The sequence below is a fragment of the Gobio gobio genome (assembly GCF_949357685.1).
Source record: "Gobio gobio genome assembly, chromosome: 20".
Lineage (NCBI taxonomy): Eukaryota > Metazoa > Chordata > Actinopteri > Cypriniformes > Gobionidae > Gobio > Gobio gobio.
The window spans coordinates 37892774-38181131 of record NC_137113.1 but is presented as its reverse complement, the minus strand read 5'-3'; the positions used below and the strand labels follow the sequence as shown (position 1 = coordinate 38181131).

Sequence of the window (288358 nt, the reverse complement as noted above, 5' to 3'; positions counted from 1 at the left end):
ACTGTCGGGGAACATAGGTGAGTCGGCTATGTATACAGCGATCAGGCATAACATTAGGACCACCTTCCTAATACTGTGTTGGTCCCCATTTTGCTGGCAAAACAGCCCTGACCCGTTGAGGCATGGACTCCACTAGACCCCTGAAGGTGTGCTGTGGTATCTGGCACCAAGATCCTTTGAGTCCAGCAGATCCTTTATGTCCTGTAAGTTGCGAGGTGGGGCCTCCATGGATCGGACTTGTTTGTTCAGCACATCCTACAGATGCTCGATTGGATTGAGATCTGGGGAATTTGGAGGCCAAGTCAACACCTCAAATTCGTTGTTGTGCTCTTCAAACCATTCCTGAACCATTTTTGCTTTGTGGCAGGGCGCATTATCCTTCTGAAAGAGGCCACAGCCACCAGGGAAAACCGTTTCCATGAAAGGGTGTACATGGTCTACAACAATGCTTAGGTTGGTGGTAAGTGTCAAAGTAACATCCACATGGATGGCAGGATTTCCTAGAAGAACATTGCGCAAAGCATCACACTGCCTCCGCCGGCTTGCCTTCTTCCCATAGTGCATCCTGGTGCCATGTGTTCCCCAGGTAAGCAACGCACACACATCGGGCCATCCATGTGATGTAAAAGAAAACGTGATTCCTCAGACCAGGCCACCTTCTTCCACTGCTCAGTGGTCCAGTTCTGATGCTCATGTGCCCACTGTTGGCACTCTCGGCAGTGGACAGGGGTCAGCATGGGCACCCTGACTAGTCTGCGGCTATGCAGCCCCATACTCAACAAACTGCGATGCACTGTGTATTCTGACACCTTTCTATCTGAACCAGCATTAACTTCTTGAGAAATTTGAGCTACAGTAGCTCGTCTGTTTGATTGGACCACATGGGCCAGCCTTCACTTCCCACGTGCATCAATGAGCCTTTGCCATCCATGACCCTGTCGCCGGTTCACCACTGTTCCTTCTTTGGACCCCTTTTGATAGATACTGACCACTGCAGACCAGGAACACCCCACAAGAGCTGCAGTTTTGGAGCTACTCTGACCCAGTCGTCTAGCATCACAATTTGGCCCTTGTCAAACTCACTCACATCCTTACACTTGCCCATTTTTCCTGCTTCTAACAACTTCTATCAACTTTGATGACAAAATGTTCACTTGCTGCCTAATATATCCCACCCACTAACAGGTGCTGTGATGAAGAGATAATCAGTGTCATTCACTTTCCCTGTCAGTGGAAATAATGTCTTGCCTGATTGCTGTATATACCCAATAGCCGTCATTTCAGCCGTCTCGGTTAACTATAGGCCTGATATAGTCTGGCTATGAGTAACCCACTTCTAGCCAAAATAACCTTGACTATGTAATTTTTCCCAAAATAATTTGTGAGATGTATGATATTTCATCATGTAAGCAAAGTCAACAGTGATTACAAGGGGTTTGGTTTCATTTCTTTGACATGCTCATGTTCTAGAACCTAGATGACTAGTCTATTCATGGGTTGTGGTTAGACGTTTATTACATTTTCACTGACAGCCCAAATTTGGTAGCCTGGGAAAACCCAGACAACTTCCGGCAAATTTAGATTTGCTCTGCAAGTAGTCTGGCAAAGACCCCATTCAAGCCCATTTCTAAACCCTGGAAATCGCGGCACCAATCAGAAACATTGGGGCGGGCTTTAGACGATGACGACAGCGCAGCGACATTGAAGCAGCCGTGGAGCATCACTCGTTCGAATCAGCTATCGTGTCTGTTTTAAGCGATTTAAACTTGTCCTTTTCGTTAAAACCCGAGCAAAGAACAACACTCGAAGCCTTCATATCTAAAAAAAGATGTTATCGCTGTCTTACCGACTGGATTCGGCAAAAGTCTGATACCAGCTTGGCCCTTTGGTGGCTAAACGAATGGGTCTTAGCGAGAGCCCTCTGGTAGTGTTAATGTTTTACTAAATATAGTTTTAAGTCCTTTTCAGGTGTGAATGTAGTTGTTTAAAGCTCAAATCTGAGGTTTATTTATAAAGAGAGCGCCTTTTTTAAAATTAGATCTGCCGTTTTCGGAGTTGTGAGCTCCAGTGGTTCAGCGGCGCTCAAACGATCATTGAGCCCGCCGAGAGGCGCCTTTCCTCGGCCAGTCCTTCTGCTGTCTGCCGCTGGCTCTGATGTCTCTGTAGTGGTTAAACCATCTCGTCTTTTGTAGATCTAACGGCTGATCTTTGCTCTCATTAATCTATAATTTGTTCCTAGACAGATCGTTTTGTCTGAGGGCAAAGTGAAGTTTCATAACTTTATATTTTTAAGATATTAAACTTTACTGTTGTAGTCTCCTAGCGCTGACTTTGACTGAATTGCTTTATTTATTGTATAGCTTCTTATACCTTTTACTTATACTTTTATAATTGCTATTGATGATCACACATAAACTGACATTTAACAAAAAGAGACTGGGTTGTGTTTTGTGTCATATTTAATTTATTACAGTGATAATCATAGCCTATATTATGCCTATATTATGTGTGTGTTTTTTTAAATGTAAACGAAAAGAGGCTGAGTTTTTTTTTCCGTTTTGTTATAAACATGCATTGAAGATAATATGCATTGCCTGCACTACATAGGCTATATACTGAGTGATGTCAAGAACGCTGCTTGTCCCTTTGCAGAGTACCGGACTAGTGTCCTCCCGTCCTCGGGAGTTCGTTCTCCGGAGTCAAACTTGGTAAGTCACGGACGCAAGTCAGAAGTTCGCGTACGAAATATGTCAAAAAACACCACTGCCTCATTTCATAAAAAAATTTAATAAAAATTAAACATAATAATAGCCACACGAATGTGGTTCAGGCAACGCGTAGCTAGGCCTACATTGATTATCTTATATATTTATAATAAAACGAAGTATAAAACACCCTGCCTCTTTTCGTTTACATTTTAAAAATAATATATTAAACATTAATATGTGGTTTAGGTAAGGTGACCAGATTTCTGAAATGGAAACCGGGGACATTTCCTATTTGAGAACACAAGTACAGACAAGAACGCATATGAGAAACGGCCAGAGTCAGATGTTTCTCCGTCGCTCTGCGTACGCCATCTCCCTCATCGCTCTGATTGGTTTTAGGTCTATCCAATTGCGCCGAGAGGCATTTGAGCGACGCCCGTTGGTGACGCCCCTTTGGAAATGATTTGTCTATGAAGCTTTGCCAGACCATAACTCATTTACTACTGAGAATGGTCTGGTTTTAACCAGGCTACAAATTTGGCCTTGTTTTTGCCTAGACGTCAGAGCTGTGTTTGGGCGGCTATTAGACCAAACGAATTCTTTCAAGTCTTTCAAAATTGCTTGCTGGGTATAGGCCTCCTCTCGTGCTGATTGGATAGATCATTTGAACGTTTTCCTCCTGAACTTTGTTAATAAAACATCATATACATTCTATGATTTACCCAGAAACATTACACCCATGCTGGGCGGATTCTTCACTTGCAACATGTGCAATATGATTAAGAATTATTCATCAACATAAATAATATTAGTATAATAATTAAGCAATATGATCGTGCAATATTGTGAATATGCAGTGATATAATATACATGATGGATGTTGCATTATTAAGTACCTGCTCAAATGTTCAAAAGGATTTCAAGTTCTTGTTTTTAGGTTGGTATTAATGTGTCTCTTTGGCAAAGGCAGGATATGATTCATCACTTCAACCTTTTCTTCCTAAGGTATTGTGCCGCTATTATTATTAATATTTCGTGTATAGTAAATTCTCAGCGGTTTGATTAGAGTCACGAAGCACGGCCTGTTACATTCTCGGCTCCCTGGTAAACATCCATTATTCTTTTCCACACACTCACACGCTCACACACTCACAGGACCGACAGCTTTGTCAGAAGGAGGAAGTCAAATCTCACAAGCTGACATGTCACCGTACATCCTCCATTCCATCCCGAGAGTTTTCCAATGCAGGGAAATGCAAGGAATGCCTCTCAATGTCATGGAGGAATCAGCGGCTCTGAGCGGCTGTCACCTCCAGGAGCTCTGGATGGAAGGCCACTGGCGAGGGCAGCGTGCCCAGCAGACGTGAACCGCCAACTGGATGAGGTACCTCATACGAAGGGCCCGCTTCAATCTTGATCCTCAACAATAACAGGGGGACAGGACAAGGCCATCAGTCTCCATTACGGAGACACTGTTTTCTCTCAAATTACCCTCTCTGTCGTGTTCTCCGCAGCATCTATAGGAGCGGCTGTCTCGTGCATCATTTCGCTCACAAAGCTTGAAAGCCCCCTGGAGGGGAGAGAGAGCTCCTTCCTGCCCCGCTGGCCCCTCCTCGCATGTCCGTCCACCTTGACAGGGACAGTCTCTGCCGACAAGGGGGGAAATTAGCATAGCAATGGAGACCCTCTCAGGGCTGACAGGGGCGGACATTGTAAGTGACTCTGCGGCCGTCCACCCCCCAGCCTCATTCCTAACCCAACTGCAACTGAGACCCGCTTAGCAAGTCCCGGATGAGAGCGGGACCGCCAACTCACCTTAAAGCCCTACCTATAGCCCTCCTTTCACACAAAGAGCAGGTGAAGTATCAGATGACTGCCTGCATGGTGTTTGGTGACTGCATTTCCAGATGTTTCTCCCTCACGTTTCTCAGTGAAAACAAACACAGACCAGAGCAAATCTGCAACGTCACTTTGACGTAACTGATGCGGATGGATCAACATGTATTCGAAAACATCCTATGAACGTATTCACGCAGGTGCATGGATTCGGTCTGTTTATATTTTGTCTAGCGCAGTCTCAATAGCTCCACTCTTCACTCACCCATCAGCAAGAACAGCACTTCAGTGCTTCTTTTATAAGGAGATCATTTTATCATAGTCAGATGACTGAACTCTTACGAATGATGTCATTATTGTCACAAAGAAATACTCTTGAAATTGCTCAATTGCCGGTGTTCAAAAAATGCATTCCTTCCTGATTTTCTACTGACATATTACGGCAATTTCATTCATTATTTATCATTACTTAAAGTTGTGTTAAACAACGACAGCTGAGACTGACAATTATTTGATACAAAGAAATATACTAGACTTAAAACAAACATATTTGTGGAAAAAGTACTGAGAAGAGACATTAGAAAACCAACAAACTTGCAAAAAGAAAAACCTAACAATCATATATATATATATTTTTTTTATATATAAGTTTGGAATCCATAACATTTTTTTATGTGAGTGAAATAAGTCTCATGCCCATGAAGGTCTGTATTTAATCAAACATACAGTAAAAAAAAATATATATATGTTTTTATTTGTTATTCCTGTTGAATTTACAACTAATTTTTTAGCATCATTACTCCAGTCTTCAGGGCCAAATGATCCTTCAGAAATTATTATCATATGCTGATTTGCTGCCCAATAATCATTTCTTATTATTATCAATGTTGAAAACAGTTGTGCTGGATAATATTTAGTTTTGTGGAAACCATGAAAAAACAGCATTTTGTTTTAAATGGAAGTCTTTTTTTAAAATTCGAAATGCTTTGACTTTCACTTCTGATAAATGTGAGGCTTCCTTGCTGGATAAAAGTATTAATTTCCAGATGGCTCTGCTCACCCCGCTTGTGAGGGTGAAATTTCTGTATAATCAAACTGTGTACAGGTAACACTTCTTGCTGTGGTCTCTGCTATCCTCTCGATTAATGCCCTCTGTGTCTCTTTGAGCAAGACTTTCCCAAAGGCTCGTCATTCCTCCTGTAGAAGTTTCAGCTCAATGATCCAGCAAGTCTTCTTTCACATCTTGTCTAGCAGAGAGCTCATCAGCCCTCATCCTTTCTACTTCAGATTGTATTGGAGGACTGTTTTGATTCATAGACCAAGCGTGAAAGACAGCGAATGACTTTAGTGATATATAGTGTTACCTGTTGCTCAAAACCCACAGCTTCTGTGAATAGTGTCATTTTAGACAATGACAGAATTGGTTATAGTTGATGTCTGTTTTTCTTCAAGTGTTGTATGTGTTGTTGTTTTTTTACAATAAAGGAAACAGCTAAGCACGTTTATGTCTGTGGATCCAAACTCGATGGAGACTAGACGAATTTAGTGTTTGGAAGGACCACCAAATATAATCTTCAATTGTTGAGCTTTTTTAGTTTATAAAACTGTTTTTCTCGTTATCAGTCAATGAACCTTGATCATCAGACAGCAGTGAACACAGTTATTGATCCTTGTCATTGAGGGAATTCTTTGCCATTGAGATCAAATAAATTTTTTAAGCAGACAAATATTCCAGATATGAAAATTGCACATGTACTAATAGACAATAAGTATACACATGGCAAATCATTCCAGCGTAATGATTCCATGTTGCAATGGGGATGGCATGAATGTGACACACGTGAAAACATGTTCTGCTTTTAATCTCGTGAATCAGCTGTGTAGCTGGAATTTTATTTAATAAAGCGATGACGAAGAACGCTTACGCATGTGCTGCCTGTATGACAGCCCCTCATTCACAGAATACACACATAATCAAAGCAATGCATTGAAGTGGAGTGATCCTTCTTCACATAAAGAACAACAACATTTTCTTTGCCCTTTGCCTCTTAACCATGCAGATATTTTCCGAACAGCCAAAACATGAATTTTTATGATCTGAGGGGAATAGCTGGCATATCTAAAAACAGTAACCGCTTCAGTTTCCTCAAGAAATCAATGGAGTCTCATTTGTGAAGGCATAAAAGACTCACCACTGACAAAGGCATGCATGTACCACCAATCATAACAGAACAGACGGCAGATTGAGCACAACAATGGGGACGTTCACCACAAGATGTCGGAGCAATTAGAAAGTCTTATTGTCCTCTGCTCTGCTCATTCAGGATTCTTGGCTGGAATTACCAGAGATGCATGAACTCCATTCTATCTGACCTCTATGCAATGTTAGTCATGCACATTTTAAGCATCGGCGAATAATGTTGCCTTTATCTGCCCTGGACTTTAGCCGCTGAGAACGATTGCATCTCGCTTGGAAAAAAACATGCTTATTCTGAGCTAATGTACACATACAAGTCTGCTGAATTATTTATAACAGTAAAAGGGATTGTAAAAGAACTACGTATGTAAGCCTTCTATCATGATGTCAGTTTCTCTGTACAGAGAAAAGTTGACAATTTAACAGCTGAAATTCATATCTGACGGCTTTGTTGATTTATTGTACTTGCTTTGAGATTCAATGTTTTGACCTTTTGACCCAAATCACAAAAGTCCAAACCACATAACCATTAACTAAATATTTATATACTCAAACTACATATTTGTATTGGTAAATAAAATAAGTCAGCTGCAGAAATATGTATAGAAATGTGAGAAATACGCTCAGATTTCATGAAAGGAATGTCCCTGGTTTAAAAGTGAATCTTTAAAATAACGCACATTTTAATAATATTAGTATTAATATTAAATGGTAATATTAGTGAAAACTCATTATTGTTTTGTTAAAAGAGGTCGATGGGGCTATAAGAGGTTGACACTTAAGTGCACTTAAGGAGAGTACACTTTCATGCAAGTAGGCTATACACTTAAAAGTGCCCTTTGTAATAATGTCACATTAGATGATTTACTTTAAAGTACATTTTAAATGACCTGTTTAAACAATCCTTCATCATGCTACATTTATTTTGATGTGTGGATTTACACACTAAAGCAAATATATTTAATTACAAATATATTAAAATAGATGGCATGCAGTACACGTTTCAAGTCAAATCGATTAATCGTGATTAATCACATCCAAAAGAGCAGTTTGTAAAATATATATGTATATATTTAAGAAATATTTGCTGTGTATACTGTATATATATTTATATTATTTATATTTTATATAAATATTTTTATATTTAAAAAAATGCATTTTTATGTATTAGGTAAAAAGTCAAAAATATGATTTTAAAAGGCATAATAGTGAGATAAAAAGTCGAAAATACGACATGCTAAGTCATAAGTATTAGATAAAATGTTGAAAATATGATTTTAAAAGTCATAATAGTGAGATAAAAAGTCAAAAATATGACATGCTAAGTCATTGTGAGATGAACAATTGAAATTAGGACTTTAAAAATTCTGAGATAAAATTAAAAAATTTTGGATTTAAAGTCAAAATTATGACTTGGAAATCTAAATTATGATTTAAAGTCCTAATTATGAGATAAAAAGCTGAAATTAGATTTTTAAAAAGTCTAAATTATGACCAAAACACACACTAAGACATTTAAGAGATGAAATCATGCTTATTTTTTTTTTATGCGCTTTTAATTTTTGGATTCACACATAATAATATTTACATTATTGTTTTCATTTTGTGCAATATATTTTTTTACATGTGTTTTTACATTTTGAAATCAGAATCTAAAAATTCAGTTTTTACAACAGAAATTAATCAATCAAAAACGTCCTATCATTTTTCATCATTTCCTATCATCACTGTAAAGCTGCTTTGAAGTAATCTGTGTTGTGAAAAGCGCTATAGAAATAAAGGTGACTTGACTTGACTTGACTTGACTATTTATATATACATAATAATTATACACAGTACACACACATATAATATGTAAATGCAAACTTTTATTTTGAATGTGATTAATCGTGATTAATCGATTTGACAACACTAGTTTCAATACAAATATACAAATATAAAGTCTATTTTAGTTTATCATAAGTGCTTGTCAGCACATTTGGCATAACTCATTGCCATATTTCAAAGAAAAAATAAGTAATGTTCTTAAGTCCTACTTAAGGTGAACTAATTGCATTTAACCCTCTGGTGCTCTTCAGTTTTGTTTTTTTATTTTATACTTTATACTCCTCGGTATGGTACAAAACTTGGTAAAGGTTCTGGCACTTGCTATGTGAGAAAAAAAATGGACATGAATCAAAAACAAATTTCATCTAGTGGAAATTTTTGAAACTGCGCCCAAACAAAATCTTACTGAAAGTAAATTTTTTGAGATATCAAGTTCAAATTTGGAACACAACTTGTTTAGATTTATTTGCTTTTTTTTTCTTGCAATTTTAGAGTAAACTGTGTTTTGGAAAAATATATATTTCTTATCAAAATAAAACTTTTTTCACTTCAGCGATAATCTGCCAAGTGTTGTCTTTAAGAGACCAAACATAAGTATGTGCTCCAAAGCATTTAAGATTTATGACAGTTTAAGTTGGAATTTTAATTTTCAGGTCTATGCTCAAAAACTGAATAAATTGATTATAACTACTGCATACATAACTTAGTACCATAACATCCCCAAAAAACAAAATATTACATAAAAAACATTATCGAACTAAATATAGTAAATTCATTTCATGTCATTTTTGACCAGCAAGTGAGAAGGGCTAATATCAATTGAAACAACATTTTCACTTAATTGTAAATAACATTTAATTAAGTGTCCAAAGGATTACATACAGCTCACACCTAAGTAATAAGTACTGCAATAAGTACTCTTTTTTTTAAAGTATGCTGAAGCGTACTTCTTTTTCACAAGGGTGCTTTAAAAAAAGACCTGGCCTTCAAGACATTGGTGATCTCCCATATGATCTCCATATCCTGGCCGCTGAGCGAGGATCTAATTAAATTACCCAAACGGAAGTGGTATTTGGATGTGCTTGCTCTGTGAGTAAATGAGCGGGCCTCATTATTTCTCAAGAGGATGGTCTTTGTGGTGATCATGCACAAAGGTACATGTCCTGAGTACGCACTTCACTTATTCAGTGCTGCGCTCCGTCCATGCACACTTCCGGTCCTTTCGCTGTCAACACCAACCTGACAAAAGATAATGAATGACCAGCTTCAATTACAAGTGTAGAGGTCTGAGATAAACTGGATGTACCCTGAGAATAATAATCTATATTATTACTATATATATGTGTGTTTTTTTATGCTTAGTGAGGGGACAGTGATGTTTATAGTTCAATTTAAATTAATGGATCTGATCATCTCAACTGGATGCACCATGTGATTATAAATTACTGTGTTACTATCAGTTGTTTGTGATAATGTAAATGAGAATTTCATTCCAAAGATTTAGCCTCTCTATGCATTATGAATCACATGTAGTGATGATGTTGACTGCCTACACTATTACAGAAACAGTATAAACTTGAAAGTGTGAGTGTGAAATTAATATAATATTTTCACGTTATGTGCAATTTAAAAAATGTGTTTTTAGTTGAACTTACAGTATGAGTGTTTTTGACCCACTTAAGTAGGACTTAAGTATATCTTTATGTGTGTCATTTCATAATTACTTCTATTGTCGTTAAAATAAATGTAGGCCTACTGACAAGCCATGATAGATTAGGTTAGGTTAGGTTAGGTTAGGTTAGGTTACTTTATTAATACCCGGAGGTAAATTTGTTTTGCAGTATGATGACATGATGAGTAAAGGGCATCCATATCACAAAAACAAAAACAAAATAACAATTACACGATACATGTGCTCAAGGCTCCACCACTCAAGACTTATAGTACATAAAACCTGTACATTCATATACAAATACACATCCCTACATATATACTGTACATTTACATATAAACATACATATGATACATACAAAAAACCCTATTTATTATTCAACACTGTTAAAACAGCAGGAATAAAGCTGCTTTTATACCTTGGGACTAAAAACCTCCGTCCAGAGGGAAGAAGCTGAAACTCACTGCGCAAAGGGTGGGAGTCATCATTTAACATAGAGGTAGCCATCCTCTGTAACTGTCTTGTATACAGGGATGCTGGATACACCTGTTACTCAACCGACTAGACCATTTAACAATCTGGTTTAAAGGTGTTTTGGCTTTTTTTATATATATATATACTGTTGTCTGAGGTCAACTTATGATGTTTGCGTGGTTTTTACATTCAGAAACATCATAATGAATAAGTAATAGGCTACTTTCTGCCTAGGTTTTGAGGCTCTCTGAAAAACGCTCGGTTTTGATGGGCGTGTCGCACTGAAGACTTGGAAGTAAACGGCCACAGCTAGGATTGGATAAGATTTGCATATTTAATGAGCTTCAGCTCCCGTCAGTACATGTGGGGATTGTTTTGAAAGCGTCTGGGGAATCGCTCACAGGACTCACAAAATATCTTTCCACCCGCGATTGATTGGAATGTTGTCGCCCGAACAGTGAATATAACTGTGAACCGTACACACATACACACACACACACATGCACGCGTGCAAGAAAGGAATGTTATTTCACTATTTAAGATGGCCCGTCGGCAGGCTGAAAAACACATAGCCCCGGGGACGTTGGGCTTTTAAAAAAGTCAAGTCCGAGCCCTGGCCCATAACGTTACAAGTCTGAGTATGATCACGAATGAAGAAATAACACTTCAAAAAGAAGATTCTCCAGCCTGTGACCGCGTGCTAAGGTATGTAAACAATAGATATCAAATGATCTGTAGCAATGCAATACTAACACATATAAAAAACATGTTTTACTCACATAAGTGAGTGTTGCACCGCTCCTGTCGGATCCAATATAGAAGGCACAGCATTGTATTTTAATCTCGATATGTCTGCAAATCCAGTCTCGACCTCTATCTTGTTTACAATCGATTCCATAGTGAAATGAAGCGAACAAATGCGCAATGTCTTACACACGTGAGCTGGGGCGCGACCCGTTTAGCTCCACGAGTCGGTGGGCGGGCTGGAGGCTGTGCTTCTGCGTCCTATTACGTCAATGGTCGACATATTCTGAGATCTCTCTTTTCTGGGCCTGGTGTCTATAAAAGCTTTTCTTTGACTAACAAGGATGTTTTCAGCTCTGAAACTTACAGGATATTCTTATATCACAATGAACTTTTAGATATCAAAGACTCAAAGGAAAGTTGATTTCTCAATTCATCACCCCTTTAAGGAATTTCTTGCTTTTAAGGATGTATGACCAAACCATGCCACCAAGGAAAAGGACAAAACTGACTCAATAAAAGCATGATAAAACATGGTCATTATCGTTCGGTCAAATTCCAGTTAAGATATATTCACTTTAAATGAAATATGAAATAACACACTACAGTTAAAATTATAACTTTACATATATTTTGTTACTTAAATTGAAATAATAGTACTTCTTTAAAACTAAATATTATTAAAACATGATGATAAAAATGTACTTTAAAGTGTGTTAAGACATATAATCATGAAAGTGTACGCTCTTCTTTCCGTTAATATTATATTATCAGCAAGTACAGTTTTTAAAAATATTTTATTTTAAGTTTTGAAGAACACTAATAGTGCACAATCAATACAATTAAGCAGGAGTTTTTACACTCAATTCACACTTTATTTATTTATTATAACTTTTTTTTTTTAAGAAGAAAAAAAAAAGAATATGGTTATACACTGTTGCTTTTGTTTCACTGAGAATTTACTCCAGAGATCAAGCCTGTGTGGATAATAAATGACATGCAATGATGGTGTTGGTAGGGTGGTGATGTGTTGTGTTGTTCCAGGGTGGCGGTGGGGGAAGGGACAGAGTTGAATGGCCCAACGGGCCTCCCACCCCTCATACTCACTAGAGAGGGTCAACAATGTGGAGGTTGTTGGGTGTTGTAGTTCCATTGCTGAGCAAAATTGTGCAATTATTCAAACTGACGGCATGTTTACAAAATAAAACATATTTACTGCAGTGTCAGAGAATATTGACATAGACAGTCTGAATCTGTTTACATATTTATCTGTTATTCTAAGGATTTATTTTCTATCCATAAGCGCAAAAGAACTACAAGTTCCATTATGCTTCCTTTGTGTCCGCGCATGCGCAGTGGTTGAGGACGTGTGGATCTGATAGCCATGAATGGGGTGGTGGAGACGAGGGTCTGTGGATTTTATCCAGATGCTAAAATTAATGTTTCCACCTCAACGGAGTTATTTTTATCGTAACTTTCGACACAAACACACTCGACTGCTTTAAATGCTTCACGTGAGACAATCTCATTCGGCGTAGCAGCTCTGTTGTTTTCATCGCGTGGCTCGAAGCAAATCAAGGTTTCGATTGTTTTCTATTAAACATGCCTGGAAACAAGTCGTCGCTGATCCAGAAGATAGCGAGCCAGGCTTCTGTGACTTTTACAAACTGTTCTTCCTCTGCCATTGGCGACAATAAGGTGTTTTTAGAGCAGCAGGCAGGGTTAGTCTCCCTGCTCTCCGACATCAGGGCTGCGGATCTGAAGATTTCGCCACCGAAGACAGTCTCCATATCCTCCCCACAGTCCTCAGCTGTCCCTCCGGTCACATACATGCACATCTGTGAGACTGATGTCTTCAGCATGGGAGTGTTTCTGCTGAATTCTGGGGCTTCCATCCCTCTGCATGACCATCCTGGGATGAATGGCGTGCTGAAGGTCCTATATGGCAAGGTCAATATAAGGTGTTATGACAAGTTGGATAAAGCTGTTGGTGCTGAGAGTGAAACTGAGAGGCAGTTTGAGCCACCACTGTTGCCTTTCCAGAGGGATAATGTGAGGAGAGCCTCGCTGAGGTCTTCCGGACAGTATTCTGAGCAGAGCGGCCCTTGCATTTTGACCCCTCTCAAAGACAACCTGCATGAGATTGATGCAGTGGATGGACCAGCTGCGTTTCTTGATATATTGGCACCACCTTATGACCCTGACGACGGGAGAGATTGCCACTACTACAAAGTTTTACAAACTGCTGGCAAAAAGTCAGAGCAGAGCGGGGAAGATGAAATTTGGCTTTTAGAGATCCCCCAACCAGATGATTTCTGGTGCGGGGGGGAACCTTACCCCGGACCTGAAGCTTCGGTGTAGAGAGATGAACACTGGAATGGACTTGTAGCCTCTGTCCTTGCTCTAACTCAGATGTGTAAAAAAAAATTTGTTTTTTTCTTTATCTTGGGACTGCAAACAACACATGATTTTAAATGTCCATTCCAAGCCTACGCGCCTCATAGGCTAAATCAACTCTTTGTGGCCTTGCTTGTGAATAATGAATGTATACATGAAAAGCATTTACTCTTGTATAAGTGCACACTATATATCTACATTAAATATATTTTAATTTATTTTAAAAGACACTATTTCTTATGTACTGTTTATATTTTTACTGTAAAAGTACTATTAAAATGACTGTAAATCACTTAGACTCTGTCTTCAAGAAAACGTAGCATTTTGTGCATCGTGCAAGTTTATTCTTACATTATTAGTATTATTGACAGACTTTTCGGTAACACTTTATGTTACAGTGTTGCTGTTACACATTTTACATGTAGTAATAACAGTCAATTATGCATAATTACATGCAACTAACTGTATGTGACCCTGGACCACAAAACCAGTCAAAAGTCGCACGGGTATATTTGTGGCAATAGCCAACAATACATTGTATGGGTCAAAATTATCCATTTTTCTTTTATGCCAAAAATCATTAGGATATTATGTAAAGATCATGTTCTAATCAAAAATGTATTAGTATCAGTAATATGCGTTGCTAAGGACTTCATTTGGACAACTTTAAAGGGGATTTTCTCAATATTTAGAATTTTTTTTTTTTTTGCACCCTCAGATTCCAGATTTTCAAATAGTTGTATCTCGACCAAATATTGTCCTATCCATCCATCAATCGAAAGATTACTTGTTAAGCTTTCAGATGATGTATGAATCTCAATTTCCAAAAATGTACCCTTACGAATGGTTTTGTGGTCCTGGGTCACATCTATTACTTGGTACTCTATTGAATAATTACACTGTCAAGGACACCTTAAAATAAAATTGTACAGTTTATTTGATGGTGTCATTGTTACAGCGTAATTATATATTTAAGTACTGAGTAATATTAATTAACTACATGTACTTACTATAGGTTTATGGTAGGATTATAGGGTTTGGTTGAGGGTTAGTTGCATGTAATTATGCATAATTTACTGTGGTAAGTACATGTAACATGGACACTGTAAAATAAAGTGTAACCAACATTTCTGTGTGTAAAATAAAGCTGATTAACTTAATTAAATTAAAACATAATAGTTAACTTGACCCTTCATAAACAGTTTTCAACTGCATATGCGAAACATTAATAAGGTGACGAGAGGAAAGGGGGAAGCAAAAAAAAAATTTCTTCTTATCTGAATGCGTGGATAATATGCTGTGCTTAGTTTTGTTATTACTAATGATAACGATTCTGTAAATTTGGAATAGGTTGTGTCCCATACTTGAATGAAATCTGTTTTAAAGTCAGACTTTCAGTGTGAATGTTGACAGACATATTAATGTCTACTGTGGCGTCATCATTTCCCACACATTGTCTGTAACATTAACGTACGAGGCAGGCTCGTGTCTCGGGCCTAAAAGTAATCATTTGTTTTCATAAAATTAATTCAATTCTTAGACACTGTTCATGTTGGACATTGTCCTTTCCTGCATCCCTTAAGGGCTTTTTTTCTTGACCTGGCTCTGTGAACAGAACAGAAAGTAATCAGATGGTCCTTTGTTAAGCTCAGCTTATGTTCAGTGCTGTTTGTTTGTGAAGTTCAGTTGATTAAATCTATACATAAATGAGCATTTAAGTCTCTCAGTCAGTGAAAAGAGAGCTCATGGACAGTTTTTGTAGACTGGCAATACAACATTAGAAAAGTAAAATCAATGATTTGCTTATAAATGCAGCTCTTAGTATTAATCAGCCTCTTATCAAACTATATATAATCTCAAAATATGGATTGCAAATATTGGCAACATGTGTCATGTAGCTGTGATGTAAATATGGGGTTTGTCCCTGCACTTAATGTGGGGGTTGGAATACCTTCAACCACATAAAACCACAGAGGTTCATACAGTGGCAACAATTATTTGTCATTTTTTCAGTGTTGTTTCTCAATTTTCATACCATAGACACTTTAAAGAGTGCTCATGGCATATTGTGTTTTTGTGTCAAATCAGTCAATTCATAGATCACAGTGTGAGTCATTTTGTCCACCTTAAACATTGAAAATGCAGGACTGTGAATATTCACACCCTTTGTGCATTTGTAAACAACAGTGTGTGGGAGCTGACCCTTATGAGACCATGAGTCAGAGCTCAGTGATGCCAAAGCGGGAATGTCCCTACACAAGTCTACTTCACTTTTTCCTTCTACACCACTTTATCTCTAATAAAAATCAGACAGTTAAACAAAAAGTCACAATCCATGTGTTGTTTATTATTTTCATATTGACAAAGTAGGACATTATTGACCTGCGTTAGTCACAAATACATTTATATCAGTCAGAACAACCACAGAACAAACGTCAAATCGCTATGAGTTCAGCTATGTACAATTCTTGTTTAAGCACAAATGCAACACTTTTAACACGAAACAGTTTGTACAAAAATATATCTTCAAAAACTTTCATATTAAAGGATAATGTACAATTTAATTCAAGCCTTCTGGTGTATGTACAAGATGAACGGACAAAAGGCACGACAATGGGAGAAAATAGTGATGTTAGACACCTTTTGACACCTCAAAGTTTAGTTGAAATGAACTTGATTTTTTTTTTTAAATGCAACCACTCAACTTTCCACCTTTTATCTAAGACACAATTCTCCCACGTGCTATCTAAGGTTATTTTTTTATTATTAAATTAATTGGCCTAAATATTCAAACAAAGTGCGTTTGGTCAGTCAGCATGCGACTGAGGCAAAAAGAAAACGAACATCGCACCACCTTCAAAAGTGCGCACAATAAATGTGTCCATGTATCGATTTGGCACTGTGGTTTGATTTCACAACATCAGTCCACCACCCAGTTTTAATATATTACGAATGGTGCATTATTATTGTCATTATATTGCCTACATAGTGTTGGATATTGCACAGTCCAGTTGAAAGTTTACTGGCTTGAACCGGACGAGCAGATGCCCGTGGCGACGCCGCGCTCTGAGCTGGACACACCAGAGGACGAAGAGGAGGATTTTCGCTCCTTCTGTCGCAGGTGGATTTTGGTGTGTCTCTTTCTCTCGTCGCTCCGCGCGAACTTTCTCCCGCAAAAGTCGCAGGCGAACGGTTTCTCTCCGGTGTGCGTGCGGATGTGGGTCGTCAGGTGGTCGCTGCGACTAAAGTTCCTCATGCATATCCGACACTGGAAGGGTTTGTGCCCGGTGTGGATGCGGATGTGTCTAGTGAGCTCGTCGGACCGGGAGAAGCGCCTGTCGCAGCCCTCCGCCGGGCAGGGGTAGGGACGCTCGTGCACAGGGGTCTTGCTGGGTCTGTTGGGGTATTTCCTCGGGCGCAGGATGGGCCTGAGGGGTAAATTCTGCGGGCTGTAGGCTGTGGGTAGCCGGGGTCCGTCAGATACCGGTCCCCCCAGTGTGAAGTTCCTGATAGTGTTCAGGGGGGTCAAAGGAGGCGGCACTCTGAAAGAGTCCAGCGGGCACGAGAACGGTTTGCGGTCGGGCATCGACTGCATGTCCCTCTGGCACGGGGGCTGGAAAAAGCCGGCGTAGTCCGGGATGATGGGGAACAGCCCGGAGTCTGTGTTTGGCTTTGGGGATGAGTAGGATGGCGGAGGATAGGAGATCGGACAGGTGGAGGTGGAGAGGAATGCGGATGGGTCTTGATACACCTCTCCGCATCCAGAGTAGGGCGGCGGGGGAGAGTATATGTGCTCCATATCTGCCTGGTTCTGCGCCATGGTGCAGCTGAGAGTGCTGGAGAAGTGGCCGGGGGACACCGAGGATGCAGGTGACGAGGATGCTGAGGATGGCTGGGTCATGCCCAGGATCCCCGCGCTCACGATGTTGATCACGCCCTCTGGGTTCCAGTTTCCTGGGTACTGGGAGTCGATGGAAAACTTTCCCATGTATGTGAAAGTTTGGTTGCGAGGGCCAGGTGGTTGCGCGAAGCTGCTGGAATAGGTTAAGTCGAGGGAGCGCTTATCCGTGCTCATATCCCCGCCAATCAAGCCATCTGCAAAAAACAAATGCACATAAACACAAAGTTTAGATACACGTGAAAAAGTCTTGTCTTATGGATCATGCGACCGTCAGATGCAAAGCGCGTAGCTTTTACGCACACTTCAGTAAAAAGCTGTCCACTGTAAAATCATGATTCGGCATAGCATCTTTGTTTGCAATCATTTCTGTACCCGTTTTCTTTTTTTGAACTAGTCAAACATAAGCAAGCAAATGCACGTTTCCAATTGTTTTACTACAAAGTAGCCACATGTTTGCATTCCCATTGAATGCACTAAGATGCGAACGATACATCAACACAGAGAGCACGTGAGGATGGAAGCAGTTGAGATGCGCGCATCGTTCTTACCTCCAGAGTTGATCTGCTCGTAATGTCCTCCTAAATCACCGTTTGGAAATATAGTCACAGAGGCTGGCAGTGATGTGGCAAGCTCGTCCACTGAGTAGATGCTTTCGACAAGCGGGTGCACAAAGCCACCCAGAGTTACGGGGGCTTTCTCCAAAGTTTTAGCTGTCATCATGAAGTCGTATGGAAGCACTTGTTCAGATGTTCACAAAATGTTTTGTGCCTGTGCGAACGCTGGCTCAAAACGTTACATGTGGAAAGCTGTCAGTAAACTCTGGTGGGTTAGCGTTCACTGTGATGCCATCTGACGGCTCTGTGTTGTTGAATGACAGATCCTTGTGGAGCTTCTAGTGGTAGTATGTATTTATGGTGAGCCTATCAATGTGTCGTTACGTCACTGACCATTTAAGGACTGGATGGCAAAAGAAAAGTAGCGCTGCGCGATCTGATTGGTTGTAGACTGCGTGACGCGTTGAGGTAATACTTGTCAATGGAGAATCCTCTCTGTACAGCCGCTCGTGCAGAAAAAGCGATATGCTCGGTGGAAAAATTAACAAAGTACGTGGCCTGTTGTTTTAAAATATTTTAGATAGCCAAAACAATAACAGAAGTAAAGCATACGTTTGCTGAAAGATAATCTTAAGTGGAAAAAAATATTCCGTTTTGATACAACGCATCATTCTCAATCAGGAATTCCGGTTCATTTTCACGCCATAAATGGGTTTATCCGGTTAACAGCAACACCCCTTCGTCCATTTATGGAGCATATTCCGGAAATTGAGTATCGGAAACTCGCGAGTGTTGCCGAGCAAAGAGACGCGGCTTAACAACCACAATCAAATGAGAGACACAATCACGGAATTTCTACCTTTGCTTCAATGGCACCGTCGGAAAGTGCGCTATTTGAATAGACCCCATGTTTTTGGAAAGAGGGAAACGTTTTTAGTAATGGTGTTCTATAATTAGAGTGCTGCTGGAAAGTAAATATAGCATCTGATTAGCTATAATAGTGCAACCAAAAGTTATTTTATTGTTGTTTTGCTGTCTTCTGGTGGCGTTAAAGCGTTCATGGTGCATTTGATTAAAACAGCACAGACAGCTTGAAAGTTCCTGGCTCAGACAATTTTGTTCTCTGCTTTGTTTTTCATATTAGCCTATAGGTTAGACCTAAACATTAGCCTAAACATGAATAGCCTAATTTTGCCCAATTCAGCTCTTAAACGCAAAAAACTAAAACTTTCCAAATGTAAATGCCTGTATACGTAAATAGAAATGCTTTCCGCTGTGAGGTTTAAAGATGCGACCAAATAAAAAAGATGATAGAAGTGAATTCCCCCCGTGGGTTTAGAAACTGCTCTTAGTAAGTCATACGGGGGAGGAGGGAGCTGAGGTCGGAATTTCAGCCAATGATTTCAGGCTACTCTATTACAGAATCAATTCATAGCCTATAGGTATCAATATGTAGCTTATACATGTAGCCTACAAAAAATACCCTACATCTAGCCTAACTATTTGAGTGAATTGAGGCTTGTGAAAATATGCATCCAAATGGACAAATTTAACAGCTTTCACCTAAAATCACCTTTAGAATGCTGACTTGGGCTATTTTGGGACAAATGTGCATCACGTAGATGGCCAAATGTCACACAATATCACCCAATTATAACTCATTTTATAATTTCCCAAGATCATATTTGCCGTGATGAAATCCACATATCAAAAGGCAGAGAAAAGGATCAATCACTGGTGAATATTCAATAGAAATTGCTGCCGCGCGCGCTCAGTGGATTGAAGTCCTCGCGCGGAGCTGTCTCAATTATCACGCATGCCGTGGTTAATAGCTAATAGTCAAGTCACTACTCGACTTCTTTCTGAGTTATGACTGTTGGAATGCTCGTTCAAGTGTATGTGTGTTTTCAGGGCATATATGTTCATCTCTGGAAAAACTCTTCCATTGAACTTCCGACACCCCACACAGCACGACGTCCGGTATGACTGTACGTATGGTCGCACGTCTGAACATTTTCACACCATTTACAGTAGGCTATTTCAGTATAAAATACGTATTATCTGAAGAAAAAACAGTTCTAGGGGATAAACGGATTTTAAAAGCAAATATTAATAAATATCCGTAGATTTCCTTCAGCCTTGTTGCGTTTTGTTAACATTTAGGCCTAAACCAGAACAAGAAAAGCCTGATGGGATCACAATATAGGCCTATACGTAAATTAGTGCAGATGGTGTTTTTTTTTATTTGTGCGCGCTTGTGTGTGTGTGTAAACAACTACTTATTTAAAACTATATAAAGTATAGCTATAGCCTATTGATTTAGAATATTGTTAAAATAATATATAATATATTATAGGGTCCTTGTTACTGTAAATATAAATAAATATTTTACGCGACCTGCGTGGGTTATGTCATAGCCTATAAAATGGACAGGGGGCAGTATATGTCCCTTTACCACGGACTGACACTTCACGCTGCTACATGTAAGAGGTAGAAATAGCTCTCCTTTTTATACTGTTACTCTGTTAGATTAATAACTGATAGATGTAGGCTAAATTAATCATTTTCATTTAGTTATCTCTTCCTATCGTAAAAGAACATAATGGGCTCTGTAAAAGTAGCATGCCCATTTTCTGTAATAACAAACAAAGTTATTTTTTAATTAAGCACTATTTATATTTTTTATTATTTCTGAAGTAGAAAAAAGATCCAAATCAACCCAGCCTTCACTCTTCACACTTTATATATTATCGTATTCTTTACATTTACAATTTTCACTCATGCTAACATTGCAGAAGGAATGTTTTTTATCCTGTTCATCTCATTTCATAATCATATAGTTAAATTCATATAAAATATAAATGATTATATAGCCTATACAACGTCTTTTATATATACATTTGTTTACCTCCAATTGCAACTTTCACTGTAAAATCATTGTTGAGATCCTTATTATGAGAAATTTTCAAATGCAAAACTGCTAGAATCCTTTGAGAAAAGTGTTATTGCTTATTGCCACAGAGTGTTTAATACCAGTGATAATTGCATTTTCCGAAAAATAAATAAAAATGAATCAAATAAACAGAGAGGAGTGTTATTTAGGGTCAGAGCTTAATCCTCATTTTTGAAGATCAGCTCATTAGCAATTCAGAAAATGATTTCAGCATTTTATTTGTTCTTGAAGCATGACAGAGGCTTGAATGGGAGTCTAAATCGGCCCGCACACAGGAAACCTCAGTTAACACCCCCAGGATTTGATAGTACAATGAAAATCCCCAAAGCTTCCTGTTGTCCATCAATCACATATATATTTTTAGAGCCACCCATTCAAGCTCTGGTTATTTTTGAGAAGGTGTTGCTGTCATCATAAGCATGGCTTGAGAACAGTTTGTGATCTCAGAATGCCATCAGAGTGTCATGATTACTGAACGAATTAGAAACGGAGCCATCTGTTGCCACCGCATTCACTTATCACTGACACTACGGTACTGAGATGCTATAGTATATAAACCAGAGATTCAGAAGGCTTTCTTTAAATGACTACCGGTGACCACTGAAAAAATACGTAGAAAGTCTTATTAGTCAAACTTTTTTTTATACTGCCCCCACGCCTGTCATGGGCCTAAACGGAGCGGAAACTTTCAGGGCTGTTTATCGGCTTTTGTGGGTAATGATTTAATAAGGGCCCCATGCGGCTGTAACCTGTCTGAGGTCCCCTCTAGTCCACACGGCCCGCTCTGAATCTTTTATCGCCGCTGTCGCTCAAGCAGGCAATTAGTAAAGAGGTTGTGTCGTCATAATGACATCTCAGTAGATATTGACTGGAGTGCGTCCCCGCAAATCACCCTAAACGCTCAATAGCGAGGCAGGGCCAGCCACACGCCACAGTTACATTATCACCCGCAGACGTTTAGTGCCGAGCAGCTTTGCGTGTTTGTCAGGCGCGCCGGTGCTTTTCTTGCCCCGTGAATAAAGACTGCAGCGAGTAATGTGACAGACCGTGGCCAGACTGATTACAGGGACGTGTCAGCCGCTGTTAATGGGGGAAGCCCTTTAAACAATGTCTTGGTTCTGAGCCTGAACATCCATAATGAGGAGGTAATGAACCTGGTCCTGTTTCTGCAGGCTGTATTAATTGCGAAGGGCATCGGCTTCCTTCAACTGCTCTGCAAGGCAATACGAATTTGCTTTGAGATCAAGATCTTGTAGATCAGCGGTGGATATGCATGCGCATAACGCGTGGAAAATAAATCCACCCTATTCTACCTCATCAGCAACTGTTGTGATATAAACTTCACTGTAAGCGGTTAATTGTGGCTGCATGACAGCTCGAGAAAGAAGCCGCGCTCGACACAAAAGCGCTCAAGTCTGCACAGAACAGCGACAATCTTTGCCGCTGATTGCCACATCTGAATGCTTCACATTTTCAGGGATTCTTGTGTCCTCCCCCACAAACGAAAGAAGGAAACTTCTTCAGATGCATGTGTCTTTTGTTGTACGCCTACAGATGCAAAAATGTTTGCACACTGTGCAGAAGTGGCCCGCTTTGGCAGAGCGTGCCGGGCCCGCCGAATGCCCATTGGCAGCTGGGATCTGGCTGTCCCTGCTGGGAATGATGGTCTCAATGTAATGGACACCCACACATGGCAGCCACTGAATTCAAACGCTTTCTTTCTTGCATGTGCTCGGGGTCTCCTGGGGTCAAATGACTCCTGCACATTGAGGAGACATAGATTGACATCCTTCTGCATCAGCCTTTGCATTGTTTTTCATGGTAGTTTCATTGTTCTCTATTACTCATCAAGTTATCCATGAGATCAGCACACACAACAAAAGGCTTTGTGATATAACTGTACTCGCAAATTGAGTAAATAGGGCAGTTTATTACTTCACTAGTATTACCGTTTACTTTCTAGGCATAACAATGATATTTGAAAAATATCTATCTATCTATCTATCTATCTATCTATCTATCTATCTATCTATCTATCTATCTATCTATCTATCTATCTATCTATCTATCTATCTATCTATCTATCTATCTATCTATCTATCTATCTATCTATCTATCTATCTATCTATCTATCTATCTATCTATCATACAATGTCATTTTATTTACAGTAGCTCAAAGGAAAGAAAGTAAGCAAGAAAAGGGAAAACAGGACAATTTACAAATCTGCTCCAGGACAGGAACATCTCTCCAAACTGGTCAGGCATATGACAATACACCATAAAGCAAGCTGTCAAGTTACGCCCACAAAATTCAGATGAGGTTTGTCGAAGAGGGGTGAATGGACACAAACCTGCTCTAGAGCCAGCTGAGATCTAAAGACCAGCCGTGGGAGACTCCGCACAACATGAATTGTTCTTTTTACCGAGTAGGAGGCCGTTTTTCTTAGTGAATTTGTGTAGGTGTTACTTTTCTATAGATGTTCACCTTCAAAGCACTTTTTCGTTTGTGCTATTGGTATTGGCGAGCTTAGTGATCATTGTTCTATCTGCTTTTGGGTAATAATCTGTTTGCATTTCCTATTTATGTACAAGAGCCTGACTGAGGATTAATGAGATGATATTCCACTGCCTTTAGAGAAAGCAATGTGCTTGGAAGATGTGGATGTCTTTAAATATTTTAGATAAAAATATCCCAGAGTTTATAATTCCTAAATATTTGACCTAAAATGTATTTAAACAAAAATCATATTATATTTGATTCTAGCAACAAAACAAAAACATAGTTTTTTTACTTAATAATATTTGAAACAGTTCTTCTAAAAAAAATGCTTTTAACATTTTAGGTTTTTTTTGTGTAATTACATGCATTTTATTCTAATTTGACATTTTTTGAAGGACAACACACCATCAAGTCAATTTGTAACACTCAGCTGACATAATTGCTCACAGAAATGGTCGAGAGCAATAATACCTTTCCGTAAAAAAAGTTTCGCCGTGGTATTTGATAACATCCCATTATCCACATTATCTAAATGAAGGTCTCTGCTCACAGAGACAAGTACTGTACACCCACAGGTTCAACATCATGCAGCATTACAGTGCATTAAAGTGCACACACACATGCTCAAACACATGAAGAAACATTGGTGATGGTGAACGCTATACTCACATTATCAGTGCAGCATGGAGAGTGGCTCTTTGTGACTTCCCATCATATGAGTGGGCTCCTCCAAGAGCTTCACACGGCTCCAATAGCAACACAGCGCTCCACACACACTCCTGGGATAGCTGGTGCTCCTCATGCAAACTGATCTGGTTTCAAACTGATAGCCTATATTCTACCATGTGGCTATATGAGGTGCTGTCTTACTCTCTCGCGCGCTGGTTTATGGGGGTGTAACAATGTGGAAGAAGGAAACTCAAGACAATGGTTGGACTTCATGTGTATCCTACATCTTTGACATTGAAATTGTCATGGTAATGTTAAGTCAGAGGTGCTTTGATGGACAGAGTCGTGGGTTCTGGTGTCATTCAGACATCTTGCTTGGAGGGTGGACTGTGCAGTCATGCGTGCAATGCACGTGTTCATTAACTGTTCTTATGCAGTGAATCAGATAAGCCACAAAAAAGTGATTGTCTCCTTATTTACGTACAAAGCACATTGAATCATTAGCTAAATGACTTTTGTTATTCCGTAAAGATTTGAACACACCCCTAACGCTAAGAATTAAAATTAGAAACTCATTATGGACCATTTGTAGACCTATTAAAAAGAGGGAGTCATATTTAGGTGTCAGATTATATTTGACGAGATTAGTAAGGCATGTTTGAAACAGACTTCTTATAATTTAGCCAACAATTCAGCAAAATAGTTACAAATTCCCATGTGACTGTGATGGAATTTCACATGAAGTTGGATCAACTTGCAACTTAAAAATGTTGCCTTTATGTTACCATTGTTAACTCGATAAGTGTATTGATCATTTTGAATAAAATGAGTTTAAAAATGTAACTAAAATTAGGCTTGTCTTGTTGTACTGCAAAGCAATAATCATAGTCAAAATGTTGACACTGGTTCTGTTCTGATCCGTTTTCAGAGCACCGTCCTACTGGGGCAGCAGGTCACATCCTAACATAAGCGTCATTATTACTAATTACACCCGGTCCATCATTGACTTTTGCCTTCCCTATTAGCAACATCAGCCATTAACACTAATGTTCAGTTTAACACTGAAGATGTGAGAGTTTCTTCTGCTCTCTGGGACTGACTGTAGCATAATGGGTGAACACTCTGAGCCTCTTTACTCTTAAAATCATACATTACAGATATCCCATTAATTTAGAAAGTTTCTGATAAACTTCACAATCTTTATGGTGAAAATGACTGTCAATGGCATGTTTCTAAAATCTAAAAATACTGTAGGTTTCATGTAATTTTAAGAAGTTATTCATTTAAATAAATTAATTCTAGTATGCATATTTAATTAAACAAGACTAAAATCATTCTATGTTCTGCTAATTCAAACGAGCACACCATTTTCCATAGCAACACACAGAACCCAATGGTGTTTGGTGTCAGTGACATCAAGCCTGGCATGACATTTGAACAGGACTACATTGAAGAGGATTATCAGTGAATATAGCAACCTGTGGTTACACTTTATTTTGATGGTCCCTGTTAAATATTTTGTTGACTGTAATTAACGTTGCACCTACATGTCAACTAACTCTCAGAGTATTAGAAGACTGGTAGGGTTAGGGTTTGTAGAATAAGTTGACATGTACTTGCTAAGTCAGTAGAATGTCTGTTGGGGATCATCAAAATAAAATGTCAGCATATATTAAGACGGTGTCTAGCAGACAGTCATACAGATACTGTAATGACTGGTTGACATGTGGGTGCAACCTTACTTATAGAAAAGAAGGAGACCATCAAAATAAAGCATTACCCAACCTGTTAAAATTAATAAGACTTGGACAATAGTACATAAATTCTATGGACTACATCAAAAATAACATCATGGTGCTTTTTTGTCATTTTGGAGCTTGACACCATTACATTATTGTGTTACTCCCTAAAAAAGTAACTGTGTTAGTTACTTTTTATGGAAAGTAATGCGTTACATTACATTGCGTTACTTTTTCTTACCTATAGGCTATGGGCTTGCATGTTTGATTTTAAATAACAAAAAAAGCTATATTTTTTTGCAAACATAAAGGCCCTTTTACACCAAAAGAATGGCTGAAGGAAATACAAATTCACAGCTGTACAGTCTCATCTTCATCTGAACATGTAGGTTCAGATGACGATGAGAAGGATGAAAAAAGGTTCCAAAACAAAGAAAGACACAGTGTAAAAAGACACAGACAATACCAGACACTGAATTGAGCACAAAGAGGAACTTAAATACACAGTGATGATGAGACAATGACAAACAGCTGAGATGATTAATGAGTGTCCATGACAACAGATTAATGGCGGGAAACTAGAACAAAGGAAACATGTGACACAGGTGACCGACGAATGCAAACTAAAAGTCCATGAAAACGAAACTCAGATAATGACACAAGGGTGCAGCTCAAACAAACCTTTCAGCCGTGCTTCCATTCTGGATCGCAGAAGAATAAAGTTCAAGACTCTTACTTAAGCAATAAAAAAATGAATTACAAATGTGATGTTTAACTAAAGTCATTTCTGCTTATTATGGTTGAATTGGACCACCGACGGTCAGCAGCAAAGACATTGGTTAATAAAGTGAGATTAAAGGTGTGGTAAGTGGTATTTCAAAACTGCTTTAGAAAAGTGTCTCGAGCCGAGTACCAAAACAAACGTATAGCCAATCAGCAGTACGGGGCGTGTCTACTAATGACGGAGAGAAGAGCGATGACAGAAAGAGAGAGATGGCAGATAAAAAACAAATGTGGAAGATGTCTGTGGAACAAAAGAAGGCTTACGATCAGGCAAGAAGTAGGACCCGTGTAAATATCGGATCAGCTTTCCAGCGCTGGAGAGAACTCAAGGATTTCTTCTCGATAGGCGAGTAACATTGATTTTGTTTTGTTTCACAGAACTAATATATGCTGGCTTTTGCTTGAATATGCTCATGTGTCATGTTTGCTTGCTTATTCATTTGCGATCGTATTGTCGTTCACTTCAGCGATGATAAAGACCCTTTCATTTCCACACCGTATAAACCTGGAGCGTCTAAACCTCCTCCACTGTCTGTTTGAAGCATCAGCTCCCAAAGTGTGTCCGAAAAGTACGATAATATATTCCTAATATGTTTGATCGATATAACCCTCTAATCTTGTCCTAAATGTAATATGTTTAGTAGTTGGTCTGTCGTGCTCGTGCTATCGAGTTATTCATGAGAACTGTGTTTGTGTTTTTGGGATGTAAGGGATGACTTTTTCACTGAACATTCGACCTGGATTACCATAGTAACACACATTGCTTACACTTATTGACGACATCATACCCTCAGCCGGCTGGACCAGCAGATTCCGCCATAGTCGTTGCCTGGGTTACGTATGTGTGGGGCGGAGCTATCAAAATAGGGGCGTGTTTGTTTTGGTGATTTGCAATCAACATCGGTTACCAGAAAGCACTCACCCCACCTTTAAATAAATAAAGTATATTTGCATAATTTAACATTTAATTATTGAAAATGTGTGTAATATTCCGAGATTGCATTTGACTGTTCATTTTGAGTAATAGTGAATCTGTTTTTGTGCAAGTGAGACAAGCAAATGCCTGCTCTAGATCTACAATAAGAATCATGTTCACTTACTCACGATTTCTCTCAACATGGGGGCAGGAGAGCTGTCAGTCAATAAATGGGGGAAAAAAGTAACTTGAGATACTTATTTTAAAAGTAACTCAGATATTTTTGGTGTAAATTTAAAACCAATGTGTTACTTTACTAGTTACTTGGAAAAGTAATCTGATTATGTAAGTTGCGTTACTTATAATGTCGTATGGACAACATCTATGTGAAGATTCTTCAGAATTTCCCCTGAGGTCTTCTTGGGGTTTCAACGGGATTGAAACAAGGGTGAGTCAATGATGACAGACTTTTCATTTTGTCTTTAAGAACAGGAAACATTGGCAATCGTAATATTAGCCAGCATAAATAGATTTGGTAATATGTTATTTTAGTGTCTTTGTTACTTGTACGTTACTATAGTAATAACAGTAAATTATGCACAATTACATTCAACTAACCCTAATCCTAAACCTATAGTACATGTAGTTAATTAGTACTTAAATGTATAATTGCACTGTAACAAGGACACCCTAAAATGATGTATAACCATAGATTCATATAAGCATTTTATATATTAAAAATCCGTTTTTGTACCTTTTGTTCCTTCACAAGTTCTTCTCAGTCTAATGCATTGGATTAAAAAACAACAACCACATTATTAGCAACGCTGCATAAAATATCGTAAAAGCATCATAACTAAAACAAATCCATGCAATTGAAACTTAAAATGTGAGGCAATACAAAGCTGCACAACATTTTAGGTGTGTGTGGGGAGCAGCGTGAACGGATACAGCACAGAAAATTAAGCAAATGGCATCATTATAAGCGTTCATCTTGGCTTGCGAGGGGTGCGGGAGATGATGGGGTGTCTGTGTCTTCAGCGGTCTCAACAGACAGAGCTGCATGTCAGGCGCTGGTAACAAATGGTTCTGCTAAATCAATCTTTAATTTGATGCCAGCCTTTTGCTAATGGAGAGTCTTGTTAGAGTCTTAGCCTTTTGTCGGCTCAGTCAAAGTTTAGCCATTATGCAGCAGATCCATCATTTCTAGATGTGGTCAGTAATGAATTGTGTGCATCAGCATCATTAGAGGTTTATGAACCAAAAGCTTCCACCTATTAAATGGAGCTATTAAAGACCCTCTTAATGTTCACCCTGTTTAATGGTGAGAAATAGACTAAAGCAGTCACGGGAGAAAAATTAGTTGATTTTGATTCATTAGATGTACACTCATTTATGTGATCCTGAGTGATTGCTTTCTAATATACTGTTTCCCACCAAAACAACAAAAGGACATAATGTCTTCATCAGGAAAATCTTCTTATTTAATATCTGAACTTGTTTGTGAGATTTCACAGGGGACCAACCGTCTTGCACAAATACAAAAAACAATGCTTGACATTGATCAATCCATAATCTCGAACATAAAAGGCATAATTCGTTTGAATGTGATGCACCATCACATACATGCTTGATTTTGTATAATTTTTCCTTTACCCTACCCCTAAATCTAACTCTTACAGAAACCTTTGGCATGTTTTAGATTTAAATAAATGTTTATTCATAATTTATTCATAAATGTTTGTAACAATGTGGAAGGCATGGAGTTCTTATGCTATGTTTTCATTTTAGCACTGCTTCCCTAATTGATTGTTGTTTATATATTATACATTATTAGTAAGTATCTCTATTACAATTGTGCATACTTAGGTTTATTATAGTATCTAAGTTCTAGAGACCAGAATGTCAAATAGAGTTAACAACCTAATAACTTTCAAGGATTCACTCTGAACCTTAGTAACTGCATAGCAACACCCTAGAAACCACTCAGAATATTTCAGCAAATGGCTTCAGTAAATACTGGGAAAGCTGTCAGGCCATCGATGTTAGCGAGAGTTTCGCACGTGCAAGTGGCAGTCACGTTGTCTAAAGAAAATGTAAAAACCCCAAGTTCTTCACCTCCCCTTGCAGAACCTCTTTGGCATCTTTAGATATTATATAAGCCATTACTTAGACACAATATATAAGTGTGCGGTCTTTTCCCTTTCTGATTCTTAAATGACACTAATAATGTCGAAAATAGCAATGATGTGCCAACAAAAATAGGGTAGTTCATGACTTTTATTATTTTCATATTAAGATAACACACTAGCTCTACAATGAACCCTTGTGAAAGATAAGTCCACTTTAGCATACATGCTTATCACGGAAATAATATACTTTAAAAGAATATAACCCATATGTTTTTGGACACGTAATGGCTTTTTATTTGCAATTAAATGAAAATGTATTATAGTTTAAATTTATATGAAGTGTAATTAGTTGAACTTAAGAGTGCCACTTAAGTACATCTTTATATGTAATTTCGTAATTAATTCTATTGTCTTTGTAATATGTTTTACTGCTGAATGTACCGACAAGCATTTACTGCAAATAATGCAAATATGCAAATAATTATTCACATTATCTGCTATTGCGTACTGTTTACAGACAGATTATGGCACATAGCAGTGAACTATGAATGAAACTATGATGTCTTTATAACAGTTTAGTGCTGCTGCATTAATCTTTTACTGTTTATTTATACTGTTTTACTGTGAACATAGTTCACAATTATGAACACACGTGTAATATTGATGCTGTTTTAAAAAACTCTTGCACTACCTCACTTTATAACACTATACTGTGGCTGTACTGTTTATATTTTTTTAGTTTGTATTGTTTATTGTTGGGTAATTATTACTTACGGTTTTAATCGTCTTTTTAGAGCTGCTAACCCCATTTCCTTGTTGTGTACTGCTGTATGCATTCAAACATTGACAATAAGAATTCTTAAACCTCTAAAATATACTTTAAAATCATTTCTACTAATGTAATATCAAATAACACACTACAGCCTTAGTGTGTTGGTCAACACATCGAAATAAGTGCACTTCTTTAAAGCAAAAAAATATATATTAAACAAATAATGATTTAAAATGTACTTTTTTGACATTATATACTTTTTTTGTACACATTGTACTTTCTTTAAGTGGCCTTTTATTTCATTAATATGACATTATCTGCAAGTACAGTCTTTTAAAAAAAATCTCCTTTTAAGGTTTGAAGTACTACAAGTGTAGTTTTCAGAAGGGAACACTTACTGACCCTTCTTGGCGTTTTTAGATTTTAAGCAAGACATTATTTAGTTGCATTGCTAATCCATTTTCATGATGGGGACCTTGTGTGATTTCAGGTTTACTATCACTTACTTTAATATTTGCTGTATTATTTTTGAACATAGACAGCTCTCTCTTTTGAGTCAGTGTTTGGAATGTTGGAGAACATATGGGACATTTCCGCACTTCGCATGAAACTCAATACTATCTACCTATGAACCAACAGCATCCCACTGTCCCCATGTGAGTCTCTCTGGGCGCTCTGGGAGTAAGGTAAAGTCAGAGCAGCAGCGCTGTTGTCCAGGGGAGAAGAAACAAAGGCCCAGTGGCAGGTCCATTCTCCCCCAAAGCCGATACCACCTGCAGGGGCCGGCCCCTCTCCTGAGCGTCCCAGCACCGCTCTCCAAATGATGATTAATCACGGGGGGCCGAGGGGGGGCTCGGACCCTGACACGGCCATAATGCCGGTCACCAGAGTCTGGATTGGCCAGCAGCGATCAGTGGGTGGATGTCTACGGAAGATGGATGACCTCGGCGAGGGCTCGGACTCCTGTCATTAACAAGAGAAAAAAAAAACAGACAACAAAAAGAAAGGCAGCTTGGTGTGAGGGAGACTCGGTTTGTGTGGGAATAAATGAGAGTTCTGACATTAGCAAACGTTTAAGACACTCAACTTTCCCAACGCAAAGTAGTCTGAGCCCTGACACTACATGACAGCCGTGAACTTCTGGAAGTTTGTGATCGTTTGCTCTCATCAGCGGAAAGAAGAGCCGCGGCGAGCCGAGATTTTCTCTGACAGTTACAAATGAAGCCGCGATTCATTATTTTCCAGGGAATTCGGTCTTCTGCAGACGAAGATGGAGATGCAGCCGTGGCGTCACTGCCCATTTGGATGGAGATGAATCAAGGCACTTTAGCCCAGACGCAGCACTGACAATCACATCAGCGAGGCTATCGGACTCCCCTCTACTCCTCGTGGACGGATCCGGTGTGGAGCGGAGCGGGTAATAAAGGCTCCTACTGAAACCCCATTAAGCCCAGTCTCCAAAGACCAGCTCATTAGCATAGCGGAATATTCCCCCCGTTTGTGTAATTCTATAAACTCTTATTGCTTCCACTATCCTATTCTTAAATGACGCTAATAATGTGGAAAGTTTAGCTGTATAAATGAGGGTGTTCTCGCGTTTTTGCAGCTTGTGTTCGTTTTAATCCGGCGTCTGGTTACCTCATTCACAATCCCCCTAATGACCCATCTTTGTTAATTAAGCAGACGAGGATGGGGGGGAGGGGGGAGGGGAGGAGGAGCAGATGCAGGAAAAGCCACGTTTCTCCTTTGTTGTCAAACTGACACGATTGCCTGTTGTCTGTCTGAAATTAAGGACAGATTAGGTCATAACCATGCAATATAGCATTTATTACACGCGTATACGTGTTAACCAGCCATTATCAACAAATTAATGATCTTTTGACCTTTAAATAAAAGAAAAATATGATTGTTCTTGTTGAACAACTCATGAACCATCAAGGGCATTTGAACATTTATTCACATGCAGATAATACACAAAACATGCACCTTTTACATTAAGATCTAATGACATTTAAAAATGTGCACAAAAACACTTTAATACAGCATCATATGAGCAGACCGAATTCAAATATTTAATTTTCAAAAATTTGATTCTTCTGCATAATGTGGAATAAAAAGTCTCTATGCATATGAGTATGCTGAATTTTGTTGCATTGTTTGGTAACACTTTATTTTAAGGTGACATAGTTACATGTTACGTACTTAATATAGAAAACAGTAAATTGTGCATAATTACAAGTAACTAAACCTAAACCAAACCCTAACCGTAACACTGTAGTAAGTACATGTAGTTCATTGATATTATTCAGTACTTATTTGAGTAAGTACAATGTAACTACAACACCTTACAATAAACCCATTGTTTCTACCTTAAATTAATACATGACGTTAGCTAACTGCATGATTTGTATTATCTTAGAACTGTACATTTCTGAAATACATTACTTGGACACAGTCACTCACCTCTGATCACTCAAATTTTCCGTAAAGCTGCTTTGAAATGATAATATAAATTAAATTTTATTCTAAATGTTTGATTTTTGGAGCTGTGACAACGTATTTCTTTGGGCATGGCATGGTCAAAATATGTTAACAGGAGAACATGTGAAAACTGAACAGCTTTTGGTGGAACAGATACAGCCATAAGAGGTGCATTTTACACTTTGCATATAGTAGTAGTTATTAACATTAGTGGGTAGAAGGAACAAAAGAGCAAACTGGTTACCTGTAGGCCTGCAGTCTATTTTAGAAACTCAGCATGAGCTCTTCTAGCATAGGATTTCAGTAGGTGTGGATCAAAGATCTGGAAGTAGATGAGAAAAATCTAGTCTAAATGCATGTATAATTTCTGTATTTATGTTATTCTCATTCATTTTTTGAAAAAACAAACAAACATAGTCCTGGTTATGTTCGAATGGTTAAAATGCTGTTATATGTCATGATTTGTTATGTCAAGGATTATATTTTAACAGAAGACACACTTAATTTTTGCTTAATACAATAACGTTTAATTGATTGATTTATTTATTTTTGTCCTTAATATTTTTTATCATGTCGTAACAATTTTAGGTAACACCATTTTGTCTTTGTTACACGTTACATGTTGTTAGTAATAACGGTTACACTTTATTTTAAGGTGTCACTGTTACAGTGTAATTATATGTTTAAGTACTGAGTAATATTAATTAACTATGTGTACTTACTATAGGGTTAGGGTAGGATTAGGGTTTGGCTGAGGGTATTTGCTCGTAATTATGCATAATTTACTGTTATTAATATGGTAAATTCATGTAACGTAACAAGGACATTGTAAAATAAAGTGTTACCGTAATAACTATAAATTGTGCATGATTACATGCAACTAACCCTACAACAAACCTAATCCTAACCCTACAGTAAGTAGTTAATTAATATTACTCTTAAATGTATAATTACACTGTAACAAGGACACCTTAAAATAAAGTAACCACACTTTATTTGGTTACACTTTATTTTACAGTGTCATTGTTATGCAGTATGTTACATGTAGTTATTATAGTAATAATAACTATAAATTATGCATAATTACATGCAACTAACCCTAAACCAAACCAAACCCTAATCCTAAAGTACATGTAGTTAATTAATATTACTCAGTACTTAAACGTATAATTACACTGTAACAAAGACACCTTAAAATAAAGTGGGTAATACTTTATTTTACAGTGTCATTGTTACAAAAGTTACATGTAGTTACTATGGGAATAACTATAATTTATTCATAATTACATGCAACTAACCCTCAACCAAACCCTAACCCATATAGTATGTGTAGTTACTAAATATTACTCAGTACTTAAATGTATAATTACAGTGTAACAAAGACACCTTCAAATAAAGTGTATGGTGACACAGTTACATAGTACTTACCCACATAAGTCCTGAGTAATATTAATTGACTACATGTACTTACTATAGAGTTACGGTTAGGGTTAGGTTTTGGTTTAGTACTTGTAATTATGCATAATTTGCTGTTACTATTACTATAGTACATGTAGTAACGTGTAACTACGTCACCTTAAAATAAAGTGTTAGGGACGGGATTCGTGTTATGGATAAGGTTCAAGGGTGAGTTTAGGTACATCAACAGTGTAATTATAGATGTAATTACAGAAATTAATTGCAGATGTAAATACATACAGCTATTTTGTAATATACATATATGCTCTAAAAAATGCTGGGTTAAAAACAACCCAAGTTGGGTTGAAAATGGACAAACTCAGTGGTTGGGTTGTTTTATCCTAGTGAATGGGTTGTTTTAACCCAGCGATTGGGTTGTTTAAACCCAGCAATTGGGTTGTTTTAAGCAGACATTTAACCCAACCGCTGGGTTGAAACAACACATTCACTGGGTTAAAGCACCCAACCGCTGGGTTAAAACAACCCAACCACTAGATTAAAACAACCCAACAGTTGAGTTAAAACAACCCATTCACTGGGTTAAAACAACCCAACCACCGGGTTAAAACAACCCAACCACTGAGTTTGTCCATTTTCAACCCAACTTGGGTTGTTTTTAACCCAGCATTTTTGTATAAACAGGTACTGTATGCATACAATAAGTGCATTGTATCAACTAATCAATTCAAATATAAATATAAAGTGGGTCCTAATATTTAATATTTACACAACATGTAATGTAATATTTATATGATATAACAGCATTTTTGTAAATAAAAAAAAAAATTTTTGTTCCCAAACTACACTCTAAAAAAGCTGGGTTAAAAACAACCCAAGTTGGGTTGACTAACCCAGCAATTGAGTCGTTTCAACCCAGCGAATGGGTTGTTTTAACCCAGTGAATGGGTCGTTTTAACCCAGCAGTTGGGTTAAATGTTTGCTTAAAACAACCCAATTGCTGGGTTAGTCCATTTTCAACTCAACTTGGGTTGTTTTTAACCCAGTGTATGATGAAATATATTAATCGTAGAAGAGGTGCATGTGAGTATTTGTCTGTGTATGAATTGCAGCTTTAATATATATTTAAATACCTTAAAAAAATAGCGCCACGTATTTGACTCACATCTAATGGCAACGGTTCCCAGCGTTTTCACTTGGTAATTTCTTTAGGTGTCAGCAGGACAGTGTATGTTCTTGCACTGTAGATTTTTCTTTTATCACACTACATCCTGGCTCTTCCTGTGACGCCCTCACTTTCTCAGTGCATGAATGTCCCCAATACAGTAAAAGTACAGACAGGGCAATTTTCCCTGACATGCACTGCCATCTTGTTTTGCTCAGCGGGACAAAGAGGGGCCGACTGATGGCTTTGTTAGGCCAGACAAGCCCTTGACAAGCGAGCTCCATATTCAAAGCATCTTCTTCCTGTTCCTCCGCATGGCTCAGGATATAGCGGCGCAGCCCTGCTTTAGCCCGTAGGTTAATGTTCAACCAGGTACAGGAACTGACGTTGTGCTTACGTAGTGGAAGTGTGTCCCCCCCGCGCTCAGGATAATCAGTCTCTCCTGACAGCTAGCTCCACTTAGCTTGTTCTCAGCTTGTAACGCGCCATGTCCAATTAGCTCTCGGGGTGCTCCATCTTCATCCCTAAAGACTGGAGAAAGCAGTGGGCTGCTCTCACCGACCATGATGGAGAAGGCCTTGATTGGACAACAAGATGTCCTGCAGCCACAGTCCAGACTGAGTCAGCTAATCATCAACTTTGTGTTCACCGGTAGAAGTGAAAGTCTGTGGCCTGGACAGGAAGTCTCAAACTGGGCCCTCAGTGCCAGGCCAGGGAGGTGAGAGACGCTGCTATTGTCTCTAACGCCTTGTCAGGGAATTTCTGCTGATGAAGACATTGACTGTGTTACAGCAGGAAATGTAGATGTTGAGCTTTCACTAAAAGGTGAGAGGCCTTCATCACGGCACTTTGATTCATTCTTTGATTTTCTTAGAAACCTTTTCAAATGTTTAATGTCTTTTATGAGGGCCTATACATTTTATTGTCCCTGACTTTCAATCATAACATAACAAATTCTGTGGACCCTCTTTATATTAGATGGCCTTAACTACTATGTACTAACATTTGAATTAATAAATTGATACAATGCACTTATTGTGTACATACATGTTTTTACATTGTGCTTACATTTTTTAAATTTGCTGTGTGTAATTACATCTGTAATTCATTTCTGTAGTTACATTTATAATTACACTGTTAACACTTCCCTTACACCTAACCCTACCCTTAAACTTACCCATACCACCACACCTGTCCCTAACTTTACCCGTATCCCACCTCAATATCAGCAAACGTGCATGTTTTGCAATACAATATGAACACAATAAGTACATTGTACTTATTTTTTAATATAATATAATCTGAAAAATTATGATAATCTAAAAAAAACTATTTAAATATATATTTGTGTGGAAATATTATTTAATGGTGTGTAATGTAAATAAATATGACATTTATTATAATGGGTTTATTTGAAGATAGTTTTAAGTTCACTTAAATTGAGCGTTGCTATCTTTTAAAGCCTCATAAATGTTGAAAATGATATAGCTTTCAATTTTACTGTATATGTTGAATGTCTATCAATGATGTTTTAAAAAAATGTATTTTATAGAGAAATCTGTAGCAGTATGTATTAGTAATACTGGCCTTCAGTCATAAAAATATGCCATTACAACAAATATTTAAAATGTACTGTATTTAAGTTGTTTCTACATTAATTTGGAGAGTAACTGTGAAATTCAAACAATATAAAAAATAAAATATTAAAAACTGTGAAAAAATGTCTGAAAAAATGTGCGATTAATTGGTTTTTTAATCAATTGACAGCACTAACATTATATATATATATATATATATATATATATATATATATATATATATATATATATATATATATATATATATATATATATATATATATATATATATATATATATATATATATATATATATATATATATATATATATATATATATATATATATATATATATGTCCACCCCATACAGTCCACCCCATACAATCAGTAAGAATCCAACTACTAACATGGCCAAGACCAAAGAGCTGTCCAAAGACACTAGTACACCTCTAGTACAAGATTGTACACCTCCACAAGGCTGGAAAGGGCTACAGGGAAATTGCCAAGCAGCTTGGTGAAAAAAGGTCCACTGTTGGAGCAATCATTAGAAAATGGAAGAAGCTAAACATGACTGTCAATCTCCCTCGGACTGGGGCTCCATGCAAGATCTCACCTCGTGGGGTCTCAATGATCCTAAGAAAGGTGAGAAATCAGCCCAGAACTACACGGGAGGAGCGGGTCAATGACCTGAAAAGAGCTGGGACCACCGTTTCCAAGGTTACTGTTGGTAATACACTAAGACGTCAGGGTTTGAAATCATGCATGGCACGGAAGGTTCACCTGCTTAAACCAGCACATGTCCAGGCCCTTCTTAAGTTTGCCAATGACCATTTGGATGATACAGAGGAATCATGGGAGAAAGTCATGTGGTCAGATGAGACCAAAATAGAACTTTTTGGTCATAATTCCACTAAACGTGTTTGGAGGAAGAAGAATGATGAGTACCATCCCAAGAACACCATCCCTACTTTGAAGCATAGGGGTGGTAGCATCATGCTTTGAAGGTGTTTTTCTGCACATGGGACAGGGCGACTGCACTGTATTAAGGAGAGGATGATCGGGGCCATGTATTGCGAGATTTTGGGGAACAACCTCCTTCCCTCAGTTAGAGCATTGAAGATGGGTTGAGGCTGGGTCTTCCAACATGACAATGACCCGAAGCACACAGCCAGGATAACCAAGGAGTGGCTCTGTAAGAAGCATATCAAGGTTCTGTTGTGGCCTAGCCAGTCTCCAGACCTAAACCCAATAGAGAATCTTTGGAGGGAGCTCAAACTCTGTGTTTCTCAGCGACATGCCAGAAACCTGACTGATCTAGAGAAGATCTGTGTGCAGGAGTGGGCCAAAATCCCTCCTGCAGTGTGTGCAAACCTGGTGAAAAACTACAGGAAACGTTTGACCTCTGTAATTGCAAACAAAGGCTACTGTACCAAATATTAACATTGATTTTCTCAGGTGTTCAAATACTTATTTGCAGCTGTATCATACAAATAAATAGTTTAAAAAAATCATACATAGTGAATTCTGGATTTTTTTTTTTAAGATTATGTCTCTCACAGTGGACATGCACCTACGATGACAATTTCAGACCCCTCCATGATTTCTAAGTGGGAGAACTTGCAAAATAGCAGGGTGTTCAAATACTTATTTTCCTCACTGTATATATATATATATATATATATATATATATATATATATATATATATATATATATATATATATATATATATATATATATATATATATATATATATATATATATATATATATATATATATTCCACCCAAAATTTTTAATCTGCATCTAAACAAAGTGTGAAATAAACATTAACTATTTAGATTTTTTTGTGTGAAAATCATTTGTATTAAAGCTGCAGTCCGTAACTTTTTGTGCTCTAGCGGTTGATAAACAGAACTGCATGCGTCTTGTGGAAGAACATTGCAGCCAGATCTACTTCTTTCTGTTTATGTCTATGGCAAGTCACGCAGGGACTGTGCTCCTCCGCAGCGGTTCATAGCAGTCTGGTCTGAAATAGTCCCAATATAAACACTTATTATAAGTGTACCATAATGATTCAGGGTAAGACAAAAACACGGTTTGGGAAATGGATTCATGCTGTACATTTTCATTATATCATTTTTGTAAATCTTGAACACAAAAAAAGTTACGGAAAGCAGCTTTAAGTTTTAAACAATTTGCATCTATCATTTCCGAGGTGTCATTTACACCATGAAATCAAAATATTGCTCCAGTAATGTTTCTTTTATTTTGTATTAGAGTACTTGTTTACCAATGAGACAAATGTGTCTGTGAAGATCTTTAGAAGAAATATGAAGAAAGATTATGTGAAAAAAAAAGTTTTCACTTTTCAATTGAATGCTTTTTATTGTGCAACATTTTTATTTATGTGAAAAATGTGAATATATTTTTAATTGTGTGTAATGTATAGATTTTAATTTTATTTTACTGTCCCAAACTTTCAATCTTAACAAAAACGTCTATCCTAAAATTTCAAATGACTCTGAAGTAAACATAAATATGTATTTGAGTAAAAGTTTTTGTATTAAGTTTAACACAAATTAGATCTGTCATTTCTGAAGTATCATTTCCATCGGGATCAACAAAATGACTCCTAAAAGTTAGTTTACATGTTTATGTAGCAAGGAAACAACAGTGTCAGTAAAGAGCTTTAGATGAAATATGAGTTATGTGATGTGTAAGGAAAACAAATATAACTTTTCAATAGAATGTTTTTTATTGTGTGTCACTTTCAATCCTCTGTAATTCATACAAAAATTATGAAAATATTTAATTGTGTGTATTTAGGATGCAAAAAAATGTGCTTTGAAACTAGCATTAGCAAGGATTCAACCTTTTTATGAGCTTATTGTAGTTTATTTAGAGTCCACAAAACTTCCCACATAATCTCAGGCATGAGCATTTTACTGATCCCCTACTGTCAGCAATGTCACCTATGACCTATGAATTTTTTTGTTTTTGTTTTAGCATCGCCTGTTTTCATTTTCATATGAAACTTCCCCACATACATGTTTGCAAGCCTTTCAGTATGACTAACAAATGTCAAAGAACAAAATTTGTCTTGTTTTAAAAAATTTGCCTCACATTTTTTCTCTTTGCATTTGTTATGAAATATCTTCTTAGGCTAAACAATAGCTCTTGAAAGCTTACAGTTGCATTTAAAGGTTATTTTGCTGTAAAAACCTTTGTAGTTTGAGTGTTGCAGCTTTCCGTTTACTCAAAAATATACCCACCCTGAACCAAGCGCAATCTCAACCAGCTTATAAAGGTTAAAAAAAACAAGAGAATGAATCTGATATCAGCCGTGCAGAAATCGAATACATTTACCACAGCTGAGGCATTAGAGAAAAAAAATATTGCAGAATAGATTAACGTTCAAAAGTGATTATTGGATTGAGTCAAAATAGAATTACTGCTTTTGTCAGTATTGCAACATCTATAAAGATGTCAGTGATTTGGAAAGATCATTACAACCTTAAATTGTCTGCCAGGGATATGAGAATAGGCATTGGCTCATATATTACCCACAGTCCTCCTGTGGCGTGATTGAACTGTGCCTGCTTTGCTTGTGAGAAAGCATTAATCCTGCTCTAGACGAGGGTAAATTCTTTACGTTTGCTAAGTGGATGGAAGCATTAAGATCAAGGTCTGTAATGAAAACCGAAGGTGACGTGTATGAAGAAGCCTGAGATGAAACTCTTTCGCAGAGTTCAAGGAATTTCACATTTTGCGAAGACACAAGTTGCTTTGTTTAAGATACGCAATTTGATTTAACCCCAGTTCTTCACTGTTTTCGCCATCTTTCTTATCTCTAGTTAAGGTGAACTTCTGCCTAAGAAGAACATGCCAAAACCCGTGAATTCTCCTTCTCTCAAGTACATCGAGGCAATAAAAGAGGTAATAAAATCAGTAATGCCCTGATGTGGAAACATAGCCTGTAATGATGTTTTTGTCTCTCAATCTTCCGTTTCTCACCAATTAAAACAGTTCAAATGAGCTCACCCAGCTGCATCATATTTCTCCATGCAAATGATGGGAATTTGGTTTGTTCTCCAGTGACAGTAAATCTAATAAATACCACAATTCTCTCTCTTTTTTCCTAAATGATGAAATGCAGGTGCGGAGTAATTGGTGTATTTATCCTTGAGGAAGTGATATGTCTGAAGAGAGAAAGACGGAGTGAAGGAAATAAGGCTGACGAAACCTGGTGATCAAAGACGGCCTGATATGTGAGATGTGTAGATCGACTCGCTGGAAAGAATCCATGTGAAATTTTGGATGTGGAGAAATCGAGTTTATCTCATTTTGTGAAATAATTGATGTGCAATCAGCAGATTGGACAAAAATAAAGAAAGATATCCTTAAAAGCAGTGTTTCTCAGGGCCCGGGGCCCACTAGGGGGCCTCAGCAAACTTCCAAGATGACTTACACAAATACAAGACGAAACAAGCATTTAAATAAGCTAAACAACTAAAAACCAAGATATTTCTCTATATAACGCCTCAATTCCCACTGTATACAAAAAAATCTGGATAAGTAGGCCTTCCAGACCAAGAAAAATAATGTCAACTAATACAATTTTATAAATCAATTGGGCATATTTAAAAAAAACAAAATCTTTGTGCTTAATCCTTATCCTAGAAAAGTCATGAGGCCTTTGAATATTGTTGTGGACAATGGGGGGTCTTGGAGTCAAAAAGGATGAGAACCACTATTTTAAAGGTGTCTTAAATCCATAACTATTTTAAAGGATTAGTTCACTTTTAAATAAACTTTTGCTGATAATTTACTCACCCTCATGTCATCCAAGATGTCCATGTCTTTCTTTCTGCAGTCGAAAAGAAATTAAGGTTTTGGATGAAAACAGTCCAGGGTTTTTCTCCATATAATGGACTTCAGTGAGACCCAAACGGTTCAAGGTCCAAATGACAGTTTCAGTGCAGCTTCAAAGGGCTTTAAACGATACCAGACGATGAATAAGGGTCTTATCTAGCGAAACGATCAGTTTATGCGAGAAACGAGCAGTATTTATGTTATTATTTTACCTCTTAACAGAGGAACGGGATTGTCTCTGAGCTCCGCCATTACTTCTGGAGAGTGAGGTCAAATTTGATCGTGGTCATACAACCCCAAATCAGAAAAAGTTGGGACAGTATGGAAAACGCAAATAAATTAAAAAAAAGAAGTGATTTCTAAATTTACTTTGACTTGTATTTCATTGCAGACAATATGAACACAAAATATTTCATGTTTTGTCTGGTCAACTTCATGTCATTTGTAAATATGCATCCTTTCCTGTCATTCAGACCTGCAACACATTTCAAAAAAAGTTGGGACAGGAGCAATTTAGGGCTAGTAATGAGGTAAAATGGTTAAATAATGATGTGATTCGAAACAGGTGATGTCAACCGGTGATTGTAATTATGATTTGGTACAAAAGCAGCATCCAAGAAAGGTCTAATCCTTTAGGAGCAAAGATGGGCCGAGGATCGCCAGTTTGCCAACAAATACGTGAGAAAATTATTGAAATCTTTAAAAACAATGTTCCTCAAAGAAAGATAGGAAGAGATTTGGATATTTCACATTCAACAGTGCATAACATAATTAAAAGATTCAAGGAATCTGGAGGAATTTCAGTGCGTAAAGGACAAGGGGCGCAAGGCTAAGCTGAACAACCGTGATCACCGATCACTCAGGCGGCACTGCATCAAGAATCGTCATTCATCTATAAGCGATATCACCACATGGGCTCAGGACTACTTTGGCAAACCTTTGTCAAGTACCACAATACGTAGTTACATCCACAAATGCCAGTTAAAACTGTACTGTGCCAAAAGGAAGCCCTATGTTAACAGTGTCCAGAAGCACCGTCGACTTCTCTGGGCTCGGAGGCATCTGGGATGGACCATCACACAGTGGAAACGTGTACTGTGGTCAGATGAATCAGTATTTCAGGTATTTTTTGGGAGGAATGGACGCCGTGTGCTCCGGACCAAAGAAGAAAAGGATCATCCAGACTGTTACCAGCAACAAGTCCAAAAGCCAGGGTCTGTCATGGTATGGGGTTGTGTCAGTGCCCTTGGTAAAGGTAACTTGCACTTCTGTGAAGGCACCATTAATGCTGAAAAGTACATAGAGATTTTGGAGCATAATATGCTGCCTTCAAGAAGACATCTTTTCCAGGGATGTCCATGCATATTTCAACAAGACAATGCAAAACCACATTCTGCACACATTACAAAGTCCTGGCTGCGGAGGAAGAGGTTACGGGTACTTGACTGGCCTGCCTGCAGTCCCGACCTGTCTCCAATAGCGAATGTGTGGCGCATTTTGAAGCGCAAAATGACAACGAAGACCCCGTACTGTTGACCACCTTAAAGGTCCCATGGCATGAAATTTTCATTTTATGAGGTTTTTCAACATTAATATGAGTTCCCCTAGCCTGAATATTGTCCCCAAGTGGATAGAAATGTTGATCGGTGTAAAACCGAGTTCTGGCTGTCTCTCTCTGCCTTTGAGAAAATGACAGGCCAGACGAGCCAATCCTGAAGTCTCCTGGTTTGACGTCCAAGCAGGAACGGTTTCCTCCCTTTCCCCCGCCCAGAGAATCTGCCACACCCATGCAAACACTCGAGATCATTAACGTTACTTGTGAACGAGTGAACACTGGCAGTTTCTCAGTGTTTGGATGTACAAATGAAAACAGAAGTCTTTCTTCAGTTCCTTCTGATCTGTGATCATTGATTTCTTATGTGTAGCTTATTATTTATTATTTGTGGACACGCAGCGGCTTCTCTCTCTCCCGACAGAACGGTGTTTTCGTGTTTTCTATCTTGTGAGTCAGTGTTTTTGTACGTCCTTGTCGCGTTTATCTGTTCTAAAATGTGCATACAGTCTTTTCTGTTTAACATCAGCAGTCACATCTTTAGAGATAAACTTCACGCACGCCGAAGCTCGGCCTCCAACATCCCCGACCCCCAGTACTGCATCTGGCCCACAGCGGAGGCGCCTTACGCGGCGCGAGATTAAGCAGAAGGGGGGTAAGCGTGAGCGTATCCGGCTAGGCTAGCCAGCTTTCCCCAAATAAACTGGATTACATTCGATTACTGCTGTTGTGTCTTTGTTTGCGCTGTGTACTCAATGCGCGTCACTGAGGCTTTTCATATGATAGGAACATGTCTAAAAATAATGCTATTATCAACACTTACTCGTAACTCGTTCATCTCGACAGCTGTAATGGTACTTTGCATGTGTTACAAAGTTGGTAATAATGATGAAGACGGACTTGACGTGACTGGTACTCAGTGACTGACGTGTTTATTCAGAACTCTCAGATACAAACACAATAAACTCGCGCTGACAGACAGCGCTCTCATAACTCATTAGTTACTATAAATAACTTTGTTAGCAATCGCTCTGTCTCCGTGATGTCCGGTTCGGGAACGAATCATTCTATTGAACCGGTTCTTTTTAGTGAACCGAATCAGTTCACCAAATCGGACTGAATCGTTCTAAACTGTTCGCGTCTCCAGTCAGCGCTGATCCATAATTTACTAAAGTTACTAACTTTCTGACATGAGTGACAGTCCCTCCGACTAGAAATAAACTAATAACCTGAAGTATATGCTGTAACTACAACAGCACTGAACTGAGACTGACAGAACTGATGAGAAGTGAACTCAGGTCCATCCGTCTCTCTGGCAGCAGCTCGTGCCTGCTCGTGCCTCGTAGACCTTGTTAAACCACGCCCCCTCCGCTCATTTAAAATGCAAAGATGTCAGCCAATCACAACAGTGGGCGTTTTTACTGAAGTCTCACAGCAGACACACCTCTTGAAGCAGGGCATTCAGCCACAGGGCAAACAGCAGTATAGAAAAAATGCCTTTTATTTCTAAATTATGACATTTTATGATGTAAAAATCATACTAACAATATAAGTACACCTCAGGAAACATTATAAAATAATAGAAAAATGCCATGCCATGGGACCTTTAAGACTTGTTTGCAGGAAGAATGGGACAAAATTACACCTGAAACACTTCATCACTTGGTGTCTTCAGTCCCTAAACGTCTTTTAAGCATTGTGAAAAGGAATGGCAACATTAGAAAGTGGTAAATGCTTTACTGTCCCAACTTTTTTTTAAATGTGTTGCAGGTCTGAATGACAGGAAAGGATACATATTTACAAATGACATGAAGTTGACCAGACAAAACATGAAATATTTTTTGTTCATATTGTCTGCAATGAAATATAAGTCAAAGTAAATTTAGAAATCACTTCTTTTTTTTTTTTTTTTTTTTGCTTTTTCCATACTGTCCCAACTTTTTCTGATTTGGGGTTGTAGATGTATACATAGATGCCTCTATAGCGACTGCACGGATCAGTAGAATGAGGCATCTACTATCGATATTTCTATAACCACGATCTAATTTGACCTCACTCTCCGGAAGTAATGGCGGAGCTCAGAGATGATTGCGTTCCTCTGTTAAGAGGTAAAATAATGGCATAAATACTGCTCGTTTCTCGCAGAAACTGATCATTTCGCTAGATTAGACCCTTATTCATCGTCTGGTATTGTTTAAAGCCCTTTGCTGCACTGAAACTGTCATTTGGACCTTGAACTGTTTGGGTCCCACTGAAGTCCATTATATGGAGAAAAACCCTGGACTGTTTTCATCCAAAACCTTACCTTTCTTTTCGACTGCAGAAAGAAAGACAAGGACATCTTGGATGACATGGGGGTGAGTAAATTATCAGCAAAAGTTTATTTAAAAGTGAACTAGGCCTAATCCTTTAAGGGTGTGAATGAAGCACGAGTACACTGTTTTTGTTAACATGATAACATCCATAACTGGAGTGTGTGGCAAGGCTAAACTTCGTCTGAAATTGAACACCTCCCTAGCATGCAAAAAACAGAAGCCTATATGCCAACAAAATAGTATGTTCGAATAGTATTAGAAAAAAAACGTCGCAAAAAGTACCCGGCTGACCTACTACTTCTGGCTGATTCTGTAGGCCATGGGAGAGGATTTGTGAGTGGAAGTGAAGAAATGCAACTGCACAGTAGGTCACATGACTATATCCATGTTTCCATCACCCTGTTTTTATGCGCATTTTGAAGGATAGCATCAGAAACGTACGGAGCTTTCTTTGGGACAGTTAAATAAGTATGTTCTATATACTGTTTTCTGTAGTATGAATGGAATTCGGACGTATTTCATCCGCCATATTTTCATTAACTTGTTTCCATCCAAACGTGAAGCAAATCTTTTCATTGAAAAAAAAAGAAATCCCAAACAAATGCGAATTAGGTGCGTTTCCATCAAGTTGTTCGCACGGAGGATGGGGGTATTGTTAACCAACAGTAAGTAAAACACCATCAGGGGAAACAGACGATTAGTCAAGTGGGTTTAATGTTCGCTACGTCAGAATTTATTCAGAAAATGCATTTCCATCTCCCATTATTCGCATTAACTCTTTTTTGCACAAGTCAAAGAACACCTCAAGCGAGGGTAAAAAATGTTTTGCGAAATTTGGCTTTTCCATCACTCGCTTCTACAGACCCCCCGCACATGACATGCAGGAAAAAATAATAGGCTAAATAATGCGCACGATTTACTAATTCGTTCCCTCGATTTATAAATAGTGTGCACGATTTAGCAAATCGGGGGAACGAATTAGTGAATCGTGTGCACAATCTACAAATTGAGGGAACGAATTTGTAAATCGTGCACATTATTTAGCCTATTATTTTTTCCTGCATGTCATGTGCGGGGGTCTGTAGAAACGAGTGATGGAAACGCCAAATTTCACTAAAAAGTTTTTACCCTCGCTTGAGGTGTTCTTTGACTTGTGCGAAAAAGAGTTAATGCGAATAATGGGAGATGGAAACGCATTTTCTCAATAAATTCTGATGTAGCGAACATTAAACCCACTTGACTAATCGTCTGTTTCCCCTGATGGTGTTTTACTTACTGTTGGTTAACAATACCACCATCCTCCGCGCGAACAACTTGATGGAAACGCACCTAATTCGCATTTGTCTGGGATTTCTTTTTTTTTCAATGAAAAGATTTGCTTCACGTTTGGATGGAAACAAGTTAATGACAATATGGCAGATGAAATACGTCCGAATTCCATTCATACTACAGAAAACAGTATATAGAACATACTTATTTAACGGTCCCAAAGAAAGTTTTAAACCAAATGTAGTATCTACTAGTATGCGATTTTGGATGCAGTTTTAGTCTTCCCCTGGCTACGGACTTGAGACAAGTGTTGAATTTTCTTTCTTAAACCACTGACTGCTGTTGTTTCTGATTTTAGAGGAAGAGCTGCCCATAATTACTGGTCTAGGGTCAGTTTTCTCCATTAAAGAGATTTGGTATTTTGGAGCTTTTGAGCTCGTCAAAGGTTTCTATTTACAATGTGTTGCGTTGAGCAATGTAGCCAATCAAAATAAATCTGTTGATTTCTTGAATGCAGTGGCCAATCAGACGTGTTTAAGTTATAATCCACTCCCCACTTAAAACTGACTTCTGACCTGTAATGTTTGCCTGAATCATAATCATGCACTGTTTGTTCGTTGGCCAAAGGAGAACTGGCACCCCGACTGAGCCTGGTTTCTCCCAAGGTTTTTTTCTCCATTCTGTCACCTGATGGAGCTTTGGTTCCTTGCCAGTGTCGCCTCTTTTGCCTTTGGCTTTTGGCTAGCTTAGTTGGGGACACTAAATGTTCAACTATATTACTGATCATATGATAATTGAACTGATCTGGACGATGACACCACAGTTTCCTCCAGAGCGGCCGTACAGCCGAATCAAATTCTGCATTATTTTCCTGTTATCACTGTAAAGCTGCTTTGAAACAATCTGTATTGTATAAAGCGCTATATAAATAAAGGTGAAATGACTTGACATTAGGCTATAAGAGATTCATTGTGTAATCAGCTTCATTGATTATAGCAGAACCTTGTGAGATCGCTAGGAATTGAGATGAGTGACTTTTGAGTGATTATAAAAGGAGCACTCTTTGCATGCTTTCAAGGCGATATATAGCCATATTCATTCAGAATTTTAATAAAACTTTTTATTTTGCTGCATTAAGTAAGGCAATGGTTATTTATTATTCGCTGCCATGCCATTTGCAATTTGCTGCAATGACAAATCATAGATACAATATGCTTGCTTTTCCGTTCAAATTATAGTGGTTGGCGAAATGTAGTTGCTCTATTAACAAATAATTTATCGGGAGCTTTTATACTGGGATATGTAGGTTGTTGCTAGGCGACACTAACTTAAAACTATTCCATGACATTCTATTTAAATGTGTTTTTAAGGAGGATGCACATCTAGCCTTACCCTAGAGTTAGTTCTCTGCCTATGGTAACATCTACAGTATATTAACTGTGAAAGATTTTTTTCAGGATTTTGATGAATAGAAAGTTCAAAAGAACAGCTCTAATTTGAATTATAAATGGTTTGCAACATTATAAATGTCTTTACTGTGACATGTTTAGCAGTTTATTTTACAGCCCTATTCCACGTGTCACGGGTTGCTCCAATGAAGACGAAGATGAATACAACAATCAAACAAGGTTTATTTGTAAATGACTCAAAGACAATCCAACGGCATAACAGTGTGTTAACACAAGCAATAGCCTACCAGACAACTGAAGAGTGAACAGACAGCAACTTAAATACATGGTAAATGAGGGAAATAATGGTGAACACCTGTGATGATCAAATTAATTACCATGACAACTAAAAGGTGGCGGGAAAACTGAACAAATGAAGACATGTAACTAATGACAACAAACTGAACATAACTGTAACAACATGTACACTCTGTAAAAAAAATGTTGTTTCAACTTTAAAAAGTAACCGTTTGTGCCTTAAAATTCTAAGTGACAACTTGGATATTTGAGTTGACTAAACTTAAAATTTTAAGGCAGCACGAACACTTACTTTTTTAAGTTGAAGTAGCTATGCATAAGTGAGCTTTTTGTAAAATAAAGTGCAACCGTGACTTTTGATTTAATAAATCCTGCAGAGTCCAGATTAAAAGGATTAATTTCTTTAAAAATATATATATTTCTGACCCTAAACTTTTGAATGGTTGTGTATACACTAAAAAAAAAAAAAAAAAAAGGTGAGAAAACTTAAAAGTTTAAGGCAACCAGCTGCAGAACATTTTTGATTTTTCTCAACTTATTTGTTTGAGTTATCTCAACTTTTTTCATGTTAAATGGTTGAATAAACTTTAAAAGCTGAATTTGTCATACAAAACATAAGTTGGATTTTTTACACACCTTATATGCATGGATAATACCTCTTTTACAATATAAACAGCACCTGAACCTCAGAGATTTGAACCTAAATTTACTATAATGTAGCTATTACAATCGCACATCGCATAACCTCAAAGCATGTGGTTAGTTGGGGAGAGATCTGTGACTGTTCTAAGAAACCATACTTACGGTTTTCATATAAATGATAGAATGGGGGAACAATAAGGTGCGTCTCAATCAACTCCCTGGTTCAGTAGTCAGGGCACTGATCAGGGAGTCAGAAATTTAAGGGATGTCTCACTTGCAAAATCCTTCCAGTTCACTGAAACGTTCGCTACCAAATAAGTCCCACTATGTACTGTGAAAACCAGGGAGCATCGATGCTCACTATGGCTGTGTCCAAAATCGCATACTCTCTTGAGTAGGTATACCCATTTTGAATTAGTAATTATTTCCAACCGCTAAAAAGTATGTTCTATATAGTATGAATGTGTGTAGTATAAATGTAATCTGGATGTACTACAATTGCCATGTTGTCATTATAATGTGACATTCCAGCATCAGTTGCATCACTTCACTGCCATTCACAAATCCCCTCCCGTGGCCTCATGGTATAATAAAGTGTCCATCATATGCACTCTTCAAAACCTTGTGCTTTTTGCCTACTCTTTTATGAGTACTTCTTTTGTCACATATTGTTTTTCGCCTACTAGTAGGGAAGTATGTGATTTCGGACGCAGCCTATGTTTCCGTAATGGAAGTACTGAAGCATGAAACATAAATCATGTGAGCTAACTACACATGACAATGACACGTGATAGATGTTTTTTTTTTTTTTAAACAACCCATTAGTTCTATATATTTCAGCATAAACATACATTGTTAGATGTAATGAACATAACCTAGCTAACATTTATGATTTATTTACAGCTGAAATGTTGCACGTATATGTAACAAGCAAAGTATTTTTTCATAATGTACTTTAAATAACGTAAAAAAAAATGCTGTCAGAAAGATGTCAGTTCTGCTGTTGTTCATAAATGTCAGTAGTGGTGTAGTACAATGAGGACGTTGTCATGTCATCAGTGTCCCTATGTGTAGTAAGCCAGTGCCTGAGTTCATGATATACTGATTCATGACCTAGGAAGCCAGGGAGATGATTGAGACGCACCCTTACACTGAAGGAGAAACCTGAGTCAAATCTAGAGACCAGAATATCATAGATATCATGTGTGCTCTTTAAAATTTGTACAGTAAATAATCACCTAGCAATGCCCTATAGCAACCACCCAGAACACCCCATCCCGCAATACCCTATCAACCACATATAGGGGAGAGCGGGGCACAACCTACTTTTGACTTTCTCAGTTTGTGTAAATCCACTTGGGGTTCAGAGTATTTATTTTTTCCCACATTAATTTCCCACATGTCTAGTACAATTATGTAGTTTTGTTTCATTAATACAGTGTATACTTTTTTCTTGATTTACCCCGAAAGAATGGAAGTGAAATGTGACAACATGCCCCATTGGGTACATTGTAACATGTGAGGGGCACATTGTAATAAGACCAAATAACAGCTTAACACTTAAACTCTGCGGACCCCACCTATACAGGCAACATATACTTACCTGTTTATCTCTTTTAGCAGTGGTTTATGAAACTTCAAAGGGTTTCCTTTAAAATGACACCAAAATTGTATGTGGGTATGGGAAGCTTTTTAATTTGTGTAGGCCAAATCCAGGTGGAAATCCCCAAAATTTTTAAAGTTCAAATGTGATCTGATATAATAAAAAAAATGTCCATGACAAACTAAAATATTTTGTCAATAAAATACAATTATTAACTTTTTTAAATAAAATAATGGCATTTTTTAATCATTAAAAATATACTAATTTTTTAGTTTGACAACAAACCCACCCCAAAACACAGCTATACAGCATAGTTCAAAACATAATAATAATGAATAATTTCTTAACTTTTCTGTCTTTATTCACCTTTTACTCATGGTTTCTCAAAAGAATTCATAAAAGTATAGAATATAATACCGTAGTTCTATTAGGAGCACATTGTAACACAGTGTTCTAACACCCCAGCTGCGCAACTGGGATTTAAACCCGGCTCGTGTCTTCTGCTGGTTAGATCAGCATTAAAGAACGATCTCAACTGTTAGATAACAGATATAAGATTAAAATAATATCAGATTTGTCTTATTTTAAATAAACACAAAAAACAGAGATATAAAATAAACTTAAGTAAGAAATTAACTTTTGCTATGTTAAATAAATGTTCAGTGATATCTTCCAAAGATTTTTACATTTTGGCGCTTTTTCTTTCTCAAAATAATGTTGATATGGCAACTGTTTAAAACCATGTGTGTTACAACCAGGTTGTGCCCCGCTCTCCCCTACAGTAGCAATGCCTTAGCACAACACCCTATAGCATTATGGGGTAAGTTAAAGGGGGGGTGAAATGCTGTTTCATGCATACTGATCTTTTTGCACTGTTAAAGACTTGGATTCCCATGCTAAACATGGACACAGTTTCAAAAGCTAAGGTGGACGTTTGATGGGAGTATTTCTTTGCCAAAATTAGTACTTCCTGTTAGTCATAAGTTTCGGAAAGTTTTTTTCGATCATGGGTCCGCTTGACGTCAACAGGGCGGAATTTCCTTGTATGGGCCGTACGGACAATTCTACCGGAAGAGCGCGCGAGAGAGCGAGAGAGAGAGAGAGAGAGAGAGAGAGAGAGAGAGAGAGCGTGAAAGCAATAGGCTACGCCCATCAAAGAGCTGGCTCGTAGCCAAATAACCCTGCGTTAAAGGGGTGGTAAACCACGATTTCACTATTCTAACTTAAGCTAGCGTGTAATGTTGCTGCTTTAGCATAAACAACATCTGCAAAGTTACAACGTTCAAAGTTTAAAGCAAAGGGAGATATTTGCTTTTAAAGAAATCAGTTTCTAAGAACTACAGCAAACGGCCAGTAGGCGACTACACACATTCCTCCAGGGTTGGTGACATCAACAGGCTCAATATTTACATAAACCCCTCCTCCGAGAATATTAAATAAGGGGGGGTGAGGCCATTTTGTATCGCGGCGCTGTTGTGGTATAGGCTGGAGTGGTGTTGCCGCGATGCCGAGGAAACGCTGTTATATTCATCCGGATTGCAGGTCTGGGGTACTTGCTTTGTTCAGCCTTCATAGGGACAGGGGTGCGTTGCAGAGCGTTTAACATACAACATGTTATATGCACGTGTGTATGAGACAGAAGGGAACAGGCACGTGCGGGGCTCCCTCCCGCAGCAAATCTCACGGAGGGAAACTTTCACAATGTTCGCGAGTTCAACACCGGATTTGCACAACGTCAGCTGCATAAGACAAACTCTGCCAGTGTGTGAATGCACGACGCGCGCGGAGCTCCCTCCCGCAGCACATTTCACAGAGGAAAACTTTCACAATGTTCGCGAGTTCAACACCGGATTTGCACAACGTCAGCTGCATAAGACAAACACGGCCAGTGTGTGAATGCACGACGCGCGCGGGGCTCCCTCCCGCAGCACATTTCACGGAGGAAAACTTTCACAATGTTCGCGAGTTCAATACAGGATATGCACAACGGCTTGTCCTGAAAGCTGGATTTACAAACAGAAGCTGTTTACGGGCCACAACCTGTAAGTCTGATTTATTTTTCATCGATGTGTTTTCCTGTAATAGGTTGTAGCAAGGAAGTAAACAGATGACAACACTGTTCTGCAAACCAGTCTGTTAAATGCTCATTCATACTTAACGTTATCCGACGAACACCTATCGTTACAAACACTAACGTTAAAATCTCAACAGTGAACTTGGCATTAGTGTAAATGATTCTTTGATTAGAGCTTTTATGTATTATTTATCTACAGGCATGCTAAACATGGTTCTGTGTGTGATTTGGCTACTATAGTAAAGCCAGTGTTTAGTGTTTTGGGTTAATAGTTCTTGCGACAGATATTTGGCTATAATCGTTCTAAAAATACAAAAGTAACAGTGCCATTCAGTAGCGATCACTATAGATCCGCAGTCTTTACTCTTGAGGACTGAACAGGTTCTGCTCGATCATCTTCACTAAAATGTTCTGGGTCTGATTCGGGCTCAGATTGGTGTGGTTTTTTTGACGCCATCGTTTCTAATACTGACAAAAGCACAGTCTACCGGTAAAGGTAAGGGGCGTGACGTTTCTGATAAACGTACACTAGGCGGTTAGCGAATCACAACACACTGGGCCAGCTAACCAATCAGAGCCCATCGCGTATTTTTGAGGGACAGGCTTCATACAACCCGGAAAGCATCAGACCGTTTTACAAGGAGGGACAGAGCAGTGTAGAATAAATGTCAAATATATGAAAAATAATGATTTTTTTTTAAAAACGAAGCATTAACACATGTTACAGTGCACCCCACAAACACAATCAAGACTTCAAAACAATGTGTTTTACCACCCCTTTAAGGCAAAAGTGGATGGAATTTGCTTTTCCGGATCAGCAACTGAGTTGCGCAAATATTTATGTCTGTTCCCTGCATTTCGGTGCCGATTGTTTTATAAACAAGGCCCAGTTCGACGCCGGATTTTCAAATCGCCTAATACTGAAGGATGGAGCGGTCCCAACGATAAAGGTCCCAACGTTGGAACCGCAGGCAGTGAGTAAGACTGCTTCAAATGTCTGTTTTTGCCTATGCCCATCAAGTAGCCCAAACATGATCACGTATTGATCAATGGAGCATGCGATGTATAGTGTGTACATTTGTTTAGCTGGCCACTATATGTGTATGTTTGTGTATTGTAAAAGCACTCCAAACAACAATACACAAAGAGTGGGGAAATATGTTGAACTAAATAAGCGCGCTTCTTCATTCAAATGCGCTACTATTCCATGTCTTTCTATGTAAACACTAGCCTGACGCGCAAAACCAGTCCGCTTACTACAAATCATGTCTACACAAACCACGCGTAAACACACACACACACACACACGATATAATTAAAGTATAAATGTGTAAATAACACAAGCCGCTAAGCATATTATATAGTTAGTGTAACTTATACCACATAGAGATGTCCTGCTCTAGTCGTTTTTGCTGCTGCTCCTGTTCAACTTCAGCCTCTGGGTCTGATTCCGGATCATAGATGTATGGCTGTATCTGATTAAAAGCCATTTTTTATGTTGAATAAAGTTTTTTCCCGCTTTTAGGGATGACGCAGCTTTCAGACGCACTCAACACAGTAACAGCGGCGCGCGCTCGACATTCTTTAGCTCCGCCCACACGATACGCCCCCAGCCGCACGGCTTTTTTCGGAAAGACTCGGAACAGCGCATCTTCCTTTTATAATTATAATAAAAATAAAGACTTTTCGGAGATATGCAGGATGCAATGCTACTCTATAGGTACTCAAGATTGACATGAGACTGACTGAAACTGAGTGCCCCCCCCCCCCCCCCCCCCCCTTTAATAAACACCACCATTCACATTGTTCTTTTTTAGGTTTGATGTCATTTTTGTAGCCTGTCTGATCATGGAAAACAATCTATGAAAAAACGAACTGCCTTATTTCCCTGACAGTGTGCAATGATTTGTTTTGAATCTCAAAGTCAGCGACAGTTAGCATTTCTCAGTAAACTTCTGCGCCATGCACACCTCTGCTGAGCAGGGCTTGTTTTTAACCAAAACAACTGATCGGCATTCAATTTAACTGATATTAGCAGCCAGGGACCAGAGTTGACTAATTTACTCCTACTCTGATGTACAAACATTAGCAACTCTTCTCTTTTTTTAGATTGGACCTGGTAATGTCTTCGCCTCCCACTCCTGTACAGCTAAATGAAAGGCTTCTGTGGCTAAATTTCCCCCTAGTTCCTCCCACTCAAGTCTAACATCATTAGATGTACTTTAGGGCAGATATTGTTTCCTATCAATTCTATTCAAACGAAACGCGAGCTCACAAGCATCGTTATGAGGCAGCTAATAAAATCATACAAGGTGTTTATGTATGCAGGATTCTCAGGAAAGGGTAATCGTGCAGCTTATTAAAAGTGAACTTGCCTAGAGCCTTTCTGAGCAGGACCGACACTGTAGCTTCTGTCACCGGTGAATCAGATGACAGTCGCTGCGCAGGCGGGTCAAAGGTCACATTTTTGCCTGCATGTTTATGGAAATGGAGCTCTAATGCATTCGCAAAGCAAACATGCCAATGAACACAAAACAAAGCTCTTTTACATCATAGCTATGGTGTGTTTTAAATGTAACATGCTCAGATGACCTAAAATGCTGGGATTTTTTTGAAAGAAATCCAGAGTTTTATTGTTTGTGTTTGTTAAGGCCAGCATTACTATTATTAATGCTCATACTGATCCCTTTAGTATTAAACTTTGGCATATAACATATCTCACACATTTGAGCTGCAGATATGAATCAACTTCTGACTGTTGAAGAGAGGTGTGTTGTTATTTTTTAAGTGATCAGACTTGAAGGGAAATTTTACCTGGCAACATTTTAAAAAAAAAACTCCCATAGACTTACAGAAGAAGGGACCCCAGTCATATCTAGAACACAAAATATTATAGAGACTTGATTTGAGACAGTAAACAACAAACTAGCAATGACCCTGAACACCACAGTAACCGCCAAGCAACAACCTAGAAACGGCGCAAGTAGTATGTTTGTGAAAAAAAAAACAAATTTACCACTTTTTTTACCATTTTATCATGCACATTATTTACAATATATTAATCTCCGACACACTTTCACGCAACAACGACCGCTCTCGTGTCAACAGGCATGTGTCATGGTATCAGTCTAAAAAAATTGTGCTATATAGCACTAAAAGTGATTCTTGGCTCGTAATCATAGGGGAACCACTTTTGGTGCTATATAGCACCATATCTTAACAGGTTCTGTATATGGTAGCGGTGCTATATAGCACCTCAGTCATCCCAAAGAACCGCAGCAGAACCACTGAAGAACCACTGAAAAACCAAGATTTGGTGCTATACAGCACTTAAAGTGGTCCCTATGATTACGAGCCAAAGAACCACTTTTAGTGCTATATAGCACCATTTTTTATAGTGTACTCTCTTGAATGCACGATTAATATTTTGTAAATAAAATGGTAACTAAAAAAAATAAAAATATTTCACTCACATTGCTTCATAAAATTGAAGTTAAACCACTGGAGTCACATGGATTACTTTAATGATGTCTTTGCTACACTGAAAAATCAAATTAGGAGACTTACTTAAAAAAAAGCATGCAAACCGATTGCCTTAAAAAAACGAAGTAAAGTGAAATAGGAATAGTATGTACTGACAAATGCTTCTATGGCAGCCCATAGAACCGCTTGCGGGAAAGTTATGAAAAATGTCACCATAGCAAATTTGGAGTCTCTAACCCAATCCCTCCAGCGCCACCAACTGTCCAAATTTGCGTTTGTGATAATAACTTTTGAACAGTAAGTGCTCTTTTTTCCTCTGATTCTGTCTCAAAACATTTAACTGAACCCTATGACGTCATTTTCAGTAGTGCCAATTTTCCCGCCAAAAAAACGACTTTTTCAAACTCCTATGCTGTTGCTCCGATTTTCACGAAATTTTACCAGATCATCTTCAGACTATGTGTAATGAAAAAGTACTCAAACAGAATATCAAGACTTTGCAACACAAGCGAGCGCAACCTGAGCTATATATAGCTAAACTGAAAAGCCTAACGCAGTTCAGGTGCGCAGTAACCCGGAAGTCAGTATTCAGGTGACAGTTCCCTCCTGTGGTGGGGAGGTGGTACTTCAGATACAGATGCAGTTCTGACACCATGCCGACAAAAAGTTATGGAATTCAAGATGATTTGTCAAACCGTTCTCGAATAATGCGTGAACAAATTTTACGTAACGCTTGTGAAAATACACGGAAGGATGTATCTCCGCAACGCTTTATCGTAGTCAGACCAAACTTGGTACATGTCATCACAAGCAAGACTTGAGGCTACCTGCAGCGTTTCATCGCAGTGCTTATAACTTCTGAACGCTTTTTCCAAAAATCACTAAACTTTCGCCACCTATTGGTCGAAAGTGATAAACCATTAAATCTATTATTAGTGACTGTATATGATTTTTCAGCCATTTTGCCTAAAATCATCTTTAAATATTTTTAATCGCTCATTGTTGCAGTTGGTCTGACACTCCCAGCCATGTTGGCAAGTCTTATCGTCTTCTTTGTGCTTGGCCCCGATAATTGCTTGCAGCTATATTTTACTTTAGATTTACTCTTGACTTAGTATAACTACCATTGGTGTTACCATTGTTGTGTGTTTGCATGCTGAATGTTGAAATGTGTTTGTGACTCAAGCATGGTCAATTGCAAGATATTGTTACAAATTTAGAGGTATTATATCAATAACTCCAAATTATGGGTTTATGACATAAGTGTTGGCAATACAATTTTAAAAGATCATTATTCCACATAAAAAACATGATTTAGTTAGAATTTAGGTCACCTTTTAAAAGAAATGTATTACTTCCCTTCCTTTGAAACCAAATAACTGTGATTTCTTGTTACATCACTGCATCAATAGGAAGAGAATTACAATAGTATAAATGAAGTTCCAAGTGCCCAACCAAAGAACACACTGATCACCATAATGGTGAGTAGAAATATTTTAGGAAAATTAACATCAATTTATGAAGTCAGCTTATGTGATGTTCTCTCAAATGTCTCAGTTGTATTGACATTTCATCAAGATGACTTTGGGAAATGAGTCAATGCAACTAGAGAAATAAGTGGATAAGCCCCCCCAAGTTTGCCCCCCAAGCTTTTTTTTTTTTTTGCTTGACAAAACGGCACTCAAACCAATCAATTAAGTCATGTCAAGTCACTTTTATTTATATAGCGCTTTTTACAATACACTGTAAAAAAAAAAAAAAAAATCAGGTCTCCAATTGAAAATTTTCTAGTGACTGATCACATCTACATTTTTTAGTTGGCCAAATTGAATTTCTGTGAATTAAATTGCATCAATTCACAGAAATTCAATTTGGCCAACTGAAAAATTTAGATGTGATCAGTCACTAGAAAATTTTCAATTGGAGACCTGATTTTTTTTTTTTTTACAGTGTACAGTTTGTGTAAAGCAGCTTTACAGTGATAACAGGAAAATGATGCAACAAAGTTTGTTTCGGCAGTACAGCAGATCTAGAAGAAAACAGTAATGTCATCGTCCAGCTCAGTTCAGTTCTCATACAATGGTGTCAATGCGGGCGGATCAGTAATATAGTTGAATATTTAGTGTCCCCAACTAAGCAAGCCAAAAGCCAAAGGCGACAAAGGGGACAGTGGCAAGGAACCAAAGCTGCATCAGGTGACAGAATGGAGAAAAAAAACTTGGGAGAAACCAGGCTCAGTCGGAGGGCCAGTTCTCCTCTGGCCAACGAACAAACAGTGCATGATTATGGTTCAGGCAGCATTACAGGTCAAAAGGCAGATTGGATCAGAACATTCAGAATATTTGTCCAATTCCATCTGGTTGAAGATCGGATTCATCACACCGGAGACAGGTTTTTTTGAGGATCAGTGCCACTGGCTGTTGTGTCGATGAGGCATTCACAGGGCTAGTTGACACGATCTCTGCTGACACTTCAGGGATGTGTTGTGGTCGTGTCTAGGCGCAAGTCCACCATCTGATTTGGATACGGCCCGGATCCGGCTGACAACTGTAAACCTTAGGATAGAGACTAATATTAATATTCAGTCAATCTAATATACTCTTCACTTGGTTGAGTCAATGCATAGTATGTGGATAGAACAGATTATTAGATTTTTACAGTTAAGTTAAACCGTTAAGTAAAGTTAAAAAAAGTGTTAGAACAACTGTTGGATTTTACAGTGTACCTTTCTGGGGCTTGAAAGTGGTTGTTGGAAGCTCTCAGATTTCAACATGAGGGGGTGAGTAATAAATGACAGAATTTTCATTTTTGGGTGAACTAACCCTTTATGGATTCTTTAATGGACATAAAGTTCAAAAGTTTAGCATTTATTTGAAATAGAAATCTTTTGTAACATTACACAAACAATTTAATGCATCCTTGCTGAATAAATGCATTAACTTTCTAATTTATTAATTCATTTATTTGTATTTATTTATTCATTTTACTTACCCCAATCTTTGGAAAGCTTCATGGACGGTTTCCACAAAAATATTAAGCAGCCAAAAAAAAAATGACAACATTGATAACAATAAATGTTTCTTGAATCAGCATATTAATGATTTCTAAAGGATCACAGGAGTCACAGGAGTAAATGACATTTTAAAATATATTCAAATAGAAAACAGTCATTTTACATTGTAATAATATTTCACAATGTTATATTTAAAATAAATGCAGGTTTGGTGAGCATAAGAAACTTGTCAAAAACATTTAGCAAAAAAATCTTAATTATTCCAAAAAATTTGACAGGTTTTTTTTTTATGACTGAAAAACGAAAGCTATGTTGTGCAGTGCAGCTTTTATTCAGTAATCTATTGCAGCATCAGGAAAATCCCATCAGTTGTGTTTGCTGATGGTCCTCTGGCAGACTTCTCAGCAGTGACCGTGGGAGGCTGGCTAGTGTGGGGATTTCCTCCCGTCTCCCACTCGACCAGCACCTCTGTCTGTCTGTCTCTCTCTCTCTTTCTCTCTACTTATCGGGCCTGCTTCTCCTCATCCTGCTCGGTGTGAACCACAACAAAGCTTTTTCCACCTGTTATTTCATCTGATTGCGACTATATTGCTATCACGGGTGTAGAATGGACACGTTTCTTGAAATTAGGTCAACTGTATCAGGAAACTGATTTTAGACGCTTGCCTCTATTATTAGAGATGTTTCACAATGCTTGAATAATTCAAATAGGTAATGTTGACACCATTCAAGGGGCACAACACAAAGGAAGAAAATGCAATGATTATCTTTACTCTTTTAAATTGCAGATTTGATACACAAGGAGAGAGAAAAAAAACAGAAATTGTTAAAATATCGACTTAGAGTAAATCAAGCTTTTGTTTGACACACTTCATTTGGCTTGTATTGTAAATGTCCACATGATCATAATGCTACAGTGTGGACAAACACAGTACATGTGCTGCTCTATAAAGCACTGAATATCCTAAATCCAGTGAAAGCCATGAAATACTTCTCTCTTCCTAATGCTAAGACACCGCTTAAACGAAACACATCCATCTATTCAGTCAATCAGATTTATTTTGGATCCTGAGGAAAATTTTCATATTCATATTTCTAATATTTCATTATCACGCTACAGTCAGTAGAGTTATGACTGCAATAATGCCAATAGCTCTGTGAATGAATCTTTTTCAAGTGCAATATGAAAAAGCTGTTTATGGAGTCATTAACCTTATAAGTGATATTAAGTACAGGAAGATTTTTCCCTCGACAAAAAAGAAAAACGATAACTTAGACTGACAGACTAAATATAATGATATTATTAATTCGCTGGGTTGAGATTTGTGAAAATCGCAATTTGTCAGATTTCAGACTCTGTGACCCAGAGGAGAACTAAATGATTCATCTTGGTTGATTATCTCATATTGCCAAATAACTCACAAGTCAGTTCGGTTAGCCAATCAGAGCGGCTGTGACGAACACTAGATGTTTCCATTGTTTGGATTTCATCATTTTTCATGACCTTGTTTGGAAAGAAATAATAGTTTTGTGGAAAGAATACTTTATTTCATTTTTAAAAGTCAGTAATGAGGGTGCAGAGTTCAGAACATTGTAAACATTTGTAAACATTGACAACTAAAATGTGATTTAATTATATTTTTTTTTTGTATGAATTTCCTTAATATAATACTGTTGTAATGAAAATGTGGGTCCTTAATATTTTTCTTTATGTTATAAAATCAATTACACCCTTTAGCAAGGATCATGCCTAAAAAACACAACATAGCACGTGATTTTGGACACCGCCAACTGCTCACTCCTCCCTTTCGAAGTGCGTAGAGAAGCTACGGTGAGCGACACAGGACAAAAATTGATGCATGGAGAGTAGTTAGTGCTCTGTAGAGAAGTTTGTCCGTTTAGGGCTACTGTAGAAACATGGCGGCACAAAATGGCGACTTAACTGTAAGGGGACCCGCAGTGTATGTAGATAGAAATGTCAAGTCAAGTCAACTTAATTTATATAGCGCTCTTTACCTTGCAGATTGTTTCAAAGCAGCTTCACAGTGTTAAACAGGAAAATAATGCAACAGAATTTGATTCGGCTGTACAGCCGCTCTGGGGAAAACGGTGATGTCATCAGCTCATTTCAGTTTGGGCAGAACAGTAATTTAGTTTGTTTAGTTAATTTAGTTTACTAATTAGATTTATTTGGATATTTAGTTGAACATTTTGTTTCCCCAACTGAGCAAGCCAAGCCAAAGGCGACAGAGGCCAGGAAACAAAACTCCATCAGGTGGCATAATGGAGAAAAATAAACCTTGGGAGAAACCAGGCTCAGTCAGGGTGCCAGTTCTCCTCTGGCCAACGAACAAACAGTGTATGATTATTATTCTGGCAACTTAGGTAAGGGGGTCATATTAGATCGAAATATTCGAAAGATCAGAGTCATCATGCCGGAGACGGGTTTATTGAGGATGCCGTGTCAATTAAACAATGATCGGAGTCATCATGCCGGAGACGGGTTTATTGAGGATGCCGTGTCAATTAAACAATGATCGGAGTCATCATGCCGGAGACGGGTTTATTGAGGATGCCGTGTCAATTAAACAATGATTAAAGGGTTAGTTCACCCAAAAATGAAAATTCTGTCATTAATTACTCACCCTCATGTCGTTCGACACCCGTAAGACCTCCGTTCATCTTCGGAACACAAATGAAGATATTTTTGTTGAAAGCTGATGGCTGAGAAAGGCTTCAGTTAGGCCTCCATTGGCATTCAGTACATTTACACTCCCATGACCCATAAAAGGCACTTAAAACGTTGTTACAAAGTCCATCTCACCACAGTGGCTCTACAATAATTTTACGATGCGACAACAATAGTTTTTGTGCGCAAAAAAAATCTAAATAACGACTTTATTCAACCTCTTCTTGTCTTCCGTGTGTGCCTCCACGACGCATGCGCGAGAATATGACGTAGCGCCGGGGTTCGGGAAATGCATGAAATGCACACTCTAACCCCATTTTGAGAACTACGCCGAGACCTAAAGCACGATCAATGTAGAATTCAACAGCTTAGATACGCGCGTCTTCCTCTGCTTGTAAACAAATCGCTTCTGGGTCATGTGTCCGAACGCCGGATCTGCGTAATATTCTCGCGCATGCGTCGTGGAGGCACACACGGAAGACAAGAACAAGTTGGATAAAGGTGTTATTTTGATTTTTTTTTGCGCACAAAAACTATTGTCGTCGCATCGTAAAATTATTGTAGAGCCACTGTGGTGAGATGGACTTTGTAACGACGTTTTAAGTGCCTTGTGAGTGTGAATGTACTGAATGCCAATGGAGGCCTATCTGAAGCCTTTCAGAGCCATCAGCTTTCAACAAAAATATCTTCATTTGTGTTCCGAACATGAACGGAGGTCTTACGGGTGTCGAACGACATGATGGTGAGTAATTAATGACATAATTTTCATTTTTGGGTGAACTGACCCTTTAAATAGGAATATTCGAACGGTCGGAGTCATCATGCCGGAGACGGGTTTACTGAGGATGCCGTGTTGATGAGGTAATTTCATGGGGAGTCTAATTGACACAGTCTCTGCAGACACTTCAGGGATGTGTTGGTCATGTCTGGGCACAGGTCCACCATCTGATCTGGATACGGCCCGGATCTGGCTGACTGCATGGCTCATTCTAAGGTAATAAAAACATAATGGAACACCACTGAAAACATAGTTATGTATATTATATTGCATTTCTGTTAATAGATCCTCAAAAATATTACACACTGACCCTTTAACTATTTCCCCGCCCAGTCTTTCTGTTTTTTCACGTGTATACTGTGTTATACGGTACGGGGCGCTATGCCACATCTTCTGAAAGTGTACTGAATCTCCTGATCAAAACACATTTGAAGAAGAGGCAGAAACAAGTGATATCATGTGTAATCATATGCAAATGTAAAATAATGTGATCATCAACATTAAACAGCATATAAATCAAAACTGCCTAATGTTACCAAATGAAATGACCCAGGATGAGCTATAGGACTGTGAAGCTTTGAGGGTGTTGATGGACCTGATCTACTCCATCTATGTTTTGATAATCTTTCTGAAACCCATCCAGAAGTAGTCTTTGACAAAAACATGATTTTTCTCAGCTTTTTGCTCAAAATGTAGAATAAAATGTTTTGGGTTTTTTTTTAAAGCAGAGGGTTTGTTCTTTCTTTTATAATATTGAATGCTCAGATAGTCATACAACACAATATTCTGGGGGCCAATGATCTAAAAATGCTGGCGCTGGTGGGGAAAGAGTTAATAAAACAAATAAAATAAAATGGTTCAATATAGTTGTCAGGTCATTGTCTGCCATCACCCCAGTAACCTCTGACATCATCACCTTCACACAGCAGTCGCATGTCGTATTATCATAAAAAATAATTCATTCAGAGGTCATTTGTCTTTGTCTCCGTCTTCGGCACCTAAAATTATGAACAATAAATGTATGAAAAACATTTCCCTGAAGCCAAAAATCGATGTCTAAAACGAGGGGTATTTCAATTCTTATCCACATTTGAGAAACTTGTGAGAAAGCACCTGACAGCGGTGAGAGCTGTCTGCTAGTTTAACATGTGTAAGAATATTTGTCAGGCACATTAGCTCACTGTGGGGTTCCCATTGTGTGTAAGGGGGCGGCCTTCAAAACCCCCCATCACATTCCCTTTCTGTCTTTTAGGGCGCTCTGTGTAGGAGGCTATGTGGGATTCCCCATACAACAGCTCCAAAAGCACATAGGAACCTGCCTCTGCTCGTCGACAGAAGACCCGCTCTAAGCAGAATCCTTCGTGACGGGACAGAGGAGAGTGTGGAGGACAAAGAGAGCGGCTGAGGAGCGGCAGTCAGAGTGTGGGCAGCAACATTCTGCTCCTGAGGAGCCGGGGGTCTTCTATAGCTTGGCTGGCTCATCATTACTTTTCAGGCCAGACTTCAGCCAGGTGAAAGAGGTGACGGGCCGTCCTCCTACACGCGGATTCCAGTGGACACTGGGCACGCTCTCTCTCACAGCTGTCAGCGGATGTGACATGCTGACAGGAGAAGAGCGACAGGAAGTGCAGGGACAAGCCACACACATACTAGCTTACTAAACTACACTTACTGCACTATATATCAACTACCATTTTTTTTAAGTAACAGGCATTATTCAACAATAAATGTTATAAACAGCTTTAAAGTGTTGTCGCATGGTGAGTATCTTGCCAGGAAAATAGCTATTTTGTTTGGGGTTTTTTATCCAATTTTGTGTAAAAATGTCTGAACGTTTGGCAGTGATCAGACAATATGTTAAGAAAAGGATGTTTTAGCAGCACATACCATTCAATAGGTCTGTTCGTTTTTTTATGTTTTTGAAAGAAGTCTCATACATTTATTTAATCAAAAATACAGTAAAAACAGTAATATTGTGAAATATTTTAAATGTAATATAATTTCTGAAATTTTTTAATATAATATATATAAAATATATAATCATACATTTGAATACATTTTAAAATGTAGTTTATGTTTGTGAATTTTCAGCATCTTTACTACAGTCTTCAGTATCACATGATCCTTCAGAAATCATTCTAATAGGCTGATTTGCTGCTCAATAAACATTTCGTATTATCATGTTTTCTTGTGGAAACAGTGACAGGTTTTTTTCAGGATTCTTTGATGAAAGTTTAAAAGAGCAGCATTTATTTTATAGTTTTTTTGGTCAAATTATAAATGTCTTTACAGTCAATGTTTTGAGCAATTAAAAGCAGTAATAAATTTTTTTCAAAACCTTTGAACAGCATAGTGTAATATCAGGTTCATACTGTACTTCTCACAGGAAATGGAAAGTCAAGTAAATGCATGCTGCACGTTTTTACAAATGGAGTAGGTCATCTTGCAATGTTCATTCAGAAAAAAAATGCTTACAACGCAGAATATCCATACTATATGCTGCAGCAGGGCCGTGCACAGACATTTTGAGGGGCAGTGGCCCAAACCAAAAAAAGGGGGCACTGGGGTGGGGTGGCATTGGGGGCGAGGATTGGGTGCTTGTCCATAAAAATTATCCATCTTACTTTTACTATTCAGTCAAAACAGTTTTGATCTAATTTTGTGTCTATCGAAAATAGTGATAGGCCTATATGACATTGTATTATGTTGAATATCAAAGTTTTTGTGTCTGTTGAATATCAAAGTTTTTGTGTCTATTTGTTAATGAGGGATTTGTGGAGTAAATGTTAGGCCTGTATCTTTTATTTTGAAGTAAACATATAAAATTAGACTCTTGGGGTAAGATGACCCAGCCATATTTGGCACAGAAGGCCCCAAGGGGCATGTTGTTACTGGTGTTATTGTTTTTAAATGTAATACCTATTGTAATTAACGGGGCTATTATTTAATATTTTCATGAATTAGATGTACATTTCAGGCGTCTTCACTTTCATTAAAACAGTTAATTGAGTGAAAATCTATTATGACAAAATACATTGGGTTTTTTTTATTTTTTATTATGACATATCTTCAATTAAAATATGGGCAATTGAATAAGTAAATATTGATTTGCTTGTACATAAGTCCATAAGTACACACATTATTTACCTTTCAGATGATTATCTTTTAATGGGATTCAGTTTTTTCTGTTATCAGTTATTCAATTATTCTACTAAATTGTCAAAATAAAATTAAGTAGATTATTTTTAGTATTTTACATTAATGACACTTTAATGTAAAATGAAATTATATGAAATTAGGCCTATATATGTATTATTATAAGTGAGCTATCAACAGCAAAGTTGATGTTATTTATATTAGATCAGTAGCTACAAAAATTTGATTAGACAAGAATTATAATTCTCTTCCAAGAACGTGTATTTTGTAAACGTTGTTAGCACTATTAGAAGATCAGAAGCAAAATAATACCACCAGAAATACACAAAAAAAACTACCAAATTACTAATTCCGCGGATAATGCATAACGTTAATGCAACGACATTCTGAAACTGTCGTCTCTGCTTTCCAGATTTCCGCACACATACTCTGAGTGATGCTGGGGAGCTAGCGGGAAAACACGGGAGCAGATTCGCGGAATTTAGCAGAGGGAAAACAGAACACTTTTAGTGGGGATGGGTAGCGACCATAGACTGCGAGAGGGGCACCTCAGCTGATGAGGGCAGAGGGGCAGTGGCTCTAGCCACCGGGCCACCCCCCTGTGCACGGCCCTGTGCTGCAGCATTGATAAGAGTGGTATTGAGTTTCCAAACAGGAAACAACTGTGGTGCTTCAGAACATCACATAGCTATTATCCAGCTCAGAAGACATTATTCGTGTGCTAAATAAAGGACCAGTCTCACAAATGTAGCTGCATGTGAAACAGGTTCACAATGAAGCCCACTCTCCTACACGGCAGTTAGGATCGCTTTGAAAGAGAAAAGCAGGCTAGCTTTGCACCTCAGAGGCAGAAACAAAGGAAACCCTGTTCCAGTGGCCTGCCATACATGAACGGGCAGACGTTTTTTCAATGAGTTATGACTCGATTCACATTTGTCCGTTGTCTCGATGGACACCCACAGCGTTCCAGAGACGGCCTTCTGATACAGTACACAAAACACAAAGAGAGCTTTGCAGTGTCCCTGCTAAATATGGGTTATTTACACTGATGAGCAACATGACTGAGTTATGTGGCCAAAATTGATGCATGGAGGGTATATTTGTTTTGAATGACCCTGAAAGTTTGATTAAACCATCAAATATGAGGAATGTATACACCGAACAGGCATAACATTATGACTTAATATTGTGTTGGTCCGCATTTTGCTGCTAAAACAGCCCTGACCCGTCGAGGCATGGACTCCACTACACCCCTGAAGGTGTGCTGTGGTATCTGGCAGCAAGATGTTAGCAGTAAATCCTTTAAGTCCTGTAAGTTGCGAGGTGGGGACTCCATGGATCTTGTTTGTTCAGCACATCCTACAGATGCTCGATTGGATTGAGAACTGGGGAATTTGGAGGCCAAGTCAACACTTCAAACTCGTTATGCTCCTCAAACCATTCCTGAACCATTTTTGCTTTGTGGCAGGGAGCATTATCCTGCTGAAAGAGGCCACAGCCACCAGGGAATACCGTTTCCATGAAAGGGTGTACATGGTCTGCAATAATGCTTAGGTAGGTGGTACGTGTCAAAGTAACATCCACATGGATGGCAGGACCCAAGGTTTCCCAGCAGAACATTGCCCAAAGCATCACTGCCTCCGCTGGCCTGCCTTCTTCCCATAGGGCGTCCTGGTGCCATGTGTTCCCCAGGGAAGCGACGCACACGCACCCGGCCATCCACATGATGTAAAAGAAAACGTGATTCATCAGACCAGACCACCTTCTTCCATTGCTCCGTGGTCCAGTTCTGATGCTCACGTGCCCACTGTTGGTGCTTTCGGTGTTGGACAGGGGTCAGCATGGGCACCCTGACTGGTCTGCGGCTATGCAGCCTCATATGCAACAAACTGCGATGCACTATTCTGACACTGTTCTTTCAGAACCAGCCAATTTGAGCTACAGTAGCCCGTCTGTTTGATCGGACCACACGGGCCAGCCTTCGCTCCCCACATGCATCAATGAGCCTTGGCCGCCTATGACCCATGTCACCGGTTCACCACTGTTCCTTCCTTGGACCACCATTGATAGATACTGACCTGTAAAAAAAAGGTAAAAGAATATATACTGTATATATTTGATATATATACACACTAAACAAAAAAAGGTTCTATATGGCAACTATATGGTTCTTCGTCGTAATCATAGAGGAACCACTTTTGGTGCTATATAGCACCATATCTTAACATGTTCTGTATATATGGTAGCGGTGCTATATAGCACCTTAGTCAAAGAACCGTGAAGAACCTCTGAAGAACCGCTGAAGAACCACTGAAGCACCAAAATTGGTGCTATATAGCACTTAAAAAGGTTCCCCTAGGCCTAGATGATTACGAGCAAAGAACCATTTTTGGTGCCATATAGAACTTTTTTTTTTAGAGTGTATATGTAATTTTAAATATGAGGGAAGAACAAAACACTTGGTAATTTTTTTTCTGAAAAAATAATATGGCAAAAAAAGGACTAACTACAGCTTTTTTAATTTTATTTTACTATGCAAAAATAAATGCATAAAAAAAACCAAAAAACTTTTATTTGAATTTGATAAAGATTTGACTACACTCTAAAAAAAAAAAAAGGTTCTATATGGCACCAAAAATAGTTCTTGGCTCGAAAACATAGGGGAACCTTTTTTAGTGCTATATAGCACCATTTTTGGTGCTTCAGCGGTTCTTCAGTGGTTCTTCACCGGTTCTTTGACTAAGGTGCTATTTAGCACCTCTGAAGAACCACTGAAGCACCAAAATTGGTGCTATATAGCACTAAAAAAGGTTCCCTTATGATTACGAGACTTTTTTTTTAGAGTGAATCAGTTATTAATATTTCATTCATTTTCTCTAGTTTTTGCATGTGTTTGCATTTCTTTGTATGACACCCTGGCCAAAGATTTGGCATGGTTCATCACGTTATCACATTTAAAAGGATTGACTCCATATACAACTATGTAATCTGCTTAAAAAATTTTTTAACAGATTTTAAATATCATTTGAATAAAGGGTGAAGATGTCCATTTTCCTAGACTGGACATCACTTTTGGCCCGTACTGTATCTGCAATCAACAAGATTTCAAAATGAATATTTTTCATCAAATTCTTGCCAGACCAAATGGCCTGAGCTATGCTGTCAGCATTAATCGACTCGTTTGTGTCTTCTTTCTATTTCCCCTGAGGAATTTTTTTTTTTTTTTTTGAGTACCAAATGAGAAAACAAATAAACATTTAACTAAATTGAGCTGAATGATGACACTTGTCTTCGGTAGAGCTGCTCTACAGTTCAAATTTAAGTTGTTTCCTAATTGAGGAATTTTGCAACATTAAAATTATCTGTATTGTATCAAGTGCTATAGAAATAAATATGACTTGACTCGACTTTAGCTGATACTTTAACTAAACTTCTAAGAAGTACATTTTTGAAGAACCAAACGTGTGGAAAAAAAATACTATGGAAGTCAATGGCTACTGTCAACTGTCTGGTCTCATGAAAGAGTCACTTCTGAGTCATATGTCTGAAATATATTGTAATATCATTTGCATGTCAAAACAGTATGAACTCAATCAAACAAATGCAGCATAGAGCTGATCAAAGGTTCTTATATGAAATGTGCATTGGCCCTGAGAACTGTGAGTGTGGCATGGCAGTGTTTATGCTGTGATTCATGAAGCTGTATCAGATCCGGTTCTGCTCTCTATTAGTAGTAATTGAAGAGCATTTGGATTAAGCAAGTGGCACTTGACAACAAAAACAAAGTACTTGAGCTGATGATGTCACTGACCAATAAGTGCACTCTTTGAATGAACAAAATATGCTGTGCAAGGAATCTCCATTCGATGGACAGAGAAAACAGAGCATGTGTCTTTGATGTATATATCATATACATTCAGTGCTTTTACATCGTTACATTGGCCAATGTCTGAGTGACGCATTACACATATCCAGGGATAACAGATGCTTGACCCTAACCTTACCCGTATCTCGCCTCAACAGCAGCAAAAGTATTTTCCAATACAACATGAACACATTAACCACATTTTATCTAAAACATTTTTTCAATATACTGTACTTAGTAGTTAAAGACACCTAATATACAGTGGTATCTTATATTGCATTTGCATTCACTAGATTACATTAATCTGATCATTTAGTAAAATAAATAGTGGTCAAAAGTGATATCCGGCCTAGGAAAACTGACACCTTCAACCTTCAAAGGATGAACACATAAAAAACACAAGAGAGAATCAATGAAATTTTAATAACTGATTGTGTTGCATGTATGTTTTTGCATGTCTGCATAGTGAAATAAAACCTGTAGCAGTAGTTTGCCATTTTTTGCCAAATAATTTTGTCTGTTAAGTACCTTGTACCAATTTTAGTGTTTTGTTCTACCCTCATATTTAAAATAGATAAAATATTTTCCTTATATTTTGATGGTTCAAATCAATTTGCAGGGCCATAAAAAAACAAATATCCCACCCGGGCATTGTTTTTGGCCACTACTGTATTTGGATATATAACACACTTGGCTTGCTGTCTATGATGGAGGGTTTGACCTCTGAATAACCCCCGAACTTAAATTAATTAGTTATAAGATAGACATAAAAGTGAATATGTGCTGATGGAGGGAAGCCGGAAGAATTGTCCAAGTAATGCCTACACTGTAAAAAAAAATGTAAGGTTGTACAACAACAAAAAATCTTAGTACCAATTTCCCCTAGCTTTTTTTTGTTGACTCAACTTTTGTAAATAACAGTTATACGAACTGAAAATAAGTTATATGTGATATAAAAATGTTTAGTAGAGTCAACTTGACATCATTTGTTTCCTGGAGATATGCAACTATTCTGTAACAAATATTTTGTAGTCAAGCCAATTCAAGAAATGTTGTCCATTGGAAACAGTTCTGAAGCAGATCAGACAATCTGAATTTAAAATACATTACAGGAGGTAAAAACCACACACAGACATCAAGAATCAGCATATGAATCTCAACAATGGTGACATGCTTCATGCCGCAATGCATGCTGGGAGCCAACAAAGTATTAAAATGATGGCTCCCAGCATGCATTGTGGCATGAAACATGTCACCATTGTAAAGATTCATATGCTGATTCTTGATGTCTGTGTGTGTGTCTAAAAAAAGTTCCCACAATATATTTAAAAATCAAAATTCAGAATGACTGATCTGCTGCATACAACTTTTGTTGGTAAATATAATAGATTATCATAAACAATCACTTTCGATCAGGAATAACGTAGTAAACTACTCCCTTTTATAATGCTGTTATCTTGATCACCTGATCATTGGTTGCGGCTTTCTTTGCAACAAATTATGTGTTTTGTTAAACACTGTTACAAAAACCACAAACTCACCTAATCCGCCAAGAGTCAAACTGCCCGACTAAAGGAAATGCTCATCCCAAAATGGTGACCAAACATTTTCAATAAAAAAATCTACGTCTGAACCTGTTAATTCTTAATAAGAACTTCTTTTTCCAAAAGACACAAAATGTTGAATTGGCTCATCTACAAAAGTTTTCTTACAGAATAGTTGCATCTCTCCAGAAAACAAATAATGTCAAGTTGACTCAATTAAACATTTTTTTTTTTTTGTGTCACAGACAACTTTCAGTAAATTTTCAGTTTGTATAACTGTTATTTACAAAATCTGAGTCAACAAGAAAAAGCTAGGGGAAATTAGTACTAAGATTTTTTTTGTTGTACGAGATTTTTACAGTGTGGATTTTTGCTGAACCAACAAAACAAAATCAGTCTTTTCAACTTTTTTCAATTTGTGTTTTTTACAGTGTGTGAATTTTTGATGAACCAACACAACACAATCAGTAATTTCAACTTTTTTCAAGTTGTGTTTTTTACAGTGTGTAGTTGCATTATATATTATATATTATATACTTATATATTATTATATAAATTGATATTGAATTTATATTATTTTTTTATGTTTATTTATGAATATTTGTTCAATTGTATTAATATTTATACCAAAATAATGTTATGTTGCATTGTTGTTATGTTGTAGAAGTACCCTTACACATTACACAAACAGTGTAATAATGACATCAGAAAGCAATATTATGCATTTATACACTCTAAAAAAAATGGTGCTATATGGCACTAAAAGTGGTTCTTGGCTCGTAATCATAGGGGAACCACTTTTGGTGCTATATAACACCATATCTTAACAGGTTCTATAGGCCTATAGCACCTCAGTCATCCCAAATAACCACGATATTGCACCATTGTTTTTAGAGTGTATATAGGGGGTACTTCAGAGTACTTGTACGGGTCAAAAAAAGGAAATATTGTCCATGTCCAAAAACAAAAGCACTGTGCACTACAATGTTACCACGACGTCCAAGAAACTGTGGTTCTATGTTAGCAATTTGTAGGACAAAAGCGCCCTCTAGTTGTGAAGAAACGTCACAGAACCCCAGAGCAGAGAGTTTGAACATCATCAAATGAGACGGAGTAACTAAAGCATGTAACTTATTATGAATGTGAAATGACTTTGCGTGTGTTTTTTGTATTACAGTTGTTCACAATTGTTAAGACACTATCCCCATTCCATGAACCATGCTCAAACCCTTACGAAAATGCACCATGGTTTTACTACAAATAAAACCACAAAACAATGGTTATTGTAGTTAAACCATGGTATCCACAAATTAACCATAGTTTTGCAACTCTAACCATAGTTTAACCATGGTATTTGTGGCAAAACTGTGGTTATATAAATGGTAATCAATTAGCCAAAAAACCATGGTTACAATTTTACTAAAACCATGGTTAATTTCCGTAAGGGAAGGTCTACCAATTTGTCGAATAAATCACTCTTTCTGCAAAACCATAAACAAGTTCAGGCAGTTAGATGCCATTTGCAAACTTTTTTTGCAAAACTCTAAACATATTCTCACTCACTAAAACACATTTTGCACTGTGATGCACTTGTGTTGCAAAACGCTAAATACAGGCAGACAAAAGATAAACACAATAACACAGTTGCCATTGTTTAAACACAACAGCTCAAAGTCGTTCACACTTGTTAACAGTACAAAATATCAGCCCGTTGAGAGTGCACACAGGTGGCACAGTGAATGTTGATACCAACAATGGATGGAAACAATCTGAGAGGGAAGAGTAGGCTATGTGTACAAGGTGGTGGACGAGGAGGAACTTGAAGACGAGAAAGAGCAAGGTGTGGAGAGTGATGTCAAGGCTTCGGTACACCAGAGGGTAAATTCCACTTTGCCAGACACAGGACATCTTTGCCTTTGATGTGGACAAAGGCAAACCCCTCCTAGACAGCAATATGGTGTTGGCCCAGATCCGGCCTACATCTGGTGGAGTCCACACGTACCAGATGTGGGCCGAATCTGGGCAGACACTATTTTTCTGTCTGGGCTGAGGCCAGACCCAACACGAAGACATGACGCTGAGTCAGAATGAATCTCTCTTTGACCTTGATTTTGCAGTTGCTTTGCGACCTACTGCATTTTTGACAGAATGCAACTGCTGAATATACATAAATTCAATACTAATGGCTACAATATTCAATACTAGCCCTACACCTGCAGTAGGCCTACAGTAGGCCTATACAATATATTGCAATAGCCTATAGGCCTACTTTTTTACGTAGCCTAACTGCAAAATGTGTTTACTGTAGGCCTATAATACATTTTTTAACTATAACCTCATGCCCTTGATGCTGTGTTCTCCTCTTTTTTTTTTTTTGATAAATGATAAATGTCTGATAAATGTTTTGTTTATATATTTCCTGCCCTGATGTGTGTACAATCTGAAAGCTTTTGATTTTGACAAAAGGTGAAGAAACATTTTTTAAAGCGATTGTTTGATTTGACCTGAAGAATCAGTGGTTTTGTGAATGTAGTTTGACGATTTGGTTTTGTGTTTAATGTTGTGAGAAAATGGGAGATGGTTTCTAAGAGAAATGTGTCTTAAAGTGAAAACCTAAGTAGAAATGACGAAAGGAACAGAGTTTTTTTTTTGGTGTTTTTTTGAAAGGAACAGAGTTCCCACGACACGCACGTCGTAATGTGACGCGGCGGTGACGTCGCGGAGGGGGAAGTTGTTGTTGTTTTTGCTCGTCTATTGTAGCAGTGGATCAGTAACCGGTGAAACCAGAGTCTCTGGTCCCGGAATAAACACAATAATGTGCCAATGAGTCTCTCGTGTAGTTGAGGCTGTAGTCGATGAAGGAATGGAGGTGCTGGACAGTCCTCTCAATCTCGTAAGTGTTTGTTTACAAGCCACATTAGCATGCTAGCTGCTGTTAGCTTAGCCGCATTGCATCTCTGAACAAATTCAAATAAAGCTGCGAAGAGGTTCACCTGTCCGGAAACACCAGCAGTCCTTTAGCTGGTTTTTTTAATTCCTTCAAACGGCATGTGAAGGTTTCCTATAAACCGTTTTATAATGTAGTCTGTCGGAGTTAGCCTCCATATGTGTGTGTGTGTGTGTGTGTGTGTGTGTGTGTTTACTGTTGACATTTGATCACCTTTAAACAAACACTCAAGTACTTCACTGACATATGACTCTCAATGTGTTATTTATTAGTCTTATGACATTTATGAGAGTACGTTATTGAAAGCTGTTCTTGAGATTATCCTGAAGTGATCATGAGATTAATTGTGAAAATGCTTCTACTTAGCTTTTTTTAAATATACAGGCTAGTTTAATTACGTTTTACAAAGATACAAGTAATTTAGTGGATTTCACATTTTTGTCCATCTGTTAGCTATATTGTGATATTATTTATAGATATTACAGTTTTTTTTATTTCTTGAAACCATCACCCAATTTCTCAAAACCAATTCTTCAAACAAGATTCAGAGAACATCTGACTCTTCTGGCAAAATCAAAAATTGCCTCAAAACTATTTTATCTGTGCTCAAAATCAAATAATGCTTTCAGATCATACACACAGTCAGTCAAAATATAAACACTACAGATCATTCATTAGACAATACATCAAAAAAAGGAGAACACAGCATCCAAAGTATGTAGTTACAGAAAAAAAGTATATTTCAACAGTAAATTAATTTTGCAATTACGGAAAAATATGTAATAAATTAAAGTACATGAATAAATTGTTTACTGTATGCACTGTAAGTATAGTATTGTACTGAATAGTGTACAGTACTGAATGTATATTGAGCACTTGCATACTGTAAAGATACAATAGTCCAACTGCAAAAGCCAAAAAGGTTAAAGGCTCTAAATAAAAGGCATGTTACATTACACTCAAAAAAGTTCCTTTTATTTTTCGTATCAACATTCAGTCCACATGTGAACTCTGAACTGGCTTAATTTGTACAGTTGGTTTGATCACATCATTAGAAATAAGTGTGAACAACTATGAGTCGGTGTGTGTAAACGATGACAACTGTGTGTTTAGTTGTATAACCTTTGCCTGCCTGTGTTTAGTGTTTTGCAACACAAGTGCATCACAGTGCAAAATGTATTTGTTTTGCAAAAAGAGTAGATTTATAGAACTGCCTGAACTTGTTTAAGGTTTTACAGAATGAGTGATTTATTCAACAAATTGGTTTAGGCTATTGAGAATTTGGTTCAAAGAGTGGGATTTAGTGTTTTAGAAATTCAGATAGCTAATCTACCACCCAACTACCACTTTGACGCTTCAAAAAGTTTATAAAGAGATCGTAAAACCAATCCATATGAACTGAGCGGTTTAGTTCAAATTTTCTGAAGAGACTTGATTGCTTTATATGAATTTAGGCTTTTATTCACAGACACACACACACACACACACACACACACACACACACACACACACACACACACACACACACATACATATATATATATATATAGAGATTGATTGGTCCAGACCAAACTAACCAAGTGAACCAAATTAGTTCCCAGTAATTCCTTTGGACAGCTTGGTGAGTTACAGTAAAATAGACGCAGATAAAGCTGGAGCTGGAGTGATGTAGGGATGATAGAAGCAGTCACATCAGTTTAGATACCCTTCTGTTGTGATTGAAAGGATTAGATGAACTTTCATTTAGAACTTTTAGTAGGTCATTCAAAGTTTATCGGGGAAATACTAGAAACTTCCAGGCAGGTGTGTTGAGGCAAGTTGAAGCTAAACTCTGTAGGACCGAGTTTGGACACCCCTGCTCTAGCATAAGGTGTCTTTAAGGCTGATTTATACTTCTGCGTTGGACCTGCGGCGTATTCTCTATGCCGTGGGCTATGCGCCGATTTTTATTTATATTTCTTCGTCGTTGTCCGCGTCAACGTGCAATTACACATGCAGAGGGAACATGATAACCCCTGAGGGAGGGGTTCTGACAGACCAATCACAGCGCTTGAGGTACGTGTAGAATTGACACACTGTTACATTTTTGGAGAGGTGCAAGCCAGGCAACGCCGTAGGTAACGCCGTAGGCAACGTGTGCTGCACACTGCCTACGACGTAGCTATGGCGTACACTCAACGCAGAAGTATAAATTGGGCTTTACTGTTCTTAGTATGTAAAGGGGACCTATTATGTAATGCATGTCTCTGGTGTTCCCAGAATGTGTCTGAAGTTTCAGCTCAAAATACCCCATAGATCATTTATTATAGCTTGTCAAATTTGCCCCTATTTGGGTGTAAGCAAAAACGTGCAGTTTTTGTGTGTCCCTTTAAATGCAAATGAGCTGCTTTTCTTTACTGCCTTTACAGCTTGTGCTTCATATGCTCAACAACAACAAAACTGGAGAATCTCACGCAACCAAAATGTCAGAAATTGTCAGTAGCATTGTTCAGCCTTTTATTGTTCGAACCGGAGTCTCAGGAAGTAGTAGTTACAACTTTAGAATGCAACTGGACATTTCTGTTAATCTTTTGTGCAAATCCAAATCGTTGAATTGACCCCCCATTTGTGAAGCAGTCCGGATTAAAATGATTTGCGTAAAATAATACTTTACTGACTTTCTTCAGCACATTTCCTTCATAAATGGAATTCAACCACAGAGTACTCAGTGGCTCAGATAATGAGAATTTATGGAGACGTATGTTCTAGGGCTGCACGATTTGGGGAAAATATCTAATTGCGATTATTCTGGTTAAAATTGCGATTGCGATTTAAAATTATGACTAAAATTATTAGAAAGGTCTAAGGATTTATTGTAAAAAATATATATATTATAAAAATCTGTGCTTTTTATCTGTGATATCAATTTCTTAAAGTCTATGTCTTTAAAATGAAATATGAGCCTCTTATGCATCCACTATGGGGATTAAAACTCCTGTACATTGAAGAAAAACATATGGATTGTCATATAAATGTATTTATTTTTCTTATTTTCTACCCAAAAGTTTAATTCATACTGGAAGCCAGAGGGCGCCCCCGAGCAGAAACTCCACAGACGCCTCAGAGAAGTAATCGTTTTCAGGAAATCCCTAATGTGAAGCTCGCACTGTAGGCTGAATAAAACGAATATAGAAACGCTTTGACTGATTAAACATGAAGATAATAATTCTGCGACAAGATATGGTGTATTGAGTTCTTCAAGCCGTCTCGGGTATTTTCGTAATAATAAAGTATTCAGTGCTGATTGACATTCTGTGATAAGAAGCCACATCAGCTCGACTGACTATATGAAGTGAGTTAAAACATGTTATTAAACTTATTTTGTTGGACAACAGGTTTATGAACGCTTCGAAATGACTAGTTTGTGAAGATGTTTGACGCCTGTTGTTTTTTCAAACGCACGTTATAAGCGACTCAAACTCGCAGTCTTTCAGACAGAGAAGCGTTTACTCCTGATCACAGAGCCGCTCTTCACTGACACGCTGGGCATTTATTTATTTCATTCAAATCGCAGCCTTTGCACTTTCATAATCGCACATAAGCCAAATCGCAATTGCGGTTCGATTTCGATTGATCGCGCAGTCCTAGTATGTTCGTAATGTTTTTTTAGCGCAGACATTGTAACTCCAGCGAGGAAACAGAAATGGCGGACTGCCACCAGTCATGAGTGGGGCTTATTCTTGAGTAAGAGTAGGGGGAAATCTGCAACCGCTCATTTGGAGAGACGGTTTATGATTTTTGGGAATTATAAAAAAAGGAGTGGGTGGATTTTTACCATTATAGGCTTGTTGTTTACACACACTGTGGACAAACATCTGTGTTGAATCACTTTATAAGAGTGAATTTTGCATAATAGGTAATGTGTTACACATGATGAAATAATGTAATGGGTTATATTGTCCCTTTCAGGCCCATCAACAGTGCAGGAAAGCAGACCGCTTGCTGGCTGCTGGGAAATTTGAAGATGCCATCTCCTGCCACAGAAAAGCTGCAGGTGTGTTTCTGTTTTAAGCCCTATTCGAACGCAAATTGTTTCTCATGGGGACATCTATTAAAATACATTTGTGTGGCACCTCAGTGAAAAAACTCATGCTTTCAGATGGCAAATTATTTCCTGTGGGTAAAATGTCTGTTATTGTAATTCATGTTAATTTAATAATAGGAAAATATCATATTATTTATTTATCCTATTTAAAATATGAAATGACACACTATAGTTTGAATTGTTTTCTGCCTTACGTTTTATTTCTCAAAATGGTGGATATCATTTTAAAAATGTGGAAGTTAGCAGAAATAAGTTATTTTTTACACAAGGTAAACATTTGACTCATTTAGTTGTGCAAGCCATTATTTACATAAATGTATATTATTATTGCGTACTATAATAATGTAGCCTGGTCCTACCAGACTCTCGTACAATTCATTTGTACAGAGAGTCTGGCCACTCTCCATTGACAAGCGTTAAAGGCATAGTTCAGCCAAGAATGAAAATTCTGTCATCATTTACTCACCCTCAAGTTGTTTCAAACCTGTATGAGTTTCTTTGTTCTGCTGAACACGAAAGAAGATATTTTGAAGAATGTTTGCAGCAAAGCAGAGAGAGCAACCATTGAATACCATAGTTGGGAAAAAATACTATGGTAGTCAATGGTTGCTCTATCTGCTTTGTCATTCTTCAAAATATCTTCTTTTGTGTGTCCTTTTAACTTCCTTGAAGGCGGGTACTCTGTTGAAGTTTAAAACTATTGGATCTGCCCAGAGCCACTCTGGATCTGCCATAACCAATCGCTAACAAAGTCAGACAATCGGGTATCGGCTGCAGTAGTGATTGGGTCAAAACGCTATGGCAAGTGTATCTCTGGACAAAGTTCAATCTTCTCAGCTGAAGCTTGTGCATTACTTCTAGCTCTTGAAAAAATAGAGAAGGAACAACAACGTAACTTTTTAATTTGCACAGATTCTAAATCCTGCCTACAAGCACTTGATTCTTTGAAAACGGAACATCCTATAATTACCAGCATAATAGGAAAAGTGGACTCTTTAAAGAAACAAGATGTTAATACTGTTTTTTGTTGGATACCAGCCAGGCCATATGGGTTTGACTGGTAATGAACAAGCAGATAAAGCAGTAAAGGAACCACTTCAGTTGGAAATGACAGAATGTAAAATACAGGCATCTGACGTTAAACCCATATTGAACCTGTACATTTACAATAAATGGCAAATGGAATGGAACGAATGTGTAAATAACAAATTATATGAGGTGAATCCAGTTTTAAATCAAGGAGTTATTAGTTATTATTTTGAAAATAGATATGACCAGGTTGTATATACGAGATGCCGAATTGGACATTCAAGACTCACTCATTCGTATTTATTAAACGGGGAAGAGGAACCGGTTTGTGATCTGTGGAAGAATTTCACGAGTGTAAAACATATTTTAATAGAATGTCCTTTTTTAAATAATATTAGAGAACGGTTTTATTCAGAAAAAAACATTAATGGACATTTTTAAAAAGGTTTCTCCTGGAGTAATTTTAGAATTTCTGTCAAATATATAAAGATTCTATGTAATTGGTGTTATTATTACTGTTGTTGTTATTGGTATATATGTGTGATTTTGTTTGCCATGAATATAGCCATTGTTGCTGATATGGCATTAAATCATAAATAAATAACGTCCGCTAACGATCGCTAAAGTTTGGTCGTGACGTATGTCATCTCAAACTAGCGCACGACATCAACGTCATCGTTCTCAGCCACTCCCTCTGTTCACTGATTGGACCGGTTAAAATTTGACCAGAGAAACCAGAGAATATACTGCAATCCCAGACGGAGTACTGAAGGAAAATGAAAATTGAGCGGAAGTACGCAGGAGGGCAGAGCCAGGCTAATAATAATGGCCTGTTTGAAAAGTTTTTGTACGGTGCTTGGTAGTGGTGAAAGAGGATTTGCAAAATGACTTTTGGATTGATCCCTTCTTGTAAACGTACTGATGTGAATGTGGACAGAAATGTCATTTTTGTGAGGTGGGAGAAAAATGCAGACTTTCTGGATTTGAACGGCAATAAAATCAAAGTAACCCATGTAAATGTTGAAATTATCTTATGTTCCCATGACGAACGATTACCGTCCGAATACAAATAGGGCTTCATTCTCCTCAGGTTTGCCTCACACATTCTTAAATTCTTGTCTAATCTATGACTAGCACTGGGCTCTCTGTGATTGATAAACTAGCCCTGGAAGCGTGCGCTTAAATAACCTATCATTTCTCCACAGAACTTCTCAAGGAGGCCATGAAGCTCACCGAGTGTGACCAGGTACACCTAGATGGTCTTCATTGTCAGGTATTGCCTTTTTTTATTTTACAGTGTGAGATCTTCAGATGTTTTTTTCTCTTACGTAGGCCCGCTTGTCTCTGGAGCTTCAGAGGGAAAGTCACGTCAAGCAGCAGAGGCTGATCGAGGAGCGATGGAAGCGAGCTAAGCGAGAGGACAAGCCCAGAACGCTCCAGCACGTCCCCGCCTCAGACCAGATGCCACGGCGCCACCCTGGCGGAGCGGCCGCAGACATCTCCCAACCCTCCGAACGCGAGTACGACACCTGGCTGTACCTCCTGAAGAACAAAGGCACCGTCCCAGAGCCCTGCACAGGCAGTAAAGCCCAGAAAAACGACAAAACCCGGCTGGAAGAGCAGCAGACCACCATCGATGACCTACGCAAGCTCGTGGACCGCCTGGTGTCCGATAACGAGCGGCTGAAACAGGAGAACGAGCGGTTGCGGTCGGAGAACGTGCGGCTGAAGAAGGAACACTACGCCGATGCCGACTTCGTGGAGAAGTCGGAGCTATGGGTGCTTCCGAAGTCGGCCGAGGAGCGCAAGGCGAAGGACATTCCCATCCCACAGCTCCCTCCGCTGGAGATGCCCACTCAGGAGATCCCTCTGGAAGACCTGCCCGGTCTGGAACTTCCTGAGGACATCCTGCAGGAGCTGCTGGACGGCGAGAAGCTGTGACCGTTCGAAACACGCACCAAAGGGAGACTTCGATCGCCATCGAGTGCCAGCGAACGCGCATTGGGAAGATCTGAAAACACGCTTCGGCGAAGCCGCCCGGTGGCGCAAACGATGGTTCGCACGGCCGTCAGTAGGTTTGGTTCCTGACTTTTCTCAGTGGCGCCCGTAGCGATTGGATATAAGAAGAAAGAAAACAACTCTTTTTGAAGTACGTGTGCCTTTTTGAACATTTCTAAAGCGTTTTTTTGTTTTGTTATGAAGTACGAGTGAAAAGGGACATTGGAGACAAACAGATTCTGTCGGACACTGTTTATCAGCAAAATCCCACTTTGAATTGAAAACTATTTCCTACACAGACACTGTGAATTACATCCATAATGTGTGTGTGTGTGTGTGAGTGTGTGAGGGTTTTGTGCGGTACCTGTTGATTAGCACATCAGTGTCGACGTCGGTGTTCATGCAGTTTCAGTCTGTCAACAGCGCAAATTTAGGGCATAGAGGAAGCCAAGCGGCATCGATGCAATTAGTTCCGCGTTCTGTTTCCACACACAGATAACCAGCTTGCAGCACTTGTTTTGCCTTATAAGTCCCGTAGACTAGTACGAAGCCCAGTCATGATGTCATCTCTGCCAGATCGCCACCCTGGACGATTTGTAGCAACCCTGAACTATAAAAACACCGAAAACAGCCGTGGATTATTTCAATAGGCTAAGGGACTGAACATGAGTGTGAAACTATTGCATTCAGAACTATAAGCAATAATCATGTCATGTGCTTCAGTATCACCTCTTTGTTTCTCATCTCTACTATTTCCTGCTCCGCTGTGTCATCCTTCAACAGCATAGGAAACCTTCACTCTTTGTCCACATCAGGACCCGTGTGAACTCTGGATGAACTGAGGATGTTGTTAGTTCTTTCGAAGCTTCGTTTGGTATTGTACTCATCAATCAAGGATCGTCTGGATCACGATGCTAATATTTTCAGGTAACTGATTGCACAATCATACATCGTCTAACAATAAACCAGGTCCACTCCTCACACTAATCAAAAGCGTACCAACATGTGCCAGACGCGCCTGGGAAGAGATGATTTTATGGCTCATATTTTTGTCATGAAGAGGGAACCAAATCCACATTTTTGCTTTTTTTTTTTATTACTATTTTTTAATTCAATGTTTAATTACTGGTTTACCACAGTAATCAGGGTGCATCAGATTGTTTTGTTATTTTACGTTTTGTTTTATGATGTAAAAATCTATGAAAATCAAATGACGAAAGTGTTTTGATGCATGAATGGCTGTTCTGCAGTAGCTGTATGTACATGATTAAGACATTGAAAACAAGAATTTATGTATAATTCTTTTGTGAGTTTACTTGTTCTGACAAGCATTAAAGATTTTAACAAGTGGAAGCATACATCCGAGTTGTTTTGCTGTTATACTCTTATTCGTAATACATTCAACTAATAAAAGAAAAAGAAAGCAAAAAAGTAAGAAGAAGCGGCCAACCAACATACAGCAGCTGCTGGTTATAGGAGCAATCGTGTAGTGATTATTTTCACCAGCAGATGGCGCTGTGAGATATGCTCACTCTACTTTGGTTAATTGACCTATGACCTATCTACTACTTCATGAAGATTTTGCTTTCAAGGTAGTAATATACTAACTAGTCATGTTAAATGAAAGTAATACTGTTTGTATGTGCTTTATAACAGAGCCTCAACAGGGCGCGTTCTGCCGTCGCAAAGCAGGGATTACCACACATCTTACTATAAAAATACCTAAACAATTACACTTGCAACAAATACATGTGCAGAATACACATACTTTCTGCTTAAAATAAGCCTAAAATGCAAAATAACAAAACCAATTAAGGATAGTAAGTCATTTTCAAGCACAAACGTAACAAAACATTTGAAGTAAAAAAAGTAATTTATATAAATTTGTGAAAATTAAAATATGAAATACAATTATAAAATGTTAAAAAAATTGTTAAATAGTTTTATTTATAATATTTATGTTTTATTTATGTAATGTGTATTTTTTAAGTCATGTTATATTGTTTTGTTCTGCTTGTTATTTACAATGGTTACTATACCAGGTTTTTTTTTCGCGGGTGCATTGAATTGTATTAAATCCAGACCAAAAATCCTAATAATCAAACTAAATCATAATAATTATTAATGCTAATAATATAAGGAACCCATAAACATAAAAAGATAAAAAATGTATTGTCCCTGTTTTTTTATTTTTATTAAAAGATAATAACAAATGAGATTTAGTGATATTTTGACCACTCAAATAGGAAATGTCCCCGGTTTCCATTTCATAAATCTGGTCACCTTAAAGCTATTGTAAAACAACTAATCCGTACACATTTGTGACTGAATTCATGAATTCTGTGTTCTCATTTCTTGGAGGCTGTTGAATTATATTACTCTTTTTTCTTAATTTTCAATTCTCATAATTTTAATAGTACAAGTAGCTGTTAAATATGAGTTCATAAAAGCTGCATTCATAATTGTATAACGTTGATAATAGTCTCAGATATATAGCACCACCACAGTTTCCCATAGTTCTTAACTTCCCACTGATGCAGTTCGGTTCTAAATCGGTCACTGTTATTACACTCAATATTAGCTAAATGTAAAAATTGTAGGTTGGTATGAGACACGATTAAACTCTAAGACTTGAAATGTTAGTGACTGCATTACAAACGCGTTTCATTGAAGGCGTCATTTCTAAATTTCCACAACAGCTCAATAGCGTCCTCTGGTGCCCAGTTCATGTGTTCAACAATTTATGGATCAATAACTAAGGAAAATCGAAAATCAAAAATTCAGTCTCTCAGAAAATTTGAATATTACTTAAGACCAGTACAAAAATTTTTTTTAGAAATCTTGGCCAACTGAAAAGTATGAACATGAAAAGTATGAGCATGTACAGCACTCAATACTTAGTTGGGGCTCCTTTTGCCTGAATTACTGCAGCAATGCGACGTGGCAAGAAGTCGATCAGTCTGTGGCACTGCTCAGGTGTTATGGTGCTCACACTGGACCTCAAGCAACGTGGATTGTGTGCCTCTCCTCTCTTCCTCCAGACTGCCATGAAGGCCATGTTTTGCATACATCTGTGCGTAGTGGTTCTTGAAGCACTGACTCCAGCTGCAGTCCACTCTTTGTGAATCTCCCCCACATTTTTGAATGGGTTTTGTTTCACAATCCTCTCCAGGGTGTGGTTATCCCTATTGCTTGTACACTTTTTTCTACCACATCTTTTCCTTCCCTTCGCCTCTCTATTAATGTGCTTGGACACAGAGCTCTGTGAACAGCCAGCCTCTTATGCAATGACCTTTTGTGTCTTGCCCTCCTTGTGCAAGGTGTCAATGGTCGTCTTTTGGACAACTGTCAAGTCAGCAGTCTTCCCCATGATTGTGTAGCCTACAGAACTAGACTGAGAGACCATTTAAAGGCCTTTGCAGGTGTTTTAGACACCTTTTCCTCAAAATTAAAAGAAATAAACATTTGAAATATATCAGTCTGTGTGTAATGAATGAATATAATATACAAGTTTCACTTTTTGAATGGAATTAGTGAAATAAATCAACTTTTTGATGATATTCTAATTATATGACCAACACCTGTATATCGATGAAAGATTATGAGAATCTGAAGAAAACAACGCGGGAACAAACTACAGTTTTGTATGCAACACGATTGTGTTACTGAGTGAGTGCTATACGGTAAGATACATATTTTTATTTGATTTTTACTCCGCCAAAAATATATTCCTAAAAGAATCCAGACAGCAACAGGCGGAGTGATACAGTGAAACATTTTTAAACCATAGGTTTAAACGCACAAATGCAGTTATAACTGACTTCTTTCATACAGGCCAAAGCTCTTTATTCAAATATGATTTATATCAAACATGAACTTAAATATTTTGTAATCATATTGCATAGTGCTTGGAGTCAATTATTTTATTCGTCATAACCAAATGAAACATGCCAAATTGTGCAGACATAATTTTTGGCCAGGCCGTCATACAAATAAATTATGAACACATGCAAAAACAAGAGACAATCAATGAAATATGAATTACTTGTGTTGTAGTCAATGTATGCTTTTGTATCTGTTTTGCATAGTGAAATAAAACCTGTTGCTGTAGTTTACCCTTTTACCTTAACCAAGTGTATTTTGTTCTTCCCTTGTATTTAAACAAATAAAAATATACTCCCCACATTTTGATGGATTAATCGAACCTGTAGCCTATATATACTGTATATATTTGAATATATACTGTATATATTTCTCTTTCAGCTTGTCAATAAGGCAAAAGGCAGGCAGATATTTGATAAATCCATTTTAATGGAAAATGTAAAACCCCTTTGAACTTTGTACAAAGCATGTATCACTTGCACTTTAAAATTTGAAATTGAAGCAAGCCATGTTTAAAAAAATACATCAGTGAATGTATATATGTATATATTTACACAGCATAGTACGATTTCCTTTTTCCATTGAACTTCAAAAGTTCACCATAGTAAATCTGAACATAAAAAGGAGAAATGAGTTTTCTTAAATAAATTACAACTTTTTTTTTGTAAATGTCTCCATTTTACAGTGAATACTTCTTAATAAAATGCTGAAGTGTGTTATTCATTAAGTCTTTCTTTACATAATAGAACTTTACAATGTTTACAATTGTTTGGCAGTTCTTTTTCTCAAAAGATATGGCATGAGGACATGAGACAGCGGATCTCTCTCACAGTAACTCCAAGTCTCCAAAGTAGTGAGCGGCATCAGAAATCCATTAGCAAACTGTACAAGTCACATTTACATTTGATCGAGAACAGAGCAGAACTCCTGAAAATAAATACGATTCTCCACTGAAACTATACAGTAGGAAAGAACAAAAGGGGAACGAAAACAAACAGACAAACAAACACTAGTTGGGACAGCGGGGCTGTCAGATTATCTTCAGATGCGTGGCGTGTCGATCACAGTCATCCTGATGGGCTATACTGCTATGGTGTCAGTAACAAATAGATACAGTTTCCTGGTGTGTGTTTTTCTCTGCTTGGCACTGGAGGTTCACGGTGTGAGCATTAGTGTGCATATTTGGGGGAACGTGTCGACGGGTGTCATGAGTTCGTCTCCTCTTCCTCCTCCTCCTCTGCGCAGCACCTCTTTAATGTCCCCACGGCATTCTTCACGCAGTGGTAAAAAATGTTCTTGACCTGGGAGAAACAGCAGGCTGTTAGAATGACTTGCATGCTTCAAAAAGACGAGAGGGGCGTCTGAGATGGCATGGAGACGCTCATCACAGCCACATCAGGACCAAACAAACACTCTGCTGTTACACTTAAGAACCACAAATCAGTTCTATAATAAATGAAACTGAACCACACACGGTTTACAATATATTTACAGGGTATCTGCTGAGATTTTAACATCAAATTTAAGACTTCAAGACCTGCGAACATGAAATGAATACGGTAGGTTCATACAGAACAAACCCATATAAATGTTAAAATAAATGATTTCTCTCAGATACTAGGGTGTGCGAGTTTCAAATACTCGTATGTATTGCACTGACAAGTCAATATATACAGATTCGATAATATCTATATACTGTTAGTCTTTCCTTCCTGTGATGGGGCGTCCCAGAGAAAAGCCTCAATAATAACGAGGAAAACATTTTTTTTTGCCCGTTTCACAGACAAGGCTTCAGATAGTACTAGACTAAGGGCCAGATTTACTAAACAGGGCACATTATTAGCGTGAGAGTGCAATAAAGCACTGATGGGACTGTACAGTTCTGTGCGTGATCTACTGTTGACGCGCAAATTAATGAACACAGACACAGCCGGATAATTTCCATAATGACCAATGCAATCTACCCGTTAGCTTCTGGTTTAAGACTTGCTTTTTTGGGGGGTGGTAAATAATGGCGCAAACTCCAGTAAAGTGACGAGCGCAAACCTTACTAAACCACCTCGCATGATTCATTTAAATACTCTCCTCCCATATATTTTGCGCCTGAAAGGGAAACTCCAACAAGTGCATATGCAATAAGGTCAGCCGCAAAAATAACCCTGTCCACGTCTTTTCTGCGCTAATTTATCACTGCGTGTCTTTAGTACATCCTGACAGTAGATTTTTAACGGCAAAAGAGTGTTTGCGCTGATGCAAGCTGTTAGTAAATCTGGACCTAAAATGTATGTTTGAGCTGTTTTAACTGAATACAACTTGCACTGACATATCTTGAAACAGTAATGTTTTTTTCTAAGGCATGTTTATAAAAGCTACTTAAATATCCTTATTGAACTAAGGCCTAATCTAAGGCTTTTATGCATAATGCAGGGATTTTAATTATAAACAAGCCAATTGAGACTATTCCTGTTTTTTTTCCGCCCCCAAATGTATTGGTGCGTTCAACTACTCCTGGGAAGTTCATATTTACAAGGTGGGAAGTCGTTTTTATTGGTGCGTTCAAGTCCTCCTGGGAAGTTCGCATTTACAAGGTGGGAAGTCGTTTTTATTGGTGCGTTCAAGTCCTCCTGGGAAGTTCGCATTTACAAGGTGGGAAGTCGTGTTTACGACGTCATGTGCGTTCAAGTCACTTTTGTCGGAGTAAGATGGCGGAGTACTTTCTCTTAATTACACAAAAATACAGCAATGTTCTTAAAATCTACTTCCCGAAATGAAGAACGAGGAACGTGCATCAGGTGTGTTTTGCTTTTTTATGTTTTTAATTAATTTATTAAGCCACAGTAAACTTTACATAATTTATCGTCACATATTGTTATTAGTGCTGGGCAAATTACCGCGTTAACGTGGGCTATTCATTTTTTAATTTTAACACATTAAAAATATTTAACATAATTAACGCAGCGTTCATTTTTATATACATTTTGTCTAGCATTACATTATATGATCAGATGAACGGGAACAGAGAAAAGATGATTAATATATATTTAATTTATTATTTATGCAGTTAAGAAAGGTGTTGATAACTATTACATTTCTGTACACAGGTAAATATAACATTTATTATAATGGGTTTATGTAAAGATTAAGTTCACTTAAATTAAAAGTTGTTTTTTAAAGCCTAATAAATGTTGAAATTGGTAGCTTTCAGTTATACTGTAATGTAACATCATTAATATTTCATAGAGACATTAGTATCAGTGATACTGGCCTTCATTCATAAAAAGATGCCATTACAACACATATTTAAAATATGCTGTCTTTAAATTGTTTCTACATTAATTTGGAGAGTAACTGAAACTATTACAATATCAAAATATTAAAAACTCCAAAAATATTAAAAACTTGCGATTAATTACAGAAAACCATGCGATTAATTAGTTAGTTATTTTTTTGTATTGATTCCCAGCACTAATTGTTATATTATAATGTTATCATATGCTATCGCTGTAAATAAAAAAACCTGACAATATAACTGCTAAATTCCTTTAAGTGTTTTTAGTCATGTTTCTCACTGACGCCCCCAACTCGTAAAGATCGGGACGTAAAGAAAATCCCGAGCTTCCCACTAGTATTTATGACTTTTTGGTGGCATTCATATGCGTTCAGCTCGAACATACAATCTTTTTGACATGATTTGAATGCACCATAAGACCTATTAAGATTTTGTTATACCTTTTAAACATATTTTTGACCTTAACTTTGATCGCTATGAATTTCAACATTTAAAAACTTGTAACTTTCATGTGATCTCATGTCCTACAATGCATATGAAAAAGTATTGAGTATAGAACACATTCTAATAAATGCTGACATGTGATTTCTTCAGTGTGATTGAACTGTACCTGTAGCTTATCTTCATAGTTGATTTCCTCTTTGGAGGATCTGAGTTCCTGGGTTAAGTGGAACGAATGCCCCACATGCTCCGGAGAGACAAAGTCATTGATCACCTGGACACAGCTGTGAAGGTTCTGCACCTGTACGGATGAGACACACACAAACGTCAGTGTGCACTGATGGGACGCTTATCATAAAGATGCTGGTACTCTGGAACTTTAGCTAGTACAGAAAGAGGAAGTGTGCCTGTTATTGTTTCATCATACACACTCACCTTCCATAAATATCATGTAATATGTGTAATTGTAAATAAGTCAAATGTAATTAACCCTATAAAGCCTACTGTATCACATGTGGTACGCAAATTATGCCACTAAATTATAAATATGATAAAAATGTTGCTGAAAAACCTATTGTATACAATCTACAAGCAAACCCAAATGCCTTCTGTTGTCTGATTGATAGTTCATACTTTTTTACTTTTTTTACTTTTTTCAAGTAAAAGGCCTTTTATTATAATTCTAAAACTGTCCTGCTTCAGGTCGTGGTACATGTGTCTTCTCGCTGTCAAATCTGTATTAATTTTTATAAAGTAAACATAAGAATACCTTTTATATTGTTTGTAATATTTCAAGATAAGCACTTACGGGAGTGAAGCAACTTAGGTTTGCTTGATTATCCATACATCATTTTCATAAAAATCATGTTTAAATGTGAGTATCAAATATGATACATCAGACTTTTGAGGAACATTTATTTGTTCATCTCTCAGTCATCATTGTATTACATTGCATTACATGTTTTGCCTCCACAATAACAACTACAGGATATTGATCATAAAACTAAGCATTTAAATGTTACCTTACAAAGACATATTATTAGGAGATTTAGCATGACCACTGATATTTTTATGTATTTTTTATGTAAGTAGTCTGTTATATAGTTATAAAGATCTCATTGATATACATTACAAACTATCAGATTTTCATCTTCCTTTTTGGCCATATAAATATCAGCAACTGCGTTAAAGCTGCAGCGTGTAGTATTTATGAGGATCTATTGACAGAAACGCAATATAATATACATTCCTGTTTTCAGTGGTGTATAAAGACCTTACATAATGAGCCGATATGTTTTTATTACCTTAGAATGAGCCATTTCTGTCTACATACACCGCGGGTCCCCTTACAGTGAAGTCGCCATTTTGCGCCGCCATGTTTCTACAGTAGCCCTAAACGGACAAACTTCTCTACAGAGCACTAGCTACTCTCTGATGTCTCAGACGATGACATCTTTGTCCTGTGTCGGCCACCGTAGCTTCTGTGCTTCGAAAGGGAGGGGTGAGCGGTTGCAATTCTCAACCTCACCACTAGATGCCGCTAAAATGTACACAGTGCACCTTTAAATTGTATATTTTTGTTATTTTTCTCAGAGTATGAGCTCCATATTCTCCTACATCATACTATATGAACCATAAAAGCCAGATCAAATATGATACTCAACGAAAACACATGCAAGCGACTTTTGTTATATACATTTTGTCTAAAGATTCAATAAACGGTTCCATTTAAAAAAATAGATTACAAAATATTTCTATTCTTTCATAAGTTAGGCTTTACAGGGTTAAAGTGAAGTGGGAAAAAAATATTTGTTTTATTTTGTTCTAAATAACTCAATGACATTCAGACATTAAGTCTGGCATAAGTGTCACTGTAAACAAGACATCCTTGAGCTTTGTTGCTTTCCATGTCAATCAAGTGGGTTTTTTTTGGTCTAAATAATCAATAATACAATATATACTTCCGAATCAAGTACATATCTTGATTTGCTTTTATGGTATCAGTGGTTTGAGCAATCATAGAAGAGAAAGGAGTGCAATGAGACCTGGTGCAGAGCTCCAGCTGGGATCAGGACCGAATCACCCAGAAACTGCACCACAGTCCAGCCCTGAATGGCGTGTTCATCCAGCAGCCGCTGGCGCAGCTTACGGTTCAAGTACCAGCCGGGCTCACGGATGGGGTCGTGATCCGCTGGAATCTCCACACCCTGCTCTTTCGCCACCTGTCATGTCCAAACATGCACAAACTTTGAGTTAAATCAACAGCACACGCACAACATATCTGCAAATATATGAAATGAATCCTATAAAAGTCCCTTGTGCTAGAACGAAAGGTTTTATGAGGACACTCGCTCAGAGAGAGGGAGTGAGCGACCCAAGGTTACATTTCTACATCAGAGAAATCAAATCAAAATAACCTTGTGCAGGAACTCTTTAATCTTCTCGCCGTCTTTGCTCGTGTAGATGTGCCACAAGGCTCCGGGAGTCTCGCTTGAGTCCTTTAATCTTTTCTTTACGTTGTCATCCAGATCTTCCTCCTCCAGCCTCTTCAGCACTCCTGTGTGTTTGGCACAAACACATTCATGCAGTTACACAGCAAACACATCACACAGTCAGCTTAATTTATTATAAAGCCAGGGAGCGCCATCCTCTTTTGAAGACGGAGCGATGTTTAAAAATTAATAGAGAAGTGTGTGTGTGTGTGTGTGCGCAAGTCTGGCTTATATATATTCTCCTCATGTCTGAGACGGTGGTTAAAAATAGAAAGGCCATCGCAGTAGGAAAGAGAGAAGGGGGATGAGCAGCTGTTGGGATGAGACACGAAGCAAGGATTGCAAAAGTACTTACAACCGGAAAGTAAGACAAAAAATTTGTTGTTCAGAAATGGTCATGTTTGTGATTTTATAATGTCACAACCACGATCACACTGACCTGCACTGATAAACGTCAGTGTGAACTACACCAGTACAATCACAAAATAAGTCATTTACACACTTTATCTTAAAGGTACAATGGCAAAAATGTCTGCTTTTTATCTGAATTACACAACAGACGATAAGGTCTTGGTGAATCTCTTTGATCAGCCATGTTGAATGCATGTTGTCATGACTCATGAAGACATTTTTGCTGAGGGTCAAAGGTGATCACCTATGGTAGTGGTTCTCAACCAGGGGGCTGTTGCCTCAGCAAACATTCAAGGGAAGCGGAAGGCAAACAAAGCAGGACAGTGAGGAAAGTGATAGGCCAGGAGACTGGATATGAACTCGGGTAACCCCTTCGGTTTCATTCAACTTTTTTTTCCTCTCATAAGAACCACGTTTCCCACTGTTTCGGAAAGCTTGGATATATGAGCTTGCCTAATTTTATAAGTGGGACTTCTAGATATGGTTAAGTCATGAAATTAATAAAACCTTAAAACACCATAGGCATATTTATATCAAGACTAGTCATGGGGCCTTGTAGTCAAAAAGGTTGAGAACCACTGACCTATGGTGCTTCAGATGTAACATCATACTCTGAATAGTTAAATAATTGTTTTTTAGAGAACCGTCTACTGTAGTGGACACCCATCAGATAATTAACTGTATACTATCAGAGAGAGCCCAGATGATGTCATGTAACACTACAAATGTTTTTTAGTTGATACCAGAGTAATATGGCCCTGTTAATGTGAAACTTCTCCATGTTTTGGATTGAGTTTTTACTGATTTAATCTCATGAGTGCAGAGAAAAGCTCTTTGCAGTGCTGCTATGGGCCATGTACAGGCAGGGAAAACTCATTCCAGATGCATCTCTCACATTTCATTGTTTCCAGGGTGGAAACCATGTTCTGTGTTTTTTTCCCCTCTGAGCTCAGGGGTTTATGGAACAATTCAGCTCTAGCAGAGGCTTTTCCCCCACCGTCTCTTTCTCTAACACGGATGACCAAGTTAACGGACAGGCTGTTGACAGTTGTGTGGTGAGCTGGTCTCAGACTTACCCGTTTTGGAAAGGACACCATTCCCTTTAGCCACTCCAACATAAACTAGCACGCTGATGATGTCAGACACCTCCATGTGCAGGCTAGCGGTGCCAAAGTCCTGTTCCTGAGATGCTGCCACACCTGTAACATGGATCATGCATCATTCAATTCAACATGTTATCAAAACAGGCTTCAGTTTTTCTTTTTTTCCTTCCTTTAATTGCACCATATAAGTGAATCCCTTTTAAACTAAGCATAATTAAGCAATACAACAAATACTACCATGAGAGTACAGTATTTTTGCATTACAGTAATGACTACAGTACAGACACAATTTGGATGAAAATATTCTTAATAACCATGAAAACAATGTCATAATTCAAACAATCTAAACGGTCCTAAAATAGCCACATTGTCTTTTTGCAAAAGTTCTTTTTTATTTTCTTTTGGGGTGAAATATGACAGGTTTGAGGAGTTTTTGATTAAATGATTTTATTTTTCCACAATAAAACAATGCAGTAAACATAGCAGGCCACTAATAAAACTAAAAATCTGCCTGTGAGTAAGTGAGAGAGACAAAGGGCAGAGCTGCAGTACCGTAAGCGCAGCAGAGGCGTGGGCCCAGGTCCGGCCGCACAAAGAAGGAGGGCAGATGGGAGGCCAGGTTGAGGTTCCCCTCGGGGTCTGAATACTCAGGCATGGGGAGGTTCTTCATGAGATCATCATACCTACACAATGAGATGACGCATATTCTAAAACAAGGCTAAAACAGAGCTATATCCGAAACGTACAAATGAAATGTTTAGTGTCGTGAAACAGCATTCACAATAATTTCTAAATGGTTATTTAGCAAATCTACTTCTTGTGTTCCTAAGTTCATGAGGGCATAATACCTGGAGGGCATCAAAGCCATAAACTCCTCGCCTGAGGGCCAGTCTTTCAGCCGATACACCACAGTTTCTCCATCTTTAGACTTAGGACGCTCTGTAGAGAGAGCGTGATCAGCATAAATAGAAACAGACCAATTAATTCGATAACTGCTTATTTGTCTACTTCAGTTGGCACTCACTTGTGAGATCTTCAAACCCGTCCCAGAATTCTTTGACTCCTGAGTTGGACATTACTCCATCCTTGCAGTTCAAGAGGTCACCCTGGTGGTCAGCAAACTCTTGGTTGAAGGATTCTGCCTTCCACAAGCTGGCGTTGAGCTTCTTGTGCACCCCAGAGACCAGCACAGGCTGCAAAAACAGCACGCAGGAAATGGCCTTTTAATGACAGCTGAGATCACAAACACTACCAAGACTTGCTCTTTGAATAGTGGAAAAAAATATGAAGTCTGGTTAAAAAAAAGACATTGCAAGATGGATTACTCTAAAGACTAAGGCCCGGTTTCACAAACAGGACTTAGGCTAAACTAGGATTAGGCATTAGTTCAATTAGTACATTTAAGTAACTTTTATAAATGTGCCCTAAAAAAAACATTACTGGTGTGTATCTTAAGACAAAACAATGGCACTGACATATTTTAAGATACATCAGTGCAAGTTTCTTTCAGTTAACACAACTCAAAAATGCATTTTAGTCTAGGACTAGCTTAAGCCTTGTCTGTGAAACTGGGGGTAAATGTACTACATTTGTTGAAAAGCCTTAATCTGTGAGTTTATTATAAACTGAGTGCCAAACTAGCATCTGCAAAATTGCAGAGCTCAATAATAAGGATAGCACACTGGCCTGAGACCAGTGTTAGTGTTTCGGGTGAGTTTCATAAATATGAATTTACATTATATATATATATATATATATATATATATATATATATATATATATATATATATATATATATATATATATATATATATATATATATATATGAAAACTATAGCGGCTTAATTTCCAGCTTTTAATTTTTCTTTCTATTTCCAAATATTCTTTTTGTAAAAATATTTTTGTGAAGAAAAAGTTATATTGATTAAAATAAAAATGTATCACTCATTTGGGGAAAAGAAAGTGAAAATATGAAACTGCAAGCCTGACTGTGCCAGCTGAAAAAGCTAAATATACACAGACAAAGAATCTCATACAAATCTACAGTAACATAAAGCTGACTTTCTCTTTTCTTATTGGTCCACTGAGATAATTGCTATGTATTATAGAACTACCTTCTCTGGGATGAATATTTGAGATACAGTCTTAAAATTTGACCATTTCAGAAATTTTAGAAAGAAGCATAACAATAGCCCCTTTCACACATACAGTCTTCACTGGTAAATTACAGGTAACAGATCATGTGTCAACAGGACCTTTTCAAAAATACCGGTAAATTGGTTCCGGCAATTTACCAGTAAGGGAAGTTGTAACATTACCAGTTAATTACCGGTAATGTGCACTGTGTTAACATGGAATGAAGATTACCAGTATATTCAAGTATGAAATCAGAACGCGCTGACGTAAGACGTCTGCTTTGGGCCAATCATAAGACTTCTGAAGTAAGATAAGTAAGGTTTTTAATAGTTTTTCTACTTAAATATGCGCTAAATGATCATCCACATCTCGCAGCTTTTCAACATGTCGGACTTGAGAGCCAGCCTTCTTTTCCATTCATCAGCACTGTAGCTCTGCAGTTGGATACTATTACGTGAGTGTCGTGTTTTTAAGAGCAAAAACACGTTCTGTTTGATCATCCTTTATGCCTGTCACTCAGACGTCAAAAAAAGGATGTCAAATTTAACAGATAGTGAAACTAAAGCGCTTCTCCTCATGCGGATGGATGAAAACCGTTTAAAAGATCAATTCCGATGACCGACATCACAGAATTTACCGGTATTTTGCTGCTGATGTGTGAACGGTCTCTTACCGGTAAAAAGGCAGAACGCTGTTGCCTGTGTGAACAGCATATTTGTGTATTTACCGGTAAAATCATTCTGGAAATTTCTGGTATTCCTGTGTGAAAGGAGCTAATGTCTACCCTTTGAAACAGCCTTTGCACTGAGAACCTTGAAATGCAGCCTACTCAGGCAGCTTACTAGATTTTCAAAGAAATCCTATGTGATGGGAGACCCACATTTCATAATGTCAGTTTACTTCCTGCGGAGCTGTAAAATCATGGTCCACTGAGCAGAAGTCAATAAATGTCATCTTGGAAAAGGAAGTGCAGCTCAAACCCAGAGGAGCAGAGACAGAAGCTGTGTCCAAAATCACCCTCTATACCCTTTATCTAATGTACTATACAGTCATTTGAAGTGATGTAGAAAACCTTCAATCCTATAGTGCAAAGCAATAATAAGTGTACAGCCAATGCACATGAAACGGCCAGATGGAAGATGATGTCCATGCACTGTAAGGATTGTGCCAAATTAATTACCGCTTCTTGCCATAAGATGGCATCCACTGCCTTTTTGGCGCACAAAGTGTCCGAATGGAGTGGAGGAATGGGTATAGGGGCTGATTTTGGATGCAGCCAGAGACCTTTGTTTTTGAATAAATGCAGTGACTAGAGAAAAAGGATGTATGCCTTAAGATTTCAACCTCACACCTCTTCTGTATCCTTCTGTCCATTAGTGAAAATCAGATTTCATTGTCAAGGACATATATGCTCACTTGAAATGTTCTGCACATGTAAAGAGGTGTTACATCTTATGAAAGCATCAAAGCACTAAACGTCTATAATTGCCTATGTGAAGTACACACTGAATAAATGGACTGAATAATATATGGCGCCTTTCTCTCTGGACACACACTGCACATGTAATGCAGACTGAAGTGTCAGACAAACCAGAAAACTACTGTCTGCTGAGCTAAAGAGACACTAGCCAGCGGCAGCAGAGATTGCGTTCATCAAAATTTTGCATAATTTTCCAAATTTTACATAAATACTGATATAGCAATTTTGTTCTTATTGCGTATTTAATATAATAAAAATAAATATTATTTTACCAAACAAGAGTACAATGCAAGACTATATTTATATAATTACATTTTAGCTTCTGCGATTTGATAAATCAAACCAACTGGCAAGTAAAGGTGCGAAAATTGGTGAAAATGTGTGGCCGAAATCATTCCAATAGGAATTTGCGCAACCAAGAGTTTCGAGTGAGGGTGAAAATGTTCTCCACACAGATTTCACTGCATTGACCAACAGAAAGCTGCTTGGTTTGAAAGTGACTTCTGTGTGAGCAGTGCTTAATACATCTCAACGCTATTGACAATGGAGCCTTTTTTTCATGCAAAATGTCATTGAAATTTCGCTAATGTAACCGCAACTTAACACCATTTTATATACTCGCCAGAGCCAATTTATATTGATGCTTGGCGGGTGTTCATTTTGGACCCTGGCCGAGATGCTAAATGTGTCCCACACATAGCCACTAGATGGCACCGCTAGCTCGTGCAGTGCTGTACAAAGCAATTCATGCATGAAATAAATGTATTTGAAAACTCAACAATTTTCTATTTTTCTGTATTTGTTTAAAGCCATTTCGCGATTCATATGAGTCATAGTCCTCAGGTCACAAAATATGGAAATACGCTTTAAATAAGGTAATCCCTGTATATAATCGTGGAAAATCAAAATTGTATAGATGGATAATGATTATTTGTAACACTGAGTGGTATACAAGATTATTAGGATTATCCTGAGAGCAAGAATATCAGTGGGAATTCTGGACAGGGCACCAAGAGGAGTGACCCAAAACACTACATGAGAGTTGGGATCTGTTTGCCGTTTTGCCAATTTTTTTGACAGTTATTGGCTTCAAAAGAACCAGGGCTCCAGCAGAACAGAAAGTAATGCAAGATTCCGTATTTTTGTGGGCTTGTTTCACAGACCTGTGCTTGTCTCCAGCACTCCCTGAAGAGTTTCCAGTTGTTGCTATTGCGGTGGTCTTTGAGCCAGAGCAGCCTGCGTTCGTAGAGCCAGCAGTGAGGGATGTCAGCGTATAGTTTGGGCGGTTCTTCCACAGCTTTCTTTCTCTCGGTTTTGGGCTCCTCCTGAGGCTCGTGCTTCAGGTTCAGCTTGGTGCCACGGCCCGCTGGGATCTTGTTCTCCACCACAGAGGCGATGATGTCATCCAGGATGTTGGGCATGCTGCGACCACTCTTGACAATCTGTGGAAGACAAAAAAATGTAACTGTAAGCTATTTTAGACTATAAATGCCAGCATAGCCATATTTTTAGTAATGTGCCAAGTTATAATAAATAATTTGATGTTCACACGATGTTCACCTTCGTTTTTGTATAATTATATTGTCCACCAGTCAAAAGTAAGGAAACACCAACTAATTTATTATTACTATTTTTCATGTGAATGCAATGTCTAAAAAAACGAATTTTAATCATAAACCTTTAGATCAAAAACTTCTTAAAGTCAAGCATGTGTATACTTTTGATTGGTTGTGTATATGTTGCCATCTCTGTATGCTAATACAGTCTCTCTGTTTGAGTGTGATCAGTAGATGTTGGTTTTCTGACCTGTGAGGCAGTGGAATACACAGGAGCGAATGCGATGCCGGCATCAGTGGAGCCCAGGCGCAGCTTGCCTGCGGTGGTGGTGAGGAGGTCTCGTAGGGTTGATCCTTGCTCCAGGGATGATGCTTTACTGTGCAGAGACTCCAAAGCATCTGACTGATCCTTCTCCTCCTTTATCTTCCCTACAAGTGACTCCTTATTTTCTGCAGGAGAGAAGCACAGGTGTACCGCTGTTCAAACCTCAGGTGTCAATCTCTTTCACATCATATGAAAGTCAAAATCAAAAAGAAATAGTAAAACTTTTGGTAAAACATTTCCATAATATTTTGTTGGAAATTAAGTAGAGGAACTTTTTATTAGGACTTAAAGTTGATGGATTAAAAGTTTATGGATTTAAAGTTAAAGCAATGAAACTGAGCTAGCAAAAACCCATAACCTTTTGGTTTAAATTTACCACTTCATATGCTTCAAATCATGCTGCTGGTAGTAAAAGAGACATATCTTAAGAACAGCAGAGAATATCACAGGCTTGAGGGTGGGATTTTTTGCAAGTACCTGAAACAATATACTACTCAAAAAACCTTAGCAAAGCACCAATATGCCATGGAATTTGCACTCTTTTTCAGCGATCATTTTCCAGGACATAGGGTTAGGGTTAGTTTAAAATTTTACTACGGTCGGAAAAAAGGCAAGGATCACGCCCATAACATGAAATGGAACATGCAGCAACATAGTGAGCCTAACATAGTCTGCTACTGCTTCACATCTATTTTGACATCAGAACGTTTTGTCCTGTCCAATGCTGGTTACCACCATGTCGATCAATATAATTTTGGATTCAATCCCATATTTAAATAAGTTAGTCATTCAATAAAACTTTTTTCAAATTACGAATGGGTTATACAGATAGCAAACAAAGAGCGTTCCTTTATAAACACTGCAGCACAAGTTCTGTGAGTTTTGCACTGTTGCGAAAACTCCTGTTATAATCAATGAAGCTGGCTACACTGCACAATTAATCTCCTATTGACCTTATAATCGCATCAAAATTATTAGTTACTGAATTTGGTAGATGCTTACCAGTTAACATTTGTTGCATACATTTGAGCAGTTAATAACATTAGCTAACTGCTGCAAGTGGCAACACAAGACTAAACATTATTCAAAACACTACTCTCACGTGTCAAGACAGACGCACTTTCTGCAAATAAGGCCCCGTTTACACGAGTGGGTTTTTGACCCTCGAAAACTGAGACTTTCGAAAACGCTGCAGACCAAAACGGAGACTTTTGAAAACGATGGTGTGGCTGCTGCCCACATTACACCACCAGAACACGACAATAACAGACCAGGACTGAGTTTCCCAAAAGCATCATACACCTAAGTTGATCGTAGAGACCATTGGTGGCTATTGGCTAATGTTTTTCGGTCATGTAGTGTGAAAGGAGATCTTTTCTGAAATGCAGTGGAAACACCAGTACAGACAAGGATCGTTTTCATTTTAAAACGAAAACGCGCAAGTGTAAACAGAGCCTAACAGTGACTATTTTGGGCCAGCGATAAACTCTTTTTTCTCTGCTAAAGAAAAACCCAATAACTTTTTACATTTTCCAGTAGAACATTTTCCAGTAGAACAAGAAGATTTTCCAGGACATTTGACATTTTCTCTAATTTCCATTTGTTTTCAAGGACTGGAAAATTTGCCATCCATTTTCCTGTTTTTCAAGGTTTCCAGGATGCGTGGGAACCCTTGTATTATTATATTTTAAGAGCTGACATGAAATTTAAAAAAATGTAGACTTATCAAAAAGTGTAACTTAAGCATAGCTGCTAAATGAAGAAACTTCTATATGCTGCACTGGGCAACAAACTGAACTGAACGTGTGCCAATGACCACAGGGCTGATGGTCTTTTAAGTGCAGTTCATTTGGAGAGAGCAGCGTGTTCGGCATGTGAGAGCAGCTGAAGAACTGGATAAACATGTGGTTAGGTGAGCTCTTTAGACTGTGGGAGCTCACGACTGAGAAGGCCTGTAACGCACACCACTAAATGTGAGGATTGTGGAATGTTGGCGGCCTGTCAAGCACGCACACGCCTGCAGAGAAAGGAAAAACACGGGGCAGCTGGCAGACCTCCGGCCCCTGGCTACCAATAACTTCAATCATACCTGAAGTTTTATTGTTTTGTACCCACCCTTCTTTTCCTCGCGGGACTTCTGCTCAGCCAGATCGGCCAGGAAGTGCAGAGGCGATTGGGACTCGGGCGGGGTGAACTTGCTGTCGGTGCTGGTGTCGCTGGCAGGACTGGTCCCTCCATTGGCCTCCACCTTCAGAGAGGAGTTCTGCTGGCCGCCCTCAGGCTTACACAGAGAGATTTTGTTGCTGTGATTGAGCACGTTCTGTAACACCTGTGAAAAGAAAGAGTGTGTCAGAGACAGCTCAGCAGTTTGAGGAGAGTGAGGGGAAATATTGTGGACTTTTAGTGGTTGAGAGATGAAGCAGGACTGAATTCAACATTCCAGTGCAGAACAGAATGTGAAAACTTGTGCGAGACTGAGAGAGTGTGAGAGTTTATGTTTACACTGAGAGCACGTACTTTCATTTCATGTGAATGGAAATGTGGCTGAGAGGAATACATGTATGGTTTGTTCAATAGGATGTACTGTCTTAAGGCCATAAATCACATCTGATTGTTTTGTCAAAATGTATTAATGTTTTGCTGGCTGAACAATCAACAGTGGAATCTATTGAACAGAATTGAGTTGATTCACAGTTGTCCAGGTCACTGCTGAAGTCGCAAACATACAGTATTGTCACATGGTAACCATTACTTTTCTCACGCTGGTCAGGAAGGATGAACCAATCATGTGATTACAGGATTTGGCATTTGATTGAATCAATTCACAGAAATTGCTGGGGCAGATTTCCATTTGTATGTCCGATACCATTCCTCGAAATGAATAGATTTAAATTATTATACTCATAATGGTGCAATTAATGTGTCAATATTTGGCCCTTTTGAGATTACTCTGCAAAAAGGATCTAAATATTCTAAAATAAAGATATATTTACTTGAGATGCAAAACGACATAACATGTTAAGTCTTGTTTTCTGAAAAAAAGAGTTAAAGTTAAGTGAGTTAAATATCTGCCGATGGTGTTCAAAAATATTTTTTTATTTCCTTTGAATTAATAATTAATATATTTTCTTACCCCATTGGCATTTTGCTTCTCAAGTAAATGTATTGATTTACGGCAAGACACCCCAGATGAATAGAATAAAATAAAAAACAAATCATAATACTTTCCCATTGGTTGATTACAACAGTTTTTATTTTACTATTCTTGTTTTTAAGTTTTCTGAAATATTATGTTTAAATATAACTACACACTAATTTGCATATATTTCCAAAACAGAAATTGGGAACACTGGATAAAGCCAGGTTCGAAATTCTCATGTCCTTTAGGATGTAGGTAGGAATAAAACTGCAATGTGTGGTGTATGCAAGTTCTACTGAATTGGAGATTTCTGGCTCAGTGCAGGAGAAAAAATATATATATTTTGAGAAAATGGCCTTTAAAGAAATGTATTGTAAATGCAAATAGATAAAGTACAATAAAATAATATACAAGATAATATATATAATATAATAATAAAAAGCCAAATAACCCAAAATCTTAAAACTGACCAGTTCTTGACAAAAAAATGCTTGCCTGTAGTGCCCTACCTTAGTAGAAACTAAGTTAAGTAGAAAAATCCTTTTTAAAGTGTACTGACATCAGATGCTCACCATACAATACCACAACCATACATCCCTCACAGCCCTGTTTGCATTCATGTTAAGTAAAAAAATGGCATATACCCTGACTGTGGTCTGCCCATTGACAAACACATACCTGGGAGACGCCATTAGTGGATGGCAGTTTGTTGAAGAGGCTGTTTTGCTTCCCAGGACACAAACAGTGTGATTTAATGCTGTATTTCTCCCTGAGCATGTGCATAGCGCTCACCAAGTCCGTTAGAACTAAAACACAGACAAAACAAACAAGTCAATAGAAGCACACTTTCCCTACTTCCAGCCAAAGGCGTAACTACAAGCAATCTGGGATCACGCCAGAGTGAAAGCGTCTCTTTCCGTACCAGTTCCTGGAATGATCTGTGTTGGCATCAGGTGCTTGTGATCATGAGGCTGTCCCTTGACACACTTCAACCAGGCGTACAGCTCTTTATCTGCAGAATAAGAAAAGGTGGATTACACACAGAGGCTGAGAGCAAAGACACGCACAGAGAAGGGCGCTGTCACTGGCCCATTTTCCCGTAGAGGAGCCGTGGTGTTTATGCTTCAAAGTAAATAAGGAGCTCTGAGACTTGTAGAAAAAGATGCACAGATGTGATTCAGCAGAAATGACACTTCTAAAGCTGGAGGGGTTTTTTTTATGCCCTGCGGCAGAATTGAAGCCTGGATAAGACAGGAAGATCTGCAGCAGGAATGGGGGACTTAAATGAGGCGAACAAAGACAAGGAAGAGACAGAGGCACATCTTAAACCCCTGAGACAGCCGAGCTAGACAGTCCTAGAACAACTGCCACATCCTACAGCACAAAAACAAGCGCTGCCATTCAAACCAAACCGAAAACTAGACATTTTATTATTTTTATGACGTCTTTATTATTTTTAATACTTGTATTTTACTTTTATATAAATAAAAAAATGAAAACAGTGTGCTTTTGTCAAATAATTCTTAAAATATAGAAGTATATTAATTGCTCTTTAACTAAATGCAATTAGAACATTTTTGTATTTTATCAAATTATAAAAAAAAAATCATAAAAAAAATGACAACCAATTAAATATTAACTGATTATGTTATATTTAATGTATGCTTTTTCCTGTGAGCTTTTTGTTTTTCATGCATTTTTTTGCATAGTAAAATAAAACCTATAGCTGTAGTTTGCCTTTTTTGCTAAATCATTTTAAATAACATAACCAACTTTACCTTTTTGTTTTTCCGTCATATTTAAAATATATTCAAAAAAAGCTTTTTTTATATTGGCATAACAGCTTCACATCACTCACTTATGACACCAAATTCTGACAGCTACAAGTCAACCCCCCCCCCCCCCCCCCCCCCCTTCCTGTAAAATAGATTAACCAGAAGAATTAACTACATAGACTTTTGTTGTCTGGGCATTTTTCCAGTCCAGTTAGGGTTTTTGAGCCTACTGCATATCAACAGCAGGAGTGTACAAGCACAGTCAGTGTTCAAAGGTGAATATGAAAATGACGACTGACCTTTGGAGCTCTTCCTCTCCTTGGCTTTGTAACAGTCCAAACACACCACAAATCCACATTTTTGGCAGACCCAGTGAATGTTAAACAATGTGGCTTCACATGCGTCGCAGCTTTCTCTCACTCCGCGCACTGCTCTTTTCCAGGCAATCTTGGCTGCAGAGCAAAGCAAACAGGAGAAGGATGAAACGGACATTCACAGAGCTCACCCACTATTTCTTTTTCCTTACAGTCTGCTGTCAATATAATGGTGTACTGATAACAATGTTTTAGGAGGTCATGTACGACAGAAAATTGTTATATTTTTCTATACTGTTAAACGAATAGAAAAGGCTCTATTGGGCGATGTAACGCACCATCTTTCTTTATCCATGTAGTTGCTGTATTCTCAGTTATAACCAGCTGACAGAATTTGTCTCCAATGTAGCTGAGGATGTATTTGGAGGTCTCCAGGTCCAGGCTGTTTTCTTCATAACCGTCAGGAGCCCAGAGACTGAGTGCCTCTTCATCATATTGATCAGGAGAGGAGAAGCCATCAATCCGGATCACTCCGTTCTTACTGTACGAGAGGCTGGAAATGAGGAGGAGAAAGAGAATGTGCAATTAGAGTTTATTTCCTTCCCTAAGAGCAATTCTGTAACAACATAAATGAGAAAACTGTTGACGCAAGACACGGTAGAAAAAGCACAAGTACTTAATACTAGTACATTCTGTGAGATGACATCAGACTGGTTTCATAGAACAACCAAGATGAGCCTGGCCTATTTTAAATGGAAAGAATAATTAAAGACAACCATCAAGGCGCCTAGCAACGGTAAGTATTTTTATACATGTCAAAAATAGCTGCAATCCATGTCCCAATCTTTGCCACTGGAAACATCGATCTACATTCACTTTGTGCACACAGATGAGACTCCATGACTTCTATGAATCTTTTAAACACAATTAATTAAATTGTGGGATAGCTACAGTTTAACAAGGTTCAATTCAAATGACTCAAGTTGTCAGTTGTTGTCAGACAAGTAAAGATTTAACTATTTCAATTCAATGTAATGGACATTTTGCAAAAAGCTATTTCATAATTTCTAAAACCTAGAAACAACAATTTTGTATTGTCTGTACTATAATGTCTATTTCTACTACACTACAGATTTTGAATATTTCTGCGGCAGCAACACACTTCCCTATTTACTACACCACACATATTAGTATTACCATGTAGCCTGATGAGTGCACAGCAAATGTGGTATGTAGTTTCTCACTTTATACTCACCGGCGAAAGTGGTAGAAGCGGCAGAAGACAGGCGAGTGGGCAGGCTCTTCCCCTTTCTTGGTGCGCACGGAGCGGCACTCCCTGCACTTCTGTAAGTTGGGTCCAATTTCAGAGCACGAGTCATCCTGCAGGAAGGACTCGCCTGTCTGCTTTAGCTTCTTTACTTTCCTCCAGTCCTTCAGTACTGATCGGGGAATGCCATCTATTTCCACAGATTATACATCATACATTCCATTGCTTTATCCATTACACAATGTATTGCATAAAAACTTCACATTTATTAATCATTAACTGAATAACAATTATCCTGGCTGAGATATATTAGTCTATCACTATGTGGGGATGGTGAGAGAAGTGTGCCGAGTTTGAAGAGTTAATGTTTATGTTGTAACCACAAGCAAGCATAACTGACAGTTGTGACCTGCTGTTCTATTACAGTGACCTACAGCTTTAGAAGCTATGCAGTTACAAAGAGGCTCCATTTTGCTACACAGCAATCATCAGAAAGCGCTAATAAAAGCCCAAGTGCTCTTGGAGATGTTTTCCACATAAATGTGAGCATTCTAGGAGAAGCCATTTGCACAGCTGCCGTCCAGATGTTCACCAAACACACCTCGCTCTCTTTCTCACACACTGCAAACCTTGCAATAACCCCAAAGTTCAAGTTAACATGAAACCGGCATTCGCAATCCATTTTACTTCCATATTGTGGGTTATATATAAGTGGGGGAAAAAAATCAATAAAACATATCCCCCCCCCCCCCATTATGAATGGACTACTTGCACTGAGCTTCATGACGCACTTCCGTTTTGAAATAGTACATCTCATTTATTTCTGGTTATGTACATTTTCCATGTGCTCTAGGCACCTACTTGACTAAACGCTACTTAAAAAGAGTGTCCACATGAAGTTTTAAAAAACGGAACATTTTCAGAGACAGGAGAAGAGATATTCAGATGATTACTGTGTAACGAATTGTACAAACTCAAAGGAACATGAAGTTGTCATTGTGTGTGAGACCTGATGAATAAGATCAGTACAAACCTTTATTTAAATATTGTATCACTATTCTGTGTCATTTTTCATTGTCAATCATTTTGCTGTATGCCATTTACATGTTTATGTCAAAATTCTTAATTAATACTCAAAGTATAATAAATTATTTGCTATTATTGCAGTGACCTTTATTACATTAATATTAATCAGCATTGAATTGCTATTTACTATTAACCACAAACAATTAGGTATTGGTTAAAATAATTTCTAGCCTAGGTAACATCATCCCCCATAAAAAGTTGGTTCACTCGTGGAGGAAGTTAATACATTTTAAAGACTTTTTTATTATTCTGGGAATAATGTCAACACAATAAAACTTCAAACATTTAACTTTATCTAATATTATATGTGCCATAGAAACTAAAATTTCCATAAAAATGTACTAAGACCTTTCGGAAACAGGGCAAGCTGAATGATTTTGCAGTGTACTAAACACACATGTTCAAACTGTGATGTGGACTATGGTGCACTTACTAGTACTGGCCAGCTTGAGTTTGGTTTTTTCCTTGGCACTCCGGAAAATACCATTTGGCTTCACCTCATCCTCCTCCTTCTCATTGTCTCCCTTCCTTTTCTGCAGGTCGTTCTGCTTCTTTTTGTAAGTGGGCTTGGGTTGCCGTTTAGTCCTTTGTTCTAGCTTGCTCTCGCTAGAGTCTGAGTCATCACCGCTCTCCGAGCCCGATTCGTACGTACGCTTGAGGGTACGGCGTGTCTTTCTGTCGTCCTGAGACAGTTTGTCCTCTTGTCCTTTGCTGTCCTTGCCTAGATCCACATCACTGGATGCAGGGGCAATCAGGTTGACGGAGCATGGCTTAATTAGCTCAGAAATGGCATTCCCGCCTTTTTCAGATTTGTTTGTGTTTTTGTCCTCCTCCGAGTGTCGTGTGAGCCAGGCTTTCTTGAGCTTGTGGTAGTTAGACTGGCACACCTGCGCTGGCTGTCCGTTGGGCAATGGGCTGGCTTTGCTGGCAGGATTGCTGGGCATGGAATTATCCTGGGTGATGGTGGGTGAGTCCTGAGAGGATCTGACACTACTGCTCTCACTCTCAGAGGCGCTGCTGGAACCACGAGATTGTGCCGCAGCCAGAGCTGCTTTGGCCTTCTTCAGGTGAACATAGTTCCTTGAGTAGGCCTGTGTGCCGGCCTGAGGCAGCGAACTAGGGGAGGTGGTTCTCGAACCTCCCTCCTGCGACTCAACAACAGTGGGAGGGCGGCTTTTTGAAGAAGAGCTCTCCAGTCTGGTACTACCACTAGTGCCAGAGATGGAGAATGACAAATCTGCTCCATTGTGGCTCTGTGTGCTAAACGTGCTGCTGGCTGTAGCAATGGGTTCATTAGTCCTAGTGTTGCACAAAGAATTGGCCACAACTGCCACTGAGCTGGGAATGACACCTGGTGATGCTCTAATCAGGTTTTTGTTGTACTGATCACTGGGATCCTCCAAATTTGTGTTTGGTAAGATGACTCTCCCAGATTCCCTGCTCTCGGCCACTTTCAGGCTGTCTGACTGAGTGCGGCCAGCAAACAATCTGCCACCAAGATGCTCTTTGGAGGCAATCTTGGGACCTAGCGAACCGTCATATTTTATGCAAGTAGAAGGGCGGACAATAACAGATGCCATGGCTGCCTGCGGCTTCCCTTGGCTATTCTCTGAATGCCAGGCCACTTTCTCGTGGCTCTTTGCTTCCCCGCTAGTCTGCCAGGATTCAGCCGAGCCCGGCTCGGCTCCGCTTTTTTCGTCCCTGAGCTCTGGGAGCAGGGTGGGTGGTTTCTGCTGTTCTGACACCTTTCCTGCCGAGCTAACAGGCTGGATGGGGGTGAGTGTGGGTGGGGAAAGGCGACCGTAGGCCCCCTCCTTGCGGTCAAGCGCCTGCTGGGTGGGCGGGCGAAAGATTGGCGCTCTGCGCAAGGCTGGCATGCCCTTGGGTTGATTTGAGGGAGAGATGGCTGGGCTGCAGCGTTCACTGAGTGTCACCACTGAGGTACTGAGTGAGTGTATGGGTGTTTGTTGACTGAGCTGTTCGGTGATCTTGCCAACCAGTCCCTCTCCCTCTGGCTGGTGCTTAATAAGAGGGGGAGGCTTGGACAAAGACTTGGTGTGGTTAGAGTTATATGAGCTCAAAGACAAGGGGCTAGAGGCTGTGGGTGCCTTGTCAAAGTACGGATTGAGATCTTTGGATTGGAAAAGTCGAGGTGGCTCATTTACAACGCTATTTGACAGCGTGGTGAAGTAGTTGGTTTGAGGGAGGGACTGGGATATAGAGTGTTTGTACTTGTACAGATCAGCCACAGAGTGCTCCGCCTCTTTCTCATGGCTTTTGGGCTGGGAGGAAATGCGGGAGTAGGACTCACGCTCTGTCTCTCCGGCGCGAATCTTGGCTGTGAAGGGGGCCATTTCAATGCTCTCCAGAAGAATGCGGCGGTTCTCTTCCTTATACTTGCTGGTGCGGTCGGGCCCATCCTGAGGCATGCGTGGTGGTAGTTGCTGCTTGCTGTGTGGTGACTCCATGTAGAGGCGGTGTAGCTCCTTATTGGTAGGTGTCCGGCTGCGATCCGGCTCTTGCTTGAGGTGGACACTTGTCAGGCCACGCATAGGGTCTACAAACACATTCTTGTCATGATCTCTGAAGAAGCAGTACAAAAAAAAAAATCAACGTCACAAAATTTTTTAAGTGTGATAAAAAACATTACTCATTAATTTTTTTTTACATTTTTCAGATATACCTACATATCTGAAAATATCAAACTCATCGAGTATCTTAATACTTCAGGGATTTGTTCAATAGTTATAGTTATAGTTATGCTGGACTAATATTTGTTCTAGGGTCAGTGCAACAGTTCCTTTTCAGATATTAGGTAACTGCACTGGGGGTGGTTCAAATGAGTACAGACATTCAGCGAGCTATAATAGAATAGTTTAATTATGCGCACAGTCACTGAATTAGCGTACAGTGCTCCTATCACATGGCATTTGTTCCACCTCTAGTCACAAGGTATTTAACAGCTAGCCGCAGTTCCAGGCACTGCAGGACTGTGGGAATGGATTAACCGTGTGTGCTAATGACAGACAGAGAGAGACACAAGTGTGTGCGTGCTCACTCTTTGTGGAGTTCTCCGGGGGTTTTGGAGAGTGGCGGGCTGGAGTGTGAGTTGATCTTGATGGGTCGATGAGGCTCTGCACTGGCTGGTCTTCCAGGGACATGGCTCAAAATCCCCATATTGTCTGCTGAGGTTATAGGGGTGTGCTGAGGCAGCCAGGGGCTGGGAGTGTTCTGCAACATACACACACACACAGAAGGTCAAAATGCACTCAAGGCAACATGCACTTCTCTGACAGAATTACTGTCTCTTATTCTGTGATTTCTTTCAGACATGCTTATAATGAACAATATGAAAAAGTGATTACAGTTTTCGTTACATTATCTTGGAATATTCTGTGTTGACAGAAATGGAAAAAGTCTATAGGGAAACTATTGTATTATTTTCTGTGGTAGCACACCCTTCATGCCACTGATGCTGTTGATAGAACTAAACTTGTATTTGCCCTAGAGTGTTCCTTAAATAAATTTTAAGTTTGACTGAATTATCATGAACATGTGTGATCTCTAAAAACTGGGAGATGTGTCCAGACATAATACAGCATATACAAGCACATGCTCAGACACATCAAGCTTAATTGCTGTAGGGCAAGTTCAAAACAAACAATCTCTGAACACAGAAAGAGAAAGAAGTATTTGTCCCTCCTCTTAAGAGATCTCCTTACAACAACCACAGTCAAACGTTGTGCATTTTAATTCACAACGCACATTGCTAGTACATACAGGCACACACACTTACCCTCCGTAGGCTGGGGTCTGAATTGACAGCATTCTCCGGATGTACCCACTTGTACCCAGATGAGTAGGAGTGGGTACCGTTTGGGTACTGCCAGATAATGGGATAGAGGCCGAGCTGGTTATATGAGGCACCTCCATGTGTCTGGGCCAGCTGCTGCTGCTGGATGAACTGCTGCTGCTGGTGGGAATGGTGGTGGGCCAAGGCCAGGTGCCCGAGTCCTGCGGAGTCCAGCCGGGGATGGCTGCCCAGGAGAGAGGCTGGGGGAATTGTGGGCAGTACGGTGGGCAGCAGGTGTGGGTGGTGCACCGAGTGGCTAATAGAGGAGGAAGGGAGGAGGTGGGACGGGTGGTGTGAGCTGGGTGTGAGACAAGTGGCGTGAGAAGAACTATGTAGTGGATGCAGGTGCGGGTGCAGGTACGCCACGTGGTTACCATCCGACTCAGGACGCACCAACGCAGGGTCCCGGTACACTGTAAAATGCTCATTTTTGTCAACAACAAGGGGGCTTTTTGTGGATTCAGAGAGTGCCCCACGGGCTAGCACAGGCTTAAAACTGGAGCGGGGTACATCCGGTTCAGGTTTGAGTGCCAAGCGACCCATTGTAGGTAGGTTTTCAGGGTGGCGCGATTTATGTTTGGACACCTCAGGGGATGTATTTGGTTTGGGTTTGGAGGATTCATGAACGCTGTGAGTTTTTGACTTTATGATGTCAGGTGAAGGATTGCACTTGGGCTTGAGGATGTCAGGGGACGAGTTGGACTTAGGTTTGGACAATTCAGGAGACGGACTGAGTTTATGGGTTTTCCTGATGTCCTCGGTTAGCAAGGCATTTTTAATAACCATAGATGTATACTGCTGCTGGAGCTTCCCTCTTTCGCCCAGGGCTGCTGACTCACTCACTGATGTCACTGGCCTTATGACCTCAGAGTGGGCGAATTCAATTTTACTGCCTATGCTGCGAGCGTTCTGCTGCTGCTCACCATCCGGCCTCATGCACTCTGAGTGGGAGGCATTTAGCACCAAATGTCTCGATTCGGGGATGTAAGCATCACACTTCTGTGAAGCCAGCAAGGCCGATACGGCCTCAGAGTTCTCTCTGGAACTATGCTGCGTGTTGGCATCTTCTGTGATATCAATCACGCACTTGGGTGTGTGCGTCCGAGGTGTCCCTGTGCCATAATGGTCCTTGGGGAGGGTTTTCACAGTGCTTTTCATCTCGACAATGCAGCTTTGGACCTCTGCCGGTCCAGAGGCTTGGTTCTGTGTACAGGAGGCCGGAGGAGGCAGTGGAGATCTCTTTTCTCCGGACTGTTCGCTATCTGCCAGCTGAGCCACCTCCACGGCCACTGGCTTCACGCTTTTATCCTGCATTTCATCCCAGGGAGACAGTCTGTTGATTACACTCAACTCGTCCACAGGCTTGGATCCCTGGGACTTCTCCTCCTTTTCTGGAACTTTAGTGCTCTTGCATTTGAGCTCATTCTCTGAACTGTGCTCTGATGAGGAGTCTACGCTCTGCTTGTTAGAGTTCTCAGAGTCGCTGCTCTCAGAGAGGTCAGACGCTTCTGTTTTGAGCCGCTTGAGACTGCCCTTCTTGTCTTCTTCATCTGCTTTCCTCCTCTTGTTTGTCTGCTTGCTTTTGTTTTTAGAAGGATCTAGAAAAAAAGAGACCCACTCTGTCAGGAAGAACTTTCAACACAGACACAAAACGTGCCACCAACAAATAATTACATGCAAGCTGAGTGCATAAGAAACTCAATCCAATTGATTATTCAAGCACGGATAAGGATGATGTCATTTTGTACTTAGGTTAAAGGCTGATTGAATCTTAAGTGCAGCATTAGAAGTGTGATGGATGGGACTCTGGTAGAATTTATGCACACTTAAAATGTCCATTTCACTGTGGTGGCTGCACTCACCTCATCTCTCAAAGACCCAGCACCCTGCCAAACACTGTACTGCTGGAATCATGATGGAAGGATCTAAATGATATTTTACCAGCTGGCCATCCAGCCAAGAAGCTAGCACTGAACCTATCCAGTAGAAGGTTTCATCAACTTAAATATATAGCACTAGACCGAGCCAAACATAAAAAGTCTTTGTATAACATGAAAGCCATAATAGAGGAAAATCCAATCAATCCAGAGGAGATTTATAATGTTTTAAATTCTCTGAGTGAAGAGCTGCAACTGCTTGTTTTATGAAAACATTTAACACAAGTAATACAAAAATCTGCCACATTCACCATGTTTAGAGCAAAACATGAGACTTTTTTTTATTACATTTTTCCTTCATAATTCACAGACCTACCTGCCACCTTTCCATATAAGAAACATGCATGCTTCAGGTAAAAGCATCATAATCATATTTACATTACAATTGTCTCAATACAGAGGCCAAAAAACAGTGGTTGAGGGGCAGGAAGTTGTAACACAAAAAGGGATATTAACATACCAGAACACTGCAGTAGTGTGACTACTGTAACAATGATCAGTGTTTTACCTTTTCCTCCACTGTCCGATTTGTCATCTTTGATCTTCTCATCATCTGGTACACTGCTGTCGGAACCCTTTCGACGTGAAGATCGTGATCCGCGTTGTTGACCTGGTGAGGACTGCTGCTGCTGCTGCTGCTGCTGCTGCTGCTGCTGCTGGTGTTGCTGGGATACCTGCTGCTGAGCATGCTGAGATTGTTGCTGCTGCTGTTGCTGTTGCTGCTGCTGCTGCTGGGCCTGAGAGGCCTGTTTGGGGGTGGAGCCAGAGGAATTCATCATGGGTCTGGGGCTGTTGGCCTGGGCACGTGTGTAATGACCCTGGAAAAAGACAAAAACAGCACCAACAGCAAACACAAGCATGAGAGGACTTGTAATGGATTTAGGCTATAGAGGGTGAGAGAATTTTTAAGTTAAAAACCACCAATTTCAAAAACACTTCCTTGCCAGCAATGACTGCACTACACACGTCTGTAAAAAAAAATGTGGTCACAGAACTAGGCTTAAAGAAGAGTTCCTATGGCTCTTAAAAATGCTTTCCAGCCCTATAGCTCAAAAAATATTTTCACCTGAAATTGAATCCATGCAAGCACAGCACGTGAAACGGTAATCGGGGTAAGCATTTATTGCAAAATTAGCACTTGTAATAAATTAATTCTAAATAACTATAATAGACAGGGATATGCAGGTGGTATAAAAGCAGCTCTAAATCTATGGAGAGAGGGGGGTGCGGCCCGGTACCTGAGTGATTCCTGTAGAGCCGCTTGGTCTCCCTCCTGTGGTCTGCTTGCATATCCCCAATTAATGTTTTAAACAGGGAAACAGAGAAGAAAAACAAACAAAAACAAAACAAAAAAAAACAAGGTGGAACAGAGAAGTCTTGTTAATGATGAAGGGAGCAATGATATGTGTTCTACAAGGCTCTAGTTTTCTTTAAAAAGATTTTAAAAAAAGCACATAGGAACTTTGCTTCAAAGCTAGCTACAGACAAAACATCCAGTACGAAGCACAGACAGACACTGGGACAGACATGCACAAGACAGAAATACAAACTGGCATATAACAGTGAACACAATGTTAATCCAGGAAGGCAGGTGCACTGATCATCTAGCAACAAAAGCACATATAGGCATTGAGATAATGTGTGTGCTCTTGTAAGTTACACTCACGTGGGCAGTGTTGCTGTTCTGGCTAGAGCGAGACCTGCGTCGCGACGTGATACCAATGTTTTCTCCTTTCAGTAAAGAATGGACCACATCATCAAGAAAGGTCATCTGTAACATGGAAGGGTCAACGTTCTGAGGCTCTAGTACCTGCACACAGAGTCAGAGGAGAGAGTAAATGTTTGTTTTTTTTTTGGTTGTTTTTTTAAAGAACCATGAAAGGCATGCTTTAAAATCATTGCAAAGCAAACCATACATTTTAAATTTTATTGTCATTAATAATTTTGACATTAACAATGGCAGTCCTCATACAGTATTACATTATCATCACACAACATTTTACCGAACAAAAACATTGTATGGCATCAGATGTACCTGGTCATTCATGACAACCATAGTGCGGCTGAAGAGATCGTGGTGGGTGATGATGCCCGTGAACCACTGGGTGGCTGAGTCCTGTCTGTAAACTCGTACACGGTAGCCATTCAATGAATAGGGACCTGGAGATATCAGGAACCAGAAACACTTTCAAAAGTGCACTTTGATTTTTAACAGTACACTAGTTTAATAACAGTCCCTTAATTTCAGTGCGGCATATCTACTCTATAAACAGTGGATTCGTACATATTATCACATCACTTGATACCATGATTCTGAACAGCCTTTGGTCACTGTCTACTGTCATTGCATGGAAAAAAACAATGTGAGTATTCTGCAAAGCTCTCTTTTTGTTCATTCTGGGTGAACTTTACCTCAGGGAATCCCATCCTTGTATCTATATGCTGTTAGGCAGAGTGAATGCTGGCAGGTGTCCAAACTGACTGGAGCTTATTAGTGCAGGGCAGGTCATTTCCATTAATTACTCCTGAACACACCGCTCATTTGCCCTGCTAGAACAGCTAACCCTTCACTGTCATTGTGCCTACAACAACCCAAAATGCATATCCCTCACACACGTTCCACATGCACATAAACCATGGGGCGACGTCTGCACAAAACCACAGACCATTTATTTGTATTTTTTTTGTGCTCTGTTTCTGTTTCCCCACCAAAACCTTTGGCTTTGAGATGCTTTCCATTCTGCCCTTGTCAACTGCCAAGTTCAACAATTATCACTAATTGTGGGCCTGGAATTTTGTATGGACTTTGTAAACAAGACCTTCTGCCAAGACCACAACAACAGCCTTACTTCTGTAATTCTTACCAAGTGAAAAGGAAGGGACTTTTCTGTTTTGGACGCTGAAGAGTGGGCATTCTGTACCCGAAATGAGCTACAACTGAATGTGAGTTGGCAGTCGGTTTAGGAAGAACCATCCCCAACCCCCTTACCCCCCTCGAAATAAAACCCACTTTGACCAGGAAACTCTGGCTGAAGGTCATGCCAACATTACAATATTAACTTCTCTTTTTCAAATCTATTGTTATTTTTATTACTGTCATAACCATTACTACATGAACATTAGCACTACAACTGAAATTAAGAGTCAACCAAAATAGTCGATGCTAAATATTTTTGCTGGACATACCCTGAGATCACTTTAAGCAAGGCAAAAATATAATTTTTGAGTTAATGTTCACTTTACAACACAAAAAGGCAGGATGGTGGGCACAAATTATAGATGCTGTCATCTGAAAAAAGAACGATTTAGTTTGAACTAGCCCTTAAGAATAATTGATAAAATGTGACCAACCTTACCTTGCATAAAAATTTCCTGAACTTTTTGATCTTTCACCCAGGCTTTCACTTCTTCGTGGAGATGTGGATAGTCCCTAAGAACAGGACTTAAACTGTCCACCTCATCCTGCAGAAAACAAACGTAAAACGTTAGCATATCAAAACTACAAGGACACAATGCAAAGTCGAAACTGTCGAGCTGGAGTTAATAATGAACCCACTGAACAGTTACAGCGTTTTCTATGACCTATAAATCAAGGGATCAACCACGCAAACAATTAATCAGATTTAATGTGCACTCACATTTACCGCTGCTCATGAAATTTTGATTTCGAAATTACAAACTGGAAGTGCGAACTGGATTTCACACCTTAAGTCTGAGATTAATCTTAGGTCTTGCTTACAGTGCCAGCCGCCCCAGAGCAAGCAGCAAGCTGTATGATTTGAGGTGTCATACATGTCTGTAACACAAACGGTGCAGAGCAAGAAAGGCCACCAAACGTAATATGTAGGTGTAGTGATCTAAACAAAACCCTAAGCCTTAGTATGAGCAATAGCAAAAGGCATTGCAATTGCCACGCAAACATTTCTAGTCACAGAGAGATTTGAATGATCTGATGAAGGCCAGTGACCCACAGAATCTGAAACAAGCACAGGAAAGCTCTCACACCTCTTCAGGCATAGGCATAGCAACGCTACATTTCCGCTTCACAGGAGCCCAGCAGTGAAGCAGATGTGTGTGTGTGTGTGTGTGTGTCATGGGTCTGGCAGGGTGAGAGGGATATCCGCCTTGCACTTCCATTAATTGTTAATGGTGATGAGAAGTGGAGAGGGGGGTGGGGGGGTATGGGTGTGAGAGGAGCACCAGTTATTTACACAATCACAGAGCAGGCCTGGTGAACACATGAACTGAGCCGTGGAAATACCCCACTGCTGACACACACACACACACAGAGTGTAAAACAAAAGCCTACACTACTGTGGTGTGATTGCTGGCTAGAGTGAATGACAGCACATCTGATCAGAAACGCAGGTACTTCAATATGGCCGTATATAATCTTTGTGTAGAATTTTATTTCTCCCTCTCTTTTACGCTTAAAGCTGCACTATGCAACTTTTCCATCCGCTAGAGGTTGCCTATTCAAAACAAAGGCGCAGTTTGATGACGCCACGTTTGAGCGCAGAATCTCTGGACGTGGTCACCTCACAGCTGGTGGAAAAGAATCGGGATAGGACTCGGGCAAAAATCATGTTCATGTATGCGATTATTAACGTTACTGTAGTCTGAAGCAGAGCAGGACCAAGTGTTGTGGGAGCTGAGCAAGGCCGCAGGAGCGATTGTTAATTAGAAGAGCACAACACACGCCTCACGAGCAGCGAAGCTTTTATTATACCACAGTCGCCGGTGCCACTTCTGCTTTTCCGGTCTTGAGTATGAGGTAACGCAGCTCTGTTTATCATATTAGATATGTCTGAGTGTGTTGAAAATGATGTTATGGCGTTACTCTGTGCGTTCGCTTGGCGGCTGCTATGACACTTGTTCACACTGCAGTGAGAGTAAAGCGTTTCTGCAAAATAAAACCGGAAAACGAGGGTAACGCAGATATGAAGCAATTGACAGGCGACTCCCTCACACCGTCCCACTTCCTTGGTTAAAATAGCAATTTTCTCACGATTTACAAATAGGTGGAAACATTTGGGATATTGTAAGTACTCAACTGAACCTTTAAGGGGTGGTCAAAATACACTTTTTGCTCCATTGACTTCTATTCATACACAAGTGAATGCGGGAGACAGGAAACACCGATTCACAACATGACCTCTTAGCTAAATTAAGAACGCAAACTTTAAATCGGCAGGATTGCAGTAAAGTTGAGTAAATTGCAAATATTTAATATTTAAATATTTACATTTAATTGGCTAATCTCCATGTACCAGTAATAAGTTTCACAGTGACGTTCATCAGGACGAGTCAATACTGGTAGGTACGTAAATATAGGAGGTCAAATGTTAATGTGCTCAATGTTATGACTTCATATTCTAGAACATATTGTCAATGTCATTGTGATGTCATGTTGTGATGATGTTTTCTCTTTACTTTTGGCTTGAAATATGCCATCCATGGCATGTCTCCTTTAGGTCCTCCACTGTTGCTCATAACAAATGTTAGATCAGATCTGTAAGTTAGAAGTGACACCATCTGATTGAGGATGTGTTTAAACTAAGTGGTGCTGTGGTTTGTCTAAAAAATGCAGCATTGCATCACCAGTGAGCCTAATCTTTGGCGAAAGTAAACCATTGTATCGTCCTTTCCCTTGTGACAACCATCGCATTACTCACACACACACACACACACATACAAACGCCTTCCTTCCAGTTTCCATTTTAAAGCTGGAGCATTGCAGGGAACATGGTTTATTTATTGGTCTGCAGGTTGCACGGGGCACTTTCTCTCTTGGTGGCATCCAAGAATGGAATCTGTTAGGACAGCCTAGTTTCCCCATCGCCCTTCCACTCAACGGCAGAAAAAGTAGCATCCAAATAAAACAAATAATATCCCTTGTCCAAATGTTTCTGATCAGGGCAATGCACGCTAGCAGGAATGCGAAGCAACTCACAATCAGACGAATGACGAATATTGTGAATAAGCACAATGAAATTTAAATCACAGAGAGAGACGTGATCTCATTCCTATAGTCTAGTCGAGCACCTTCAGCAAGACTTCAGCTGTAATCTCATCTCCTCCACCTCCTCTGCACACACCCCCTTGTGAAGGACGGAGCAGATGCACTTTTCTTTCCATCCCCCCACCCCAATCCGCACCGGGCTGCCATCCATCACTTTAACAGCAATATGTTCCAGGATTTTCCACATGGCGCTGCGGTGGAAGACACTGCGAAACAGGGTGGTGCTCGGCACTGGGGGAAAAAGGAAAGTGCTTCCAGATCCAAACTCTGACCCAGATAAAAACAGCTTCCTTCCCCTCTCTTGCTCTCCGTCCGGCGACCTGCAGCCTGGGAACAAGGCTGGGCGTGGGGCTTGCACTCTTTCCTCCAGCCCGTCTCCATGTTCTCGACAAGCAGCCTCTCTCCATCCAACAGCTGCTCAGAAGTGTTTCATACTGTTCCCTGGCTCTCCGAAGGAATCACGTTTTTAGAGACATCTTGTTTGTATTGCCCATGTGACATTCATATTTGCTGTTCTAGACAGGCATAAGCCACAGAAGTGTGTCTGCCAATAAATAAATAACAGTCTTCACTGATATTTGGTGCCATGCAGACCCGTAAGAACGTGCTATAGGGTGCTGCCCGTAAAATGACACCATGGTTCCTAATGAGGTCCAGAATCCATATCTGTGCACCATCTGTGTTTGCTGACGAACTGATGCTGATCAGATGAGTCTGGGATTTTACATGGACTAGAGACAGAGGTGGTCCAAATATAACCATAAAATGTTTCCTCCCATTGTGCAATTACGTCTGACAGCTATATAATCAACGTTAGTGCTTTATCTAAAGACTGAAAAAATCCACCCGGCCTGAATAATAACAATCAAGCCTGTGATCATATGTGATGACTGATATAACATTAATAAACAAAACTAGAACACTCCAATTATAACATTTACATTATGCAACTTGTTTGCAGTGTAGATGTGGCAGTACACCATGTTCTAACCAAGTTTCCAGAGACACATTTGTAAATAGGCCAAACAAACAAACAAACAAACAAACAAACGTCTCGTGATTTTAACTTTTATTGTCATTCCTGGTTCGGACACTACTCACCTAGAACTAGAAGCAGCATTAAGATGTGGTCACAAAATTTTGAGGCCGAAAAAGGTTTGTTGTCAATTGTCAAGTGTTACAATGTATGAAGCACAGCTCACACCCTTTCAAACCAAGCAGCTTTCTGTTGGTCAATGAGGCAAATACGCTCAACCAACTTGAACCTGCTACAAAATCTGCATGGGGAAATATTTTGGCCTCATATACAATTCCCAATCGTGTGAAATGATTGGATTTCACCCACAACGTTTTGCAGTAAATGTAACCTGTCTTTTATGCTGTCTTAAACCATGCACGACAAGCTATATCTCCAATGTACAAAAAGAGTTTATACAAAACAACCATGACAAGACTTTTTGTTGTTTGTTTCTGCAGTGACATTTTAGACAGTCCCGCCCAAAGTTAAATCCTATTGCTACATAAAATATATATTTTGTACAATATGCTTCTGATAACCAGTTCAGATTTAACTCAATGGCAGATTAACCACAAACAGTTAAACAATTACATGATCAGAAAAGCAGGTTTAAAATAAAGAGGTATGTGACGATATTAAAAATGGCCTCTAATGTGCCAAATTCAAATCAATATCTAGTCTAGTCATTGTAGAGGGTGCAGCTCAGACCGTTACTGTACGTCAGTGAAATTAACAATGTGTTCATTAAGAATGAATGAAGTCCCATTACCGTCCTGCTCCACATGACTGAGTGCTCCTATTAGCATTCCTCTGCTTCCTTCACTTGTCTCTCTCCGTCGCTCTTTTCCACTGTCTTTGTGCACACAAAGGGCAGACGTGTCCCTGATCTGTCCCTCTCTGAAGAGCATAGCTCCTGCGTTAATGTCGTCATGTCCTATGAAGGTTCACAACTCGAGCATGTGTCAAGGTGAGACAGGCCAAATTTATGCCCCATGTGTAACAAAAACGCCTGTTCACAAATGAAGTCTAATAAAAAATAAAAAAATGCAATTATGTCATACTGATTTATAGGCCATTGTAGTTGCACAACCACGGTTCAACTAAGCAGTTTGACAGATGCTGGTACATTTGTACAGTTTTGCTTCTAAGGAATAATAGGTCATTTCAAATTCTGCTCGGCTATGATGTTTGAAATGGTCAAGACATGCACAGATACACCTCACTAGCCAGCCTAACACAAAGGACGCTGCTTCAAATCACAAACGCACATATCTCGGTGCAAATGAGGATGGACTGATGTTAAAAAAGTATGTTGTTCGGCTGGGCGATGGGAGAGCGAACATGCAGGCGGAGTGTTGCCATGGCAGTGGGCAGCGTAGGGAGCTGACACAATGCTTGCATCAGTCAGAGGTGTAAACAGCGAACGAGCGCACGGAGACAGGATGTTCCTTCCAGTGCTCTACAAATGCTTTTCACAGAGATGACGCAGTCAGAGGATGAATCATTGTGCGGAGAGCTGGAATGACATGAAGAAAGATACCATAATAACGCTATTATAGTATTAATGGTGATGTCTTATAACAGAGGCGTAAATTTGAGCGCAATTAACCGCTGCGGCGTTGGGAAAACACAAAAGCGGCTGCAGAAACCCAGTGGCACGTAAAAGCTTTTGTTGAGGATCAGACGATGTGTGCGCTCCTGTTGCTATGGCAATACTACATACGTGACGTGTGTGAAAAAAGCTTGTTGCTGGGGTAATACAAGTGTGTGTGCGCTGTTTGTGTCTTTCTGGTTTTGTGCCATTTCAAGCGATGTGTTGTCGAGGTAATTTATTTAGCGCAGTTACAGTGAGTAATTCTATACGTTGTGGATTAAATCATTCAGGGAGTACTGCAGTCTTGTGTATAAATACACATGCTGAAACAGTAGTTGTCTGTGTGTGAATGTGTGAAAGTGTGTAAGCGTAGGGGGGAGGGTGGCTGAGCCGTCTGTAAGTGTGTGTGATATATGTTTCTTCATTAAAATAGAGTACGCCAGTGTGATGTACGTTCTGTTTTGTTGAATGGTATCCATGAATACAATTTCACACAAATGGTATAGCATTATGGGATGGTGGGATATTGTGCGCTGTGACTTGTATATGCACGCTTCATATGCAGGGTGCAAAAACAATCCCACCACTCAACACAGAGGGCGTAACACTGAAGGGCTATTCACAGTGGCTGCAATTTGCAGCCATAAAGCGACTAGAAGTCGTTTGTTTTCAATGAGAGCTGGTGATTTGATGTGAAATAAGGAACTGACCATCAAGCATAGAACATAGTCCCAGCAGCAAGCCTTGGATATCTAAAGAAAAACATGTTTCTAGTTTTTAATCCTTGATTTTAAACTGTAACAGTGTTTTTTTGTATTGTAAAATTGTATTACAGAAACAATACGTTTGCCCCAAAATCAGCTCAGAAAGTGTGGATAAATGTCCAGAGAGTTCATCTAGGCCCTGAAACGGTAGTGCAGACAGGATTGGTTGGATACAGCTACTAGAGACCAACAGCACAGCGACTTTGCGACCTCCGGCGATTTAATGGCTGTCAGTGTGAATGTACCTTAACTGCCATGACAGTAAACAAGAGCATGTTTCATTGTTACACAGAGTTCTCAAGTCCTCTATGCGGCCACACTGAGGTCAGAGGTCAAATTCCTCCTCTTCCATCCCACTCAAGGATAAACGAATGCAAATGCATGCCCAGATCCAATCCCCACTCAGTAATGTAGCCCACAGAGAATAATGAGTGCAAGTCACAAGCGTGTAGTCGTCTCTTCCAGTAATGCACACCATAACAGCAGTCCTGTTTTCTCTTTCTCTCTCTCGCCGGCTGGCCTCGCACACAGAGCCTCAATTGTTGCGATTATGCCAAACAGATTCCTGGGTTCCAGCCTCTCTCCTCTAGCCATCCCTGGATAAGGCAGCACTGTGGAAAAAATCCATGAAGGAGAAAAGAGGCCAGGACAGGATGTGAGCAAGCCAGCTCATCACACTCCAGCAAGCAAACGACGCAGAGTTCCCAAGCACTTCGGAGGTCAGCCTTTGGATTTTTAAAAGGAGGCGTGTTTTCGATTCGAGAACAAGATGGTGTGTTGGAATGTGTGAGAGTCCCGTGAGAGTCACAGCGGCAGATCTGGGACTGAGGAATACTAATTTTGATGACATTTCTCAGCTGTGAGTGGAACTGTAGAGAGGAAGAAATACCTGCTTCCTCCTGACACACTTGTGGTGTGAAAATGATTGAGTGTGAGAGTTTGCTGTTCGTGACTGTAGCACCATAACCTCATTTTCACCCGGGAGTGAAACTTATACTCTGTAGCGATTTGCCTCATAGTCAAATGTTTAAATAAGCTCTATAGTAGCAACCTAACTAACAAGGAATCATATAAAAGTGACTGATACTCGACACACCCGTCACTCGAGTGCATGCATTTGCACCACACAAATAGCGCTTGAGAGTAGCTTGACAAAGATTCTCTTTAAACTTTCGCACTAGACGTCGACCAGACAGAAAAAAATGTACCTGTCAATGTCCCTTGTGACAATGCTGAGAATGCAACGAGTACTTCCTTTCGCATTAAGACTTGAAAACAAAAAGCCATGACAAATGAAAATCGAGCTTGTGTCAACACTCAACATCGATTCCAACAGCCTCAAGGTGCGGTCACATTAGCAAAGCAATGTTGTGTGTAAAAAACAGATCCAGTGTCCATTGTTAATTATGTAGAGATGAATGAAGCACATAATTCACTTCAATTTCACTTTTTTCGCAAAACTCCAGATTGCACAGATTCCTAGTGGAATGGCTGGAATTTGCCTGTGAAATTTCACCAAGTAATGGTAAATGGACCGCATCTTTACATTAGCAGTGTCGCAAAGCTAAAGGCTTAAGGCCTGTTCACACCAAGAAAGATAACTATAGCGATAACTATATTAGCGTCCACACCAGTGGACAATATCATTTATTCTAAACACGCACTGCAGTTCTGTAGTCTGTCGCTTTAAATGCTCAAGTATAATAAAACGTATAGTATATTATAATATAATATAATTTTCTGTGATCAACAGTTATTAGACATATGACATAAAGAGTTGGCTGTTTGCTATGGGAGAATATTAACCAGAAGCTTGCGTAGTAGATTTTAGTGCTTTTTTTTTTTTTGGCTTACTAAGGCCCCGTCCACACGGAAACACATTTAGCTGTAAGGGTAGGTTTAGGGTTGGGGTAGGTGTAGGAGTTAATAAAACACATCTGGTAAGTAGCACATTTATTTAATGTTATTTTATTGTGAGATTTTGCCTCACTTCCTACCATTGCTGTACCCCTTCTAGCTGCAACTCTGCAATTTCTGTGGCAGAATTACAACGCCACATACTGGTCTGGCATGTATACTACATCGTTTTGAGCCGTTTTCAATGCTCTCGTGTGTACGTGGATATTTCTTGAAACGAGAAAAAAAAAAAAAAATCGGATAGGGAAAGCTCAGGCCCCTAAAACAACCTTTTAATCACAAGCACATATATGATAACCTAGAAATGTTGTCAAGTTTTGGAACACAGCTTATATCTTCATATTCCATCATATTATTGATATATTTGCTACATTTACTGTAAACTCATTAGCATTTATTTTCTTTGTTCTACTTCCTGCAGAGATTAACCACAAGCATCTCCATAGATTCGTCCAAATCACCTACGGAAATGTGAACACTGAAAGCACACACAGTACACCACACCACACAAAACAAGGACCCGTTTCATTGTTCCCCTCAAAAATTTCACAACAATTTCCCCCACACACGAATCACGATACGCCTAGGTTTGGGTTCAGGGAGATGATATGAGAGCGACGATAATTTGCTGGCAGATGGCCTTTCATTATACGTCATGCAGGATGGAGGTGAGCCCACAACACTGGGGATAAAACATGTCGTGAATATGAATCCAGCAGTGGAGAGCATCTCCTCCCATCTGTCATGTGTGTTTGTTTTCAGAGCCTCTCTCTCTGCCACTGTGTGTTTTATCTAAGCTAGATTAATTAAGCTGTTTATGAGAGTGGCTTAGCACAGAACAATAGAAGAGGCTGTTTGTTGTCCTTATTAGTGCTCTGAGCATGAAGCGCCCATAGAGGGAAACTCATGTAGCTGACCAGCTTGTATACCCATCCACCCAGAAGCATCCATTAGTGGAAGCTGGAGGGAACGTATTCTGATGGCGGGTGAATTCTAGCAAAGGATTGAGGAACACAAGGGAAGGAAGTTTAACCAAACTGAACCACAAGATTCATCTTCTGAACCACGAGATTCATTCATCTGCGCATGCATAAAACATACTAAAAGTTCACAAGATAATAGCGAGAGAGCAGACATAATAAAGTTCTCATGCTATTCTTCTGGCATGATCATTTTATTAGTAAAATATCCCATCACTCCAGGTTCCAAAATCGCATGGTCTACTCTAAACCACATTTGTCATTGTGTTTTGCTGAAGAACAGCAAGGCTACAAAGGAACATTTCTCTTTAGCAACACTATGAAAGTATATAGCATATAACCATTGATATCTATGGGTACGATACTTAAAAAAGTATATCCTATATAGCATAAATGTTTGTAGTATTAAAGGTCCCATGGCATGAAATTTTCATTTTATGAGGTTTTTCAACATTAATATGAGTTCCCCTAGCCTGAATATTGTCCCCAAGTGGATAGAAATGTTGATCGGTGTAAAACCGAGTTCTGGCTGTCTTTCTCTGCCTTTGAGAAAATGACAGGCCAGACTAGCCAATCCTGAAGTCTCCTGGTTTGACGTCCAAGCAGGAACGGTTACCTCCCTTTCCTCCGCCCAGAGAATCTGGCACACCCATGCAAACGCTCGAGAGATCATGGGTTGTGAACGAGTGAACGCTGGCAGTTTCTCAGTGTTTGGATGTACAAATGAAAACAGAAGTCTTTTTTCAGTTCCTTCTGATCTGTGATCAGTGATTTCTGATGTGTAGCTAATTATTTATTATTCGTGCACACAATGCGGCTTCTCTCTCTCCCGACAGAACGGTGTTTTCTATCTTGTGAGTCAGTGTTTTTGTACGTCCTCGTCGCGTCTATCGGTTCTAAAATGTGCATACAGTCATGAGTTTCTGCTCAACGTGGCAGAGTCAGATCTTTAGAGATAAACCTCACACACGCCGAAGCTCGGGTTGCACTGGCCGGTGGCCTTCAACATCCCCGACCCACAGTACTGCATCTGGCCCACAGCGGAGGCACCAAACGCGGCGTGAGATTAAGCAGAAGGGGGGTAAGCGTGAGCATATACGGGCTAGCCAGCCTAGCCCCACAATAAACTGGATTACATTCGATTACTGCTGTTGTGTCTTTGTTTGCGCTGTGTACTCAACGCGCGTCACTGACGCTTTTATTTTATTTTAAAAATAATGCTATTATCAACACTTACTTTTAACTCGTTCATCTCGACAGCTGTAATGGTACTTTGCATGTGTTACAAAGTTGGTAATAATGATGAAGACGGACTCGGTGTGACTGGGACTCTTGTTTATTCAGAACTCTCAGATACAAACAATAAAACTCGCGCTGACTGACAGCGCTCTCATAACTCAGTAGTTACTATAAATAATTTTGTTAGCAATCGCTCAGTCTCTGATACATTAGTGATGTCCGGTTCGCGAACGATCTTTCTTTTGAACCAGTTCTTTTTAGTGAACCGAATCAGTTCACCAAATCGGACTGAATCGTTCAAAACGGTTCGCGTCTCCAGTCAGCGCTGATCCATAATTTACTAAAGTTACTAACTTTCTGACATGAGTGACAGTCCCTCCTACTAGAAATAGACTAATAACCTGAAGTATATGCTGTAACTACAACAGTTCAGACATGCTGAGAACTGATGTGAAGTGAACTCAGGTCCATCCGTCTCTCTGGCAGCAGCTCATGCCTGCTCCTGCCTCGTAGACCTCATTAAACCACGTCCCCTCCGCTCATTTAAAATGCAAAGATGTCAGCCAATCACAACAGTGGGCGTTTTTACTGAAGTCTCACAGCAGACACGCCTCTTGAAGCAGGGCATTCAGCCACAGGGCAAACAGCAGTATAGAAAAAATGCCTTTTATTTCTAAATTATGACATTTTATGATGTAAAAGTCATACTAACAATATAAGTACACCTCAGGAAACATTATAAAATAATAGAAAAATGCCATGCCATGGGACCTTTAATGTAATTCAGACATACTACATCCACCATGTTGTCATTATCATGTGATCTACCGGCATCGCTTCACCTCCATTCATAAAACCCCTCCCGTGGCCTCATGGGATATTAAAGTGTCTATTGAATGCACACTTTAGAAACGCAAGTAAAAGGTCATCCGGGGACATTTTTCAAATACTATGTATTCGGACATCCTACTCTGTTGGCATACTGTTCTATATGTGACCCTGGACCACAAAACCAGTCATAAGTCACATGGGTATATAAGTGGCAATGGCCAACAATACATTGTATGGGTCGAATTGGTCAAAATTAACCATTTTTCTTTTATGCCAAAAATCATAAGGATATTAAGTAAAGATCATGTTCAATGAAGATATTTTTGAAAATATTTTCTACCATAAATATATAAAAAAAAATATAGTAGTAGTAGTAATATGCATTGCTAAGGACTATATTTTTCTCAATCATATTTAGATTTTTTGACATCCTCAGATTCCAGATTTTCAAATAGTTGTATCTCGACCAAATATTGTCCTATCCTAACAAACCTTATTTAAGCTTATTTATTCGGCTTTCAGGTGATGACTAAATCTAAAGACTGGTTTTGTGGTCCAGGGTCACACATTGGGGAAGCATTTGAATTCAGAAGCAGTGTAAAACACTCTCACCTGATAGGGCTGAAAGGCTCCTTCTTCCGTCAGGAAGTCCAAGTGTCTGTCAGAGAAGAACTCGATGGCTGTGATGGACCCAAACACTGTCTTCCCCACCAGAGGCTTGAACGTCTGTAAGGACAAAAAACACTCAGGTTAGTCAATGCTCTGGGCTTCAGAAGCTAAAAAAAAATAAAGAGTGTCATGCTTGACAGCTCAAACGGAACAAAAATAAGTTTGATCCCTTTTCACATTCACCCAACCTAAACAGCACATAATCAGACTGTGTTTAATGCTGGGTAAATTGTCTTTTATACCCTAGGTTAAACAACATTTCACACTATTTTGAATGGGGTTTATCAGCAACCAAATTTACTCTGGAGTTTACTTCTGTGAATTTGGTATAAAGTAAAAGGGAACTGTTTACCAACATGCAACCAATCATACAGTAACCTCAATGCATAGCTCAATGAATATTTATATGCTTTGTAGAGTCAGAGAATCTCTGTTATGTGCTTACTTACTTATGTGCTTATGTGTCTGTTTTAGTTTCAGCATCCGAGGAAACCACTAAAAATGAGGAACCGTTACAGAAAACACAACTACGGGTTTCTATTTTTTGTGATATATTTTTTGTGAACAATGGTATCACAACTACAAAAGTACAGTGTGAGTTCTCAAACCTGAGTACCTAGAATGAATTGCTAACCCAGGTAAAGTATAAACAGTATGATACAAGAAAACAAAGGATTATGTATACATAAGGTTAAAAATGAACAATTTCAAGTGAGCAATACACATGTGTGTTCCTTCTGGCTGTGCTTCCTGACAATGAACCAATAAACAGGGTGATGTATCTTTCCAACCAAGTCTTTCGCACAAATAAAATGGCAACGTCGTTTAACAATAAGGTCCCTTTTGTTAACAGTCAATGCATTAGCTGACATGAACTAACAATTAAGCAATATAATTTTTAATTTAAAGCATTTATTAATGTTGTTTAGTAAAAATATAATTGTTTCAAGTTAGTTTAGTTTCATGTTAATTTACAGTGCATTAACTAATGTTAACAAATACAAACTTTGATTTAAAAAAATGTATTAGTAAATTAATAAATTACGTAGATATTGTTAGTTTGTGTTACTTAACTAAATGTGAACAAACGAAACCTCATTGTAAAGTTTTACCAATAAAATGGTATCCATACCATATCCATAATACCGTGCCGTATCCACATTGAATACCATATCCACACCAAACAAATCCATACAATCTCAAAATAAATCATGTTTCTCAGATTCTAGCTGGGGCTCATATTCAACAGCAAAAGAGGGTAACTGCAAGTGTAAAATACTCAAGACATGTTTTATTTAACATATACAGTACATATAAAATAGAAAATGGGTGTATGTACTAATATATCAAAACATAGGAATTAGAGGTCAATTGATATTAGATTTTGCTGCTATAACGTGTTTAAATAAAAGGCAATGAAGCCAGTAAAATCTATATACTGAATGTGTTCAATTGATTTGTTGGTCATTAGATTGCTGGGCGGCCCAGAAAGAAGCCACAAGAGTTTGTTGAATTAAATGCCAGATCCTAATAGTATCCAGACATTATTTTACAGAAATTTTGAACAAGCCAAAACTATACAGGGACTCTTGTTTTTAAATGTCTTTCTTTGCTTTACTACTTGTAGCTGATCTTTCAAAAATCAATAAAATCTCATAAAATATGAGCGTCTAGAATGTACAAAAGCATGGCGTTCGTACTTTGAATGTGCAGCGCTCACATTTATTAAATTAAATTATTGTCTTTTGAAGTTTAATAATCACATTTGGCTGTATCACAATTCCTGGCCCCATATGTAATACCCATTCAAATGATAAATGAACGCATTTTAAAGGCCCAGAGGAAACCTGAATAAAATAACAAAAGGATGCAATACCACTTAAGGAACAGATGCATTTGTGAGCATGCTCTTGTGTGAACTAAACTTTGCATGTTTGGGCTCTGAGAGAATGTTCTCACGGCGCAGTAAACATCTGCAGCTTCACCTTAGATCAGAGGTCTTTCCTGAGACTCTAATTGAATCAGAAGGCTAAATTGGCACTAGTATGACTACACAAGAGCTGGACTGAGTGGACAGTAATTGGATTCATTACAAGACCGGCCTCACAGTAGAGTACAAATCTGTAGTGTGTGTGTGTGTGTGTGTGTGTGTGTGTGTGTGTGTGTGTGTGTGTGTGTAAATGGCATGCCATCTGGTCGTGAAGTCTTCATACTCCATGCAGACATGGCGGTCATGAGACTAGCTGCACATGATCCCCATCACAATCTATTCTTCATGTCTGCTGGGAAGGGAACACATCTAAACACATCTACTTTAAACACTATGTACCAGGAGCTTATGGATTTAGATGTCATTTTAGTTTCTCGTTTACAACATTCCTATAATTCCTACAAGCAGAACAGGTCATTGGTAAGTTAAGACTGTATTCATGTAAGAAAAAATAAATAAATAAATAAAGCAGTTGTGGCATATAGACTACATTCTCAATTAAAGTATTTTGAGATTTTGGCATGTTTGTTGCATTTTAATGAATTTCAAAGTAAACACCTTTTTTTATCACTGTAGATGTGATGTTTTTTTTTTTGCCGTGAGCCATCATTTTTTTTAAAGAGTTAAAGGGGCCATCTGTAAATGAATAACTAATAATAAAAATTAATAATAATAATTGAACAGTATTAAAAAAACTGCACACACTGCATCTATTCACTTCATCTTATACAAGTGTGTGCATGTGATCTTAATCCATGCTGGACTTTTGGCTTCGCAACTGACCATTTCTATTTCTATCAACAGAGGTCAGATAAACATGCCCATGTCTGGCTGCCTCCAAAACAACTGTTAAAAGTGAAACGTAACCACACTGACCAACAGGAAGACTTTTTAGACGTCTGACCACCGATCTCTGTGATAGTTCAGTCCAGCTGAATAATTCTGATTGTTTCCGATTTAAGCTCAGACGACCTGTATTGACTGTCTCTCTGCCTGCATGTCTCTCACTGAACCTGAACCTGATCCTGCAGCAGCAGAGGAAAGACTAGCTGTAGATTTACACTACTAAAATAAACCTTTCACCAGCCTCACATGCAGTCAAGTGAACTGCTACTGAATTTGATTTCTATTTGGAGTACTGACCTACTATTAAAACAACCGAACGATTTGCTGCACATAGTTACTGGTTAATAAAACTTTCAAGGGATTCTAAAATACATTATATAACTACAACGTGAAATTGACCAAGAGACTATATCTTTTAGCTGACTGATGGCACAAAATGAATTTGCTTTATAAAATGAAAAATAAATATTTTCCTTATGATGTTGAATCAATAATTTTGATCTTTGCATCAGTTTTTAATTTATTTGTGTGCAGAATCGTAATTTTCTACAGTTTCATTAAAACTCGGAAACCCACATTTCTATGAGATGCAAACCTCCTAAGAGATTCAAACCAACCCACAGTTGAATCATGAAATATGCTTGACACTAGCTACGTTTACATGCAACCTAATAATCTGTTCATAATCAGATTGGTGGATCAATAAAACTGATAGCCTTCATGTAAACAACTCAATCAATCTGACTGAAATTGATCCAAATGAAATTTCGATCCAATTGAATTATCCTTGAATCTGACAACACTCAATGAGATCAAATATTTTGCTCACGTGCGCAGTGCTGTGATGCATTTGTTTCTTTAAGTCTTATGAACTGGTCAGTGGAGGTGACTGAATATTTGCTACATATTTGTTAAATTGTAAAATATTTTTTGGACTTTTTTTTTTATAGACATGTCATCAAAACTAAAACTGCAATTAAGTTTGAGGTAGCTCCGGTGACACGTGAGCTAAAAATGTGTTCAGGATAGCTGTAATACACATGTAAATGAATATGCAAATCAGTATGCAAATCAGAAGTTTAGGGTACATAAGCAAAACTTTCAGAATCTGAAACTGGACTGGATTCACTCGGATTGAAGAAAATTTGTGCATTCAAAACGAGTCTGTGTTATATTGTGTAGTTGCCCATACCTAGCTTTACTCATTGAGTATCTCAATCTTATTCTGAGAAACTGGAATTTTATTTACTAGAAGCAGCATGAATTTATCAGGCTTGTAGTAGAGCTTCACTGCTGTTGTCTACCTCCTCTTCTGCGCATAGGGAGTTGAATCAAGGCTACAGGAACATGAGCTGTTTCTAGGACAGATAAATATAGCAACAGCAGATCTACATCTCTTAAAGGAAAACCAGGCTTTGTTGTTCTAATAAAAACACACAACATAGACCTCGGGAAAATGCACACTTGATACAGCTGTGAGAAGAAATATAAAAACAAACAAAAGACCTGAGCAGGTCTGCAGCTGGAGCCTAAGTTTTACTCAATGATTTCCGAAACCAGTATGCGATTTCAAATCTGGATGACGTCTGGTAGCAATCAGTCTATTGCTGAAAGCAAAACCAAACATTCAACATTACCACAACTGCGGCGTTTTGCACTTTACAGCCAGAGGATTTCATCAGAAACGATATATCACCCCTGTGACACCTCCACGCACAAACATAGAAGCGCAAAAGCATTTCCTTGAGCGATTGCAACTGGGTCACATCTGCCACTTGTCATTAGGGAGTTACCTCTCATCACAATCAAGCAGGCAAACAGACAGCGCAATAATTGCACATCTCCAGAATACAGAATACACCTGAGTGGATCCATGATACACCCTCACAAATGCAGCCGCACACATGGAAACACACACAATACATGTATCCTCTGAAAGAACAAAAAGAGGCCAATGAAAGGAGGGGCTCTTTCAGAGAAAGCACAGGCTGGCCGTGGCAGACAAAGCATCTCCAAAAGTCCTCGGCTGGGTGCTGCGCGGCGGGCCGTAATTCAGCTATAAATATTTGATAAGGCTGAGTGCACTGGAATGTGCATGGAGCTGTGAGGGGGGTTCATGCATAGCCAAGTGTGCTGGAGGCTGGGACGCACCAGGACGGTCTGATGAAGGTCATGAAGGAACGTCGACTGCGCTTACACAAGCATGTGTGGGATCTTGTCAGTGACAGACAGACGCTCTTGTCTTTCACTGAACATATAAATACATCTCTCTGTTGTCTCTTTTGCACTGACGCAGGTCCTCGAATCATGTGCAAATCGCCAAAATGGTGGGCTGCAAATTTCACACAATCAGCAAAAACAGTCACAGCAGACAACAGTTACAGTGTTAAAAAAAGCTATCTCCAAGAAAGATTATAGGAGTACGTTTTACAAGAAAATACCATTCTAGTTTTTCTACATCATTTCATGTTTAATTTAATGTGTTACTTGTTACTCATTTTATTTGTAATTATTTGCGAAATTTACTAACAATTTCTGAGGGAAAATAGTTTCAAAGTAAATCCTACATCAGATTTTTTAATGTATTCCGCAGACTGCTTAAAATCACCACATGCACTCTTCACGTAATGCTACGACCACAAATACCATCATGAATGAGTAACAACTGTTAATAATTCAGTTCTCACGTTCCCGTATGTAACGCACTACAAGTGTACTGCGCAGTCATTTTTGTATACAGGCTACTATCTTTTGTGCCTTCTAAAAGTGTCACAGGACCTCACTATGTAGTATATTTACTTAACTAAGTGGCATCTAAAGTTGTCTTTTTTGTAATTTGTAATTAAAAACCAATTTAGTGTAAAAATGCATGTCTATGAACACTTTATTTTAAGGTAACAGTTGCACGTTATGTAGGGTTGTCAGTAACTATTATTTTGGTAATTGAGTAATTAGTCTATTAGTCTATAAAAGTGAACAATAACCTTTAAAATTACTTAAAATACATAATAACAATGAGGCAATAATAATTGGTTCAAATAAAGTATCAAAAACAAGAAATCATTTGATTTTATTGAGCAACACTGTTAAAATACATAATATAAACAAACAACTTATGTACTATAACAAAAGTCTCCAGAGGGCACCGGCGGCCTTGTTGTTACACTTTACAGCATCATCAAATCACGATGAACAACAGTTTGCATATTTTGAAACATATTGATTTATTCTCCTGTGTTGCCGAAGGTTTCTAAGTCATATATGTTAGAAATCTGGTGAAATGGCGCACACTGCGTTCCCAGATGAAGGTTATAAGCAACCCAAACTCACAGCATATGCAGAGATATGAGTTTGTTAACCGAGCTGCTGAGATGCGCTCCATGCATGTACAAAATGATGGACACTTGCTATGAAACACGAATCGCAGACTTTGTGAATTTACAATAGCACTATGCTATATTATGATTTTAAATGGTTTAAATATATCTTGTAGCCTTAATGTGGTTTCTCATCCTTGGAATGCAGCACTTCCAGTATTTTGCTGGTTAATCGACATGAACAGATTTTTTTTAAATCGAGTACTCAAATTTAATCAAAGGAATCGTGGCGGCCCTAAAATTATGCATAATTACAAGCAACTAACCCTAAACTGAATCCTCTACAGTAAGTAAATGTAGCTCATTATTTTAACTCTGTACTTATTTGAGTAATTACACTGTAACGTCTCCTTAAAATTAAGTGTAACCTGCCATTTATCGACGTGGATGATCATGTGTAATTGTAGCCCGCTAAATATCTGACAATCTGCAAAAACAGTTGCCGCAGACAGCAGTTATTCTGCAGACTGCCTAAATCACCACACACACACTCTTCACAGTAACGTTACAACCACAAATAGCATCACGTTCCCAATTTGCACATAAGCAGGCGTGAGCTTGATGGTAACATTTGGGCAACTCAGAGCAATGACATCATACTGATAGTAGTTTACAGGAAACAAGACATTTAGTGAGGTTAGATAGTCAGTCATGTCCTGAGGTGTCATTAACCCCCCATCTGCTCTGAGAAAAAGTAGATTGCTCCCATTATCAATGACTAAGCTGTCTACGAGTGTGCAATGAAAACACTAACACTGATCTATTAGTTGCATCATATAGCTTGCCGGCAGTGTTGTTGTTTCTCTAGCAAATGACAGATCTGTTGTGGAGGAAGACGCCATATCCAATATTCCATAAACACACTCGGAGTGTTTGCAGGGGGCTAGTTTCCCCACGATGTCTTAAACACAACTGTTACTAATTTGGTTCTCATGTCTCCGGGAGGCTCAAAATACACTACAAATATGCTGCTTACTATGCAATATACAATGTATGCTGCCTACTAAATGTGTCACATGACCTCAATATGCAGCATGTTTATTTTACTAAATACGTTGCAAGTGACAATGTATTTAAAAAAAACTATTTTGTGTAAAAATGCATTGCCATATATCGTATTTCAACATGATTGTCTGAATAAGTTCTATACAGTAATTTCCATACCTGTCCAACAAAAAAATAAGCAATTATTCTCAGTACTAATGTTTTTTGGTCTTTGTCTTTCTACCTCCTACATCTCTGGCCTTACAGCCTTCCTTCTGTTTCATAAATGTGTTTCATTGTCTAATTTTCACTCATTTTCGCCAATGAGTGTGAGGATTCTCTCATGAAATTACTGAATGCACTTTAACATTTTAATAAGAAAATTAGTTAAGAGGTACATTGCATAAAGTAAAATTGTGGTTGGTATCCCTTCTGCTTTATTTATCACACTGAAAATGGAAGGTCCATGCAGTTTTTTTACTGTACATTTTGGTATTCCATACATAAATATGTGTATACTTTGATTTGTATACTGTCAGAACACATACTACTAGTAGTAGTACGGCAGTATGACATTGCAAACTCACCCAGAGACAGAGAGCGAGCCGTACTATTCCAAGTAATATTGCAGTATACAAGATTTATAACCTCACCGCAGAACTTCATCCCCATAAAACAGTGAAACTGAGCAGAAGGCTGGGACACCCGGCCAAGTCAGCTCTAACAACCAACTTCAGTTTAATGGTCACTTCCTGTCTAATGTGTTTCTAAGAAGAAGCACAAAGCTGTCTGTATGTGTGTGTCCAGATCCAGAGAAAGCTGTACATTCCCTCTGACATCCTAAGAAAAGATAGACTTAAAAAAACACATCCCAACAGGAGGAACGGTACTTTCCCACTTTTGCCTGACATATCCCTCCTCACACAGACATAGACATACACACACAATAATCGAAACCAAAGCAACATTCCCTCATAACATCCAATAACAGCACAAAAACACTTTTATCATTTCAATCAATCTGAACGACATGTACCGGATCAAAACAAAGATAGGACAGGAATTAGATAAAAAGTTTATTAAAAAATTAAAATATTATTTTTTCACCCTCATATTGTTACAAACCCATATAACTTTTGGTTTGAAAATGACTGTTCTGCTACAAGACTCTCTCATTGTTTTCTAATGGCTGGTTTCCACTGAGTGGTACGGTTGAGTACACAATTTTTGCCGTTTCCATTGTCAGTTGCCTAATTCCGAACCGTACCGTACAACTTTTGTTAGCACCCTTCCATTGGGGTACCTAGCACAGAAGTCCGGTACTTAAGGGTTGAGCTAGACGCACTGCAGAACGCTGATTGGTTGACAGAGAATTGTCACTTGCATATGCTTTTTCGGCTGTGTTTTTCCTTGCAGCCTGCAGCCTTGGCTCAAACAAAGCATGTCGTCTTCTTGTGACAAACAGCCACATGCAGAGAAGCAAGAACAAGATATGTCGGGTATATGCTATTTGATGTCCATTGATGTTCACAGTGTCGCTTCTTCTATGCGCGACAATGACGTTGATCACTACACCGCGCCTATCATAAGGGTACTGTTGGCGGTGGAAACGCAAGCCGGATCAGGGTTTACGGTCCCGAATCGTACTGGACTGTACTGAACCGTACCGCTCGGTGGAAACGAATGATGAGTGTTCTGAAGCCATGTTACTTTTATGTAGGAACAGACTGAAATTTAAGTTGTATGTGCCACATTTATGGTGCATTTTGTCCTACTTGTGGTTTGACCATCTCCATCCACTTTCCTTGTATTGAAAAAGAGCATTCAAGATATTCCTCAAAACATTGCCTTTTGTGTTCCATTTAAGAAATAAAGTCATACAGGTTTGGAACAAAATGATATTGAGTAAACAATGACCATTTTCGTTTTTTGGGTGAACTATCCTTCTAAAATGACTGTTCTGGAACAAGTCTCTCTCGTCCTCTCTCTCTCTCTTTCTCTCTCTCTCTCTCTCGAATCCGAGAGCCATAATTAGAAACAGCCGCACTATGCACAGTGCTGCATTGAAGGAGCTGTTTGCTAAATGGGTCATAGTGCAACCCTGCCCTTCCTCGCTCAAACACACACATACATACACTGTTTCAGGCATTACACTTCTCAGTGGATCAAGCAGATTAAATGCCCCTCCAGACTTTGCCCCAGAGAGAGAGAACAGGACGATATAATCAGCTTACTTCGCTGGAATGAGCGAACAGGCCTGTCAAAACACAAGACACCTCCGCCTACTATCGCCCTAACCGACACTAGACGACCCCTGTTCCAACACCCACCCAAAAACAGGCACACCATCCATCCCTGTCTCAAATAAGCGGGGGCTTTCCACACAGCTGCAGTTCTATCCGACACCCACCGTCTGTCTGGGCCGCTCACATGTCTTTCGCACTACTGCTTTAATAAGCGTACAACCAGGAAAAATCCCCTGCAACTTTAATTCTCAGTTCTGCCAGTAAACTCTGATATGCTCGAATCTGTCCTTGATATATTTTTGTGCGCAAGAGAGAAGGCTTGGAGCTTTAGCAAGGCTACAAAAGGCGCTTGTGCTTTCAACCAGTTAAGTTAGCGCCCTGTAGCTGTAGACACAATAACACAATTGACTGCACACAAGCAGATGGTTGATAAACATCCTGTTAGACGAACACATGAATGTTCCAACACGCCCTGATGTAACTGGCTCAACATGAGACATTTCCCTCAACGTCTTCAGGCTATACGGTCTCAAAGTCATAAAAAGGCTTATTTATGGAAAACAAGAGATTGTTTACCTCTTCGCTGGTCTTAAGGATGAGCCCAAGCCAAAGGTGGAGCCCGGTCAGTGGACATGCGCCGCTCAAGTTAAAGAAACTGGAGTGGGACGCAGATGAGCGAGAGAAAAAGAGGAAGAAAAACAAAACAAACAAGCACAAGTTTCTCTCAAAGGCGTCTCGTGGTCTTTAAAAGAAGAGGCGTGCTTTGAAAAGAGACCTTCCCTGCTCAGACGCTGGCCACATGTCAGACATTTTATGTGGCTGACAGGAAACACAGAATGAGAGAAAAGCCTCCACTGCCGCAGAGCTCAAAGAAACAGGGCGAGGAGGACTAAAAAGTGAAGCGGACCGTTCGTTCGCTCACACGCTCCCTCTTCTGCTCGTCTCTCTGTATCTGAACGTCAGACTGTTAGCGAGTCTGTCGTCAGCGGTGCCAGAGAACAAGTCCGATCCGTCCAGTGAGCGATGTTTCTCGGCCTGCCTGAGTCTGGAACTGGGTCAGGCTGCCTCCCTGCTTCCTCCAGAGCCCGGTTACACAAGCGGTTAACACACACACTCCGCCACTGCAGCGATCAGGAAGCTCTTGAGAGCCACGTACTGAAAGAACAAGCACGCACAGGCTGCTATTGTATTTTCCCCCTCGTCATGGATTTTTGGTTTGCTGTTGCGCAGACGGCTTTTTCAGTGGCTGTTTGTGTGGTGAGAAAATCAGTGTGGCACTGTAGAGAGTGAAATGAAAGAATCTGAGCGAGAAAGAGAGAGAGAGTGTGAGTGAGTGAGGAAAAGAGAGGGTGGGGGGTGGCATGGAGGCGAGTGTAAACCATGAAAAGGGCGTTGCTATGTACAATGTAACTAATCTGTCTGCCATCACAGGTGGCAGAGCCGCCCCACAGTATGACTCACCCTGATGAGCAGGCCACTGGTGCGCGCACACAAACACACACACACTAAGAATTAAAGGGATAGTTCACCCAAAAAGAAAAATTCTGTCATGTCGTTCCAACCCGTATGACTTTCTGTGGAACACAGAAGCAGATCCTTGGCTGAAAGTCCTGGCTTCTTTTTGCCATACAATTGAAGTGAATGTGATCAGACGCTCTTTAGCTCCAAAAACGACATGAAAAGAAGTGAAAGAAGTTCATATTACCCATGAGCGGTATTTCAAGTCTTCTGAAGTCACCCGATAGTTTCATGTGAGGAAAACACCGAAATGCAAGTCGTTTTTCATTGAAATTGTTGCTATCAAATGTTTTGCACTTACCTATATTTAAACCTGCTGAGTGTCGACAAGTCATGCAACAACCAAAGTCATTTGGTATCACTGACTTCAAATCTTGCGCAAAGCAAGCACCTTAACATGCCATATTTGAATCCACATCCACATGTGCCAAACACATTAATCCACACTCGCTGTCAATGGAGTATACTTAGACTATGAGTGAGTAGTAGCTGGGCTGTCACGACAACTGCAATATTGTAATACCGCGATACTAGCCATGAAGCCAAACAGAGGAACGCAAGCAACCGCCACAAACGCAATGTTCACGTTTCTACTTTTTTCATAAGACTATACCCTTCTAACAAGAGAAAAATATTTTTTTTCCACCAACTGGCCCTTTTTTACTTAAGACTGTGTACCATTGTGATCAAAGGCTCCTTAGCACTAAACAAGCCGAAACAGATCGACTGAGCGTGTGCAATAACCTCCGCCTGTCTTCTTTAGGTTAAGTCATATATTTGTGAAAAAAAATATGTTTGCCATGTCCTAAGAGGAAGGCGATCTTTAACGTCTAAGGGTATTTCCCATGAATGATGTCAGCACTGGTGAATGCATTGAAACCATTCCACTCTCTATGAAGTGAAGCATCAGCTTCAGCATTACCCCGGTGACGCATTGCTGGTCTGCTGGGCCTTGTAAAGTGACGCTCAAAGTAAAAATAATTTCAACACTTTGAATGAATCAGCGTTTTTGAACGCATTAGTTGAATGACTCGCGGTTTAATGACTCACTCAAACAGTCCCTTGCCACCACCTAATAGTTTAACACTGTAACCTGCACTGACTGACAGCCTGTCTAGAACGCGCAGAGACAAGCAGTGCTGATATTGGTGAGATATCAGCAGTCTTAGAAAGCCTCTCGTCCAGTCAGTTTTGAAGACCCGGAACTATCTGGTATACATATAACAATAGCTCAACAAGCTTATTGTCAGGTTTATGTTCTTCTTATGTGGACTCTTATTTTGACCCTTAGTTCGGTTTCCTTTAGTTCCTGTTTCCCCGCTCTGTTTAGATAGGGTATCACTGGTTACTGATTATGTCCTCGTTTGTTGCATTAGTTACGTATTAGTTTCACATACACTATATTGCCAAAAGTATTGGTGACACCCCTACAAATCATTGAATTCAGGTGTTCCAATCACTTCCATGGCCACAGGTATATATAATCAAGCACCTAGGCATGTAGACGCTTCTACAAACATTTGTGAAAGAATGGGTCGCTCTCAGGAGCTCAGTGAATTCAAGCGTGGTACCGTGATAGGTTGCCACCTGTGCAATAAGTCCATTTGTGAAATTTCCTCACTACTAAATATTCCACGGTCAACTGTTAGTGGTATTATAAAGTGGAAGCAATTAGGAACAACAGCAGCTCAGCCACGTAATATCACAGAGCGGGGTCAGCGCATGCTGAGGCGCACAGTGTGCAGAAGTTGCCAACTTTCTGCAGAGTCAATAGCTACAGACCTCCAAACTTCGTGTGGCCTTCAGAATAGCTCAAGAACAGTGTGTAGAGAACTCTGTGGAATGGGTTTCCATGGGCGAGCAGCTGCATCCAAGCCTTACATCACCCAGTGCAATGCAAAGCATCAGATGCAGTGGTGTAAAGCACGCCGCCAATGGACTCTAGAAAAGTGGAGACGTGTTCTCTGGAGTGACGAATCACACTTCTCTGTCTGGCAATCCGATGGACGAGTCTGGGTTTGGTGGTTGCCAGGAGAACAGCACTTGCCTGACTGCATTGTGACAAGTGTAAAGTTTGGTGGATGGGGGTTATGGTGTGGGGGTTGGGCTTGGCCCCTTGGTTCCAGTTAAAGGAACTTTTAATGCTTTATCATATCAAAACATTTTGGGCAATTTCATGCTCCCAACTTTGTGGGAACAGTTTGGGGATGCTTCCTGTTCCAACATGACTACACACCAGTGCAGAAAGCAAGGTCCACAAAGACATGGATGAGCGAGTTTGGTGTGGAGGAACTTGACTGGCCTGCACAGAGTCCTGGCCTCAACCCGATAGAACACCTTTGGGATGAACTGGAGCAGAGACTGTAAGCCAGGGCTTCTCGTCCAACATCAGTGCCTGACCTTACAAATGCGCTTCTAGAAGAATGGTCAACAATTCCCATAAACACACTCCTAAACCTTGTGGAAAGCCTTCACAGAAGAGTTGAAGCTGTTATAGCTGCAAAGGGTGGGCCAACTCCATATTAAACCCTATTAAGAATGGGATGTCATTAAAGTCCATGTGCATGTAAAGGCAGACGTCCCAAGACTTTTGGCAATATAGTGTATGTCTAGTTTACTTTCCTTTGTTCTACCCCTGTTTATATAGTGTTTCAGTTGTTCTTGGTTAGTTCTCATTTATGCATTTTGTGCTTTGCGTTATTCTCCTGTGTATTCATTCAGAGTGCTTGGATTATTAATAAAGCCTGTTTTGTTTTTTAATCTCCTTCTTCGTGCCTGCTGACCACATTGTAACATTTATTTATATAGTAAAAAATATAATAACAATAAAATAAAAATGCAGCAAATAACAACGTGATATTGAGGGAAATTCATATATAAGGGAAATTCATTCAGGAAAATTCTCAACACACAATTAAAACAGTAAAAATACACAATATTCAAAATACACTGTTCAAGTATAATTTTAATGACAATTTGGGAGCTGTCTTTAATGTCATCTGTCCCCATTTCAGACAGGACATTCAGCACAGCTTCACTTTTTTTGTTCCACAGAAAGTCATACCAGTAACATTAGAGTGGGCAGGGTTTTCATTTCTGGGTTGTGAACTATTCCTTTAAAGAGCACATAAAGCTTTAGTAAGCAAGGCCATGGACACGTTTCCTCCTCGTGGGTCCTGGCGACTTTCTCAGCAGCTCGGTATTCAAACGGCCATGCTGGGCTGAAATACAAGCCTGCTGAAACCCATTAGTCACCGGACACACTGAGGACACAATAATCCACATAAATTAAAATGAAGGGACAGGCGTTTGGCTCGAAGGTAGGATGTCCTTGGCTCAGACTTGGTGTGTAATACAGTAGAGGATTAAAGGGAAGTGTGTGTGCCCACTAGAGCGCAGGAGAGGGTGGGTTTCCTTACACTCCAGTGGCTGTGCCCACCTCAAGGGCAGGACACCATGTTCAGTCTCCTGAATCGAAGACAGGAACTGTGAGAAAATAACAGCTCTGTTTGTCCTACAGATACAGGCACAATGATTAAGTCCAAAATAATGAAGACATTAGCTTTTAAAGACAAAGTCTATTTTTTGCTCTTTTAATAAATATATCAGGTCTTATTTGGCACAATTCATCAGTGCACATTATTCTAAAGTACATAAAGTCAATAACTTTATTTGCCAGTAATTAGGATTTTGGACTTTTTAGCCCCAACAATCTCAGGTAACAGTTTCTGCCAGACAATAATCTCAAGTACAAATTGCTTAGAAGAGTAACAGCAGTATCCTCCACAAGCCACCGAATTTGAATACTTTAATACTTAGCACCACCACCAACAATTGTTCAGACTCAGTATTCACCAGTAGATCATACAGAATTGCAATTAAAAGGATGGTTCGCCCAAAAAATGTATCATGTTGTTCCAAACCTGTATGACGTTCATACCTCACTGGAAAAGATATTTTGATGAACGCTGACTTCCATTTGTATGGATTTTTTTTCTCTCTAAATATCTTTATCATCAAAATATCTATTCTTTTGTGTTCCACAGACAAAAGAAAGTCAAACAGGTTTGAAATGACATCAGAGTGAGGAAATTATGACAATTATGGCAATTTAAGTCATTATAAATGGCTTTATAAGAGGCACAAGCACAGACATGTGCAAGAACAAGGTGTGCGCGCGCACACACACACACACATTAGGAATGAAGAGCCAGTGAAGATAACAGCATGACATTTGAAGCCGCCCGTGTTGAAAAGCAGGAAGTGGTAGGAAATGAGTATGGGTGCGTGAGTGTTCCCTCTCTCTCAGACAGCATGATAAAAGCCTGCTGAAGTCCAGAGCGTCTATGCCGCAGTGTGTTCTTGGCACCCGAGCTGTCATGCTCAAAAGACCCAAAGCGCTCCACAATGATCAAAGAACATTTTCACGCACAGAAACCCAATCCCACGTCTCGCGCTCATTCCGTCTCTCAGTACACTGCCAGCGCACAGTCAAACACAGCACCGCTTTAAAAAAATTACAGACATGCTGCTGTGATTTCCCACAAGTCTTTTATTAGTAAATGCATTACATTCTCTCAGATTGCTAGTTCTTACCCACAATATGTAGATTTTTTTTTCCATTTTCCGTGTTGATTTTGTAAATCTGTGTAATTTACTGGATTAAGGTGACCATCCATCCTCTTTTTAATTTCCTATTTTCCTATTATTTCTAAACAGCCAGAAATGCATGGGTTTTGGCTTTATGTTCCTATTGATGTGCTCTCTACAGTCCTCATTCATTCTACGTACGTGTAATTGCTTTGACTGTTCTCTGTAGATCCTGCCTTCACAGTTGTGTTATGTGTAATGTCTGCATGCTACTGGTGAAACAACTTTTTTTTTTTCAATCATTACCTTCAGCAAGTCGGATTCACATCACACACGCATATTAACAGATTACAGCATTCACACTGGGAGCATGAGCTGTGTGATGTCACATCCCAGAATTCATACCATTCAATGAAACGCCTCGCTCACACAGTATGTGTAAAACCGGCGTTTTAAAATGTAAAATAATAGAAGAATTACACAAGAATTCCTGTGCTTTCATCCCGGTCACGATATCATTAGCCAAAGAAAAGAATCCTAAGCTAAATTAAACACTTTATAGTAAGACTCTTTAATATAGTTAATGTTTTAGGTATCATATACTAAAAATTGACCAATACTTATAATAAATAGAAGTTAATGTTAATTTCTGCATATAATACATTTTTAACATTTAACATTTTACCTAGATTAATGATCCCTAACCATGCGTTCACACCGCTGCTGGCAAGAATGTCAAAGTGGCCAGAAGTCATTCTTTTTCAATGTGAAAATGCGAGCAGCGGCACGGCGCGTCTTGAACTTCAGGTCAACAGTAATGAGCTATGACGCGGTATGGCGGCAACCGATCGGAATGTAGAAGTCCTCCGCTTGAGAGGATTCCAGAGAACGCAGTCCTGAAAACGTTGGTTCCGACCAAACATTAGTTCCCAAGCAAAATGGTTGATCATTGCTGTGGCCGGTTTGATAAGAAGGCGCCACATTATTTATAGGCAACATTTTTGTGCTAGAACGCTTGTTTTTCAACGGGAATGCAATTCATCTGCTCAAAACAACACCGATTTGACCAATTGCATTAAGGCTACATTTCAACCAGGACAGTTATTGTAATTTAGGCTGCACACAAATTAATGTTAATGTTAATTAAAGAACAAGGCTAGCAAACGTCTCCTTTAAACTGTTAAATTAGACTAGCACTTAACCATGAACACAAAAGCCACACCACACAAACGGCTTTTAATCGGTTTATTTCATTAGCAAACTATAATTGTTAAGTTCTTTCCATCGATCAATTTTTTTACTTTCACATTTAAAAGATTTCATGAGGTTAACTTATACTAGTGGTCAGTCTGCACATATACCGATCAACATGCTTGTTTGCTTTGCGACCCCTTTAAATCAAGTTTAAAAAAAGACCAAGCATTCGATCTATGTCAGAGTCCACGAGAGTCCGAGCGAAGTTTGACGCTCTCACAGATGGCAGTGTGAACGCACAGTAATGCATTAATCATTGATGTGTTCTACACTGGATGCGACGCGACAACAAATTCCCGATGGTAAACTGATGCACCATTGTGACATGCTTCAAGCACTCACACTAATTCTAATACAAAAGACAAATAGATTTGCAATGACTGTCCGGTGTGGACTGCTTCTAGCTGTTGCGACATGAAATCGGTCTCAACCACTGTAGACACAGTGTCAGTCAATCACATGTTTGATTGCTCTGTATATTCCCCAGTGCTGCCTGGGCTAAAAAGTGGGTTTTTATGGACCAACAACATGTACAACATGCACACACACACATGCACTCCCGTTCAAAACGAAGTTATAATATTTCACATTTTAACCAAATAAATTAAGCCTTTTTTGAGGATTAGAGACTTATTTCAAAAACATTAAAAAAAATCTTACTGACTCCAAACTTTTAAGCAGTACACACAAACAAGAGTTGCAGAGAGAACAAAAACATCACTCTAGGCTTTATGGGTTGATAGCAATTTTTTCCCTATTTTCTCTAATGCAAAATGGAAGCTCTAGACACTGTGACATTTCATTTAATGGAGCGTTCCTCTTCTGTTCTGCCTGTTTTGCATAATAACTTAAACCATTCAAATTGCTCCGCTCCGATAGGGTCAGGTAGCAGCTCGGCAGCTGTGATCGCATTCATGCAATTAACGTTTCGGCAAATGCTCCGGCATAAACCTCAGCAAACGCTGCCTTATCTCCTGCTTTAAGGTCATGAAGATGAAATACGGTGCCAATTATGTGTCAACCCAGAAAAGCACTGTGCGCCAAGATGGAAGAATTTCACCGGTGAAGATTTTAATCAGCAAGCTCGTATGATTCCTGATCACTAGGAGAGTGTAATCTTCAGCACAGTGAAAGCAGCTTGTGTGGATCAGGTTTGGAGATAGATAGGTGAATGCTCCAAGAATATCCCTTGTAGTGCAGGGACTTCAAGTCTGTTGATATGTTTGCCAGCTGCCCTAGAGACAACATGGCAAACCTGTATTCAGATGTCCTGACAAGAGCATTTCATTTCATCAGCATTTCAAGTGTTGAGTGATATTGAGCTTCACTCTCTTGATTTCTCTTGACATACTGTAGGAAACAACAAGGCCCCTCTCTTTGCTACATTTTGATTGGATCTCTGAGAACTAGTACAAACAAAATGTCCAACGCCATCAGATAAGGATGCTAGGACAACTGACAGACATCTCAAGGACTGGAAGGTCAGGACTTCTTATTGGTCGACGGGAAGTTTCTGCTCTGCACCCATCTTGAGACTAATCCCTAAGGTTTAAGCCAACTGCCATAAAAATTCCAGTGGCTGAAACAAAGAGAGCCTAAAATGATCCATCCGAACCCATTCATAACCATGTTTGGAAACCTTAAAATTGATGTAAACTACAAATAAGTTCTCTCAATGACAGCTATTTGTAGTGCAACATCTTACACAAACTAAGCTTTTAATGTACAAATGAATGCATGCATGAACATTTTACTTTTCCCATCTTGATTGGACTTTCTGTTCAGAACATTGCCAAAGGTATTCTGGTGGTGTTTTGGAAAGTGAGAAATGCATTGGTAAAACGTTAAAGACACTGTAAAGACTTCCACAGGGCAAAGAAGGGTGGGCCACAAGGTGTGTGTCGCCTCTGATGCCAGCAGCCAATCATAGCACTGGAATGGAGAAGTGCCACATTGCAATCTCCTTCTCATCGGAAAGGGATAAGTGTACCCTTTCAACAGACACTCCTTGTTCTGAGTCTCAGTCCTGCAAAGGTGAGACATTAGCAGATACAACGTTTTGAGTCTTTGTCCTGTGAAGTGAGGCAGCCACGAATACGACCAGTTGAGACAACAACAGATGCAGCACGCCCTGAGTCTCCAAGCCAAAGAGACAAAAGCGGATTCACTAAGTCTTGAGTCTCTAGCCAGAGAGGCAGAAGACAAATAGACATTTGCAACAGGGTTTAGCTCCAGTAAGTAAACCTTCACTTCAAGGTACCTTTGTCTGCATGTTCCATATTGTTAAGGACCTTCTGCACCTACGTCAGGGCCTTGTCTGCATGTTCCAGAATTTAGGGCCAGAATTGTTGGTGCTCCAGGAGATCAGCATCCCACAGAGCTTCATATTCAAGGCTGTTGAAACGGATTCCAGCTCCTTTCCCTACTGCATTATTACCCAGCACAACCAGTGGAAGACGTCACCGCCATCAGACTACTCACTCGACCACGTGGACTGTAAATATCACTTTACCAAACCTGTTTCCAGTGACCTTGGCATTGTTGTATATTATCAGTATATGATTTGCTAATTTACATAAGTAACATAACTGATGTTAGCTAATAATACATTTAATTTATTTGTTTAATGCATAATAAGGATCTTCACAATTACTGTAGTTAAAACAATTTTTCTTTAAGAAAACGTAACTGCCATAGCCATACCCAATTGAATCACTTTTTTATTTGATCTGTCGTGAGCCCTTTATTCCTTCATCATTGTTTTCATTTGTGTTGTGCTGATTACTCTTGTCCATGTATTTGTGAATAAAATGTATTTTATAACACTTGTCTTCCTTGTGCTGATAATACAGAAGAGGCTCAACAAATTACCGATATCTCACAAATGCTTCAGATTGGTCAGATGACAAACTCCCTCCAATTTACATAATTTTATCTTTTCAACAAAGATCTTTGATTGTTGTTTTACTGCTAAGGCAAAATTCCTTATCTGGTGCCCGAGGAAAAGGGGTAAGAGTTTTTATGGTAGTTTAAACATAATCTACAACAGCAGTGTTTTATTTAGTGGTTTATATGTTTATTAGTGTTATCTCAAACTCTTGTTCTGGTAATAAAGGTGGCCATAGGTCATGCTCAGCGTTTGACCCTGGACTCCCCGATCAGAGGTCTGCCATAATACCACAGACTCCACCTGCCACTGCCTCTGATTAACAGGGCAGATATTTTGAGAACATTAGGCTGCTTGCACAAACAGGAATTAGACTCCGTGAGCAGGCAACATTAGCTGTGTTTACATGGACCCTAATAATCTGTTTGTGATCAGACTAGAAGCACAGTCGGAATAAAAAAGTGACAAGTAACCATGTCCAATTGGATTGAATTGACCAAATCCGATTGAAATTTTATTTGGATTGTAATTGGTTGTTTAAACGTTTTTCAACCCGTTTCGATAGGACATGTAGACACTTGATCGGATTGAAAACAGAAACTGGAAAATTAAGACAGCCTGTCTGATTTTGTCTTCATTTTGAGTGCTGGAGAACTGATCTGTGAGTGGTATCGCTGGAAGCGTTGGCTGGTTTGTGACATTCATCTGATTGTCAATAGGCCTTTGTTTTCCTCCTCTCGCTCTTTCTCTTTCTCTCACCAGCACTGCAAATCATAACACAAATCAGACAAACATCACCACAGGCAAATGACCATGTCAATGCTATGAAGGCCAAACATGTCCACACATGTCCACACCAGACAGACCTGAAAACACTGCATCCCCTTTGTCTATGAAACATTACATGCTGATTTACAAATCAACCAATAATCCTCCAAGCACAAATAATATTAAATATATAGCATATCTGTTCATGTCAATATACCAGTGTTTGTTGCACTGCTACTCAGCAAAAGAAACGGCATTAGACCCGAGCTGTGACCTAGCAGTGTTTTGAATGTAATGTAATGAAACGCCTGGGTTCTGTAATATTTATAAACAACAATAAATAGATGACATGTCTTTCAATAGTTTACTAAGTTGCTCAGCAAGATGGCTCTTCAAACTTCTGCTCTACCACTAACTGTAGTTCACTTCAAAGACACTATATTTCAGGCCTGTTGTAATGTCACACAAGCAAATCTATTTCTCTTTGTTGAGTGTGATAATCTTGATCAGCAGTGTACAATGTCAGAGTGATCTGCAGAACACCCTAAACTAGCAGACCAGCACATGCCAATATCAAATAATCCACTTGTAGCCAACAGAATCCAAATACGAGCAAAAGCATGGTCTATTAAACACATAACATGACTTGGGAAGCACTGAGAACATATTCACTTCAGCAACACTAAATATGTTGTGATGAGTGCATGTGCCTTTGTATGAGTGTTAATATACACATGCACATGCACGGCATAATCGGCATAGCAGTGAATTCAGCAGTCTTTTTAAGGAGCTTGTCAACGGTGAGACAGACAGGCACTGACACATAAAATCACTCTCGTATGGTTGCTGAGAAGATGTAGGCACAAAAATAACAGCCAATGAGCCATCTCAGTCTGTCACTGTGCACTGCTTCTAAAATAAGGCACAAAGACACTATTTACACACTCACTGCTGCTGTGACACTCCAGTGACTTATAACACAATTCACACGCTCCACATCTGTTGAATGGCCTTAGAGATTCATTCCTCATTAAAAAGTTTTACACAAAGAAATGGCACTGTTGAAAAATGTGTTTAAAATTATGTTCACTCTCAACACCAGACGTATCTGTGGTTTTATTGATAGTGGCTTCACGTTGAAATCACATGACCAACACATCATTAGAAACTCTCGCTATTGGAACCTTTTGCATGTGAAACAGATTAAGGTTGACTGCGAATAGTGCATTGTTAACTGAAATCTTTTTCTTTCACATGATGCTGCAGCCACGCTGATCGGTGTCAGTATAAACTATAATTGTATAGCCAGATTCAATTCTTAAAGGGGAGTATAATGGAAAAAAGGACTGCTCTGTTGAAATAAAACTATAATGTACTGTGTAAACATACTCCAAAAAGTATGGACGCTAATATGCAACATTAACAAAAGAGGTTTAAAGGGACAGTTCAACTCAAATAATGAAACATCCGTCATCTTTTTTTCACATTTTGGAAACTTTTTGGTTGACACTTTTTGTTAGTACTAAGTGTCCATTACTGTTTTTTTGTTTGTTTGATTTTTGTGCAAAATACTGCCGTTTAATCAGCGCCTTCCCAATGAAAGGTTTATCTGTGTCAGTGTCTATTTTGTGCAAACAACATGGATAGGCTTCAACAGGTAAATATGTCAGCAGTGTAGATGCACTTCACCATGACCAAAAATGATGCTAGAGTAGATATACAAATTTTGCTTGGGTGAAATATCAAGAGGCTTTACCTTACTACTGGTTTATTATCGGAGGACACGACACACTGAATACTATTCAGAGTTAATTTACCCAAATTTAATTTTTGTTTTTTGGTTAAATGAAAACTTTAATGTCAGTTTCCATCAGGATTTTAATTTTTGGGTGAACTATCCCTTTAAGTAAAACAAATGTCATGTTATTTTTGGCAAATGCATGTCAACTGATGCATAGAACCAAGTCCCTGCCTTACAATTTTTCACTTCTATCACAATACGAAAAAAGAAAAAAAAAGATCTTTCATCACAACTTCAAGAAAAGCCCATATCAGTCAAACACATTAGTCTTAAAGGTACAGTATCAAAAAAAGACAAAACAGATTTCAGGAATAACAAAGAAGTTACAAAAAGTGTAGAATAAGCCCCATAACACAAACATTAAAGGAGCTGGATGATAGAGCAGAGTATTCACAGAACAACTGTCTAAAGGTAGCAGCTCAGAGGAAGACGCTGAAACAAAGGAACAACTGTCTGTCAACAGGCCCACTTGTTGCTCACAGGGATTGGACAGATAAAAGGGAGATTGTGGTCGCCTTGCCTCATGATATCAATTTGTGTGTGTTCTTTCAAGCTGGGCTTGTAAAAATAGCGGCGCCTTTGTGAGAGGCAGTGAAGCGTTATGGATGGCTCTAATGTGAACGGGGGTGTCCGGAACTTCTAGGATTTGAACCGAGATATCTACATGGCTTTTAAAAGTAGTAAACTAAACTTTCTGTGAATCACCCATCTCTACTTCTGCATTTGTGTTTGTGGTGATTTTTGAAATTCACTTCACCACCACCTCTGCTGCTTTTAGCTACATTCTATGTAAAGTTATTTTTGTAAAGAAGAAGTGGTACAAAGGTTTCAATCCATCAAACACTGCTCCCATCTTCCACAGTGTGAATGTCTTGGGTGGAGAGCTTGATCTCCTGAGAGCCTCCGGCTACGGACAATCTCTCCACAAACTATGATGGATAATTATATCATCAACTATTGTCAAAAAGCCCTTGGAGGACTGCCTACGAAATACTTAAACAATTAACGGCTCATTTTATCGATAGCTGGATTTTTAAAGCAATTAAGCTTAGAAAATTCCTTTGTGAATTAATCAAAATCCCACTCATAACACTGAATTTGAGGCACCAGAGAGAGAGAGAGAGAGAGAGAGAGAGAGAGAGAGAGAGAGAGAAAGCGAGCTGTGGCTTTAAAATCAAAGCCAGCTGGAATATGCAAATGACAGTTTTATAATCAGCAGAGCTGTGGTGCTGATAGGGTTTCGCTGAGTGTACAATCGCAGTCGAGCAAACTTCCTGAGGGAACACTGTCCCCACCACCAAACAACGGCCAGTTATTCTCGTCTCAGACTGGGAACAGTTTATTACATGAATATTTCAAAAAGCCCATTTCTATTCTTGGCAAGCTGCAACCTCGTTGACTCATTCTAACACTATATGGAGTGTATACTTCAAGTTTTCTATGCCACGAACTAGAATGAAACGAGCTAAATAGATTAAAGCAAAAGCACTCTGGGTTTGTTACAGTCTGGTTGAGGAAGACAACTCTAAACTAGTCTTTCAACCAATGACGGCATGCCCTAAAACTGGACAGCATTTCTTCTTTGGGAAAGCTCTAATATGATTGGCAGGTGCATGGAAACTAAATTGTGTTTACAAGGTATTCTAACTGTCTATTGTGCTTTATGCAAGTTTTTCCTGTGAAATTATCCATATTAATTACTGAACAGAAATTCTGATCACCTAATGTTTTTAGAACAATGTGGATCAGACTTTTATGTTGCTAGTCAGAAGTATGGCTACAGGGGACTAACCCTGGCGTTGTGAATAGCGGGCTCTTACAAGAACGACAGAAGCCAGGCCATGCATTCAGTTCTTTCACAATCCTGTTTTTCTCCCATTGGCTGAGGAAAAGGCTGCGTCTGTACTCCTCTCTCTCTCTCTCTCTCTCTCATGCTGCGGTCGCTGTCAAACCCATCATCCCCAACCTCCTCCCGCCGAAAATGAGGTCACACGGAAAAAACGAAAAGTAAAGCTATAAATAATACACAGCTACCGCAGTGAGTGCATTCTGAGAACAAGATATTTTCAGGGCACCATCTCTGCACAGAAATAAAATTCTTTAGGCAGATGAAAACATCTGTTTTGTTTTCCCAAAGCACTTTAGATTTTCTGTGCATCTGTTGTTGCATAAGACAACAGAATCTAAAGCTATTCTGTATGAATATTTATAGAACAAAATCTAAATTTACCTTCTCTAGTTTCTTAATACTAATTCCCGGTCTTATCATGCCAAATCCATCAGTCTTAAGCTTTAATAATAACCTTTCATCAAAACTTGCTCCACCTCTAAAACAACTTTTCCACTGACTTCGCCTGAACATACAGTGACATACAGTGTCACTGACATACAGTGTGTTTAGCTATAAAAACATTGTTTCAGCAAACCAGCTTTCAGGTCTGACTCAATCCTGGCATGGAATGGGCACTTTTCACAATTCAATCAATATCTGATACAGTTTTACATCTTGTTTCACTGAAAAATGTTTCACATTACAGAAGTGAACGATACCTTGGCTTCGCTGCACAGGAAATATGTACTTAAATATGTACATAAAACAAAAAGTCCTGAAACAGGACATTCAACGAAAAATGTAGGGCAGGACTTGGGAATTAACTGAATGGCAAAATTAAGAACTCCATACCAGAATGGAGCCAGACCTGAATGTGAGTTTACTAAAACAAATGCCAGAATAGCTATTTGGCCATTGTGGAATATTACCCAGTAGCTAGAAGATGGCAGAGGACAAAGAAAGACTTTCAGAGGTGAAAAGATATAATTGATGAAAAACTACAAAGACAAATATTGTTTTCTTAGGAACAACATGCAGTGATGAATTGCATACAATAGGACCAGGAACGTGTAATAGGAGCATAAACAGAGTACATTTTGATTCCATGTTGACCTTAAATGATGTTTTAACAAAACCAGAAAAAAAAAATACTTTATTCCACATATTAAAACCAAAATAAGACTAAATAAATCACAACACATTATTTTCTACAGAAATAAGCCCTTTAATTTGAAAGTCTCATTGATTTCAGCTTGTTTTTCCACTCTCTCTCTCTTTCTTTTAAAGCAGCTCAGCTCTAACATGAAAGGCTCAGAATGAGGACAGAACAGCCTGCCAAATAACATTTTTCTGAAGCTGGAGGCATGCGGCCAAAAAGAAATCTGTAAAGAAAGAGGAAGGGCAAGCGTGCATTACATTTATTATAAGACGGGCACTCTGCTCGCTGCTCTCTCTCTGAACACGGGCCGGCACTATTAATTTGTCTTTAGATTGGAGCGGAGTGGTTTGGGTGCACTGCAGTCTGATCAAATGAACAGGGAGGAGGGCAGTGGTGGCGTGGCCTTGACCTTCATCAGGTCAGTCGGTCTATAGATCTAGCAGCTTCAGCATGTATGATGTAATATCTGGCAGCGAGACAAAATAAATGACCCCTATCCCAGAAGTGTTGTTTACAGGCTAACGTGCAGCTGCAGCGCTCACTGGTTGAGCTGTGTTTACATTACCTTCGCTTTATTCATCTCAGTTAATCTGTGCCACAAGAGCAAATTTTTTAAGTCAACATGAATTTAAAATTGACCCCATTTACTTTCTTAATGAATGATGCTGATCTTATGGAGAATTTTCAAAGGAAAATAAAAAAGGGTTTGTATTTATAATCTTTCATCAAAATGGAATGACTTGCTCCATCGCCTCTGGAACAACTTTCTTTTCTGATGACATCATTTAGGCCACATATTCTATTTGATTCTTTGTTGAGTAAATAAAGTCCTAAACTGTAAATGATCATGATTTTAATGGTAAAAAAACTGTAAAAACCTGCTAATTGGTAAACAGTAAGTTTCCTTATTATATATGGTGATTGACATTCCAAGAATTCCTTGCGTGACACTTCACATTTTATAACTATAAAAATAAAATAACTATATTTCGTATATACTATATATACACAATATTTTGTTCTTATCAGTTATGTACATTAGGGTTTATCTATTGTTAAAATAATGTTTATTGCATAACTTTAGTGTCGTGTGTTACCATGATGGAGTTTTGTGTTTGTGTGAATGAAACTGAGCACATTTTATATATTAGTATATACTTTCTCAGCTTGTGGAAAAGCTGTTTGTGATGATCTTTGATTTATAGTGTGACTCATATCGCCTGTTTTTGGTGGATGTCAGTGTATTACAAATGTTCAAAACAGACATTAGTACTTCAATAGCTTTATATATTTACTTGATATCTTAATATATATTTAAAGTTCAATCTGTAAAACCAAAAATGTTGCTACTGTAAATTCCTGGCAACCACAGCAAGTTTCAGATTTGTCTTTTTACAGTGTACACTACATTTCTTTGTCTTAAATATCCAGATTCACAGACATTTTCACATTACAGAAATAAATCTGGTTGACAATTCACTAGTATTTCCTGATAACCAGAGCATGTCACTCTCTTGACTCACCTTGTTGCAAAGAGCACCGATCCCGCTGTATCCTGACTCATAGATGCACCAGATTCACACCAGCGATTCTCATATTTCCTGATCTCAGCGTGATGGTACAGCACAGTGCTAGTTTGTTATGATTGCATTTGCAGGAGAAATCTGTAACTCCGAAGTCACCTGTGCCATCTAATCACCAGACATGTGTCTGGACGGCAAAGTCCTGCTTCATTAGATGAAAGAACAAGGAAGTTGTGATGTAATATTACTGGTTACATCACTGGCTTCCACTTGCATAATAGGGTGCCACAACAGGGCAGAGTGTAATGCTGACCCAAACACCTGCGTACCACTGAACTTAAGAACATGCTTATTACCTGACCGCCTGCCTGTGTAGAAATAGTACAGCCGCCGAACTTAGGTAACACTGCAAACCTCAGCTGATAAGCTCCTAATCTGCTATTCTTTATCTTAAACATGAATGACTCAAAGAGTTACAACTCCACTAGGCCTAACTACAGCACTTATGCATTGAGAAATAATTACCCTATAAATGACATTTCTGGCATTATTTAACTCGCCTGCATGTCATTCTTTCTTCTGGAGCACAGGATCTGCAATTATATATTGTTATATACGTTTTGTATATTTGTATCTTGTCACTAATGACTTTGTTTATATTACCTGCCTAGGGACTATGGACATAAATTAGTTGTAAATTATGTTGCTATATGCATGTTTACATTTCGTATTTTAAACTGATGTTCATTAATGTGCATTGACCCCATAAATGAAATTTGATTATTAATGCTGCTCTTTCCCATATGACGAAATGGCTTTCAGAACTATTATTTTTTACTTATAATTTTGTTCATTACACACTATAGTATGACTTGGAACATAGGTCGTATGGACTACTTTATGATTCTTTTATGATGCATTTGTCATCATATTTGGAGATTGACAGTACTTGGTCACCATTCATTTGTATAGAGAAAAAAGAAAGAAATAACGGCATTAGGGCGTGAAAATGATGACAGAATTAGAATTTTTGTGTAATCCATCTCTTTAAACAGTTGTGTAGCACACGTGAGGAGACGCATGCAATCGTTTCTGGGTCGCAGCAGTGCGATGCGGCCCGTTTCCGAGCAGGTGTGTGAGCGTATTTATTTCCCTGGCTCGTCTGTCACCGGCTACGTCTTTCTCGGCTGATAATCCTCTCTTCCCATTTCCCTCCATGCCGAGAGCGCGTTGCACAGATTTGAAGCGTGTGACATTAATAAGAAAGTCTCTTTTTCATAAAAGGACTCCAGCAGAGATGAGCTTGTGGAGCTTGGCAGAGGCGTGTGTACGGCACATGTGCACGAGAGACAGAATAAGCAGCAGGACAGGCAGAAAATGGTAGAGCCCTGCTATGTATGTCTATCAGTCAGTGACCTTCTATGGGGCAGGTGTGTGTGTGTGTGTGTGTGTGTGTGTGTGTGTGTGTGTGTGTGTGTGTGTGTGTGTGTGTGTGTGTGTGTGTGTGTGTGTGTGTGTGTGTGTGTGTGTGTGTGTGTGTGTGTGTGTGTGTGTGTGTGTGTGTGTGTGTGTGTGTGTGTGTGTGTGTGTGTGTGTGTGTGTGTGTGTGTGTGTGTGTGTGTGTGTGTGTGTGTGTGTGTGTGTCTTTAACACACTCAGTCAAATGCTCAGGAGTCATGAGCTGTATATCTGCTGCATCTGTATTGATGCTAATAATGTGATCTATTAACTGTGCAGTTCATTTTCACAAGCTGTGTTTCTGGCAGCATTACACTGTGCCCTAATCAGGCACAACGTGATAAGATTTCAGCAACAAGCAATTTGTCTTTTCACACTGAACATAAAAATACTGCGTGATGAGACACAGCCAATCAACTATTTTCTCTGATTGCGTCCCCTGTCCGCATCAATTATGCTTTTCTCTTGTGGAATTTTAGGGATTTGTCATAGGGATGTGCGCAATGACACATTTTGTAACTGACTAGTCGACTAGTCTAACCCCACCATCCGGAGACAGTCTGTAACGTTATATGCGATCCATTTGAAAGGACACTGAATCTATGAATAGTCAAATCCCATATTGAATGCCACTAAAAATAGATCACATGCGACATGCTTGCCTTGCATTGTGATCATTGTATTAAGCTTGAGCGTGCACTTAAGCAACATTAGCCATTACAGACATATTTATCCAAGTCGACTGAGTCAATAGACAGCTCAGGACCAAAAAGTCCAAACCCAAGAGCCTATTTTCCACAAAAGTTAGTCCATACAAGTGTCAGCACATTCAAGTGTTGTTGTTTGTTACCACGGCAATCACTCGCGTAGCTTGACTTGTACTGACAACTATACATTATTTAACTGCATTTTCTTATCGTTAGGATGTTGATATAGCAACTGTTCAAGTGTAAAGTAAGTTTCAGTCATAATATTTCTCCTTTAATCTGATATAAAATGTAATTCTGTATTGCCCCTCATAAGCGGTAGTATAACAAGCCTAAGCCAGCTTAATTGTTATTCTAGTTTGACATGACAGAAGAAAACGGAAAAATCCTCTCTCACCTTGCTCATCTTCAGAGTGGACATTTCTCTGAAGCCGCTGAGCGAGAGAGCGCCAACTCATGCAAAGTCTTAAATTATTTCGTTTTTCTGCAGATATATATTTTTCAAAATAATATACTGTATTCATTTTGAGATGTAACATTAACATGATGGTAATTTAAACGTAGCCTTTGTAAAAATATAATGCATAACATTAAATGTGCAAAAACAACAAAAAAAGGTAAACGACTAGTATTTTCCAAGTCGACTAGCAACAGCGCTTACATTTAATCGACTAGTCGGTTAGTTTCGCACATCTCATATAATATCCAATATTTTGCTACATTATTGTCTATATTTAATTCTTAACACACACGAGGAGTGGTACATCAAATTTCATTGTATGTGCGACTACATGACATGATGTAGCTGAATCCAAGCAAATGAAATAAATGTGGTGTCCGCGTCAATATTATAGTCACAGCTGATTAGGACAACAAAAAACACAGTAACGAGGAAGAGATGCCTTGTATCATGCTGTGCCAGGCAATTTTGATTTCCCACACATTTATGTTTCATGGAGCTGTGTTTATGGAGACCTGAAGAGAAAGTTTTCTTCTGCACAGTTTGTGGACGTACTGAACTTTGCTATTCCTGTTCTGGAAGTCAGTCTGAGCTACACACTGCTGACAGCACAGAGATAGTGGAATGAGAAAGCAAAAGAAGAGAAAAGAGCTCTGCCACAAAGCCTCGTGCACTGTCTGCCACCACACGGCAGACAGTCAAAGACAAAAGATGGATGAGCTTGTTTAGTCTCAACAGTTGCACTGACCTAAGAACGGCCCTGCCAAGCAAAAAAACAAACATTATGAATTATTTAAATATGTATTTAAATAAACAATTTCCATTGCAATGTACAAGACCATTTTACAAATGCATAGCATCTCTGAACATTACACACTGACAAAAGGATGAACAGACTTCCTGTCTAGCCATCTATAATCGGTCTGGATTGTCTCTGTTTGTTTACTGTTGTATATTGTTTAATATTGCATCTTCTACTGTACACAATTGGTAACAATTATTCATCAAACCATACAATGCATTACAAGGTGCATTACAAGGCATACATAATACATTATATATATAAAGGCTTAAGGTAAAGTGTTACCAATATCTTTTATCCTTCTGCCAGAATTCTGTATACAGGACACAATAATTTAAGTGGAATGTATTTTTCGGTTTTCATGTGGGTGATGGTCATATAATTAGAATATCATCAAAAAGTTGATTTATTTCACTAATTCAATTCAAAAAGTGAAACTTGTATGTTATATTCATTCATTACACATAGACTGATATATTTCAAATGTTTATATATTATAATTTTGATGATTATAACTGACAACTAAGGAAAATCCCAAATTCAGTATCTCAGAAAATTAGAATATTACTTAAGACCAATACAAAGAAAGGATTTTTAGAAATCTTGACCAACTGAAAAGTATGAACATGAAAAGTATGAGCATGTACAGCACTCAATACTTAGTTGGGGCTCCTTTTGCCTGAATTACTGCAGCAATGCGACGTGGCATGGAGTCGATCAGTCTGTGGCACTGCTCAGGTGTTATGAGAGCCCAGGTTGCTGTGAGAGTGGCCTTCAGCTCTTCTGCATTGTTGGGTCTGGCATATCGCATCTTCCTCACAATACCCCATAGATTTTATATGGCGTTAAGGTCAGGCGAGTTTGCTGGCCAATTAAGAACAGGGATACCATGGTCCTTAAACCAGGTACTGGTTGCTTTGGCACTGTGTGCAGGTGCCAAGTCCTGTTGGAAAATGAAATCTCCATAAAGTTGGTCAGCAGCAGGAAGCATGAAGTGCTCTAAAACTTCCTGGTATACGGCTGCGTTGACCTTGGACCTCAGAAAACACAGTGGACCAACACCAGCAGATGACATGGCACCCCAAACCATCACTGACTGTGGAAACTTTACACTGGAACTAAAGCAACGTGGATTGTGTGCCTCACCTCTCTTCCTCCAGACTCTGGGACCCTGATTTCCAAAGGAAATGCAACATTTACTTTCATCAGAGAACATAACTTTGGACCACAAAAGTCCAGCAGTCCAGTCCTTTTGGTCTTTAGCCCAGGCGAGACGCTTCTGACGCTGTCTGTTGTTCAAGAGTGGCTTGACACAAGGAATGCGACAGCTGAAGGCCATGTTTTGCATACATCTGTGCGTAGTGGTTCTTGAAGCACTGACTCCAGCTGCAGTCCACTCTTTGTGAAACTCCCCCACATTTTTGAATGGGTTTTGTTTCACAATCCTCTCCAGGGTGTGGTTATCCCTATTGCTTGTACACTTTTTTCTACCACATCTTTTCCTTCCCTTCGCCTCTCTATTAATGTGCTTGGACACAGAGCTCTGTGAACAGCCAGCCTCTTATGCAATGACCTTTTGTGTCTTGCCCTCCTTGTGCAAGGTGTCAATGGTCGTCTTTTGGACAACTGTCAAGTCAGCAGTCTTCCCCATGATTGTGTAGCCTACAGAACTAGACTGAGAGACCATTTAAAGGCCTTTGCAGGTGTTTTGAGTTATTTAGCTGATTAGAGTGTGGCACCAGGTGCCTTCAATATTGAACCTTTTCACAATATTCTAATTTTCTGAGATACTGAATTTGTGATTTTCCTTAGTTGTCAGTTATAATCATCAAAATTAAAAGAAATAAACATTTGAAATATATCAGTCTGTGTGTAATGAATGAATATAATATACAAATTTCACTTTTTGAATGGAATTAGTGAAATAAATCAACATTTTTATGATATTCTAATTATATGACCAGCACCTGTATATAAAGAGGTAGTGTTTTGTTATTTGTTCTATGTATTTAATATATATTCAAAAGAAAACCACAGGAACAGACATTGTATGACAAGGTTGCAAACACTATGATGCCTGCTTTTTAAAGAGGCCTGTAAGGCGGACTATAGGACAATAAGTGGTACAAACGTTCAGCCCTTCATGTCCTGTGAACCTTACGGTGTGTAAATACTACTATCTATGACCTTTACACAGTTAATTCCCACACAACACATATCTGTCAATCATGCTAAAGCACTAGATTGCATTACCCTGAGCAGACTGAGTGAAAACACTGTGGGCCGCAGTAGACCCTTTGAACATTCAGGAACACAATGGCAACATTTCCCTTGTGCAACGCTAAACTGCTACTTATGCAGGCATATGGTGAAGTCATGCTTAAAACACACCATCTGCCCTTAGTGAACACCTTCTAACTCAACCTCCAGTACAACAGAGGTGAAGTGGACCTTGTTTTTAACCACAAACCTACAGTTGAGGCAGCTGTATTTCCCATGTGTTAAGGTCCGTTCACACAGGGCACGTTCTTGCGCTCCATCTGAATAATTTTTCAATTATTGGTCTATTGTACACATGCTTCAGATGGACATCTTTGGCAGTTGCATCACTGTCAGCATCGCACTGCATCAGCGAATTGGTTTTTGGAAGTGAAGTGTGTGTTTCCTGCAGCACTAGTGTCACCAACAAGAAATTAAAAAGTTTTTAAACAAGTTTTACAAACCCCCTATCTGCCACTGGTAGGAAAAAAATATAGTCCCACGCCAAATTCTTGTCATAAGATGTTTTGGATGTTACACTTTTGGGGAAGTCAGCTAACAAATAGATTACTCATAGATGACTCCAAGTAATTAACTATTTGATAATAAATCAATGATATTTATTATCACTATGCTCTTTATAATCACCATGCTCTTTATATAAAACTGGATATATAGTATGTCCAACTTTATCCACATACATAGGCCAACAGTATACTCGTATACGGTATATATCTGCATACAGTGGTGGCCAAAATCATTAGAACACTTGGCATCTGGGAGTCGTCGAATTGGGCCTGGTCATTGACCCAAAACGTGTGGAACGATGTGGTGGAACAGGAGCTTCGTGCCCCGGATGTGCATCCCACAAATCTCCATCAACCGCAAGATGCTATCCTATCAATATGGGCCAACATTTCTAAAGAATGCTTTCAGCACCTTGTTGAATCAATGCCACTTAGAATTAAGGCAGTTCTGAAGGCGAAAGGGGGTCAAACACAGTATTAGTATGGTGTTCCTAATAATTCTTTAGGTGAGTGTATACTATAGAGCAAATCTATTGGATTGTTTATATCATTGCAAAATGTAAACCATTCATCAGCCTAATCTGTTAAATGCAACAATAAAGCATTAAGACATTAAGAAATTACAAACATTAACGTCATGATTTTCTGTAAAGCTGCTTAAATGTGAAAAGCACTATATAAATACTTTAGAAAATAAACTATTTTTAACAATCATTTATACACTTCACCTGTAAGACTGTCTAAAAAATTAGCTTTTAAAAGCACATCCTGTTCCATTCCCGCTCCATCTAGCTAGAACACAAGAACATGTCCTGTGGGAACATCCCCATTCACTGCCGCTGCATAAACTTTCTCTCTCTCTGAGGCTTCAAGCAAGTCAGGATTGTGTAAACGGAAGTCTCTCTATAAATAAACCCTAATGGGAGAAGATGTATTAGAGACCACCACAAAACTGCACCTCCCACTGTGAAGATGCAGGCCTGACCCCACGCACTGAATCCTCTCATTAATATCCTTCCTGCAGTCACACAATAAGAGCAGGTCTGATAAAAAGATGAGTGTTATGCAACGTGCCCTCAGAATGACACATTATACGACACATTTGCACACACATGAGAGCAGAGACAACACACAGGTAAGCCACAAAGGTCTAACTTCCTGCCACACAGCTGCTGCCGATGCGGGGGTGCTTCCTCTGGCATCACAAGAAAGACGACAGAAAGAGAGAAACAGTAGTATTATGACAGGAAGCAGGCCTTGGAGCAACAGACAGGGTTTTTTTTTTTAGGGAGTCTCAGTGAAGGGTCACTGTACAGAGCTCAACAATAAGGTTTTTTTTTCTGCTGGCCCAGACAGGCCTATAGTTCAGATTTAACCCTGCTGACATTTTTATTTTCAATAGTTACACCACAACTGTATTTTCATATGAGCCAGAAAAAAACATAGATCTGAACCTTTAACAACTATAATGTAGCTCCATGACAGACTATACATTCAAAAACCCACTTTTACTAGGAAATTAAGGCACTCCCATAAAGTTACACTAACATTACTAAGTTTTGGGTCAGTGAGATTTTTTCTTTTTGCGATAAATTAATAGTTATATTCAGCAAGGATGTATTAAATTGATCAAAAATGACAGTAAAGACATATACTGTTACAAAAGATTTCAAATAAAGGCTGTTCTTTTGAACTTCTATTAATCAGAATTTATCACAGCACATAAATTACGTTTGTGACCCGTGCTGGCAAAATGAGTCGCAATGAGCACATTTTAAAATTATCTCTATTAAAAACCTTCACAATGATATATGATTTGTTGGAATCAGACAAAAAAATGACTGAGCTACACCTGTTTGAAGTCGCTAAAGTTTTCTGAAGGTTCCGGAAAAAAAAAGATCACCCAGCAACCATATTTAAACAACACAAAATTTGTCAAAACCAAAACCAAATATCTATAGGAGAAAAATATATACAACTTTTTTCCCCATTATACCATCATTTATTGATTAACATTAATGAAATTGACAGTAGCTAAGACCTACAGTACCGCACATACCTAAAGTAACATCAGATGTTTTTCCCCAACAGTTAACCAAACGTTCACTTAAGACATAACAGATAATGTTTGTGTGAATAGTCGCCAGGACAGATATTATGGACTATTGTAAATCTGTGTATATGTGTATATCGGGATTGCGCACTGTCTGAGGCGTCTTTGTGCGCACACTTCAGACGTGTCTGTCAGCTCGAGGTAGGCTACTCCTCTCAGACAAGGTCCTCCTCTCAGAAAACATAAATATAAAGATAATTTTAGATGTTTAATTGCCATTTGGGATCGTTAGACAAGGCCTAATGAACTCATATTTGTGAAAACAAGTAAAATATTTTTCACTTGTTTTGCCTGTAGCTCGTAATCAGCCCGTGCGCATTCTGACTCCTTTTGCCAGCACGGGTCACATTTTAAAATATATTCACATTGAAAACAATCATTTTAAATTGTAATGATATTTCACAATATTATTATTTTTACTGTATTTTTGATTAAAAAAAAATTAATGCAGCATTGATGAGCAATCGAGACTTTTTTCAGGAATATAAAAAAATACTAACTTTTAAACACCAATTTATATATCAGACAGCCTGTTTATGAGAGGAATAGTGTACATCTATACAAAATATTGATTTCACACTAAAAAAACTACACAATTGACACTCTACAGTTACTTATTAGATGTTCATCCAGCAGCAGAATATGGTCAGTCCTGTTTAGACAGCTAAATACAGTTATGTTGTTCATACATAGCTTGAGATTAAATGACGACTAACCAAATCCAAAGAAGTCAGCTTTCAGTTTTTCACTTTATTGGCATGTAAAATATTTTTACATTTGTATCACCAAAGCATTTGCAGAGATTGCTGCCTGCAGTTAAAAATGCCAAAGAAAAGGTGAACAGTCACTAAATTTTAATGTGCTGTATGGAACTGCATCAGTTAACAACTAGCCACATCACTGACACACATATGACACGTGTAAACATGACAACACTGCATACTATTATTACAACCATGTGATGATAAGGAATAAAAAGGAGGATGTCCAATCGTTTTACAGTATAGGTTCACATCTGCCTTTTCCCATGAATCTATAGTTCTCTGTAGTCTGAGGAGCTGACTGTGAAACCCAAAATCACAAGTGAGCACCAACGCAAATCAAAGCCAAATGTTCAGAGGGGGGGTTTTGGTGAAGTCATGTCCCGCACCCACCCATCAGCCGGGCTTCATTACTCACAGAGACAGTCCTTTCGGTGCAGGCAGGAGAGAGCCGCCCCAGGCGATCCCTGTATACGCTGCTGTCTATGATTGCTGCCATTAAGCAGCCAGCTGTGCTGCTGGCAGTGAAAGATCATCTGTGTACTCCTCCGTCTCAATGTAGCATGAGTCTGTACCTCTTCTCTCACACGGTCTCTGCACAAAAGACACATGCATGACACTTTGCCCTCTGTGCTGCCATCATACAACCTGAAAGGGCTGGCAAACTCCTGAAGCGTCATATGACACAGACAGAAATCCGATGCTAGAGCAGGAGAGGGAGAGGGAGAGGGAGAGGAGAGAGGGAGAGAGAGAGAGAGAGAGAGAGAGAGAGAGAGAGAGAGAGAGAGAGAGAGAGAGAGAGAGAGAGAGAGAGAGAGAGAGAGAGAGAGAGAGAGAGAGAGAGAGAGAGAGAGAGAGAGAGAGAGAGAGAGAGAGATTTTTCCCTCAGGCTTATTTTTATAGCGAGTTAGAAAGAGACTAGAAGCAAAGGTCACAGGCAGCGGAGCACCAGCAAAACTACATAAACACAGACACAATCTAGAAGCACAAAAAACTTTGTGGTTTCAGACAAAAGCTGTGTTTCCCCACAGGATTCCTAGGGGTTATGAGGGTCTACATGCTCACCAGGAAGGACATTTTATCAACTTTTAAGTTAATAATATTATTAGAAAAAAACAACAATAATAATAACAAATTTGTATTATTATGTTTTTGTTTTAATTTATTATCATCATCTCTAAGACATAAACTGCTCTGTAAAATAATGAATATTTAATTTACTACAGTAGCAAAAATCTAGCCAAGAAATCTAGACGCACCCTAGCGGCAGCAAATCTAATTTGCAGCCAGGGTCGTCTAGCAACTCTCCGTTGGCTTGCGAGCTGGAAAAACCAAACTCTGGTCAGGCCAATCACATCGTGTATAGAGTCGGTGGGCGGGCTTAACAATGACGGCAGAGTTTCCGTGGTTCCGCGTGTTACTTGAAAACAAAGAAGCTGGCGAACAGCGGTCTTTCGAACCGGCTTTGGCCGCGACTCTGGAAGACTTGGAGTTAAGCTTTTCTTTGAGAAAAGAACAAATAACGGCACTGAAGTCATTCTTAAGAAAGGAAGATGTATTCTGAGTTTTGCCAACTGGATATGGCGAAAGTTTAATCTATCAAATAGCTCCGCTTCACATTCTTCGTTGCTCTGGTTGGTTGTAGCGCTATCCTATTGCGTGCAGAGGGAATTTGAAAGACAACCGTTTATCCCGCCCCTCGGATTGATTCCGCCGATGCTGTTCACGTTAACACCACATGATGCATGCTCAGGAGCTGCACTGTATTTACAACGTAAACTGCGTAGGAGACTGACACAGGCCAGAACGAAATTGTTGAATAAAGTCATTATTTTTGCGCACAAAAAGTATTCACGACGCTTCATAAAATTAAGCTTGAACCACTGGAGTCACATGGGCGATTTTAACAATGTCTTGAAAGTGTTAATTAAATAGCTGTCTATGGAGGGGTCAGAGTGCTCTCGGATTTCATAAAAAATATCTTCATTTGTATTCCGAAGATGAACGAAGGTCCCACGGGTTTGGAACAACATGAGGGTGAGGAATTAATGACAGAATGTTCATTTTTGGGTGAACTATCCCTTTAATTAAATCACAGCCTTTATGTTTTGATAAGTGCACTAAGCTATAATGCAATTTAGAATATTAGTTTGATTGACAAATGCTTTGCCAAAGCTATGGTGCAAAACACAATGTAAATAAATAAATGGTAAACAATAACCACAATTGTAAAACAGTGAATATTAATAATAATATAAATAAATTTTTAACAATAATAAAAAGGCTCTGTGTGTGTGAACTGTGCTGACGTGGCTGATCAGTTTAAAAGCCGCTGCGCTACAAACAGCACACCATGCTGTCCAGTTCACGAACATATTTTTTGATTAATGCGGCTCTTTTTAATGAGTTAATGAGTCTTTTCAATGAGAATTCAAATCAAATGGCAAATTAGCCTGAATCAAACACAGGAGCGAAAAACGAAATCCCGTAAAAAACAGAAAAATATTCTATTAATCAATGTACGCCCATTACAGTATGTATAGGCATGGGCATTTTGGACATTTTGACAATAGATAAATCAACAAAGTTCTTGGAATGAGTTGGAGTGCTGGTATGATTTAACTGTTAGTGTACGTAGCCATACATCAGACGGATGGCATTATTTTATTATCCCTTGTGCGTCAAATAAAAAAAAAAAAGGTTAAACTTTTGCAAACACATTTAGACCAAAGTTGCCCTGTCTAATCAATTAGACCTCAAAGTCTAATTCAAAATACAACATGAAATACTAAAAATAGTACTGTGCAAAAATTCTGCGCAAACTCTTATTATAGAGAACTAAATAAGCAGTAAAGACTAAGAGCGAGCACATGGTTTACATTCTCTGGGTGTTTGTTGATCTGTTGCTGTGCCACATGAGCAACACTAAACCAATCACTATGTGTTATCAGCTCAACAGCTGTTCGGCAAGATTCCTATCACAAAATGACTAAAAATAACCACATGCGGGTTATACAACATCCATGTCGCTGTCTAAGCTACCAAACATTTGCACTTTAATCAGCATTTACAGTTAATTTCTATTCTTCGTCGTAATCATAGAGGAACCACTTTTGGTGCTATATAGCACCATATCTTAACATGTTCTGTATATATGGTAGCGGTGCTATATAGCACCTTAGTCAAAGAACCGGTGAAGAACCTCTGAAGAACCGCTGAAGAACCACTGAAGCACCAAAATTGGTGCTATATAGCACTTAAAAAGGTTCCCCTATGATTACGAGCCAAGAACCATTTTTGGTGCCATATAGAACCTTTTTTTTTTAGAGTGTATGGAGAACTTGTATTACTGGGCTTAACTGTTCAACAGCAGAAAACAGAAAGGGGAAAAAGGGTTTTCATTTTGCTTCAGCAGTGGTACCTCTAACACACACTTTTCACATCATAATGATCAAGCCAAAACATTGAAGCCAAACCATTTATTAAAGTCACTCATGTGGGCTGATGAAAATAATGGGTTTGAAGATTATAATCCACAGCATTGTTCCTTCTGCCGAGTGATTTCATCCCTCAAACGCAATGAAGGCAGAAAGCTTTCACTAAAAAAGACAGCGGGGCAGGGGTCTGTGCGTTTATCAGCAGTAAAGATTGCCCTTAAGCCAAGGGTCAAGCAGGGCTAAACACAATTAAGCCATCAGAGAGTTAGCCACATCAGCATGGATGCGTAAAATACAGCACTTGACAAAGAAGGTTTACGGGATGTCGTAAATGCATAACGGCCTTGCGGGTTATGTGCAGGAGGAGCCGTGTTTGTAGAACACAATTCCATCTGAACGAACAACCGTCATGACTGATAATCATACAGAAAGAGTGACAGTTGCAAACAAGCTGCACCACATCTGTCGCAATGTGAACTCATCTCGAACAGACACGCACCAGGCACACAAATAAAGTGAGCACTGAGCATTTATAAAGAATAATTGGGTTGTTGACGTGAACATTTATATAATTAGTATTGTTTTTATTTAAAATGCAGTAAATGTTTAAACATTTCTTTGTCTTACAAGGACCTGTTGACAAAAAAGCTTTGTTATTAAATTTTTTACATTTTTGAGCCAAATCTCCAAATTGTCCTATGGTGTGACTGTCTCAAGCATGGTTCAATAAATTACAACTTTTATCAATTAAAAGGAAAAGCATAACGATGTATGCATAATTTTACAAGTGTCTATTTTAGTAAATGGCAGTTCATTTTATCCATATATTTCTAAAAGCGTAGGAACTGAAAACCATGTCCTCCGGTGTGAGACCATATCCTAAAATTCCACTGACAAGTTTAATTAGTAGAAGGACCTCATTCAAGGTCATGTTTCTGTGACGCCCGTGACGTGCACATGGTAAGTTTTTGTCTCAAAATTTTTTAAATATTTAACTTTTTGGAACCACTATAAAAGTGTTACGTTTTGTTGTCCTTTGGTGCGACACCCCTATATTCTTAATTGTTGCAATGTCAAGGGACACATTTCAGAATTTCAAAAATAGTGAAAGATTTGACAAAGTTAGTGAACCTATATATATTATCAAACATAAGACTTCACATTATATATATTTTCTTCAAAAGTGGTGTTTTACAAAAAAAAAATGCATATTTGTCAACTACCCAATTGCTGTTTGAAGGTTTGAGGTCTTGTTTGCTGCTTTTATTGGATCAAAAATACAGTAAAATAGTCATATTGAGAATATTATTGCAATTTGAAATAACTGTTTTTAATTTTCAGCATCATTACTCTAGTCTTCTAGCCTGGATGCCAGCCGAACTTAGCCCCACCCACAACATTTTTACTCGGGCAGTTCGGTCTGGAATTGATCGGTAGAGAAGTAATTATGCCCGAACAGAAACTGTTCGGACCAATGAAATTGTCAGGGCGGGCTTTAGACGATGATGGACAGATGATAAACAGTAACGTAATCATCCACGTCATCAAAAGCCGCTTGGGTTGAATTTGTTCTAATCCTAAACGCAGAACTTGTTCGTATATGCATTCACCTTTACTATTTCTCTCAGAAATGATGATCGTGTTGGTAAGTACTCTGTGTATCCTTAAATTCTTTTTTTACAACACCGACAAAGATCGTTTACACTCATCTTGTTCTTCTAACGTTAGGCTACTTATTCCAGCGTGCGTGCAGACAGGGTTGCCAAGTTTTTACAACAAAACCCGCCCAATTGCTAACGTTCCTCAAAACTAGCCAAAAACAAGCCCAATAGCTTTCCAGGGGGGTTCTCCGGGGGGGAAAAAGGCATTTGGGGGGTAAAATATGTGTTATGTTGGCAGGGATGGCAGCTAAAAATCGCATTCCTGGGTTTGTATATCACATAATTGGGGTCGCTTCAACCTGCGGACTTGGCAACACAGTGCAGTTGAGTTCTGTTGACATTTGACAACTAACGTTATGCGTTGCTCCGTTGCTCTGATTGGTTGTAGGTCTATCCAATTGAGGTCTTTCCTGGTTCGGTTGAAACACGCCCCATAATCACAGCCCAACGGAGCAGTATCAGACTCATATTCTGACTAGAATTGAGTATGACGACGTCAGGCTACTAGTCTTCAGTGTCACATGATCCTTCTAATATGATGATTTTCTGTTAAAACACATTTCTTATTATCATCAATGTTGAAATAGACATTTTTATAACAATGTAAGTGTCTTTACTGTCACTGCGTTTTTTGTTGTTGTTGTTTTTTAATAATGACCCCAACATTTTGAACATATACATACTAAACAAAAGAAAGAAAAACAAAAGAAAACCATTTTAATTATTTTTGGAACACAATTATTCAATTTTTTTTTATTTACGTTAAACACTAAAATCATTAATGTGAACAACTAGCCAGAGATGACACAATAGTAATTCTCTGGTAGTTATTGAGACTGAAAGTAATGACTTGTGGTTCAGACAGTGGGTCAAATATTAATTCAGTAACCACTCTTAAGTGAGTCGTTAGACTGATTCAAAACAATAATTCATGAGCTTGAAAATGATTTGTTAGTCTTCTTTGCTGACTCATTTAAAAGAACCACAAACCATTCACAAACGGGTCTACACTGGTCACACTGCAAGTTTGGGAATGACTACGCAATGCAAAGATGTGCAGGAAACAGCGAAGAAACCTGCTCAGGGTCACATTCAGACAAAAGATCCAGTGTGCTTATCTGAACACAGGAGAAAACAATCAGCTAGCTCAAGCTGGGCCACATATATCACCAGACCTACAGAGAAACGCCAAAGTGTGCTGCAAAAACAGAGAGAGGCAGTGCTGAGTAAGGGGATCTGGTGGCAGTAAACTCTCCTCCAATGGCTGCCATAAATTATGGAGCCGTGAAGGCAATTGTGTGTGAGCGAGGGACACAGGAAACTTGAAAGAGGGAAAGACGACGGCAAAATAACAGCTTTCAAAGAAGACCAGAGAACAACACAATCACGCAAGGCTTCTGGGTAAATTGCTGTTTGGTCAGGCGTTGAGTAAAGTAATTAGGTTATTAAGTTGTTTGACAACTGTACAAACCCATCATAAGTCAGAAGAGTGTTAAGTGTAAAGAACAGAGGAAGAATCGATGAAAAATTGGTCTCAGTTTTAAAAAGCAACACAAAAAGCACGGACATTGCCAATTCACAACCACAGAGTATGTTTTCTATGAACATCAGGCATTGTCAACAGTCTATTGGCTAGCCTACATCAAATATTTCTCCAGTTAAAATCACCAGTTTCTACTAACCCATCCAAAACCAACAAATAATACCGCTTATGGATGCTGATTTGTAAACATACTGTTCCAGTCATGCTAGAATACACAATACGGTAAGAGCTATGACCTAGTTTACCTAGACACTGTGTACACAACCATGTCTACAGTGTCACATGATCCTTCAGAAATCATTCTAAAATGCTGAGTTGGTGCTCAGTTATTATTGGTGCTCAATTATCAATAATGGTTCTTATTATTATCAATGTTGAAAATTGCTTAATATTTTTGTGAAAGACCATGATCCTTTTCTTAGGATTCTTTGATGAATAGAAAGTTCAAAAGAACATTAATTGAAATGAAATGTTGTAACATTACAAATGTCTTTACTGACACTTTTGATCGATTTAATGTTTGTTAATGTTTAATTTTAAACTTTTGTATGGTAAAGTATCACAGTTGGCTTCCAAAAAAATATTGGTGGCAAAAACTGTTTTCAACATTGATAAGAAATGTTTCTTGAGCAAAATCATGATGATTTCTATAGGATCATGTGACACTGAAGACTGGAGTAACGATGCTGAAAATTCAGCTTTGCATGACAGGAATACATTACATCTGAAAATATATTCAAATAGACAGCTCTTTTAAATTGTAATCATATTTTACAGTATATCACTGCACAGCACACAAAACAACCCAAATATTAACTTCAGATTACATGTGCTTTACGCATTTAATAAATGAAAATATGTTCTTGATATTGTCATTATGAAGTTACCATTTTATAAAAGCAATTGTTTTGTGAATACAGTCACGCTGCTGTCTTTAGCCAAGATTATATCCACCATATGGCACAACTTCTCATACCTTATTACTTATTTCAATCAGAATTCATTTAAACAAAGGCAGGAAGTGAACAAATTACAGTAGCGTAAACTTCATGAATACGAAAAACTTCCTGGTAGCTCAGCAAGGGGCTTACGGAGTGCCCACGAGTTCTTTACCTACTTCGGGTAAGTGCACCATGACACATGCTGGGTCGTCAGCCTGTGCATGTGTGGGTGCTATGACAACCGTCCCGTGTGCCATACTAGGATTTCTCTTTGAACTCTTTTATCGTGTGCGCCTGGCCCAGATGGCGCTGTGCTGCTGCTAACATTACATAATCAACAGCGTGAGCTGTGAAACATTTACAATCTCTTGCTCGCTGCCTTTCTGTCTCTTTTAAAGGATGTCAAACCCTCTGTTATTTTCCATCTTTTCAGCAGGCCTTCTAAACAAATAATGATCTTATTGTCAGACATGAGCCATTGATCCGAGAGTCATCCAAACCCCAAATCATTCCAGCAACATAAAGGATCCCGTCATATTGCCTCCGCAGAGCTATTGTTCCGACTTTAAATACTCCACAGCTGCAGCTCAACGCACAGCACATCCCCGAGTCAAAGATCTTGGGAGGAATGACTCACCAGAGCTGGCCACTGGATCTGCTTGGCTTTTGTTCCCTGCAGCTGGGCACCCTCCTTCCTTTTGGCCCAAACCAGCTGATGTTCCAGCAGAAAGATCTGGAAGTCTTCGTACACCTTGACCCACTCACGCTTCTCCCACTCAAGGTCGTCAAACTCCACGTACACCTATGGAAAGAGCAAGAAGAGGGGTCAAAGTTTGGTCACGGTGGCACTCTGAGCACTCGTCCTGTACTGCGCAAGTTAGCATCATGCTAGAGAAGTTCCCCAGCTGTATAAGGTATAAAAGCATTTCATTGGTGTGGGAAGACATTTTTGAGTTGATATGGAGCATTGTTAAGGACATTCACATGATTCGCATCAAAGTTACCCACTGCACTGAACCTTAACGAGGAAAGCATCAAGATCTGGCATTAGCCCTGGTTAAGTGTTGCGCCAGGTCAAGCTTATTACATGTTGTAATTCCCATACAATTTCAGCTTTTATGTTGTTTGCCATTGACATTTAGAAGCACAACCAATGCTTATCAGACAATGTGACGTATTATTATATGAGTGGTACAGGCACAAAAAATCATAAGATGGTAGACAGTCTGACACTATGTGTAAATACCCTAAGTTGTATGCAGGAGTAGGGGAATTACAGTTAAGCCACATAAAGAGACCAGTATAATGTCATTTCTTCAGGCTATGATAGGTTAACAGTACAGGTAACTTTAGCAACATCCGAACATGAGGTTATTCCAAGAGCGAGCCTTTCAAAGTACTCCTTCGGCCGTGAGTGTGAAAGACGGGTTTGGTGCGTGCGCACTATCTGGTGGACGTGTGTTTCCAAGCGCTCAATTCACTCAATTGTTAAAAGCATCGTGTCCAGCCTTGCCACCTCTTGATATGTGGTGGCAGAATCTTGTTTCCATTGAGAGAGATAGATCTCTCACACACACACACACACACACACATACACACACATCATTAAATATAAATACATGTTTTGTTTTTTGGCATGTTGGTACTGTTTGGAGCCGGTCTTAATTATTTTGCTACTGTACTTTGAGCTGAGTTGAGTTTTAGATTAACTAAGTTTGTCCTGCAAAAGTGCCCGAGTCTAAATTGAGCATAAACATGCAAACACAGGTGCGTATGCATACATACACATATAGATGAACATACACACACTCTCGACACCTGGTTTTGTTATTATGTGATCACATGTTTTTGTTGCCAAATTGATTTGGGACAGTTATTAAATAAACAATTGAACTGAAAAAGTATGCCTGCCTATCTGTTTGACTTTTATTGATCACTGAGATGGCATTGATTGGAATGAAGTTGGTTCAATATAAAAATTTTATTAAAAAAAAAATAGCTTGTATGTAGTAAACTACTTTTGCCATGTTGCTGTAGCTTAGGTTACTACATTTCCCAGGGGGGTAGCTTCAGTGTAGTGAAGCTTAATTTAATGTAGAGTAACTGCTAGCTTAGCTCACTATATTTTCCAAGTAGCTTGCCCAACACTGCAAACCAGCAAGCAAGTTTGCGTTTAAAAGACCCCTAATAGTCATCCATAATAGTCATCCAAACACAGCCCTGACGTCTAAAACAAGGCAAACTTTGGGTCTGTCAGTGAAACGTCTAACCATAACCCAAGAATAGACTAGTCATCTAGAGAACATGAACATGTCAAAGAAATGAAACCAAACATCTTGACTTTGCTTACAAGATGGAATATCATTCATCTCGCAAGTTATTTTGGCAAAAACAACATGTAACCAAATTCAAGGTTATTTTGGCTAGACATGGGTTACTCATAGCAGGACTATTTTGGGTCAATAGTTAACCGAGATGAAATGACGGCTATTGCTTGCTGGGATGCCACTAAAAAATAATAAACAACCCCTGTGAGCACAATTAAGCAAAAAAATAAGCAATCTTTTCCCTTCACGGCTAAGTTTTTGTCAGGACTTTACAGGAATAGAACATGAAATATACATCCACACAGGGCACAGAATAAAATGAATAAGAATAAAGTTCAAACTGATTCATTACAAAACAAGTACATATTTATTCTCTGGAAGCCAAGCTAAATGACATCTTGACATGGGTCAGAGCCTCAGTCACCTCTCAGATAGCAAATACAGACACTGCCTGTAACATAAATACCGGAATAGATACACTATTTTAAGAAAACTATGATTTCAAATTCATTATATAATACAAGCAGAGAAGTGGTAAAATCACCCCCTTCACTCCCCCCTTTATAGACCATTTTGGGGTTCAATACATGGAGGTCTAACTAGAAATAAAGGAAGGAAAGAAAAAAATAAGACCCACAATAATACATCTAAGTACTTTAAGTCTTTAGAACAAGCATCCTTCAGTTTACATTCTTGACATGTACCATCTAAATTGCAGAACATCTTATAACTTCTAAACAAAAATCACAATCATTATTTCTACTTAGTTGGAACATTCCCTTTTTAAAGTCTAAAAGCTTGATTGATTATTTTTTTTAACTTAATAACCCTATGTTTAAAAAATTAAGCATTATATTAAAAGTTACAGAATTTTACCAGTATTCTGCCAAAATAAAACCTCACAAATTTTAAATGTTACAGACTTCAGGATTTGAAAAAGTGAAGAATTGAAATATAAATATTAGTATGGTCACTTGCAGTGTAAAATAAAATTAATATAATAGATATCAAATATAAATTTGTATTTTAAAGTACAATACTAATTTACAACAGGAATATATTTACTTGCATGTCATGTGATGATTAACTGAAAGAGTAATTTGAACAAACAAATGTGTAGTTCAATTACTTAACCTAAAATGGAAGGATTGGTAAATATTTTCCATATAAGGGGTTCTGCTGACAAAACATTTTGGGAACCCCTCACAGTGTTTTAATAAAAGCATCTGATAAACAACAATTGACTGTTACAGGAAAAAGTTAAATAAGTTCCAGTGCAATTTCACAGCCATAAAAGCTCAGTGGTCTTAAATGACCTCGTTTTGGTTTGATTTTATGGACAGACGTGGTCACTGCAGACCCACTGAATGTCCTGCCTTCCTCACAGTCATGGCGCTAAAACTGCGCCTCTGTCCTGCTGTTGTGTTTAGCTGTGAAACAACCCACAGCCATGTTATTCAAAGAGGAGCTGGTGTGTAAGAGGGAGAACATGTGTTTGAGCTGCTGGATGTTTTCAACATATGCAGCGTGTCGTAATGACAGCATGTTTCTGGCCTGTCAAAGTCTCCTCTTTCGCCGCGTGTGTGCGTAAGGCGGGCGTAGCGTGATAGGCTGGAGAACTGGTTTCCAAAAAATAAGCTGCACTGAAATTTTGGCACTATTTTTGAACCTGTATTCCAACTGGAAAAACGGTTCCTCCACTGGAAAACATCCATCTGTTGACTAATACGATCCTGCGCACAACACTTTTAAAGTGCGTACAGAAAGCACCCAGCTAATGATTTGAAATGCACAGATCTGGTGCTGAGAGCTGTGGGAATCATCAGCGTGAGTGAGTCAGCCAAGAGCACATTGCACAACCCCAGTGCTGAGCAACGTGCAGTAACAGGAGCGGGTTTCATAATGTGGATTCATCCCAGAAATGATTCACTGACTCTGCCTGTTGTGGTTCTCTCACCATGACTGGGGTTGTGAGGCTCTAATGAGTGTTTGGAGAGAAACGAGGGAAGAACAGACCTGTCAGGGCAGATTTCACATCTGGACCCCCCTGTTATGTGCAGGCTAAGCTAAATAAAAAGGCCAATTTTAAAGCATCGCTTGAAGCAACATCCTGTCCCATTTGTCCTATCAACAAAATCTCAAAGTGGTGTTTTTATAGGGATGTTGTCCCTACAGTGACCCAGTGACCAATGAATGAAAGAAATGAAAACAATTTAATACCAAAACAAAGTGAATTTTTAGCCAGGTTTTGTGGGTCCTTAGTCCATTTCTTAAGGCCCTTTTCACACCAAGCATCCCAACTATTATCATCCACACCAACGTTCTGTTTTGTCGCCTGCTGATTGACACGCTCGAGCTCTTTAAAGTCGTGTGGATTCTGATTGGCTGTCTATTTTTTCACCAGCTGGAAAAAAAGTTAGAATGTCTGTGTTGTTATCGTTATAGTTGTGGTGTGGATTACCAAATGAAATCATTCTCATGATTGATTATTCTCATGAATGATTATTCAAACTTTTTAATAATCATTAAAACTAGATTATAGTTATCGTCCTTGGTGCTAATGGCCCCAAGTCCTTCTATGTAAGTCTATGGGATCTTTCATCGTTTATAATCCACCAGAGACAAATCATAAATCGAATCATTTGAAAACGAATAGCACACCCCTCCTCAACAAGCCACATGATTTCAGCTATTATTTAAAGGGTTAGTTCAACCCAAAAATTTTAATTAGCCCATGATTTACTCACCCTCGAGTCATCCTAGGTGCCTAAAAACGACCCATCAAGTCAATGCCATTATAATGCTCGGATTAGCCAGGACATTTTTAATATGTATATACTAGTCTAAACTAATATAACTGTAACTTTTATTCGTCTGAAAGAAGAATGACATATACACCTAGGATGACTTGAGGGTGAGTAAATCATGGGCTAATTTTCATTTTTGGGTGAACTAACCCTTTAAAGCTGAAGCAATATAAAAGTTGTATATTATTCTAAAATAAAAATTGTTGGAATAGTAGAAAACAAAAAAATGTTATGTAAAATGTTCAAATTAAGAAAATGCACATGCAGAATTGAAAACACAATATCGGACAAACAGTCCAAAGTATGACCAACAGTCAAAAAGCTCATAAAAATATATGACCATATGACCACATGTGATGCACACATCCTTGCACAACAGCAGAGCACATGACCTTCCGTAAAAAGAGACAACAGAACAGACACTCCCACCTCAGCATCTGTACATCTGGATCAGTACATGAAATGACAGATGTCCTACACTCTTAAAAAAAAAAAGAAAAAAGTTATTTATTGCTATTTATGCACACATTAAGAACCTTTCCATTGCACTATAGGTTCTTTATAGTAAAATGGGTTATTTTGATTATTAAAATGTTATAAAAAAAAATGGTTATTTTACTCTAAGGTTAATTAAGGACCCAGCCGCAAAAAAAACATTGTTTGGCACCTTTATTTCTAAGAATGTATGTTAATAACTGTAACTCAAATGTTGTTTAGAAACATCCAAAATTATCGTCATAACTAATATATAAACCTATTCATTAAAGTCCCTTGTCTTGTTATGCATAGATCATCAACCATGTCACTTTAAAGAAAAACAGTTCTCTCCACCTCCAAAACGACTAATAAGAACATCTGAAACAGTGTGATGCCCAAAAATGGTAAGTAGTCAGCTTACAACATTTTGAGACTTTGTGTGTGTGTGTGTGTGTGTGTGTGTGTGTCCAGCCTTCATTCCTGTAGCGACACATGTGACCGACGACTTCTGTTCTCCCCTCCCCCCATCCTGCTGCCCCCTCCCTCCCATAATCCCCTTCACTGCAGGGATCATGGAGGACGGCTTCCCTCATTCGCCCTCTCTCAGTCTCAGAATGAAACATTAACTTCATATTGTGTTTCTGCTGAACCCACCCTCTCAGTCGAGTCTCCGCTGCTGGCTAGATGAAAAATTCACTCTCATTAAAAATTGACATGGGGCAGAGGGCCAGAATGTGTATGTGTGTGTGTAGGGCGCAGTTACTTCTTATGCTGGTTATTCAGGCAGTGACCTGTAAGCCCGAGGTTCTGGTATTAGTGAGAGGCTCCATACACTGCTGCCACAAATAGTATCCTAGTAATTAGTGTTACACATCAAAATAAAACCTAAAATCACTATATGGCTTAGAGCAAATATCAAATTGCAAAGTCTGCGATGTAATTTGAAAAAAAATCTACGCGTTGCACGTTTCAGAGTGAAGCAAGTCACTGTGTTTATTCACACATAAGCAGCTCATGATCCAGTGTTTTCAGTGTTTCAGAGCAGCTCTGTTTGCAGTAAATGCTGCTCCACATAAACTCATCACTGCATGGGCTCTGAGTTTGGGTCACTATAACATGCATTTTAGGAACCCAACATGCACCAACCATCTTCCCATGCTTGTAATGAGAAGCAATTATAAACCAACTGTTGTCAATAAAAAAGATGATTTCTATGGTGATTTTTCAAAAATGTTGACAAAATAAGCAATGCAGCAGAATGATTGGAAAAACCTGGTTGAAAATAAACAGAGGGAGGATGGGAAGGCTGCTGGACAGGAGTACAGTACACAGACAGATGGTACAGTTCTGCTCCTTCAGCAGGGTGGAAGCCGCCTCACCCAACAGCGACTGAGCTGCTCAGATTGATTACCAACCTGAACGGAGGGGAAGCCTCGCACACAAGATTACAAAACAAATCAAACCTTCCTCCATGCAAGTCTAGATTACTACTACAAACCTCATCATGTCATGCTAATATTTTAAGTGTGTGTGTCTGTTAGTAGAAAGTGGATCAGGGAAGGTCATTATGTCTGGTCTCCAGAAGTTCCTGTCAAACATGCCAGAGCTACATCTCTCTCAAGATAAACCAACATTTCACAATAAGACAACTGACCTACAGAGCTTTATCAATCATCGATTGTTTTTAACAAACCGATTAAATGTAGAATGTGATAAACAGATACAATGTTTTCCCGCCACAGTTTTATAATGAACTGAAAAATATTTAAACTTCTCATATAAAACGTCTTTAACGTCGCAATTGACTTTATCATCTAATCAAATCACTAATTAAGTCTGTTCACGCTGAAAATTTCAACGGGATGTGCGCTTTGCTCACACGATCAGCTCGTGATCCAGTGTTTTCCGGTGAGACACTATATCACAACTAACAAATAAGACCCCTTTAAAGTTCAGGTTAGGGATGTTAACGATTAATCGATGATAGATTAATTGTCGATAACACATTTAATCGATAAAATGTATCGATCATCGATTAAGCAGGGTCACGCGTGTGCGTGTTGCTCAACCGCGAGTTATGTTTGGGACCATTTTACAGCTGGAGTTTAGGGGTGTCGAAATTAATCGTTTCTATGATGCATCGCGATGCAGACGAGGACGATTCGGTATTGGTTCATTAATAGACCATAACCGATTATAAATGTACTGATTCTTTTCTGACTTAATTTGTCTCGTACGTGCTTTGCCAGCGTTAGCATACAATGGCAGAGGGAGGCGAGACGTGAGTGCGAGTAATTCAAATGCTCCAACTACTTTAAAAGCCGACATCTGGGCACGTTTCGGCTTTTATGAACAACCTAGTAAGCACGACCTGGAGAACACACGCACTGTGTGTAAATATGATTTATCAAAAACGATTTCATTTACACTTTGGCACATAAATGTATCTCCGATCTTCAATTAGCGCACTAAATGCAGATTTAATGGAGTTCACATCACCGAAAAAAAAATTAAAGGTTCAGTTCATATAACTGCCTGACAAAATTGTATACATGAGGATGCAGGGCATTGTCAAAGCATTGTGATATCGAATTGAACCAATCGATAATCGAACCGAACCGTGAGACCAGTGTAGGTTCACAGCCTTACTGGAATTACACTTTCATCATGACTATAAGTTTGCGTATGCATTCGCAGCCTTTTGTTTTGTGCGAATGCAAGTCTAATATTGTGTTTATTTTGTGTAGGCCTATACTATATGATTTATCTCATATAGGATGCATTTTGTTAAGAATTAGAGTGGTAGTAAAGCGTGTCGGTGATCATCTTCAGCTTCAGCACAACTAATAATGACTATGAATGGGTCATATTACATAACATTAAAAGAGAGCAATATTGTAATAAAACATTGTGAATTATTTTTGTTTAGTTGCTGTGTTTTATCGCTCTGCTCCAGGAAGAGTGCGTGCACAACATGAGTCACGCAATCTGAATAGCACGTAACTTAGTTCAAGTTCACTTGTACATTTGCGTCATTTTGTGCAGATGTAATTTGTAATATTATGTTTATTTCCCACAGCAAAATAAAAGCACAGCATGGACATTCTGTCTTCCAAGGAAAATAAAAAGATCATTTGAAGATAGTATAGGATGACATGAACACAAGTAACTATTTCTTTCATTCCAAGAAGCAAATATTTTTTGCCAACAAACACATTTCACCATCTCTGTGATGCCACAAATCCTCCAAGATGCCAGAGCGTTTTTACATTCCGCCCCATCTGTTTAACTACAGATGAAAGGGGCAGAGCTAAAGCTGAAAGCACAAGGATAACCGCAGTGAAAATCTGATCCAAGATCAGATTTGACCTAAGAGCAGTTTTACCCAGCTTAATGATCTCTGCAAAAATAATGATTTGCTATTTACAAGAGAGGTGTGAGGAAGAGCACACAATATATTAAAACACACATGACAGTAAACTAAAGCAACACACTAATTAAAATGCCTATGCACGTTCTATGAAAGCAGGATGGGTTAACCTAAGATAACAAGCAGAACAAAAGCAGGAAGAGGCTGGAAACACTGAACACAGATGACACCTCCCCGTCTCGTTTCCAGATGGAGGACGCCACCACACGTGCCTACGCTGTGGCCCACAGAACCAAACGGAGGTCAGACGCCACGTTTAATCTGATTATGGATCCGGTGCCAGCTACACAGCAGAGCAGGGATAACTGAGGGTTAACTCAGAGCTCACAGACAACACAAGGAGAGCAAGACTAGAGATAGAGATAGAGAGAGAGAGAGAGAGAGAGAGAGAGAGAGAGAGAGAGAGAGAGAGAGAGAGAGAGAGAGAGAGAGAGAGAGAGAGAGAGAGAGAGAGAGAGAGAGAGAGAGAGAGAGAGAGAGAGAGAGAGAGAGAGAGAGAGAGAGAGAGAGAGAGAGAGAGAGAGAGAGAGAGAGAGAGAGAGAGAGAGAGAGAGAGAGAGAGAGAGAGAGAGAGAGAGAGAGAGAGAGAGAGAGAGAGAGAGAGAGAGAGAAGGAATGTTTTTAATGGGAACATTTAGTGGTTCAGCTCTGGTCTACCTGGCCATGCATAAGAGATGAGGCTTGTACAGACTCCAAAATCATGAAGGCAGCAGGGGTGTTATATAACTGCATTCAGTCAGACGCTCGGGGAGATGAGAGCTGCCTGCCTGGTTGTTGAACCCTACACAACTAGATTAAGGTCTAGAAAAGCAGTTAGGCCAGGCCAGGCACGTCCAGGATTTGACCGGTTTATGTAAGACTATGGAAATGCCCGAAAATGGAAAATAACGAGGCCGCAAAATTCTTTGTTGCTAAACAGTTCTGGAATCTGGCCACTGGAGTCACTGAGCATGTTGTGCAGTGCAAGCAAATCCCTGGTGAATAAATCTACTGTATTTTTCCGACTGTATATTCAAAAATGAAGCAAAACATGTATTTTGTATTTTGGTTCCCCAAACTCCACAACAATTCATATAAAAATACAGAAATAAACAAACATAAGTTATAGTGGCATTGATTATTTAAAACAACATGTATATGAATTGCATTATACAGGCTGCTTTGGAAAATTAATTGCAGAACATGTCAGGTGTTAAAAAAAAACTAGGCTTTTATTCTGTAAAATACTGTAATGATTTAGGAGTAGGAACAGATCAGGACTAGTTGTCTGACAACCAACTAGTCATTTACTGTTTACGGAATAATTCAGTTTTTTGCTTAAAAAGGAATTGAAAGACACAATGCCTTGGAGAGGGGTCTAACATTAAACGTTACTGCCCTTCAAAATAATCAGAGCTTTAGCATCAGAAACAATTTGACCGTTCCCAAAAACCCTTCCCCTTTAGTTACTGTTGCTATGTCCGCCAAGCCGCGCTCTCACACCACACACACGTTCTCACGCAGTGGAAAACACATCGCAGAGCAAAGATGATACTTACAACGCACTGGCAGACAGGACCGAGCAGGTTACTTTTAATATGAAACAAAGACTCAACTCTAAATGTTGTCATTTTTTAAAGAAATGTAAACAACAAATGCGGTTTTGTGGCTCTTTAATGTGTGGTGACAGGTCGCTGTAGCGCCTCAGTTAAAGCTGCTCGTGAACCAATCATCTCTTCCTTCTAGTTCATTGATAGTATCAAATAAACATGAATGTTTCAACCGCGGAAAGACGTCAGTACACACCGTTTTTCAAGTCCAGCGACATTAATCTACAAACTCTCGAATGCTTTGTTGGACAAAAATGGCAGATTCGGCAAATGGCGGATTATGATTGATCAGATCGCCTGTCAATCAAACTCCCGGCGAAGGGTGAATTACTTCAAATGCAGATGTGTGAAAAAAATTATCCAATTATTATGCATAATCCATAGTACGTCTCTATAGTTTTGTGTAACGAAAGGTTATAGATACTAGGCAATTTGATGAACATCTGCCAGTTCTCGTTTCAAACATTCAGTTCCATTAATAGTTAGAACATCTGTTTTCCTCTGCCAATGTGGACAGAACTCTGCACAGAAATATGCAGTACATGAATCAGAGCCACTTGAATCTCTGCCGTTGTCATGACGATCAGTGCACGTCCAATCTTCTGTCTGTAGAGCACGAGAATCAACAAACAGCTTTAAACATGTGATTCGTTGTTTAATCACCATGCTTAAAACGCTGCATAAAAGCACATTTTGTGATGCAGGCCACTTCTTTGAAATGGAAAGACTCCAAAGGCACATGACAAATAGCAGGTATAGGCATTGGAGAGATATTATATTACAGCAAACTAGTTATATCACTTATATTAAAGCAAATCCTACTGTATAATATTGCATCATTTATTTATGATTACAGTTCTTTTGTTTGAAATCTGAAATGACTTCATTTTACAACATGTTGCAGAGAATGAATGCAATAAGTACCGTCAACCACTGCCCATACGGTCTTTCTCAAAATTACGCTAATGGAAATATTACAGAACCACATTCAGTCATTAAAATCCTTGTATCAGTGTATCTGCAGGATTTTTAAAATCAAACGTAAGAAGTTTTAAGACCTTATTCAAAACAATAATTATGTTTAAACAAACGTAATAAACAGACTTTTGTGCAGGTACTATTGATATCTATGCACTGAATGTGTTAAATGAAGTTGACAGTCTTTTCTTCCTGTGATGGGGCGGCCCAGAGGAAAGCCACAAGAGTTTACGTTGAATTAAATGCCAGATACAGTTTATAAACAAACTAAACCAACCAATTATACAGTGTCACATTAACACTAACTGTTGGACTAAACATTCTGACGATGATGAAATTATCAATAGTTTTGCACTATTGTGGAGCAGTTTGGGACTAATGAATAGACAAATAAAATCCACTACTAATTCCAGTGGAAATGCAAACCGAACCAAAGTAAAGCGAGCCAAGCCGAGTCGTACCACGCAAAAGCGTACACCTCAATACCAGTCCAGAGGAAAAGTCACTGTCCTGGTTTGAAGAATGAAGAGGGCATGTTGAAGCACACACATGGATCTCTAGGGTGACTACTCGCAGGGATACAAAAAACACACAACAAATGTGCAGACATTACGATATGTAAGAGCTGGTTGCTATGCAACTAACAGCACATAGACCAGAACGCTCCGTCTTTATCTTTCTCTCCATTCTGGCTTTCTTTCAAAAGGACAATGTCCGCTATGAACGCCTGGGGAACGTGGCGAGCTGCTGGACTCGCTGTGGGTCAGTGAATTTACTGGACTCATCAGACAGCAGAGCGGGCCGGGAGTATTATAAAAGAACTGAACTGAAGTGACCCTCTCCAACAGCCACGACTGTCACTGATTCACCTTGTGCCTGAGAATCAGCCCATCACATGCTCAACACATTTAAACGGATAGTGCAGCCAAAAATGATAAATGTGTTTCATTTATTCACCATCGTGTGGAACGCTTAAAAGAAGAAATGAAGCCAAATGTCAATGCTGCTCTTTTTGCATTCAAAATCTTTTCTCTGCTGCAGGTTTCATATCTTAGGCCCTATTCGGACAATAATTGTTTCTCATGGGGACGTGAGGTATTTTCAGCATTTACAGGGGCTAGTCTGTGATTTTATTGCCATCCGAATCCAGAATGTCAGTGTTTTTCTCCCAACACCCAGCCGAATTACCTACTGTTCTTTGACAAACACCATGGTCGTGTGGTAATTGCAATTGCCGTCCGAGTCCGAGAAAAGAAGAGATCGCTTCAAAATTCACTGTTTAAATCCTTTTGGACCACTGCGGAGCACCGTATGATAACCGTTGCGCTTCACTGTCATTTGCATGCATTTTAAAGATGTATACTTTTATTACTGAAATGCTGGAGAGTATTTAAAAGAACAATATTTCATCAACACTCACACCTTAGCGAGAGGGAGCTGTTAAGAACAAAAAGGAGAGAGAGAAAAAAGCTAAATTAAAATGGGTTGTTATTGAATTTGTGGCAGCAATAAACTGTATACAATACACTTTTAATATATGTATTATACACAATTGTACACAATAAAAATATAAACTAAGGAGGTTTATGTTTACCTCATGTAAATAACTGCATTAACTTAATTCCACTAATTTCCATATTTTTTTATAACATCCATCATTTTAAGACAGAAAACCATTTCAAATATGGTGTGTCTAGCTTCCTATTTTAAAACAGGAGATTTAGATAATAAACAGGACATTATTTTCCTAATTAAAATATATATTTTTTTCCTTATTCCAAGTATATGACATTTTATTTACAGGAGACAATCATGACACTGATCACAAAACTTGCTTCTCCACCATGAATAAATCGCAGTTTTATCACAATGCAAATTTACAAATTTTACAGACGTCCACATGAGAAACAATTACCATCCGAATAGGGCTTTATTTGTACTTTCACATACTGGGCACACAGTGAGACACACAAGCACAGCGCCACTGAACATCAATCCTGGCACAACTGAATATATGATACACCAACTTAAAATTGAGGCATCTGTTAATAATTAGAGAGCGATTCAGTGTGGAGGATGCTGGTGAATAACTGTTTCAGTCTAAATTTAAGTTAAACACCTTGGCACACAGACAACAGCCAATCAAGATGAATAATTTTACATACAGAAGCAGAACAGCCTATTTAATTGTAACAGTCAGAGAGGATGAAAAACGGTCCAAGAAACCATGAGTAACATTATAAATAGATTTCAGGGAATTAAAAAAGGCCATTTAAAAGAATGGAGTGGGGGAGAAAAGAACATTAAAGGTCCCGTTTTTCGTGTTTTTTTGAAGCTTTGATTGTGTTTACAGTGTGCAATATAACATGTGTTCATGTTTCGCGTGTAAAAAAACACAGTATTTTTCACACAATTTACTTATCTGTATACTGCTGTTTTCACTGTCCTCAAAACGGCTTGAAAGATTTCCCTGTTCTATGAAGTCCCTCCTTCAGAAACACGTAACGAGTTCTGATTGTGCCAGTGGTTCCCGTGTTGTGATTCGACAGCAGCTTAGGGCACGCAGAGCGCACGTTACCGGAAAGGTCACGCCTCTTACCATAACGGGGATGCATGCGCTCAATGATCTCTAAGTACAGCGTCCCTGGGAAAGCCAAACAAAGGTGACTTGACTCCGGGATGAAAATAACAGCGTCTCGACGACATGGCGACAAACAAACTATACGAACGCAACCGAACGCAACACTTCCTATTCTCCACGCGGGAGCAGCAAGACCACGCCCCCTTTTTCGCGTGTTCTTGTGGGCGGAGGTTAGTCGACATACTGCTCTACTGACGTAATTAAAGCAGGAAATACCAGGATGTAGTCCTAACCAGCCGTTCGCTGTAGGCTTTGAAAGGGAACTTCTGTTAAATAAAATATCTCGCTTGGCATTGAACTTTGAGCTTTATAATTTTACAGGAATTATAAATGCTCTAACAGCAACATTACACACTAACTAAAGTTTGAAAAATGGGATCACGAAGAACAGGACCTTTAAAGGGATAGTTCACCCAAAAATGAAAATTCTGTCGTCATTTACTTGTCGTGGTAAAATGTACTTGTTGTTCCAAACCATTTGTGCATCTTTAAAGAAATCAATATGAATCTGGTTGTTTGATTGAAGTCTTCTGGAGATACAAGATTGCTTTATATAATAGACATTTAAATTAGGCTTTTATCCACATAAAAAGACTGATCAATGCACATATATAAAGCATTAAACTGAAGCTCAATAGTCAATTCATATGGATTTGTATTGTGGATAAATGTATTTATGAACTTTCCTACATGCCAAAATTTGATGTAATAGACTTTCAATAAGGGAACAGAACTTTATCAGACTTCATTGAAAATATCTTTTAGATTTGGAACGATATGAGGATGATTTCTAGAGATTTTTTTCTTTTGGGTGAATTATTCCTCTGAGGGAATCGAGTAATTCTAACAACATTAAAAATACACTTTTTATTACCCAATTGGGGAGAATGAAATTACTTCAAATGACGAATCACCTGTGCTTTTCTAATTAAGATGAATAGATGTCAATGTGTAGATTACATAAGCATACACACAGACGAACAAAGAAAATGTGGAAAAACAAGCTCATAACAAGCCCAGTGACATTTCAGTGAGCTCAGAGAAGGAACACTTTCATCAATAAATGACTTCTAAAAGCACGTCTGCACGTCCTCCCCGCCGCTTCAGACAGTAGAGTGATTATCATTCACTGCGCCGTGTTAGTGTGTACGCCGCTGGAAAATCTGCCCCTCACTAACAGCAGCAGGACTTTCCTGACTGGCTGGGCCCAGACCGCTGCAGTCCAATCACTGCGGGCCCAGACGCCGCTCTGCTAGCGCTGATCGCTAACATCGCGCAACCACAAATCTGCCTTTCAAATCACTGGAGCAGAGAGAAAGTGCACAGAAGAGAGAAGGATTTAGTGATATTTTCTCTTTTATCAGATTAACGCTGAGGAAAGCTTCTTTTGCGGCATTGGGCGCAGAAACACCAGCGGCTCTCGCCTTGTAGACGGCATCCTCCCGGTGAGCCAAGAACAATACGAAGCAACAGAGATGATGAAATGAGATGTTAATGTCACTCAAACTATAGCCTATGGGGACCATCCCTCCGGTGTTGATCTCTTTAAGCATAAAAGAGACAAAAATAACAATGAACACGGTGAGCAAACCTGCCCTGCTGCAGATATCACAGTGTCCTCATTTCCCCTGCCTGTCATGGGCCATCACGTCTTCTCTACATCTGTCACTTTCATGCACACACACATGCTCTCATGGGCCAGACAGAATTCTGTGTTCCTCAGAGCCTTGGGGAAAGAAAGAGGACAGTTTCTTGTTTACGCTGCCGTTTCATCATACGGCATCAGTTATCTAGCCTTGGGGCTCAATGCTATTGAACAGCTTTACATATCACGGACAGCATTTGTCGAGAAGACTATAGCTGCGTTTACACTGCAAGGCTTAATGCACAGATCTGATCTTTTGACCATATCTGATTTTTTGTCCCACCAGTTCAATTAAGAGTAAGACACGACTATCTGATATCTGTGATCGCCTTCAGCAACATGTTTGACCCTTAGGTTCTGAATGTCTCTGCTATTCAATTGATAAAAGTATTTATAAAATTAATGTTGAGTGGCTCTTTGACTTCATCCATGGGTCGTTGGTCGATTGTGCATGTGATTACCTGTGTCTCTGCAGCCTCTCTGTGTGTCTCTATACAAAAGTGAAGCTGTGAGTAAAAAAACAGTGGGCGTTGCCATAAGAACTATATTTTATTTATAGAATTCAAGTTCTCCTCAATAGCTTATTAAGGTTATCTTTGTGGGCAATTGTGCCATCCTCACCTTGTCATTGAATGTAAATCAAATATGTGTTTAGACATTAATCAGATGTCCAAGATATTGTATCTGATTTTAAACCCCATTTGGAAGTGGCTTAGAACGGATGTAGAAAACATTGAATCTCATGCAGATTTTTGTGTTTACACAATATCCAATCAGTGTCAGATGGGAGTAAAAAAAATATATTGTGCAAGTGTAAACAGTCTACATTGAGCACTTGTGTCAATCTACAATGTAGAAATGAAATCAAAATTAGATGTTTAGTCCACGTCATTATCTATAACCTCTAATACAGAGGTTATCTATATGCTAGTATCCTCAAAATTAGGCTTTTGCAGATTAAAATGAACAGTCCTTCTTTGTGAAGTCTTTAATATAGACACAAAAAAAACATAGATGACTCATCTGGCACTCAGTAACTCACATAAATTTGTCTCTCCCTCTGATACCACCTACCACTGATGATTAGCAATAGCAATATAAGTTTTTTATTTTTATTATTAATAAGAAATACATCAAAACAGGGCAGAAAATTGCACTTGCCAAACCTTGTCATGGCATCTTTAGCATCACAAAGGCCACATCTACAGAATTGATACAAGAAAAAGGCCATTTACTGTCTCGTTCAATAATCACTGGCAGGGAAATGGGCATGAACATGTGTTAGCATCTGAGCTAACAAAAGAAAGCCTACAGAAAACTGTCTATTGTGCAAGACTGCTAACCACATGAGAGCACTTTCTGGTTTCATTTTAGGGTTTTTCCTAAACTAAAACAGCCCAAGATGTAAACAAGACGTGCATACATAATTTCACCATATTTATTCACATCTGGCATATTAGCATGCGAACCAGGAACCAAGCATTTTACGATCTGTGTGATCTATTCAGATTCCACGATGAAACCACATCATACACACAAATCTCTTCAGCTGTAAGATTTTATCTAACAAACCTCAACTCACTGTACTTCCTGCCTACAAACCCGCTGACAAAGGAGACAGCGCAACAAAAATAACAACAAACACAGCTATGTGTAGAGAGAGCATTAAGAAAACAGTGCTCTGTCGTGACCCGAGGCAACATCTGCAGCGTGAGCACGCTCTGTACTTTCTCCAGATTAAAACAATGCCTTTGTTTACCACCTTTACGCTAAAGCCGCGCCTCACAAGCGCTTTCTTCCTCCCACATGACAACAGAGATCGGTCAACACTGCGGTGCAGCTGAGCTCAGCTGCAGACGAGGCATGGCGGAGCAGACACTGTCAGCTGACACATTCCATCCTTCAGAAGAAGAAATAGATCCTCTCAAACACACAACGGTATGATGGCGGCAATATGAAATATGCGAATGCAATAAGCTTCTTTTTGTGTCAAGAACCCCTTGAACAGAGGTAAAATGACAACATACAGATGATAGAGGTATCAGTGTTCCATACTGAAAACATTTCAGATTTGCATCCCACAAAGCAAGGCAGCAACAGAATAGTGTTAAGCTTTAAGTAAGCTTGGGTGTAAAAAAAAAAAGACTAAAGACGCAATTCAGTGTACTGTACAAATATCACTATGAGGTCATCACAACTATATACTTTTATTTAACTGAAATCCTGTACTATAACTTGAGTGCTGCTTTTGTACTTTTGTACTTGTGTTTATTTCCTATTGTACAAACTTATTATACTTTTATAATGGCGAATATTGTATTTCTCAATAAAGAATTTTTTAACAATAATAATATGCCGCCGTATTTGGTATTGAGAAGGGATCCCTAAGTCATTGTGATTTTGACTTCAGTGAAAGTTACATGACTGTGCCATTAGATAGCCTCAAAGACCATCTTTATGAGTGAATCAGTAGCAGGGTTTCCATCCAAACGTGAAGCGAACCTTTTCAAAGTTTGCACAAAAAAAAAGCAAATTAGGTCCGTTTCCATCTAGTTTTTCGAGCAGATGACGGTGGTATTGGTAACCTAGTAACCAACAGTAAATGAAACAGCATCAGCGTAAACAGCCGATTAGTCACGTGATGTACGCTACGTCAGAATTTATTTAGAAAATGCGTTTCCATCTCCCATTATTCACATTAACTCTTTTTAGCACAAGTTATCTCTTTATCAAAATTACAGGCATTTTTTGCTAATTAACAATTTTTTCTCAATTTGGCATTTCCATCACTCGTTTCTGATGCGAAACTTCATAATGCGCATGAAAACAGGGTGATAGAAACATAGCTCCTTGCAAAGACTTTTATATTGAAAGGGACTGAAACAAGATTGTAAACAAGGACATTGTTTTTACTTTAAACAACACCTTATAAGACGCATAGCGCCGTCATGGGCCTTAACTGTTAAAATGACAGAGACAAAGATATCACATTTCTCAACAGACATTCAAACTGATTTTGTGATTATGAATATTAGATTGACCTGAAGAATATCAGCTAGATGCAGTTAATGCACTTGATTAGTTGAACTCTCTCATAATACAATAAGCTTTAATGAAGCAACTTAACGTTCCTTTGTTACTAGATCTAAAGTGACTTTTAGAATAAGTAAAGGAGGCTTGGGCTCAACTGTTAAACTGTCAACTTGAGATTTGAATCTGGTGTTGTAGTTCCACACAAAGGAGGGTTTTTAAAGACACTCCGTTATTTTATTTACACACTTGTTCCGTCAAACTGTATAAACACAATCGTAGCCGTGGAATATGGCTCTATATATCAGCACGGCTGTGATTGCCCACGTCACTCAGCCTGCACAGCCGTGCTGATATAGAGTGATATGACACGGCTCCTCTTTTGATATTGCTCATACATACGTAAATGAACAAAGAACTTTATGTCCAGATGTCACTTTGATACAGAAGAAATCATCTCAGGCCGCCTATGCAAAGCACATTATTGTTGAATAACAAGTAATCAAAATGATCTTTCATCTGATGGACCGAGGCCATGTTATAAAAACAAACACCACACGAAACAGCCAAGGACATTGTCCCACATGTCACCCGAAACAACATGTCTCGCTGCAGACAAACACTGACCAGAGACACAGAGCTCGTCCCAAAGTAAACAAACAAAAGTAGGTCAAGTCTGTTGGGTTTATCTATCAGCCATAGAGCTCAGAGTTCCTGCGCCACAGCAAACACAGCCGTCATGAGACACATCCTCACTGTCTCATTGATACTACAGAGATAATGCTGCACTTACATAAGAGAAGAGCCTCTCACACTCTCACTGGAGCACGTGCTTTGACATCAGCTGAGATTAACGGCACCTTGAACAGAAAGACAGACAGAGACGAGGTCTGACACACGCTTGTCTTCTCTCTTTGTCTTTGTAAGCACTCTGTAAGACTTTCATCACTGAAAAGCAAGAGTATGTGGCAAGGTACACTGATGGAAGAAAGGATAAGAGAGGGAATGTATATATAATATATATCAAAGAAAAGCTAAAGAAATTTGAAAGAAAATGTAAATGGTGCTGGCAAAAGTCAATACCACAATGTGAGGGTGGTTGCCAGAGCACTGCTATGCAGTTGCTAGGGTGTTCAGGGCTGGTTGCTTTCTTAGCCAAGAGCTCAGCCCCGTGTTATAGTCTGGCAAGCAGAAATTGCAAATTTGATTACTTCAAATAGTAACAACACATCTCTGATCAACAAGTGTTTGTGTAGTTAGCTGAACCTGTATAAGCATTAGTAACACTAAATAATAAAACAGTCACTGACCCTCAAAACAGATTTAATTGTTTAAAAATTCCATGTGAAGAACAACACTACCCATAATCCTGTAGAGAAATTCACCATTCAGAGAAGTCGCTGTTACCATGGAAACAAAAACTTCAGCTCAGCAGATTGACTTGTCAAAGCTTTGCCAATCACACCGTGTTAATACTCAAAGTAAATAGTAGGGCGGGGCGGTATGACAATAAATATTGTTATGATAAAAATGTCTATCGATTATATATTTGCTATATAATCAGGGTATGTAAGTATATCCTTGCAGTGCAGCTTAAAGTTATTGACACATTGAAGCAATAAAGAAACATAAATAAGAAAGAAAATAAAGTGAGAAATAAAGTGCGGGACACGCTTGATGTAAAAAATAAATAAATAATAAAATAAAGGAATTAAGCGCAATAAGCTGCAAAAAAGAACTCAATGTGGTACCCGTGCTGACTGACACACCCGAAGCGCGCACACAGAAAGCCGCTCATTGCAGGGCTTATTGAACTTGAAGAGTCAAAGTCATAAAATGATGTCAAAATGCCTGTCTTGGCAAGTATTCAAGTACAACAAGTTCAGTAATGATTTAACTGGATGTGCATCAGTATACTGGATTCTTGCATTAGGTCTTAAAGTGATATTCAAAAAGTATTCAAAACATATTCAAAAGAATCTTTGATCTTTTTAATATCAAAGATAAAAAAGAACTACATTGTGATATGTATTCGCTATGCTATCGTGATATAAAATTATTCATATCAAGAAATACGATTTCTGTCGCCCACCCATAGTCAGTTTTGTGGATGTCGTTGTGGTCATGCAACTTGCAATGCTTTAAGGGCCAGGATGAGTTCATTCCCTATAAGAATAACAGTAGTTAAAGCCATTCTTCTGTGAAACATATGAACATAAGATATTTTAGAAACATCTCAGGGTTTTTCTGGCAGTCACCAAAATGGTTTGGTTATCAACATTCTTCAAAATATCTTCTTTTGTTTTCCACAGAAGAAAAAGTCATACAGGTTTGGAATGACGTGAGTGTAAATAAAAGATGACTTTTTGGGTAAACTAACCCTTTAAGCAAACAGTCTTGTCTAGTCTTTTTTCCTGTTTCTTGCTTTAAATCAACTGCTTATTGTTTCTGTCCTGAGAAAATAAATAGGAAAATGACTTTTTAGAACCAAGGACTCTAAAACAAGTGGCCGTTCCCTGTTGTGCTCTATTTATGGCCCCAGGTGTGAGAGCTCAGACTGAACTGGCTCTGTTTCCTACATGTCCTTTCCTAAGAATAAACAGCAGAGAACACGATTAAATGGACATGAACAGAGAAAGAATCAGACCGACAGAGAGAATGAAGGGGGGAGGGGGAGTATTTGTGAGTGTTGGAAACTAAAGGAACGTGTGACTGTGTGTATGCGTGTGTGTGTGTGTGTGTGTGTGTGTGTCTGTGAACTAATGCAACTCACATGAGCATGTGTGAGAGAAAGCAGCGCTCATGTGCTGTGCTCCAGCTAAAGGAAGGGGATTTCCACAGGCCCCTAAATAAAGCCATCAATCCCGGTCTCCCTCTGATGACCTCAGCACTGATTAACCCCCACACTTCCATACACGCATTTCTGCAGGCCATTTCTGTGTCCCTCACACGAATAATAGGTGTGATGCTCACGGGCACAGGCACAGCCCTCCTAGCCAAATTTAATCTGATTTCCTCAGGCTGACTGAGCTGTGAAATAACATCTCCATAACACCATTAAAAGGTTATTTTATCTTAGAAGAAGAAAACACAAAGAGAGCGAAGCAATCGGCAAACCATCCAAAGTTAGCACAAAGCTCTTTAGTAAGCTCTTGTGTCCACCCACTTTCTCAGTGGCATTGGTTCCAAAAGTATTTTTCCCATTAAATTCCCTCAGGGACTTTATTAAAGAGTTATAAGCCATGAACCAAACCAACCAACTACGAAGTGAATCACAACATTACAAAAAGTTGATTTAAAGCAACAAAAAAAAGTACAAGACTGTGTACTTTAAAGCTTTAATGAGGGGAAAGACCTACAATCAAAGCATTGCGAATGACAAAATATGCACATTATGCATACACATATTTAAGTTGTTTGAAAGTGTAGGGCAGAGTTCCTCAAATCCTGCAGAGTTTAGCTCAAACCATGATCAAACTCACTTAACTGCAATTTTCTATTAACTCTGAAGACCTTGACCAGCTTGTTCAGGTGTGTTTGATTAGAGTTGGAACTAAACTCTGCAGGCAACGGCCCTCCAGGACCTAATTTGAGGGAAACTGACTCAATCATTTGCAGTGCTTCATGGGAGTGGGCAGGCACTAAGGTGTTCTTTCGCCACAATATGCTTGTCACAATTCTCTGATTGGTTAAGATTTCTCTGAAGAATCATGGGCAATGCAGTATTTTCATCAGGAATTTCACTGTTAAACACCATTATTATTATTTTTTTAAATGTCGAAAATGCAGGCTGATTGTTTCAACAAAAGCATATACCATCGATTAACAACCTCGTAGCTCACAGTAAGTCTGGCTTTAACGGTTTATACGTTTTCGTTCAAATTCAATTCACCCAACTATACAGTGTGGGAGCCACATTCAACACGGCTCATAATACACTCATAAATGCAGGTTTATCCCTAATTAGTGGCATCTGTCACAAAAAGAATCACTATTACAACTGCTCAGACTGTATTAAACTCACCTTGCATGTTTGTGCTAAATTGGACTGCTGTTGAGAGGTTTGCGGTTACTAGCAAACATTTTTTTTAAGAGTCATATCTAGAACCAACACTTGAGGGTGGACCAAGCCTGCCGCACTCGTGTTGAAAACTGAAGCCAAAGCTCTCGATCGCCCCTAGGTGGTTGTCCCCAGTATAACCCCCACCCCTCCACTTATTCTAATGGACACGAGACAAACTAAACAATCAAATTACACTTCAAATAATATTTTTTCCAAATATGGCTTCTGTCATTTTAGACTGTTTTTATCACAATGATTTTATTTCAAGAGTTTGTTTTTTAAATAAGTTTGGTTTTAGTTAGTTATTTGATGCTATAAAAACAGGGGCTGTGACGTCATGATTGGCAGCTTCTCTGAGGGAAGTTGTCACTGAGGCACTAACAGACTTTTTTCAGGATTTTTGGGAGGAGATTGGCGCTTTAGCTGTAATTTGTTCATTTCCATAACTGTTTATTTCACACCAACATAATGAATTGTTCTGCATCTACTGCGAGAGTGTGGGCGGGCTTTTGATATCGCGGCTCTACTTCCTGCTCTCTACTGCGTAGACTCGTCCCAAATCTGTGCAAGATGTCAGCGCCATATTCGGATGTTGGCGGCTTCACTTTTCTTCAGTGGAAGGTAGTGAAGACACGTCATCCATATTTTTTTATGGTCTATGGGGTGGACTGCTTTGACTTGGTTCAGTAAGCCACCCAGCAATCATATAGTAACGCAGTAAAAACGAGGGATTTTTAAAAATTACTTTATAGAGATCATACTCCCAAAGAGCCATTTCTACCTCAACAAATACTTTAAAACGAGCAAAAATAGATAAAATTACACTAATGCTGCGTTCACACCAAAAGCGAATAGAGCGTCTGGCGCGAGATTTCAATGTTAAGTCAATGGAAAAGGCGCGTTGACGCGCGTCTGGAGGTCCCGCGGCGCGGAAGGCGCGTTTCGCACAGCGGGAAGGACGCGAATCCGCCTCATTCGTGTGTCCAGTTCGCGCGAATGACGCAAACTGGACGCGAATTGAGCGTCTTGCGCGATACACTCGTTACACGCGAGTGGTGCTTTTGTACATTCACGCATTTGAAGCGAATTCGCGTCTGACGCCAGAGTTGAAAATTTTTAACTTTGGCGTCAATTCGCGCCACGTTAACCAATCAGGAGCCTGCTCGCTGCTGTCACGTGGTAAAGTGACGTAATGAGAAACCCTGCATAATTTAAAAATACTACTATTGTGTCACAAAATGTAGTTTTAATACTTTTTCAGGTGAGAATGTAGTTGTTTAAAGCTCAAATCTGTGGTTTATTTATAAAGAGAGCGCCTATTTAAAAAAAAATGATCTTGTGTTTTTGGAGTTACGAGATCCAGGCGATCACCGGGCACTCAGCGCTCATAACCCCGGCGAGAACAGCCTTTCCTCGGCCAGTCCTTCTGGCGTCTGCCGCTGGCTCTGATGTCCTGTAGTGGTTCATCTTGTGTGGATCTAATGGGCGAACTTTGGTGTCATGAATCTATAATTTGTTTTCTGCCAAATCGTTTTGACTGAGGGCAAAGAGAAGTTTCATAACTTTATTTTTTAAGGATATTTAAATATACATGCAGTGAAGATAATATAGGAGTTGCCGGGACCACATTTGTGTGGCTATTAATGTTTAATATATATTTTTAATGAAAATGAAAAGAGGCAGAGTGGTGTTTTATGACATATTTCTCCTGGAGTGCCATGAACGCGCGTTAATTTTGCTTCCATCGCTCGATTTCTACGCGCGTCGAATTCGCCGCGGACGCGCAAATGCATTCAAAATGTTTGTGCGTGAAACTAGACACGGTAGACGTGATTTTGACGCTCTATTCGCGTTTGGTGTGAACGCAGCAAAATACAGAAATGTCCACGACTTGACTAAGCCTGAGGAAATTATAATAATACTCTTTTAAATGTACCTGATAGTTGCAGGTTTTCCAGAACCATATGAACCCTGCCTGGCAACCACCAAGCAATCAACCTGATCCATTCAATCCTTGAAACCACTCAAAACACCTTAGCAAACTGCACAATATGCCTTGGCAACCACCCAAAACCCTCTAGCACCATTCACATTTTCTTCAACCAAATGAAGTTAACATTATTGTAACTTGTAGTTAGGATTAGTATAAATAAAGTTAAGATTGTCACATCGATCAAGTTCATAGGGAAATGTCTGGAGTGTTATTGAAAGTAAACCTCTGTGACCGTGTGTGTGTGGGCTGGTCTGTGGGTGGTCAGAGGAGAGCGAGTGACAGGGAAGGGCACCTGCATAGACACACACACACACACACTCACACTCACACACAGAGGTCTGTTTGTATTGAGCTCCGACCGCCCGCTCAGCAGCGATATTAAAAACAATGGCGACAATCTGCAGTTGAAAGCGTGCACGTGTGTTTGTGTCTGTGTGTGTTTACATCAGGGAGATCCACTGTTGCAGCAAAACAGAAAAACGGTCTGCTTCCATAACAGCAGGCCTGACAGCCAATTTGACGCTGAAACCAGATTAAAGTGGCCTATCATAATATTGAAAACATCAAAAGGGCTTTGACACACATCTCACATTACGACCTAATTGCCCATATCATTAGTAGTTTTATTGCCAGAGTTTCAGCGAGATGCTGGAAGACTATATCAGAATGTGTCAAGTGGACAGTCACTTTAAAACATGCCCCCACACCAACAGGATTGAGAAATATTGACACTAAAAGCACTAAACACAAGCATAAGCAGGCTGTCAACATGAACAGCTCCTTTTGAGAACAGACATTCTGCTCAGCTACACAGTCTTCACATAAATCAGATATTATAACAAATTATGCAAGCAGGTAATGTTTCTCTGGTGAGAGAAAAGACAAGCTTCACAAACAGGACATTCAGAAAACATGCTAACAGACTGGTACAAAATCTCATAATTTACACAGAGCACATGCACACTCCAAAATTTCAGGGCTGAGTTTGTGGGAATGAACTGCCTTTATGGAATAAAGGAGTCACTCCCACTACCCTGATTTTGTGGTGGTTGTCATGGCAATATCGATAGCACCATCTTGGCTGTAAACAAGAAACATGGATGGCAATAGTTAGGTGGTTGCTATTTTTGACCAAACTAACTTCAGCAAGCTGAGAGGAGTTACAGCATGGCTTTTAGTGGTGCAACAGATCACTAAACTCACAGTTCGGATCATATTACGCTTTTTGACTCATGAATAATTTTTTCAGATCAGCAAAAAACTCAAATGGGGGGGTTAATGTGACTTTGCTTTTCATTTATTACTTGAAGGATCACGAAACCCCCAGTTTCAGCAGCAGTCAGTTCTCACCACAGTTTTGAAAAATGCTATAAAAATGGGCGTGGTTTAGTGGCGGAGTGGAGGGGGACGAGAGGAGACTGACAGCACATCAACGGCTTCTGATTCAGACAATTTTGTTTCGCTCTCATTAAAAGCATCAAAGCTTTCCAAAAAAATGCATGCTGCATGCTATAAGCTCACCGTTACACAAATACATATATATCCTGAGACACCTATAATTAATCATATAATCAATGGACAATTAAATGCACAGCCATTCGCAATTTGTATAATATATAAATATATATGAACACGCTGTTGCATACCTTTGATAACTTTTGAGGCTTATTTTGTGGAGTTTTTATAAGCCGTTTGGTCGGTTAAATGGCCGTAAAGAACGGTTACACTCACAGTGTGGATGAATCGCGTTTGTGTGAAGATTTAGGGTCTATTGAAGAAAACGTAGGCAACGCAGAAACTCATACAAAGCGGAAAAAACATTAATGGATTTTTGATCCATTAATGCATCTCTCACTTACTGTATGCGATCTCACTGTTTGAAGCACCAGTCAGAGGAAAATGCCTATCAACGCGTGCTGTCATGAATAATTAAGCGCGCGCTGTCATGAATTAAGCAACGCTTCTTCTCATAGGACAAAGTCTCATGAATATTTATGAGACACAGATGACTCGTCGCCGTACTATAGTACGAGACATGACATGAAGACAAATTTAAACCAGGAAGTTGAAAATAGAGCAAAAAGTTTTAAAATTAACCAGTTTTCTCCCATATTCAAAACTAACAGATGGTAACATTGTCTTCCATGATGTTCAACACACATACTTCTGTTAAAATCTCAGAAAATTTGGTTTAGGGTTTCATGACCCTTTAAAGCCCACTTTATGTACTTCAATACCACAGCAAAATCTAGCTTTTAGTAAATAAACATTATTAAAAGACAAGTGAACAGTCAGTAATAAAATAAGAATAAATGACACAAATAACAAGCATAGAGAAATACAATATACTGAAGTAAGGTAAAAAAAAAGTAAGGTCTAAAAGTATCCAGGTACAGAAATGTAATCATTGAATGTAAAAGAACACTATAGTGTTCACTGTATACTTTAAATATAGGTTATTCTTTGTTAAAGATGTGTTTTGTTTTTTGGTTAAAATTAATGACACAGACAGCAGCAGATATTTATAGGTTGCTGTCACTTTAAGACCGAATGCACGGATCCAATATAAATGATACACATCCAATTTCTTTCTCAACTGTTTACGTGTATGTGTCAAGCGCAACGGGATGCGAAAGTGGAATCAATTTGGTGTTCGCACTCTGAAACGCTCTCTGTGTGCAGGTGTGTATGGCTGTACTCTCAGATAACAGCGCACGATCAAGCTTTCGCTTCTTTCGCTTGAGCTTGAATGGTTTAAAATCACTTGCATGTGTAAATCGTCAAGTAAAAGCATGTGCAAATGATAAACTTTCACTCTAAGATGATTAAACTTAGCAATTACTCCACGAATCACATGGATAAAAATGTACATGACCGGTAAAATACATTTATGGTAGGGCTGGGCGATATATCGCATGACATTGTTAGGCGCATCTCATCAGTAAAGCCGGTTCCTTGATTAGTAGTAAATCGCCATCACCTGCTTTCAGATAGAGCGGCATTTACTACACAGAGCCGTAGTTCACTGACAAGCTGAGCCATATCGCATTAATTATCGCAGGCGATACGTCCGTGATAATTAATGCGATATGGCTCAGCTTGTCAGTGAACGTGTGTGCGATAAACCCTCTGTGTAGTAAATGCCGCTCTATCTGAAAGCAGGTGATGGCGATTTACTACTAATCAAGGAACCGGCTTTACTGATGAGATGCGCCTAACAATGTCATGCGATATATCGCCCAGCCCTAATTTATGGCCAGTAAATTTAAGACTTAAGTCACCAGCCATTGACAAAAAGTTAGTTTAAGGCCCTGTACGTAAATGTCCAAACTCTGTGTGAGGGGAATTAAACACTCAGACGAGAGACAACCATGTTTAACTGCAGTGTGTGTTTCCATAGTGTCAATCATTTGCCAATATAATGAGGATCTCCAGGACGGACAGGACTCGTCTATAAGATAATTCGTTAAAAAGTCAGATTTCCTGTTTTCGGACTACTATTGGAAGCTACATGTGTAAATTAATGAGCAAAATTTAATAGGGTTTGTTAGAGCCGATGGAGTCGCTGTGTGTATCAGAGGGAGAGAAAGAAATAAAAAGACTGCCGAATCCAATTAAATACTTTTCGCTGCACCTCTGGAACCGTGTCATTCCCAAAAGGCACTACTCTTCTTGCTTGGCGATGAGACACACCAATTAACTCTGTCTCTCTCACACACACACACACACATCTGTGTTCTCAACGTGACTGCAGCTGCTAGTGCCATAAAAGCCGAATAAAAGAGCAAGACCACACCGCTTTGCCTTTGGTCCCAACACGGCTATCATTTAACAAACAATTAATACAACTAATGACACCAGCTTCCCTTTGAGCGCTGGAGAAGGTCATTTATTTGTTGCTTCAATCATGAATGCTGTCTGAAAGGTGATCGATTCCTAGCATGTTCAGCAGGTTAGTATATTGTGTGCATGGCAACTAGACTGGGACGCAGGTTTCTGGTGTACATGTGGTGCATACAAATGACAAGCCCGTCACACCACGGGAGATAAGGAGCGGTTTCCTGGTCAGTGGTAAACAGCTTATCATTGTTCTCGATTTCTTAGCAGAATACAAACAAAATGTTATCATACAACTATGATCCACAAGAAAAGATCAACAGAACTGTGAAATAAATGCAGTGAGATGAATGCCGTTTTCTGGCATCGCTGGCTGCAGTGCAAACCCATTGTGTCTGAGCGTTTCCTGCTTGGCGGAGACAGTGCCGGCGAGATTGGCGGTGGGCAGGTCGCTATGCTGTACACCGACGCTGCATATAAACTAGTGCAGATCACCCAGCCGAGCCAATGGGCTTTAAAACACAGGTCTTATTACGCTAATAATGACACCACATCCTCCACGAAACTGATCCATGCGGTTCTACACACACCGCTCTCCAATATCAGCCATTAACAAGCAACTGCTGGTAACCAACACGGCTAACTTTGAGAGGTAAGAGTTAGAACAATGCAAGATTGGACATTACGTATTACCCTAATCAACACAATGTTGTGATACAGGAATAATATTACCATATCCTTGCAATGAATTAAAGTTTTCCAAACAAATCATTTTGATAAAAACATAAATTAATAAAATGTAGATGCAAAAGTACAACGGTAACTGTCATTTCAGGGTAATATGCTGGCTATCGAGTTAAAATTTAAATGATATTATAATTAATGAATTCATGTTCTTTCAGACTTTCTTCAGCAGAATATAAAATATATTTTGACGAATGTTTCAACTAAGTCAGTGGCGTTCAAAACAGCATTGGACACATTTTAAAAACATAAAAAATTAAATAAACACTGAAAGCAAAATATTATCTTTTGTGTTCCACAGAAGAAAGAAATCCATACAGGTTTACACATCATGTCACTTTCACTTTAAAAACAGCTTCTAGGGTATAAAATAAGTATAAAGTAAAAGTAGTTTGTCTGACCAGTACAGTCAATAATCTGCAGTTTGTAGATGATACATTACGCCAACTGCACACTTACTTTACACTGCATAATGGCGAGTTCACACTGCACGATTTAAGGCCACAATTTGCAGACAAACACCCGAAATCATAGGCAAATTGGCGCTCCTTCACGCGAGTGACAATCACGCAGTGTGAATAATCAAAGACGCCATCTGAGAGAATCACTGACGAGTCGGCGACGCCCGTGAGATATTTGGCATGCTAAATATCTGAAAAAAGTTGGCGATTCAAAATCCTGCTGTGCGAAATGTGTTCTGACTGAAAATTACATCTGCGATGATCAACAGCCAATGAGAGAGCAAGATACAGGGCAGCGGGAAGTTCGGGGAGGAGTTATAGACCAGAATATCAATATTTTAATTTACAATTTAGCCATAAAAGCAGCACATTGCAAAATTATTTATTTCCTCCTAGTCTCTTTGCAGAACACGCAATCCTTGCTCTCCGCGTCTCCCCAACCATTTCCTCCTCCATAATCTTTTTTTTTTCTTTCTCCTAAAACTGATCTTGCCATCCATCAATCAGTGCATCAGAGTGTCTTCAGAGCTCATTACTGTGAAAGGCTGGATTCATAATGCCAATGTCACTGGTGAACTTGAAGACAAAACACTCCAGTGAATGATGGAGACGACAATGATGGAGAGAAGCAGACATGCTAAAGATATCTCATAGCATTTCATTAATATAATCCATTCTATCCGATTTAGCATACGTCTACTGTAACAGAAGAGTCAGTAGGCCATGGCTGGGAAATTAGAGATACAGTAAAGACACTGTGGAAGATGAGTGCATTTGACTTCCTTTTAATGAGGGTTGCAGCACACTATTCATCCTGATAATAAAAATCGATGAGAAGACAGTACTCAGAAGAAGGATTGTCTTACACCGTTCATCCTCCTGACATTTCACTGCTGGAGAGGTCTCAACTCAGAGCGCATAATGCCACAAAAGATCACCACGGCAAAGCTGCCTGTGTGTCTGAGGAACAATATCCTCCTTGAAGGTAAGTGAAGGCACAATTTAAATAGGCACATTGAAGCTTAAATGAAGCTCTTAAAGCAATGAGGAAGTCTGAATCTCATTTGAGATATTCAAAGACACAGAGGTCATCAGAAAGCAAACAGATGTAGTGATCCTGCCAAAAACAAAACAAAAAATAAGAACAAATGAAACGAACTCTGGTAATGTTTCTTCCACCATCTTTGAAGTGGATTAATAAAAATGGTGTTAAAAGCATTTCTGGATGACATGTCTGGCACACAGTCTGAAGAAATGCTTTGCGACAGCTTCAAGAAGCATCCATTTAGCGTCAAGGTCAGACGTGTCAGCCAATCTCAGAAAACTCAGAGAGAGAGAGAGAAACACAGCCATGAGTTGCTGTTGGAGCTGATAAACCCCTGGGGACGATCTCCAAAAAAACACCCTTGGATTCTGTAGCTTTGATGCTCGAACTTGAGTGCAAAAGGAGCTTCTGTTATTATAAAATCTCATTGATTCCACTGATGTAAGCCTTGATTCATTGTAAGTCTGTTTTCATGCGAGTCTTGCATAATCTAATGTAGAAACCAAACATGTACAATGAATATCCGGGCTACAGTGTGAATAATAAACAAAAATATCATTCCTATAAATTCCGAAATGCACCAGACAGGTCCCAAAATTACTCACCAAGAATGAATTGGTCTGATTCTTACTAATGCAGCAACACAAACCATTTAAAGCAAAAAATGTTAGATTTGGTAGGGTCTGTGCTAACCTGAGATCTACAAAAATGTTTTCTGGGAACCAAATGATTCATGTTTTTTCTTGGTATCTCTGTTCCAGTGTTTTTGTATTCAGAGTCATTACTTTGCCACGCTGATGGTCATAAATGTGGTGGATGAGCAGGAAATTCACATGACATGACATGAGAAAAATAGCGCCGATTAACCGGTGGGAAAATTTCCTCACCACCATATCCCTAGTCTCTATACTTTTTTGGCACTACAAGTACATGTGGCAAAACAAATGTAGAATATTCCTCACAGTAAGCCACCAGGATGAGAAACAACACCCTTTTTTAATTTACATGACAGGTGGGAAGACTGACTCATCTCATAGGCTATATGATACGGTCAGTGGCACAATGACCTGCACTGCAAGAGATATGCAAGAAAAACATCAGTTAATTAATTCCATTATCATAGGGACATAAACTGATGTATAATAATGTAAAACATACAACACACAGTTTCTTAAAATTCTTAATGTAACAACAATGGCAGGTGATGTTCATCCTCCACCTCATCAGGCTGAACAAAACAAAAAAGTTCACCAAGGGCGCTGTTCATTGGTTTGATATGCGTTTTGTTCCAAAGTTTTTTACAAAATAGCCACCTGTATATCAGATGAGATTCTGCTGAAATCTAGGGCACTCTCAACATAACATGGGAAAATACTGTCCTCCTCCAGGATGCTTTTGTTTTATTTTGGCCACAAGACAAAAAGTATATTCTTGAATGTAAAACTGACTCTTCAAAACAGGTCGTGCACTGCATGTAATGCATAGTCTACTTCCTCTGGATCCAAGGGCGAGTTAGATAGTGCTCCTTCAACAGGAAAGTGGTGATTATTTTGATCAACTGATAAGAGCCAAATGTAAACTAACTGGCCACACAGGCTCATCTCATTACAGTACATGCCTTCACAGGGCAACAGTTTCTAACAGTGCTAGGGAATATCAGAAAAGTATTCTCGAATCTGTTGTTCATATAAGCCTGTGGTAATTTAAGATCTTCACAAAGAAAGGTAAATATCTAAAAAATAATGAGATAAGTTCAATGTCTCATTTGTAACTGTTGCTTTTTTCCCCTCACCTAATGTTTCTTTGTCCAAAACTATGGAGACAGTTTTGGTACAAAACCATGTGTATTATGCATAAGGATGCAACAGACAAATAATTCACTGGAATCCAGTCAAGCAAGCTTGAGAACGGCACGGGCAGGACTCAGCTGTGCTGGATTACATTCTTCATGGGCCTTTCCCATACACCCATTTAGACAGCTCTTCAGGAAAAACCTGTTAAAGGCAAACTGAAAACCTGTTTTCTTACCAAGTTTGGAAAAATTTCACACATTAAGAATTGGCTTCCTTTTAATGCATGAGTTGGAATTAGAATTTGAATGACAGGTAGAATTATTACATTTCAAAAGATATTCAATAAACACAGAGAAATGTCTAACATTTTCTGACAAAAGCATATTTCAGGTTTTATTTCTAATTAGTTTGATTTTTAAAGTGTCATACAACAAAGCAAACTGTTTTCTAATAACTTACTGGGGGAAAAAATGATATCAGTTTTTGGGGAAAATCAGATCTAATGAGACTATGGTCCATAACATATCTGAATTATTATTAAAATATGTATATACAATTCATTATATTTAGTAAAATATTTAACTTTTATACCATAGTAAAAAACACTTCCCTGTTACCTGTAAAAAAAATCCCTGAATGTTCGGATTATTATAATACAATATTCTACAGATTAAATCATATAATGTTTATGGAAATGGTCAATGTATTGTTTCTGGGTAATTCATCCTGAAAAAGTAAATGTATTACTAAAACTACACTTAAAGCAGTAATTTTAATTGCATCAAGTTTGCTACATCAATTTAAATTCAGGAATTGAAGGCATTCTCAATTCAATTTGCTACCGAAAGCTGCTTTTCACAATGGGGTGACTATTCCATCCTCTTCTTTACAATACACATTCCTAATTTAAACACTGCTTAAAAAAAGCAACACAGCGGGTCTCAGCTCATGTTGTCAGACATTACAGAACGTAATGACATGGTGTTCAATAAGTGAGTCAGTTGTGAATCAGTAATCAAACTTACAAATTATCGGTCTGAATCAGACATGTTCAAGAATCGTTCTGAATGACATCCAACTCCTAAAAACAACTGATTGAGGATACAGACATGTCTAGTGTCTGTAGTATATTTGTTGTTGCATGCACCAAGGACAATAAAATAGAGAGTTAGGTTATATGTGTTTATCACTGTTTAACAGTCAGTCTTTCTGTTTCACCACATACAATTTAGACTACAAGCCCACAATTCAACTGCTAAAAAACTGTAGATCTGGCATTAGCGGAGCATCACTGGTGAATAATAGTGCAAGACGCGCAATAGAACATCAGGTTGTTGACCTACAGAAATATCTCAGCTGTCAGTTGCCTGGAAGGACCTGGAGAGAGAGGGTATTTACTAAGAGGAAATGACTGCTGTTATCTAGGCGAGACTTGTGTGATCACCATTGTTTTCTAATTAGTATTTAGCAGCGCAGCACCAGGACACACATCCCACAGAAGCAGTCTGTTTACCTTCACTGAGCTAAACCGCTATATGCCACAACAAAGCTGATCATAACCCGCTGGATTCAGAATTAGGATTTAATCATCTCCACTTCATGAAATGCTTCCATAAACTAAAGGCATGACTGAATGTAAGATGAGGTTTAGAGCCTCAAAAGAGGGGAAAGGTGCATCTAAACTGACTTTCCCTCATATTGAAACATGTATATGGCATATGACATGCAAGGCATGCTTCCATATTCCAATTTCCATTGGTGTCCATTTTTTCGCATGCTCTTTAATTTATAACACTTTACAGTTACTGACGATTTATGGCTGTACTAGGCAGGATATTAATCATGGCTTTGGCCGCTGGGGAAGTGGCGCTCATTTATGTCAGCTCAAGCGAAGCTGCAATCCCCTTTCCCTAATAACCTTGACCCCTAGCGCACACACACAACATAGTAGAGCTGCACGATTAAACGTTAAAAGATCGCAATCTCATTTCTAAATGACAACAATTCGCCTATGTCTATTAAACCTTTGACAAAAATCACACAAAAACATTCAGATCTGCGTTGTCATGTATAGGTATGAAACAGTTTCACAAACAACCACAGCAGTATCATAGCTCTGTTGTCTACAGTAGCGATCATAATGGAGAAAATCACCTTTTTGAAAGTAACTTGGTGCTTCAAATAATGATTGTATTGATTACATCATTATGCCAGTTGGTGGCGACAAGTGACTGTTAAAAAAATGATTTTGTCATTGAATCACTCAGTCAAGAGATTTGTTCAAAAATGTTTCTTCGAGTAATAAAACAAGTGAAGTATGAGTGAGTCATTGAATCATTCATCCAACCCGATTTTTTAAATAATTCATTCAAATGAAATTTCAATTCACTTTTTGTCAGAACGTCTGGAAAATCATGATCTTTATTTGAAACAAAAAATTCTCCCGATTAATTTATCCAGAATCATGCAGCGTTTTTAAAGACAGGTCCACTCCCTCGTATGAAAAGACATCTCTTTTGCACTGCCCAGAGCAAGTTCGACCTGTCCAGTCATGTGTGTGCGCACTGGAATGGACGTGGTTGAGGTGCCTCTGACTCTCTGGACAATTCCCAAACATCGACCCCTGAAAGGCTTACATGACGTGCTATGCTCAAATGAAACAAATACACCGTCATCATCTTCTACTTTGACCTTTTTGAGCCAAAATACATTTATGCATTTGGTAGATGCTTTTATCCAAAGTGACTTACAATGTATTCAAGGTATACAATTTCTATGAGTTCATTTCCTGGGATTCAAACCTATGACCTTGGCATTGCTAGTGCCTTGGCTCTACTATTTGAGCTACAAGAAAATAATATAAAAAATACAAAAAATTACACAGAGGGGGGAAAGCCAATGATTTTCCACATGGTGCATGAACAAAGAGGGCCTCTGTTTCTCATTACACATGTGCTCGCTGAAGGAGCATATTAGGTTAGTGTTTCTTTAAGCGCCGGCACATTTTTCAGGCGCCTTCCAATGTTTGGCTTTCAAACCGGGGCTGAAGAAAGATGATCCCCTGACAGCACTGCTTCATTATGGAACAGGCTGGTACAAGTGGAGGGAGTGGCCGACCTGTTTTCCCGCACCCAGCCCCCTGGCTGCCACACTGCTGTCTCACCATGCCTGTACACACACACACACACACACACACACACACATACACACACACACATGAAAGCAGCACCTCAATGAAGAAGAAAAAAAAGTGTGCCGTCTTCCAGCAACTGCCCTAAACTCCACCTCCAACCCCTCTTCCTAGCCTGGGAAAACAGATTCCGGTGTTATGGCTGTGAAACCCAAACTTGAACAACATCACCTTGAGTCAAGCACAACCAGTTTCCTGGGTTGCCGTACAGGTCGTGTTAATTACACTGAATGCCAAGAGCTCAAGTCTCCACATGGAGACGGGTGTAGAGTTGCTATAACACATGAGAGGAGGCGTTAACCGAGAGCCAAGATACTGCAGTTCAAACAAGAGCACAAAAGGATAGAAACATAAAAGCAGAGTGAACAAATGGCCTTGTGCTTTTAAAGTTTGGAGTTGTTCGTTGCACGTGACGAAGCAGTCAAGCGTACTGATCAGGCCCAGTGGTTTTGTTCTCCAGATGAAGGCGTTCATAAATAATGGACAGTGCATTGGCTCCAAGGTTCATCTCATTATTGCAAATGGCTTGATGTTCATCCTCCACCTCATCAGGCTGAATTGAAAAACGATGGTCCCATGCAGACTGAGAATGACAGCTGACATCACTATTGTTACCCAGCACCCATTAGCATCACATTACCCGAGGCCCAGCACAAGACACCAGTGTGAGAACAGCGCTTGATGAGCCTGTAGGACAAATAATGCGTGTGGTGGTATGTAATGCTAGTATATCCACTACCAAAAGTTTGGGGTCGATAAGATTAAATGTTTTTGAAAGAAGTCACTTATGCTCACCAAGGCTACATTTATTTAATCAAAATTACAATAAAAAGTTATATTGTAGCCTGGATGCCAGCCGAACTTAGCCCGCCCTCAACATTTTTACTCGGGCAGTTCGGTCTGGACTTTCTCCGTAGAGAAGTAATTATGCCCGAACAGAAACTGTTCGGACCAATGAAATTGTCAGGGCGGGCTTTAGATGATGATGGACAGATGATAAACAGTAACGTAATCATCCACGTCACCAAAGAGCGCTTGGGTTCAATTTGTTCTAATCCTAAACAGAGAACTTGTTGTATATGCATTCACCTTTACTATTTCTCTCAGAAATGATGATCGTGTTGGTAAGTACTCTGTGTATCCTTAAATTCTTTTTTTACAACACGTAAAAACACAACACAATGTGTTTACACTCATCTTTTTCTTCTAACGTAACTTATTCCAGCGTGCGTGCAGACAGGGTTGCCAAGTTTTTAAAACAAAACCACCCAATTGCTAACATTCCTCAAAACTAGCCAAAAACAAGCCCAATAGCTTTCCAGGGGGGTTCTCCGGGGGGGGAAAAGGCATTTGGGGGGTAAAATATGTGTTATGTTGGCAGGGATGGCAGCTAAAAATCGCATTCCTGGGTCTGTATATCACATAATTGGGGTCGCTTCAACCTGCGGACATGGCAACACAGTGCAGTTGAGTTCTGTTGACATTTGACAACTAACGTTATGCGTTGCTCCGTTGCTCTGATTGGTTGTAGGTCTATCCAATTGAGGTCTTTCCTGGTTCGGTTGAAACACGCCCCATAATCACAGCCCAACGGAGCAGTATCAGACTCATATTCTGACTAGAATTGAGTATGACGACGTCAGGCTAGTTATATTGTGAAATATTATTATAATTTCAAATAACGGTTTTCTATTTAATATATTTTAAAATGTCATTTATTCCTGAATTTTCAGCAGTCATTATTCCAGTATTCAGTGTCACATGATCCTTCAGAAATCCTTATAATATGCCAATTTGGTGCCCAAGAAAATTGTTCTTATTATTGTCAATCTCAAAAATAGTTGTGCTGCATAATAGTTCCTTTTTCAGGATTCTTTGATCAAGAGAAAGTAGGGCTGCAATGATTAGTCAACATTATCAACAACGTCATCGACACAAAACGAATAGTCAAAGATTATTGATCTCATATGATCTAGTCCCGGTCCCAAATGGCACACTTCATATGCACTCACGGTCTTGTGAACTTACAATGGTCGCCGCGTGCGCATGTCCTTTAAGTCCACAAGACCGTAGGGTGTCCTATTTGTCATTTTAGGTTTTAGAAAACGCTCGCGAGCGAGAGCCCCCTTTACGGTTGATAAGAGTGGAACTTTTGTGAATTAAAAAATGTATAGTTTATCCAAAAATTAAAAAGCCAATATCTACTAAACAATTTTACACAATTGGCTACCTAAACTAAAACTACAGTGAAAAGAAAAGTGGAAATGGTCAAATACAGGCCGATACGTCAGTCTAACACCAACACATTTGCATCACCTGAATGCAACACTCTTAACTCTGTTATCTGTATTGGTGCATACAATGGTAAAAGAGAGTCTTTTTCCTTTTCCTTGACAAACTAGCTGTTGTACAAGATGATTTTTCCAACATGCATGGAAAAACATGCCAGCTCCAATTGCTATCCCTTCCGCAAGGCTTTTGTAATTTGTAGGTTATGTAGGTTTGCAGCTAGCATGCCAGCTCCAGCGTAGTATTGACTGATCATCACACACAGCCCCTGTGAGCAAGCAAACAAAGCAGCCAGACTAATGATGTTGATTTATTCACATAAGCCTTTACTCACAGAGCAGATAAATATAATGGCAAGAGAGCTGCTTGTATGGGTGGAATTTGCCTGACCACAGATGATCAAGATGTCTTTTGATTACACAACCCTATCAATACAGCAAGCCATTTACATCAAAAAAGGCATAAAGAAAGAGTTTATTAAATCACTGTCAGGCATAACAAAAGATTCTAATTAGTGGTCGAGGGATATATGGGGTATTCAGTGGTCGATGCAGATACCGAAATAGAGATCAAGGTGGCTGATTGCTGGTATAATTATTTAATGAGATGTACTTAAAATGTAAACTGAATTCAAATCAACATTTATTTTACACAATATATATACTCAGAATTCCCTGAATAGATTTGAAAAAAGAAAATGTGCCAAAAAAAAAAACCATTAACAAGGCTGAGATTTTGGCCCCGTTATTAAAATAGCCAGTCGCTAAATGTCCTAATGTTGGCCGATTCTGTATTCAGAAGAGATATATTTATATAATTTTCTCATAAATTTTTTTGCCTTTACATATTTATTCAATTACATTTTTCAACCTTCAAAATATTTGAGCATATTTTTTATATATTTGTTTCTTTTACTGAACACAATGCGAGTTGTAGGACAAACAATGTTTTTTGCAGAGATGCGATAGAAGAACAATTTTGGGTTCTCCAAAGAACCTTTCAGTGAACAGTTTAGAACCACTTTTCAGCGTTTCCACTGCCTTTCAGAAACTATCTGCATGACCGGTAATGCATGTCACATGACCATTCATGCACATACAAATGTAAACCGTTGCCTCTTGTGCATGTAGACATCTGCAGTATTATACAATACAGCATTTAACTGCACAACGGCTGCTATAAAGGACCACAAAGTCAGCAAAGCATGCCGTTCCGTCACCTGTGTTATTTTTTACACGGTCGTTGAGGCTGGTATGTTACTGAGCCGCTGAGAGAGACGGATCTTGGCTGGGTTTCCCAAAATCACTGTAACAATAGCCACCAATGGTCTCTACGATCAACTTAGGCATCTGATATTTTCGTGTTTAGGTAGCGTAATTTGGGAAGCATCGTTTTCAAAAGTGTCCGTTCTGGTCCGTTTACACTGAAACGCAACCCCAGAGTTTTCAAACTAAAATGGGGTCTGCAGCGTTTTCAAAAGTATCTGTTCGAGGTTCGGAAACGCTGGAGTAGTGTAGCAATTCGGCTTAACCATAGCAAACGTTATGCGTTTTAAAACTAAAACGCACTAGTGTAAACGGGGCCTAAAGAACCTTCTTCCACTACAACACCAAACTCGACAAACCTTTTGAGCAATGGAAAGGTTCCAAGGTTCTTCATGGAACCATAGATGAACCTTATTACAAAGAACCTTATTATTTTTAAGAGCATATCGTCCTGTTAAAACCTTATTCAAAAGGTTCCTTCCAGAGGTTTCAGATTTTGCACTGCTTCAGTCATGTCAAAAGAAGAGAAAAACAAATATGAAATAAAAATACTCTCTGCAGAGCTTCAATGGGTCTGAGGCTTGAAATCATAAAACAGCACCAGCTTTCTCTCTCTCTCTCTCTGTCTCCTCTGCGCTGTTTGAACATCTGCTGATAAAATGGAGTGTGCCACCTATAAAAGATGGGGACGAACGAGCAGAAGGAGAGATGTTTGCCTAAATACAAGGTCATAAAACAGCACCCATACTACATCTGTCAGAATGCACAGCACAGCACCAGATGTTTCCATCGCAGTTTAATTTTGGCACGGGCAGCGGGATTAGTTCATCCATCTATAGCTCCGACATATAGCCTATGATCAATAATTCAGAGAGCCCATGAGAGACTAGGCTGTTTTACAGCACAGCTGATATGAGCCGAACACAACTGCAGAGGCCTCGCGATTCACAAGAGGTGATGTGAGAACAATGATAATGCGGACTCGGAAGGAGTAGATATGGAGTAGTTGCGAGCTCTTGAAATACGGTGGACTGAGTTATTGAAGACGGAAATGAGAACAAGGGGGTGAGATGGAGTCCGAGTGAGATCACGGCCTTCCACTTGAGGAACAACACAGCAGTGGGTCTGTTTCAGATTACCTGATTAGCTGGACGCTTCAATAAGTCCGCTGAAGCCGGTGTATGGCTGGATTATAGAGGGGGGACAAAAACTCCTGCTTTAAGGTTAATCTTGTGATAAGGTTCCCTTCCAAAGCTAGGTCAATTGCATGGAAAACCCTGAACAAACATTAGCATTCTGTGGGAAAATGTACAGGCGCCGTGGACAATCTCGACAGGCATTTTTGTATGCCATTTTCCAATTCTAAAAAAATTCCTTATGAAAATGAATACATATCTATAATCATAACATGCCTCTTGCCAGAAGTTACTTTAGATACAATGATGGTCTGAGTGCGAGAGTAGGCTTATATAGACAAAATAGCTCAAATCTAAATGCATACAAGTGCGTTTCTCTAAGCAGATGCATCAGATGAGCTCTGCCGCACTACAATGTTTATACTGTAGAACATTGTTGTAAAATTTAAAAACTAAATTTATAATAGCAGCAGGATACTATAAACTTTATATAAATCATTGCACAAACCAAAACATCAGGAGCTGAATTCACAACTTAAAAATAAAGTTAAGAAAATGTTGTATTCCCAAAAACATTTTAACAACGTTCATATCTTTTTTTTCTCTTTCTTAAGATTGTTCTAAAGTCAAAATCTAAGACGTAAGACTGTAATAATCTAATAAAGTAATAATCTTTAAAAAAAAACATCATAAGGTAAATAAAGTCTTAAAGTTAGGACAACCTCCAACTGATCTTAAATCAGCAAAGGTAAGATGTTTCATGAATATATTGGGTTTTGTCAAATATTAAGCATTAACAGTAGCTACATATTAGCCTACTGTTACAAAGGATATGCATAAATACTCTCAAGTGACACCATTGATCAATATAGTAAACAATGATCTGCAAGTGACATATTTTTTAATATCAAAACTTCTTAGAATTCTTTAGAAATGTCTTAAGAAGAATTTTATTAATCTCGCCCCCAAATTAATACAGAATAATAATGAATATTTATTCATAACATGAATTAGTGTAGCATCAGCTTCACATTATGTAAACAAAGGAGCAGAACACAAAAGACTCAAAACAGTATAACTAATATTATAAAGCCCACAGTTTTGACTCTAAATTCTTATTAGAGAAACAGCTAAAAATAGCCAATATGTGACCACACATATATGTATTAAAAGAACAGGACTATATTCTATATTTATAGGACTTGTCCTGCTCTATATTTTCACATTACTCTATGTTTCTTCTCTGTCATGTATAAATAATGCCAAGAAGTTCTGGCTAATTATAGCTGTGCAAATATACTTACCATAGAATAAACAGAACAGCAAAACCTCTACAGGCTGACATAATTTGACCATTGCACGGTATATACTGTCATACTGCCCAGCTCTAATTCCCAAAGTTTTGACTTGTAAGATCCTGGAATGTCTTTTGGGAATGCTATCAGCTGTGGCCAGTCTCTTGTACGCAGTAGACGTGGAGTCCTTATTCGACACCAGGGAAAGCAGGTCAGCTGCATTCCTTCATAATTGGGTATTCAAACAGTTATCTAACCACACAACTAGAAGTTATGAATGAACACACGCAAGCACACCAAGAGACAAAGAGTGACCTAATACAGGCTTGTTAACACTGAGCTATTCTATTCTGCTTTGGTACAACAATGATATTGCAGTGATCAGTGGTGTCATTCTGTCAACAAAAAAGAGAGGATGATGGAAAGAAAGTAACGGAATGAGACAGCCATCTGTCACAGCACCAGCATTTAGCGGAGCATTAGTACCACGTGTGCTCTGCATAACACACCACTGGCTTTCTTTATCCTCACGACATGCCAGGCGGAAAAACAGACAACAAACAAAAAATGTCTGTGAATTAGCACATGCTGCCTCAGAAGCGTCGTGGTGTGTTTTCAGGACAGGGAAATGTCGCTGCAAAAATCCCTTTGAACATGCTGGAGTCAAACATAATGGAGCTCTGTATGTCTGCTCACTGGAGACCCAATAACAACAGCTCCAAACAATTATTCAAGAACAGTTTGATACTGTATATCACTTTACTGGAGAATGCCTTCATATAAAATACAGAAAATTTCAAAAAAGCTCTCAATTCATTTAAAAAGTGTTAAATAAATAAAACTGAATCGGACGGACGTCACACTGCGAGCGACACGACAAAACTATGCTTCATAAAATGCTTCCTTCACAATCAACAAGGTGTCGTCTGTGTAAATGAGAGATTACTTCTCCAGCGTGATCAACTGATTTAGTCATAATCATGCATTCATAGTTTGTGCATTTCTCACAGCTCAGTGTGTTTTTTGATGACGGGACATTGGGTGACCTTTATCTGGGAGCGTGGAGGGAGGGGATCTGAAACAGGGCTCAGGTTCAATATGGCCTTAATGTCTTTCAGCTGTGTGCAGAAATGTGAATTCCTGCAGCTATCACATAAATCTAGACAAACTCAACCCAGTTCACAAGCTCTTCAGTTCTTTTCATTTCCCTCACTTTTTCCTGCCATAGGGTGCCAAGCTTCTGCTATGTTCTTGTGGTTACCATAGAAAACAGGATGTGGTACAGGAAAGGGTCTGCTGGATGGACAGTTGTAATATTTTCTCAAAATTACAAGCAGTGAAACTTTATGGCACATACATGTGCTCGTCGAGCAGGTCGGGTGAACCCTGAAACAGGAAACATGATTACTGGGACAACATGTGCCCACACACACACACACACACACACACACACCCTAACAAACTATTTTAGTTCAATTCAGGTCTAGGACTTGACATCATGGGGAAAAAAACTTTTCCATTTTTCACAATCATTACTGGCATTATCTGTGTTTCCTGTCGAGAGGCCACTATATTTCTCAACAAGCAACTCACATTCTGAGGGGCCGACTGCGTAAATCAAGCTAAATGAATTTCAGCTGTTTAACCAAAGAGCTGCAGACTCTAGTGCATGTTAGACGCCGGCTTTTGCTAATCACTGTGAATGATGATAAGTGTGTTGTGCATACGCTTACCGAATAGTGTAAATCAATGTGTGATGTATGGCTGGACACACAAACTTTTTTTTTTCTACATATTTTTTAGGGATGGGCATTGACACAAATGTCATGATTCAATTCTATTTTTATTCACAAGCTTGCAATTTGATTCAATTTAAATTTGAATATATCAATTACTTTGGGCCGATCAGGTACAGTACATGGCAAACTTCCTCAAGGAAAGAAAAAATCTCTCAAATAATTGCTGTATGCTATACAGGGAACACCAGTTGGTACATAACTATAATATTAAAGGTTCAAATTAATGTTTAATGACAATTATATTTCATAGTTTTAATTACATTTATGTTTCTGCTAATATTTTTTATAAAAAAATGTAATATGTGATGAATACGGTCTTTCCTTCTGTTGTTTATTTTGTGCTGTAACTAGTAGTAAAGCCGTAGCTACAGCGATCAGTCACGCCACAATAAAGAGCGCCAAAATCATGAAATCGATATTTTTAAACCAGCCCTTTTACTACAAAATATTGAAAATAGTCAAAATATGAATGCTATAATAATAATATAAATAACAATAATATTTGGGATTTGTAAAGCCCCTTGAACCAGTTTAAATGATCTATTCACTACCTGGACCAAGTGTTCCACACGAGTCCTGAAAAGTGAAGCCAAAGCGTCTCGATTACCCCCAGGTGGCTGGATGCAGTATAGGTCATAAACCCCGCCCTCTCCATGAAATGTAATGGGACATAGACAAACCAAACCATAAAATTACACAGATGTTTTCTGTCATTTTAGGCAGTTTTTATCATGCTAATGTTAGTTCAAGTGTTCGTTTTAGTTAGTTATTTGATGCTATAAAAACGGGGGTGTGATGTTATGATTGACAGCTGAGATTGACAGTTTCTCTGAGTGAAGTAGTCACTGAGGCACCAACGGACATTTTTCAGGAACTTCGGGAGGAGATGGAGCTTTAACTTTAATCTCTACATTTCCATAACTGTTTATTTCACAAAAAGTTGTTGATTAGGCGGGAGTGTGTGGTGGGATCTTGATATTGCGCTCACTACTGTGCAGACTCGAGACTAGGGATGAAACGATTACCGGTTTCACGATAAACCACGATAAAATTTAGTGACGGTTAGTAATATCGTATAAAATTTTATTATCATTAAAACCGCGTGTGATTATCACTGTTGTGAAAACTCGCGGTAAATCTTGTCCAGTCAGCGTCAGTCTGGCGCACCGCTGTTTTCTGAATGAGGAGAAATGGCAGAAAGCAGTGACAGCACTCGGGGGATTGTTCAGCCCTCTAAAAGGACCAAATCTGAGGCGTGGTCATATTTTGGCTTTTACAAAAGTCCTGAGGGAAACTTAATCTAAGATGGTCACCTGTCTGCAAACATGCCAGAAGAAAGTCGCTGTAATAGGGAAAACACTTCAAAACTACGAACGCAAGGCAAGTGGACTTTGACCTCAATACCAAACCTACGTCTGGGAAATAATAACGTGAAGCGAACGAACAAATTCAGACAAGACTAGGGTGACATTTAAGGGATAATCAGGGCTTGACATCAACAACCGCCATTTGCGGGTGTAACGTTATTTCGGCTGCACACTAGCCACTAGCTGCTGTTGAACTTATAATAGTCTTCTCAAAAGCCATCTGTTATAATCGCGTTGCGCATTATAAGCACTTACACGTGCTTCTATTGAGTTTATGAATGCAATATCTCATAATCAGAGGCGTTCAGATTAGCGGAGTTTTGTTCAGAGCGCGCGCCGCTCTCACACGCTGAAATCTGCACTCAAAGCAGAGATAAACGTGGGATGCACGCAGGAGATTCACTCATCATACAGTGGTTGACTGTTTTTGTTCTATTTCAGCAGCGAAAATGGTTTAAAAAAAACACAGCAGAACCACAGCGCATCTGATATGACTGGCATAACGCAGGCGAATTTAGGGACCGTCTCTAAAGTTACATACAACATTGGTAACGTTATACACGTTTCAAACTTCAATAGCATTTGAAGAGAATGACAGTCATAAAAAGACTGTAAAGTGATCATCTAGGTGTCAGGTATGATGCACACATTTTGATATTTAATAAAATAAACTGTCAAATCATATGGAAATATGGATATGCATTATTTCACTAGGATACTGTTTGGGCTCTAACACAAAATATGCTAGATTTAAATGTGTCTGATAGAACACTGATGAGAATATTGCTTGGGAATATATTTACAGTGATAATATTAGAGATTATATTTACGACAAATTATTATTATTTATGTGTTATTATGCGTTGCTATTGATGACGGCCATTAAGGAAGGAAATCCCACAGAATCTAGCTTAAAAAAGTGCTTAGAGCTGCTTTAGTTATTTGTTGTTTGTTGAATTTCAAATATAAAACTTGTTGAAATGTTTTAAGTGTGTGCATCTGTTCTTTTTGAACACTTTCATTTCGTTTGAACAAAACCGTGATAATATTGATAACCGTGATAATTTGGGTCACTATAATCGTGATGTTAAATTTCCATACCGTTTCATCCCTACTCGAGACCCAGGACGTCAGCGCCATTTTTTAACACTGGCGGCTTCACTTGCGTCAATGGAAGAGAGTGAAGGCACATCGTCCATCTTTTTTTACAATCTATGATCTGGACTAATTAAAACCATGGCAAAGCATCCCTAAAACTATATTTATTCAATAAATAACATGAAATGTTGAGTTCACAGCATGCTTAAGGTAAAATGACTACGCAGGCCAGTTTGTTCCTGTACACTTAACTATGTTTATCATCTGTAGTCTACCGCTGGGCAAAAGGATGCAGACAATATCCCAAGATCAACACCCTGACAGCAGAATGCAAACTACTGAAAACTGCAAAAATGCAAAGTCATGAAAATAGCCTGTGACCTCATGCAGGACAGCATTTGAATTTTTAATCGAAAACACTCACCAAAAGCTGTGTCAATTGCTTGCAGACATGTTACTCAATAAACAGGCAAACACCAGCCAGGCAATTTCAAAATGTTGAAGATGATGCATACATCCTGATTCCAAGAGTAGAAACACAGTGGGGTATTTCAGCCTCCTAATTGAAGACAGACGTCTGGCCACATGACCCCCGCCAAATTGCAGCAAAGGCAAACAACTGCACCACGGAATGGAAACTTCATTTCCACTCTTTCCTCTTGGCTCTCAGTCTCTTGCTCGCTCTTTAATAAACAAAAGCTACCCTAGTCATATAACTAAGTTCCCGCATTTGATCAGGGCCCATTATGTTAAACTGCAAACATGATTGCTGTACAGGCTTGTCGTGTTATTTTCACTCACTTACACACCTGTAATTACAGTGGCTTTAGCTGCTTGGTGATAAAGAGGTGTTTGCAGTCAGTAACAATGACTTCATCAGTGAAGAATGTTTGGGTCCGGTCCAAAAATGGTCCTTAACATCTGAAGTTAATTTAACCTATTACAAGCATCGCATTTCACGATTAACACGTCAATAACATTAACATTTATTGTTACTTGAGCAGTTGCTGCATCTTGCACAGATACAATTATCAGGATAAATATAAGGGTAAATATAAGGAGTCCAAGTGGCAGTAGTCCAGGCTCTGTCTAGTATTAAGATGCCTTCTGTCACTGCATTTATCTCAGGCCTGGCCTGATTCTCACAGATGGGATTTTCCAGCAAAGCACTGCAAATGAGTTCAGCCCAAGAAACTTACATTCCATTATCACATTCCATGTGGACACAGCCAAAACCGCAAATGAACATTCATGCATTTCACCAGTACATCAGGAACTGTCTCTTCCATTGTGTTGGGAGATTAATATTATGTAGGGGCAGACTTTTGACTATTGGCATTATGTCTGATCCACTCACTCAATCACAAACACGCTTAAGGTATGGCCACGTTTGCAAAAATCCTGGCAAAATATGTCTACTTTCCACTGGCAATAGTGTGGCGATGAATAAAGCACAACTTGCACAGAATTCACCGTCAAACCATTCAGTTTTCTGTTGGTCAATGTGGTGAATTTGAGTGACCAACTTGAACAAGTGGAATCTGCTTGGGAAACGTTTTCACTCAATCAGGAAAATCCAGATTGTGTGGATTCCTGTTTAAATGACTAGGAATCACTTGCAGAATTTCACAGAACAAGTGTGACTGTACCTTTAGGCACGAACAGATCGTCTGACTCACATGTAAAGCAAAGTGTTTACAATGGCGTTTAGAGTCAGGTAGCTCTGAGAAATATTATAAAATACTAAATCTTTGTGTGTGTGTGTGTGTGGGGGGGGGGGGGGGTAAATCAGATTATAGCGCAAAAATCTCCACAAACACAGAAGAAATAGGCGGAAAATGTGTAATTAGAAACTCTGAAAATCAGAATAGACACTTCTGCTTATGGATATCTAGTTTACCTTCATATTTCAAATATTTGAAGCCACAAACCTCACAAATGTTTTCAAATCCAGAGTTTAGTTCCTCCTTAGAAGCCATTAAACACAATTCTGTCCTGGCTGACTGATAGAAACCCATTCACCATGACTCCCAGAAGCTGCATAGCAGTCAAGCAATCTGATAGGAGCCTGTGATTTTCACACATGCTTTCCAGTTTTGTGCACACATATATCAGACAGTCAGAGAACCAACTGTGGGTTTAACATCGGAGACTGAGAGTATACTAAAGTTAGTGACAGTGACTCTGGTAGAGTTCAGCTCAGGTGAAGTCTGTAGGCACCAGCATTCACATAATCTAACACAGCAGCATTAAACAGCGTTTTCAAAGATCATTGTGGGTTAAATGGCACAGAACTGTGATTTGACATGTTAAATGAGACTATCAGTGCTTGATTACAAACCACGGCCACATCTGAAGGAAGGACTTCAAATGCAAGAAGCATAAAAGAGGTAAGAAAAAGTGCATTCAAGCAAAACAAAAGTCACAGATAAAGACCCCTGAGGTCCAAGAGTGCCAAAAAAAGAGGTGGGAAGAGTGTGGGTGTAACAGGGGCCTTCTGGGATGCCTGAGCTACAGCCGGAGCGAGACTGCCGAGACCTCCTGCCTATCTGTGTGAACTTAGGGATGTCTCCCCATTGCAGCCTTAAATTACTGCCAAGTCCCACGCATCTACAGGAAACATTCCCCCACAGGAGGGAAAAAACCTTTTGCTTCCTTTATATGCAGCAAAATATATGCGTCTGTGACGGCAGTGAAGAGAAAAAAATAAAGCAGACTGCTGCACTACGAGCCGAGAACTGTCGCCTAACATTTTCTCAAGGATGCGAGCGCTTAACGAAAGCACGGGACCCAGTGCTGTCTGCATAGCACAACGGGTCTTTTCAGCGTGTCGCCCACGCTCAGAAGAAACCACACTCTGACATACTCTGAGCAGGCCCCCAGTTTCAGGCCCCCAGGGGAGCGGCGAGCAGGGGACTGGGTATTGCAAAAGCAAACAAAGTTCCAGATGAGGCACTCAGGCAGGATGTCAGCCCGGGTCTACAGAAATTCCATCCCACTGCTACACGCAACCCTAGAAAATAATTCACAGCCGTTCCCAAAAACAATACCTTCTGACAAAGACCAAAAAATTGGTTGTGTATGGCTTGAGAAACACAAAGTGTTATTTAAAGGTGCAGTAAGTAGTTTTTTAGCTTTCAATCTGGGTTTTTTATATTTTAAATCAACACAATACTATTAAGACACTGCACTGCCATCTATTGACGTGGATCAGCATGATCGTTTCTGAGTTTTTATGTATCTTATACTGACATTAGTGGGCTTTAGAGAGCAGTCTACACAGAAATTAATTCCCTTACCTGTTCAAACCAAAAAAAGATGCAACTTGGGCATCACTACTAGGATATTCTCTGTCATCAAATCCTTCCACCTTGTGTAGCCGCAACAATATTTATGCTCGTCTTTTTTGTCTTCGTCTTTCTGGCTTCAGAACTTTTCTGCTTATTCGGCCGCACAGATACTGATTCTCCCATTGCCTCTGCTGGTAAAGCAAATCATTTTCAATGCAAGGATTCTTGTCGATGTTTAGTGAAACACCGTAGATCACGTCATTTCAAAACATGGCCAAATACACTGAGGGTGACCCGCACCACATACAATTTAAAAACTTTTTATATAAAACTATCATGAGCACAGTCGTCTATTTTAACCCTTTTAAAATAGCCTTTTTGCTGATAATGACTACAGCATAGCCTACATACATTCACTTTATCCGTTTGCTTTATATTACGCATTATTTGGAGGACAGAATTGGGCAGGATGTGCAATAACATTGTTTAAAATAATGGATACAAATATTTTTTTTATTTTTCACCAGATAAATCTAAAAAATAATCAGCAGATACTCGGTTATCAAAATAATCATTAGTTGCAGCCTTACAATCATCATCTCACGTGAGTGTATACCATTTAGATGACTCTTTATGATGAATACTGAAACTACTGAATGCATCTTTAAAGTAAACCGTTATTTAATTAAATATACTACATTTATCAACAAGGCTACATAATTTCATTCAGATGCATCTCAATCCATGAGGATTTTAGGATTTTAAGATTTGAGTTAAGCACTGCAGAAATGTTACATGATTTTCTTGCAGTGAAATCCTTGGGATAGTAACAGGAGTCATTTTTATTTATTCCTTCAATATAATCAACATCATAAAAACATGTTGCCTTGAGGTTTAAAGCAATAGCAGCATGTCAGTCATTTACTTTGTCTCGAGTAAGTGAATTTATTCTTCGTTGAAGAGACGTGATTCATCACCTGTGTAGGACTAGACCTACGCTGACAATGAATTACATAACTGACTATCAAAGTGTAATGCTTCTTCTTTAGTACATAACTTGCCAGAGGGATTTTGTATTGTCTAATATTAAGGAGCACAAATCACACTCTCAGATGTTCTGTTTCTTAAGGGCTCTATTTTCCTCACTAAACGTTCCCATTTTCCAGTTCTTCAAAGTCTTTAGCAGCGGACAAACTCACAATAGAGCACAGCACAAAGCATGTCTTATTACACATGGAACAATGGGGCCCATTTTTCATTCCATATTTTCACAGCATTCCTTTCTTTTCCTTCATGCCTGACATGAAGTGCCCTGCTGCCAACAACCACCTGCAGGAAAGAAAATTCCAGCAGCGGCTATGCGAACGCATCCAGACTGTTTTGCTGCATGCACACACATGCTCATACACACACACACACACACACACACAAAGGCCCGGTGCTTTCCTGTGGTTCTGCAGCGAACTGGGATGAAGCAAGCTTGAGAAAAACAGAGCGCACACTGTTCATTCCTAAATCCCTCTACAAGGCAGCCGTGTCTGCTCCCATCCCATTAAGCCGGCCTTTAGGGAGCTGCGCTCACATCAAATTCACAACATCCTGCACACTGACTCTGCTCACGCTGCCAGACTTCCAAATGGCACGTCATAAGCAAGTCTGTTTGATTATCTGCTTTCCTCGGCAAACAAGATCCGCACAGAGAATGAAAATGAATTTCGGGTTATGAAACGGAGATGCAAGGAGCTGAGAAAGACGGCAAATCCTTATCTCTGCGGTCTCTGCTTTGTGCCGTTATGTGGCGGCTCATCCACGACATGCACAGAGAAAATCCAAGAGAAAATAGACTAATCCGCAGATATGACTCATTCGGTGCGAGTAGAGAATCCATAATCCAGATGGTGATATTTCTGTGGCACATAATTTAATGTAATCTGCCACGCACATGACAAATGACAGGACTTGAAGACTCTGAAGAAGGTGAAAGGCAAACAGCGTCGTTTTTGTGCAAGTTAATCTTCTGCCTTCGTAATGACTCCAGATTAATCTGCGTTCACGGGACGGGTTCACGGTACCCCTGAAACGTGTGAAATTTGCCACTGTGGTGAAACACTAGCACAGGCTGCTAAAGCAACACAGCAAACGTCAGCACCCATTTATCACGAGCTGGGAATGTAATAGGAAATCCACATGTGAATTTCCTCAGTGTTATTTCCCCTTTGATGAAGCATTAATTTGTCCTAATTAGATTTAATACTAAGTTATTGTGTTGTAAGCATCTTTGCCCAGTGGAAGTGGTCCTCTTGCTAGGCTTAAGGGGCCAAACGCTTTGTGTGTTTGAAAAGCTTCCTTTAATCACACTGTAGCCCATATCACCAGATTTAACCCAATTATTACAGCTTATTTTCACCCTCAAGATGGTTTTAATTGCTAATCACAAATAAAAGGGGGCCTTTGCAAGTGGAGATGGTGGTAAGGAAACAAAGCAATTAATTATCTGGGTGTGTTCACATTTTAGCCCCAAAGCATCCTAGGTTTAAATTTACTTAATTCTACTAAAAGCATGTGTTGGGCCACCTGCCACTCAACAGTTTCCATTGCTATACTAGACTATTATTATTTTTTTATTTAAAACGGTAAACCAAGGCCGTAACCATGTCTTGAACATTGGGGGGGACCAATTTTTTTATTTTTATAAAGCATAAAGAAACAGAACAGAGAACGAAATTCTAGGTCTAATTCTAGTTGGGAAATAATCCTTTTGGGACTATTTGCAAACAATATTTGCATTAATTTGGGTCAAATATATCATTAGTCCTGAGATTCTTCGCATTAGTGAATAAATACATCAGCAGCATTTTGAATGTGAGTGTTGCAAATTGAGCGGCCTGGCCCCCAGTCATCATCATTTTTTATTAAAAAGTGAATATATTAACTTTTAGCAATCCAAGCAAATAAAGTTCAAAAACAAGGCTGTAATTGCATCTGGTTTATTTGTTACACTGTAAGTGGAAGGTCAAGTCGAGAACACTGTATTGTGGGATATAGTATCGCTTGCAGTGTACTCTGTCTGCATAATGCAAACGTAGTAGGTCACTTGGGTGTAGGGGTGCACGATTAATCGAAATCAAGCTGACGTTGTGATATGGTAGTGCAATTAGACAGACAGTCATAAATATTAGCATTGTAATTTTACACTTGTAATGTAAACAAAATTAGTATATTAATTTTCTTGAATACTATTTCCACAGTCAAATATTACAATAGTAATATTTCATATTTTGTTTTTATTTAGTAATTACAATTATTAGTGGTAGTAGTATTAGTATTATTATATAACCATACCAATAGCCATATTTGATTAAACATAGAAACTCCAGAAATCTGCCATTCATATGCTACAATGCAAACCATTAGGATCAGGCAACATGTTAATCAAACATAGGATTTGTCAGAGAACATCAGGGCTGTATTCAACATCAGCCATGTTCATTACAGATCACCACCTCTTGAACCCTGTGATGATTGAATGACTTCCTCATTTGAATACGTCAATGGTTGAATTTTTTTTTCTTGTCAGAGATAAGCATCCCTTGGTCGACATAACAAGGAGAAAGCTGTCTAGTGTGGGGATCACGCTGAGTCGTGGCAAGACCTCAAACATCTGCTAAAGGTCAGGTTTCCACTGTATGGAACCAATCAATGAAGCCCATAGAGCTTCCAAACAAAGAATAGTGTTTCACACGAGAGAAGGAACCTTGCCCTTCATTTAAAAGACACTGATTTTATGCACTCAGTAATCCCCTCAAGGCAAGACAACCCACAATCCATTGGACAACCAACAAAAAGACATGTGAAAGTGACTGAACTACATTTGTCGTAAATTGGGGTATAAGTTGGATGTGCCTGCTCATTCTCTGTCGTTGTTTTTGATCATATAAAGCATGGAAAACAAGTGAGGAAAAGTAATCACCTGTTCTTTGATAAAGCATCAGAACAATCATTTAATGATGCAATATTTCATCAATCAGAGAAAGTAGGGTGTGGGCAGTATGACCCATTTATACATTATGAATCTCATTTATACATTATATATATAATAACTTATTTCCACAGAAAAAAACAAACAAATAAATGGCTTTACATATTAATAATCGTGTGGTAATGCCTATTCTAGATTTTCTGGATCTAGAAAAATAAGTATTCTACAATTAAAATTCTCTCTTTCTATTTGGACCTCAATAAATTAATGCAAAAGATATTAATCATAATTTAATGAGTATGGCATCAGTGCATTAACAGCTTCACAATATGTACCGCAGCAGCTACGACTAAATGAACTAATATTATAAAATGGATAGGCCTGAATCTCAATTCTGATTGGATGGGCCACATCTGTAGTCTCTGACCCCGTTTACACCTGGCATTATCATCTGTTCATCGGATCACAAGTGGTTACATACCTGAGGACATAAATTCTGCTTTCAAGTGCAAGTTACATAGTTGCTTGAACGGCATAAACAACTAACACCCCTTAATAACTGCATGCTCTATCAGCTGACACATTTCTATTGCTGCACGATACACACTGTCACACAAGCTAGCCGTAATTCACTGTGGGACATTCAGCCACTACAAAGAACAATACTGGCTGAAAAATGTAAAAATTGGCACATGTTTGCATCAAAGGTTTCTCGAGAGCGGCAGACACAGTTCCACCACATGATGAATAGACCAGATTTCAGCATTGTTCCTGGACGATCCTTTGCTCGCAGTAATTGCACTCAAATTTCCCAGGAGATTTTCGCTAAATCTAAAGTGCAGCAGCCGCATGCGGTGCCCTACATGCCAAAGGTATGTGTAGATGTGCGTGTGTGTACATCTGAAAGGCTGTCACGGCTCCAGGCGTGTACACACCTCCCACTGGGCCTCTCTTTAAAGGTGTGTCATGCTCCACAATGCCGCCTCCAGCTTGTGGGTGTTGCTTTTTAGCCCCAGGCAAAAACAAAACTCAATAAATGTGGGCTCTCAGCAACCTCCTTCAGATCCTGCCAAACAGTCATGATGTTGAGACAAACTGAGGCAAAACAACCACTTAGACTCATGTATATTTCCTTCCTAAACTGGGTTTAGAAACAAAGGTCTGAGCAAAAATTCTTTCAGTTACACTTTATTTTAAGGTGCCCTTGTTACATTGTAATTATACATTTAAGTACCCAGTCATATTAAATAAATACATAAGAATTAGGGTTTAATTTAGGGTTGCATGTAATTATGCATCATTTACAGTTATTACTATAGTAACTACATGTAACGTGCAGCAAGGACACAGTAAAATTAAGCGTTACCACTCTTTCTACTAAATCAAACTGCATTACGACACTTTCTCTTCTGCTTTCCGGTGTCCACGCAGCACTTCCACATGCATCCTTGGGCAATAACATGTGTGATTACTCAAAGAGGGAAGTTGAGATATACTCTCTAATATTGCCATCCGGAAGTGGGACAGTATTTCTCAAAGCAAATCACTCATGTCGGAATCATCCATGCCCCAACCGCGTTACCTTTATGAGCCAACAAGAGTTCACTTGTTTGGAGTGAATTTAATTAAGAACACATTCCAGCGGGCTCGCCAAGTAGCATAACTGCCACCTCAGATGGAAGTGCTAAAAAAAGCCAAGCTCTTAGAGTAACAGTCCATTTATTTGATTTGTGAAAGTATGCGCTGAAAACGAATATACAATACAGCCTAAAAGGCAGACATCTGGTTTCGCTTAAGAGCACATTCAACAAAAGCAGAGAAGGATCAGCACAAGGAGATAGGGCTGGAAGCCTGCGTTGGCTCAGTGGTCCATTCCCGCCTACAGAAAGCCTTGTTTGTGTTTCATTTCTGACCGTTTGCTGTCTTAGCTCAAGCTAAAAAGCCTCTACCGTCACAGAAACCCACATTAACACTTCCAGTGCTTCCGGAATTACAGGAAGCCCCACATAAATTGAGCAAGAGAAATAAATTTCCCTGCTTTCTAATGCGAGTGTGATTCAGAAATAGAGGAATAGGCTCTGTGTGTGTGTCACTGCCGAGCATAACAGGATATATGACACTACTTACTCATTGCATCACCCCAGAGCAATTCAGACCTCCATCGCTAATGTGTCTGTACACACAGAGAGAGGTCAGCCAATGCGGCTGCAATAAATGCACTAACATACTTTGATGTTAGACTGTACCGATATCCTAAATGATTTCACCTGTGTACGTTTAGCGCAATTAAATGCTTAAATATGCATAATTGCACTCAACCGTTGTGTAGTGCAGCCATTTCACAGCAAGACATAGGCGCTGTTCCAAAACCTAGTGAGATGCCTTGCTGTCTGCTTCCTACTTGGGCAGCATCCTAACTGAAGTGGCACTGCATAAGTAGGGGTGTGCAATATGGAACGTCTACGAAGAAACAAACAACAACAAACGTAATCCTAAATGTTTTTCTGAGCCGAGAATTTTTATTTCAAAATCCGTGCCTGAAAAATGTTGACTCAGACGCAGTTTAAGTAAAAAGAGCCTGAGAAAAATGCATTGTAGTGATTCAGTGGACCTCGTTTATCAATTTAACGTAGAAACGAGCGCAGATCCACCTGTCTGCCAATACCATCGTACAAAGTCATATTCTTACAACTTATGTGTATGTTAAGTAAAGTGAGACAGTACTTTTGTGTGTCAACCAATTTTGTGAAATACATTTTTGTTTCTTAATTTATTATAATTGTAATAATTATGTATACTGTGTATATAATAATACTTATTTTAGGATTTAGGTCAAATTCCTAAAAAAATTAGGTCACAAGTTAATGACCATGGGAAAATGTGGGTAGCCTGGGGGCATAAATCATCATAATAAAGGTTGAAAAAAAAAACAACCCTGGAAATCAGTTTTTGGGGACAAATATTGTCTCGTAGTGGAAAGGTTAAATTCTATCACTGTTGTGAACTAACCAGCACACAGAATATTAAGAATATGAAATTGGGAGTCAGCTGTCCACGGCAGGCCTAAACCAGCCAAAGTACCAGCATAACATCAAGTCAAATCAACAAAATCCAAGAAAATAGATATAATTATTGGCAATATCACACCCCTACACAAAAGTGACCAATTTGAGAGGCAACAATAACCCAATGAATTCAAACACACTCATCAAATGAAGCACATGGGAGGTTTTTGATACGCTTACATCACAATACTCTATTAAGCATAAAAATACAGAACATACGCGCAAATATAGAGTAAAACAGTCTATTTGAATAAGATTTAATTATATTTATGTTTTGGTATTGAATTAAATATATTCATAATATACATTTTTCTTGCTTTGTCCACCATATTGAATTTTTATGATGCCATAGCACCATATTTGCTATCATAATATTTAACTGATTTAGTGTTGTATCAAAATTCAACTAACAGCATTAACGTTCACAAACAAAGGATTCAATTATGATTTGACCCTGATCTTCTGATGCACGTATAACACAAGTCCCAGTTGGTGTCCAATACCCAGATGATGCACTAAACTAAAGAAATTAAGTGTGGAACGTACTTTATGTACTCCACTGTCACAGCTTTCCTTACGTAGTGATAAGGACTATCAGACTATGACGTTGGATGGCAAAATAACCTTATAAAAATAGTAAACAGTGCATAGTATAAACGCACAGGGAGTCAATTCCCAATTCTGTCATGTCAAATGCGCTGTCCCGTCATCCGTGCTGCATCCACTGCAGATAATAAAATCTGTCTGTTTCTGCATTTGAAGAGTTAAGCGCAAACCTGCACGGTGATTCACACCGCTGGACTCTTGTTGCTATGGGATACAGTCCAATCACTGGACTGAGATGCGACTTCATCTGTATGTTAAAAAAAACAATTGCAGGATTGAATTGTCTGAAGTGCCATACTTCATGATCTAGGAAGTCACCACAAGACTGTACATTTGAAACGACATCATTATGGCTGGTCTGGTTGAACACAATAGAAAATACTGAGGCGGATGTACAAAAACATCAATTACATAGTGCATAGTATTGCTACAACAATGAAACAGTGTTGAGTAAACATTGTCATGTAATTGTTCTGGTAACAGAGGAGCTCAGTAACATTTGAATGGAGGGACGTTTTTTCCAGAGAGGCCTGGCTGGTACAGGACAGGGGTCAGTCCAGGTTAAACAGGATAGATTTCAGGAATAGCATGCGTGTCACATGCGGAGGGCTAAAAGCAGTGTGACATTATTTGATCTTTTTTTTATATTTGTTCAAATAATTATACTGTAGGTGAATTACAACCTGCGTTTTAGCACCCTTGAAGGCACTTCGGGAATGGGACAATTTGTAGGAGCATTCCAAACGAAAGTGAAGGGCCATTCCATAAGTCCGTTAGAGGAGGGAAAATGCAATGGTCACTTCAAAGAAGTAATTTAATCATTTACGGTCATGTTCTGCCCTTCAGAGTGAGTCCACTGACTTCCCTATTCCGATTGGAATTTGCCCTGTATATCATTATTTGATATACAGTATGCATACTGTGCATATTCTGCTAATTTCTTTTCTATGCACTAAATACTCCAATTGAGCTGGTTCACAAATATATGGTATACAGCCAGAGGGCAATGCACAGATTACCGTATCCCACAATGCAATCAACTTGGCCTTATAATGCCAAGCAGAAATGAAGCAGAAACATTTCATCTGTGATATTTAATCTACACCAGAGCTGCGTCTGAAATCGCATACTATGTGAGTAGGTACTACATTTAAATTTGAACTTACTTTTGCGACCGTTAAAAAGGTGCGTTCTATATAGTATGAATGAGTGTAGTATGAATGTAATCTGGACGTTGTCGTTATCATATGACCTACCAGCGTCAGTTTTGTCCCTTCACCTCTCCCGTCCCGTCCTCTCCCGTGGACTCATGGGATAGTAAAGTGTCCATCACACTTCAGAATCTCGCCGGAAGTAGTAGTACATCCAGGTATTTTTCACCTAGTGTTTTTCGAATACTATGAATTCGGACATAATACTCTGTTGCGTACTGTTTTCTCGCATACTCTATCGTAGGGAAGTATTAGATTTCAAAGCTAACCTTTTTTTACACTAAATTAGACTAAGGATGAAGTAGCCTATGTATTTTTTTCCTATTTTTATGACTGGATTCTATGATTTCATCTGCGTTTTCAACATCATGGAAATTATAGGGCCCTACCAAACAGAACCGCAAAAAAATATATATATTTTCAATCAGGTTTCTTGCACGAACAAACCGTAAGTATGCTGCAAGTATCATGCTAGTATTCTATTTGGATGTTTATATTAGGCCAGTCGCAATAATCAATATTTCGATATATCGCACAATATATGTACATGACCTCAATAATTTTTTGTGAATTTTTGTTTTGCAATATATCGCCCATTATGTTTACATGATAATAAATGTGACCAACATTTTACTCGATTGTGCTGTCATCTTGTATGTTTTCAGTGACGGAGGCGAAAGTGGTTCTCGGGCAGTTCCTTCATACACAGAGCGGTTATTGTCAGGTGAAAAAAAAGCCACCATTTAAGGCGTTATAGTGTTTTCCTGACAACTACTGACAGTTTGGAAGAATACGCCCAAACGGACTTGATTTCAAAGCCGCAATCCCCTGTTCCGGTGCACATATAAATGTCAAGGCAGAATGACGAGTGTTAAAGCCGTTTAACAAGGGAAAATATTTATTTGCTATTTATTCAATTTTTTTTATTTAGGATAATATATTTTTTACCCATAATTTCCATGATCTAAAGAATTAAAAGGTTGTCATTTGAAAGTGTGTAGGTCTACTTGCATTATTATGCTGTCATACTAGGATTATATATTCAGTGGCATAAAATAATCTTAAAATGACAATAATATCGTTCATCGCAATTATTTCCGGGACGATACATCGCGAAACAAAAAGTAGTTATCGTGACAGGCCTAGTTTATATAGCCACGGACTGTGCACAACAAGGTTCAGTCTTAAAACCCAACGCTCAATGGAAGGTTTTTGCTTTTCATGAAAAGGCAGACAAAGAATGTACAGGAGAGACAGGGTCTATATCTAACTCAATAATAAAGTACAAAAGTTCAATGTTTTTCCACCTCATTGGATTCACTTACGCGGCGTCCTTCAGCACTCCTGGCAAACTACTGTCGCAATCCGCCCCCGAAAGGGAACACGCTAGAATGCTCTGCATTCAGGTTAACGCTCCCGGCCACCTTTAATGTTTAAACTCGAGGCCTGTCAGCCATAAACCTCTCCCGTCGATAAGTGTTATATCTCTCGTTCTGAACCACTATTTTACAACCGCGAACGATTACAAGAGGGGTTCTTTATATTATGTAAGCCTAATCCACCGACAATTAAGATAGGAAATGTGTCATTGCCTGGCCTCAGACAGAACGCTTGTCATTCCCAAAGTAAAGGTGCACAAAGGAAGAGTGCTCAATAAATCGTTTTAGAGAAGATATGGAAACGGAGGCTCACTGTCAAAGGAAAACAGTGCCGGTTTTAGTGTCAGTCAGACTGAACAAAGAGCAATCTCTCTGTAGGTTAACTCTGGTTCAGGGGAACGGCTGAACATAGCGGCCTTTATGCTGTGCTGCAGTGGGGGAGGGCGGTGAACGACCACCGGTCTCATGTTACGAGCTGTTTTCTTAAGCCACAAATCACATGGCCACTTCCAGCTCTTTACAGCCAGTTGTTGCCAATGTGATTGAGGGCTGTAAATGGACGCTGCATTGGTATTTTTTGCAATCAAATACTTTTCCATCATCATCCCTGACATCTTTGTAAATAACAGTGGTGCGATGTCACAGGAAAAAAGCAAGAAATTTCACAACTAAACGATGTGTGATTTTGGGCCATTGATAGTACTTGTTTACTGTGTGCTAAATATATACACAGCACATACACGGTTGTACAAAAGTCTGCTATTTCATGAGCACACTTATGTAAATAGACTAGACAATGTAAAGTGTTTTAGATTTTTACAATACTTCAGACTTGGACTATAAATTAAGCAATAATAATGGCTTTTACAGTAATGTTTCTCATTTTAGTGTCATTTATTTGTAAATTAATTTTAGTGTATTTAATTGTGTTGTTGTTGTTTAAGTGAGAAACATGTTTCCATGTTACCATATTCGATTTTCATTTCCTGCAACACACAGACTACAAGCTTAATTCTCTTACTTTTCCACAAAAAAAAAAAAAGCCAAACAAACAAAAGTGTTTACAGCTTGAACTTTCAGCTGCAAGGCAGCCATTGAGTGTGGAAAGTTCTGTGTGCTGATTAGCAGCGGTACAGTTGGTGACCTCAGGACACAGCCCTGAAAACAAACGGCCAGCATACTGTACACACTTACTCTATACACACAATGACAGGAGCCGCTCCATTCATCTCCACCACATGAGTGCTGTCTTACTGATCAAAGACCACGCAGGATTTTGCTGCAACTGGATAAGAAATTAGTGTAACGGCCTGTCAAAAGTTTTAAAACATTATACTTTTGGAATAAAGTCTTTTATGCTCACCAAGGTTACATTTATTTAATCAAAAATACAGTAAAAACAGTCATAATGTGAAATATTATAACGTTTTAAAATAATTGTTTTCTATTTTAATACATTAAAAAGTGTATTTATTCCTGTGAGGGCAAAGCTGAATTCCATTCTTCAGTTTCACATCATGATCCTTCAGATTTAAATGCTAAATAATGCTGATTTGCTGCATTTATTATTAGTAGTAGTATTATTTATCAATGTTGAAAACAGTTTTAATGACACCATGAGGATACCATTTTCAAACATGTGTGGTGAGATTAAAAAAAAGAGAGAGAAATTAATACTTTTATTCATCAAGGATGCATTAAATTGATCCAGAGTGACAGTGAAGACATTTATAATGTCAAAAAATGCTTTAATACATTTAATAAATAAATGTAATAATTGCAAATGCTTTCTATTCATCAAACAATCCTTCGGGGGGGAGTATCACCATTTCCACAAAAAGTTAATCAGCACAAATGTTTTCAACATTGATAATAATAATCAGAAATGTTTTTTGAGTACCAAATCAGCATATTAGAATGATTTCTAAAGGATCATGTGACACTGAAGACTGCAGTAATGATGCTAAAAAATTCAGCTTCACATCACAGGAATAAATTACACTTTAAAACACAATCATATAGAAAACAGTGCTTTTAATTTGTAATAATATTTAGCAATATTACTGTTTTTTACTGTATTTTTTATTAAATAAAAGCAGCCTTGGCAAGCTTTATTTTATTATACATATTTCTACTGTTATACCCTTGACTTAAAATATGTCAAATGTTTACATTTTAAATTGCATTAATATATTATTTGATATTTTATGATTTATATATTAGTGGGGATGTATTTGAAGCCAATGTAATCACAATAATTGAAATAGTTTATTCCATTAAAATGTCAATAGGAAAATTAAATAGAGGGGCACATAATACACTAACTTGTAGATATAAAATCAGTTTAATTAAAAAAAATACACATTTTAGAAATAGGGGTAGAGACCTATAACCACGACAAACTACAAAAAAAATGTATGATGGGTATACATGTTATAACATTTTACCACAGACAAAATAATTATCTATAAATGTTACGGAGGACCTAGGAAATTATTAAACTATATATTCATGAATGAAAACATGGAAGAAAAAAATTGTTTTATGCCCCTGGCCATTTACACAGATGTGTTACATTTGGTCCAACTGTTTGCAAAAAAATAGATTGCAAAATTTGCTATCATGGTTACAACAAGCTTGACAAAGGAAAAATACTATAAATAAGGATTTAGATATTTCAATGAGAACTGAAGCTAAAGAAGACCCTTAATTAAAATTCTAGTTACTTGTCACAAAGTCAGCCTTCAAAAAAAAAACACACAAAGAGCAAATATTTCAAAAGGTATAAAAGTCACAAGCTGACAACTAATATTACAATCCACCACCGTTGACTGAGATCCAAACATAGCTCTACTACACGACTCCATTGCCTGACTGACTTCCAAGCTTTCCATGTACCAAAAGACCAAAAGCTGACGTTTAACAGGCTATTCAAAAATGCCATAGTCTCAGCAAGACCTCCCGCTCCTAATATGTAATTTTCGCAGAATGTTAGCCGTTGTCTTACCGTCAGTTCGGGATTGTCGTGGTCGCGGTGAGTGACGGCTCGGATGACTCCGGTTCGCCATGACCAGCGCGCGATGTGCGCGGGCTCCAGCGGCTCCTCTCCGCTCACGCACAGGAACCGCTTCCCGACCACCATGGCGAAGAACCCTCAAAAACTTCAACACTCGTACCCTACCTACCACACATTTACACCGTCTAACTGCGTTCTGAACAAAAAGAAAGAAATAACCGTGATTTTTTTCGCCTTTTGCGTGTCAACCGCAACCCGGGGGATTTAAATTTCTCTCAGCCTCCACCCGCGAATGGTCGCTCTCGCGCTCGTGAAACTGAACACTAGACCGTATCACTGTGAACGTAAAACTGGTATCCCTCCGCCTCCACAACTCACAAGTCCATGAAAACCGCAGCAGGGAGATTTCTACGTCCGCCAGACAGATTCATTCTAACTACTATACGCTAGTGTGCTGAAAATAGTGCTCAGTTGTTATTGTTGTTGTTTTTGGTTGTTTTTTAGCAGGCTGCGCAGGAAACAAGAACATAAAAACTATCTATCTATCTATCTATCTATCTATCTATCTATCTATTTTTATGATTTTTTTTAATTTATGAGAAAATCTGTATATTTTGTAGGCTATATTTCTAATTAATAATTATATAGGCTATATAATAAATTATATGATTAATACATATATCATTAAAATATGATTGATATAATAGTAAATATATGATTTGGAAATGAATAATTCTATTAAAATACACAGCATATGTTTATTTTCATTCTGTCATTCAACCATACAGATGGAAATCTGATTTCCTTCATACATTTGCAAGTTTATAGACCTGTGGGCTGTTCGTTGATGAGCACAAGAGGAGGGCTGATATAGGGAAGCATATCCACCATGGGACACAATCAGTCCGTGCACCTTTAGGTCAGAGCAGAAGATGGAGACAGATATCTCATGGCTGAATCACAAATCACAGAGAGCCGCTGAGATGATTGTTGGTCCTGCAGACACTCTTTGCTTTGTTGAATGCAATATGGCACACTTCCAATTTGCAGCTTCTTGAACATCGGAAGCAGCAGTGGAGAGAATGCCAAAAAATAGCACACAATAGTAATACATTTTTCATATTTCTTCACACGCAGTGTTTATGTAATGCGTAGGCCTAATTACAAGATGCAATGTACTATGATTGCATGGTTGCATTTATTCACTTTAATATAGACCCATTATTATGTCAACATTAAACATATTACAGATGAAAGAAAGGATAGATGAAAGAAATAATTACCTTCTGCTAAGAGTAAAAAAACGTGTTATTATATTAACCCAACATGTAGGCTATACTTAAAACACAAAGAGAAAATCAGATGCTTAACACCTCAGATGTTTAATTAGGCTACACAAAACTGCAAGACGCAGAACATCTCTCTTGATAGGAACAATAAGATAGAGAGACCACAATTCACAGATGTCATCTGTTGGTGGATGTGTATGCCTTATGCTGTCCTTCTTTTCTTGGAGAGATTGCTATTATATTCAGATATAGATATAATGCACGAGTATTGCTCAATATGAAAGAGGGAAATATAAAAGAGGGAAATTACCATTTCTAAAGATTGGGATTCAGGAACTTTTTGCATATATATATATATATATATATATATATATATATATATATATATATATATATATATATATATATATATATATATATATATATATATATATATATATATATACATATATATATATATATATATATATATATATATATATACATATACATATATATATATATATATATATATATATATATATATATATATATATATATATATATATATATATATATATATATATGTATATATATATATATATATATATATGTATATATATATATATATATATATATATATATATATGTGTATATATATATATATATATATATGTATATATATATATATATATATATATGTATATATATATATATATATATATATATATATATATATGTATATATATATATATATATATATATATGTATGTATATATATATATATATATATATATATATATATATATATATATATATATATATATATATATATATATATATATATATATATATATATATATATATATATATATATATGTATATATATATATATATGCTAATATTTTCTTAAATATATACTTGAAGGAGTGTGTAATAATTATACACAGGACATACACATGTATTATGTAAACACAAACTTTTATTTTGAATGCGATTACAGTTTTTCTCAGTCGCTTTAGTACATTTATCAGATCAGAATTGAAATTCTCAAAACTACCTGTTCAATCTTCACATCATTGTGTCACTTGTGCACATCAAAAAAGCAGTTTCTCATTTCTGTGAACAAGTTGCAAATGCTTTGGTACAGCATGCAAATGATTATGTACAATTCTCTGCTGTTTTATACATTATCAATTGCTTATGTCATGTTGATCAAAATGTATGTTGAATAGTCTCACCCCCCACAACATTTAGGAATTAGTTCATAGTATAAGTCTTTACATGCAAAATTGTTGAACAAGTTGTCATAATATGTCAAGCATATTTCTATAAATTTCCAAGACATGGCTAAAGTTTTAATGACAATTATTGTAAATTGTAGGTTACACCTTTGTGTATGTGGGAGTGTGATTGCAAGAGACTGGACAAGGTTCACATTTACGCAATTCTCATCCACATCACAACGAATATCTTTAGAAAAACAGTCTAATGGAAATGTATAGAAATATGCTTGACATATTATGACAACTTGTTCAACCATTTTGCATAAAAAGACTTATGCTATGAACCAATGCCTAAATGTTGTGGGAGTTGAGACTATTCAACAGAGACCCGTTATACAGTTTTTCTCAGTTGCTTTGACATTTCTCAGATCAGAATTGAAATTCTCAAAAACTACCAGTTCAATCTTCACATCATTGTGCCACTTGTGCACATCAAAAGCAGTTTCTCATTTCTGTGAACAAGTTGCAAATGCTTGCTGTCTTTTTTTTTTCTGTATCGCAATGACATGGTCTGTCAACAAATTACAAACAGTAAAAGCGTTAATGTGAATCTTGTCCAGTTTCTTGCAATCACACTCCCACATACACTAAGGTGTAACCTACAATTTACAATAATTGTCATCAAAACTTTAGTCATAGTTTACATCAGAACATCCCTCCAGAGTACACTGTTATATTGACAACATGACTGAGCAGTTTGACTGTCTTATCTGTACACAATGACACACGGTCTTGTCATTCTGATCACAGACACAGATATTTACTTTTGAGAGATGAACTAAGGATTGAGCAAGAGACTGGCTTTTGCAGGTAATCCATGGCGTTTTGCAATTTGTACGAATTGTTTTGAGAAATGCACTGTTTTGCAAATGTCGAGGATGATTCGAGAAATGTACCAAAGCGCCTGAGAAAAACTGTAATACATTTTGATCAACATGAAATTAGCAATTGATAATTTAGGAAACAGCAGAGAATTGTACACAATCATTTGCATGGATGTACCAAAGCATTTGCAACTTGTTCAAAGAAGTCTAGGGTTAAAACCTGTCAATTTTGACCTCGGATCCTTTTTAAGAATTAGATAGATAGATAGATAGATAGATAGATAGATAGATAGATAGATAGATAGATAGATAGATAGATAGATAGATAGATAGATAGATAGATAGATAGATAGATAGATAGATAGATAGATAGATAGATAGATAGATAGATAGATAGATAGATAGATAGATAGATAGATAGATAGATAGATAGATAGATAGATAGTAGGCGAAGTGCTGTGACAAGTCCCAGTTAGTGTAGTAACACGTAGCAATGGTGTTGTTTTTTTGTTAAATAGAATACGTAGATAGAATAGAAATAGAATCGAAACAAGTGTTAATATTGACCTAATAATGGGTCGAGTAGGTCGACACAACATTCCCCCAAACTGCTTTTGCATTAGAGCCAACAAGATGTAAGAGTTTTTATTTTCAACGCTTTTATATTTGATTGGTCTGAACCCCATCCCGGTGTAAATAAACGTATCAGCATCGAATGCGATGAGAGTTTGGTGTTTGCGTATTAAAAACACGTCACTTAACAAACATTTTAACCAGCCAACCAACGCCTGAGTTTCATGTAAACAAATCATATTAGCCAATCACGTAACAGGAAAATCCGGCCCTTAAATCAAATTATCTCTGACGTCAACGTGAAAGCGCACCTTTTACAGAAACGGCATCGGTGTTGAGAGCAAGAAGAAGATGGGCACAACAAGAGTGCCATTAGTTTAACTAATACTGACTTCATAGTTAGTTTTATACGAGATGTTCGTGTATAATACCGAGTAATGAACGAGCGGAGGCTTTTAGGAGACCGTTAATGTTTGTCTTCGTTTGAAGTTGTACACTGAAGTTGAAGTAAGGTTAGCTTAGCTAGCATCTCTCCCTGCTCGGCGCAATCCTGAGGAAAATATGGTGTCCTGGATCATATCAAGATCTGTCGTGTGAGTTGAATCCTCTTTTTTCCATACATGTAGTTTATTTTCGAAGCTCGGGTTTTTAATTCGCTCTTAATTTGACTGGTTAGCCTAGTAGCATCCATGCTTGCACATTGAAGATTGTAAACATAGATTTACGTTATCCTTTTCTCGAACCTATATGTGGTCTAGTTCAATTGTTAAATTAAAGCGTGGTACGTTTTTTTTAAACCTGCCTTTTGGGAAGGATTCTTGTTATTTGTAAGAAAAGAACCAGAAGCAGCAAGCCAGTGTTTATCTGTTAAGTATCTAGTTTGCCATCATAAGTGAACTGCTGTATGTTCTTGTGTTAAATATTCATATGGCAGTGGACGTGTCAGTGAATGTTTTTGTGTTGACGCTTATTACAAAGATTTTTGTTGGGACTTTTGTGTTAAGGTGGAGCTGTCATAAACTTCTGACTCATCTCGCTGAACTTTTCCTCTCCCTTATGTTAACTTATGGTTGATGTCATTCGACAGGCCTGAACACGTATAGAAAGAAAGTTTTTACTTTTCCCCCAGGCACTCAAAAAGCATGTCTGCCTAACCTCATTCTTTTTCTTTTTTTTCAACATTAGATGTCTCACATAATTTATACCACAGATGTACAGTTTTCTACTTAATCAGTTCTTTAGTTCTTTGATATCATGACTATATGACATCAAAATTAATTTGTTTAGTCCATTAAGGAAAACAACATTGTTCATAGGTTAGATAACTTGCGTATTTAGTTTACTAACTATTTAGCTTTTTACTAGGGGTGCACCGATCCGACTTTTTCAGTCCCGATACCGATACCGATGCCTGGGCTTTGTGTATCTGTCGATACCCGATACCGATCCGATATATTGTTGAATTAATAATAAACTGTATATCTTCCACCTTATACCTTCCTTGAAGAGACTAAAGGCACCAGACTTTACAAACTAAACATAACTAAGACAAAATAACAGATGTATGTAAGGTGTTGAATTCTTATTTATTTAAAAAACAATTGTGCATTCAAATCTAAAATAGAATGTAATCTAACTTCTTTAAATAAATAAAATGTAGCAGTGGAAACAAAAAACAGTGTATTGGTCAAACATACAATAGTAATCTGACAGTTACCAAACATTTTTTACACTACAGATATTTGTTTTGGTATATAATCATATCAATATTAAAAAGTAGCATTACAAATTAACAAATAGTCTAATTTTCTACCATATGCAATTTAATAAAAATTTTCAGCTAGCTAATAACAACTTTGTTCTGGTTTCACCTCACTCCAGATTAAATGATTGTAGGCTAGGCCTATTTATTTTACTACACATTGTCAACAGAAATAAGATGAAATACTGTTGATAATTAAAAATAATTCTTACTACCCACTCTTGCTAAAATGGGTAAGCACACTTGTGTTCTCATTTCAGTTGCGTTCTGAGTAAATTAATAAACTGAGTTCATGAGTTCAGTGTTGGACAGATCAGTTGTTCTGGCCAGTCGTTAAAATGATTCGGTTCAAAGGAGTCATTAGGTCACGAATCGGACATTAGCAGACGCGTTGTGTGCGAATCCCGTCTGTTAGAACATCGCGAAAGATGTCAACACACAGAAAACACTTCATAACTGGATATAATTTGTCTCCCGCTTATTGAAAGTATGCTTTATGTCAGCTGGTCAGAGAAGAGTCAATGTTTTTTGAGCGCAATTCACACCCAGTGATAATTCAAGGACAAAATTGTCCGAATGTGTCACGTGCAACATGGTTTCGGTCTTCCGAGCTTTTGATTTGGACTAATATGTGAAATATGAGAGCGAACACTGATTATTTTGAAGACCCAGAGAGCGCGCGCGGGGGAGGAGCTCTCAGATCGGTCTCTCTGTCACGCAGTCACAAGCGCAGCATCTGTTCTACATCACTCGTAAATCACAATAACTCATCAAATTAGGCTTTGGCCGTCAAAAAAATGTCAATGCAGGAAAGACCCTGACTTTGCAGTAATACCCTCGAAACAGCGACGAACTAGTTGGCGTGGCAAGCGTGAAATATCTCCTCCACACAGCCGACTCTCTGGCTCGCTCCCTTCTAGCATGCGACACAAGTGAAGCTGACGAATGACGTAGGTTCTGCTGCGACGGAAAAAAACACCTGGATCGGCTTGTGGATCTGTTAATTTTTCCGATCCCCGATCCAGCTATTTTGTCAGTATCGCGGCCGATATCCGATCCTAATATCGGATCGGTGCACCCCTACTTTTTACATTTACATTTAGTCATTTAGCAGACGCTTTAATCCAAAGCGACTTACAAATGAGGGCAATAGAAGCAACTAGAACAGTCAAGGGCAACAATATGCAAGTGCTGTAACAAGTCTCAGTTAATCTAGCACAGAACAGATTTTTTTTATTTTTTATAAATAAATTAGACAGACAGAAAATGAATAGAACATCCGTTAATAATTTTTTACATCTGTTAATAATTAAGTTAATAACTTTAACTCCATTAATAATTTTTTACATCCGTTAATAATTAAGTGTATAACGTAATAAACGTTAGAAAAGTTAGACATATGCTAAAACAAAGTACAATATATTGCACCCATTTAGACTCAATTTTTTTAACTATAATAATAATCATCATTAAATTAATAAAACAACAATTATTAATAATAAAAATGTCATATTGGAATTTTTGTTGTAATCTGTTTTTTAATGTACTATTGTGTTTATATTGTGTTCATAAATTAATAAGTATATAAATTAATAATAAACAGTGTAAATCGCTTATTGAACACTCAAACATAAAAAACAATCCGTCTTAAATAGGGGTGTCACGATTCGATACATATCATGATACTGAACTCATGTTACAATATTATTGCGATACTTCAGTACTACATTAAACAACTATACATAATGATGTACATTGTAATAATGCAATGAGGGAATATTTCTGGGTCCTTATGCCAAATGTCTTATGTTAACACTAAAAAGTGAATGAATCTGAATTATTATAAATATTCAGTCAGTGACAGAGTGCAAGCATATTCGTTTAAAATAATTAGACAAATTAGACATATGGTAAAAGGATAACAAAAAATGTACTGTTGATTTAAAATGCTAAATTTTGTATTATTGGGGTGGAAATGAACAGGCTTTGACTTGGTGCTGGTAACGCAATGCACAGGACAATGTATGTAAAAATATTAATGATTCTGAAGCTGAAAATACAGAATTATTTTAGACGAATATGCTCTCTGTCACTGTCTGAATATATATTTAAAATAATTCCGATTCATTTACTTCTTACTGGTAACATAAGACATTTGGTATCAGGACCCAGAAATATTCTCTCATTGCATTATTATAATATTCATCATTATATATATTAGTTTAATGTAGTACTGACACTAAAACTCTGTAAACTTGAAAAATAAATTCTCACATAGTAATTTTCATTTTGGGTGAATTATCCACGATGCATATTGTTGCATTTTTGTATTGCGATAGTGTGACACAATATATTGTTACACCCCTAGTCTTAAAACATATCAGTCGATCTCTACAACAAAAACAGCACATTTGCCTTTAGGGTTGGAAAGATTTAAATGATTGTGTCTGTCCTTGTTTGGTAGCTCATTTGCAAACGGCAGAAAGAGGATCATTTTGGTTTATTTTGTGAACAAAGGCACATTTTCCAACGTGGTCCCCTTATGTGCAAGAGTCACTAGCAAGCAGTTAGGAGGCAATGGAGTCAGTCAGAGAAACCAGCAAGTCCCAATTACAGTCCACCTTGCTAGTTAAAGGTTATAATTCTGCGGTTCGGATTTTACAGCGTTTACGATGTAGAAGTTCAAATATAGGACAATAACTTTAAGCTTATGGCAAGCTGATGAGAAGTCAAGACCATATCGTCTGTTTGAAATGATGCTGTGGGCTTATGTGCTGCGTGGACACTTTCAGGGCTGTGTTTTGTTTTCCTGGTTTGCCATTTTTCCATTTGAATTTTAAAGCATTAACTGTACATAATAAACACACAAAACTCTCACTGGTCTTTAAAATGCGGTAAGCACTATGATGTTAGCAGGTAAATGCTAATGTTGAGGAGAAAATGTAGCAATGTCTGTTAACCTCATGTTAGTTCAGGGCTCCAGACTAACTTTTTTCACCAGGAGCACAGTGGCCCCCAACTGAAAATTTTAGGGGCACAACCAGAAAATTTAGGGGCGCACACCGTAAATCAACATGCTAACCAAATCTACTAATTTCCAATTTTTAATTTCGGTTCTTTTTATTATACTTTACCGTTTACCGTAATATATATATATATAATTTTTTTTTTTTTTTTTTTTTTTAAGAAAAAAAAAACATAATTAAGAACATAATTAACATGGCTTTATAATCTGAAAAGTAAAATATCTATAGCAAAAGAAACAGCAATGTTTGAACAAAAATATAAAACATCTATTTGTAAATGGACCAGTGTGCAGGCATTCGGAAGGTCTGCTAACATTAATATTACTTAGAAAGAACAAACCTACAATAAAGTAATGAACTGTAAAATAACACTGCATAGTTTTCACTGTATAAATTGATAGATTAACGCTTATAAAAGCTAAAGTTATTCATTCAAGAGATGTGAATATTTTCTATTTGCCTTTTGTTCGATTTGAATGAATGGCTCAATCGTCAGCAGGTTTATTAGACGCTGCCCCTTTAAGACAGAACGCTGAACTAATAATATCATATTCTCCTATTTCTCCAAACTATTTACGCCCATTTAAGATATAAAATGTTAAAGTAACTACTCTCCAATCCGGTCATTCTGACACAGGCTATTTGTTGTGTATTTGATGGTTTAGACGCGCACACAAAGCCTAAAATATTAAGTGCAAATCGGTCCATTTCACAGCACACACACATAAGCCGCCTTGAAGTTGGAAACAGCGTCTCTTGCGCGGATTATTGTGCATTTAATAGCTCTTTATTATCAAACACATCCCGCAGTTTAGCAACTGTAGAGACTGCAGTTTACAACAATCACTGATTCTGACGTTAAGTTTAGGTTTAGGGAGAAATGACAGCGCAAGGCTGTGAAGGGAAGGAAGTCGCGCTCGACGGAACACGGCTATAGGAATAGTTTTACCTCATATCATCTTTTTATAATTCTTGGAAGCCGAAATCGAAAATAAAATAAAATTAATATCACAGCACATCCCTAAAGTTTAAGCAGACTAAACTTTTGTGTAGTTCTCTTGGCCATCGTCACTCATTAAGCTGAATGTGTGTTGCGTTGGCTGGAGCTCCACGTGAGAGCGCTCGCTCGCTTTCTCTCTCTTCTGGATTGCGAATAGCAAAAATCCATCACGGACAAATGGTTTAATATTATCTCATATAGAAACGGCTGGCAAAGATAGAATTTGCCAGATATAACGTCTACCAATTATAAATAGTAAGTGTATTTTATTAATTTCTCCAGTACCGACAGCAGGCAAATTTAATGGTCGCACATGTGCGACTGGATGTTAAATTCAGTCGCACACTCTCAAATTTTAGTCGCAAAATGCGACCATTTGGTCGCAGTCTGGAGCCCTGTAGTTAAAGGAGTAGTTTACCTAAAAATCATTTACTCACCCTCAAGTTGTTCCAAACCTGTGCATTTCTATGAATTTCTTTGTTCTGCTGAACACAAAAGATGTTATTTTGAAGAACGTCCAAATCCAAACAGTTGATGGAACCCATTGACTTCCATAGTATTTTCCCCCTTACTATGGAAGTCAGTGGGGTCCATCAACTGTTTAGTTCCCCATATTCTTCAAAATATCATCTTTTGTCTTCAGCAGAACAAAGAAATTCATACAAGTTTGGAACTTGAGGGTGAGTAAATGACAGAATTTACATTTTTGGGTCAACAATCCCTTTAAGCTGGCCTCTGAGAACAGGTTTGTCCTCATTTTCTTTACTCTGGATCATTGGTGTTTATGCATCATCTTTTAGAGCCATTTGTCTGATTCCTAAATTTAGATGCTGTGACTGTTGTTTTTTAGCTTCTACTTCATTTTTTTTATTTCGAGTGTTTTTTAGGGATGCATCAATCATAGCCGATTCTGATTGCCGTTTTTATACTGGCTGATTCTTGCTTGTTCTTTTTTTCTTTAAACAAATGTATTTGTTTATTTGCTCTATAACTGGCAAACTGGCCTTAAACAAAAAATATCTGTAGCCATTCAAATTAGAGACGCAGCTTTTTAATCATGATTATAATATCCAAACAAAGATACTACACGCAGCATGAGCAGACAGTTGTTTTTTATGTAGATTGTATGATTTCAAGATTTAAAGCAAAAACAGAATGGTCTGACTAGATTTTGTGAAATTACGCTACATGAAACAACTGCACCCTTATAATATAATAAACTTATATTTCTACTTTTTCTGCTAAACAAATCTGACTTTACAAGAAGAATTATATGCAATTAAGATTTACAATTGTGAATGTCCTGTTTCTTTTATACAACTGTACTATAAACTATAGGGTTTTTGTTTTGCGCTGCCATTGAAAAAGGTTACAAATTAAACCAAGACAGAATCTGTTGTAAAATATCAGCCCTCTTGAAATGTCTCTTTTCCAGTTTTATTCCATTGCAGAATGCAAGCTTTGGAGGCTACATCTTGCATTGTTTTTAATTCATTGTAATATTAAACAGTTCAAAGGCCTAATGGCTATGCACCTTGTCAGTTTAGGCAAAATACATTTAGTCCCAAGAGTTGAACCATATGTGCTTTAGGAGACTCTCAACATCTGGCTCAAAGTAAGTCAAACCTACAGCATCATCAGAGTGAGCATTGCCTTGCCATTTCTTAGCAGGAAACTCAAAGTTGACCTAAACCTGAGTGTCAAGGCCCTTCTGAAGATTTTATTTTTTCAGCTGCACACCCTGAGAACGATACCCTGCTACACAAAAATACTTTCAAGACCACTCAGTGCAGGTCCCGTTTCCTCCTGGGGCCCACTGGAGGAAAACCAACTCCTTGTTGTGAAATCAATGAAAGACTGATGTGCAGCACATTTATTTGTGTTTCATAGGGGCCGTGCAAGCTCTTTTGTGGGAGGAGAGGCCACAGGCAGACAGTGTGGAGATTCAAAGCCTTTCAACGAAGTGATTGCTAAACCTACAAGTTGAGCGGACTTTATGGCTTTATTGCACACTGTTAGGGCTGGGCGGTCAGACAGTATATACCCTGCAACGATAGAAACCTCTTAACCGGTAGAGCGGGATGTGTTCCAAACGAGTAAAGAAGGGGTAGAACCTGTTATTAAGGGGTGTTTGTTAGGCACAACACAAAGCAGAGTTTAGTTTATTGTTGCCAAGCAGCAGCTTAGTGCATGAATAATGAATTAATGGTATATGCAGTGACAGGTGTGAGTATATCAATCTTTTATTTTTAGCTCAAATGTTACGTAATGTGTAATGTGAGGCGTATTCATTTGTTATTAGTCGTATCATTTGGCTTGCAACCTGGTTCCAAATAAATGTTGAAAATAATGAAATGAGTGACTTTTATAAAGAATTTAAGCATTTAATTGTGCAAAATTGTGCGTTATTAATATTATACATGAAATAAGTCTGACAAAACACACTGATCCGTATTTTACATACTGGCAAAGAGGATAGCTTTTAATATTCCCCCCTGCATATTTAATTATTCATAGCGCCAAAGTCTTTTCTAAAAATATGTGTATTTGGGTTTCCATGTCAATAGAATGATAAATGAGTCAGCAGTAACTTACATGACTCATATCTAAAAATTTGCAGAGCTGTTGGCTTGTTGGTGATAACACCAAACTACATGTTTTGCTTGGTTGAGAGTAATCGTAGTCTATTTTATTCAGTTAAAGGACAGTGTATTCATCATTTAAACCATAAATGTAATGTATAATAAATCCTCAAAAGTTTCTGTCTGGTTTTAAGATATTACAAAATTAATATTGAATTATTTATTTGATTCTTTAAGAAATTACTACTATTTTATTTTATTTTGGTTTTATTTTCATCATTAGTTTCATCCCTCATAACTTGTACTGCCAGTTGTTCCATCTCCCTGTGATGACACAAACACTTCATCATCAAATGCTACAAGCAGACAGTAAACTGTAAAACAATCTGTGAAATTAACAGTAATATAACTTATAGGCAGCTGTGGTTGCCAGAAGTTTACAGTAAAAATATGAGAGCAACTAGGGTTGTCAAGGGTTGACTACCATAACCACATTACAAAAAAAAGTTTAAGGTACCAGTAGGCTTGCTACGATAGTCGGTGTTGTCGGTGTTACCGGTGTCCAGACTCCACACCGGTTACATCACTTGCCCACCGTGGCACCGCCCACCGTCTTTTTGATTTTTTTTTATAGTAATAAAATAATTTAGTTCAGTTAGAGAACAGACAGTACAAATAAAAACTGAACGTGTCTGCTTAATAAAGCAGGATCCGACCGTGAGTCTCGGCAGCGGCAGGAGTCATTCATCAGATTTAAGAGTGAGGAGCTGACTGAGATGATCGCGGAAGATTTGGTTTCAAAGCGAAACGTAAAAGCGCCTATTTAAGGGAGTTTGTCATTTGTTTTGTTGTTGTGTTTTTCATTAAAAATAATAGGCTAATGAACCCACAATTCAAGCAACCCGCAGCCGAATTGGCGCTAATTAAAAACCGAAAGTAAAATGTGCACGGCCGCACAGAGCGCGCATTCTTTACTTTCGCCTGGCTCCGCAGTGCGAGCCTCCGCGCTACGCTGCTGCGCGGATTTATTTTTGCCGCGCGCACCCTCGCGCTCGTGCGGGCGCGTCGAGTATAAACGAGGCTTTACGGACGAACTAACAGTGTGCATTCATGGCGTGCATCTCAATCATAGACTGATCAATGCTTGATCAGTGCCCTGACTACTGAACTAGAGAACTGATTGAGACGCACCCATGGCCTCACAGAGCGCGCATTTACAGACGAGCGGTCAGTCACGGTGTGTGCGCACTGGCGCGTTTTCAGTTCAGAGCGGTCGTGTGCATGTTACTTTCGGTTAGATAGAATTAGTGATTTAAAAGCCTCCGCCGGTGATACCGGTATTACCGTTGTTGTCACACATCAATTAACCGGTGGGGAAATTTCCTCACCGTCACATCCCTAGGTACCAGCATTTCTGTGGTACTGGTATGTTTGGTACCTGCTAGGGATGTGACGGTGAGGAAATTTCCCCACCGGTTAATTGATGTGTGACATCACCGGTAATACCGGTATCACCGGCGGAGGCTTTTAAATCACTAATTCTATCTAACCGAAAGTAACATGCACACGACCGCTCTGAACTGAAAACGTGCCAGTGCGCGCACACCGTGAATGACAGCTCGTCTGTAGATGCGCGCTCTGTGTGGCCATGGGTGCGTCTCAATCAGTTCCCTAGTTCAGTAGTCAGGGCACTGATCAAGCATTGATCAGTCTATGATTGAGATGCACGCCATGAATGAATAACAGTTCGTCCGTAAAGCTTTGTTTATACTCGACGCGCCCGCACGAGCGCGAGGGTGCGCGCGGCAAAAATAAATGCGCGCAGTCAGCGTAGCGCGGAGGCTCGCACTGCGGAGCCAGGCGAAAGTAAACAACGCGCGCTCTGTGCGGCCGTGCACATTTTACTTTCGGTTTTACATTAGCGCCAATTCGGCTGCGGGTTGCTTGAATTGTGGGTTCATTAGCCTATTATTTTTAATGAAAAACACAACAACAAAACAAATGACAAACTCCCTTAAATAGGCGCTTTTACGTTTCGCTTTGAAACCAAATCTTCCGCGATGATCTCAGTCAGCTCCTCACTCTTAAATCTGATGAATGACTCCTGCCGCTGCCGAGACTCACGGTCGGATCCTGCTTTATTAAGCAGATACGTTCAGTTTTTATTTGTATTGTCTGTTCTCTAACTGAACTAAATTATTTTATTACTATAAAAAAAATCAAAAAGACGGTGGGCGGTGCCACGGTGGGCAAGTGATGTAACCGGTGTTGAGTCTGAACACCGGTAACACCGGCAACACCGACTATCGTAGCAAGCCTAGTACCTGCTGATGCGAGATGCTTTCAAATGCTCTCGTTCGTGTTTGTTTGAGCGTTCTCTGAGTGTCAAATGTTTCTATTTACAGAATGTTTTTACAAGCGTTGAACATTGTAGCCAATCACAATCATATCTGTTGAGTTTATGAATGCAATGGCCTATCAAAGGTGCTAGTCAGTAAGTTAGTCAGAATCCACTGCTGGAAATGCAAGTTTTACTTTGTTCAACACAAAATATGTTGAATCCCAATCCCTTATACCCAACAAATTGTAAACACAATGTAAATAAATAATTTATTGTACAATTAAGACAGCTTTTTTTATTATAATGGGAGTTTCTGCGAGAGTGCCCTTTATAGAGTGCACTTTATTAAAACACAGAGGGCTTTTCTCTGGCTTTGTTTATCATGCATCTGAAGACAAGTTTAGTTTTCCATGCTGCTAATTACACTGCAATATTTTCTGGATTGACAACCGTATTTAAAGGGTTAGTTCACCCAAAAATGAAAAATTAGCCCATGATTTACTCACCCTCAAGTCATCCTAGGTGTATATGACATTCTTCTTTCAGATAAATAATATCGGAGTTATATTAAAAAAGTCCTGGCTAATCCAAGCATTATAATGGTAGGAATTGTTGCCTCGTTTATGAAGTCCATAAAAGTGCATCTATCCATCCTATAACTGCTCCACACAGAATGTCATATAAACATAGGATGACTTGAGGGTGAGTAAATCATGGGCTAGGTTTCATTTTTGGGTGAACTAACCCTTTAAATGCATGCTTAAATCAGAAACTGCGATGATTGACAGTGAAAACCAATGGATAAGACACAACAGGACAACCATTTTTTAAAAGTACTAATTCAACAGTTTTTACTGTGGTACTGAAATTGGTACTGAGGCTCGCAAAATTGTACTACTGACTGACTAAAGGTGTGTTCACACTTGACGTCTTTTTTGACAAGAAAAAGTTGACAAGAGCACTTTTTCAGTAAAAAAAAAAAAGCTGGCAGCGTTTGGTTCCAAATAGCAGCCGAGGGCGTCATTTGTTAAGAACAGCCGCAACAAGAGTGCTGTGTGGTGCAGAGATACAAAATGTCTTGATGAGAAACCCTGCGTAATTTAAAAATACTACTGTTAATGTGTGACGAAATGTAGTTTTAAGACTTTTTCAGGCGATAATGTACTTGTGTAAAGCTCAAATCTGTGGTTTATTTATAAAGAGAGCGCCTATTTGAATATTTTATCTGGCGTTTTCAGAGTTGAGAACCAGTCGATCAGCGGCGCTCAGTGCTCATGTACCCCTGCAGAGAGCAGCATTTCCTCGGCTAGTCCTTCTGACATTTGCCGCTGGCTCTGATGTCCTGTGGTGGTTAAACACGAGATATAATTTGTCTTTTGTATGTAACGGGCGATCTTTGGTCTTGTGGATCTATAATATGTTCCCTGGCAAATCGTTTAGGCTGAGGGCAAAGTGAAGTTTCATTACTTTATATTTTTAGGCTATTTAATTTTATGTTACCATTGTAGCCTATTAGCGTTGACTTTGTATGTTTGACTGAATTGTTTGCTTTATTTCTTGTATAGCTTCTTATACCTTTTACTTATACTTTATAATGGCTATTATTGGTCATACATAAACTTACATTAACAAAAAGAGACTGGGTTGTGTTTTATGTCATATTTCGTCTTAATGTAGTTTAAATATACATACAGAGATAACCGGTACTTTCTTCACTTTTAGGTCTTGCTACTCGCTTGCCATTGGTCATCTGTCAAAAAGGCGCTTGACGTAGGGCGTTTTTTTTTCAGAAAAGTTCAACTTTTTTCAACTTGAAAAGACGTTGCCGTTGGCGTTTAAAAAAGCGCCCATGACTTTTTTGAAAACACGGTTTACTCCATAGGATTATAATGTAAAACAGACGCTGGCAGCTTAAATAAAGACATCAAGTGTTAACACGCCCTAACTGACTACTACAATTTTGGTGTTTACAAACCTTTTAGCAACATTATAAGTTTTACAAATGTATATAAAAATTTACAAAAAACATATTTCATTAACTCATATTTACCAGTATTTTACTAGAATGTCTACAGTATTTTGTCTTTGTTAAGGCTTTAATCGGTTCTTAGAAGTGTAAGGAACGGTTCCAGTTGTGCTTCGAGCCTGGTATGGCACGGCACGGTTACAAACCGTTCTCAGCCCTGGAATTCTTGGCACAGTTTTCTAACCGTGCTGAATTGTGCTGGTAGAATCCGTGAAGTGACGTCGTCACTTGTCTGTTGCCTGGCTACCAGTTTCTCTGTAGCTGGCCAAGGGCTCTATTTGAGCGATGTAAACACAAATGAATAATAAAATTAAAAGAAATATCTGATCATCCTCCATAATGTGGTCATTATTTACATCTCATAGCATCAGTAAACCGTTGTGTTACCAAGGCAACAACTGGCGCTTCTGTATTACATTCCAAAGAGTGGCCGTTATCAGCCCCACAGTGGAAAATGAAACCAGAACCATTGGCAAGGAATGGAACGTGTACACCATGAGAACCGTTCGGCCCGACGGTGGAAAAGCGGCTAATGCGTTGCTCCACCTACAGTGGCATCTCATAGGTTAAATCCCACTTCTCATAGTTCTGATTGGCTTTGATTGTGTGATGCCGTACGGCCTTTTCTCTTTCATTGTAGAAAGACGAATGACATGCCGCTGGAAACGTTCCGCTTGTTTAGAACACAGAACGGCTGTCTGTTTATTTGAGTTTGGTTCATGGTCCACAGACTTGAATTGAGTTGTGGGAAAACCCTTTTGTCCAGTGTCTGCAGTCAGTCTAGCCTACTGCAGCTCCCCGTAAATTGCTGAGCAACGCTGTAGGTGAATTTCCTCATTTGGCGCTGATTAAAACAATCGTCCAATGAAAGAAAAATACTAGTTATTAGGCGCTCAGAGCCACATGAATGCGAGTAACAGATCTGTAAATTACAGTGCTCCAGGGAGAGTGGAGGGGGGAAGGGTTGAGAGATGTGTGGAGCCGAACACCATTGTTACAGCCTGGTGCCTCTGCTGTTTCTATGGCAACAGGAAAATAAACTGCTGCCAAGGTGGATCCTTGGATGAGGACCATGCAACAGGGAGAACTTTGTGAACCTGTGTGCTGTGCACATCCACTGCACAATGTTATAATTCTTGTGTATTAAAATGCTCACAAGCCCCTTTATCCCCTTGGGTGTTTGCTAAGACAAGCAACACTATTATTTGTCACATTAGTGATCTGAACAAACCCCTAACGTTAAATATTAAACTAGTGCTGCAACGAAAGATTATTTTTGATAAGCTGTAGATTAATTCTTTGATTTGGATTAAAAAACAGGGCAAGCTGCTATTAAACAATATGCTTTTGTTTGAAGCTCTTAAAATGACTCATTCTCATGTTTAGGACAAACTTGGGTTCAGAAGCAACTCACTTTGCGTCCTCTGTTTTCCATATGTTTTTCCACTCCTATGAAGTGACGCGACTGGCAGATGTTTTCCGTGCGTAGACATGATTAATTGATAATCTAAGTTGTTGTTGTTTAGTTGTTGCAGCTCTATATTAAACCCATAGACTTCAAGTGAAAGAGACATCTGAGCATTGTCTAAAGATTTGAGCCGCATGATGTGACCACCCAGAGCACCCTAGCATTGTGATGCTGAGTTCTGGATGTGCAAGAACCACTACAGAAAATGTAACATTTTTTTTTTTGTTTTATGTTTTATCTAGGGCTGTCAACAGATTAAATGTTTTAATCAAATTAATCACACACTTTTGTGCAATTTATCGCAGTGTTGCTTTCGTCAATGAAAATTATGACTAAATATCGTCGTGAACGAGCCTTTATCACGTGACGAAAACAAGACGTGACTAGAATTAAAAGTATAATGCAATATTGTTGACGAATAAAACGAGACTAAATGTGGCTTACAAAATAAAAACTATGCTAAAATGTCTCTTCATTTTCGTTGACCAAAATGAGACGAGACGAAATGTTATAACGTTATTTCATCGCGTTATTGTTACTATTTTGCAGTATTTCTGTGTCTCACTTCAGGGGCTGCATCAGGTCGCACTGCGCAGACGTAGGCAACGTCACTTCACTTCCTCAAGCCCTACTCGTGGCATTATTTAGAAGATGCAGCTGCAGTGATTTTTAGCGTTAACGACAACAAAGTTAAGTCTGATGATGCAGAGAAAGGCACCGATGGCTGGCCAGCCGGGGTTCGTAAGGGAGAAAAAGAAGTCATTACATAGAAGTGGAAAAGAAAATATGTTGTGGAAAATGTTAGGGAGAAATGTGGCCACAAAATCACAGGAAAAAAACACCACAAACCTTAAGAGACATCTCCAATGTTTTTATTTATTTTATTTAAGTGTATGTGTGTGCACTTCTAACATGTTGGGTTGGTTGGTAAAATAAATATGTTGTAAATTCAAATCAGAGCGTCTTCCATGTCTAGAATTGGTGTATTCTTGAGTCGATAAGGTAACAATAATATAATAAGATAAACTTGTTTGAAACGGGTTACTTATACTATATTGACTGGCTTAAATAGAATTGCATCACTAAAAATAAACTAAAATACAATTTTCACTGACTTAAAACTAGACTAAAATGTCATCAGTTTTTGTCGCCTAAAACTAGACGAAAATAGTCATGGATAATTCTGACTAAAATAACTATGCTCAGACTTCTAGTCGACTGAAACTTGACTAGACTAAAAAGAGTATGAACGTGACTAAAACTAATAAAAACTAAAATGACAGCTTGACACAAAGACTAAACTAAAACTAAATTTAATACAGGCCGCCAAAAACAACACAAAATCCCACACATATCGTGAAATTAAGCACACACCATTTATCCTGTTTAACACGTTCATTTTGTAATTTGCTTTATCCAGCAAAGTAAACCATCCAGATTGAAGGGTAATTCTCACAAAACTATATTTTCTGAAAGCTTTTTTTCAAAGTAAATTTAGGTGTCTTTCCAAAAAAGGACACTTGGAGACCCCAAAAGGACACCAAATAACCAAAAGGCTTTTCACACTGTACTTTACCCCGAGTTGTCGTTGTTCTAAACACCGCGTTTAACCCCAGGTAAAGGAACGTTTCACACTTCTACGCAAACCATGCATTGCAGTGCCAAACTTGTACAGTGTGAAACGATGCAGTGTTAAAGCTAGAGGCTTTGCAACAGACAACCAATTGACCTATCGCTAAGCCCCTCCCCTCAAAAGCAGATGAGCCAATGGCAGTTGAGTATTAGTTGCACTTGGACCGGAACTCGGACATCTTTAGGTTTCAGCGCCATAGAGAAACATTGGCAAATCCGAAGCTCTCATCAGTTTGACTGTGTTTATGCTACAAAAATGGTAAAACGATGTGTGTGGGATACTGTAACACTGATTCCAGGTATCCTGAGAGGATTTTCAGGTTGTCATACTCTCATTAAGTTACGATTAAAGTTAGTGATTCCCTGCTAACATTCAAACCGAAATAACTAACTGTTCTCACGTCATGTAACGTTAACAGTGTAGGTCAAAAACAGTTTAGATATGTTTAAGGTCTGCATTATCTGTCTTACTAAGGAGGGACTCCTATTTTGATGGGTATTAGTCTACGGAGCGATACGGGCAGTGAAAGGGAGAGCTCACACTCCCAGTTTATCGGAGTTGTTTTCAGATACGATGTTTTCTGTTTATTAGCACCGCCGAAAAGGCATAATGTCTGTATATGTTTGTTTACTGTGATTACTGTAATTTGCTGTGTATGTTAATGATGATGCAACAGAGAGAGAGAGTTTGTGAATGAGCCGTTAATGCGTACGTCTTATGCTAATTGTTTGTTCAGCTCTTATGGTGTTTTATTTTTTTTAGAGTGAAAAAGGATGTAATAAACTTAATAAACAATCATTTAGTTTTGACCATCAATCGGTCCACTACATTCTGTGTCCAAAAACAATTTGGGATAAGGTTTTCACACTGACACTGTCATTGTAAGACCGTTAGCAAAAGTTTGCTTGTCCAAGTTAGCAACAGTAACTAAGGGGGGCGGGGCTTACCGATAGGTCAATTGCGTACTCATATTTGCATGCTTTGGACAGTTACGGAAACACTGCACACAGCATTTGAGAGGAAAAATGTCAAATGCTGACAGAAAACGCAACATTTTGAGTGAAGAAAAGACCATTCTTACCTTTTATAGTCCGAAGTAGGGATTGACCGATATGGATTTTTTAGTGCCGATGCCGATACCAATTTTTTTTCCATCAGCCTTAGCCGATGACCGATACGGGCTGCTGATATTTGGAGCCGATACTGCTTTTGCTCTCTCAATTTACATCATAAAAATTACACAATGATCATGATGATAATTTAAAATGTACAATTTAAAAAAGGAACATTTATTGAACAAAAAAAAATATATTTAACAAATAGTAAAAACAGGTGAGGTAGAACAAGGGAAAAAAAATTGTTCAGTGGTGAAAATAAATTCTGAAAATAAATATTTAAGCATAAATAAAATAATGACACTATTGCACACAGTATCAACAAGCAAGCAGCATAATAAAGTGTACACTGACTGTACTATACTTAATTTTAAAACTATTTACAACCTAGTCATTTAATGGTTACACTCTAAAAAATTCTGGGTTAAAAATAACCCAAGTTGGGTTGAATATGGACTAACCCAGCAATTGGGTTGTTTTGCAATTGGGTTAAATGTTTGCTTAAAACAACCCAATTGCTGGGTTAAAACAACCCAATCGCTGGGTTAAAACAACCCAATTGCTGGGTTAGTCCATTTTCAACCCAACTTGGGTTATTTTTAACCCAGCATTTTTTAGAGTGTAGGTGCACTTAACTTAATCTCTTGTAGAGCAACACCAGCGGTAATTCAGGAAAAAATCTCCCAATGCTCCACGTGAAACTTCAGTCTCTTGAACTTTTACCATCATGTCAATTCTCAATTGATTTTGATTAATATGCGCGAGGGAGGGAGAGCAAGACAGTTTGAAGACGGTGAGAGCTGCCAGTGGAAGCCTGTCTGTAAATAAATAAAAATATCGGCGAACGCAGCAGCCTTGTATCGGCAGATGCCGTTACACGTAAAAATCGCAAATATCGGCCCGATATATCGTCCGGCCGATATATCGGTCTAACACTAGTCCGAAGTGTCCATTCAGTATAAACTCGATAATGCAAATAAAAACGTTAACCCAGGGTTTAGGAATGTACAAAGTGAAACGTCAGTTTATGAATACCCAGGATTAATTGTTAACCCTGGGTAAATTATGAGCAGTGTGAAATGTGAAGCAAGATAACCCAGGATTCAATTTATCCAGGGTTTAGAATGAACCAGGGTTAACTATTTGTGAAAAGTGGGAAAACACCGTTCAACATTGATATGTTGCTGTTATAATAGTTGTCATAATAAGAGTTTTTGGGCTGATGATGGAGTGGCCTGAATTTCTGGGTCAAACATGGTCTATAATTGGCAGTGAAAACAGCACAAGCTGTCCTCAAATGTTGCTGCACTGCTGAGTCAAGAAGCCTGTCTGTCTGCAAAGACACAGTACTTCTAAATCAGTGGGAATGCTTCAACCCGAGTTCACTGAAAAGCTACTTCGAAGGACTCTTTTAGCCCTTGGGGAAATGCCACTTTTCAAGGCACAGCTTTGGCATGAAAGTGAAACACTGGTTTCAGAGAGCAGAATTATCATCTGGGAAACATCAAGGCTGGTTCCTGCTTGTGAAACCTCGGAAAAGTCTGCGTGGCATGTCAAAATTAATGCTGGTAGCAGCTTTAGCGCATGGAATTTGGGCCACAGGCACTTTGGGGCCAAAAATCAGCTCCACATCTATGTCTCCCTGTTTTTGCTTTGTTTATCCCCCTGAACTTATTTGTGGAGGTCCAGATGAGAAAGGGGTGTGTTTTGTGTTTGGCACCTCTGAGCGTGCACTAATTGCTCTGTGACAATGGGAGACTTGCACAATGAGGAGGTTAGTATGTATTCTTTCACAAGATCCCCAACAAATTTAGCAGAGTGGAACATAATAAATGGGACTCGTGTGAGAGTGACAGGCCGCTGATGAAGGGCTGGCAATGGGCCCATCTGCCGGTTTATTGGCTTGTCTCAGGTCAGTTGCTCATAGAGTGAAATGGAATATCTTAGTGATTCACTGAAATGAACATCAGTGTGACGTCTTTTCCATCTCCAACCCAAGTTTACATTAAATCCAATGCTGGATACTTTCTCAGTTTAATCATTGGTCAAAGTTTCTGTATATAGATCCTGTTAAACTATTAAGCTTAAGGCTGGAATACACTACCTGCTACAATACAATACACTGCCAGCTTTCACAGACAAGGCTTAAACTAATCCCAGACTGAAATGTATGTTTGAGCTGTTTTAACTGAAAGCAACTTGCACTGACATATCTTGAAATATGTCAGTGCAATTGTTGTCTCAAGAGACACAGCAGTAATGTTTTTTTTGTAAGGCACGTTTATAAAAGCTACTTAAATGTCCTAATTTAACTAAAGCCTACCCCTGGCTTTTAAAATCTGAACATATTTTATAGCAGTAGGTATCATAAACTTTTAGGACGACTTTTGTAATGGTTACAGAGAAAAACTGGGCATAATATAGGGAAACGTGCCAGCCAGACAGGATTTAAACTTTGTCAGCTGAAGAAACTTGGTTTGAAGACGAAAGACGTATCAAGCACAATGTTCTCTCACCATTTCTGATTTCTAACACACTCACTGTGTTCGTGAGAAACAGCTCAAACATACATTTCAGGTCTTGCGGCTACCAGAGCAGAAATAAAAGCTGTTGTTTTCTGTCGTCCCCTGTCGCATTCATATTAGGGATGTGACTGTGAGGACATTTTCCCACCGTTTAATCGACGTGTGACAACACCGGTAATACCTGTATCACCAGGAGGGGAGTGTGCGTTCCGCATGTGCGTTCATAACGGTCCGGAGCAGAGCAAGTGTTTTCAAATTGAGCTCGCTCTGTTCTGTGCCAGTGGACACGCACCATTATGAATGGCCATGCGCATTTTACGAATTGCAATTGCTTGAATGGTGGTTTCATTATTATTCTTCATGAAAAACACAACAACATAAAGAGTTAAAGTGCTTTAAAGATGTTTGTCAATAAACAAAAAAAATCTTTCTGGTCAGCATGCCAAACCTTTTAAATAAATGACACTGACAATATAAATAAAAGAAAAAAGCATTTTTTTTGCTCTATACTCTTTATATCAATAATATAATTACATATACTTAAATAATTGTGTAAGTAAAACAATAAACACGCAAATGGGCAAAAAATGCGTTTTACGTTTATAAACATTTTGGGTCCCCCCCTCTCTTGCCTTACAGTGGATTGGTCCACCGAGCACCGACACACACACACACACACACACACACACACACACACACACACACACACACACACACAGCCGTGTGGGAGAGAGCACAAAACTCTCTCTCTGGGAGAGAGCACAAAACTCCAGTAAGGGCTGTCAAGTCTATTTTATTCACTTTAAACATCGGATGAAATTATTTTACATTTACATTTACATTTATGCATTTGGCAGACGCTTTTTATCCAAAGCGACTTACATTGCATTCAAGGTACACATTTTACATTTTGTCAATTCTTGCTTTCCCTGGGAATCGAACCCATGACCTTGGCGTTGCTAGCGCCATGCTCTACTGTTTGAGCTACAGGAAAGCTATTTTATTTCTATTTTAATACAGGCGATGCGGAGTTATTAATAAATCACGTTTGGTAACGTTAGCTAAGCTTGTTGTAAGTCACCCTAACAACTAACAAGGCGATAAGCCCATGTGTGAACTGATATTAGGCTAATAGATTTAGCACTGTGTTGGGCTCAATGCTATATGGAAGAACTTCGAAGACGCAAGATAATTGAATAATTATATTACCGTGTGGTAAGCAGTGCACGTCGCTCTGTTTTATGTCCAATTGCAAATAGCCAAAATATCTCCAAACCACTGAAGTTGAGTGACCTTTCTTGTCAATTATATCTGTATCCTCCGAGCTGGTCATGAGCGCAGAATTTTCTTCATTATCGCTCATTTTTCTCGCTCCACACTCCTCCAAGCCTGTCAGCCTGTCAGCCACTGTGACTGTCAACAACACCGCGTGCAGCACCCAGAAGCCCGGTCTACAAAACGCATGCGCAGCATTACGCATGGCACGTAAGCATTATATTGAGCATTTATCGAACTGTTATCGTTTTATCAAGGAAAATTATTTCGCAGTAATTATCGTTATCGTTTTATCGACCAGCCCTAGGCCATGCGCATTTTACGAATTGCCATTGCTTGAATGGTGGTTTCATTATTATTCTTCATGAAAAACACAGCAACATACATGAAATCTGACTCCTGCTGCTGATCTGTGCTGCGACTCTCGTTCGACTCATGCTGTATTGGGCAGACATGTACAGTTTTTAATTGTAGTGTCTGTTCTCTAACTGAAGTAGCCTAAATTATTTTTGCTGCTATAAAAAATCTAAACGACGGTGGTGGAGGCAACACCGGTAACACACTATCACAGCAAACCTAGTTCATATGTAAATTGCACAAGCTTATTTCGTCCATTAGATTGAAAGATCTGAAAAAAATGCCCCTACATTTATCCACCCATGGACCTTCCCTCAAAGAAATCAGGACAGAAGTGGTTGAAATTTGAAAAAAAGAGATTTGTTTGTTATCCTCCAACTGGACGGAATCAAAGAATGTGCCCATCATACACTACACGATTTTCTGTGAAATCTGTCAGCTCGTCTAGACTATAAATCAGAGCAAAAATCTGTGCAAAAGTCTTAAAATATATTCCAGCCTTTAGTTAGCTAATATATCAAGGATGACTTCTAGTAGAAAAATGGTGCCTAATGAATTTGTTTTGCAAAATAACATTTAGATTAATTCAATATTGTGTGGTAATTGTTGCCATTTTCAACCAGAAAGAGCTAGTACTAGTTTTCTGCCCTTCACATAGCACACATAGCCTTACTCTCTATGGACTGCAGTTCACATGCATTTAATCTCTTTTAGAACGTGTTTTAAATTAGGTGTCTCCTGCATTTGTCCCCTCTGTTTCCCTTATCTTTTCTTTTGGAAATGAAAGAAAAGGAAGTCATTGTTTACCTTGTAAACAATCAGACTGAGGAAGTGAGTGGCTTTTAATAGAGCTAGGCATAAAAGACAGGATTATCCGAACCCATTAATAGTCCTGCTTTTGAAGAATATCTGGCGTTACAGTTGTTTTTCCATTGTTTATTTATTTTTACCCTCTGTTTCTTTACACAGGCTGGTTTTTGGAAACCTGTACCCAGCGTACTATTCCTACAAAGCAGTGAAGACCAAAAATGTCAAAGAATACGTAAGTATAAACACGGTGTCCATTCATGTACATTTCTTCTTCTTGTTTTTGATTTTTTTTAAACCAGCTTGGTTTGCTTACTACAGACTCAATCCGCCCTGAAATAACCTGAGGTTAAGTGTCCTGCTCAATAGCTCAGTGAGTGTCATAAATCAACACTTCTACAACTTTTGGGTTACTAGTCCAGATCTTTAACTACAAAGCCACACCCCACCTTTCAATGGGACGTGAACAGAGAAGCACATTATTGTTTCTGTGCGTGTTCAAGCATGTCGGGAGGGAGAGTGTGTTGGCTTGAATATGTGGATCAGGTGACACGTTCTCTCTACACTTACTTGTTTTAAAGGACCCGCCCTGTGAGAGCCCATCCTACATCCTTAGGAGAGAGACAAATGCAATGAAATGCTAATTCAGGTCCGGCCGGTGTCATTTATAGTCAACAATACCTCTAGGCAACATTGTGGTGAACCTGCGAACCAGTATATAATGAAGAAAAGTATGCTGAATGTGGTTTTGCCCCATTGAGGACAAACTGTCATGATCTGGCAGTGTGCCCTTTGTTCTTGTGAAATGATTAAAGGATTGGTTCGGCCCAATCTAATTGTGTATTTTTAAGTATAAAACACCTTCCATTGTGCTAAAAGATTTTTGAAATGTTCTCCTTTTGTGTTTCATGGTTTGGAGTGACATAAGAGTGAGTAAACGTACAGAAGTTAATTTTTTTTGGTGAACTATCCCTTTAAACATTTCTCTTTCTTTGCTCGTATGCCTTTGTCTACTTCAGATGGCTAATTTTAGGTTTCCTTAGTGGTTGTACTGGTAACCTTAGAGTTTGTATCGGTGCTGCATTGCAGTGAATTGAGTTACATTTGCTGTGAAAAGCATTCCGCTCCTCACTTGTATAAGCTACGCCAATGCTACCTCTCCAGAACAAGACTGTTTTATGTCATTCATCTCAATATTTCAGTCCAAAAGTTTCAGAAAATATGCCATGAACCTTGTGCATTTGCCAAACCTGGTCTCACTCTCCTATATTATTTTCCATCTTCTCCGGTTAACCTGCAGAATGCACACTTCATTAAACCAAATCCCAGTTGAAGCAGTTAATATGAAGCAGTTTTAACAAATTAGCATAACTGTAATAGCCTGCAGCCAACAACGGTGTGTCAACAAAGGTGCTCTCCATTTGTTTTGGGTTCATTGTGGTCAGTAAGCATGTATAGGAGCAATATCACACGAGTATCAGTGCAATATGGCTGTATATCAGCATGGGTGTGATTTGGCTGTAGACACGAGGCAGCAGGCTGAGTGCTGTATGTAATCACAGCGTGCTGATATAGAGCCATATCACATGGCTATGAGTATAATATTGCGTTTATACAACAGTTCGACAGCACAAGTGAGTAAATAAATAAGAAAAAAACTGTGCAGAACTACTTCCTTCTGCCATGGATTCAAATCTCAAGTTGACAGTTTAACAGTTGAGACCAAGCCTCCGTTAATAATTCTCACACCGTGTCTACACCGGACGTGTGCGGCACGATGCGGCGTGACAAAAGACAATAGAACCTATTATAATCTGTGATTCTGTCTACACTGGATGCGGAGTGGCGTGAGCGACAAATCTCCGTAGTAACGAAGGAATGTTGAGGCGCTTCATTAAAGCTCATTGTATTATGTAGAGTATTATGAGAGAGCGAGAGAGTGTATTACCTGCATCTTATATAGTATTCATTCTTCAGGTCGCTGTCCATAATATTATATCCATTATAAAAAATCAGTTTGAATGTCCGGTCCGCTGAGGAAAGCGATCTTTGTCTTTTAGAACAGACATATTTCCCAAGACAGCGCTAAAACAACTTCCTTGTTTACAACCAGTCACTCATAAAGACAGTCTTTAGCCCTATTCGCACGGGATTAGTATTATCTGGGGACCTCGTGTGATTTAGAAATTACTCCCCCACATCTGAATTTTGCGTGGCGCATTCGCACGGGATAAGCAGGCCTGTGATTTTACTCAAATTTAATGACTTATCTCCCGGATATGATATCAAGACTTGTAAATGTTTTTCGTTATAGATATAGCTGTATGAAATTATCAAGAGTCGTATCGATATCATTTTGATTGTTTTATAGTAATAAAAATAATTGAGTTCAGTTAGAGAACAGACACTACAATTAAAAACTGAACTGAGTAATATAATTTTTTACAATTTTTTATAATTTTTTTTGCACATCTCTATTTGTTTGAACCGTGAGAGGCATCTACTCCCACCAGAAGTTACTATACTCCTACGTCATGCGTTGGGTCAGAGTTCACTCTTCGGCCGGAACACGACTCTCATACAGACGTTACCGGAAGCAAGTGATTATAAAGTTAATAATCGTTTATAAATATCTTTCTTACAATAACTCATCGCTATGCTTCAGAAGGCCTTTATTAACCCCCTGGAGTCGTATGGATTACTGTTTTATGATGGATGGATCTGCTTTTTTGGGCTTCAAATCTCTACTCACTCCCATTATAAAGCTTGGAAGAGCCAGGATGTTTTTGTTAATTTAACTACGATTTTGTTTGGCTGAAAGAATGTCATATACACCTAGGATGGCTTGAGAGAGAGTAAATTATGGGATCATTTTCATTTTTGGGTGAACTGTCCCTTTAAATTTACGGTTTAAAAACAGATATTTGATTAATGTTAATATGCCAAAGTAGTAAAAATGTGTTTTATACTTTTATAATATACTGAAAACCCCCATAAAAACACAGGTGGTAAAGACAAGAGAAGGCTACATTGTAGGGATGGCTCGATACCACAATTTTGTCTTCGGTACGGTACCACAATCTAATACCGAAGTACCGATATTAAATCGATACCATACAGGGTCTGAATTTTGATGCGGGTATTGTGCATAATTTTGCTCACTCTCGCAAGTTTTGGGTTTATGAAGCGGGAAATTACCGCAAATGTTTATTATTAAATTAATCAACAAAGATTGTCACATCAATCAGTCATTTGGAAACTTTTTTGTAAGTAATTTCAGCATTACTGCGCGTCTCCATTGCTTCTGGCTTGAAAAGACATCGCACCTGCACTATAAAAGCAATCTGTGCGCTCAGATTCAACACTTTCTCTTCCGTTGCGGGACAACTGACGGAAATCACTGCCCACGTCTTTTTAAACCTCGCCAATTTGAACATGCAAGCGATTTTATAGCATTTCGTAATACATATGGGATGAGAGCTCTTTGAGAGAGAGAGTTTTCTTTGCGCTCATGCCAACAACAAACACACACACACACACACACACACACACACACACACACACACACGCCTAAAGAGCTCGCGCATTCCAAATTAAGTTGTTTTTCCTCAAAATTATGTCAAAAATGTCAATCTTTAGTGAGTAGTTACATAAACACAGTTGGTTATGTCTTTCGCAGATGTAAATAGTGCAATAGTATGTGTGCAAATATTATGAGGTCTAAACGTCACTGGTTGAAACGAACGCTGGAGATTTCTTTATATTTAAACGATACGATCTTATGTATGTGTGTTAATCAGTGTTAAAAGAAAAATGTCTAAATTAGATCGTTAGAATTATGCACTCACCTGTCGATCTCTTAATGTCTTACAAGTCAGGAATAAAGTGGCAGATGCTTGGCCAGGTTTGATGGTTCTTCAGCAGTTTTATAAGCAAAGTAATTCCAAATTTCATGTCTACTCGTCTTTATTAATGAGTTTTGTGCGTGTTGAGTGAGATTCAACTGCTGTATTCATCTTGTTCTGTTGCTACATTTGCCGGTTTCGCGTCAGTTTGGGTAGCGCGCTGCCACCTAGCGGTGAACTTCGGAACAGCAGCATATACCGAAATGAGCAAAATCATGATATCGTACCGTTTGAAATAAAATATATACCGGTATTTTTGCAGTACCGGTATACCGCGCATCCCTACTACATTGTGAATCAAAGTTCATCACAAGTATAGCTTTTGACTTAAATACTGTGTAAAAACACCATAATGTTGATGCATATATATTTTTATATGAAAAAAAAAACATGCCTACTGTAGAAGTAAGCAATGCCATTGTTCAGGAGCGTTTCAAAGCAGAAATGTGCAGCTTGAATGTTTGTTAAAGATTAATAAACGATTCTGTCAAACTAGCATGTTATTGTACTAATATTTAATATAAACTGGCCTGAATCGCTCTTACTGTCAAGCCCATAATATATTTGATCTGGATATACATGCATTATACAATATAAGCACACTTGTATGTAAACAGCAGTAGCGGTATCGCTCAACTCAGGAGAAGGGACACCAGCAGCCCAAGATCACGGATGTTTATTTTCTTTTCTAAAATGTTGAATGTTCCTGAATGTTCGAGTGGAAAGTCAATTTCGGTAAACTTAGACTTTTAATAGCCAACCCTCGGAAAAAAAGAAGAAAGCTCAATCGACCACAAAAGCAGCTTTTTTGAAAACATGTCATAACCGTTTCTCCGTTTGCCTTTCAGTGCAGACTGGTAATTGAGAAACCTCTTTCAAATCATTTTCAAAATAGAACTGGACAAATGATGCTTTGTGCTGCAGCCCTTTTTATAGGACCGGTCGACTGGAGTTGCTGGTTTATGTTGGACTTTAAATAAAGTTTAAAGGCAGCTTGACAAAGCCTGTGTTTACTAGCATGGACTAGATGCTCTTAGAAACCACACTGCGGTTTTTCCACTCGGAGCAAATCTGTACAATGCCTACAACTCCTGTGTGTTAGATAAACAGAGTGGGTCAGCTCATATGTCTCACTGCTCGGTTTAAACGTTGAACAAAGAAACCTCTCCATGGTACGCACACGGAGCAGGAAAGGAATACGTCCATTCACAATCAGGATACTTCAAAGGCTTTTATTTCCATTGGAAATCCAGGCTACACAACTCCTTATCCACATGCAGAGCTGAACGGGAAAGGCATGCTTGTCTTGGGCGCCGGCCCATTCTCGAATCGCCTTTAACCCAGTTTTACAGCGAGATAGAACAAAGCGGTTGAAATTCTGCTTACATCTCACATACTTCTCTAATTGAAGCCAGGTAATTGCAGACTTGTAATAAATAGGATTGTCTGGAGGATTATGGCAGGAAGGCTTCTAGATCTGATTAGATTTCATGTATCGATGCGGTCAGCGACCAAAGCGCTCCGGCTACGAGAAAAGATCACCGCTGGTGGATTTCGATTGACAGTTTGTCATGGAGCGGCAGCTTTCCAGTGGCTGATGCAACTCATTGATCGCTCTCAGACCGCTGAAGGTTCATTGGGAGGACACCAATTAAATCTGACGCCTCCTGTCAGGCTGGTAATGCTGCCTCTGCATGGATTCATTTGACTTTGTTCAGTGAGGCTGAAAATATCACCTAATACCTCTGAGAGCTGCAGCTCAAGGCTGGGGATCACATGACTGTCTGCACGGGTGTTTGAAATTGAAATGCTAAGAAGCTGGCTGAAAGCGCGCTGTGGTTGAGAGCAGAGGAGAGGTAGAGCATACCAAACAGGTCTTGCTGCAGAGAGACACACACAGAGAGCAGGGATGGAAATTAATGTCACGGCCATAATGATTTTTTGTTATACTCGACTGTTTCCGTCTCCTCCTAGGAAAAGAGGTGTGCTTGGATTTGTGTTAGCGAGCCACTCTGTGTGGAAAGATTAGGCATTCAGGCTATTGAACAGAATAAAAAAAGTGCATGGATTTTTTTTATATTCTTTAGCATGGTACCAGGTGTTTTATCTTTGGGTGAGTGTGATGCATCTTGGCGTTAGGTGATCAATGCTGCATTAAGGGTAGTCTCGCGTAGCCAGACCTTCAGACAGACGGCACGAGGTCTGGACTCCAGAGCACGTTTCATTGGCCAAGGACCGGCCAGAGGCCATCTGACTGACATGTAAAGCAACCAATCTCAGTTCGTTTTGTTCCACGTCCTGTTTAGGGGTGTGAAAATGTAATGTCGATGTCCCTACAATAACAGATCGGTGTACAAAAGTCTATGCATATACGAAAATTTTATACAAAGTCTATATATATACGATTGGTATCATCCCTCAGTCTCCTCTCCACCAATCAGCTGGTGTGTGGTGGGCGGTCTGGCGCAATATGGCTGCCGTCGCATCATCCAGGTGGATGCTGCACATTGGTGGTGGTTGAGGAGATTTTTTCTATGTAAAAGCGCTTTGAGTGAGTGCCTAGAAAAGCGCTATATACATGTAATTAATTATTATTATTATTATTATTATGCTGCGAACTTTACATAATTCACATACAAGTTTCAACTATACGCTGGATTTTCAAAGGTAAGCGCTTATTGTCACAGTTGTAAACACGACGGCGTTCATCTTTCCTGAGGGGTTTTGGCATCATGGCATCTTTGTTTCCAGGCTGTCCGTTAAAGAATGCGATACACACGTCACTCGGACATTCTGTAGAATTCAACCAATCAGATAACGCTTCCAGTTATAAGCGTGCCATATGCATCAGACATTTGGCCTGTGGTCCGTGGGCATGACGTCTGAGACTACATTAACCTCTTTTGCTCTGGGTCCATTTTTGGATTTAGACCATTTCTGCCTGGAAATTGAAAAGCTTCCCATACCCACATACAGTGGTCTAAATACACAATTGTGGTGGCTTTTTACAGGAAACCGTTTGAAGTTACATAAAACACTGCTAAAAGTGATAAACGTTTAAGTATATGTTGTCTGAGCTGTAATAAACCCTCCCTTGGTTACAAATTCATTTTTTTAATTGTATAAGGGCGCTTTCACACCTACCTTGTTTGGTCCGGATTTTTGGACTTTTCAGTTTGGTCCGAATCAAAATTACAGGTGTGAAACCTCCCCCGTACCACGGTCCGATGAAAAGAGGTAGTCTCGGTCCGGATCAAACTGAACAAAGGTTCGGTTCGTTTCTAGTGTGAAAGCATTTTCTGTATGGTTCAGACTTTCAGACCATTTACAGGAAGTTCCTATTTATGTTTAAATATTATAGTGTTATTTTTAAATTCAATCTAGGCTACATTGATTGTGAAAAGATGCGCAATATGTCAGAAGGCAGAAGGTCAGAAATGATTTTGAACAAAATTTTGTATGATTTTGCTTAGAAAGCATTTCTTTAATGTGAATTTTGTTTTGTATAAATTGTATCTTAATTTTAATCAACGTTTAATCAGATAATTGCCTGGATTTAATAAATAAGAAGCAAATAGTCTATAGCAGACAATAATCGTGGGAGCGATCACATGCTTTGCACATAAAGATGGAGAAGGTCTCAAATAAACGAAACTCAGCAGGCTACTTGTCTCACAAACATGAGAAATATGTGTATATAAAGCTTGAAATGTCCACTTTTAAACGTAACGAATAAAAAATAGTCAAGCAATGCGCACTGTTCAATAGTGGCAATGATATGTGTCCGTTCATTCACTCTTGTCAAAGACGCTGACGTCAGACGCACGTCCGTTTACAAACCAATCAATGTCCAGATGCAGACCACATAGAGGATGGTGAGTGGACGCAAGTGCGTCATGTTAAGTTCTTTAGTGCGCTCACATAATTGCAATGTGAAACCAAACCAAAACTAACCGAATGTATAAAATGTATCAGAATATGAACTTCGGTTCGGACCTTGGTGCAGACTTTCAGGTGAAAACGCCCTAACTCAGGCCCTGTGTGCTCTAGCACCCTGCAGACAGTTTTGGCTGTTTCCACTAGAAGGCAGCAAAGAATTGTTTTGCCTGTATCATGTTGTATGCAAGATTTATTCAAATGGATCTGAAGGGAGGAATATTTCCTTTCTTGATGTAATTTCCATCTACCCAAATCTCTCCAATATACAAGTCTCCCCATATACAGTGGTATAAATGCAATATCCCAGTGTCACAAAATTATTTTTTCCAGTGTTTGCTGACATATGCTGGAAACAAGTAAATAAATAAACAAGTTACTTTTTTAAAACAATTGCAAAAGTGATGCATGTCTCCAGAAAGTAGACATTCTTCTAAGCTTTCAAATGGTACCACATATGAGGTCAGAGCTCCTCCACAGACATTTAAAATTTAAAGTATATACTTGATGACTGTTACATTCCTTATCAGGGTCTGTGGAGGTTAAGAGTATCACTTATGGCACTTTGGGACGCACAATATATCTGCGCACTATATCGGTCATAATCCAATTTGAGGGTTTGTTGTTTGTTTTAATCATGTGAAACTATTGGAGGCAGAGGGCATTGTAAAATATCAGCGAGCTTGTTGTTGTTTTTTTACTAAACAGTGTATCATCATCAGTCCATCATAGAGTGCAGTGCAACAGTCCCTGCCAACTTTCTTAACAACCTTGATTCTAAAAGTATTTTCGGGAACGCTTTATTTCAGTGTCCTTGTTACAAATGTTACATGTACTTACCATAGTAATAACAGTAAATTATGCATAATTATATGCAACTAACCCTCAACCAAACCCTAATCCTACCCTAACCCTATAGTAAGTACATGTAGTTAATTAATATTACTCAGTACTTAAATATATAATTACACTGTAAGAATGACACCTTAAAATAAAATGTAACCGTATTTTCTCATAGGAATTTTATGTCGTAATTAAAAGTGTTATTAGCCATGAACTAAACCAGCCATCTACAACATTTGATTTGAAGCAAGGACTTACGCCCGTTTCACACATACTCCGTTTGCAGTGCGTATGCGGTGCGTATTTTTTTCCGTACCCATGTTAACGGATTACAGCTTTCACACTGCATGCGGATGCTGTCCATCAGTCCATTCCAGGAGCGGTGCGTCTGCAGCAGTGCGGCGATCGTTTCCGCACCGAGTCTATTTTTTGCTGTGCTGCACTGCGGAATTAAAGGGTTAGTTCACCCAAAAATGAAAATTCTGTCATTAATTAATTACCCTCATGTCGTTCGACACCCGTAAGACCGTGAAGATATGAAGATATTTTAGTTGAAATCTGATGGCTCTGTAAGGCCTCCATTGGCACAATGGCACTGTTGACTCTCAAGACCCTTAAAAGGTACTAAAGACGTCGTTACAAAGTCCATCTCACTACAGTGGTTCTAAAATAACTTTATGAATCGGCGATAATAGTTTTTGTGCGCAAAAAAAACCTAAATAACGACTTACATAGTGATGACGATTTCAAAACAAGGCATCATGAAGCTTCGAAGCGGTATGAATCAGCGAAGCTTCATGATGCCTTGTTTTGAAATCGTCATCACTATGTAAGTCGTTATTTAGGGTTTATTTGCGCACAAAAACTATTATCGCCGATTCATAAAGTTATTTTAGAACCACTGTAGTGAGATGGACTTTGTAACGACGTCTTCAGTACCTTTTAAGGGTCTTGAGAGTGAACCGTGCCATTGTGCCAAGGAGGCCTTTCAGAGCCATCAGATTTCAACTAAAATATCTTCATTTCTGTTCCGAAGATGAACGGAGGTCTTACGGGTGTCGAACGACATGAGGGTAATTAATTAATGACAGAATTTTCATTTTTGGGTGAACTAACCCTTTAAAGTGACAGTGTATTGTTCGCATTAAAATAAACATGTATTGACGTGAAAATGTAGTAATTTCACCACAGATGCATATCATTTAAAATATACTCTGTTTCAAAGTAAACGCATGGCTTTTTTTCTTGGGTAAAGCAAGGAAAACGACACATTTATCTGGCATTAAAGTGACATAATGGATAGCATTTGTCCTTTCTTGGAGGTGGAAAAATGTATTTTGTTATGACCTGCAGGATTTCTTGTAAAAAATATTTAATAACAAAAGAAAAGATGAGAGTCGGCTGTTTTTGTCTAGCCTGTTGTAAGTTTTAATTTAAAATGTTTGTGATTTTAGGCTATAACCTTTTGTTTAAATGTTTTACCACTCGCGTGAGCAAGCTAAATGTAAATTGGGCTATATAAATATAAAGTTGCCTAATGAATTGAATAAAACGTTGTTTAAATGTAGTGCGTTTATGAACGGGACATCTATGAAAGCGTGTATGGCTATACAAAGACAATTGCAATTCTTACTAGCCATGTTCAGTTACAACTTTTGGATTTGAAATAAAAATAATGAATAAATGCTGTTTGTGGTATACAACCGCGGATCAGTTGCGCACTGCAAACGGAGTATATGTAAAACAGGCGTTATTTGAAAATCGGTGATGACTGTAAACTGCATATGTGACCATTGTCATATACAGTCAGTTTTTAGCATAGCTGTGTTAATTTCATGTCTCTAATAGTGGGATAATGTACAGATTTATTTTTAAATAATGACCACTTTACGTAAGGCTTATTTTGTGACAGTGACCAGGTCACTGTGTGTGTTTTTTTTTTTTTTTTAACAAACAGGATCTAGGGGAATTTTGATTCAACATCGATGGCCAAGAATTATTTTTGTGCTATGGCGAAGAACCAGTGTGATGGTTGATGCTGTTTAAAAATTCAAGTAAAACCTAAACATTGGTTATGTTACATAAAAAACTGATTATTGATTGCTGGTATAGGTCACATTTATTATTAGCCTGGGTTAGCCTGGGTACGCCTACGTACTTCCGCTCAATTTTCATTTTCCTTCAGTACTCTGTCTGGGATTGCCGTATATTCTCTGGTTTTCTACGTTCAAATTTTAACCGGTCCAACCGGTCCAATCAGCAAGAGAACGATGACGTTGATGTCATGCGCTAGTTTGAGATGACATACGTCACGACCAAACGTTAGCGATTGGTTATGGCAGATCCAGAGTGGCTCTGGGCAGATCCAATAGTTTTAAACTTCAACAGAGTACCTGACTTCAAGGAAGTTAACGCTCGTCAATGGAGAGTGGCCAGACTCTCTGTACAAATGAAATGTACGAGAGTCTGGTAGGACCAGGCTCATTTTTTATATCAGTTCACTTAACATAAACCATTGTGTTTATTTAACATTTATTGTTCTTGTTTGTTTGCTGTTCCTTTTTCAGGTACGATGGATGATGTACTGGATTGTCTTTGCCCTGTTTACAGTAGTGGAGACCATCACAGATCTAACCGTAGCCTGGTGAGTCAGACACTCGAGTCTTCCTTCACACCAGCGGCACGTTTACCTGATTACAAGTGATTCATGTCAGGCTAAAGAAGCAAGCCGTTTCATTTAAGGTCTTGATTTTGTTTCCCTAGACCAAGGAATGCAGGGAAGCAATCAGGGTTTAATGAAACGAAGTTGCTGTTTTAATTTAGAGTAGCACAAATTAATTTGTTGGAATACAGCTTTAATGAGTGTAATTATGTCAGCTGATTAATCTGATGTAACGGGAGTCCTTGTATCTTCTTTCTCTCCTCTGATCTAAAGGTTTCCCCTCTATTACGAGATCAAAGTTGCGTTTGTCATCTGGCTTCTGTCTCCCTACACAAGAGGAGCTAGTGCCATCTACAGAAAACTCCTCCATCCTCTGCTTTCCTCCAAAGAAAGGGTGAATCTCCTCTTCACATTTATCCGCCTCTTAATACACTGGGTTTGAAAAGCACTTGGACAAATATTGTATTCAGATTCACCATACTGCAAAATGAAAGATGAATTTGGGCATTGTTTTTTCCCTGTTGTTCTGCGACCCTATAAATACAGACCACCAGTTGAGAACCACTGGTCTAGTGCTGCTTTTATTAATTTACAGTACCGTATCAGCATATTACCGGCTGCTCAATCTTGTCCTAATGTTTTTGAAGGAAATTGATGACTACATAGTCCAGGCGAAAGAGCGGAGCTACGAGACCATGGTGAACTTCGGCAAGCAAGGCCTGAGTATTGCTGCAACTGCTGCCGTGTCTGCCGCTGTCAAGGCAAGTTTGTGTTTGTGTGTTGAAGATAGACAAACAGAATGATAGAGAGCTGTGTTGAACTATATATTTGTGCTTTTGATATGTTTATTTTGTGTGGGTGTTTTCAATGCCGTTTAATGAAGGTAGTTGGAGTACAGAGTGTCCTTTTAAAGGGGTGGTAAACCACGATTTCACTATTCTAACTTTAGCTAGCGTGTAATGTTGCTGCTTGAGCATAAACAACATCTGCAAAGTTACAACGTTCAAAGTTTAAAGCAAAGGGAGATATTTGCTTTTAAAGAAATCAGTTTCTAAGAACTACAGCAAACGGCCAGTAGGCGACTACAGACATTCCTCCAGGGTTGGTGACATCACCAGGCTCAATATTTACATAAACCCCTCCTCCGAGAATATTAAATAAGGGGGGGTGAGGCCATTTTGTATCGCGGCGCTGTTGTGGTATAGTTAGGCTGGAGTGTTGTTGCCGCGATGCCAAGGAAACGCTGTTATTTTCATCCGGATTGCAGGTCTGGGGTACTTGCTCTGTTCAGCTTGGGACGGGGGTGCGTTGCAGAGTGTTTAACATACAACATGTTGCACGTGTGTATGAGACAGCGGGGAACAGGCGCGTGCGGGGCTCCCTGCAGCACATCTCACGGAGGAAAACATCCACCGTCTTCGCGATTTCAATGCCGGATTTGCACGTCAGCTGCGTGAAAAAAACACTGCCAGTGCGTGGATGCACGACGCGCGCGCTGCACATTTCACGGAGGACAACTTCCACAAACTTCGCGAGTTCAATACAGGATATGCACAACGGCTTGTCCTGAAAGCTGGATTTACAAACAGAAGCTGTTTACGGGCCACAACCTGTAAGTCTGATTTATATTTCATCGATGTGTTTTCCTGTAATAGGTTGTAGCAAGGAAGTAAACAGATGACAGCGCTGTTCTGCAAACCAGTCTGTTAAATGCTCATTCATACTTAACGTTATCCGACGAACACCTAACGTTACAAACACTAACGTTAAAATCTCAACAGCGAACCTGGCATTAGTGTAAATGATTCTTTGATTAGAGCTTTTATGTATTGTTTATCTACAGGCATGCTAAACATGGTTCTGTGTGTGATTTGGCTAACTTACTAGTTAAAGCCAGTGCTTAGTGTTCGTTTTGGGTTAGTTCTTGCGACAGATATTTGGCTATAATCGTTCTAAAAATACAAAAGTTAAAGTGCCATTCAGTAGCGATCACTATAGATCCGCAGTCTTTACTCTTGAGGACTGAACAGGTTCTGCTCGATCATCTTCACTCAAATGTTCTGGGTCTGATTCGGGCTCATATGGTTTTATTGACGCCGTTGTTTCTAATACTGACCAAAGCACAGCCTCCGGTAAAGGTAAGGGGCGTGACGTTTCCGACAAACGTGCACTAGGCGGTTAGTGAATCACAACACACTGGGCCAGCTAACCAATCAGAGCCCATCGCGTATTTTTGAGGGACCGGCTTCATAGAACCCGGAAAGCATCAGACCGTTTTACAAGGAGGGACAGAGCAGTGTAGAATAAAGGTCAAATATATGAAAAATAAGGCAATTTTTTTTCAAACGAAGCATGAACACATGTTACAGTGCACCCCACAAACACAGTCAAGCCTTCAAAAGAATGTGTTTTACCACCCCTTTAATAAAAATTAAAAGAAAGTCAACATGAAATGAAAATGGACCCCATTTACTTTTTGTTTTTTTTATTAATGCACTTTCATTATGTCTTTCTAAAAGATTTATCAGTTATTCTAAAGAAAACAATATGTATCTTTGTATTCTTTCATCATGGTGTAATAAAACTGTTAACCAATAGCCAAATAGCTATTTATGCATTATTTAAAATAGACTGCTGTAGGTAAAGCAGCCTTTATTGCTAATAAACATATCTTGCTAATAGTTAACACAGTAAGTTACTCTTTTAATATGCTGTTTCACTCAGGAATAAACTTACATTTAAAAGTAATGTTTTTAATTTTAAATAAAGTAAATTCATACTTTTATTTAGCAAGGACATTAAAGTGATCAAAAATGACTTACAGTTAGGGCCATATATATTTGGACACAGGCATAATTTTCATACTCTTGGCTCTGTATGCCACCAGAATAATATTAAAATGAAACAACCAAGATGAATTTGAAGTGCAGACTTTCAGCTTTAATTCAAGGGGTTGAACAAAAATATCAAGTAAACATTTTAGGAACTGCAACCACAGCCCCCCCAAAAATTTTTAAAAATTTTTAAAATTTTGTTGAGAATCCTTTGCAGGCAATGACTGCCTGAAGTCTGGAACCCATGGACATTACCAAAGACTGGGTTTCCTCCTTTCTGATGCTTTGCCAGGCCTGAACTGCAGCTGACTACAGTTGTTGTTTTTTCTTGGGTCTTTCTGCCTTTAGTTTTGCCTTCAGCAAGTGAAATGCATGCTCGATCGGGTTGAGATCAGTTGATTGACTCGGCCATTGCAGAATATTCCATTTCTTTTCCTTAAAAAACTCCTGGGTTGCTTTTGCAGTGTGTTTTGGATCATTGTCCATCTGTAACGTGAAGCGCCGTCCAATCAACTTTGCCGCATTTGGCTTAATCTGGGCAGGCAATATATTCCTATACACTTCAGAATTCATCCGGCTGCTTCTGTCTTCTGTCACATCATCAATAAACACCAGTGATCCAGTGCCACTGGAAGCCATGCATGCCCATGCCATCACGCTGCCTCCACCATGTTTTACAGATGACGTTGTGTGCTTTGGATCATGAGCTGTTCCAAACCTTCTCCATACTTTTTTCTTCCCGTCGTTCTGGTACAGGTTGATCTTAGTTTCATCTGTCCAAAGAATGCTTTTCCAGAACTGGTCAGGCTTTTATAAGATGTTTTTTTGGCTAAATTTAATCTGGCCTTTCTATTCTTGAGGCTTATGAATGGTTTGCACCTTGTGGTGAACCCTCTGTATTTGCTCTCATGAAGTCTTCTCTTGATTGTAGACTTTGACAATGAAACGCCTACCTCCTGGAGAGTGTCCTTTATTTGGCTGGATGTTGTGAACGGATTTTTCTTTACCATGAAGAGGATCCTGTGATCATCTACCACTGTTGTCTTCCGTGGACTTTTTATGTTGCTAAGCTCACCAGTGCATTCTTTTTTTAGAATGTACCAAACTGTTGATTTGGCCACTGTTTCTGCTATCTCTCTGATGGACTTGTTTTGTTTTTGAAGCCTAGTAATGGCCAGAGAGCTCCTTTGAACGCATGATGTGGGTTCACAGCAGTAGATTCCAAATGCAAATACCACACTTGGAATCAACTCCATACTTTTAACCTACTTAATTGATGAAGAAATAATGAAGGAATAGCCCACACCTGTCTATGAAACAGCTTTTGATTCAATTGTCCAATTACTTTAGGTCCCTTAAGGGGGAATGGCTACTCTCAAGAGATGTAATTCCTAAACCCTTCCTCCAATTTGGATGTAAATACTCTCAAATTAAACCTGAGAGTGTGCACTTTCAGCCCATATCCATTATACAACCATAGCTTGAATATGTTTAGGTAAATACCTGAAAAATCTAAAATTGTGCCTGTGTCCAAATATATATGAACCTAACTGTATATAGTTACAAAAACTTTGTATTTAAATAAATGTTGTTCTTTAGTTTTAATTCATCAAATTATCCTGGAGAAAAAAAAACTGGTTTGTTTCCCCCCCCAAATATAAAGCAGCACAAAACAGGTTTCAACATTGATATTAAGAAATGTTTCTTGAGCACCAAATCTGCATATTAGAATGATTTCCAAAAGATCATGTGACACTGAAGGCTGATGTAGAGAGTAATGGCTGCTGAAAATTTCACAATATTACATTTTTTACATCAGGTACTTCATTTAAAAAAATAATCTTCAAAACCCCAGTACTTTGAATGGTAGTGTACATCACATTATGAAAGTAAAAGTATTGCAAATGATGTTTCGAATTGACCTTAACTTCTTTCCCTTTTCCTATTCTCTATGCAGCAAAGTGCGCTGGCACAAATCTACAATACCAGCGATAAATGACACACTAATGACTTTCATTTGCAAGCAAAGGTCACTGTTCTTTTGTGAAACCAACCCAAGACCATTAGTATTAGTGCAGTAGTAAAGGAAATCATGCTAATATACTGATCAGAAGCAGATCACAGGGCTGCTCAACAATGCTCCGTTTTTCATTTGGCCACTGTCCTGCCCAGACACTCTGAAAGGATGGCGTTATTGAAAGGCGTCTTTAAAGTTGAGCCAATAAGCTTGTAAAAGGCTTGTGTCAATCTCTATTCTTGAAAGCTCTCTATTATTCCCCATCTTATCTCCTTTTTTCCCTTTTATCCTCTTTCTGGCATATTCTTTCTGTTTTATTTGTGAAATCCTCTTTGGTGATGATCTTTTTCTTGTTATCTTGTACTGATATGTACTGCCCTATAGGAATACTGCAGCCCTGCTCTCTCCAGTGCAGGTAATTCCATAGTGTGTCTACAGCATGTGGAAAAGCAACATCATTTTAACAACCTTTAGCTCGTTTCCTTTTTCCATTTTTTTTAAATATTTTTCTGTTTTTGCTCTCTCAATCAGGGTGTTAAGCACGACTAGTATTATCATTACATGAGTTTAAAACATGTTATGAGGCCTAAAATTTTCCTATCTAAAGATTTTTTTTATTTGTTCAGTTAAGCTCTCTTCCAAAACCAAGTACACTGCATATGTATTTTAAGAAATAATTGTAGCATAAATACGCTGCCTTCAGAAGGTGTTCTCAGTAGTAAAATTTGAGCCCATTTCATGGCAAAATTGGTCCATTGTCCTATTGAAATGACTGCGAAAATTTGTCAAAAAGCGGTAAATGTGACCGCACTTTAAGGCTACGTTCACACTGTCAGTTTTTGGGATTCACAACCACATTTTTTTAACAGGTGTGAGTCTCGAAATGTCCCGTACGCACAGCAATTTACAGTTGTGTCTCGGATGCTGTCTGTATGAATGTACAACGGGAGTCAAGCCCGTGTTCTCAAACCAGTAGCCAATGCGATAGTGATCAAAGTAATATCAAAGATGGCGACGTCCATAAAACTGAAAAGTCGTATCACTTTTGGCACGTAAAGTCCAATCAAACTGTAAATTCATATGACAAATCTTTATTATCTGACAGCAGATTTTATTTTATATCTGGGTGGAGAACAAAGCATCTGAGTCGTGCTTAGAACACAAGACTGATAGCATAGAAGTGGAGAACAATGACTGGATCTAAAACTTTCAGATGACACACAGCTCTTGATGTAATTTACCGAAACCACACATGAAAACCCGCAACACACAGTAGACACGTTTGTGCAGCACAAATCGACTCTCTTGCACTGTATGACATGACAGACATTGAGTTATGACAGACATACAGTCCGGTCCCGTTCACACAGCAAGGGTTTTCCGAGAATGCGGTTGTGTGTCCTAAATGTGAGGATGAGAGTTTGGTTCTAGAATGCGGTTGTCACTCTTGTAAAGAAAAAACATATGAAGGACTCAAATACAGAGCTGACATCTGTATTGTGAACGTGGCCTAAAATGCCTTTGACCCAAATTCTAAGGTGGCAATGCCAGAATGCACTATGAACTCGGTGTAAAAAAAATTGTGTTAAGATACTTCTATGGGGCCATACACACACTATGTGTTTTTGTGGTTAAAAACGTGAGACGCAAGTCAATGAAGTGGAAAAAAACAAGGTCTAGGAGCGACTTTTAACTCAATTTAACGCAAGCACAACATTTTTACTCCGCGTCATGCACGAGATGCTGATAAAACCATGTAAAATTAGCGCAGTGGAATAAAAAAATGTATTCTGTGTGAACCGGCCCTAATTCATTCAATATTTAAAAATAACAAATACTAATAAATTCACTGCTGACATGCTAATGCCTACCCCGTTGAAATAAACAGTCATGTGAAGAGCGCTATTTGTTCTAGAGGTTCAGTTGACAACAGGGGCAGCTCACTAGGTAGCAGGTCACTTGGAACAGAGCCCAAATCTTTTCAGCATTCATCCTTACATGCATGTCGTGTTAATATCATCATGGAAGTCCATGCGGTCTTGATATGCTCTGTTTAAAGCTGTTCTGTGTGTTGTCAGCACTGACATGTTTATCATAACTCTGGGCTGTTTTGTCTCTACAGGGTCAAGGTGCCATCACAGAGAAGCTCAGGAGCCTCAGCATGCACGACCTTACCCAGATCCCTCAAGACGGCAGCGGGTATTCATCCTACGGCTCCAATCCAGCCAGAAGAGCCATCATGGACCAACCCGATGGAGCTGGTATATCTTACCTCTCAGATGAATTATTAACATGCCATCCTTTGTTTCCTTTCGCACTGCTGTTTCTCTGCTGCGTCCACAACAGAAGGCAGATGCTTTGTTAACAGAGCATTTTTATGAAGCTACTTGGTTTCAAACGAGATTCCAGGGTTGTGGCATATCATAGGCAGTGAAGGATACATCATTGCTTCCTTCATAAACCAGATGAAACCATCTTAGTAGACAGGATGTTACGCAAACATTGAATTTGAATGAGCTTTGTTGTCGCCTGTGAGGTTTCAGACAGCCTTTGTGTGACACTAAACACAGCTAGCGGGAGCCGGGAAAGCATCTGTAGCGCAAGTAAAGCCATAGCGGCTTCATAATTAGATCTCAAATAAATCTCACACGCTTCTGGAAATCACTGCTGTGTTAACTGGTTTTGGAGCAAATAGAATGTATTCTGTATTTGTCTCAAGCACAGGAGGGTTATAAGTAATAACGGCACATTCCTAGCATGAAAGGTCTAGTGCCGCTTTGTGAGACGATGAAGAAGAGGAAAAAACAGCTCAGGGAGCCTCTGAGCAGAATACCTAATGTGCTTCTATCTCAGTATGCTAATGTGCCCGCCGCGTTTGAAATTCCGCTGGCATCCAGGTCATTTTCATCTCGTCTGCAATGAAGCCATCAGAAAGCCAGCTCCTCCAAAATGGCATTCCCTTTCAGAGGCTCAAAGCCAAGGTGAAAGATCCCGACTGATCAAACGAGCTGCTAATTGGAGTTTGAATTTAAAAACGCGGGGTAGCCTATAAAGAGAGAGGCTTAAGTGTGTTATTTATTCGCCCACCCTTTAATGTTGGGTTTTGCTTTTTCTAAAGAAGCAGAAGTCAGCTTTGAATGACAGGCATGACATAAAACATGCTTGTATATATTTTTATGCCCTCCTGTCAATCACATTCACACAAGAACTGGGGTCTGATTTCAGACAGTAGAGCTGTGCAATTCTAATGCATATGTTCACAATGGTTTCGCTGGCGATTATACATTTAAGCAACGTTGTGAATATTGCAGTGATTTCGGTGTGCTTATTATTTGCCCAGTAAGTTTCCTAAAGAGTGTGACAATTTTTGTTATCCATTCAATCTTTTGATAACAGATCCATTTACATGCATCATTACTCAAAAGATGTGTGTGTGTATACACACACACAGCAGACTGGCCTTCAGAGCTGCTAGCAGTCCACAGAAAATAACAAAGACATGCCAGCTTTGTCTTTTATATATGTCTTCTTTCAAATCTCTTTCTGCTTAGTTTGCACAAGGCCATAACAAAACTCAAGAATAGTTCTGGAAAATTAATTGCATAGTTTTCCAAATCCCAAGGAAGTTGTTATATTTCAGTAATTGAAAACAGCGGTGGGTGTGGAGACAAACAAAGGAAGGCTTTTCAGAACCATTGGTGTCTGTATTTATTCTGCCCCCTTATGGTGGAAAAGAGAACTGCGCACACAATACTAAATTAAACCTACAGTTCTGTGCAGTGCTGTATGGTCTTGTTTATAGTCTGTCTTTTGGTCGTATCACTCGGATGATGCAGTGTGCAGTGAGTCTGCTCCGGCTGGATTACCGTTAGGCGTCCTGGCACAGGCTGGCTCTGCCTAGCTCCCAGCGCTACCCGGGGAGCCCAGAGGTGATGGTGCCAGGAGCGGCCTGAACCCGGCAGCTGCTTTCTCTCTTTCTCTCTTCCCCCGCTTGTCCTTTCTCCACGGCTGAAATCACATTCCCAACCTTTACAATAAACTATATCAGTGGTTCTTAACCGGTCAGTCACGACCCAAAAATAGATCCGTTCTAAAAGGGCCATGGACATGGAAAAGCGATGCTTGATGCAAAATAATAAACAAATAATAATGCACAGTTGGATAAGTAAGTAGTAAAATAAGTAGGCTTATCAACTACTTCCAACTTTGTTCCAAGCACATAATAAAACAACATAGTTGACCACAGTGCGGTACAATGAAATAAAATAATATTCTTTTTTTTAACTTTTCCCATATCTTGTGTTGTTGAAGTCCAATCAAATTCTGACAAATATATCTGTCACAAGTTAATTTGTTTGTGTGCTTATACAGGTTTCCTATCCAGCATAATGTCACCGTAGTCATTTTGCATATTGTTGTGCCTATGCTGTAATATTAAAGTGCCCTATTATGCTATTTTAAAGATTTGTTTTGGAGGTCTACAACAGGTTTACATGCATTAAAGGGCAAAAAAACACTTTCATTTTCTCATAATATAAATTGCACATCACCACATTATTCAATGATTCTCAAAAGATTTGTTAAATGAATTAGTCTCTCTAAATCCCTCCTTTCCGCGAGCATACTCTGCTCTGATTGGTTAGATGACCCAGTCTGTTACGATTGGTCTACCTCTTACAGTGCTTGTCGGAATCTTAAAGGACAACTCCGGTGAAAATGACCCTAGGGGTAATTAACACATGGTTACCGAGTAGATCGTTCTCTGGGATGCGTTTTCATGAAAATCGAATGTAAAGAGTTTTATCTCTAAAAACAGATTAGCTTATAATGCGAGTAAATGGAGCACAGAATAAGTAAAATGAAATCGCTAGTTAATACCACTAACAAGGCTCAAAATAGCCTCACACTAACATGGTAGCATAATGAGGGTCTAATCTGTTTTTAGAGATAAAACTCTTTACATTCGATTTTCATGAAAATGCATCCCAGAGAACGATCTACTCGGTAACCATGTGTAAATTACTCCTAGGTTCATTTTTCACTGGAGTTGTCCTTTAACACCTATTATCATAACTGTTCTTCAGTCTGGAGGATTCCTTAAGCTCAGCGATTGTACACACTGTAAAGACGGTAACGGCGACGTTGTTTTTATCATATCAATCCGAGCGCGAGTCCGATGATGAAACATTGGAAGAACTAGTTATTCAACCCAAACCTCCATCACAAGGACCACTTGAGCAGGACGTTTCTCAGTGATACACTACTCAGTTTGAGGTACATTATGAGATGTTGCAACTGTAATTCCTCATCATTAGCATTAACAAGTGTATGTCCGTCAACAAATGTGTATATTTCAAATTTATTGCGGTGCACATGCGGGAACTATAACAATAACAGCGCATACGTTAACCGAGCATTAACGTGAATGACTGATATAACAGTAACGTTTGCAAAAATCTTTCTCCATCCTTTATCTTTACTCAAAGTTGTGATGCTGCGTTCACACCGAACACGAATTAAGCCTCAAATTCACTTCTATTTTGTCTAGTTGGACGCTTACAATACACTTGCATGAGTGTGAGTATAAAGCGAGCGTTTGAAGCGAATGGCTCTGTATGACTGCTCACTGCCAATATCAGTCGTTCCTCCATGTTGAATTAGTGACTCCGGACGGGCCTGCCCCCGTTTATCACGTCATTTCACCACGTGACAGCAGCAAGCAGGCTCCCGATTGGTTAACGTGGCGCGAACAGACGCCAAAATTCTGATTTTTCAACTCGGGCGTCAGATGCGAATACACTTGTGAATACATAAAAAGCACCAAATAAAATCACTCGCGCGTATCGCGCAAGACACTCAATTCGCCTCTTTCACACGAACTATCGCGCCGCAGGACCTCCAGACACGCTTCAATGCATTTTTACATTGACTTTAACATGATGGAAATCACTCACTCCAGGCGTTCAATTCACGTTCGGTGTGAACGCAGCATAAGAACGACAGACAATCTGCATTAATAGACACGGTTTCAGGTAATAGTGGGCACATAGCGGATTTGCAGACTATTTCAGTGAAACAGTAATAACGTGGGTTAGCCGGAAACTTACTCAATATAAAACACAAAACTATGCATTTTGAACACCCGGTAGAAAATGTATACATCAGTAATTATTCAAACTTACAGGCTTTTGAGGAGCAAGCTGGTCCAAATAAACTGGGTACTGACCCATCTTTCAAGAGCAAGCGTTTTGCGAATCCCACGTTGAACCCTGAGTTTTGAGAAGCAGTCGTCATTAAAATGACTTGTTTGTGGGATGGTCAAGTTGTTCGCGGACGGACAACATACAACATAGAACATAAGCGGGCATTCGCATTACAGGCGACATGTTTAGGCGGTTCAGAGTCGATTCTTTCTTTTAGGAGACAAAAACATTATTTATCGTGCACTTTCGACATGTTTACATTCACAAACGGCTATATTACACACGATAGGGAATATTTGAAAAAAACATAGTGGGGCACTTTAATGTATTTTAGCCTTCCTGTAGCTTAAACAGTAGAGCATGGTGCTAGCAACGGCAATGGGTCATGGGTTCGAATCCTAGGGAAAGCAAGAACTGATAAAATGTATAACTTGAATGCAATGTTAATGAATGAAGTGACTGCAAAATGCGTAAATGTAAAAAAAAAAAATTGATATATATATATATATATATATATATATATATATATATATATATATATATATATATATATATATATATATATATATATATATATATATATATATATATATATATATATATATATATATATATATATATATATATATATATATATATGAGAAATTGTAATATTAAAGAGAACCTTTTTCTGCTGTTTTTTTCTGCTTTTCCTCTTTAATGCAGGACATATTGTGTAGTAAACAACTTTAGTTCTGTTACTTGGTCTCCACTTGATGTTGGTGTAAAATATATGCCTTGAAGTCAAAAACTTTTGAGTAGCACTGATCTCAATCATACCTGCTCTGTCTGCTGTCATGTATGATCACACTCTGTTCTAAATGTTCATCTTGTTTTCTTAACTCTCAAATTGTTTCTTTTGTAGAGTATTATCATAGTGATGACAATGACAGAAGTGATGATGAGGGGAATGCTGTGTTCTCGGAGGATGAAGCTGTGTCTCATCATGGGCTCAGACGATCTCAGAGCGTCAAAATCACCCGCTCAAAAGTGCGCAGAGATGTAAGTCCATCAAAACATAATTGCACATCCAAGACTCAATAACTAAATAAACATTACATTTAAGACTGCTAATAGCATTTTTCAAAATCCACATTTTATTTTCTATATTCTATAAAAAAAAATTTTTTTTTGGTTTGTCCACAGTTTGAAATCAGCAGGTCAAAAAGATATTTCCTCAACTGAACATAACACATTAGTGTCTTTTTTTATTTGGAAATATAAAGGACAATAATCATTGTATATCATAATAATCACATTACAGTAACTGTTTTATGTTAAATGTAGTATTTCAGTTAATGTAAAACCTACATTTAACACACAATCAATATTTGGTCAAAAGTAATATTTTGGTTTTATCAATTATGCCCCTTTTCCTCTGTTGCATTGCGTTTTGATGACACGCTTGTGTGCACGCTGTAAGAAGTCGCAACTCGCACAGACTGTTTTGCAAAATTGAAATATTCCCATGAATTTGATTTGGTTACATTTACAGGTAAGAATATTATAGTAAAATGTAAATTATGCATGGTGGGAACACCCATTAATCATTCTTCAAATGCATTGTTTTACTATTGTAAGGTGACGTCACTGATGGAAGTTCTCTGTGCCTGTTTTATCACTTAGTTACTACAGCCCTTCATCAGATCATATTCTCTTCAGATTATAATTGATTATGGCTTGCCTCTTCATTTGCGGCATGCATGATTTTAATTATAGTAACAAATGCTTGTCATTCATTGGTCGCAGGCACGTTATGGATCTCTGAAGATCAAAGGGAGGAAAAGACCAGGGATTAATGCCATGACTTACTCCAACATGGAGAACTGAGCTGACTACTGATGTGTGGGAAGATGTGTCCACTTTAACAGACAACCTTTGTGTTCATATTCTTCTCTTTTCATAAGGGCTATGGACTGTTTTTCATGAATATACCAACAGATCTATTTATTTCTTCTACCAGCAAGTTTGTACATACAGTGAGTATCATGAGCTTGAAGCGTATGGAGTTTGACTGATGGCTGTATTTGTAATGCATGGCTTTATTCATCTGAATTTGACATTCAGATGTATTTGTCTTCAGTATTTGTATTTAGAAATGTGTTCTTTTTGGATATGGGTTTTTATATTTCTGTTTTCGTACATCTTTTGCTGCCTTTTAGATCAGATGTTTTAAGTAGCTTTTACAATTGTAGTTTTGGTAATAATTCGGATTCTTCAAAACTTGACGGTGATTTGTCGGCATCAGACCAAAAGTGTCTCTAATCAGTAAGGGAGAAAATAGAAATACCAAAGAGAACAAACTGCAGTGTTGCGTTCATGTTGACTTTTTAGATGTTTTAATGCAATTTTCAAATGTAAAAAAAAAGCAAAGAAAAAAAGCAGGTGTTTTCTTTATTATTGAGGGTATGTGGGTTTAAAGGAAACTCCTTTTGCACATTCTTTAAATCCTCGTTTGAAATCCTTCACTACTGGTCTCCATGCAGAACATTCTTTATCTGGGGGAAAGACCACACTAACATAACATCTCTGGTAATTCTGTGCTGTCGTGTGGCTGGATGTGTCATTCAGAATGAATGCAAAATATGAATAAAGCTGGAATATTGTAATGCAGTTGTTGTCATTTTATTTGCTATTGTTTTATACTTTTTTTATATAACCAAATGGATTAATGGATGAAAACATGTTAATAAATATTTGCACTTTTTAAGAGCAATATATACATTTGATAGATGTGGTCCATTGAAGGAACAGTGGAGAACTGGCGACAGGGTCATAGGCGGCGGCCAAGGCTGATGCACGTGGGGAGCAAAGGCTGGCCTGTGTGGTCTGATCAAACAGACGAGCTACTGTAGCTCAAATTGCTCAAGAAGTTAATACCGGTTCTGAGAGAAAGGTGTCAGAATACACAGTGCATCGCAGTTTGTTGCGTATGGGGCTGCATAGCCGCAACCAAGTCCGGGTCCCCAAGTTCTGAGCATCAGAACTGGACCACGGAGCAATGGAAGAAGGTGGCCTGGTCTGATAATCACGTTTTCTTTTACATCACGTGGATGGCCGGGTGAGTGTGCGTCGCTTCCCTGGGGAACACATGGCACCAAGATGCACACTGTAGGGAAAAAGGCAAGCTGGCAGAGGCAGTGATGCTTTGGGCAATGTTCTGCGGGGAAAACTTGGGTTCTGCCATCCATGTGGATGTTACTTTGACACGTACCACCAACCTAAGCATTGTTGCAGACCATGTACACCCTTTTATGGAAAACGGTATTCCCTGGTGGCTGTGGCCTCTTTCAGCAGGATAATGCACCCTGCCACAAAGCAAAAATGGTTCAGGAGCACAACGACGAGTTTGAGGTGTTGACTCTGCCTCCAAATTCACCAGACCTTAATCCAATCGAGCATCTGTGGGATGTGCTGAACAGTCCGATCCATGGAGGCCCCACCTCCCAACTTAAATGATCTGCTGCTAATATCTTGCTGCCAGATACCACAGCACACCTTCAGGGGTCTAGTGGAGTCCATGCCTCGACGGCTCAAGGCTGTTTTGGCAGCAAAAGGGGGACCAACGCAATATTAGCACAACATAATGTTATGCCTGATCGGTGTAGACAGATGGATCACATCGGTAATACATGCATACATTTATTTTAATTTAAAATCTTAAAAAAAGTTTCATTGGCATGTTATGTAAATATAATTACCCAGTACACTATCAAACACACATCTTGAATTACAAAAACACTAGGACAGTCTGCATAGTATCCAGCATGCATGTTAACTCAAAAATGGTTTAGATAATGCTGGTTGATAACTTATAATTTTTCAACAATGTAATAATGAATGATTAGGGGTGTACAGATATTTGACTCGATCATCTGCCTTTAGTTTAGGACGGTGCTGTTCTTGTGGGAAGATTCGAGATCTCACGCCTGTTAATGAAGCGTGTTGAGATCCAGAGCAGAACCTGAGCTTTGAGCTTCACTCAGAGGGAGAGAGCAGAGGAGTGGTCTCATCACACACACATCATTAAAGTATAATGGGACAGCTTCTAACATTTCTTTCATCCAGTACCTCTCGTGTACTTAATGTTTAATGTTCCTACGATTCCAGACCCTGATTTAATATAATAAAATACATAATACAATAATCGGATTTTTAAAAGAAAATCTACTTGAGCTTGCTTGCAAACAATATAGATTGTAAATCTACAATGTGGATTGTTATTACGCGCATCGTCCGCTAGAGGACAGACTTTGTCAAGGAATTTTTCAAACTTTCCACTAATATCATCCAATCCATTTAGAACACAAAATCGTATTTTAGATATGATACATAAACTAATCTAACTTACAATTAACCTACCATGACAGGTAGCTTGTTTTAAACTCATTAAATGGTGATTCTGACTTTCCTTTCTAAAAAGTCTCCACTCAATCAACAATTAAATCATTCATTAATATCATAATTTTGACAATTACACTAGGCCTACCTTAACAGCCATGAGAGTTCGGCTCTTTACACAAGAACAGGCTAACATCTGCCATAGACTAATGCCAGTGGTGCTTGAGGATGAATTTTATTTAACAAAATATCATTTGGTAATTAAAATTGTGTACAACCTGTTTTCTCCGTTAAAATAAATAATACATAAAATAATTTACAACAAACAAAAATAAATAAAACGTTCCAAATTTCCGAACTCAGGAAGCGACATTTTTATGCGACATCTACATTCGTCGTCAACCATTTACCCATGTTACCATTGCAAGCAAAATCAAATAAAGAAATCTGTAGTTAATAGGAAATTAATTTATCAGTAACTACCCAGTTTAATAGAATTTTGATATTTAAATGGACATTTCAAAATGCATGTTGAGGCAGCTGAGAGGTTTGGCTGCCAGTGCAGCTCTCAAATCAAACTGTGAATCATTATGGCTTCCTACAGTTAAGTTAAGAGCAGTCAAGAGCTTCGGGGACGAATTTAGTAGAGTCATTTGGCGCATTTGGACCTTTTCGGCTCACGTTTTGAGTGCCATACTTTTCACAAGCTAACAGCGGCTCTAGTGATGTCAATTTTGTTAGATGGACACTAGAGGGCGCTATAACAATATGTACTTATATGCTTACCTCAGTGTGACAGGTCTGTTCTGTCATCATTTACGCACACTCATGCCGTTCTAAAGTAAATAATGTGACCTCCTTTCTTCTGTGGAACACAAAAGGTGAGTTTCTGAAGATTGTGCAGCTTTCAGATATTATGATTTTGAATATTCAAAATCAAAGACGCGCCTTTTGTTTCTCTCGTCATGCAATCACAACGTGCTAATTCTGAATAGAGAATTAAGTTTAGAACCAAAAGGGATTTTCACTGAACACAGCTTTAATTTCAACCACACAAAACCATCATATGATTTCAGAAATGTAATGTGAACCACTTTTGTGGTACTTTTTTGGAACTTGTCAGCACTTACTATGCTTATGAGTTGGGAACAACGTTGTGATCTAATAGTTGTCCTATAAAAAGTCTTTCCAAAAGGATTATTTAACAAGTGCTCTGGTGACAGGCCTATTTTTGTAGGCCACCGTCCTAGAAGTGAGCATTACCCTGGTTCCACTGACAAAAACTCGATAGGATTTTCCTTTTCGCTTTTTAATTATTGCAGAAAATAAGCTCTGTGGGTTAATGTTTTTGAATTTTCAAAAGCTTCAACGTCAGCTTCCGACAACTCTTTCAGTCTTTATTTAAAAACATTTTACTTGCAAATTTGAGTTAGAAAGGTTTGCAACTGCAAGAGAGCGATTATAAACACAACGAGGCTGTGAAAGCAGACTAGTGATAGATATAGTTTTCCTGTTTGGCGTGATGATGTTGTTAAATATCCTGATATTATCTGTAGTCCCAGATATAACTGACTTTTACAAGACAAAAATCACAAGGGGGTATTACTGATGTACTTTTTAAAATAAAAACATGACCGTATTACAGGCATTTAATCAAAAACTCATTCAAAAAGCCCAATGACTTCAGGATGTTAGTGTTAAAATGCTAGCTGGGTTTCAGGGGTTTTCCCTATACAAATATGTCATCCCTGCAGCACTGTATAAAGAACTGCTCATGTTCAAACCTTCTTGACAGCAAATACCATTAAAGACACATGAATGTTTTCCATGTGACTGAACGTCCCGGTCAGATTACATGAATAATCTTTT

The 288358-nt window shown here is 38.8% G+C and overlaps 5 protein-coding genes and 1 long non-coding RNA gene across 12 annotated transcripts; 3 read left to right on the top strand and 3 right to left on the bottom strand.

Annotated features, from left to right (window-relative positions):
• The first annotated feature begins 12816 nt into the window (after positions 1-12816).
• On the top strand, positions 12817-15036 carry adoa (2-aminoethanethiol (cysteamine) dioxygenase a). Its single transcript, XM_079846340.1, has 2 exons — positions 12817-14279; positions 14908-15036. Exon 1 carries the CDS (start codon positions 13061-13063, stop codon positions 13817-13819), a length of 759 nt encoding a protein of 252 aa, XP_079702466.1. The 5' UTR covers positions 12817-13060; the 3' UTR covers positions 13820-14279; positions 14908-15036.
• Positions 15037-16182: 1146 nt separating this feature from the next.
• Positions 16183-24558, bottom strand: egr2b (early growth response 2b). Of its 2 annotated transcripts, none has more exons than XM_079846339.1 (2): positions 24433-24558; positions 16183-17950 (listed from the first exon to the last, which is right to left on the bottom strand). In XM_079846339.1, the coding sequence occupies exon 2, from the start codon at positions 17928-17930 to the stop codon at positions 16875-16877; it is 1056 nt and encodes a 351-aa protein (XP_079702465.1). In that variant the 5' UTR covers positions 17931-17950; positions 24433-24558; the 3' UTR covers positions 16183-16874. The 2 variants fall into 2 exon arrangements, with proteins under 2 accessions (XP_079702465.1, XP_079702464.1); XM_079846338.1 differs by lacking the exon at positions 24433-24558 and adding an exon at positions 18305-18639.
• Positions 24559-74676: 50118 nt separating this feature from the next.
• Positions 74677-83391, top strand: nrbf2b (nuclear receptor binding factor 2b). 2 transcript variants are annotated; one of them, XR_013818675.1, is made up of 5 exons: positions 74677-74868; positions 78871-78955; positions 81241-81281; positions 81368-82184; positions 82817-83391. XR_013818675.1 is itself a non-coding variant. In XM_079846147.1 (4 exons), the coding sequence occupies exons 1-4, from the start codon at positions 74839-74841 to the stop codon at positions 81974-81976; spliced, it is 765 nt and encodes a 254-aa protein (XP_079702273.1). In that variant the 5' UTR covers positions 74677-74838; the 3' UTR covers positions 81977-83391. The 2 variants fall into 2 exon arrangements, 1 of the variants encoding a protein (XP_079702273.1); XM_079846147.1 differs by having other exon boundaries at positions 81368-83391.
• A 2327-nt stretch (positions 83392-85718) lies between these two features.
• On the bottom strand, positions 85719-234173 carry jmjd1cb (jumonji domain containing 1Cb). Of its 5 annotated transcripts, none has more exons than XM_079845838.1 (27): positions 233833-234173; positions 171634-171798; positions 127497-127610; positions 115876-115981; positions 114555-114679; positions 114186-114329; positions 113758-113802; positions 113028-113337; positions 110526-112180; positions 109788-109960; positions 107163-109312; positions 105632-105833; positions 104715-104929; positions 104362-104514; positions 103210-103299; positions 102966-103093; positions 101264-101477; positions 99074-99273; positions 98431-98709; positions 94676-94844; positions 94500-94590; positions 94204-94334; positions 93625-93747; positions 92063-92202; positions 91691-91867; positions 89815-89946; positions 85719-87216 (listed from the first exon to the last, which is right to left on the bottom strand). In XM_079845838.1, exons 1-27 carry the CDS (start codon positions 233965-233967, stop codon positions 87121-87123), a joined length of 7662 nt encoding a protein of 2553 aa, XP_079701964.1. In that variant the 5' UTR covers positions 233968-234173; the 3' UTR covers positions 85719-87120. The 5 variants fall into 5 exon arrangements, with proteins under 5 accessions (XP_079701964.1, XP_079701965.1, XP_079701966.1 ...); XM_079845839.1 differs by having other exon boundaries at positions 113758-113799; XM_079845840.1 differs by lacking the exon at positions 113758-113802.
• A 3886-nt stretch (positions 234174-238059) lies between these two features.
• reep3b (receptor accessory protein 3b) lies at positions 238060-284867 on the top strand. Its single transcript, XM_079801758.1, has 8 exons — positions 238060-238385; positions 259872-259944; positions 270961-271037; positions 271329-271449; positions 271703-271816; positions 278029-278167; positions 283014-283150; positions 283898-284867. Exons 1-8 carry the CDS (start codon positions 238354-238356, stop codon positions 283976-283978), a joined length of 774 nt encoding a protein of 257 aa, XP_079657884.1. The 5' UTR covers positions 238060-238353; the 3' UTR covers positions 283979-284867.
• On the bottom strand, positions 259763-265333 carry LOC307117059. The gene is made up of 3 exons (XR_013815404.1): positions 263901-265333; positions 261382-262734; positions 259763-261200 (listed from the first exon to the last, which is right to left on the bottom strand). It is a non-coding gene; the product is annotated as an uncharacterized lncRNA (long non-coding RNA).
• Positions 284868-288358: the final 3491 nt, after the last annotated feature.

What these genes read in the sequence shown, in the direction of transcription:
- adoa (XM_079846340.1), top strand. Translation starts at nt 13,061, where the DNA reads ATGCCTGGAAACAAGTCGTCGCTGATCCAGAAGATAGCGAGCCAGGCT.
- egr2b (XM_079846338.1), bottom strand. Translation starts at nt 18,476, where the DNA reads ATGATGACAGCTAAAACTTTGGAGAAAGCCCCCGTAACTCTGGGTGGC. An exon ending in CGAGCAGATCAACTCTGGAG is followed by an intron (nt 17,951 to 18,304) that starts GTAAGAACGATG and finishes TGTTTTTTGCAG; the next exon opens with ATGGCTTGATTGGCGGGGAT.
- nrbf2b (XM_079846147.1), top strand. Translation starts at nt 74,839, where the DNA reads ATGGAGGTGCTGGACAGTCCTCTCAATCTC. An exon ending in TGGACAGTCCTCTCAATCTC is followed by an intron (nt 74,869 to 78,870) that starts GTAAGTGTTTGT and finishes TGTCCCTTTCAG; the next exon opens with GCCCATCAACAGTGCAGGAA. An exon ending in CTGCCACAGAAAAGCTGCAG is followed by an intron (nt 78,956 to 81,240) that starts GTGTGTTTCTGT and finishes ATTTCTCCACAG; the next exon opens with AACTTCTCAAGGAGGCCATG.
- jmjd1cb (XM_079845838.1), bottom strand. Translation starts at nt 233,967, where the DNA reads ATGGTGGTCGGGAAGCGGTTCCTGTGCGTGAGCGGAGAGGAGCCGCTG. An exon ending in TCAGGAAATTTTTATGCAAG is followed by an intron (nt 114,680 to 115,875) that starts GTAAGGTTGGTC and finishes TGATATCTCCAG; the next exon opens with GTCCCTATTCATTGAATGGC. An exon ending in TACATGGATAAAGAAAGATG is followed by an intron (nt 104,515 to 104,714) that starts GTGCGTTACATC and finishes TTTGCTCTGCAG; the next exon opens with CCAAGATTGCCTGGAAAAGA.
- reep3b (XM_079801758.1), top strand. Translation starts at nt 238,354, where the DNA reads ATGGTGTCCTGGATCATATCAAGATCTGTCGT. An exon ending in CCGTGTCTGCCGCTGTCAAG is followed by an intron (nt 271,817 to 278,028) that starts GCAAGTTTGTGT and finishes TTGTCTCTACAG; the next exon opens with GGTCAAGGTGCCATCACAGA. An exon ending in GGACCAACCCGATGGAGCTG is followed by an intron (nt 278,168 to 283,013) that starts GTATATCTTACC and finishes TTTCTTTTGTAG; the next exon opens with AGTATTATCATAGTGATGAC.